This window comes from Filicampus tigris, chromosome 4 (genome assembly GCF_054856515.1).
Source record: "Filicampus tigris isolate MCC_2025a chromosome 4, RoL_Ftig_1.0, whole genome shotgun sequence".
Taxonomy (NCBI): Eukaryota; Metazoa; Chordata; class Actinopteri; order Syngnathiformes; family Syngnathidae; genus Filicampus; species Filicampus tigris.
The window spans coordinates 6,969,595-7,225,714 of record NC_141220.1 but is presented as its reverse complement, the minus strand read 5'-3'; the positions used below and the strand labels follow the sequence as shown (position 1 = coordinate 7,225,714).

The following is a 256,120-nucleotide window of genomic DNA, read 5'->3' as shown; positions in this document are numbered from 1 at the left end:
GAGTCTTTATATGCAAAAATACAAAGTAATAACAGAGAGCAGGGCTGTATGCAGAACACAAAAATGCCAAGTAACACACCAGAGAGCAGGCCTGGATGCAGAAGGCATGGAAGAAAGCTTGACATTCTGACATGCCACTCCATCTTGAATACTGAAAAACATCAGGCCATTCCCATATCCAATAAGTGTGACAACATAAAGAACCATAGCAACAGAACAAGAGATCAACAACCCAACCCAAAACAGTCACAACCAATCAAAACACAGGCCGCCCTTACCAACGGGCTTCTACGGAAGTCGGGGGGCCAATCAAAATTAAAAGAGAAAATAAAGGCTGTTGATTTTTCTGTCAATCACTTTACATTCTTGCCCTGAGTTGACCAAGCCACAGGCAATTCTGTGCAACACCATGGCTGTAGAGAGGGTCATTTGCTGCTGCAGTACACAAAGCTCGCTCTAGGGGGCCTATCGGAAGGCATTCAATTCCACATTGTACTGTGTTGAGTCATCTTCCACACCACTCATCCCGTACAGGGTTGCAGGGAGGTGCTGGAGCCTTCCTATCCCGGATGACTATGGGCGAAAGGCAGACTACACCGAGCTGGTCGCCAGCTAGTCGCATGGAACACACACACTCAGCGGTAACCGATCCCACGCTGCCTGCACACAACTCAGGCGTGTGCACCACACCATCAGCGACCCACATTATTCTGTCATTTGTTTATTTGTCAACGATTCGGTGAACAAATCTTTTGAACTGATTCTAATGATTCAGTTTACTGAAAAGAACTGTTATACCCTTCACTAATTTGATGGTTAGCCCTTGATCCTATGAGTAGGTAAAGGTGGCCCTGGTGACATCACGTGGTCACATGATTAATTATGAATTATTTGGAATTGAAATCTTTTAATGTGTTTTATTTAAGGCATGGGGTTTCCCTACACTCAATAGTGTTGGCTAATTAGTGTTCATCCAAACACTTGAGTCATTATCACTGCACTGTCATGTCAACACTACATTTTCTTGCTGTAAATGTTACTTTAACACCAGGTAGTATGGCTGCATATAGAGTTGCCGGTATTAAACACCCTAGGTGTCGAATTAACACCAACAGATTTGCAGTGTAAGAAAGTGTTTTGTTTTGTGGCATCAGATTTGAAAACTAATTACTAATCAAATTTTTAATGACATTTGTTTCAATAAGCGAAATTTAAGAGCAATTTCTCTTGATATTCTCAGGAAATTATACATTAAATGGTGTATAGTAGCCTATACAGGTTACTAAGTTAGGGCTGTCATAGTTGAAGCGTTAACCAGAGCTGGGCAGTCCGTCCCTGGGCCGGACCGGTCGGACCCTCCGGCCCGGCCAGATGCCCAGTTTTGGGGCGGAGAGTGGGGGCAGACACATTTTTAAAAATGGCTGGAATAAGCATGGCCGAAAGTGGATTTTACTCCGGCCTACTAATCGGCCCTCATGCGTTTGACGTGGTCGCGAGGCGGACAAATTTCATCTCAGCCTACTAAGGCTTCTTTTTAGGCTTCTTTCTACTCGTGCATCGGCGCGAGCGACAACTGCCGCATTGATTCACATGACCGACGCATTGTGCTGTTGGCGACAGGTCTGCGACACATGCCACGCACCCATCAGGAATTGTTGCTGCTCTGATCGGTCCATTATGTCACATGTTGCGATGACATACAGTTTCCCACACGGAGAGGAGGAGAGAGAGGATGCAGCACGCAGCTCGTTGCTGCTGCAAAGCAAACTAGTTTGGCAATAAAATTAAATGCGTCATCTAGTCATCTCGGTCCCTTTATGGTTGTAGCAGGCACGATATCCATTGTTGCCGCTGTCTTTTTGAAGCGACACCCCCCGACTTGGAACTCAACTGTTTCAAAACAACTTGTGTCCGGCAGTATATTAAGCTGTGCGCAGCACTCAAGTATGACGCTGGCACATCAAGGTGGAGTTCATGCACTTCTTCTGGCGTCTTTCCTACTTCCGAAAATACGCCGTAGCAAAGCTGCTGTGTATAGTGGTTTGCTGGTATGCTTTTATTTTGAAGACCGTGAACTAAGGGAAGTGTGGAAAATAAATAACTTGTTGAATGTGACTTCTGGCTGTCTGTTGGACCCATATAATTATACAATACGACAAAACCAACCCCGGGGCTCCAATGGAAATAAGCACACGAAGTTGGGTAAGTAGTAAAGTACTTGTGGCGCATTTTGAAGAGTGTCCACAGTGGGTTAGAATAGTAAATTAGCCAGCTAATGATCCTTAAAAAGCCTATGCAGTTAGCATCTCTCCCGCGGCGGCGTCAATCAGGGCCTTTTTTTTTTACTTGTTGCTCGACGGCTCATTAGAAAAATCCTAAATTGCGCACTTGGCAAAGCCAAATTCAAATACCAAATTAGTTGTACTGTATGTTCAACAGTTGTATTTTACAGGAAAAGAATCACATTCAAGGATCAAAGACAACTATTAGAATAGTCTTTGAATCGAAATATACTTTAAGAAGTGTTTCCACATTAATTCCAACATTTTACTCAAGTAAATATGTTAGAAGCTTTGTAAAAAATTGTAGTTGAAAAACACAATGAATCGCAATCAATTATGGAATATTTTGTGATTAATTAGTTAAAACTTTTTAATCGCTAGACAGCACTAATATAATAAGCCTCTAAATGAGGCTAGCCCTATTTTATTGTACGACTTTTATATCTCTCGATGCATACCATTTTCAGAATTGAAAATAAGGCAAAAACTGTATGTAACCATCCTAAAAAGAAATTTTGAGGATCCTTGTCACCCAGGGTCAGCCGTCCTCTGACTTAGGTTGGAAGTAAAAGAAGCAATGTCAGAGACACCAGTGTTTAGCCACACTAAGAGAGGCCAAGCTCAAAGGGAGGGCTTAAAAAGAGGGCACGCCAACTTGTTTCGCTCCACTTTCACGTTCCTCAATTCTGACAGAGTTAAATGGCCTTGGCGAGGGACTGAGCGGCTGTACACATTACAGCCAAGGCTCAACAGCGAGAGTCAAAGAAGGCCTGTAATTTCTGCCATTTCTGAATGTGAGCTGAAAATCAGAGTGATGGCCACTTTTCTATTATTATTCCTTTTGCTGAGTGCTGGCTGAAGGAAGCAGCCAGCATTCGGAACATGTCCATCAGTCGCTACGAGCATTCAGAAATTGTGTTTGTTATGCTGTCATGTACAGTTTGCAACATTGAATTGCATGTTAAAGCAGACAAAATCCCATCTTGCACCTGACCCCTTTCCAACCTAGTGTAGCTTGTGCTGGCTAACCATCACCCACACTGTAAAATACTGTACACGTATGGACAATTTAGTCTTCTACTGACCACAAGTTCCATTGGAGCGGTGCAGTTCTTTTGCACACAACGGAGGCTTCTGACCATTTTTTAAAAAGTGCTTGAATCTTCTTTGTTACAGACAGCACTTCAGTCATCCACTCAACCAAAAACACCAAAAAGGAATCAATGGCAAAAACAGAAGAAAGGCAGTGCAAGTGCTCTATTATGCTGCTCATTAGAAAAATAAGACACATCGTTCCATACACTAACAAATGGGGCATCATTGAAAAGGGAAATAAACAGGCTTTGCACTTTTACAACAGAGAAACTATCTACCCACCATAGATTTTCCAAGTTTCATTTTGTTTACATGGCCGACGAGGTTACTGACTGGGACAAAGCAGTACTTTGGATAATACATTTGTTTGTAAGATGGGTTGAATTTGACTTTCGTCTCTGTCTTTTCACTTATCTATTCCACGCCAAGCAAACGTACAAGCTTTCACCCCCTATTAAAATGATTTTGTGAAATTACTATGGCACTACGGAACGCTGTCTTTAAAAACGACTCATGGTGCAGATGATTCAGTCATGCTCATGAATCAAGACATTCAATAGAATCGGAAGAGCCTGTGCATATTAATACTATAATAGTTCATGTTGACGGATAAACTTGTTTACAGACAGAGAATAAATAATATGAAAGAGAGACGTGATTGTATAAGAGTCTAGCCAATAAAAACTAAGTGGATGACTGAGCTCTTGCTGTAAAAATATATATCCAGCATTTGGATTATTTTCAAGAAGTGTTTTGTTTTGTGGAGATAGAACATCAACCCTCCATTATCCATCACCTCTTTTTTTTAAAAATCTCTTTAAAAAAAAAATTTATGGACCTGCCTGGATGTTTAGAGGTGAATGAGTTCTGTGTGAGCATTAACTAAGATCACTGCTAGTTATCTGATCGGAGCAGCAGGTCACATGGACATAGAACTGCAACCACCTGTGCTGCACTGTAGATGTGTGTGTTTGTGCGTGGTCATCTGTTCATGTAAGTATGTTTATATATGCACCACTATTGTATGTGTGCGTGCGGTCGCAAGGGTGCGCATTTAAGTGTGAGTGCGTGTGTGTGTCCAGGGCTGCGACGTTGGACACCTGCTCTCTCTCAGTGAACATAATGAATTACCTAAAAGCCGTTAAGCCAAACATGGCTGCACTGGCCGCTGGTTTACCTAAGACTGATAGGACCATCTGCCCAGGTGACTGCTCTCCCCCATTGCTCTTTAAAGTTGCGTAACCAGACTCTTATCTGCTTGGGTGGGGCCCCGTTGCTGATTAAAAACATCAGGACTCCAACGATTACCTGTGTGATTTTGCGTGTGCATGCATGCATGCGCGTGTGTGCGCGTGTGTGCCTAAATGCCGGTTCAAAAATGGAATAAGGTACTCGAATTCAGTTTGACTTGGATTATGCAGTTCTACAGTTGACACCTTTCTGAGATCATCCCACCTCAAAGGCAAATGCGTGGAAACCTTCATCCATGTGCACCCTGGGTCAATGGTGATTTTCATCAGCAACAGGCAGCTGTTGCACAGACAAAAACAAAATAATTACCAATCAGCTAGCAACTAGCTGATGAACATAATGGAGCATTTAACAGCTAACAAGCCAGGTTTTTACATCAGGAGCTGGTGGGTTGTAAAAAAAATAAGTAAATAAATAAATGGATACAGAAGAATAGAAATGGGACTTGCAACAGCATGTATTAATTCTATCTCAGATAAACGTTCAAATGATTTTGAATTCACAGTTTTATGACATAGACAAATACACTATGTCTGCTGTTTTTATATCAAGCCTAGATGAAGTTGAATGATTTTTATAATTTCTGTAAGTAGAGGCCTTGCGACCAGTTCAGGAGGTACCGCATCTCTTCCCCACTTACCCGTCCTCCAGTTTATCCGCAAAAGGACAAGTGGAATAGAAAATTGTTGGATGGAAGGAAATCACACTCAAACCTTTTGATTTATTTTGTTTATTTTTACATTTTCAGTCACTTTAGGATGACTTGTTCAAATGCACTTTTTATTTTAAACTTTAAACTTATTTTTAAACATAAATTTAAGAAATATTGTATTGTTATCTTTATTTATTTGACAGTAAATTGGTGACTTTGGTTAGAACCAAATTTGGGCTCTTTGCTTGTAATTTCTCGCGTTACCGAAATACGGCTTAGTCTTTTCCGGTTTTTAAAAATTCCATTATTATATGTGCTGTGTTTACAGTACTTGCGCAAACTGCCTTTCACAGATGTACATTGTCTTTGTACGGACATGAAGGTACGTCACTTTTCTTCCGTACGTTGTATGTTCGATTATGTATAGTTTGTCAATATGTTAATTCTAGTTAGTGATACAATATGTACATGGTAATGTATTCATTATGAACATTTCCAGTAATTTAAGCAGATAACTGGCTTTCTGTGTGTATTGAAGTTCTCCATCTTTTCTGTGTTTTGCATTATAATACATATATATGTGTGTGTGTGTGTGTTGACCCTGGTTCCGTCCTTGCGTCCGCCACTAGTAGTTACCCAACTGCGCGTATTTTGCTGTGCACTGCACACATTCGGTCTGCACGGAGGGGAGTGTCGGCCACTTGATTGCGATGTCGAAACCTTTTTTTGTTTTGTTTTGCCAGTCGTCGTCTTCTACCAAGCAAAAGCTCTCCCTCTCCGATGTGCGTGAATGAAGCGTTTCATTCTTCTCTCCTCAGTGCAGACCGAACGTGTGCAGTGCACAGCATTCCTGCCGGGGCTCCTAATGCAAGTGTAACATATGATTTAGTTGCCAATTTACATTTTCTTTTTTTATATTAATTTGTTGAATGCATATATTATTTTGTATTTATTTGTCTAACATACTGCAATATTGTGTTGTGAGTATATATTTATTTTTATCCTGCTTAAGTGTTTGTTCCTTTTTGGGGTTGGTTTGCTACGGCGCTTTTCCTGAGCGGAGAAGAGAGAGAGAGAGAGAGAGAGAGAGAGAGAGAGAGAGAGATGTGAATTAGAGTGAGGTTGTTCAACTTCAATGAAGACGCAACGAAACACTGTCGGTTGTTTAAGTAGGGAAGACGCCAGAAGAAGTGCATGAACTCGACCTTGATGAATTCGACGTGCTCCGAACATGCTGCTCGTAGTTTGCCTTAGCTCGCTCACAACACACGCGCGTTGTTTCCTCGGACTTTTATGGGCAATTCCGGTCAACGTTTTTTTTTTTTTTACTGTCGAGCAACGATCAAAAAGACAGCAACAACAATGGTTTACAACAAAGGGACCTAGATGACTAGATGATGCATTTAATTGTATTGCGAACACGATCTGGAAGTTGGCGGCGAAACTGATACGTTACCGTGTTAGCTTCTTTACGCAAACATACGTGACATAACACCCACGCCGCTGCCAAACTAGTTTGCTTCGCCGGGGGAAATTATGTCATCGCAACATGTGACATAGCGGATCGATCACGAGAGAGAATGTGCGCGGCGTCCTATCCGCAGGAACAATTTCTGACGTGTGCGTGGCCTGTGTTGCAGACCTGTCGCCAACATTCTCAAAGCACAATGTGTCGATCACGTCATGTAATGCGGCAGTTGTCTCCCGCACCAAACTTTGCCCGCGTCGCGACCACCTTAGCCAACGAAAAATGGAAGCCTCGCCGCAGCCACAGACTATAGACGATTACATAGATGGAAAAAATGCACTTCCGCCTCTTCTTAATCAGTCTATTTTTTAAAAAAGTTTCCTGACTATCTTTTATCACGACAAAATGGGCGTTAGTCATTGGCGGATAGACGGACCGGTCCGTCAGATAGGCAGAAGGCCGAACTCTGGCTTTAACCATTTACTTCATATCAGCGGCGGGAAACAAGGTCAGCTGCACAAAGTGAAGCTTCACAGATGATTATGTCCATTAAAGCACAGACAAGAATTGTGTGCTAACGACAACTTTATTCATCACGCCATCAGGCGGCACTGTGTTGTACTTTCAGTTTCATAATACTTGTTGGGATACGCCCAATGGCCACGGGTTGGTGAAGCGTAGCTAATAGTGAATGACATTTTTAATCATTTGTTTTTATTATTGTCCTTGAAAGTATGTCTTCATGAAGAACATTTTATTTAGAAAAACATGCATGTCCGAGTGTGCAATGTGTACAATGTGCATTGTCGGAATGTCAATGCAAAGTAAATATTTTAATACTTTTTTAACAAAAGGGGGAACATCTGGAAATTCAGACAAATTGTTTTTGAAGTGAATTTCGATAGGTTGGCATCTCTGTGTATCGGTCAAGATCCCTTTTAGTTCCAGGTGAGAGAAAAATCCTGGAGCCGTACCTGTCAACGTACTGTATGAAGACTCTTAAAAGTTTGACGATTTGCTTTTGCATCTGCTTTTGCATTTGTGTGACGCACATCCAATGAAGAAGTGTTACTTTGGCGGGAGTCCTGTATACTGTGAATGTTCTAGAAATCTGCCATCTATATTAGAATGCATATGAATTTGGGTTTAATTCATGGAATGGTTTATCCATCCACCTATTATCCAAACTGCTTATCCTCACGAGGGTTGCGGGCGTGGTGGGGCCTATTCTAGCTGTCTTCAAAGAGTACTCTATAAGCAGGGACTCAGATGGAATTTGAGAAAAATGTTTATTTCCATCAACAAAAACAAAAACCCGACAAAGTGCAACCAAGAACCAGGAAAACATGAATAACTAAAGTCGCTTGCACAATACAAGGTGAGAACTAACGAAAATAGCTTGTCTTAAAAAGACAAGGCAAGGCAAGTTTATTTGTACAGCATATTTCATGCACAAGACAATTCAAAGTGCTTTACATAAAACATCAAAAGCATTACAGAAAGAGAAATAAATTACAAATTAATCATGTAAAATAATTAGATTCAAATGATTAAAGGTGTACCGCTGGAGGGAACCGCCTACCACTCCGGCTGGAAGGAGAAAAAAAATAAAATAAAAACAACAACACAGAACAGGACATCTTCGAGCTGTAGGCAGGGTACACCCTGAATAGGGTGGGCACACGCAAACAAACTGACATTCACACTCAATATCACACCGAGGGACAATTTACAGTGTTTAATTAACCTACCATGCATGCCTTTGGAATGCGGGAGGAAACCGGAGTACCCGGAGAAAACCCACGCAGGCGCGGGAGAACATGCAAACTCCACACAGGAAGGCCGGGGCCCGATTCCAACCCACGACCTCTGCAATGAGGAGGACGTGCTAACCAGTCGTCCACCGTGCTGCCTAGAATGGTTTCATTAATAAAAATGGTTTACAATGTGATAGTGTTTTCTGCTGATTTAATGTTGAAACATGTAATACAAATATTTCATGATTCATTTTAGCGGACTGTATTGATTGCAAAAGTGAATAAGGCAGGGAACCCCAACCACCGGGCCGCGGACCGGTACCAGGCCGCAGGCCACTTTGAACCGGGCGGCGGCTGGCCGCACAGATGAAAGAAAGAAAAACAGAAAAAGTACAGTATTTCCGGTTTATTTATTGTGTCAAGTTGTCTCCGTCGCATAACACTAATATTAAATGCGCAAGATAGTAAATGAGTAAAATAAACAGACGTATTTGCAACGTTTCTGCCCACCTCGCCGGGGAATAGTTACAGGGCCGCGAAGGGTATAGACTTGTATGAACCGATCTGTGGCAGAAAAAAGGTAGGCAAGCACTGGTATAAGGTGTAGAGTAACGTAGAAACAACTGATTGACACCAACGTGAAATATTATCTAAATTGTGTTATACTGTGAACCAGGGGCGGAGCCAGAACGTGGCTAATGGGTGGGCCTGGAAAAATCGGGGTGGGCCTGAATATTTCCCTCACTGAGCACAATCCTCCTGTCCCGACCCATCGTATATTCAAATAAAATGAGTTCGGATCTTCCTTAGACAACCACAATTATGCCATTCTTAATATTAAATAAAATTTAAAAAAAAAACACAACTAAATACAAATTAAAAAATAATGTAATAATAATTTACTAAACATTTTAAAGTATATATTTTTTCATGAATTTCACTGGGTGGGCAGTCTGTCAATCTGGGTGGGCCTGTGCACACCCAGGCCCACCCATGGCTCCGCCCCTGCTGTGAACAAATGCAATTTCATTACAAAGCAAGTTTATCGGATTGAGAAGTAAACATTTAGATATTATTTTCATTTACAGTATATTGGGAAAGGAAAAAACTGTATTTTGAAACGTTGAAAATTGTGAAATACTGTAAGTGGTGAACGAGAGAAATCCCCTTAAAAGACAAAGAAGCAAAAGCAACAGAAATGTACTGAAATGATTATTTGGTTTATGTATGGTGCGTTTACAGCCAAACATTTGTGTTACTGTGGTACGCCTCGCTGGACTGGTAACACATTGAATAAATTCACAACGGCAGGATTATCGGCGTCAAAGCCTGTTTAAGTACTTTCTGCTGAAGCCTGTATGGATTTATCATTCATTGGCCACTTTTAAGCAGAATCCACATTGTGTATCTTTATTCAATCAGTAGATTTGTAACCAACTGCATCGAAAGTGCACTTTTGTCACACAGCAGCACAGTCACATGGAACTAAACTCCCACCTGCCCATCAGCTTGCTGTTTGCAAAACTTTGACCATTCAAAAGGTAAAAGTGTGAAACATTACTACGGAATGTGCTGGCGGGCATTGTCGAAAAGCTTACTGTGTTTGTAGCTCCTGGGAAACCACTGATTGAAACATTCCCTATCTGATTCCATTTGCTATTCAATTAACACGGCTTTGTTTTTCCAAATTTTATCATAAGAGCAGGCTGAACAAATTGCATAAAACATAGTCACGTTTTCCAATTAAAGACCTGTTATGTCTGACATTATTTATTACGATTCATGAAAAATGTGTATTTACCATCATACATATGGTATATGCACTGTACAAATATTCACAAGCAGTTGAGTTGAATTCAAATATGAGTGAGCGAATATGAATGACTAATAACTCAATAACCAACATGGGGTGCTGCTTCAGCCAAAGGAGCAACAGTTGATTGTTGGTGCAAATACTAGCTCAGGATCATTATCAATCATTATCTGCAAATATTTTATTTCTTTTTTTTTTTCTGTACCACTATGTTCATTTCACCTCAACACCACAATTTATCAATTAGAAGACAACTACTGCACCGCTATAGCAGGGTGCACTATCTTTATGTATGTATTTGTGTATGTATGCATTTATTTATTTACCAACACAGCACACTACATAACAATCGGCAGTCACCTCACTCAAACCAGACGTATGTCGTCGTACCAAAGTTGACTTCTGAGGTAGTGTCGTGTCACAGGGCATCAAGACTGCTGTAAGAGTAGCAGAAGAAAAAGAAGCTAAGCTAACCATCAACAAATATAGCAACCATATAGTGGATGCAAACTCTTCAGATTGTTTTTATTGTGGTGTTTGCCTGAAACACGCAATCGATAGAACCGGTAGCTTCTCTATTTGTGTCTGGCAACACCGCAGGCTTTGAGTTCCTTACTGCTTATTGTTCCCTTTCACATCACAATCATGCAATCTGTGGCTCAAGTGACCTGGGTGTTGGTCACCACACACATTTTCGATCATAAATATTGAACGGGTTGAACATTTACAATTCTCAGCCGCAAACAAATCACTAAACACACCCCACACCAAACGATAATCTTATAGGGACAAGTGACTATCGTTTACATGAACTGAATATTTGGATTAAGGTCAAAATTCTGATTTTTGAAACATTCAGAATAGCCCGTTTACATGTGCGTGAGTGGACAGCGTTCCTTCCGCATTTGAATAACCCGATTTAAACAGCGACCGATTAACGACGTGACCCAAATGGACGTCAAGACTGTGTCTCTGAGCTTTGCCATTTATACCTCTGCTTGTGCATTTCCGGCAAGTTGCGCACCTGACATCAATGTATTCAAGTTAGGCGGGGTGAGGATTGCATGCACACAAGTACTTCCCGGACTACAAACACCAAGATTCCTTGCGGATAGAGCAAGAGCGTGCACAGAACACAAGGCGATGTCTCGTTCGAAGCAGGTAGCCTGATCCTGTTTACATGACACAATATTTGGGTTGGAAAAGGGGTAACCCAGGGAGCTTATTCTGTTTTTCAAAAACCCGAATAAGAACGTTTTTGCGTATGGTCTCCCGCTCTATCCTCTCCTCACTCATGAACAAGACCCCAATATACTCAAACTCCTCCACTTGGGGCAGGATCTTGTTCTTGACCTGGAGAGGGCACTCCACCCTTTTCACGAACCACTCCAGTTGAAGATCGCGGCGGAAGAGATTTAATCCTGAGACCACCAAACCGGACGTCCTCAAAACCTCGGCTACGCCTAGAAATTCTGTCCATGAATGTTATGAACAGAATCGGTGACCAAGGGCAGCCTTGGCGGAGTCCAACCCTCACTGGAAACAAATCCGACTAACTGCCGGCAATGCGGACCAAACTCTAACAGCGGTCGTACAAGGATGGGTGTTCGATACCCCATACTCCCAGAGCACAAGATACTCCAGGGTGCACAGTCCAACACCTTCTCCAAGTCCACAAAACACATGCAGAGTGGTTTGGGCGAACTCCCATGCACCCTCAAGAACTTTTTTTAAGGGTATAGAGCTGGTCCACTGTTCCACGGCCAGGATGAAAACCACAGTGCTCCTCCTGAATCAGAGATTCGACACCCCAACGTAATCAGATGTTTTGCAGCAGGGAGAGAAAGAAAGCGGGCAGGACAGTGGACCTTGAGGAACAGGATTGAAGACCCCTGCTGTGTACTCTGAATATACAGTAGGGCTGCAATAAAATAAAACACAAAAAAAAACATAAATATTCGATTCAAATCAATTCCTATTTGATTGATCAAATATCGATTTGCAGACTTGTGGGTCGATTTTATTATATATCTATTTATATAGCTTTTCTGGAGTTTACGACTGCGACTCAGCTCTCATTTGACCCGAGTGATGTGAGTTTTGCCCTGCAAGGTCGTAGCAGTTTTCAAACAAAAATGTTAGAAATTGATGATGCGAGTCTTAAAACTCCAGCAAAATTCAAGGCAGAAGGCGTGGAAAAAAACATTTTGGATTTAAAGAGAGTGGTAAGCAAAATGAATTGGACAAGACCAAAGCTGTGTGCAAGCTTTACAACTTGAGGGTTGAATACTGCAGCAATACCACCAATCTCCGTAAGCACCTCCACTATAACACTTTACTTTCACCAACAAAAATAAACTAAATCATTTGACCAGTTACTGCCTCTGCATAATTTAATTTGGAATTTAATATCTGTGGAGGCTTTTTTTTATCATGTCATTGATATCTAACAATTGATGTTCCAAAAATAAATGTATTTTAATCGATATTGGAGTTAATTGAATCAAATTGAATAGAAAAAAATCAAAATCGAATCCGATTGAACTCTTGTGACTCGAAATCAAATCGATTCAGGAAATGTATTTTGATACACAGCCCTAATATACAGTACAGTACATTCAGAAAGTATTCACGGCGTTTCACTTTTTCCAAATTTTGTTCGGTTACGCGGGGCTGTCAAACTCATTTATGCTGTGGGCCACATAATAGTTATGTTGTCCCTCGGGGGGCTGTAATAACTGTGAACCCATACAAAATGTACAGTATGATCGCCTTATATTATTACATATAAATAACAAATTGATGAATGAATAGTATGAAAATCAGAATCCAATAAATAATGGTGTGTTCAACTATTTATCTGTTTATGTAAGAAGGATTTGGAACAAAAATACTTGCAATATCTCATACCTTAGTGTTGTTAAAAGTGAAGTCAATTTGCAGGAAACATGAATTCGACGCGCATTATTTGCCTTCAAGGTTGCTTATTAGGATCACGAGGACGTAAGATCAGACAAGAGTGCAAAATTGACAAATGGCCTCTATCAGCGGAAACCGGAGGTATGTCATCGTTTTGAGAGGACAGAAATCAACAAATCAAATTTTCTCGTCACTAAATACTTACTAATTATCCTACTCATGCTCAAACAGATAGTATTTTTATTGGGATATTCCACTGTCATTCTTTAATTTTTGTCCCTTTCAAAAGGACTCATCTGAGTAGTAGGGCAGCACCAGTGGTACACAGACAGGTCAAGAAAATAGATTTGCCAAAATGAATCTGTCGTCTGTTACCATTTTGACCGTATAAGGAAACGAGGGGGGCGTCAGCCTCTGTTAATTAGGATCAGGTGGCAAGCGCTTGCAATTAGAAGACAAACTGCTTACATAGATGTGAACAACTAGATGGCAGATAGAAAGACAGACAGACAGATTGGTTTAAACGTGTATGAATAACTACTGGGAAATGTGCCACTACAGTTCATGGGTAACCCTTGAAATGTACAATAAAAATGGCCTCATTGCTCCTCGTATTTACTGCCCTCACTGTTATTGTCCTTGACCTAGATGTATGTGAAAGGAATACACGTTACAATCATTTTTTTTTTTAGCAAAACTGAAAATCAAACCTCTCCACAGATGTCTAGCTGCATGCAAAGCATTCGCTTTTCAAAAGTGGGGTAGAGAACAACAACAGAATAGACATCCCAAAACACAATAGCACTTCCCACAATGGTTTGCTAGTTTGCCTCGTACAATGGTGCACAAAGAGCTTTCAAATTGCACATCTACTTCTGAAAATACACTTAATTTTCATGTCAGTCTGTCCATCACACGGGGGGCACACTGGCAGTTTCTGCTCTTTGCTAAGTGAGAAGAGTTTATGTAAAATTCAAAATTGTTTTGTATTTGTGTACAGCTCAAAGCACGGTTGTAGTATCACTACATACTGCTCGGGGAGTATCAAGGACGTTAGTTGACTGCACTCACACAAATTCATCAACATATTAAAGTGACTCTTTAATTGGCTAAACATTGACACTTATACTATAGGTCTGTACATAAAATTGATGTCAGCAGTCAAAATACTCCCACAAAGTGACTCAGTAGTGATTTTAGGCTTGTTTTGCGACAGTATTCAGCAGTTTTAAAAACGCCTCCTTTTTATATGAACCCACGTGGGATTGACGCAAGCCGAATGCTATTGGTTACCTATTTGTAGTATTGGAAAAGTTCATTTTTTTAAGGGAACTAGTTCAAAGTTCTATTCACAAATTTTAAAATGAATTCGATGAAATCATCCATCCGTCTATTATCCAAATCGCTTATCCTCACGAGGGTTGAGGACAGAGCTGCAGTACACGAAGCCCGCCCTAGGGGGCCCACCGGAAGGAATTCAATTCCACATTATTCTGTCATTTGTTTATTTGTCTGTCAATCATGTCATCAAGGCATTCGCGGACCAATCACACACGCGTACCATATACTATGACAATTTTCGTCCAATCCTCATGTACAGAAAGTGTTTTATTTTATCTTATTTATTTCGATTGTTCCCGAGCCAGAGTTTGTTCAATGTTGCAAATGTTCGCAAAATGTTTGCTAGATATTTGCCAACACTTGTATGGATTCATCTTATCGCAAGGGAATTTTGAACATGTTCAAACAAAATTCCCTTGCAATAAGAAAAGTATACAATGAAGTCTGACGTGATTTTGCTACCTACACCAACAGTTGGAAATGTTTTGGTTCAGGGTTTTTGAGTTGGGGAGGGATTGGCCTATATTTGATGGTTAGCCCTGACAACAAGAAAAGCAAGAAAAGTAAAGGTGAATGTCTGACGAATGCCTATGAGTAGGAAAAGGGGGGCCTGGTCGCGGGTCTGCTGGAGCCTATCCCAGCAGTCTTCGGGCAACACCTGAATCGGTCTCCAGCCAATCGCAGGGCACACACACAAACAAACATTTGAGTTGAATTCATAATTCAAAATTTTGAAGGGAATTCACTGTTCTAAAATCTGTTCAATATGTTGCTACGAGCTATTACCCTCTAAAAACATGAAGAAAACTGTGTCGCTTGAATGTTTTTTTTGTTTTGTTTTTTTAATTGAGGAATTGAAAGAAAAACATTACTGTAGTCCTTAATGTGCAAACACAAATACAATCTGAGGTAGGAACTAGGGACGTCATAATATCGGCAGTATCGTGATATTGCCATATTAAAGTGACACTTGGATGAGATTAACATTGGCACTTATTTAATAGTTTTGCATGTAAAAATGATATCAGTACTAAAATGCCCCCCCAAGACTCTGTAGAGATATAAGGGCTTTTTTGGTGATAAGATTTATAATAAATTGTCCCGCCCCCTTTTGGAGCAAGGCTTGTTATTGGCGGACTGACTGAGCCGTATTGTTTTATAGACATTTGGACCATTTCAAGACAGAGGGAGGGGCCTATTGAGACAATGAGGCAGAAGTCGAGGACGCGGTTTCAAGTATTCTGCGTATCTCTGTTGAAGTTGATGAGAGGGTAGAGCACTAAGGGGTCAAAGAATACAAATCTCAGAAAAACTTGCCTACACACAATAAGCAAAACGGCATTCAACACCAGCCGAGGAACTACGTTCGCTAAGTTTGTCTCCTTCGGGTTTCTGTGTCACAAAGATGGCGGCCATGTCAGCCTCATGTTTGCCACTATTGTGTCATTTTTTCATGAAAGTTGAATAATTAAGCAAAACAAAACAAAGGGGTTGGACCAAGCAGAGGAATTTAATTTGCAGAGGTCATTTCAATGATTGTGACTTGGAAAATGAAGCGTTTTGGTTGGAGTTTGGAAGAAAATGGCTTACTTGAACATGACTCCACCGAGCAATGCCTTCTTATCGGCTTTTTTTTTTTTTTTTTTTTTTTTTTTGGTGCTGGTCCTCATGCGCTGCTATAGTTGGAAACCCCCTTATGCGGACATCATTGTCTTGATACCGGGGGCTATGGACCTAATTTCCCTTGCACTCTGTGGCAGCCCGTTGGAAGTGAACTTCCAGCTGCTACCCCCGCTTAGGCTCGCGGCACGGAGACTGACCAATTCCCGTCTCCGGCAACAGTGAGCTGCCAGCCGCTAATGCAGCCGAGGCTAGCAGGACAAACACATGCTTCCTTCCAGCCAGGGCTAGGGCTTCCCGTTGCTGCCGTCAACGCTGCTACTCCTTGTGGTCTGTTCTTTTTTTTTTTCCTTTTTCAACGCAAAAGCGTCCCTGAGTGTCTTGAAGGGCATCATATAAATGTCATTTATCATTATTATCAAAGAAAAACAGGCCTGTGTGAGAGAACAAATGTAAACTGCTCATTTGCTAATTTCCTCATTCTCTTATAGTGCTTATGGAGAGGCTTATCATTGTGACATTTTCAGAGGTTGAAGTGGGTATGAGTAGAGATGTCCACATGAATTTTGGTGCTGTTTGAGTGCCGCTTTTGAAATTATAAGTCACGTTTATACAGTGATTTAGACTGTATAAATTTTGTTCGGGTCCTCCGCTGATGTCACGCCAAAATATGTGAGAGGGAGGGAGCATAGCCATGTTGCAGAGGAAAAAGGGATGTTTCAATATTAGTCACTTGTTTACTGATTTCACCAAAACAAATTGATGAAAATTGAACATACAAGCTAGTTTCATTTTCCTGATCAAAAAATATATAAAGGCAGTTTTTGAGTGAAAAATAGGCCATTCTACGTACAGTATGTAGTTAATTTCAATAAAATACAACATGTTTCTTTTAAAGCGGAAGTCAACCCAAACATGTTTTTTTCAAAAATATGTTCCCAGCGGGCCCACTAGTTGAAACACGGCATTCTGATTAATTTTGCGTTTGTGGAATATAAATTAAGATGCAAAATGGACTCGTTTTAGCCATCTCTGGGGGCAGCCATTTTGTCTTCTGTCAACTGAAAATGACATCTAAACTGCTCACAACGACCAATCACGGCTGACCTGTTTTCTGAATCTGAGACGTGATTGGTCGTTATTTGAGCCCTCAGCATCTGTGATGTCATTTTCAGTCGACAGAAGTAATAAAATGGCCGATCCCTGAGATGGTAAAAAATGGATGGATTTTACAACTTAACTCATATTCCACAAACACAATATGAATCAGAATGCCTTGTTTGAACTAGGGGGCCTGCATAGAACATATTCTTTTCCATCTAATTTCCAGTCGACAGAAGACAAAATGGCTGCCCCCGGAGATGGCTAAAATGAGTGGATTAACACTTATTCCACAAACGCAATATTTATCAGAATGCCCTGATTCGACTATAGTGGGCTTGCATGGAACATATTCTTGAAAAAAAATATGTTTGCGTTGACTTCCGCTGTAATTGCATTGCGGAGCATAATGTACAATTAATCGCTGATAAGACAACAGAACACCTCATTCAGCATGTTAGTGTTGGCGCTAGGGGACGTCAAGACCCGCACAATTAATGAAAGATCTACTTAAGTGCCGTAACAAGGATTTGTACTTGAATACCTCCTACCACTGGGCAGTATACTGTATATAATATATGTCACTGTTATGGCAGTACATAAGTGTCCCATGGAGGGGGATCAATGAACCATATGGTAAAGACAGTTTACTCCTACGGACACTACTCCCAGTGAGCTTACCTAGTTCAAACGAGTAATGACGTATCTGCTGTGCATCTTCTGACAAGTACACATACATAGAGTAGGATTATTTACTGAATGTAAATCAGTGATTCCAAACAACTGTTCTGTGTGTTGTACTACAAGTGATCATCAGGTGGGACGTATCTTTGTCCATCTATTTATGCCAACAATATATAATGACAGGAACAATAATTAAATGCTCTTCTACAGTATTTGCTTGATGGTAGAAGGTACAACTAACCTGTGTAAAAGTATCCACCAAATGCCATTTATAAAACAGGTATAGCTTTTGGTTCAGTTAAACAGGTGAAGTAAATTTGAAATTGAAATAAGATTATCATCAAATCATTATTGTATTTATTTTGCGACATGATATGAGGTGAGCTTTTTCTAATGTAAAATAGCCCATGTGCCTTGGCTCCAAAAAAGTTGCAGCAAAACTGATTTAAATCACATCCCCAGTAGCGGATATGATGCGATGTGGTGCATGTGTGGTGAACAAACGATGTTGTTCTTATTCACAAATGATATAATATTGATGGTATATCTAAAAAAAAATTTTTTTTTTTAAAGACAAAAAAGACCTTTAAAACTAAACCCGCCTGAAAGAAATATTGTATTTTGCTCCTCTCTTTTAACGCCTCTTCGCCCTTTTTCTTGAGATAATAATGCCAAGATAATTTCTCTGATATTTCAAACCAATTGGGGTGCGGGTTGGTGGTGGGAGGTGGGGGGGGTGGGGGCGCTGGTGTGCAGGACGTGGCATTGGCAGTGACGTCAGGTCCCGCTAAAGCTGACAGACCTCCCATTGGACCGCGGGAAGCTTTTTAAAGGAGCAGGCATGGTTCGCAGGTTGGTCTTCTGACGGCTCTCCGTCGCTCCATCGAGGCCCAGCGGGGGAGACTGCGGCGGCTTTTGGGCTGTCAATCATCAGGTGAGACTTGTTGCGCAATGGACGTGCAAGCGCCTCGGGAAACAAACGCGGAGAAAGAGAAAAGCAAACAGCCGCTTGTTGGAACAGAACTTAAAAAAAAAAATCCATCATTTTTCATGTATAGCAATCGATATGTAGATAATATACGATGGTATTTATGATGTTTGTCTTTGTTTGACTGCAGTTTCTCCCTCGTTTTAGACGCGATAAAGACGAGGAGGCGGTGCACCGAACAAGATATCAACAGGTATTTGGAGCAACTCAAAGTCGACGGCGCACTGCAAACACATGCATAAGCGTGACACTTACGTCCCAATGGTACTTAGAGGCTGTATTGATCTCACTAAGGGTGGGCACCTCAATTAGCAATTACGGCAGCAGAGTGATTAGATTTGAGAAAAGCTTGCCTGCAGACCCAAGCAGAGTGCAACCTGCTGACGACCTACAATGGATTAGCAGTAGCCTCTTTGGGCACCCTGGGGTCACATGACACCCGCTCAATATATCATTATTTTTTTCCACTCTTTTTTTTTTTTTTTTAATAATAATGTTGATATCAAATAAAGCATGAACAAAAATCAGATAGACTGACAGAACGTGTGCAGAAGGAAAATGCTGCACGAATGTAACTGCAGAGAATCTCACATATGGGTGTAATGGTTATGATTGAACCCTGCTGGAAACCGTGAAAATGAATGTCTATTTTAGTCCGGAACGCCGTGATGAAATTACAGCTTTTATGAAAGTCAGACGCGGCGGTGCATGTTTACCCCGGCGACAGGATGAGTGTGTGAATTGACATTTCAGCACCAGTTGGGAGGACAGCTCCTTTCATCTGGCCAGATGTCTCACAGGAACAAGAGAGTGAATGGAAACAAAATACACTCGATTTTCAAAACACACTGACAGCTTCTGCTGCCAAGCCAAGTCATTCATACGTGTTCATTGAGTATAGTGGTAGTCAATCGGAAGACTTGCAGTGATTGCAGGCAAGTGATGACAGCTTGAGAGGTGTGAAGATGTACCATGCATATTATTTATTTTGACAAAGACCCAAATCAGTGGGTGTGAATAGCAAGTGGGGACGTGTCAGTGACCGGCTGTCACCTTCTGGAAGGGTCAAATGTGTTAAAATGGAAACTTGTTCTGTGACACTTGTTCCTATTTACATGATAATAATAACCCCCAAACCTCCTCAACATGTGCACGGGCACCATTGTGAGGCTTAAATAGGCCACACCCAACACACGTGCTGCGTATACGGCACGCAGTACTGTATTATCCACACACATATGCATGCACCAAATGGTGTGACACAGCACCTACAATGTGCAATCCTGAGAGACATTCTGTGCTAACAGGTGTTCAAACAGGCCGTGCAGTACATTCTTCCAATTATAGCAATTAGATGCTGCCTAGTTACCATTGCATAATGTACAACTGCTGTGGCGGACAGCAATAGTGGGGGGGGGGGAAAAACGCAGGAGGGTGAGCAAAAGAGTGGCAGCAAAAGCCTTCTTTTTTGACAAGCTAAAGAAAAATGTCATGCCGGTTCAATTTAAATTTCAGATGTATTTCACTTTCTTTCTTGCCCTGAGTCATTATCAGTTTTAGAGGAGTGGCTTGAAACTATTTTTTTTTTTTTTTACTTCAACAGTGATAGATTTTATTTTATTTTCTGAAAAAAAAAAAAGTTGTTTTTTCAAAAAACACCTTCCATAGGCACGCTGGAGCGATTGGTGCGTTTTTGTTGGATGGTTGTTTTTGTGCTTGCAGATGCATGGCATACTGATTAGAAAGGCTGCAGCCTGTAAAGACAGCGCACTGGAGGGAGCAAATGTGAACGCGAGAATGAAAAAGTGATTAACGCTGCAGGTGATGGTTATTACAGATTAATCTGCAGATTATTTTCATGATTAATTGATTGCTTGGTGAGGCATCAGGAAAAACCACATGCATCACAATCCAGCTCAAATGTATTTGCTTTACGGTGACGTGATTTTCATTTTGCTTTAATAACGTCCACATGAAAGCCTTTTAGCACACGCGCATTTAAGAATCCTGATTTGACAATTGAAAGCCATTGTAATTGCTGTTAATTGGAATGGTGTTACCAACAGCCGTTTGAAGAATGGAAATCATTTATACAATATACCGATATCCAATATGAGAGCTGTAGCAAATAAAGAGAACCTCGCTCACTTTTAACGGATACCAGCAGGAAGGTAGTAGTTGAGCAATAAGTTTATTATTCTGGTTGCAGTAGTGTAAAACTGCACTTTATTATCATGCATATTAGAACAATTATATTTTTGTGGCCAGTCAGTCTATTGGTGGTGGAAGAGTTTGGACCAGCATCTCGCAATCTCTCAGTCAGCGTACAACACACGTTTCCTATTTCTTATTCATTCGTGATGAGGGAACATGTTGATTTGAGGAATGATTGAGCTGTCACACTTACGGGAGAGCAGAGGGCAATCACAGCGGCCGCCGTCTTATCAGGGACCGAGAAGCAGAACAAAAAGATAACAGGGTGCCATAAAGTGTGACAGCCAAGAGTGACACGTTAGCACCCTCGCTTGTCTTTGTGTGTGCGTGCACGTGAAGTGAGCATGTGAGATTTGTGCCACACCGAGGCCGACATGTTTGTGGCAGCTGTCGGCCTTGTTTGAACAACAATCACAATCAGCCGCAGAAGAAGTAGCCGAGCGTGTGCTTGTGACAGTGCTGGTGGGGGACGCTGCCATCATCCCCCGCCCGCCCCCACACACAGACGTACGCATAGGCTCCTTGAACCTTCTGTCCCCCCTTCTCCTCACCCTGCACCCTGTCTTCTTCTCTAACTTGGCGTTGCCGCCTCCCCCGCGTCCCATTGCGTCCCCTCGGCTACTTCTCATCTGAAGGGCCAACACAGCTGAGGCGGGAAGGATGGAAGCTCTTCTACTTCACCTTCCCGCCATGGTTAATATAGCGTCGTGCTTTTTTTTGTTTTCAATGCGACTTCAAAAAGCCCTTTTCTACGCCTATGAAAACAAGATGTTCTTGTGTGGCCGAATTGGCACCGTACACAAAATAAGGTGATACTTTTGCAAGTCCTGCTTGGAAATTTGGTATTCAGAAAACAACAATTTAGTATAGGAGTAAAAAGTATAGCAGAAAAAACAACAACACATTTTTACGACATTTTTTTTAAATCAAACTTTCTCTGTGCCTTTATACAAGTCCGAGGAGTTGATGTATGAAAAATGTTTTGCCGCCAACATCCATACAAATATGTTAATAAATAAACACACCCACAAAATCTCATCAGAAAAAAATATGTAGCCATCTACCAGATGCATCAATCTAGACTGGATATTTTTTCCTGGTCACACTTGTCGGTTGCCCTGCTAGGCAGAGTTCTTACGACTGCGAGAACAGGTCAATTTAAAATAATATCAACAAGAGCTAAAAACAACGCAGCTCAGTAAGGCCCGCCGCACACCAAGAAACACGGCGGAAACTGACTAAATTGGTCAATCATGAAAAAAAAAGTCGCTGACTTCCTGCCACATAATAGTCAATTGACTGTTGCACATAAAACCGACTCCCGGCAACGAATGTACTTGGACCCCGTTTTTTTTTATCGGGAATTTTTTTTTTCTTTCTGGTGTGACACACACTGTCCTGTATCATTCTTTTTTTGGACTCCAACTAATGGTTACTTTAATAAACGATTAGTCTATCAATTATTTTGTCAATTAATTGATTAATTGGATTAAAACAAAACATTTGAATTCGCATCCTTTTATTGAAAAACAGTACATTATATTTAAAAAATGACAGTGGAGAAAATGCACAAACAAAAAATGAATTATGATTCAGTCAGTGGTTTGGTCTGTAAAATGTCCCAAAATAGGCAAAAAACGTTGATCATTGTTTTCCAAAGTAAAAGCAAATATTTTATTTTGATTGAACACAAAGATAATAAGTCTGCTTTCATGGAGGAATACAGAAATTGGATATTTACTGCTGAGAAGCTGAAATCCTCAGCATTGAGGCAATTTGACATTTAAAAGAAATGCAAACGATTCAGCGATGATCAAAAACAATTCTTGATTAATTTTGATAATCGATTAGTTTTGGACAAATTGATGAATCATTTGACCTCAATTTTATTTTTTCTTGACATAAATGACATGACACGATGTTCAAGGAAGAAGGCGATTGGCCTGGCTGCTGTAGTTGCCGTATAATTATCCAAACAGAGGAAACGGACGAGGACAAAGTGAGAGTGAGGATATTTGAAAGGTTAGTGACTCGACTGATCTCAGGCATTTCCACGACTGGGACTCTCCACTCTTTTCTTTTTCATTTTTCATTCACGAGTACAGTACATCTGAAATTAAAAATATAGATAAGTTATATTTTTTAAAAAAAATCTCTCTCTCTCTATATATATATATGTATATATATAATATACTGCTTAGGTGTGGATGTGCTCGATTTGGCGTCTAGAGTTTTGTTGCGGAAGCTTCTCTCTTTCGCTCATGAAAAGTGGTTTCTGAACCCCGCACACCACGCGACAGTTCACTCGGGTTCGGTCCCTTCGCCCGATGTGCGGCTGGCCCAAGTATTGTGATCCAAGTTTATTTACAGACAATAATATTGCCTACCTGTATACTATATTAATGGCCCGGCCTCCGGGCCCAATGCAAAGTTTCCAGAGATTAATGTGCACATTTGAATGTAATGCAATTTAACCTTTGCTGTATGACTCCGAAGAATAATATTTCCTGACCTCTCAGTTCGCCATGTGCGCCCCTCCTTTCCGCCGCACCTTCACCTTTTGTCTGCTCACGTTATTCTTCCTCGTTCCCTTTCCCTCACCTGCTTGGAGGGCAACCTTAACCCATTGTTTGATGTGGCCTGATTGAAAGTAGATGGGAAGGCTCAAGGGGGCTTGGTAGGGGCCCTTGGATGGAGAGGGGTCACCTGAGAATGAGAGAGAAGAAAGGAGGACTTGAAGACGAGGGGGGTTGGTACAGCAACAAGCTTCCTAATGGGAATTGCATGTATTTAAAAGTAAAAAGCAATGTTGGTGAAAATGAATTGACCACTCTTTCCAGCATGTCGGTGTTGTTTCGTGTAGAATTTCTCTGTTCCTATTTTGATGATTTTATAGTTAAATTAGGGCAATGTGTTTGAATATTGACTCATTTAATTGAATGCAGTACCTGGAAAATCTGGCTGTATCGACCTTTCTGTCTTTACAATGATGTTTACCACTGTGGGTCTAGTTTTTAATAGCGTCGAAGTGCGCCGCGTCATACCCAGAGAGTTTCTCACTTTTTGATGGTGGCAAAATATAAAGAACACTTCTCGGTATGATGCAGTGCGGTTCTACACTATGTGAACTGCGCATATGACGAGTTTAGAATCTTGAATGCCACTTGCAAATTTCTCAGCATTTCTGTACCTCCACACCTATGCACAATTTAGATCATACATAATATATATTGCAATTCTTAATTGCATTCTTAAGGCGATAACTACACGTCCCAATTTTTAAAGGGTTGGTGATATGTATATATTTTTTTGATGAAGTTGTTGGGACAACAAAATATTTGAAACACCAAAGTATTGCGCGGTGAGGATTTACCCAAGCTGAAAGTGATCTAATTACTCACACGTGGGGGACAATGCACCAAACTGAAGATAATGTGTACCTTTATCATGGCTACAGACAAAAGTATATATTTCGCAAGACCGCTTTGGGTCTATTTATGACAACTCCTCTTTTGCCATTGACAGGTCATGGCGGACTTCCATTGCGATTTCCTCGTCCACATGCTCGCTGTGAGTAACTCTCAGCATGTTGGCCATCTGGTGCCTCCTTCTCCCCCACACGGCTTTTGCGTTCGTTCTCAAACTATATCGGAGCGCGCCATGTGAATGTATTGCAGGTTTATTTTCAATGACTGTCAGACTTTTTTTTTTTTGCTATTTGATCCACGTGTGAGTGTGCGCCTGCAAGTGTGAAGCATGTCTGCACCGCTCACTTGCATTTGTTTTGTGATCCCGGATTGTGTGTATGTGTGAGTGTGGCTGTGTGTGTAGTCAGTATGTCTGTGTGTTTGATATTCCAAGTCCTGTCAATAGCGCCCTATGCATCCATTCCATATTGCGGTCGGCATGGTTACTGAGGTCACTTATCACAGAGGGTCGCAGCAGATCAAACAGGTGTGCATCTCCATGATGTCTTTCCTTGACAACGGTTGCTAGGAACCTTTGTTGCAAATATAACGGAGGTGCTTGTCACCAGTGGTGAAAAGCAGCAGGCATGCAAAAATATTGTCTTCATGTCCCTGATAGTTTCAATTTAGGGATGCAGGCTACTGGCTTTTACCCATTGCTCCATTTTTTTCTCCTTATTTTGTATGAATAGTATGTGTTTTATGAGAAAAAAAAAAATCCTCCTCCAAAATACAGGATGGTAGTTATACACTTGAAAATCAAAAATGTATGCAAAATCACACTGATTTACATATGTCTGCTTACTTTCAGTTTCAGTTCTTTTTCTTTTTAAGTAAAGTTTTAGCAAACCTCAATGACACATCTCTACATTGCCACAAAAATGTCAAGTGAAATCATTGCTCATTTAGGTTTTTTTGCATGAGCAATTTGTGCGTGATTGTGGCCCATTGCAATTTGCTACCATTTTGATGGATGAGCAGACAGTCTGTAAATAGGTCTATAATAATTTAAATAAATTAAATAGAGCAACGCATATTTTAGGAGTGCATTCGAAAGTTCCTGAAAATGGAAAAAAATAGAACAATAAGTTAATACTAAACCCATCAGAATATCCTCACCCTCCTAAAGTAATGGCCAAAAGTCATTTGCTCTTTTTTTTTTTTTTTTTTTTTTTCAGAAAACATGAATAACTGAAGCAAATTTGGATTACCGTAAATTATATTTGTTAATAATTTCATATGTTGAACGAAGGACATAGCCGGTTTTAGCAGAAGTAGGCAGCATCTTTAGGAGATTTTTAAGGCATCTTTTTGGGTCAAAATATGACTTAGGCCATTATTGTAAGAGGCTGAAGATGAAAACTGAACCATTTTAACACCTTTTTCTTGACTGGGTTCTTATTTTAAAGCATTACACACTCAACTTGCTTCCTTTTGACTCCAGTCACACAGATTCTCTGAATAAACCATTCGATTGGCTAAGTTGTCAATGTGTGAGTTTCAAAGGGCCCAAGGGCTATGCATTTTCTGCGTATATGCTCTACATTTACAGTACATAAATGACCAGAATAGCTCAGTGTGCAGGGTACAGTAACACTATTCGCTGTTCAATATTTCTTATTGGAATATTAAAATTACACTGTATAACTTCGTATATGAGATAATTTGAGAAATGCAGCGCACAAGTCAGCTGAAATCAGTCAAGCCCATGAAAACAAAAGTGATTTCTGCTCTGATTTCCCCTTACAGTATTTACAAGAAAATGAATATTGACAGACGGCCCCTCATCGTGTTCAGTCAGCTGTTCCGTACAAGTAGCCCCGTAAATGCATATTGACAAGAGCCCGTCGGCGTGTTATCGAGTGCAACCCTGGGCACATCCCAGAGGAGCCTGTGAGAATGTTCTGTCATTCTTTGCCGGTGCTGTTTTTTTGTTTTTTTTCTCTCTCTCTCTCCCACTTCCTCTTCCTCTTTGTCTTCCTTTCACCATCTCCAGATGTCTCAGCTGCAGTCCTCATGTAGCACCTTTCTTTTCTCTCACTATCACTCCCCCCATTTCTCGCACATCCCGCTAATTCCACCACCCTTACAAAGAAAAGACTGCTCTCTTCCTTCTCCTCCCCTTCTGGCATCTCCTCTATTGCTTCTCTCGCTTCGTACCGTCATTCGTAACGTTGCCTCTAGGGAGCCCTAGCCGCCACACCGTCTCACCTTTCTTTGCCTCAAGCAACACAGAGCCATTCTGCAGCCTACCCGCTGGGTTTGACTGCGCTCACCTTCCATGCCTCCTCCCCCCGCGGCGAGCCTTCACCTCACGCTGCCGTGCACACGATGCTCCTCTAGCGAGAGGTGGAAGGTCCACTTGTTTTCTCTCTGCTTCCCCTCAGTGATTGGCCAAGCTGAGCAGAGATCACAGAGCTTTTCTTTCACCTTTTGAAAAGACACGTCCAAGGGTTAAAGATAGAATTGTACTTTCACATTTCAACTGTCAGAAAATGATGCACTTCAAAAAACAGTGCGCTTCTAAAAGAAATACACAAAATACACAAAAATACACGTTTTAATCGCAAAAGGTCTGTTGTCTTTGCAGCAAATCACTGCATGTTGCAGAGTTCAAGTATAATTGTACAGCAGACTCCTGCAAATTCATGTTTCTGCATTCGTAGATTCATTTACTGTACTTCTTTTTTTCCCCTTCAATTTTTTACAATTTTTTCAGGAGAATGTGAAGAGCTATCCTTTGTGATATCTCACACCTGATTGGTTGTGTGCGATCTTAGGAGAATATAGTGATTGAGGCTAGAATGTTTTGTCTGACCTGGCACAGTGGACACCTGCGTATTAGTGGTTCAGCATTCTCTGATTGAGGTATTTTCTTATTTTTGGGGGGAAACGTATTCCCATTACGGTAATCCCCTCTCAATTCTGTGGGTTACATCAGAGGCGGAGCCAGAACGTAGCTAATGGGTGGGCCCGGAAAAATCAAGGTGGGCCTGAATATTTCTCTCACTGAGCACAACCCTCCTGTCCCGACACATCGCATATTCAAATAAAACGACAAACTAAATAATATGAAGTTCAGATATTCCTTAGACAACCACAATTATGCCATTTTTAATATTCAATCAAATAAAAAACACAACAAAACACAAATTCAAAAATAATTTACTAACCATTTAAAAGTTGTTGTTTTTTTCATGAATCCCACTGGGTGGGCAGTCTGTCAATGTGGGTGGGCCTGTGCACACCCAGGCCCACCCATGGCTCCGCCCCTGGGTTACATTCCAGTCCACCCCCGCAAAAAGAGAAACCCATGATATAGTGAAATACTCGATCCCTCGGCATGTTTTGATAACATGGATGATATGATAATAGCAGCAAAGTTACACACAAATACTTTTCTGAGAGTGAGCAAGAGTAATGGTTCACACAAAAATATTCACGACTCACAGTCAGGCCTGGTCCCTGTTTATGTAATATAATGCAATATTAAATCGAGACGGGTGTGTATTTTATTTGGTTGAATTGGACAGTAGAAATCTACATTTTCAATTATTACTGTAAAATATGGGATGATTATGTGTACAATTATTAGATCATTGACTACGTTTACATGCAGTTAATATTCGGGTTAAGGTCAAAATTCAGATTTCTGAATCATTGGGAAAAACCCATCTACATGGCTTGAGCGGAAAGAGTTACACCCCACATTTAAATAATCCGATTGAAATAATCCGTCATGCCGTCCGTGTGGGACTAACCTAGGCATGATATTCGGAAAACCCGAATACTGCCAATATTCGGCTTTAAAAGGCATCTAAATGCAGTCACAGATAACTTCCAAAATCAAACTAATCGACCAATTTGTTTTGAGAAATTTAAATAAATTATTTGAACTATTTTAAATGCAAACGGTTTGCAAATGTTGCTTAATTTGTTGCGGTGCTTTTGCCAAAACCAATATATTAAAAAAACAACAACATAGAACCCATAATTATTGAAAAGAATGAATAGTCCAGGGTGTATCCTGCCTCTAGCCTGGAGTCTTCTGGGATATGGATAAGACCCCAATGAGGACAAGCAGTCAAGAAAACCGATGCACGGCTGATGTTGTGAAGTAATGAAGTTTTGCTAATTAAGTGTTTGATGTTTTATGTACAAGAGTGGTTCTGTTTCTTGTTTTGTTTTGTTTTTTTGTATGCTGCCGTCTGATTAGAATCTGAACCAGACTGGACTCCAATAACACCACAAATAATGCCAGGGCTACAGATAAGGCTGCGTTTAAAGAGACGTGACAATATAAGAAGTAGTAGGCGATAACACACTTGTTCACAATCTTAATTATTGGGCCGCCGCGTGTTTGGCATCCCTAATAATACAGGCTGTGGAGTTTAAGCACCAACTGGCAGACACTATAGTAAAGACTTTTAAATGGGATTGAATATAACAGTGGGTATGGCTAATTAATCATTCCGCAGGGGATGTTTTCTTTGTATTTAATTATAAAGGTAATTTATTTGCCAACAATTTGAAACAGTTTTAGTCATAGCGATATCTAATCATAGATATAGATTTTTAATACATCCTCGCAGAGAATGACCTGGAGCGAAAAAAAATATTTAATTGCAGGACTCGTTAATTTAACATTGAATTGTTTCAATGAATCGTTCCAGAATTGATCTCAATGTAAATTAACTGTGGAATTGCAAATATTAATGTCGGCTGGTGGCCGGAGGAAAGAGAAATGTGTTCTGTCGCCAAGTGAATAATGAAAATGTGTCAGATTGGACGAGGAAGGCAGACGCTCTTCAGAGAATTCCATTTTCTAATTCTCTGACAGACGCAGAGGGGGAGCCGAACACATGTACCTTTCCCTCACACGCACCAATTACCACAATGAGCAAATGAAAGGCTGGTTCCCATCAGGCTGCCGTAGGGGGTCGAGAGAGAGGAGAGTGTAGCCACACAAAAGGAGATCTACATAATTGTCCTGCTCTTGACATACACGCACACACACATTAGCAACAATCAGCGTTAGCTGTCACCCTTGTTGATGGTCTCTGAGTTGTTGTTTCATTTGCAGCAGGCTGCCAGACACCTTCATATAAAATTTGTATTACCTAAAAGGTCCACTTCCTCCCTTGAAGTCTCAGCACGCACTGAGTCGTTTTATTTTTACAATAGTCATGCAAGTCAAGCTTAATTTCGCTTGATGTAAAACAAAACGTTTGTACATCTTCCATTTTTGAGCTCTAATTGACATATTTTTGAATCAGGAATTCACTACTGGAATGGAAACGCGCAATTGCAATGTGCAATTGTGTTTCTGTATCCCCGCGTAGGAAGTGCATGAACTATTATTTTTCATTTTTCGATTGCTTATTAGGCTACTTGGGATTCTTTCTGCAATGACAACAAATGTCACGGAAAGAAAAGCAGTGATGTCGTGGCATCTTTTAAGATTGCAGCACTTACTACACATTGAAAAAGAGACTGTACAAAGGCATATCAGACCCCCCAAAAAACTGTAAAATTCAAAGAATACTGTTGGAGAAATGTACAGTCAAAAGGAACTGGAAATGCATTAGTGTGGAAATTTGGGAATTTTTGGTTCAAATTACAACTGTGAGTTTATGACAACCTCTTTTTTCCTGAGTGGCCTTAATACTTCACGCCGCACACTCGCCACGCATTTTGCACGGTATCTGGAGATATGTTCAAATAGGCTTTTAAAGAAGTTTTGAGCAGAGTCATTGACCTTAATTACTTTCTATTGCATTTCACTGGCGAAAGCTGAATCAACATAAGGAAGCCGGTATTTTCCAAAGCTATGTAACCGTATACGCGAGCCCTTCTGACAGTGCAGCGCAGCTTCTCCCCAGGCTAATTGAAGTCAACCGCAGGGCGCTGCTAATGATTAGCCTACAGCGACCCTTCACGGTCTGTCATCTTTCTGTCCGCTGCGCGCTGCGGTATTTAGAGAGCACCTGAATCTTGAGCGAATACGAGAGAGACAAAATGTGCGATGAAGAGGAAGGGGGGGGGGGGGGGGGCTAAGAAACAATGAGAAGGGTAAGTAGGGGGAGTGGAGGAGGGGAGGAAGGACGCATGCAGGGCGATGATGTCACACCAATGACCCAGGTGATGAAGTGACCAGCACGCTGTGCAGGAAGTCGTTTCGTCCAACTCTGCTCACTTCCGCTCAGTGGTCATTATGCCTCCCGCGTCTCCTAATTCACCACTGGAGAATGCACCGGAGCAAGAACGGAACTGTGGGTGAGGTGAGAGGTGAAAGAAGGTGGGGTGAGAGCAGGGTGTGAAAATTGAAGGGGGTCGAGAGACAAGTGAGAGAAAGGAGAGAAATACTAGAAGTAGTTAATGGGGAAAAAAAGAGGATGCTGTGGATAATAATGGGTTCACCTTTTTCATTGCCAGGTATTGCACGGGCAAAATTTGAAGCCTGTAAAAGAGATGAACTTATTATTTCTATGTCTATATCACCAAGCAGACGCTTGTAGAGAAATCTCCCATCTTACTATTTCATGTCTTGTTAGCAGTAGGATTTATGTGCTGTGTGGGCTTGAGCCGTTTACGCACATCTCCTTCGTTTCTCAAAGGCTGTCATTTTCAATGTGGAGACTCCCCGATGCTGTTGTAATAAAAACCACCGAACGGCTAAAGTAACACTGATTCGATCCATTTTCGGTTGAAGACGGTCTTGTTTAAACAGCCACAAGTGCAATGTGCTCCGTCCTCACTGTTCCAGGCTGCTTCGCCACGTCTGACCTTCTGGCATTTTTGTTTACGAGTCCCGTAAGCCGGTGGTCAGCCCTTCCTGATAAACGCATCGACCCTCAGTCACTTGATGTTCTCTTTGAATGCCAGAATCAATCTTGAACTCATAATAGGAAAACGTATTTGGAGGGTCAGCTTCCAGGATTTGTTTTTTATTAGCTTTAGTAAACCGACGTTACGAGATACATGAACTCCAAAAAAAAATGAACTGACTTGTAGTTCCACTGTAAGAACTTTCCTTTTTCTATTTCCTTTTCCGAATTACTAGTTTTTTTTTTGTTTTTTGCTTTAGAGTTTGCTCCCTTTTTACATAAAGAAAAGTGGATTACAGATATATAGGTAGATAGGTGGCTGTTCTACTTTGGCAAATTGTGCTCGTTCTGAACATCCCATGTTCCCTATATAAGCTATTAGAATTCCTGATCATGGACAAATAGCTAATGAGATGATTTGCATGACACATATCAGGAGAATGACTCACAAAGGATAAGATGGACCGTGATAAAGGAGCTCCCTCCCCCTTCCCCTCGTGTTCTCTGTATAAGAATTACATTTCACTAACCAGCCTTGACAAGCTAATTGAACATTAGTCTAATATGGAACATTACCAGGAGAGAAATGGAAGCCCAGTGTCCTTGAACACTCTGTCAGCTTCATTGTGAAGACTATCCTGCCTTCTCGCAGTTATTCGGCTCTTTGGAGTGAAAGGGCCTTCCTCGGAAAGTGAAGAGCATAATTTAGCCTGCTCTAATGACACGCAACTATTCAGCAGGCGGCCAATAATTGTTCGATCCGGGCTGGAAAAATAATAGGAAGTCTCACCCCTCTAGCTTTTCTTCGTACTCATTTCAAAGTACACGTGGTGACCCAAGTCCTTCCTGGCAAACCAAAAGTCAATTAGTTACGTGAACTAAGGGGTGTTTTTTTTCATTTTCTTCTTTTTTTTTAAATGTGAAAATTAGAAGCACACTGGATGCGGCGCTTAATTTCAATGTGTCATTTTGTGAGAGTGTGCATGGCTGTAAGCATGTTCAACCTGTAAGTCAGTGGCTCATAATGATGAATAGTGAGAAGGGCACACCTCAGCGGGCAGAAGCAGAGAGAGAACAAGAGGAGAGTTTAAGTAGCCTACGCGGTGACAAGAAATATGTGCAAAGGAGCTGAGCATTGGTCTAATGAACTATGGCGAGCCGCGTGCTGTCACTCTCCTCCCGGGTGCCACGGCGCGGACAATGCGAGCACATTGTCGGCCCGGCATTGTGCGAGCTAGCCGAGGCAGCCGACACCCCGCTGAGCATCAATGGCTGCACTAACTTAAAGTTGGTGCCAGCACAAGCTGTCACTCCGAGTATTGTTGGCTCTGACAGCACCTCTGACGAGGGCATTGTACAGACACAGACTCGGAACGCGACACGGCGCAATGCGTAGGCTGCTCGTGTTTACCGCTGTGATCAAAATTTGGATGTAAAGCTGCGGGTGCTACAAGAATATTTGAAACTTTCTGACTCACAAAATGGCTGATATGTGCTCTGGTTGACTTTGATGAAACAGTGAGAATAAGCTTTTCGCTTTTTTTTCACTTGAAATTCTACATTATTTCTAATCATGTTTATTTAGATCGTTGGAAATGTGTCAACAATGTGACGTTTCACATTTTGATTGCTCATTTCTGTGATGTTATTAACTGTTTGATATTGAATCTTGTTTGTGTGTGTAATTGTACTTTGTGTTTTCAAAGGAAATTCAGTGCTCCTATACTCCGGCATTGTATTTTTTTCTTTCTAGTGTGCAATTCAAGCAAAAAGGTATTATATTTACATTGGAGTTTAAATTGATTTTCACTGTTTGGGAACAGTATTTTTACGTATTGAAGTAATGAGTGGTGTATGCTGTAAAGGGTAAAATAAAGAGTTTACCCACATTGTAAATGAAACACAGTATTTGAGCAATTTCATTTCAAGGTGTTGGCGTGTACAGAGAGTGTGATAAAGCAAGCATGTATGTACATGCATTAAAAGTGGGAAATAAAATAGCAGTTGACTTTTGGTTCCCACGTGCACCATTCAGAACAAAGAGACTGTGTTGTGTTTGCAAACCAGGGAAAGCGCTCTGATTTCAACCTTCACTACTCCTCGAAAAAATGACTTTTCCTATGACATTAGTGACATAGAATATATATACATATATATTATGAGATATGCAAAAGCACCAGGGTCCATCTTTATAAAGAGATTTGGATGGAGTTTGGACTAGGCCGTGTTGCACCTCGCCAGCAAGCATGTAAAAGGAGCTGAAGAGCAGAGCAGCCCGGGAGCACGGATGTGAATTGAAAGATTGTGGTCCAAAAGAGCTGTGCTTGTATGTATGTATGTGTGTTTGTGTTTGTGTGTGCGCATGCATGTGGGTATGTTTTTTTCAGGTCCTAAGAGCTCTTATCGCCAAGCAGTAAAACATTGGAGCACGGCACTCCAAGACCTTGACGGTCATTTCATCTCCCTCCAAATGTCACAATTTCATAGAACTCTATTGTGCACTGTGTGTGCGTGTGTGTGTGTGTGCACGAGAGGGAGAGAGAGAAACAAGGCAACATGAAAAAAATTGACCACAAAATCCTCAAATATGAAATGTAATCATTTTCAGCATTGCTTCTCCCAGTTCCGTTAATTTGTATTTACTTTATGCTTCCTCAAGGCACTTTCCATATGGAGCAGGTCCAGTAGCGCACTAAAGCCAACGAAACCCCACACGAGCAAGCGCTTCGGCCAGGAAAAAGTCCTCCCTAGCTGGAAGAAACCTTGAACAGAACATCAGCTTGGGGTGGCATGTCTCAGATTTACTAACTGTGTGAGGAGTGTCAACCGGCAAACACCGGCTGTGACAAGAATGCAACAGAAGTCACACACATCAGACATTGCAAACATGATTTAAAAATCCCACTGCTCCAATTCATTTAAGGGAAATAAGTGTTTTTCCTCCCCTGTGAAAAGTAATAAGGTAGTTGGGCCGATATGCGGCGTGAGGCTGTTTTGCCACTATTAAAGATGAATGGAAATAGAAAACCAGCAGAGAGGTCAGCCAGTCAGGCAGAAGTTGGCGTTGTTAACAGGAAATAGGAAGGAGCTGACATGTTCATCCATAACGAGCCATTACCATTCATTGACAGCAGATTTGGCATTCACAACACAGCCGCAACTGCAAAACTGTCGTGAGGTGTGTCACGAATGACAAACAACACGAAAGCTCTTATCTCACTGCAGCATTCACATCATTTGCACTTTCATTTTGGCCTTCACTTGCTTCACCTCGATACTTCATATTCTTTTATTCATTCATTTGTTTATATTGTGTTAAAGTGGAAGTCAACTCAAACATATTTTTTTTGAGAATATGTTCTCAGCAGGCCCACTAGTTGTAACACAGCATTCTGATCAGTATTGCGTTTGTGGAATATGAGTTTAAGCAGCAAAATCCAAACATTTTTAACCCATCTCCGGGGCAGCCATTTTTGTCACTTCTGTCGACTGAAAATGACATCACACTTGCTCAGGGCTCAGATAACGACCAATCATAGCTCAGCTTCAGAAAACAGGTGAGCCGTGAGTTGTCATTATCCGAGCACTGAACTGTGAAGTCATTTTCAGTCGACAGAAGTGACAAAATGGCCGCCCCCTGAGATGGCTAAAAATGGGTAGATTTTGCTGCTTAACTCATATTTCATATTAATTAGAATGCCTTGTTTCAACTAGTGGGACGGCATAGAACGTATTCATAAAAAAATATGTTTGGGTTGACTTCCCCCTTGTAAGTATTCATTTTTTCATGTCCAGTTTTCCTTCTTGCTATATACTTCTAGTAGCTTACATTCTTATGCTTCCCCTTTGACCAACTTTTTTCCTTTCTGATATCTTTTTTGTCCCCTTTTGACTCCTGGCGGTCAATTTGATACATTTTTACCTGCCACGTCCCTTCATTTCCACCACTCTGTTGTGTCCTTTCTATTCCTTCCTCTCCTTTATCTTCCTTATCCTGCAGAGATCCAGCTTTATTGCACGACCTTTAGATACCAATTCCTGAAGATTAAACTTGTGTGTTTTAGTCTTCTGTTATTAAAACAGATGCGCTTCCACCAGCGTGTGTTTGGGTGTATGGATCTCTCTCCATGCTGTAGCTCATCTTGTAGGATTTGCATTCGATTCAAGGTAAGACTCAGGTTTGTGCATACAGTATGCGTGCTTGCATACACAGTGGATAGAAAATGTCACACACCTGTTCAAATACCAGGTTTGGGGGGTTTAAAAGAATTAGACCAAGATAAATCATTTCCTCCAAAATTTCCATCATTAATGTGACCTACTGTATGAAAATAAAAAAATAAAAATTTCATAAGACAACTGCGATATTATATCTCATATAACTGGGGATGTGGATGTGTTCAGCAATAATTAATCATATTCAAACTCATGTTCAATGGAAGTCAGCACACTCCTGACAGCATTTATTGATTGAACTCCAAATAAAGTTCAACTGTTCTGACTCTTATTTTTGCGGGGGCGGGGGGTCTTTCTAGCCGACCATGAAAGATTTGAGGTAACACTGACTAATATCTGGGACTGCTCTTAATTCCCTCCACCTTGACTGTGGCCCCAGTTCAAACTGAATGTTCCAGTTCCCCAGTTTTCGGAGAATGTTGTAACAACAGCCAGTACTTTTACTTACTGCTACTACTACTGAAATTCCTGCAGATCCTTCAAAATTGCTATCGGCCTCCTGTCAGCCTCCCTCACCAGTTTTCTTCTCGTCTTTTAATCAATTCTTGGTAATGCCACTTTTATTATCTATCCACAACACTCCACATATGTGAGTGCGAAACTGTCAGGAAATGCCTACGAGAACAGCAAAACTGCATTTGAGGTTAAGCAAAGGCCCTTTAAATGCTGGCAGGTGTGTGATGACTCCCATTTAATATGAATTTGAATGTGATGGGTTCATTCTGAAAACAGTCACATGCCCACTTATAAAAGGGTGTGCACACTTGTGCAACTACATTTTGTCTGGCGTACACTTTTACTTCTCCTCGCTAAAAGATTAAAACCAAATTATAAATGGCGTTGTACAGGTTATTGGTCTCATTAGTGGTGGAAAGAGGTTTCAAATGATTTATCTTGTCCAAAAACCTTTATACCACAAAAACCTGGCAAATGAACTGAGGGGTGTTGATTTTTTTACATCCACTGAAACTGCATTTATCCAGGTCCTATTAGCAGTTGTTTCATGATTACTTCCCTTCTCAGCAGCGTCATCATCTTTTGTAAACATACACAGGTGAGTGACTCCATCTTTACAGTTGGAATGTGCAAACACACAATGCAATACTACAGTACTGCAGTTTTCAAATTCCACTTATTCATTCTCGTTAACAGGGAATTTTCTCTTGCACAGTATAAAGCAAATGTTACTTTTTTCGTTCTCTGTATTTGTTTGTTGCACGGTTTGTTTGTTTTTTTTAATTAAGGAAATCACATTGTGAACCAGCCGAGTGTGTCGTGTCAAAGACTGACCATTGGTACTACAATCTGTGATCAAGTGTGGAACACTTTGGAAGACTAGTGATTTTGTTGTTGTTCATCTGCTTTCTTGACAACAAGTCACAGTCTGCCTCAGTGAGCCTCATTCATCCATCCAAGCAAAAATGTTGCATTGAAATTCATTAATAAGTTACTTGTCATATTTCTATCTTAATAATGAATACATGGTACTGCATTATCACTTGGTGCCACTGTTGGTGTAGTGTGTTGGGGGTAATGCATTGCAGAAATATATTTAAGTGGCGACAAAGTAATATAATGACTTACTCATTACATTTTTGTAATATGAGTGCAGTTATTGAGTCCAGTAACAATATTGGGGCCACAAGACAAATTTAGAAGAAGAGAAAGTGGTCCATTAAACCAATTACAATGACGATCGTTAACTGAACAATCATCACAAGCAGAATCTCTTTTACTTGTCAAAAGGAGGTAGACATCAAAGATGATGACATATTCTTAATAAACTCTTTTTAGAATGCATTTATTACATTCACTCCACAGCACATAAAATGGCAGCGAAGTCCTTGTTTCTCAGACCATCCACAGTCATGGTTTCTTGAAACAAAATTAAAAACACAAGCAGGAGGAAACCTTGTAAAAAGTATCGGTTAGAATTGTGAAGATGTAAGTGTCATTGTGCTTTTTAAATATGATTGACCGATGATGTCATGCTGCGGCAACTTCAATCGCAGAAACTACATTAAGCTCCATGAAATTCGATTGTTCCTTCAAATTAAATCAAACCTTTGGGTCCATGTACTATAGAGAATAGCTAACTAACTGAAGTTGGAATTGTGTTTTTAATGAAAAAGAAAAAAGATGTGCTCATGTCAGATTTCTCTTCATCAATTGATATTTTTGCTTTAATTACAGATGTTTCTATCTATCTATCTATCTATCTATCTATCTATCTATCTATCTATCTATCTATCTATCTATCTATCTATCTATCTATCTATCTATCTATCTATCTATCCATCCATCCATCCATCCATCCATTCATCCATCATTCCCCCCACCCCCAAATAATTGTGTACTGTCCTTCCAAAGTCTTCAATTTCCTGTCTTAAAATGACTTGATTTGAGGCTCAAAAGATCTCTGGTTTAAAACCGCAATAAAGGTAAGCACTTAGGAATATTTGTTGTACTTTCATCTGAACACAGTGATGTTTATTTGTGCAAGTGAGAATAAAACACTATTGTATTGTGTTATTTTTTTGTGTATACATTTTCTACTGTACTTGAAATAAAGTGACACGCAGCAGTCTGTTGGTGTGAGCTGATTAATGTTCAAACATATCAGCCAATCGTACGTTGTACAGACTCCAACTGCGGCAATCAATTCAATCAGCAGCGCTTATGAGCCCATTACAATCTAGCTGAGAGCAGGCGGGGGCTGCATCCTTCAACTGGCCTCACGGCTCACAGTAATTATTATTCAGCCGGGCCAAAAGAACGAAGCAGAGCTGCATGGATAGACGGCAAGAAGGGTGACTGAAGTCAGAAAACATGTCCCTAATGACTTGCATGTGACCGTGAACATGCATTGAAGTGATTGGGCGGCAAGAAAAGTGGGTGTTGTGTATTTTACAACCCCGTCTCTCCCCCCATGAGAACGAGGTGGCTCGTTGTCATGGTGATTTCTGTGTCCCATAGCAACCACGCTAAATGTTCATCCCAATTGTGAAGGCCAGAGGTCTCTTGGTGCTCTGAGGATGTCGACAGCCTTAAAGGATATAATACACGCTGGAAAGTCTGAAGAAGCCCGCTGTGCTCGCCTTGAGAATAATTACAGGCTCGGCACAAAAAAAGTTCAACAACACTCAAAGTGAAATTTCAAGCCTGAGTCTGAGCCACTAACCTTTTTGGCCAGCCAGCAGAGATTTCGGAGAGACTTGAATAGAATTTAACCACCGCTGCGTGGGGGAGTGAAACAGCACAATGTCCTCAGGCCCGATGATGCATTTATTTATAAATTGAGGGTTTTTGTTAGCCTTGTGTTTTCGATTTATGGGCTATTCCACTCAGTCAGACAGCAGGTCAAGCTTTCAAAGGCCTTTTATATATCACGCCATAAGCATGATGTTTATGTTGTCTGTGGATTTTCAGTGGGTAACTACACTGGAGCAATACACACAATATCCAATTACTACCCACACACCAAGAACCAGAGAACCCATACAAAATAGCATTCTGCCTTATCTAAGAAGGTGATGGAAAGATAGGTAGCTACCTAGATATATATACATAAAGGCCTAAAGCACCTATATCAATAATTGATATCTCAGCCCCTCTAGCAGAAACATAATTCCTAAAGAATTTATGAGCTCAGACCTGTGGCTTTTACACAGGCATGAGTTTATTATTATAAACCTTCAATATATATATATATATTTTTTTTTTTAAATCAACAAACTTCACACAAGGAACACCAATAAAACAAACAAAATAGTGTGTGAATAACACAAATTTCTGTGAAGTTCACAAGAGGTTGGCAATAAAGTAGCACTTCCCAAAAGCTGCGTTTGGGGTGGGGCGGTAGGGATCAGTGGTAGAGTGGTCGTCTCCCTACTGAAAGGTTGTGGGTTCGATCCCCAGCCATTGTGACCATGTCGAAGTATCCTTGAGCAAGATCTTGAACCCCCGTTTCTCCCGATGCTGCGTCATCAGGAGGTAAATGAGGTACAGTGTGAAGCGCTTTGAGTGCCAGAGGTAGAAAAGAGATACACAAGTACAGCCCATTTACCACTTGCTTCAATCAAAAGGGAGAGATCAGTGCAAGAAAATCATTATTTTCAATATAAAAACATTAAAGAGTCTTTACAAAACAAACATGTGATGAATGTAACAATTTCTGGTGTTCCCTTACTTTTTCAGTCCAAAATGTAAAAATAAAGGACTATATTTATCTCTGTGTGCCCTGTGATTGGCTGGCGACCAGTTCAGGGTGTCCCCCGCCTACTGCCCGTTCACAGCTGGGATAGGCTCCAGCACTTGTGAGGATAGTTTGCATGTTCTCCCCGTGCCTGCGTAGGTTTTCTCCGGGTACTCCGGTTTCCTCCCACATTCCAAAAACATGCATCGCAGGTTAATTGAACACACTAAATTGCCCCTAAGTGTGATTGTGAGTGTGAATGTTTGTTTGTCTCTGTGTGCCCTGCAATTGGCTGGCAACCGATTCAGGGTGTCCCCCGCCTACTGCCCGAAGACAGCTGGGATAGGCTCCAGCACGCCCGCGACCCTTGTGAGGATAAGCGGTATGGATAATGGATGGATGGATATATATATATATATATATATATATATATATATATATATATATATATATATATATATATATATATAGTGACAGCACTAATATATATATATATATATATATATATATATATATATAGTGCTGTCAAGCGATTAAAATTTTTAATTGTAGTTAATCGCATTTTTTCATAGTCAACTCGTAGTTAAATCAACAAACTGCCCGTTCACAGCAAACAATGATAATAATTAGCATTAAAAACAAAACTAACAAAAAAAAGACGTTGCAGCAGGATTCCAACATTCATTGGATGACGGGATATAAATAGGTGCGATTCCAACTGATTCCAATGTTTTATTGGTTGTAAAAAAATTCCTTGATTTTTCTGTCCCATTATTTTCTTGAATTTTAACACCCTTAACATGAATAAGAGGATTGATTTTCTCATGCAAATTTTTTATTCAAGCAAAGTTAACCCAAACATATTATTTTTTAAGAATAAACTCCATGCAAGCCCACTAGTTGAAACAAGGCATTCTGATAAATATTGCGTTTGTGGAATAAGAGTTAGTCCACCTGTTTTTAGTCATTACTGGGGGCGGCCATTTTGTCACGTCTTTTAACTGAAAATGATATCACAGTTGCTCAGGACTCACGTAAGGACCAATCACAGCTCACCTGTTTTCTGAAACTGAACCATGATTGGTCGTTATTTGAGCCCTCAGCGCATCTGTGATGTCATTTCAGTCGACAGAAGTAGTAAAATGGCCAGCCCCTGAGATGGTAAAAAATGGATGGATTTGGAACTTAACTCATATTCCACAAACACAATATTAATTAGAATGCCTTGTTTGAACTTGGGGGCCTGCATAGAACATATTCTTGAAAAAAAAAAAGTTTGGGTTGACTTTCCATTCAATTGAAAAAACAAGCATTGGATTCAACTCACGCTTACAGCCCCTCAGCCCTTTTCAGACACACACACACACAACCGCACACACGCATGCGTGCGTCTTTCAGTTGTTACTAAAAGCATGCTACTGAACATCAATTGATTGGCTAACCTTGTCTTGCTTTAGAGAAAAAATATATATGAAAAACACAACGCTGCATTTTAAGGGCAAGCAAGGAAAGTCTATATAATCTAAGCAGTCTATGTAACCATAGGATGTAACTGCATGTACAGTATTTATGTATATGCTGCAGCTACGTATGATCTAAGCTAAATGTTAGCTGGATATGTGCATTTGTGTGTTGAACTTGTTGGTTCAATGTTGCAATTAGACGTACCTAGCCGATTCTGACTTTGGGTCATGAGCTGCATCGCATCGCATCGCGTCATTCTAGGCTTCCGGGTGAACCGGAATGATGGAACTGATTCCACTTGAATCCGGGGTTTCAGTGCCCAACCCTAAGGGGGACACAGCCGTGCATGTGTCTGCCGAGCAATTTATCCTCATCGTCAATATTTTGAAGCAGATGTAACGCCTCCTCTACTATAAAGCTTTTTTTTTTCAAGATACACGTATAGATCATGGTGACCAGCAGCCTTTATCAATGCAGCCGCTGGTTGCTATGGAAACATTAATCACGCGATTAAAAAAATTGACGCCGTCAAAAGGGGGTCGGATTAACTTCCAAAATAACACGCTAAATTGACAGCCCTAATATATATAAAGTATATTGTTGACTGGTTAGCACGTCCGCCTCACAGTGCAGAGGTTGTGGGTTCGAATCCGGCCCCGGCCTTCCTGTGTGGAGTTTGCATGTTCTCTCCGTGCCTCTGTGGGTTTTCTCCGGGTACTCCGGTTCACTCCCACATCACAAAAACATGCATGGCAAGTTGATTCTAAATTGCCCCGAGGTGTGTATATATATACAATTTTTAGAGCTCCGAATCTTTCCAAGTCCAACTTTGACATGACATTTATACAAGCCGACCTCCGGGGCTTGTATTTATTCAAAATTGACGCACACGCACCTCCCTGTGTGGAGTTTGCATGTTCTCCCGTGCCTGCCTGGGTTTTCTCCGGGTACTCTGGTTTCCTCCCATATTCCAAAAAACATGCATGGTAGGTTGATTGGACACTCTAAATTGCCCCTAGGTGTGATTGCAAGTGCGGATGTTTGTTTGTCTCTGTGTGCCCTGCGATTGGCTGGCAACCAATTCAGGGTGTCCCCCGTCTACTGCCCGAAAACAGCTGGCATAGGCTCCAGCACTCCCTTGTGAGGATAAGCGGTATAGATAATGGATGGATGGATGACGCACACGACGCTGTATCTTTGGCTGGACAGAATTAAAGCATTGGCCGCGAGGCTCCTGGCTGGTTGCCTGCCGTACCAGTGGTGACAAATTCGGCGGAAGGCAGCACCAAGGCGCACCTGTCCACTAATTATGATGTCTGTTGTCTAATCAGCATTTTGATATGGCACAACTGTGTGGTGGGATGGATTATCTCAGCAAAGAAGAAGTGCTCAATATCAGATTTAGACTGGGTTGTGAACAATATTTGAGAGAAATTGTGATATTGTATGTGGAAAACGTTTTAAACCTTTGATCTCATAAAAAATGGGAGCAAAAACAAAAGTGCTGCATTTATATTTTTGTTGGGTTGTGGAAATTATGGGATTCAAGTGTAAAGCAAAGACCAGAGAACTAAAATTGAAAACAACTTTATTAATCCATCCATCCATCTTATCCCTCTTCTTTGCGGGGTTAGCAGTTCAAGCAGGGTAGCCCAAGTTGCCCTCTCCTTAGCCACTTTGTCCAGCTATTCAGAGGTGGCTCTTGAAGCATTCTCGGGCCAACTGGAAGATGTAGTCTCTCCAAAGTGTCATCCCCGGGGCCTCCTCCCAGTGGGACATGCCTGGAACAGCTCCCTAGGGAGGCCTCATAAAAACACGCACGAGCCACCTCATCGCCTGAGGAGCAGCGGCTTTACTCTGCCAGACCCTCCCAGGTGACTGAGCTTCTCATCCTCTCTCTAAAAGTCACCTTGCGGAAAAAGCTCTTTTTTGCCACTTGTACACAGGATTCTTTATAATTTTATCAAATCATTGTTTTATGAGTTTGTTTTTTTAAACAATTCTGTTGAACCACAATTGAAAAGCAATGTCTGCTTTTCACTGGTTAATTTTCATTAAATTTGTATTTTTATTTATTTTGTCAGATTCACGTTATTTGTGTGACCACTTTGGGTTTTTCCTTCATTAACATAGAGGTACTAACAGTTTAGTCTATGTGTTTACGTCCATCTTCTTCTTCTATTGCTGTCGAATTCAAACACACAAATGCAGGCCATGGGCATAAAACCTCCCGGCAGAGCGGGACTGTATCTGACAATTACCATCTTAATTCTCACTTCTTGCACATCTCACGGAGACACAGAGAAGACCTCTAGAAAAACAGTGGGGACTAGGCTGTTTTCGGTGGAACTTGTTTCCCCGCAGCCTCTCCTCTCTAACATTCACTAATTCAACTGCTAATAACTTTATTGAGTCTATCATTTGTTTTATCTTTACGCATTTTTTTTTTTGCTGAGTTACATTACATCTTAATGTTGAAAGGCAGGCCACAGTCAGCTTTTCACACACGCAAACACAAATAATTGACAAAAGGGAACTATGGGCAACAAGGGATAAAGCGGCAGGTGCTGTTGATAACACCCTCCTCCCCCACCTCTGCACGCCCTTGCCGTTGGGTCGCTGGTGAGCTGGAGGTTATCCTAGCTGACTGAGCGAGAGGAGAAGTACACCCTGGACTAGTCGCCAGTCAATCACAATGCACATTGACAACGATTCGCACGGACGACCAAGTCTTCAGTTAACATAATAAACACAGCATGTTTTAGCAATGTGGGAGGAAGCAAGGAGGAGTATGCAGAGCCGCACTTACCCAGGGCCGCCTCCCCCCGGGGGTTAACCATCAAATATAGGCCAACCCCTCCCCAACACGAAAACCCCTATCCCAAATATTTCCACCTGTTGGTGAAGGTAGCAAAATCAGACTTCATTCTATACTACTAGATATTCTATCTAGACAGAGCAGGTCCAATCTACTCGGGGTAACTGCACTACAGTGTTTTATATCTCATGAACAAATAAGTCCTGTCTATTAATTTACATTATTTCATGTACAAAAAAGAGTAGGCTTCAAAATTAAACTTGGAAGCATACTCTGCATATATTCGGTCACTGATCGTCCAATCATAATCACAGGGTATCTGCCCGTATATTCACATGAATTGTATTGGAGTATCATTGTCTTGAAAAATGGGCCATTTTGCAAAGACAGCCTCTTCACAATTACTTTTCTATACACTGCATAACGACACATTTGGCCACCGGTTGTCTTGTTGTAATCACAGGGCAAATCCCCCTCTAGTCACATGCATTGTTGTCCTGCATTTTCCATTGGCTTAAAAATACATTTTGTATCATTAAAGACAACCAAATCAGGTGTCTTCTCTGAACTATGTGTGCATACACATGCATCCACCACATTATTCTACTGCATAGCTTAATTTTCAGAAGCTGTGTTTTTTAAAATAATCCTACGGTAGTTGTTTCGTAGGAACCTTCTGCTTCTGAATTATCCCACCCCAGTGAGTCACACCTTCACCCGAGGAGGCCAGTTTTGTCCAGGAAGACTCAGGGTTGACTTCCCCTTTAAAATTGTTTTATTTGTATTACTTTTTTTTTTTTTTTTTTTTACAATTTTGCAGATTATCGTTTTCTTTGCATGTTTATGCACCCAGTTTTGTTCTACTTTTTCTATTAAAATGTATACTGTTTTGTTTGTATTACATTTTATTACAATAGCTTTGACTTTGCACATTTGTGAAATCACAAGTTGTGATTTTGCATGGTTATGCACCAGAGTTTGTTCCATTTTTTCTATTAAAATGCATAGTTTTCTTTGTATTTTATATTTGGTAATTTATGTTATCAGCCAGCTATATTTACACTTAAGAGTCCAAGCATAGATAAATAAGATACACACATTGAAATATTTGTAGATATGTCTTTTAAACAAATTTAGAGACAAAGGTGATTTTTTATTTCCAATGTTGACTATAAATGTAATTTGGACAAGCTAACACCACAATTTTTGTCTTCCAAAAACAAACGTGTTTTTGCAAGACTGTAGTCCTGGAATAAAACAGTCCATCGTTAGGTAAAAAAAAAGACATTTTATTTTTCACAGCAAATGACAAATGTTTAGCCACATCCTCAAAATGTATGCAAAAGTCACCCAAGCTATATTTTGCCCCACTGAAAAGGTAAAGCACCAGCTTCAGAAACAAAATAACGGCATAGAGTATCTCTTTGTTGCTTGGCAGTTTTTGTACAATTGGTTGTATGTGGCAACGAGCCTTGCTGCAGGTCAGGATCTTGTCGCCATCTCCCTGGGACAATTTCATGATCAGGCCCCTCCTTGTCAACAATGTCTGCCATGTAAATGTTGCAGTTCTCAGTCCGCAGGTAGTTGTGAAGAGCAAAGCAAGCCAAAACAACATCCTCCACTTTGGCAGTGTCCCGAAAGCTGATGGTGGAGAGCAATACTCGAAAACGATTGGCAAGGATGCCAAAAGCGTTTTCTTCTACTCTCCGAGCCCGTGACAGCCTGTAATTGAAAATCCGCTTCTCTTCAGACAAGCTCCGATTTGTGTAGGGCGTCATGATGTAATCCTTCAGGGGAAATGCCTCATCTGCTACAATGCAATAGTGAGTCAGTTGATCAGACCCAGGAAGTAGTGCAGGAGCAGGTATGTTCAGTGTCCTTCTCTCTAGGGCATCCTGTAGGGTGTACCCTCCAAATACACCGTCATCGGAAACCCTCCCATTACAACCCACATCCACATACAAGAATTTGTAACTGCTGTCGACCAATGCCATCAATACTATTGAAAATGTGTGCTTGTTGTTGTGGAACATAGATCCAGTTGTTGGTGCAGATCGACTGGCCACATGTTTTCCACCTAGAGCACCAAAGCAGTTTGGGAAGTTCCACTTAGCTTGGAAACCATCTGCAACATTCTGCCACTCTTCCACAGTGTCGGGGCACTGGGGAGGGGGTTACAAAAAAGAGGTTTATTTCACGATGAGGCAATCAACATATCACATTTACCACACATACCTGCAGGTACTTCTGTTTTAAAACCAAGTATATTGCTTCACATGTTTCCGGAATGAACTGTGCAATTGTTGACGATCCCATTCGGAACTGATAGGATAGGCTTGTGAAGCTTTCCCCTGTAAACAGAAGGCACAAATCAGTTCTAAACGTGACACCCGCTTGTAAATGGATCGCTAACGTTTTGAATACAGCTGTAGAAATCTTCACAGAAGGAGAACATAGCTTACCAGTTGTCAAATAACGCAGTGTAACCGTCAGACGTTCTCCCACTGAGATACAATCCCGATAGTTCGTGTTTTGTCTCTGTATGAGAGGACGTACAAGTTCCTCCAACATGTGGAACTGCTCAGGGAAAAGCCGTGCGAAATTAGTGAAGTCGGCTGTTTCGTGCAATTCCACTTCTCGACAAAGGTTCGGGAAAGCTCCTTGCCTGCGTCGCTGGAGTATCCAGGATTGTGTCCATTTTGTGCGGTTTCTCTTGCGCCTTTGCTGCCTAAATCTTCTTACAAGTACAAGAGCGAGGCTTGAAATTGTAAGAATTGCATGATACTGTTTCAGAGGCGTGAGGGTACGCTTCGTGAGGGTGTTCATCGTGAGCGAGAAATGTAGCAGAAATGCATTGTTTATGTTTTTATAATCGGCCCCGGCTAATAGCTTTCCGGTTGGCTGTTTCTAACCATGAGCAATCGTGACTACCGCCACCGATGGTATGGAGAGGTATTACAAAAGGTACTTATTGGTCAGCGTCGTTGTCTGTCGTTGCAATGTATTTTCGTCATTTTTTCCAGCGCGACTTGCCGACAACAGTAAGCATCTATAACCGTTGGCCAACGTCGGTTTGATCTATCCTGGCCATTAAATTGAAAAGGAAAAAAGAAAAATAACTTTCTAAAATCTTAAGGGGGGAATGCGAATAGAGGGGAATCTGTAGTCCGGCATTATTGGCAGACATTATTTTTACAAACATTACATAAGAGCAGTTGCAAATTTGGGTCACTGATGGTTGGTACACGCACCTGAGTTGTGTGCGGGCAGCGTGGGATCGGTTACCGCTCAGTGACGGTGTCTCTGTGTGTGCCCTGCGGCTGGCTGGCGACCAGTTCTGGGTGTAGTCTGCCTTTCGCCCATTGTCAGCTGGGATAGGCTCCAGCACCTCCCCGCGACCCTGTACATGGTAAGCGGTTTGGAAGATGACACCGTTTCAAGTCTATTAGTATTAATTAATTATAATTTGCATAGTGGAAAATTTGCTGTACAGTATAACCACAACACTGAAAAAAATGCTGAGTTTATTCAATTTTATTTTGTAAGTACAATCAGTTCATTGTGCACTATATAAATACAGTAAATATGTACTGTATTGTATTATAGGAAATATGAGTAGTGTAAATAGCTGCTTCTTATTGTAGTATGCGCTTATAAATGTCATCATTTTTTTTTGTTTTTGTTTTGTTTACTTTCAGTCTCCCAAGAGCATCTTAAACAGCTCCTCAAGTTTTGGGTGGGATGGGACCCATGCCCGATATGAAAGTGGACGGTGGTGAGAGCGGAACATCCCACTTCAGCAACGTGCTTCTGGAATTTAAGATTGCCTGGCCATGACAGAAATTACACAGGATTTGTGATCATTTAAAGTGGAAGTCAACCCAAACGTTTTTTTCCAGAAGTATATTCTGTGCAGGCCCACTAGTTGAAACACGGCATTCTGATTAATATTGCGTTTGCGGAATATGAGTTAAGCAGCAAAATACACCCTTTTTTAGCCATCTCGGGGCGTGGCCATTTTGTCACTTCTGTCGACTGAAAATGACATCACAACTGCTCAGGGCTCAGGTAACAACCAATCACAGCTCAGCTTCAGAAAACAGGTCAGCCGTGATTGGCATTACCTGAGCAGTTGTGATGTAATTTTCAGTCGACAGAAGTGACAAAATGGCCGCCTCCAGAGATGGCTAATAACGCGTGGATTAACTCTTATTGCACAAACGCCATATTTATCAGAATGCCTTGTTTCAACTAGTGGGCTTGCATAGAACATATTCTTGAAAAAAATATTACAAAATGATAATTTGACCCGTGAGCAAAAGTAGTTGCAAAAGGATTACACTATGTTTTTGACCTTACCAGGGCTCCAGAATGCCCCTAAATCGTGGCATTTTTGTCCTTGAAATTGAAGTCAGAATTACAAAAAAATATATATCTTCATTTGTAACAAATAAATTTGCTGATCTGTGGTTTTAAATTGTTGATCATTTTATTATCACGGACTAACTTTTGCTTCACACTTCCACCCATTTTTATGTAATGTAGTGTAAATGGGTGCAATTGTGAATGTATATTTTGCATATCAACTTGTGATTCATGTGGCGACTGCTTTATCTACTTGCACTACTAAAATTTCAGGTTATGGGGGCACTATGCCTCGAGTAAATAAAAGATTATCTGGAGCCCTGGACCTTACACATAGACAATGCTGTGCGTGTCCACTGCTGCTAAATATTTGTCTATTCCCAAACATGTGGACGGTCCTATTGGATCCACAGCAGCATGAAGTCCAGCCAGTTCCTCGGGTCTCAAAGATGCAGTCATTCTCCGGGACATGGACACAAGAGCTGGAATCACTGAACACAAGGCCATCACTTTCCCAGTTAATCATGGGGATGTGCAAACATTGTAGGGGATACGTAATAATTCATTATGTTGCCGGCCAAAACTGTATGTTTTGTTTACCAAAGTTCAAAAGGACTTACACAATTATTAGACTCCTGTAAATTGTGTTGCAATCCTGTGCCACAATTGGTTAGCGGTAATTGTACCCTTAGTGCCCATTGGATGATTGTCCCAGCCATCTTTGAAAACATTGTTGGGCTTGTAAGCGGGGAATAAAGACATTGACAGCAGAAAAAAATGAACGCTGCTGGACAGGTTCAGATCATCTTCCTCCAGTTGGTGCAGCACAGCATGTAGTGGAGACAGGTGATTGCTGTGTAGACTGAGTTAATTAGATAATTTGAAAGCAAGTGTTTTAGAATGAAAGGATAGGAATAAAGCGTTTGTTCTGATTCATAAGATTGTTAAATAAAATGGATTGATTATTAAAATAAGCATTAGTTGCAGCCCTACAGTAATTATGTTTTGAAAGGTGAAGATTGCTATGTCCTTTGCTGCGTTTGAATGACTGCTGGCCTTTGGTAAATTGTTGCTCTCAATCGTTCTATTTACATTTTTTTTAGATAATCAACAGTAACAGATAAATGCATTTGATACATGAAAAAATAGTCATTATTTTAACTACTAAGAAATACGCTTAAGAGGTTATGAATGTCAGTTATTGTGATGCAATTCCATGAAAATGCAGTGTGTCTAAGTACCTCTGATTGTGCACACTTTTCCCTACTTCATTCTTCTGCTACTAAACCATTCTGATGGAAATTCACATCCTACTTCAGGATGTTATTTGCGTCAGATTTAGTTTCTTTGGTTTTCTTACCATTCGACAATTTAGAGCAAGTATTACATCGGGTTTACAACTTTATGTACGTTTAGACTTATGCATAACTCGAATAAAGAATATGAAATCAATGCGGACACACCGTAATTACTACTGAGTGTATCGTGATTCGTGTACCTGTGAACAAGGGGCGGAGCCATGGGTGGGCCTGGATGTGCACAGGCCCACCCAGATTGACAGACTGCCAACCCAGTGAGATTTCTGAAAAAAATATATACTTTTTAGTAAATTATTACGAAATTATTTTTGAATTTGTGTTTCGTTGTTTTTTAATTTTATTAAATACGTATTAAGAATGACATAATTGTGGTTGTCAAAGGAAGATCTGAACTTCATGTTATTCAGTTTGTTATTTTATTTGAATATACGATGTTTTGGGACAGGAGGATTGTGCTCAGTGTGAGAAATATTCAGGCCCACCCTGATTTTTCCAGGCCCACCCATTAGCCACATTCTGGCTCCGCCTCTGCTGTGAACGGCACATATGTTAGCGTTATGTTAGTCGTTTGTTGGTCAGCTAACTCATCTAAGGAATTTTTTAACCAACGCAGGGGATCATCGTACATGTATTGATGATTGTTGTACTATAGTATTTTTGGTAAGAGACACTACGTACCCTGAAGCATCAAACACCAAAATGAAGGTCGCCAAGCGGTGGCTAGTTGTTCGTCCTGCGTGCGCGCTCCCGCTGGGCCTCCAAGGTTAACCAATGAGGTTGCGCTTCACCCAAATCCGTCGCACTTGATTGGTCGAGATGGCGCATTGCACCTAGCCCCGCCCCCCAGCACCCGCTTCAAAGTGTACAAGTACAAATCGTTAGTCTGCAGAAGTACAAATCTTGTTTTAGCGAGTTATATGGTGCAAAAGTCACCTGTCTGTACAGCAACAGCAAAACCACTCATAGTGGCGACTTCTTCAACTACAAGTTGCCATGCATACAAGTACAAATCAGTATTTCCCCCACAAGTACACATTATTACATTGCTTCAAGTAGAACATTTATTTCTATAACTACAAATCGTTTTCCTACCAAGGAGTATTTTTTTAACACGTACAAGTTATCATTTCTACAGCTACCATTTATATTTTCATACTTTTTCTGTACAGATACAAATTATAAACATTAAACAAACATTCAAGTTATTTTCTCTATGAATACATATTTCTTTCATTTCCTTGGTACAAGTACAAGTTACTTTTGCGCCAAATTTACCTCCATACCTGACTTCCGTAGGCCCGGAAGACCTATGAGTAGGTAAATGCGGCCCTGGGAGTACTTGGATAAAACCCACTACTCCATAAACATGCAATATTTTAGCGATATTGTTGTCAAGTTTCAGCTGTCTCCCCTATTTGCCTTGCTCTATAATTAATATACAATAAAGTATTCTTTATTCTTTTAATTACGTGGCGTAGAAAATCGCAAATCATGATTGTATCATGACACGACAGTATACTGCAACGTTTTAATTAACTCCGCGATGCCCTCTTGTGTCCAACATTGAAACATGCTTGCCGCCATGTGCCCGATTACATGTATTTTGAACCAGTGTTTGAAAAAATGTGTTTCAAGTCTGTGAGGATTCTGCCATTTCAATGGGTTCTTGGCCCGATTTGTGGTTGTATTTCTCTTAGCCCTTATTTTTGCACTTGTAGGCAATCGTTGCCTCTTACGAGTTTTTAAGACCTGCCACCCGATCACCTAAGACCGGAGGAGTCCTGTTGACATAGATTTAATGACCTGGTTCCTGGATGAATGGGAATATTCACAGACACGTATCCTAAAACAATAATAATACAATATTTAAATATTGTCCTTAATAAAATATCTGGCCATTCATATTTTCTTTGGGATTACACGGCAGAGTACCCCATTAACATTTTATGAGCAGATTCATACAAAAATAAAACACACAAATTCAGTCATATGCTCATGGATGTATTTTAATAAAAATAATTCTGTTAAAACAGAATACAATATTTCTTTAACACATTTCCAGTACATATTTTTTTCCAATTATAATTTTTACTTTTTTATAGATTTTCAAAGTCATGCTATGTAGACAGTAATTCTTTAAACTTAAAAAAAGAAAGAAAAGGAAATCCTTTATTACTGAGGTGCTCAAACAAAAGAAATTAAAATCACAATAGGAGTCTGTTGTGCAGTTGTGCACGGCTTTTCTTTTCAAGGCTCGAGTCATTCTCCGTGAGGTCTTGGACCTTTCCAACAAATCACTTGCATCCTATGCATCACTGCTCAGACCACTGGTCATGTCTATGCAGAGATCAAGGGAGACCTGGGTTCAAACATCAGCAATAGCTCAGAGCATGCTCCCTTTAGGAATGAAACAGGAGGTTATGTCTGTGTAACAGGTGTCCTTTAAAGCTGAAAATCAGATACGTTTGTAGTTATTTGACTTCAAGTTGGTCAAGAACAAGTTTAATCTTCAAAAAAAAAATAAAAGTTTGATCACATTCTCTAATTGTTTTGTAGAGGTCCACAACACCACACATTCTGCAAATTCAGCATTTTCATTTGGAACTCTGCACTTTGTAGAGTGAATCCATGTCACTTGCCATGGTAAAAATGTCACGTTTCAAAACAATGACCAAGGAAGATGATTTTCGTTGTTCGTCAGATCTACAAGCATTAAGTTTAATTTCACTTCCATTTTGAAAGAAACAAAACACCCACCTCAATTGGAAAGACCACCCCAAAATTCATTTTAACTTGTTAAAAAAAACTCTCTTGTACTGCATTTTCGAGATTAAAAGTAATGTTTTAATTTTTCTTTCCAGCAGTGATGTTTATTTGATTATGCATTTTTAATTGGAAGACAAGGGAAAAAACTAAAAATCACTCGCAGGGGTGCAAGGGAATGACGATTCTATATTTATTTTATAATAAGCATAGAAAATACAGAATCTAATTATTTCAACCGTGCCGCACATTCAATTCATTTTGTCAAGAGTGACTATGGGTGAAAATGATGCTCAAGCAGCAACACATCATGTTCCAGTTGAATGCAATATATGCATCCATGCCTGAAAAATATTAAATCAGTTGTTACAGCAATTTTTAAAAATGTATTATTAGGTGTGGATTCCATCAATTTCACTCTACCTTTTGACAACATAAGTTGCTGCTAATGTTTTCTCACTTATTTAGTTTGACGAAGGATGGTAATGATTAATAGAATTTCCTTGGTTGTGTCAGTGACAAAGTAGCATTAAATCAATTTGTACTCATACTTTTTTGGGGGTGGGAGGCTTGAGATTAGTTTGGATGGGACAGATGGGGAAAAGGAGCATGACTGTGTGAGGAAATTGGTTCAAAAAACATGGGCCCTTGGAAAACTGTTGCTAGAAAATAGTTTTCCTCCTTGTTTCCCCCAACCTGGAAAAATGTACCTCAGCTGGGTCTTGTGTATGTTGAACACACAGGGTGAGCATTTTTTTTTTAAAAATGCTTTTGTTTTGCTCTCCAGGCAAAGTAACAGTGTTCTGCTTTGCATTGCATTGTTTCAAGGATATTTGTCCAAGTATGTATTTCAGGGAGACTTGTATCTTATTCAGGATGATGTATTAATGACCAACTATTGTGAGAGTCACTGTGGGAAGCAGTTGTGGACAGCGTGGCACAAGATATGGTGAAGATCAAAATTGAAATCCGTAATAAACCTATTGTTGGGAATCAAAATCCACCAATGAAAAGCAAAAGAGGAGAATGACTGACTGTCGGTGATGAGCACTACAATCTGACAAAAAAAAGTATAGATAAACAGAAATATAATTAATTAATATTTAAATAGTGTCACACGTTTATTTGATAATACTAAATTAAAAAGGAAGCTTTCTCTTCTACTCTTCTCTCTGCTTTTTCTGTCTGGGCCGCTGGCTCTGCTGCTGATAGTCAGCCAAACACACCAATCACACGCATGCTTTCTTCTCTGTATGCCATGACAACCACCTGCTGGACATGCCCACTCTCTCAGTGCAACTTAACATAAACCTGTAGAGAGACAGAGAGTAGATTAAGTACAACATTTTGGTATTATATGTATTGTCTCTAGTTATTAAATAATGCTCTCTCAGAAACGACACAGTATCTGATGGCAACAATCATAATCAGTATCTTCAAGATGATTGCATTGTACTAGGGGTGGGCGATATGACTATATTAGACCGTTAAGGACTTTAACGTGTTGACAATCTCAAAGCCGAAAGATCGTTTGATCGTCTACAGGTCGCATTCTATACAGTTTATCTCTATGGCGCAGACGCATACCCAACCAACCAATCACAACACGCACAGTGTACCGTGCGTGACACTCCTCCCCGTTTGTTTGTAAAAGTAGGAAGCTATAGAGGAAAGTCACCCACGAAGCAGAGTTGGTCCCGAAAGGAAACTCCACATCCACAGTGTTGATTTGGTTTGGCTTTTCCTCGAAGGAGAAAGCACAAACCAGTTATTTGCAAAGTTTGCAGAGACTCTGTTCGGACACACGACAAACCTGTTTAATCACTTGCGGAGACAGCACCCAAAAAAACTACGCCGACAGCCAAAGCAAACGGAGATCAGACACATGGTAGCCAGAGGCGGCCGCTAGCTCCAAGCTAACACAACCTGCGGTAACACAGTCATTCAACAAGGGCACTCCATATGAAAAAACAAGCAAGCAGTGTAAATAAGTAACTGAGGCAGTAACTCATTACCTTGCTGAAGACATGATTCCCATTAAAACTGTGGAAAACGAGGGGTTTAAAAGACTCTTCAAAATACTAGACCCGCATTACGAGCTGTGTTTTTCTGGTTACGTTATGTTACCTTTTATGTTTACATTCACTGCACATTTTGATAAAATTTGGCACTATTCAAATTAAAACCTGTTCAGAAAGCTTAGCTGGCTTAAAATGTCATTTTTTTTCTTTTAGGGTTTTATATACATTTTAAATATGTTTTATATGTTTAACGTGAGGAAAATGGTGAAAATGTGAAAATTAGTCAAAAAAAACGATGTAAAAAGGAATCGTGATAAAATCATGATCGTGATTTTTTTTAAAATCGGGATATGATATTTTTGCCATATCGCCCACCACTACATTGGACATACAGATAGATAGGTCACAAATCTTATCTTTATGCCTGTCTATATAAACTGCTTTTTCAGTACATGTCCTAATGTGCTAAGAGAATAACCATATTCATTTATTTGTTCTCTGTAAACTGTAGTACATACTCACCCACACATGGGCTAGAGCAAAAAGTTGTCTACTCTGGCAAAAGAGCAGGAACCAGACCTGACCCGTGCCATAAGCTGTACACACTCTGTGGCCTGGCCCAGCGCTAACACCAAAGGAGGCTGCTTAGGCAGATTTTGGGACTCTAGACATGAAACACAAATCTGAATGAATATTATTCAAAATACATCACTCATGAAGTATACACTTTGTGCAGATCATCTAAAGTGATTGGATCGCTTGGCCATTACTTTACTACATTTTAAACTAATGACCACGCTGGGCCCAATACTGCAATACTGTACAATGCTAATACATATAAGTGTGTGCTTTCTTCTCTACCCAGTATGGCACTGTTGAGTGCGGAGCAGAGCGACTCTCTCTGTGTGGGTTCTAACTGCTGGCCCACGGGGCAGTTCCACGGATCCGAGTACGCTAACAGGCTGAATGCATCCTGCACACACAGAAGCATCCTTAACAACATTGGAAATGGCACACAATTCAACTTGCCAAATGTAAAACACAGTAACACACACAGCCTGAATCATGCATGGAAGGGGGATGGGGAACACACGACATGGCAGGCTTACATCATTTCTCTGCATCAATATTTGGTACATTTGGGGGCAGCAGAAACAAAAATTTGAAAATTGAAAAGTACTCACTTTTAATTCTGAAATTGAAATTACTGAACAATAATGTCATTTTTATTTACGGTACTCATTTAATAAATCATCATACAGTATTCCAGTTATTGATCTTGTGAATGAAAAAAGGTAATTCCAAAATGTTTTATACGGGCTGTAAAGACAGATATGATTCATACCAAATAGATTATGGATAGGTGATTATGAGGCATTATGATTGAGGCACCATTTAAAGATGGAGCAAAGATCACCACTTGACACAAGGAAATAATCAGTTTCAAATTTAAACTGATAATGTGAGATAGTGTCTTACTCTCCCCTCCCCAAAAAATAAAACAGCGACTGTATTAAAGGAGAAAAACCGCAACAAATGCTTCCTTCCAGATAACACAATACAGTGGTACCTGGACTTTCGAGTGCGCCCAACTCACGAGTTCTTCAAGTTCATTCCTTGCTTTGTCCATTTTTTGCTTTGTGTTCAGAGCCAAAATTTGAATGTATGAGTAAGCTTCGGATAAATCACCACTGAAGTGAAGTGAGAAAAAAAAGGGATCAATTAAAGTAACACCCACTGGGGTGCTGGAATAGTTAACAGAATTTCAATTAACTCATTTGCTGCAATTGAAGTCGACTGTGCGGACTGAAAGTATTCGGACCCCTTGAAATTTACCTTCTGTGTCATGGCAGCCATTTGCCAAAATCAAAAAAGTTAATTTCTCATTAATGAATACTAAGCACCCCATCTTGACAGAAAAAAACAGAAATGTAAGAAATTATTGCAAATTTATGAAAAAAGAAAAACTGAAATATGACATGGTCATAAGTATTCAGACACTTTGCAGCGATCTTCATATTTAACTCACATGCTGTCCATTTCTTCTGATCCTCCTAGAGATGGTTCTGCTCCCTTATTGGGGTCCAGTTGTGCTTAATTAAACTGTCTGGACTTGATTTGGAAAGGTCTACATAAGACCTGACAGCTCACAGTAAATGTGAGAGAAAATGAGAGTCATGAGGTCAAAAGAACTGTTCAAGGTGATCAGAGACAGAATTGTGGCAAGGCACAGATCTGGCCAAGGTTACAAAAGAATTTCTGCAGCACTCAAGGTTCCGAAGAGCACAGTGGCCTCCATAATCCTCAAAAGGAAGAAGTTTGGAAAGACCACAACTCTTACTCAACCTGGCCGTCCAGCCAAACTGAGCAATTGTGGGAGAAGAGAAGAACCCAAAGATCACTGCTCCAGAGATGCAGTAGGGAGATGGGAGAAAGTTCCACAAAGTCAACTATCACTGCAGCCCTCCACCAGTAGGGGCTTTATGGCAGAGTGGCCCGACGGAATCCTCTTCTCAGTCCAAGACACATGAAAGCCTGCATAGAGTTTGCCAGTTTGCAGGGACAGGACGACTGGTTGCAATTGAAGGAAAGATGAATGCGGCCAAGTACAGATATCTTAGAGGAAAAAGTCTTCCAGAGTGCTCAGGACCTCAGAATGGGCTGAAAGTTCACCTTTCAACTGGACAATGATGCAAAGCGCACAGCCAAAATAACAAAGGATTGGCTTCAGAACAACTCTGTGACCGTTCTTGACAGGCCCAGCCAGAGCCTTGACCTAAACCCGATTGAGCATCTGTGGAGAGACCTGAAAATGGCTGTCCACCATTGTTCACCATCCAACCTGACAGAACTGGAGAGGATCTGCAAGGAAGAATGGTAGAGGATCCCCAAATGCAGGTGTGAAAAACCAATCATTCCGCAGAAGACTCATGGCTGTACTAGCTCAAAAAAGTACATCTACTACTATGACCATATGATATTTAAATTTTTCTTCTTTAATAAATATAAGAAAATTCTACATTTCTGTTTTTTTCTGTCAAGATGGGGGGCTGAGTATATATTAATGAGAAATAAAATGAACTTTTTTGATTTTGGCAAATGGCTGCAATGACAGAAAGTGAAAAATTTCAAGGGGTCTGAATACTTTCCAAGTCAAAAATCCATTTTAAGTGGGCTGGCAGTGAATGAGTTAATTGTTTTGATATACAAGTACATTGAGTTACGAGCTTGGTTATGCGACAAATGAAACTCTTAACTCAAGGTACGGGTGCAATGTAGATCCTGTTGAGCGATTTGTATTATATAAAGTAAGAATAATGGGTTGTCTGTCAAATCTCCATCGTTCCAAGTTTAGTTTAAAGAAGAGGTGACAGACGTGCAGTTTACTTATTATCGAGTATGGCTCTTCCATATTTGGAGCAAAGGAAAACACTGTCACCAGCATTTGTTGCCAACAGACAGGTGACAGGAAAGAAGAGTGTGTGTGTGTCCGGTGTATGTGCGTGCATATGTTGGCTCATGTGTATACCTGCAACATCTTCTTGTGTGTTGTATTCTTGCCATACTCGCGGCACAGCTTTTCATTGAGTGCCTGAAGTTCCCGCCCAAACTGTATCATCCTCTCTGTGGCTGCCTGGTTCCCTCCACAAAGTTGTCTGCCATTTCTATAACTGTCCTCTCCTGGCAACAGACATACAGGCACATACTGGCTATTTAACATGAGAAACAGAAGGTCAGCAATTTGCAAAAAGCACATGAAGCTGAATAATAATAAGAAAGTAAAACAATAACAGGAAAAAAGAACGAAAGCAGCTTGGTAATATTTTGCTCGGTATTTGTGCATGCATACCTGTTACACCATTACCAATGCTGTTGTCATCTGGCTGAAGTATCTCCTCGTGTTTATATGTGCCATTCATGATACGAGCGGACGAGCCCTCAACAACCCCATTAGTGTAGTGTTCCGCTTCAATCTCCATCTCACTGTCACTATACATACACAAACACACAAAGACAAGTGGGTGGGTCACTTGCACCATGTACTTTTTTCACTTTGCACAGAAAATCTTCAAGGAGGGTAAGATTTAATATTGAATTAAGACGTAGCGATTCTTTCCGACTCAAGACACAAATATCACGCTACATAGACTAAACACATGGTTAAAGTGTGGAGTGGATTTCAGGTTGCTGCTATTGCATCTAGACTTCTTTTCGTGTGTTTGTTGGGACATTCAGTGCTTTCAGTATGTTTGGAAAGGACATGTCACTCTGGCCTGCTACTAGCTTCGTTGCTCTCCACTTCATTGCTTTGAAATCTTCGCTGGCCCACATACATGTACGGTGGGAGGTAGGGGAGGGGTGTCTACACTGGGAAAAAAAAAAATCTTTGAATTGACTAAATTCGAACATGTACATTGGTTGCACAAGATTAAAATGTGTTCAAATAACATGCTAATCTATTGTTTTCAATCCATGTTTTACCACATTTTAATCATGTGCACTTGAGAATTAAGTACATATTTTTCCAGTGTATATTGCAAGATCTTACTCCAGGAACGTGTGTACCAAACCCTTGTAGAGCTGGAGAACCACTTCTTATGGTTCGATGCCAAGATCAGGCCCAGCAATGAGTTGTCGTGCGGCTTCCTGAATTTCAGGGATTCATCCACCCGTACACCAACATTCTTGCTTTGTGCACTGGGCACAGTCATGTATAGAATACAGGGTTCCCCAAACTGTTCCCATAAAGTCAGAAGCACAAAATTGTGTACAAACAAAAGGTCTTGGTGAAGAATTAAGATTCAGGCGCCACTCAGGGGTCAAGCTCCTAAATGAATGATTGATTTAAAAGTGTGTCTCAACAATATGGATTATGTTTCAAGACCAAGACCTATTTGACACCAGGTTGAGCCGTGCTTTTCCTACCTGGTTTCTTGGTTACTGTTGTTGCTGTGTGGCTGGCTCTTGGTGGAGTCAGAAGAATTAGACTCAGAGTAGTTGATGGATGAAGGTGAGGAGGAGGAGGAGGAGGAGGCCGAGGAGGACGTGCTGGGGTATTTCATGTTGCTGCTAACAACGTTGCTGTGGCTCTTTGATTTCTTGGAGGGCGTCACCCCATTACTGCATGTTGGGCTGTCTCCACCTGGAGGAAGGAGCAAACCACATTGACTAACCATTGTGACAATGGAGCTCCAGATTCAACGATTTGGAAAAAACAAACAAACAAAAAATATACCTCCAGTGTGCATGTGTGAATTTGCAGCCCCCTGGCGAGGACTAAGGTTAGGAGAACCAGGGTAACTTCCCTGGGACTTGGGGGAGCGGATGGTCAAGCAGCGCACCTCGCTGTCTGTACCGTTCACCATTTCCACAAACTGACGACACCTAAAAAACACGGATGTTGGGTATTACTGAATTTTACAAGAAATCCCAAGCTTAATACAGGCCAACTTACTTCAACATAAACAGAAGGTTTGGATTGTGTTCTAACAGGCCAGGATAAAGTTGCTGAGTGGCTTCAATGGCTTCACCCACACGTCCCTCCAACACCAGCTTCTGTATTCCTGTTCAGCAAAGTAATTGGATGCAATTTACGCTATGAAACCTCTCTGAGCATCAGGTTAAGAGTCTTTCAGAAAACAACCTTGGTGGGCTCATCAAAAATGAACAAAGCACGACTCAAATACGATGTTTCAATTTTACGACACCCGTGCCTCTTCCGCCATTTTGTCCCCAGCATCATAGTGACTACATTTACATGCAGTCAATATTCGGTTAAAGGTCAAAATTCCAATTACTGAAATATTCCGAATAACCTGATTGAGCGGACAGTTGCTCCGGCATTTGAACAACCCACTGTGGATGGCGATATGACTGAAATGGACGTCATTTCTGCGTGTTACTTTCAACTGTCAATAAAACACCAGATATTCATGTCACTCACCACAGGAATGAAGCAGCCAGTTTATTCCTCGCTCTAGGTGAAAAAATGGGAAGACTTTCTGAGGACCCAATAATGTTGGGGCCATCTGTAAAGCTCTTCCTCTCAGTTGACACATACATTACGTGATGACATTTTGGCCGTAATGTTATCCACTCTACTTTTATTTGTGATAATATGTGTCAGTGGTGAAACATTGGTCTGCACATGCCGCTGACCCCCATCACGTGAACATTTCTACACCTCGCTGCTAATGGTGGCGAGCAACTTTTTCAGCAAGCTGGTGCACTGCAGCACTGGCATCTTGTTGTCAGGAGATTTCTCAATGAGCACCTGCCAAACAGACCGATTGGCCTTGTTGGATATTGGCATAAATCCGTGAGTAACATTAGCAAGTAAGGTCGCAGGGAACTCATGGCCTGGATTCCAGTAAATAATAACATTCTCTAGTCAATTAAGTGGAACGGATTGGATAACAACAAGGGCTGTTTACCTTTGACTTAGTGGTGGGTGATATGGCAAAATTATCAGATCATGATTTTTTTAAAAATGGAATCACGATCATGATTTTATCATGATTCTTTTTTTACATCGTTTTTTTAGACTAATTTGCACATTTTCGACTATTTTCCTCATGTTAAACGTATAAAACATTTAAAATGTATATAAAACCCTAAAAGGAAAAAAACGACATTTTAAGCCAGCTAAGCTTTCTGAACAGGTTTAAATTTGAATAGTGCCAATTTTTATCAAAATGTGCAGTGAATGTAAAACATAAAAGGTAACATAACGTAAACAGAAAAACACAGCTCGTAACGCGGGTCTAGTACTTTGAAGAGTCTTTTAAAGCCCTCGTTTTCCACAGTTTTAATGGGAATTATGTCTTCAGCAAGGTAATAAGTTACTGCCTCAGTTACATATTTTCACTGCTTGCTTGTTTTTTCATATGGAGTGCCCTTATTGAATGACTGTGTTACCGCAGGTTGTGTAAGCTTGGAGCTAGCGGCCGCCTCTGGCTACCATGTGTCTGATCCCGGTTTGCTTTGGCTGTCGCTTTTTCCTCAAAGGAAAAGCCAAACCAAATCGACACTGTGGATGTGGAGTTTCTTTTCGGGACCAACTCTGCTTCGTGGTGACTTTCCGCTATAGCTTCCCGCTATACAAACAAACAGGGAGGCGGATAGTGCCACGTACGGTGCACTGTGCGTGCTGTGATTGGTTGGGTGGGTATGCGTCAGTGGCTTTGAGCCACCATAGAGCTAACCTGGATAGAATGTGCCCTATAGACGATCAAACGATCTTTCGGCTTTATGAGATCGTCAACACGTTAAAGTCCTTAACGATCTAATATCGTCATATCGCCCACCCCTACTTTGACTATGATGTAAAGGAAGCCTATAGATCTATGATCATATTAAAGTGAATAATGATAGCCCATCCTTAACATTCTTTACCTTAAACTGCTTTGAGTCGGCTCGGTGTGTGATCCAGAGTCTTTGATTTCAGACGCTCAGGCCTGTACTACAGAAATCAAGGTCGCAGATAAAACACGCGCTGAATTTAGTAATAAGAATGCTCTCAACATGATTAAGTGGAACGGATTGGAATAATGACACACGGGAAGGGGCGGCGTGAAGAAATGTGATCATATTTAACAGAATAATGATGAATTAGGTATGCTTTTATTTCAAATCATTTTCTGGCCACTTTATATTAAACATTTGGTAACTTTTGTAAAAATAAATAACTAAATAACCACGGTGGTCGACTATTTAGCACGTCAGCCTCACAGTGCAGAGGTCGTGGGTTCGAATCTGGCCCCGGCCTTCCTGTGTGAAGTTTGCATGTTCTCCTCGTGCCTGCGTGGGTTTTCTCCGAGTACTCCGCTTTCCTCCCACATTCCAAAACATGCACGGTAAGTTAATTGGATACTATAAATGGCCCTTTGGTGTGATTGGGAGTGCGACTGTTTGTTTGCCTCTGCGTGCCCTGCGATTGGCTGGCAACCAGTTCAGGGTGTCCCCCACCTACTGCCTGAAGTCAGCTGGGATAGGCTCCAGCATGCCAGCAACCCTTGTGAGGATAAGCGGCTTGGATAATGGATAGATAAATAACAAAATTAAAAATACATTAAAAAAGCAACTAAGTAATTTCAGGGGCATGGCTTGATGACATTTTAGCGGTGACCCAGCCCCACAAAAATAAGCCAAACTGTGTTTATGTCCTTCAAGATGCCAGAGAAAATGGTTTTGTAGACTTCAGAATTCATAATGCTGCTACCATCATGAGTTATATCATCAATAAAGACTAGTGAATCCGTTTGAGAAGCATCCATGCAAGTCCAAGCCATGACATTACCTCCACCATGCTTCACAGATGAGCGTGTGTTTTGGATCATTAGCCGATAATTTTTTTTTCCATACTTTAGCCTTTCCATTACTTTGGTTAATCTTGATCTCATCACTCCATAAAACTTTGCTCCAAAACATTTGTGGCTCATCACTGTACTTCTTTGCAAAATCCAATCTGGCATTCTGATTCTTTTTGCTGACTAGTTGTTTGCATCTTGTGGTATGGCCTGTATATTTCTTCTCACAAAGTCTTCTTCGAAAAGTGAATTGTGATACTTTCACCCCCCTGCCCTGTGGAGGTTGGAAGTGATGTCACTGTCTGTTGTCTTTGGGTGTTTCTTCACAGCTGTCAATGTTTCATCAACTGCTGTTAATACCCTTGGCGGACCTGTTTGATGTCTGTTGCTCAGTATAAATCAGTGTTTTCTTTCTTTTTAGGGACATTCCAAATTGATGTATCGGCTATGCCCAATTTTTGTGCGATAAGCTCTGATCGATTTTCCCTCTTCTCTCAGCTTCAAAATGGTTTGCTTTTCTCCCATAATCAGCTCTCTAGTCTTCATGCTTGCTTAACAACAAATGCAGTTTTCAATGATGAAGCCAAAAACAAGGACAATCTAATGTTTAAGCAATCAATCAAAAAGGCAACACCTAAGCAACTCGAAACTCTCATCAGTGACATGTTCCAATACCTTTGCTCACTTGAAAAGTGGCTTCAAACAAAAAGTGCTCTGTCCTAAGTTGATTAATACATCTAGATGTAAATACCAAGAAATAAAAGGAAAGCAGGAATTCAGAACCTTTAGCTCATATTCATCTTTTGATCAGAAATCTAAATGTCCGCAGTCTACAACAAAAACAAAGGAATTGACCTTACCAAAACAATACTTCCTCTGGTGCTACCTTATACCCTCACAAACTACATTGGTGACCCCCCGTTTTAAGAAAAATACAAGACAAGAAGCCATGCAGTTGGAGCATTTATTGCTAAAGATTTCAAAACATTTTCTCTGGCCAAAATGGTGTGGTCAATTAATGAAAAGCTCGAACCATGTTGCTTCAGCAACTGCTGTTTAAAAAGCATGCAAAGTGGGGTGCACCCAAAAATTGTTTTTAAATATGGTTAACTTGTTATTTTAATCAGTACACTACAAATTGGAGTACCTGTACCGTGCCACCCTCAATTTTTTGTATTTAAGATGCATGATTTGTTTATGTTTATGCTTTGTAAAAAATGATTTTAAAAAACGTAGTAGTTTCTACAGTGGTGTCTCTACTTACGAAATTAATTGGTTCTGGAAGAAATTCCTTAAGTCGAAAATTTTGTAAGTAGAGACGCGTTTTCCATGTAAATGCGATAATCCGTTCCAAGCCCCCCATATTGAGACATAAATGTTTTATAATGCATAAAAATGCATGAAAACATGTCCATCCATCCATTATCTGTACCGCTTCTCCTCACAAGGGTCGCGGGGCGTGCTGGAGCCTATCCCAGCTGTCTTTGGGCAGTAGGCGGGGGACACCCTGAACTGGTTGCCAGCCAATCGCAGGGCACACAGAGACAAACATCCGCACTCACAATCACACCTATGGGCAATTTAGAGTATCCAATCAACTTACCATGCATGTTTTTGGAATGTGGGAGGAAACCGGAGTGCCCGGAGAAAACCCACGCAGGCACGGGGAGAACATGCAAACTCCACACAGGGAGGCCGGAGCCGGGATCGAACCCACGACCTCTGAACTGTGAGGCGGACGTGCTAACCAGTCGACCACCGTGCCGCCTGTTTATGTTTATGCTTTGTAAAAAATGATTTTAAAAAACATAGTAGTTTCTACAGTGGTGTCTCTACTTACGAAATTAATTGGTTCTGGAAGAAATTCCTTAAGTCGAAAATTTTTTAAGTAGAGACGCGTTTTCCATGTAAATGCGATAATCCGTTCCAAGCCCCCCATATTGAGACATAAATGTTTTATAATGCATAAAAATGCATGAAAACATGTAACAAATACATATTACAATTAGATTATTGCACAATAAATTAGAGTTGTGCATAGTGCAAAAAAAACAAAGAATAGAGTAAGGAATAAAAATGATGGTCGTTTACCTTTTAATTTCTGTCCTCATCGCTTTTTGCCCTCTTTGGTTCATGTTCTCTCTCAGAAGTGGTTTTTGCCTGGCGTTTTGTAAACAACTGATTTAATAACGTGGTGACTGTCGATATATTACGTTCATATTCTTTGGCGAGATCAACTAAAAAAGCATCCCCCTTTCATACTTTTCTATGATCTCTTGCTTTGTTTGTATGGACAAAAAACGATTTTCTCCTTTTTTTCTTTTCCTCATTTCTAATTCACATAAAACTATCAGAAGACCTCATGGCTCGAGGGGCGAATGAGGAGGACGCTGCATCTATCCATATCTTTACCTATCTATCCACACACAGTGACATACGGAAAAGAGGTCCCTCTTAGCCAATGGGATGCCAGGAAGATGCTAGGCTAGCCAATGGCAGAGCAGCTATGAGTATGTTGCGTTCATGAAACTCCGGAGCTGCGAGTAGCAGCCAATTCTGCGAGTATCACCCCATACTTTTTTTTACCTTTCGTATCCTGAAATTTCTTTCGTAATTAGAGGCAATATTTTCCTGTTGAGGCGTTTCGTAACTTGAAAATTTCATAGAAGAGACGTTCGTAAGTAGAGGTACCACTGTACATTTCTTGTCGAAATACTTAGTAGAAATACTGTGAAAATCGGCAAAAAAGTGAATGCAGATCACTTTATTAAATTTCAAGTCAATTTATTATGTGTAACTAAATTGTCTCCTTGTGCCTCAAAAATCTTAAGATACAGAAAACTGGGCTCCTCGTCAAAAAAGTCATTCTGAGGTATATTCTTTTGTGGAAAATTACAATGAAATGTATTCTGGTTCCCCTCCTTTCCGTATTTCTGTGGTAGATACAGAATTTGCTGGAAACAATTATAGGCTGCTACACTTCAGACACAAACGTTTAGTTAATTGCCAGAGGACAAATAATTAAACGTGTGTGGGTGTGTGTGTGGGAGTGCGTGTGGGGTGCGTGGTTGTGTGCGTGTGTGTGTGTGTGTGGGGGTGTGCGCACTTTATTCACTTACTCTGTCTGTTCTTTATAGATGTTTGGTCTTCTTGTATCATGGTCTCTGTGGCTCTGGCAAAAGCAGTGGCAGTGGCATAGTATCCGTGGTGGACCAGGTAGCTGGACACCATACTGGAGTCAAAGTAGGAAATTAACACTTGGCTTTTTACATGGAACAATAGCTAAATTAATTTTAAACATCAAATGACAACTGTCCTTTTGTTGCTCATATAATCTTGTAGGTAAGTTAAGGTCAACACACTGTGGCATTGTAGTAAGACATTACAGCATTACAAATACTTTAAATATTCTATTATTGCATTTAAACAACAAACAAGACTGTAATTAATTTCAGAGATAGATTGAAACAGAATGAAACTTTACTTCTGCAGGACAGCTTGCCAGTCACCCAGCCTTTCTCCTATTGGGAAGCGAGCGATCATCCCATGGATCTTAGCTCTCCATTCACTCATGTAGTCCTCAATGTCAAAGACAAATGGCTGCTGTCCAAAGTTTGCATCAACAATCTCGCCCGGAGTTTGAAGCCCCACAGTTGGGTACAGGTTAGGCTGGGTTAATAAGAGGGTAGAAAAGTTGAAAATAACAAGATTACACCTACATCACTATGATGTCATGTCACTCTTCAACTGCTGTTGTTTGTCCAGTAAAAGCAAACCTTTCTAGTCCCAAAACAACAGCAGCAGCAGCAGTAGGAGCAGCAGCAGCAGCAGCAGCAGCAACAACAACAACAACAAAAAAGACTAACCAAATCAAAATGTGATCCGGTTTGAGAAACGCGATCAAAATGTAAGGAATCATTTCAATTGTCAACAATGGAAGGGGGTTCAAATAGTCTTATTACATACTGTCCTCTGATTGGATATTCTTTTGTTCGGCGCATGGCTTGTGCTGTAAGATGTGCCTACAAAATATAAAGAAAAGCCTACTACAACGTCTAAACTTTATTCAGAGATTATCAGGGGCACTTGAAAAGGCAGCAGATGGAAGATCAACGCAAGCTGGACGGACAGTAAGGAGCTAATGTTGTTGTGCTAATGCCTTTTGTTTTAACAGCCTGAAGCTAGTTGTTGCTATTATACGTGCCGTTATCCTACTGTTAGGATAAAGGGATAAAGATCAATGCTTGCCTAATGGCTGCCTGCTGCTCGCTCCCAGCCGCTGTCTGCCTCCTGAGAGTTGACATGAGTTTAGCATAGCTAAATGTCCGAAATATAACCAGTCGGGGTTTGTGTGCGCCTTCATGCTCTTGTCCGCTTCAGCTTGTGTAAGTGGAGAAGCAATCGCCATGGTATTTTTGATTTTGTGGGGGGTGATCATGATGAGCTCACGTTTGATGTCAATAGATCCAAACTATTGTGCTGAACACTTTTAAACTTTCACAGGTTGAAGGCTGAGACAGAAAAAAAACAAGCCGAGCTCCAAAAGGGGGCAGCCCAATTTGTTGGAAATCTAATCACAAAAAAAGCCCTGAAATCACTACAGAGTCTTTTTTGGGGGGCATTTTAGTACTGATGTCATTTTTACATGCAAACCTATTATATAAGTGCCAATGTTCAGCTCATCCAAGTGTCTCTTTCTTTATTTTTTTTTCCCAATTGATCATGCAGGTTATAATTATTATTATTATTTTTTTTAATGTGTTATCTTGGTCTTGTTTCTTGAGTGTGTAGATTTTTTCTATCCAGTGTAAGTCAATCAAAGTACAGGTAAAACTCAATATAGCCTTTAAGTTGTTAAGTTAAGTTGTTGTTGGTGGCATCTTGTAGGTAAAGATTACAACATGGTACTTACAGGGAGGTCTGTGAAAGCCACACCTGTAAGGTAAAACAAAATTGTTTTTGTAATATATGATTCCAACCAATTAATATGACTAATAAACAACAATATTTTTAATTAATGCGCATGAATTGCAAATATACCATAATGTCTCGAAAATTACAAACAAGGGTGAGGGGGGCGTAATACAAGAGTAAACGAAAATTCTATTGAGCGTATCGTGTAGACATTTACCGGGAAAATGGGCTTGTGAAAGAGGTATACTTTCACTCCAATATTATATGTCTAACAAATTTAGATATAATAACACAATTTTCACTACTCACCATAAATCACAGAGAATTGTGGGCACCGCTACATTGATAACATATAGCGTCTTCTAACGATCACGGAAGACATTAAGTCAATGAACTCACTTTACTGGTTAAAAAAAAAAAAAAACACCCACAACTACTGTCCCACAACTACTGTACGGCCATAGCATATCCATCAATTACTTACATACATACATACATACATATATACATATATATATACATATATACATATATATATATATATATATACATATATATACACATATACATATACATATACATATATATACACATATATATATATACACATATAGATACATATATATACATATATATACATATACACATATATACACATATATATACACATATACATATACACATATATATACATATATACACATATATACATATACATACGTATACATATATATACATATACATATACATACATATACATATACATACATATATACATATACACATATACATATATATACATATACACATATACATATATATACATATACATATACACACACATATACATATATATATACATATACATATATATACACATATACATATATATACACATATACATATATATACACATATATATATATACACATAAATATACAAACATATATATAAGTATATATACATATATATACATATATATTTATACACACACATATATATAAGGATATATACATATATATAAGTATATATACATATACATTTATACACACACATATATATATAAGTATATATACATATATACATATATACATATATATATATATATATAAGTATATATACATTTATATATATATATATATATATATATATATATATATATATATATATATATATAAGTATATATACATATATATATATATATATATATATATATATATATATATAAGTATATATACATATATATATATATATATATAAGTATATATACATATATATATATATATATAAGTATATATACATATATATATATACATACATACATACATACATATCACAATCAAAAATAAAAAAAATTATAGTTAAACCCCTATATATATGATAAGTGCATGTTATTGTCAAGATATTATGGTACATGCATCCATTTCCACTGACCTAAACTGATGCCATTTTTGGTGTAAAAGCAAGTGTTGTTGATGAGGTTAACACAGCAGCCAATCACGTCACCCGTTGTGAATGTTGGACCGTATGGTTGGCCAGTCCCAGAGGAGCAGAAGGAGTGGCCATCATCTCCATGGTAACCATATGAGTGCTTGTCCCATCCTGAAATAGGGCAAGGATTAGGATTATCTTTTATTTTATACTTTCAACCCTTGTGAAAAAAAAGTCTGTCGCGAGGACATTATGAGTATGAAATGTCATGATTTTTAATTGAATCAGTGAATCATGTTCATTGGCAAAGGAATATCTTAGTCCACATATGTCAAAGTCAAGGCCCGCGGGCCGGATGTGAAGAAGGTTCTCTACGGCCCCTGGGACAACATTGATTTATTATTAGAACCGGCTCACAGACCGCAGCAAGCCGGTGTGGGTAGCAGATGTGATCGGGTGTCCAGATTGGATCGGGTCCTTCGCGCCTGACGATGATGTCACGCTTTATATTAGTATAATATATTGTAGTGTCTTCCAAGAACAGTTTAATTATCACATTTTTATTAGTCCAACCGGCTGTGGCCCAACAACAAAAAAGTACAACGGCTCTCCTCTTCGTCATCCGCTCCTCTCCCTCTCGCTCGCATCCCCTCCCATCCAGAGAGACTCGCGATGCATTCATTAACCTCGGAAACAACACAACTCAGTAAAACACAAATTCGACCACAACACAGATAACACAATTCGTTACACTATTTCTGTAATATATTTCTTTACATCTATGTTTGCCACCCGCTGGCTGTAGGGTTTGCTAAATAAAAAATAAAATAAAATAACAAATATTATCGCTATTTTTGCAAGAATCGTCTTTCGTCGTCTACGTGCTGACTGAAGACGTCACGTCACTGTTTTGTGGCTTTCGGAATCGGATGGTGGTGCAAAGTTATTTAGAGTAAAACACGTTTTATTAAGAAATACGTCACAATATGTACAGTTCATACAATCTTGCAGCCCGAGTTAACCACAAAATTTTTGCCAGTTTGGCAGGAGAAACGCAGTCGTTCCGCTGATTCCGCGGCTTCTTAAGCAGAAGTGACGTACGAGCTGCATCGCAAAAGTAGCAGTAATGTACTTTATTTTATGTTATTTTATGTTAATATGAGAAATCCACCCAAAAAGCGGGTGAATTTTGTTGCTTAATTTATATTCCACAGACGCAGATCTTAATCAGAAAGCCTTGTAGTGGGCCTGCATAGAAGATATTCTGGAAAAAAATGTTTGGGTTGACTTTCTTCTTTAAGGGAGTGAAGAGGATGTCATGAGCTTGGTTTTTAACCCATTAAAGCCTGAAGCCCTTCGTGAGACATCTCTCTGAAACCTACGTTCGTCTTTGGAGTCACCCTTGAAAACCTGACATTTTCGCCACCTACAAAATAATTAATGTCAGCCCCTGTAGCAGATAGAAACATAGTTCTCCAAAAATTTGAGACCTTAGACATGTGGATTTCACACAGGCCCGAGTTTATTAATTTTTACTTTTTCAATCGAAGATGCAAGTGAAGCACTATTTTTAATTTTTAAAAATGTGAGTGGTAATTACCATGCTGTGCTCTCTTACAAAGACGTTGAAATCGTCATTGTCTACGAAGATATATCTTAACCATACATCACGTTTGGATGCTTTCGCGGCTTTAAAGTCTGCGAGCTAGTCGTCTATATCACTGCCGTGACTTACAGTGCCTTGAAAAAGTATTCACCCCCCTTGGCCTTTTACCTAATATGTTACATTACAACCTCTAATTTAACTGATATTTAAATCAGAATTGTATTTGATGGATCTGCACAAAATAGTATCTGCTTTGAAGTGAAATGAGAAATATATATATATAAAAAAAGGAAATTTAAAAAATGAAAAGATGAAAATTGTCATGTGCATATGTTTTGACCCCCTTTGTTATGAAGCCCCTGAAATGCTCAGGTTCAACCAATTACCTTCAGAAGTCACGTAAATAGTGAAACAAAGTCCACTCGTGTGCAATCTTAAGTGTGAGATTGACATGATCTGTCAGTATATATACACCTCTTCTGAAAGGCCCCAGAGGCTGCAACACCTAATGAAGAGGCACCAAACGCCACTATGAAGACCAAAGAACTCCCCAATCGAACTCCTGCAATCGACTGTGCCTCCATTTCTCCTCGAAAAAAATTCTGGATATTCTCCGACAACTCACGACACCGTCACATGTATATTCTGATGCATTTCATTGGCTAAGAGACAGAGAATTGGATTTAAAAAAGAAAATGACGTATACGCTCTATCGGATTTAAAGGGAGAAACATGCAACAGCGGTCCCGGCTTTAGTGGTAGAAACGTGATTATGCACTCCCGTCCTTAACGGGATAACACTACCATACATATGGGTCTAAGAAACTCGTTTGTTCATCCAGAATGTTAAGATTATACCAAAGTGAGAATTCAGCTGTAGACACCCATCCCCCCATTTTCTATATTGCTTATCCTCACTATGGTCACAGGTGAGCTGGAGAGGCGACGTACACCCTGAACTGGTCGCCTGTGTACAAAACAAAACAATACATGCATTGTGTAGCTTAGCCATTAAATATATTTTTTCATTGAAAACATTATAATTTTCTTAGGAAACACCGATATACACATTTGGACAGTTGAGGGACAAAATAGTTTAGCAAAATAAACAGCAGTTTTGTGATTCTAAACTTCAATTGAACAGCTTTTTTTTCAGGATTTATATTAAAATAGTATGCTCATTAATATAATTACCATACATTGAATAGATCTAGAACAGACAACAGACCAAATATCAAAAAGTCACCATCATTAATTTCGATTTCACAGTTATTCACCCATCCATCCATTTAATGTGAACCGATGATCCTCACAAGGCAATCATACTAGTTAAAAAATGACTGAAACTCAACTGAAGAGGTTATATCTTTTTCATATCTTTAATCATTACAGCAGTGCCGAGTCACTGATGGTTTGCTTCAAGTCCTTAAGAATATAAGGAATTTTCTCTAGTTGTCCAGAATGGTTTCAGATTAAAAAAAAATGTGGGGCATATGAATGAATCAATGAATTCAGTGATTGTATTTTAGCATTATTCAAATGCATCTATATTTCAAGAGAGAGAGGGGGAAAAAAAAGGTAAACCCTTTAAATAAATTCAGACCGCAATAGTATTAACTCATTACACCGTGGAAATAATCACTCAAGTTGATTTGCACCAAGACATGATCAGTCACCAAGCAGTTACTGATTCTAGAAGGATTTTTTTTTTTTTTTTTTTTTTTTAAAAAAGGAAATTCAAAGTTTTCCAAGAAATCTTTTGGAGTGTACTCATTTACAATATATTAAGCATGAAATGCCTTTTTTGTAAGGGCCTTTCAGACCATATCATTAATTTGGGATTTACTGGTCTAGTCCACATAACACAATCCTTCATTTGTATAAAACAGGGATGGAAACACATTTTTGTCGCTTTGTAGTTACGGCTTCCCTCATTGGGCTGTTATGACGGTAAAACCAAAATGTTTAATCGTCTCATCATACTAATTAAGGAAGTAGCGATATCCAAACGTCACAATACGATAACATGAAAGAAAAAAAACTCATATTCATCAACTCATCAAAAACAGCACAATATTTTGTTTTTGTACATTACAGCACTGAGAAAGAAATAGGAATGGCCAGTCATTTTTATTGTCAACTGTCAAGTGCTTCTATTGGCTTAGCGGCTCAAAGTATCATGGTCTATGTAGTTCACAATGCTGTGTTCGGCTGATAACACTAATATCACTTAATATTGAAGCACTAACGTGCTAATGCACACACACACACACACACACACACACACACATTGTAAATCGAGTAAATTTATAGAGGAACTCAAACTTGTTACGTTCCCCTTCATCTAGCAATTAGCACGGGTCTTAAACGTAGGTGGCCAATACATACCTAATTCAAATTCAACTGCACTAATAAACTAAGCACCAGAGGGTGCTGGAACTGCACAAATGGAAAATAACCTAGCCTTTTTAACCAATGTGCTGCTTTTAATATCTGTTGCAATGTTGCAATATTGTCATTATCGTTACATCCTTTATAAAGTGTGAAACCCCCCCAAAATTGGATTTTTTTAATACATTCGTACAGGACACCATCTACAGGACATCCTTAAAAAAAAAAAATAAAAAAAAAAAAAAAAGAAAAGGAAATGCCATCATTGTTTCTTAAATGGCATGTTTTAAGGTTTCGTTTACTATGAATAAAATATTTTTCTTCCATCACTCTTGGTTTTATTGGATTGTTAAAAAGTTCAGTCTTTTTTTGTCACCCTATATTAATACATATACTGTACACAACGAATTGATGGCTTACTACTTTTGAAAGCACAGGTCAAGGATAATACAGTTTGCGCGCCGGCAGTGTCTGCCTTTTTTTGCATCTCCTCCTTCTCCATCCACTTTTCAGCAGCAATGCTAAATACAGCTACATAAATAATGCTAAATAAATCTTGTGCTTTTTATTTTAATGTATTTTCATTTTTTTATACAAAGTATTTTGACATAAATTTCAACTAACGGTGAAATCCGACGCGCGAAAATGTGTGTTACATCGCCAGTGTAGGAACAGAACTCGTTCATAAAATGAGGACCGGAGTATATTGATATAATTCAAATTTACACTGTGATCCTTGCTCTGCTGTGCTCCTGACTGGAAGACCACTGCAGTCTGCACTGCCCCGCGCACCCCTGCCTCTCCTCTCTCGTGCACAGAGGGGAAAGGGGCTGGAAGAGACACTCCGGCACTCGTCAACTCGTAAGCTACATTGGCGGCAGAGAGCACGAAGGAAGAATTGGTTTGATTAAAAAAAAAAAAAAAAAAAAAAAAAAAAAAAAAAAAAAAAAAAAAAAAAAAAAAAGGCAGTGGTTCAGCAATCTGGAGATGGTTTGGTTTTAAAATATCAGATGAAAAATAAAATCACGTTATGCGTACAGAGTGCAATAAAGTTATAGCAGCACTACTGTTGGGAAATGTTTGAGTTGATAGTTTGTTTCTTGTGGAACTGGTTGAGACTGGTAAGATAAGAAATTGAGTTAACAAAAAGGAAGAAAAGGAAAAGGTATTCTCAAGATGATTATTTTCTTTCTTAAACTGAGCACTGCATTTTGTTCTCTCTTTACATATATAACTTTTACTTTGGTTTGGTATATTGCAATGTTCCTTATTTGCATCTGTGGATCTGTCAGAAAGAAAATCTGTAATTTGAATAATAAATCATTTATAGTAATCAAACTAAAAATGTTTATTGCACTTTTCTTATGAATAGATCTCAGAAAAATATATCTTTGATATGTAAGATATATTTTTAATTAACCGTGCACCTTACGGAGCTTCAATTTGAAAAAAAACAAAAAAGGTACTCATGCTGTTATACAGCATTTATGTTTACGTTTTATTTGTTGAAAAACTGAGCTTTTTTTTCATGAAAGAGGTGACGAAACCTGTTTATTATTGATTCATTTGATATTGCCACTGTTCACTGAAAAAGTTGGTTTCAATAAAACTACTTGTGGCATGTCATATTTGGCTTTGACTGAACATTTGCTTTCACGAAATAAATAAAAATATTGCGATATATATTGTATATCGATATTAAGCCAAAATATGTTGGGATATGACTCCTGGTCCATATTTCCCAACCTTATTACATCTGTATTGAGAAGCTGAGAGAGGATCTGAGCCTCCAGTAAAGTATATTCGTTTATGTCTTGTCTTAAAATGGTCCCAGACGGCCAAGGTACAATTATTAATCGTATTTGATTATTAATTGTATGTACTGTATTTATAAAGAATGCTATCATAGAATGCTATTTTTCCTCATTTAAAAAAAAAAAAAAAAAACACAAAAGTTTTTTTTGGGGGGGAGGCTGGAAATGATTGACTTCCATTAGTTTAATTGAGGAAAGATTTGAGATACCAGTATTTTGAGTTTTGTGTATGGTCCAGGAACAAATGAAACTCATCTCAAGGTACCACTGTAAAGCACTTTTCACAGGAAGGAGTCAAAAAGTGTTTTACATAGTTAAAATGCACACACACACACACAAACAGAGTATGACGAATATAGATATAGGAACTAAGAAGGGGGAAATGAAGTCCTATTGAGATACCGGTACCTGCTCGATTGTTTCAATTTGAGCTGAAACCGTCCTCGGGTAATTAGAGCACTTCGGTTGAAAAAAAAAGCACTTTTTTCTGCCTCCAGTTCTCGGTTATTTACGTGTTGACTGTCAGGATGAAGAAGTAAAGCTAACCGCAGCAACAATTTTTCATGCTATACATGACAGTAACATGCTGCTAACGTGGTAAGAAGGCCAACTTCAAAATAAACCCTAGTTACCAAATTGTATATGGAAATCAATGCCTTGGTGTGCTTTTATTTTGAAGTTCCCGGCAGTGTGTCGTGGCATAACGGCTGATTTAACTCATTTTCCAGACTGTGTTTGAGTGGTCGTTTATTGCTGTCACTAAAACTAAGTTCACAATGCTGGTCTTAATGCTCAATTCGGATTTTGGGTGAAATCTGTTCTTTTGTGTGTAATATGACCTCTGTCCGTCTAGTGTGTGAACATATGCGTCCCTAAAGTGACTCGCATATGCAGAAGAAGAGATGACGTCACTGGAAACGTAGTGTTTATGGAAAGTAATGGTGCTCCAGCGAGTAGGGGCCACGTAATTATGTTTTTATTATCTTATATCTACAGAGGAGTGATTCGCGACGAGGTAAAAATCAGAGCTGGTCATTCCGTCTATATGACGGACCGGTCCGTCTATCCGTCACTGACGGACACCCGTTATGCTCACGGTTGACAAATGACGGGTACAATTTTAAAATAAGCGACTAAGAATAGTCGGAAGCCCTTGTATTTAATCCGGTTTTCGTCTGTAGTCCGCCATTAGTCTATTTTTGGCGGCGGGGATTCGATGGCAGCGGCGAGCGCGGCTAGAAAAATAGTGAGTTGTAGTTGCCTGGGGGACAGATTTGAGTAATGGACCTGGCTGTGCTGGTGAAAATTTTGTCAGAATCGCCGACTGAAGCCCGTTTAAAATTAGAGGTAGACCGGCCTATAGACAGGTACTATTTTTTCCAAACGGAAAAAATGCGTATGACGGACGACGGAAGGGTACCCACGCTGCTAACGGATGACGAATGACGGATGCTTAATTTGCAGTAAAATGCCCAGCTATGGTACAAATACTATATTTGGGGGAAATGAAGTGAGGCTTTTCGATCTCCTTTCATGGAGACGTCACTAAAGATGACATGATGTCATTGCTGTCTACGTGACACCTATCATCACCATAAATGTCCACTTTATGTATCATGTTTGATTCATGTGGGACTAAATTAAAGTTCAATATGAAGCCAATACTGTTGCTCAAAACAAATTTGAAGATTCACGGAAGACTGTGTTTCAGCCGACGTGAAATGTATGATGACGTCTCAGGCGGACATATGCGACCTAGTCAATCAGATTGCGGTTGCATTGCAAAAAACCCTATATGTATCCAATCTCGGGCCACATAAGAAAGTGATCCAGGTCAGATTTTTAAAAAATTGCAATTGAACCGTTCAGACTATCATTGAAAAAATTTTTTTTTTTTTTAATCAGATGCAGGTCGCATACGGGCAAAACAAAATCTGATCTGGGTCGCATTTCCTTGCGGTGTGAACCTAGCCTAGCTTGCTTCCGACAATAACAATACAACGTTGTCCTGAAATAATGTTCAAACTAAGGGCTTTTAAAAAAAAAAAAAAATCATATGGCTATCTATCACCATAAATGTCCACTATATGCTTCCTGTTTCAAGTGGGATTCAATTATTAAATCAAATATAAAGTCAATACTGTTACTCAAAACAATTTAGCAGATTCAATCTACCCGCTGCCAGCACTCTCCCTCCGCCCACTCAGAGCGCATTTTGGGCGCTGTATAACGTCAATGTCGGATATATGCGACCTGGCAGTTCAGACTGCGGTTGCATTGCAAAAAATCCGATATGTATCCGATCTAGGACCACATATGAAAGTGGACTAGGTCGCAAAAAAAAAAAAAAATCTGAACTTGAGCCGTTCAGACTGTCATGAAAAAAAACAAATTATATACAGGTCACATATGGGCAAAAAAAAAATCTGATCTGGGTCGCATTTGCCTATGGTGTGAACCTCGCCATAGTCTCCTATTCCTTAACAGCAAGAGCGTAACAGTAGGCACTAAGAAATACTTGAATAAGTTTGCGTTTTTATGAAGTCAATGTTCTTAAAGCAGGTCCACTGATAGTGTAGTGGTACACACGCCTGAGTTGTGTGCGGGCAGCGTGGGATCAATTCCCGCTCAGTGACGGTGTCTATGTGTGCCCTGCGACTGGCTGGCGACCAGTTCAGGGTGTAGTCTGCCTTCGCCCATTGACGGCTGGGATAGGCTCCAGCAACTCCCCGCGACCCTATATAGGATAAGCGGTTTGGAAGATGACATGACATGACATGTTCTTAAAGCATGTGGGAGGGGTATCATTATAAAGACTTTTTATGGTCTCTATTAGGGCTGCAACTAACGATTACTATATTAAATGTGCATCGGAGTGCCTTCTATACTTGTCATTTTGTATAATTTACATACTTGTGTGATTTGTGTTTGAGTAGTCTCTGTACGGTGAGGTATTAGATTAATCTGCTGACAGGGATATTGCCTCTAAACCCAGGCTCACTGCTCCAACATGTTAATGAAATGGGCAGGCCTCCACAGCGGGATCAGACATAGAGGTCAGAAGTAGAGAACATTGTACTACTAAGGGACACACGTGCAAATGCTAAGATTCATGCGTTCCCTTTCTTGCGTGGCTGCGTAACATATGCACGCAAACATGTAGTCTACAAAATAGATCCAGGGAGAAGAAAACGTAGAGAAGTTCTCTCACAAACAGTCAGGGGGTCCAGAATAGAGAGACAAATATGCAGTACCAAATGAACAGTATTCATTCAGAATAAAGCAATCAACAGTAATCTGTCTAGCAGGGCTACTGTCCATCGGAATCCAAAAATATTTTCATGACTGTTTGGACAGAATTAGAAAACACATTCATCCATGGAACCTTGTTCCGTCCTGTTCCGCCCTATGACACATTGGAATCAAGAAGAATGATCTTTGTGAGTCCATCTAAAGTGAGATGAACTGGCTGCCCTTGTGTCCACTGCATTCGACAAACCCCAACTAACAAAATATATCTTGACTGGTCAATAAGCAGGTCAAATGGCTCCAGAAAGACCTGGAAGTTCTGCACTGAGACTTTTGATTGGATACGAGAGGCCATAGGCTTTCGTCATGCTTTCAGCTAGTGTAGTGTGCTGGTCCATTCAGTGATGTCATTGTATGTGGGTAAACGTGACTGAGTGAGTGAGTATGTGCGTGCGTGTGTGTGCACGTGCGCATGTATGTACTGTACATAGTACAAGCGAATGCGAAAATAAAATTTGAAATATATTTAGATATATTGTTTATTTTTTCATGTGGTAGGGAAAAGAAGGGTCTGAAAATGGCTGCAGGTCAGAGCAACAACAAAAGGACGTTGTGTAAGGAAGAATGGTAGAAAATTCATTCTGATGGTTGTGCACGTTTGATCTCCAACTATAGTAAATGTTTGGTTGTGGTTATTGCTACAAAAAGAGAAGAGAGCAGTTATTAAATCCAAGGGTTCACTTATCTTTTCCTCCTTGCCCTGTGAATGTTTACATTATTGTTAACAAATATATGAAAACATATTGGTGTAGTATTAGTTTAAGCAAACTGTTTATTATTGTGATTTAGATGAATATCAGACTACATTTTATGAAAGAAAGAAATTCCAAAGGGTTCACAACTCTTGTTTTGAAATTCTGGTTGCCCCCAGGCAATGCTAATCCTGTTTGTAACTGAACATGTGTACCATTGTTAGGACAACTGATGAGTCCAGAGTCTTTTTACACAAGCTAAAGTCATAGGTTCACAATGTGGAGAAGGTAGGAAGGATGTTACCTGTATGTTGATTGCTGAACCAACAGATTAGCATCTCTCATCAGTTGACTTTCGACAAGTCCTGGTTGGCAAGTGGAATGCCATCCAAGAGCATTGTGTGACTAAGATTACTGGTTAAAGGAATAAATATTATATTTCTTAATGTCTTTGAAATATTTCAATCAACTGATTCCTTAAAGAACACCCAAAAAGCATCAGTACATCAATCAGAAGAGGATGTTTAGGCGTAAGCAGTGCAAACCAGGGCACATTTTAAAGGCACAACACACATCATTCCTGCACCTCCTCCCACAAGTGTACAATCCTTACAAATGGAGCATCATTTAAAAGGTCAATATTCAGGCTGTCCAATGACAAACTTTATTTACAAGAATCATTGTTAAAACTGACAAGAATCATTGTTAAAACTGAAAAATAATTTATCAAACACAAATTTCAAACCTTTTTATTGTTTACCAATTGATCCAGGTGTTGTCATGCAATATCAGTCACTTGTTACTCACCAGGCAGTCTATTCATGTTGACCCCTTGTGCAGACAAACCGATTCCCATGTAGCTGCATGCAAACAATAAAAAAGCAGAAGGTGTTAACCATCAATGCTTAGCATTAATTCAAGTTCTACATAAATATATATTTATAAGACCAACAGCTTCTTTTGAATTTAGCATTTTTACTGCACATGCAGTATTGATAATGAAACTTGGGTTCATGTAGCGATAAGGCATTTTGGACATAATATTTCTGATCTTTTATGCCTGTAATGCAGAGACATAGGTGCTCGAGTCAAAACTTGACTCAAGTCAGACTCTAGTTGTCTCAGGATTTGAGACTTGCGTGCCACAAAATTGGGAACAACTTCATTTGGGACTCGGTATCAAATTGTCTAGACTTGACTTAGACTAGAGTCGGCTTATTTATAGTTTGAAATCTGCATTTTAACACGCCTTTTGAAAGAAAAAGGGCAGAAAAGAAAGAAAAACAGTGTTTTTGTTTCATTCACGCCAACCCTGGTAAACCAGTTAGTGTCAGTTGTTAATGTGAAGTGGGAACCTAAACACCAACAGTGACAGGAGCAACTCCAAGGATTATTATTTATATTAATGGATTATCATTAGGGGTGTAACGGTACACGTGGGTGTATTAATACGTTTCGGTATGGCATGTTCGGTTCGGTCCACTTATTACCGTGATCTTACGCACGGGTGCTACTGATTTTTGCTCGTGGGAGAGGAGGGTAGCGGCACAAGAGTGAGAGCCAGAGCTCGAAGGTCCTCCCGTACACTGCGGTCTCCTGTTTGGGAACATTCTGTCTTTCCTGTTAAAATCGCCGATGGGGAAAAGTACGTGGTTATGTCCCAAAGTTGTGTGATGACATTGCAACATGAGATTAGAGGCTATGTTGCAGATAGCACGTCTAACACTTTCTTAAACGAGGAAGCAAAAACGTCAAACTTAAATAGCGAGATTTATCATATTGTAGCGTCAGACGTATTTTAATTATCACGTTTTTATTAATCCAAGTACAACTGCTAGCGCTCATCTTTCTCCGCCGCTCCACTCGCTTGCCGTACGATGCATTCATGAACCTTGGAAACATCACAACTCAGCAACACATAAATCCGACCACAACTCAGATAACCCAATTCCTTACAATATGCTGTTCAACATTCAAAGATTTCAATGCCTAAAAAGCTTATACAATTTCATAAAGACTTTTTAAAGTTACTGTATTTTTTTCATTATAAAAAGAGTTTTAATATAGTTAGCAATGATTGTAACTGTTATGTATGTATTTTTTTTCATCACAAAAAGTGTAATGTGTAAAGTGTCATGACAACTTGTCTTTAACTTGAATACTTAGATGTGTCATAGGCTGTTGCTGCTGAGTGTTTAAAGATTTCATTGTCTTAATAATTTACAAAATTAAGAAATCTTTATTGTTAGTGTATTTTTTATTCTGGTGTAATTCCTCAGAATATCACCCGAATGGTTCGCTTTTATTTATTTTTTCAAAAGAATGTACCATTTACTTGTCATCTTTTCAAAATAAACATTTTTTTTTTAATCTGGTTTTTTTTTGTACCCAAAATATACCGAACCGAAGTTTCCAAAAAAACGAACCGATCCGAAATGTGATTTAGCATACCGTTACACCCCTAATTATCGTATCAATGACGTTGGCCAAAATAGGATGGCAAAACTCATAATTTGCACCTCACGGAATGAAAAAACACCGTTTAACTTCAACATTTCAAAACCCACAAAGACAGTTAAGCTAAAGTCACAGTTTAGCTAGCGATACGAACATTGGTTTGAGATCAGTAGAAAGCGTGAATTGTGTGAAAGTTTTTTTATTGGATTAATTTGATGATGAAATCTTTGACGTTATTGGATTGAAAAAGAAAATCAACGTAAAGCACGGACCTGAGAGAAAACTAAAATGGAAAATAATTTAATGTAATAATTATTCATTATTCTTTCATTTTTTGGGGAGAAATGTACAAGCGAGATACAAGCGAACAGGAACATTATACTTTTTTATGCTGTCTTCATTGTCCTATTTTTGCAAGAATTCATTATGTGTGCCAGCACTAGTCAAACACGGCAATCTGATTAAATTGTGTGTGTGAATTAAACAGAAGTTGTTGTTTTTTTCAACTCATTCATCTCTAGAGATTGCTATATGAGTCCAAGAAGATGTATTTTAATTTGTCTGGCAGAGAGTGAGTTTTAAGGATTAGCTTTTTAAATCAGATTGAGCATGATTTCAGGATGGTGTTCTGTTGACGTTAGTGGCAACAGTATATGATAGCAGTATAAAGTGGGACAGCAACTTGAACCATGCTGAATCATGAGAACAACCATTGCAAGTCAGCGTGTCCGCCATTAATATATCTTTAAGCTAATACGCCACTCCTCTCTGGCTGACGTACAACGTAAGGGAACTTGATTCATTTCCGGTTCTGTTTAGCCCTATTGAGTCTAATTGTCTCTCCAGAGTCCAGACACTTACACATTTGCCTATTTTGCTGTTCAAAGTTGAATATGCTCTGCTTTAACACAGTTCCAGTCAGACTTCTGTGAAGTCCATACCCAATCACACAAGGATTTAATTCCAGTGTTAACCGATTATGTGTCATTCTTATTTTAGCAATTTGCATGACTTCTCCATTTTTCCCTTGATACTTGTCATAATGATACTTGTCAGAAGTATTACTACAGACTACTTACTGTACTAGCTCAAAAGGGTGCCTCTACTCAATATTGAGCACATGGTCTAAATACTTATGACTATATGATATTTCAGTTTTTCTACTTTAATAAATATGCTAAATGTTCTACATTTCTGTTTTTTGGGGTCAAGATGGGGTGCTGACTGTACATTAACTCATTCACAGCCAAGGTCATATTTATTTGTATTTTCACAGTTCAGCCATTCAATCCCAGGAATTTATTTTTGTATTTTTCAGTATTTTTCAAACGTTAGGGTAAAAGAGTGTCTGAAAATTTATGACACTGAATGAGTTCATTAAAAATAAAATGAACTTTTTGATTTTGGCAAATGGCTGAAATGACAAAGAAAGTGAAAAATTTCAAGGGGTCTGAAAACTTTCCGTACCCACAGTAGGTGATGTGAGCCTGTTGTGCCACATTAACTCGCTGGCAAACCTTTACGGGACAGATTCGGCAGTTTAATTATCGGAAAAAGTAAACACTGGTCAAAAAATGTTTACAATATTAATATTTTCAATTAGAAATTTCTCTAACGCATCACGTTTTCATAAAAACAATATAATAATATACGTAATATGGTAATACATTTAGTAGTATTTATGAACTAAGGGTTAGGCTCAGCAACAGGTGGAATTTTTTCTGAAATTTCCCAGCTATAAATTATGATGCATCGTACAATCTGCATTGCACAAGCTTTTATAGGCCCCCCTAGGGTTTGAGAACCCGGGACTCTACATAAATGACAAGTAGGGAAAAACACTAAAGCTGATATTTAAAAAGGTGTCTGCTTACCCATCTCGACCTTTACTGACAATTTTGACTTCAAAATAGTAGATCCCACAGGCTGCAGGGATTGGATGTGTGGCTCGTACAGATGCGGCATCCTTATGATTTTTGCCATGCCCTGAAAAAAACAAAACAGAAACACAAAGCTAGCAATTATGCTTACATGGAACAAGTTGCATGAATTCACTTCAGGATCAAAAACATCTGGTTTGCATTCACGTATCTTTTTGAGTTAGGGCATCTGTTTTTTTATCATTGAACCCCAACCGGTAAGCATGTGTAGATTCCGATTTTAGATGAAGGACCAGTTAAAGAAAAATACGTAATCAAAACTGTTGTAGTATGTTCGAGAAGAATACGTTTTAAATACAGTCTGTATTAAAGATCTAAGTAAGGGTCACAGGACTAATGTTTTCCATCTAGTGCAATTAGATGCAAGCACAACAGTCATTCCTGTGATTTCTTTTGCAGATTTCTGCTAATGCAATTGGCCAGATCGTGTGAGAAAATGAATCACCATTCAGTAGTGCATTACAACAGCTACTCTATATAGCCTCCACAACATGTTTTGGCACATAAGATTGAGGGAGTTCACCTACCTAAATACTGTACGTAACACGTCATTGTGGTTCTATTTAGGTGTGCCACATGAAAATGCAGACAGGTTGTAACCTTATTCGAAGCCGCTGAGTGTCACTGGCGAACGTGAGATATTGTGTATGACATCTGTTAAGGATACCTTTTTGTAGAATGTTCATTATCAACTTATTTATATCATGTAAGATTTGAATGATAGGCATGAAAATGGTATTTTATAATTACAATATAAATTACATTATAACATGCTTAGTATCCACATTTTAGTCTGTAAGTCAGATTCAAATGATAGTGATTACTGTCTTGCAAGTGTTTTCTCCAGGTTCTCCGGCTTCCTCTAATCCCCCCCCCCAAAAAAAAAAACATGTGCCTTAGGTAAACTGAAGCAGAAAATAGCATATGTGCGATGCAATTGACTGGTGACCAGTCGGGGGTGTATCATGCTGCCTCTCGGCCTCCAGCTCACCCGCGACTCTTGTGAAGATAGATGGATCCAGGGATGGATATTGGATGTGCGTCGTCTGTATCATAATTCGCTGACATCGGGCCAAAACCTCTTAAGTCACATTTTGGTGAATTTCATATTTTTCCAAAAACCTATACCTTTGATCTTTCCACAAGCATAGATGTTATTTTTACACATTACTGACCAATCTAAAGTATTGAAAATGGCTTGCTCTCTTTCATCAAGCAATGCTAATGGTTGAACAAACTTGCCATTTTTGGAGTTTCCTGAAAAGTCACTATTTTGGAGGTACAAGGCCCGATGTCAGCATTATAGAGAGCTGTGCTAAATAACTATATCATAGTGCACAATTTATTGTTTTGGGATCGAAATTGTGATCTCAGACAGCGTGAATTTGCAATCGTTAAAGCTTTTTTTTTTTTTTTTTTAACACCAATCCGATGTTGGCCAACTGTGACCGACACTTACCCCGTCCCGTCGGGCAGACTGTCGGCACGTCAAGCTGGAAAAATATACTGCAACGACAGACAGCGACGCTGACCATTAAAGTACCTTCTACGCATGCGTGAAATGTATTACTCCTCCATACCATCGGCGGCGGTAGCCACTATGCTTCATGGTTAGAAAAAGCCAACCGGAAAGCTAATGGCCCGGGGGCAGATTATAAAATGTAAGAAACGCATTCAGCTATGTTTTTCGCTCACAATGAACTCACACGCGAAGTAAACCCTCATGTTATTGATATAATATAGTGAAATATTTACATTGTCAACCCTCGCTCTTGTACTTGTAAGAAGATTAAGGCAGCAAAGGCGTGCTCACCATTTATCCACATTTGTCATTTCCCATTCGTGTTCCGTGCGCTGATTCGCTAGTTAACAGCCAATCAGAGTGACCAAATGTCACGACTCACGACGCCGATTCAACATGGTGAAACGCCCACCAGACGCTTCCTGACAAGGTCCAATGTTAGGACGGTGTTCGCTACATCAACCAGACGCTTACGGATTGGTGTATCTAGGCCTTTATCTCCCAAAGCTCACCAGTCAGGAGCGGCATGCTACTTACTCAGGTCTACTTACGCAGGTCACACTAACCAATAAGCTCTGAGCTGATTAAAAAAGCATCACGTCCATGTCACACAGTCACCCATCCTTCCTGAGTCTCATTTCCTGGCCGCTTGCAAACATGAGGCTAAGCTAACTTGCTCTGCACAATGTCTATGGTAAGCAGTTCCAAGCTGTAGGATGAGGATCCTCTCCTCTAGAGCCGCTTTTCCATTGTACTGGTTCCACACCGAAACGGCCTTGCTCGGCCCTGACCAGTCACTTTTCTATTCCACTTTTTCGGGGCCGTGCGTTTACAATGGACCCGCTCTTCAGAATCTCCTCCTCTGAGGTGGTTCTAAAATTCAGGCCGACAGGGACTGTGACGTCACTGTTGTGTGACTGGCCAACAGATCTAGGCTTTTCCTAAGCGGCAGGTCACTCTACTGCACACACAAATTTCCTGGTTTTATAGCCAGCAAAACAAAGGTGGCTGCCAAGTCATAAAAATACAGCATACAGTACACGTGTGTTTTACAACAATACATAACCATATTTACAATTTCACATGAACTAATGGAGGAAATAGTGAAGCTTGGGGTAAAAAAAAAAACAAAAAAACAATAATAATAATAATAATAATAATAATACACGAGAGCTCGCAACACTCCCCTGCCCCTGCTGCAATCACTTAAATCCAGGTGGAGCCTTGGTGGTCCCGCAGTTCGAAGGTTGTGGCCCCCGTTTTGGGGGTGGCGGCTTGGGGCTGATGCCGAAAGACTATGGCGCAAGAGAGTGAGGACGACGCACCGTCATTCAGTATGAATTAGAGCGAGGACTGAGTTTTGCGTGCAGCTCATGAAAACATTTACCCCAAGCTTCACTATTTCACCCATTGGTGCATATTCAATTGTAAATATGTTTAAGGTTGTTGAAAAACACTGTGTGCAGTGTATAAACCAGGAGTGCCCAAGTCCGGTCCTTGAGAGGCCCTATCCAGGCTGTTTTACATGATTCCCTCCTCCAACACACCTGATTCAAATGATCAGAATCGTTATCAGGCTTCTACAAAGCTTGCTGATTAACTGAGATCATTTCAATCAGGTGTGTTGAAGGAGGGAAACATGTAAAACATTCAGTGAGAAGTAGTAGGTTTGGCCGGGACCTACGTCTGCATTAAGCGGAATAATACTGTGTCCAACCTCTTTCAGCAAAACGTGACCAACTTTACTGTGTAGGTACTGATACGCCTCAGAGCTTTTGCGATTGCTGATTGCATCACTGGCTGAAGAGACAGAGTTTGGAAAGTACTTAAACGTGACTGTATCTTGTCGCTGGCCTCTCTTTTTTTTTTTAATGTTGGCCCCCTACCCCGCTACATAAGCAGGAAGCAGGATTGAAATGTTATCTCTTCTAAGCACCAACAACTGGAGTTCCCACATTGTTAAAGTCTGTAACTCTCATAGAAAGTTGACTAGCACATTTTCCATTTAAACAAAACATCGGCTTTGCAGAACTGGAAGTCTTTCACGCAAAGGCTGATGGGGCGTAGGAATAAGGTGAATAGAACACATTAAAAACAAGCATAGCTGCATACAAATGGCTGTACGTTAAGCAAAAATCAAACATGAAAAACATCTAAACGCAAGACAATTAAAACCATAAATGAATATCAATGTCAAAACAGTAAAAACAATCAAACACAGTAAACACAGTAAAACACTAAAATAAGTCTTAGAAGGCTCTAGAATGCCTCTAAATGGTCGCATTTTGGACCTAAAGTTTGAAACAGATCTACTTGCATAAGTGCGACCGATAAATGATTTTATTTTATTTTTTTTTAGTTTTTTTTTTTTTTTTTTTTTGCTGACTAAATTCCCCATCACCCATTGAATTAAAAGACTTATCACTGAAATAACGCAATACAGAAAAAACAGGATGTGTGTTGAAGCAAGAAAAACTCGACCATCACACACCAGGGTACAAGGGCAAAAGACTCGAACTTGATGGGACATGAATTGGGGTTAGCCTCATGTCCCTAGTTTTGACTAGACTAACATCAGCTATTTTTAATCATTTGTTCTTATTTGTCATAGTACACAGTCATAGTCTTGAATGCAATGGAACAGACACGTAATATAAAAAGAACAATCTAAAATAATCACTAAAATTTTAAAGTATTACAAACAAACAAATCTTGGACTGGTTGCCAGTCAGTATAGACAGAAAACCATTCACTCTCACATTTACTTTGTTTTTTGCCTGCACCAAAGACAGGCGCTCAACTAAACTGCAAATTCTGCTGTCAATACCCACTACATGCACATCGTGTGAAATTTGCTGATAAGTATTATCAGCAAATTTCGTGCTCTGCACAGCTGGCCTTAAGAACTTCTATATTTTTAGTATTTAAGGTCTAGAACTTTTACTTGGGTTTATCTTGTGTCAAAAAAATTAAATGTGAATTGTAAACTTAGTAGTTTCTACAAATATTGATCAGAAATACATGAAAATAGAGGCAAATGTGACTATTTACTTTGCAAGTAAATTTACAAAATTTACATTAAATTTATGTGCATCCCTAAACTTTCTTCCAGCACCCCTAAAATTTTAAGTTAGGAACTACTTTGTTCCTCCAAGTAAAAAAAAAAAAAAAAAAAGGTAGTCTGAAGTAGGGATGCACGATTGGACAAATAACTATTGGACTGATATTGGGGAAAAAAGTAAATTACCTCACATTCATCAGTCCGATCGCATCTCCAATAAACCATCATTGGTGTGGTTACTGTCACTTTAAGAGTGCCAATCAGCAAGCTGCATATTTTAGGAGCTAATATGGCACGGCCATCACCAGTGTGGCCTTTTTAAATGACAAAGACTTTTATTACATACTCAAACTTTTTTTCTCCCTTGAAATTTCAAGCTGACGTCACCTTGCAGACACGTGTTTACCAGAACACTACAATGTTGGCACCACACGTTTGTTCTTTCATAGACAATGCGCGGACATCAGTTTTTCCACGGACATATGAGTGTCTGACATAAGTCGGGTTAACTTACTATATTTAGGACCAGATTGGATTTCACAAAGAAGTACAGATATGAGCCACAAATGTCTTGGGAAAAAAAAATTATGGACTGATAAGACCATGGTTGACCTCCATCAAAGTGATGGAAAGGCCATATTAGGGAGAAAGAGTTGATCTGCTTATGATCCACAACACACACCCTCATCTACAGTATGAAGCATGGTGCAGGTAATGTCATGGCTTGGGTTTGCATGGCTGCTTCAGGAATGGGCTCACTAGTCTTTATTGATGATTTACCTCATGATTGGCAGAATGAATTCTGAAGTCGACAAAACCATTTAAAGTAGTAAAGTAGCCAGGCAAGCCAAACCCGCCCTCCACCGCGGCTCGACCCCGGTTCAAAACAAACCATGTAATCAAATTTGTTTATTTGCTCTGACGTATTCTTTGAGAACAACGTCACTTTTCAAAATGACGCAAGGGGGAGATGACAGTTTGTTAACATCATTCAGCATTAAATATTGCATGGCATTTATTAGAAATAACTTCGAAGCACCAACCTTCATATTTGCATCCAAGAGCTTTCTAAGTACAGTAGTAAAATAAATTTGTATCTCGACAGTCATGTAATTATACAATAACAATAGATTGGGTTCAATGAAATCTACGGGTTTTTTTTGGTGTGGAAGCTAAATTTTAATCCCAAAAGTTGTGGAATTGGCACTTCTTTATAATTAAAATTTTGTCATCAACATTAGCAATGTCAGCAATTAAAAAAAAAAAGAATTCAATAAACATTGTACTGCAACTCTGTTTTAATGATAAATACAATACAAGGAAAAAAAAAAGCGTGCGTGTGTGTATATGTGTTTTTGTCCATGCAAGTGAGGCTTCATGCAATATGCAGGCTTAGTGCTAAGGCCCACCACACAATGCATGATTCTTCCGAACCTGACTTGGACCAGACCAAGCAAAAAATGGACCCTACAGTGTGAACTGCGCAAGTTAATCCAATAAAAGGTAAGTGTCATTCAAGGAAGCAACACAAAGGTTGCGACAAAATTGCTATTGTGACCAAGAAAGAAGCCCCTGTTCCAAAATCAACACATTCGAGCTTGACTGAAATTTGCAGCTGCCCTCATGGACAAGCCAACCGTGCCTTTTAGACAAATGGTTTGCAGTCAGATGAGACACTTATTGAGGTATTTGGTCACAAGTATGTTTGCAGGAGTCAAGGTCCTTATAAAGGACGTGACTGAGCTGGAGCCCATTCACACTTGGGGCGGGAGTTGGGATGCACCCTTCGCCATTAAATTACTGAGAATGAATTGAAATTGATGTTTGGATACAATTACATCCCTATTCAAAAGATTTGGTATCAAAACTGATTTTCAAGGAATGCACACATTTGTTGTGTACATTGTAATGTGCAATGCTGTTAACATCCATGCTCCTCCATCCCCAGCAGGCACACCGTAAATGTTTAATTTAGGAAGCCGCTACTCCAAAGTAGTAAATAAACTTCACTCGTTGTCATACAATGTAAGCGCAGAAAACTAATACCGTATTTTCCAGACTATATTTCTAATTCAGTTAGTTTTAATTCATTTTTATAATAGATTTGTTAGTTTTTATTCGTTTTAGTTTTGGGGAAAATGCTTGGTTTTAGTTTAGTTTTTATTATTATTTATTTTATTTATTTATTTATTTTTTACAGTAACAAGTGTTATTTATTCAAATAAAGGTAACATTTGAAAAATGTATTAACTTACTAACAATGTATGAAAAACCATCAAATAAAACATAACAGTCCACTTAAACTTAAGTGCAATAAGGCCAAGAAAAGTGCAGTGCATGAATGCTGCTTCTAAAGTGAAAATGCAGATGAAACAAGCAACATAAAACATAACATAAAAACCTGGCAATTGAACAGGAGAGTGCAGAATTGTAACATCACATTTAAGTTCTTCCATATTGAAATTGTGGGTGTTTGTGATAGAGAGAGAGAGAGAGGTTTTTCCCCTCAAGCAATATGCCGCGCGAGACCCGTCTCCGTGACAATGCATTTGCTTTTGTCCGAGACACAATCATAATCAAAATAATCCCAAATGGGGCTGTGTCGTTTGCTCCCAACTTTCGCCATTATAATGTTGTTTTAGTTTTGTTTTATACCCATCAGAACTAATTGTAAACGCGTTACGTCACTTCACACGTCGAGGTGCCGTACAACTGTCGTAAAACCGGCAGCGCCGTGTTTTACATTTTAAATTATCACAAAAGCTTACAAAGACGAAAACGAATGGTATTTTCGCTACGATTATCATTCGTTTTAGTTAGTCTTGTTAGCAGAAGAAAAGGGCTTCAAGAGCCGCATGAAACCGGGAAAAGAGCCGCATGCGGATCGGGGGTTGGCCAGGCCTGATTTAGCGCCTCCATTGTGGCGAACGGTGCAACTGTACTTAGAATACGATGTTGCCGCAAAGGGACATCAATCGCACTTTGTTGAGCAATATCAAGCACTCTGGCAGGAGGCGGGCACACAATTAGCTGGAGGCGGGCACCTCTCAATTTTGAATACAGGAAAAACCCTGCCTATACATATACATACATACACAGATGCATACATATACAGTGTCTGTTGTTGATGAAAGCAACCAACCACATAGCATGGAAGAACCGCTTTGCAAAAGGGCCCTGTCAAGCATCAGAAAACCTCCCTGCTTTTCAAAGGCCCAATAGCAATACCCAGACTACACCCTCACCCTACCATCCTCATTTAAGTGTACGCTTTGTATAAGTGCACATAGTGTTCTAGAGCGCGGGTTACAAGTGTGCAAAATTGCAGAGTTGGGACAATGTGTGTTACGTTATGGATTTGTGACACTGTGCCGGATCTGTCACACATGGCGGAATCATTGTTGTTTTGACAATTTTGCTGCTTAAATTGATTACAACTGCAGTAAAGTATTGGTAAAGTAAACACTCGGGCTTGGGTTTCCACTTGATGGTAGCTATGGCCCCACTATTTGTGGCTTCTGCACAATGCGCAGAAGGTTACTAATCATGGTAACTACACTTGGACAAAATACATAGGTGACTTTAAAACTGTGAGTGAAATGAGTAAATTACACATAGACTAATTTTGAAAATGTAATAATTTGAGTATTCACATATTAAAATACTTTTTTGGCATAGGCACAGTAATTCCACCGAATGTCGCCAGCTTTCCACTAGTTTGGTGAAATCCCCAATGAATTGTGGGTAATATGCTTCGGCTGAGAAGCCATGGATGCAGGCTCAGCTATAAGCGGAACAAGGACGGAAAAGGGGCGGGGCGACTGAGCATTTTGGAGAATTGGCAATTGGGAAACCCTATACACACTTTTACCCTCGACAGGAATGCGCAAATAGTACCCTCGACAGCAATGCGAAATTGAAGGGCACAAGTGTGGTCGTGAGGGTACTGAGATCAGGCCAAAGTAACAAACTGCTCATTCGCTACCTTTCACAAATATGCAACACAGGCTGCAGCCTTAAAAGAAGCCTAAAAAATAGCCTTAGTTGTGGACTACTTGAAAGTGTATGTGAGATAAATCTTAATGACTCATTCCCTGGCCATTGTAATCAAACCATAGTATGGGTGTGGATGAAATTAAGAAAAACACAATAAAAGTAATTTGAACAGTAATAAAAGTTGCAAAATGCGATTTACAGAGTTAGGTGTGCATGTGGACCATGCCTCAAATTGCACCATACTGTATTACATTCCTGAGAATTTTGGGGTTCATTGCTGTGCTAAAAGGAACAATTTCAATAATTTTCATTTCATTTCATCAGAACTTGATCCCATAACTCTAATAGTAAAGAAAATGCATGAATCTCTGATTTTCTGCAGAAACTGCCCTACATTAACTTTGTGTACAAGAGTTCAATGGTCATTCTTATTTACAGAGCTGGGCAGTCCATCCCTGGGCCGGACCGGCCATACACTTCGGCCCAGCTGGAGGCCCATTTTTGGGGCTGAGGGCTGGGGGGGTGACAAATTTTTAAAAATGGCTGGACTAAGCATGGCCGGAAGTGGATTTTAGTCCGGCTCACTAATCGGCCCTCATGCGTTTGACGTGGTCGCGAGGCGGCCAAATTTCACCTCAGCCTACTCAGTGAAAGGCTTCTTTTTAGGCTTCTTTCTACTCCCGCTTCAGTGCGAGCGACAACTGCCGCATTGATTCACGTGACCGACGCATTGTCCTGTTGGTGACAGGTCTCTAGTCATCTCGGTCCTTTTATGGTTGTAGCAGGCACGATATCCATTGTTGTCGCTGGCTTTTTGAAGCGACACCCCCGACTTGTTTTAAAACTTGTGTCAATGAGTATATTCAAGCTGCACGCAGCACTTACTCAAGGATGACGCTGGCACATCAAGGTGGAGTTCATGCACTTCATCTGGCGTTTTCCCTACTTCCGGAAATATGCCGTAGCAAACCTGCTGTGTATTGTGGTTTGCTGGTATACTTTTATTTTGAAGGCCGTGAAGGAGGGGAAGTGTGCAAAATAAATAAGTAACTTGTTGACGAGACTTCTGGCCGTCTGTTGGACCCAAATAATTATACAATACGACAAAACCAACACCGGGGCTCGCAATGGAAGTAATCACACGCAGTTGGGTAAGTAGTAAAGTACTAGTGGTGCATTTTGAAGTGTGTTTGAAGCGTGTTTGAAGCGTGTCCACAGCGGGTTTGAATAGTAAATTAGCCAGCTAATCCTTAAAAAGCCTCTGCCGTTCGCATCTCTCCCGCGGCGGCGTCAATCACGGACACTTTTTTGGGGGGGGGCGGGCGGAACGGGTCGGGGGGGGTGATCATTTTTATGAATAAGGGCGGGGGGTCGCGGCCGGAAGGGTACCCAGGTCAAGGGTGGAGGGTCGCGGCTGGATCGGCAAAAAAGGGTCAAGTGTCCACTCTGTTTATTTATCTTATACACGAGCCCTGACACAGCAGGAGGGAAATTTTTGGTCAAAATAGCATCCAAACCACAAGGGTGAGGGATCCGGGCAGTAGCTGGAGCAACGAGCTAGGAAATAGCTTAGGAAATAGCTATAAATGACCTATTATTTTATTAACCTTAAACACTTTGAGAATAAATTAAGTGAGGAACCTTTCATGCACATGACATGGCATGTTTTAAGTAAACATTATATGGATTAAATGGAAACTATTGATAAGATCATTCACAGACTACATCAACACAAAAACCTTTGCATAGTAAGCTTACGGTATATTAACTAAAGAGTGACATATATTAAATCAGACCATGCTTCTATCAATAGGAACAGATCAATTCTGCATGAAAGAATCACTGGATCACCATCTCTGCATGTCAGCCTAGATTTAAACAAAATGTAAGGCCTTCTGCTGCTATGCACAAACAAAACGACATTTACCAGGTATGTGAAACAGAGTATTCCATTGTGCATCATCTTATTTGAGTCATAAGTGATGTAACCCGAATTCAGTGTCTAATTTAGCTAAATAGAAGCCACCTTTTTTGACAGTTTGACCTAATAGCAAGTAACAGAAAACAAACCTTAGAGCCTGTCTTGATAGAGATTAGACATTGTATTCTATATGAAATAAAAACAACTGCCATTCTTGTCATCGGGATGGACGACTGATTCTCCAGCAGGACAAATACTTTCTGGATTAGGCAAATGTCGACGATCACATTGACAACAAAATAGGTTTATTTGGCCTTATGTATGCGCAGAGGCCTCCAGCAGCTGTTGAGAACGAGCTGGTTGGCTGTTAAGAGGCATCAGACTGTTGTTGTGCTCGAGACAAATTCGGATTCAACTGAACTGGGCCGTTCGTCTCATGAGGCACACCGTCAAGCTAATTTGCGTATTTTTTTCTTTTTTTCTTTTTTTTTTAAACCAGAACGCTAACAAGTATGAGATATTGTATTTTGGGTGCTATACTTCGTGGCAAAAAAGAAACCTCCAAAAAAAAAAAGCAATTGGATCGTTCCACTCAGTGCTGTCGTGTTAAAGGTTAACACGTATGTTTCGTATCCATCTTGTGGCCTGTTTATCCTGTCATCCTAGCTCCCCACTAGCATTCTAGTCACAAGTCAAAACTAGATTCGGAAACGTTGGTTAGCCATTAGGCCAACTATCGCGCATTCATAGCTGTTAGCTAGCTCCTAATACCAGCAGAACCCTCAATGTACATCACAAACTGTCTCTGACCCAGAAATACAAACTATAGAGTGCGTAAAATACGATGTCATGTCAGTGCAAAAAAATAACGCCGAAAAATAAGGAAAGGAAGCCGAGTTGATGAAGGGTGAATTTCAGTATTGTTGTTGGATGAGTTGTCGAGTTGAGTGAGTTCACCATTTGGACATTTATCTGAACGTCTGAGAAACAAAGCAAGGCTAAGGGCAAAAAGGCAGCTGGATTGACTGGATTCACCATTCACACCGTCAACATGATTATAAGTGAAAGACAGATAACCATCGTGACAAATACGAGCTAACACACTCTATCTGTATGTCTAACGTAACGACCCCCCCCCCCCAGCACGAAGCCAAATCTCTAACCTTTGTAATGGACCCTCAGGTTGTTCTGTGACAGCCCAATGTAGCTGTATTTATCCTTGGGACTCCATGATCGGGGTAAAGGGGTCTCTTCCTCGTTCACGGCCGGGTAAAGCCGTTTGAGTCGCTCATTCAGCTCATTCTCTTGGTAGTTAAAAACAGGATCCCCCAACGACAAGCTCCCCGCACCAAGCTCTGCCATTTTTGACTTGTGTCTCAATGTTCGCTTATTTCTATGCAATCCCCGTGTCACTTCACTGGGACTGTACGCTCAAAGTGAGAGGGGACTATGAGGAGAAAATAGCAGCGGTGTGACATCCCCGGATAAGCAGCAGAATGTAGTCACTGTAGGCTAGAACAGTGCCCTGTGGGTATTGTAGTTTTCAAATACGCTCTTTGATGCTAACGTTTGCAGAAAAAGACTACAATGGTTCCCTATTGCACCCCGAGGGGTCCTTCGCTAACCAAGGCGACTAGAAAATGTAGTTTTCCCAATCAAATGGGCTAATGCAAAACGTACACACTTTTATACAGGTTTACGTTAATGGTCCCTCTTCATATTAGATATGTTAATCAAGCAAAGTGCTATATCATTACTATTGTATGAAATGTTTACTTTGACGTAATAGCGCATAAGAGATAGTAAAACACAAATATAGCCTGTAATCCCACAGCAAACATGTCATGGTTTTAAAGTACGCGGTCGGTCATATAAGTAACTTTTTTGTGTGTTATTTTGATTTTAAACTAACGCAAATATTCGTTTCGGGTTTTAGAAATCTTTAATGGATGTTTTTATTGTTTTATAATATTCGTCATTTGCATTCTCTCGACGGAAAATTAAGTTTGCGTTGTTTTGTCAGTGAGACTTTCACCATTGAAAACTAATCAGGCGCGCTATGGCCAACTATACGCGTATGGGGGTCTTTCTGTTGTTCTTCGTTGCTTTGGTAACCGGTAGCAATTCGGTGATGTGCGTAGAACCATCCGGATCACTGGGAATGAACAAGAACTTCCAAAGTCTCCATTAAGTCCTTACATTTTCATTCAATATGGCACCACGCAAATATATAAAACTTCCACATCTAATACCAACTGAAAATCCAAGGCAAGTAACTGGAAACTGAAATGGATTTACAGTGACATTGAGTTTTTAATTGATAAAATGTTGTTTTAGTCAAATATTCCGATTAAAATCCAGATGGGTTTTTTTTCCTTTTTTGTCTGAAATTACTCTGATATGATATCCAAGTCACTGCAAGAAAGAGAGGTTGCCAATGTCAATGGAAGTCAATACAAATCTAGAGCATAGAATAACCAAGGAGAAATAAACATTTACAATAAAATTGTCTAGCTAATCATTGATCTGTTTTCATGTTGAAAATAAACATACATACATACACACACACACACACGCACACACACTTCCACACACACACCCGCACACCCCCACGCCCACACCCGCCCACACACACACACACACACGTACATACATACATACATTCATACATGCATAATAGATTGTAATAACAGTTTCAATCAATGTCGAATGTGATACAAAGTTGTTCTGAAAGGAAAGCAATTTCATCTATGCAGGCCCAGACATAAATACAAAACTCTTGATGGCCCTTGAGACCTACGTTAACAAAGAATTCCATGCTATTAACACAAAATAAGCAACATGTCAGGAGCTAAGATTGGAGGTAATATGATTTACTGATAAATAGACATTACAGAATTAGCACATGCAGTGTGATTAATATTTAATGTACGAAACCCTGCACATGTGTCCACTGATAGTGTAGTGGTACACACGCCTGAGTTGTGTGCGGGCAGCGTGGGATCGATTCCCGCTCAGTGACAGTGTCTATGTGTGCCCTGCGACTGGCCGGCGACCAGTTCGGGGTGTAGTCTGCCTTCGCCCATTGACGGCTGGGATAGGCTCCAGCAACTCCCCGCGACCCTGTATAGGATAAGCGGTTTGGAAGATGACATGACATGACATGACCCTGCACATGTTATTATAGAGGAACTCAACCCAAACAGATTTTTTTTCAAGAATATGTTCCCAGCAGGCCCACTAGTTGAAACACGTCATTCTGAGTAATTATGCGTTTGTGGAATATAAATTAAGACGCAAAATGCACTAATTTTTAGCCATCTCTGCGGGCTGCCATTTTGTCTTCTGTCGACTGAAAATGACATCACAACTGGTCACAACGACCAATCACGGCTGGCCTGTTTTCTGAATCTGACCCGTGATTGGTCGTTGTGAGCAATTGTGATGTCATTTTCAGTCGACAGAAGACAAAATGGCTGCCCCCAGAGATGGATAAAAACGAGTGGATTAACACTTATTCCACAAACGCAATATTTATCAGAATGCCCTGTTTCAACAAGTGGGTTTGCATAGAACATATTCTTGAAAAAATGTTTGCGTTGACTTCACTTTAAAGAAATACCTCACATATGTACACTATTTGAAGCAGTAAAAAGTTAATATTTTGTCTATAATTAATTTGATAACTTCATTATTTTTCATGTTAATTTCATAATGTTGAAAGCGATTTTAAAAATAATATACAGTGGTACCTCTACTTACGAACGTCTCTTCATACGAAATTTTCAAGTTACGAAACGCATCAACAGGAAAATTATTGCCTCTTGTTACAAAAGAAAATTCAGGATACGAAAGGAAAAAAATACAGTATGGGCTGCTACTCGCAGCTCCGGAGTTTCCTGAACGCAACATACTAATAGCTGCTCTGCCGTTGGCTATTACGTGTCATCTGAGCAGTTGTGATGTCATTTTGAGTCGACAGAAGTGACAAAATGGCCGTCCCCTGAGATGGCAAAAAGGGGGGGGGGGGGGACTTTGCTGCTTAACTCATATTCCACAAAAGCAATACTAATCAGAATGCCATGTTTCAACTAGTGGGCCTTCTGGGAACATATTCTTGAAGAAAATATATTTGGGTTGATTTCCCCCTTTAAGGCTACTTGTTAATTATCAATCAATCAATCAATCACATTTTATTTATATAGCACTTTTCATACATAAAAATGCAACTCAAATTATATTCTCATGTAGTTTTAGGGGCACCCATGGAAACACGTCTGCGAGAATTCCTAGTGGAACGCAAACTTGAATATGTGATCCAGACATTTGAGGATGAAAAGGTAAGCCGCTGCAGCTGCTGTATGTGCTTTTCAAGTGTGTGCGTTGTGTATTTTTTCCAAAGAGTAGGTAAAATTTTCTTGAGAACAATTTGACAGCATTTATAATAGAATACAGTTCTTGAGCAAACATTGGATTGATAAAATCTCACACTGTTACTTAAAAAGGCTCGGAAAAAAACATTGAGAATAAAAGCATAAAGTGTACACCATACAGTAGCCTACTTGGTCTTGAGTAATTTTTTTATATTTCATTATAGATTTATGAGCCATTGCCTGTATATGTGGTTGCTGTCCAAGGTGCTATTGTCGTTAAGAGCAAGGGATCTATTTTTTGTGTGACCTTTAGGACCTGACAGTAACAGGTTAGTTTCTAATCATTTCATATACTGTAAAAACATATCCTATTATTAGAATTGTCATCTACTGTATCACATCATCTGATTACTATTTTAATTGTTTCAAATACCTGTAAACAAACTGTGTCCCTCAGATTCAAGTATAAGTCAAGTGCTTGGGACATGGTATATGGAAACTCCCAGTTTGATTCCTCCATTAATATTGTGCATAAATAAAACACATCCACATCATATGGGACCGAATTTAAAAATGCACAGCTATCTTTACACATGGTCAGATCTTCAGTCAGTGGAACAAGACAGTCTTCTGCGCCCCAAATGTAAGGGGCCATGTACATGACATCAGGTTCTGTAACGTTGATGTTCTTGGAGGGCCTTATACGGTGAGCATTCCTAACACCCCTGATGTCGTTCAATAACTCCTGTTGAGGAAACATGAAAATGACTTAGCTTTGGTATACAGTGCATTTTAAAAATGTGATTATAATGAGTGAAATATAGTCCTCTTTATTCTCTGCCTGGTTAAGAAAAACAAATGGCAGGCGTCAGACAAAATCAGATTATCTCTCAAACCACTTTTTACTGTGTCTTTGTTCACATAAATATGATTTTTTTAAATCAATAATATTATTAAGGGTAATTCAGTAATAACATTAAGGGTAATTTGAGAAAATGTGTTATTTCAGAAGCGTGTATCAAACTGGCAACCCCTCCCATTAATGAGTAGCCAGGAAGTATCTCTCAGTTTGAAAAAGGTTGGTGACCCCTGGAGTAAAGCTGTATAGGCAGCTTATCTGAATGATTGGCCTGAAACAGAACTGACAGGGCTTTGTCAACAAAATCCCCAGTGAAGAACCCTTCATCCTTCAGTTCTCCGAGAAGAGTGATCCAAATTCGATTCCTTCTTTTCTCATCACTCCCCCCCAGCTCTCAATTCTCTGGTTTGCAGTACTTGCCCTACAATATAATTTCTCTCCGCAGCTCTGTCATCAACGTCATTTCTCCTTAAATACAGTTGAATGTCTGTCGCCACGACGTTCTCTGTGCCCATGTCTGTTCGTATTAGTTTGGGACGCCGCCACAGCCTTCCACTGCTTCCACAAAGTACTCCCCGATAACTTTGGGGTCACTGTTGGTCAGAGCCGCCCTCAGCCAAATGACATTACGCGAGAATCCGTCAATGCAGCCGTTAATGCATATCCCATAAGTCTTAAGTTTGTCGTATGAATCGATGTGCCACACGAATTTGGTCCGTCGGCAAAATATTGCCTCCTTCTTAGCCGATGGGTCCGACGAACTTGAGAACTGACGGGGTCCAGTAGAGAGAGGAGGATTCTGACGTCTTTTTTTCGGATACAAGTAATATGTTGATTACATTACGTATACATCCACCGGTAACCGTGATCCCTTCCGGAGCCTTACAGTTGCTGAACAATGACATCGATCCTCCGCCGTTAAAGCAACCTGGCTCTCAGCAGTCTATTCAAATGCCACTCGGTGATAATGACTCCTTGCAATGCCAGGCCTTTCATGATGTCCTTGTGACTCATCCCTAGCCTAAAGTAAAATTCGATCAAGCTGCCTCTGTCCATCGTGTAACTTTCCCTCGACCTTTCAACTTTGAAAGAAGGTGCGTTCGATTTTCATTATCAACTGACCCGCAAGGGCCACGGCTACTTCGTGCACACTCTCTAACTGCTTCATGCGCACACTGTAACTATTTCGTGCGCACGAACCGTTCGTGTGCACAAAGTAGTAATTGGTGTGCACGAATAAGTAGTGGTATCTTAATTTACGACTGCAAAACTCTGCTCCATTATGGACATAATGTCCACAATGTCGCCAACTGCGTAAAGGATTGAGACAAAGCAGATCTTATCTTGGGAAGTTAAGCTTATCTCCCGTTTCCTGCAAATACTCAGCACAGCATTTGTTTTTAATGTCCCCTGAACGTCACGTCTCCTGTCCAGCTGTAAATCACTGCTTGTCTTGGAAATGTTCACTGTACACATACGCGGGCCTGCGCACACGTTCATCAGCAGGATCTATGAAGTTCTTCTATGGATGTGTGATGGCACCCAAAGGTTTTTTGGGCTGTTTATTAGCGCCTTGAGCACTTTCCCCTGAGCCAATGAAGCTGATGAACCCCTCGCATATACATTTGTGAAGATGCTCATAACGGAGGACATAGCACAGAGCCTCCTGCTGCTGCCCTATTGGCCCAGTAGGCAAACTGGTGGGGTCAAAGCCAGGGGACGGAAGTCATGAAATGTGAAATGTGGAGGAAAAAAAGGATGAGTTGCTCTATTTTGATGAGGGTCTCAATACAAGATCTTTCTTTTTTTCTTTTTTTTTTTTTTTGCTGCTGCTGTTGTACGATGTAAATCAGTATGGCGTGGTGTAGGCGTTGTTTGTTTTAAATACTACAATGCCCACAATACACCGGGCCTAAGTGACGGAACTCTTTTAGTACGTACCGTGTACGTAAAAGTCGCAGTGTGTCATTGGTACCCGGCCCGGGTTTACGAGGTAAGGATTGTTGTTTATTTAAAATAAACACTTGGAAATAATCAAGGTTATTCTGCAAAATTAGGGGCTATTGTATGATCTCGCAGTGAATGGATTTGTGGTCGTTTCCTGGTCGAGTTGGGCACGCCTATGTCGGTTAGCTAGCCAGTGCTGTATTGCTATATACTGTATGCTCTAACCCACTGAAGACATCAACACTTAAGAGCTTAGTATTTTTAAGCAACTGGCGAAAGGTTCAGTAAACTACCCAGTTCGATACCGCATGGGGAAAACGTGTTACATTCCGTCTAAGGGTATTGGAAGGGATGAAACTCACTGTAATGTGATCATGCTAAAATAGCGCGTACCAGGCTCGGTGGCTCACGAGCTAAATGCGAGCAAGCTATCGCTAACCCTCCGTATGCAAGCATGTCTGCCATGAACGTTAAAAATAACCTGGCCATCCTTCGCCCTTACTGACTTGTTGAGTCAGTGATGGGAGAGGACATCGTGAAACTGCTTTTTATCGAGCCTTGTGTATCATGTCCACTAGCGTATTGCGTCAAAATATGCTGTGGTCGAAAGTGTTATACAAGTAGACGACTGGATGTCCCGCCTGCTAACGAAACGCCCTGCTGTGTCACGCAGACTCGTGCTAATGTATCAAGATTGTCCGGACTTGAGCGACGTAAAAAAAAAAAAAAAAGTTGACGTTTGTTTGTCAGTCCAATAAGGAACACCATGCTTAAATATCTCTCTGACAGGGTCGACCGAGACCGCTTTGTCTCTCGTAACGTATTTATTATTATTATCATTATTATTATTTATTTATTATATATATATCATGTACAGAGTAGACAAGTTCAAACACAGAAGGCCAGAGTGCAGGAGAACAATGCAGTAAATCGGTACACAGCTTTTTTCGAAGATTAAATACCGTAGACTAGAGTATGTGTTTTGTTTTCCTTTGCCAAATATTGTTTTAGCACATCTGGTTTTGACCCAAATTAATGATTGAATGAAGTTGAATTGTATTATTTATATTAAGTTGATTTCATTGATTCAGTCTTGTAAAGCATGTCAAGTTTGAGTGCTTATTTCATATATGGCATCTTTATACTGCATTCATGACTGTGTACTAACCTCAATAAAATCAAAGCATTGCAATTGCACACACATCAGTATTAATGCTTCAAATAATAAATCAATCATTATTAAAAAAAACAAAAAACTTTCACTTAGAAGTTACATTCCAGCAATGGACAATTATGTCCCCAAACGTTTTCACGCCACTGATTATCATGTTAAGAAATACTTTGAAGTAATGACATGGAGTTAAACGGAAATGAATAAAAACAAATGATTACTCACCATTAGCTGAACCTCAATGAGCCTGGCCGTATCTAGTTTTCAACAGTTGTTAGCACCGTAATGTCACAGTGCTGTAAAGTAGTGATGGGCTAAATGAAGCGGGGCTTCGGAGCGTGTCTCTCGCAAAAGGGTGTGTGCCAAAGGAAGCCCTGATTCGGAGAGTCTATCGGGTCCAAAAAAAAAATCATATGACCGATGACAAACAAAGCCTCAGTTTGTGTGTAAGATTTCATTGATTCATTCAACATATTGTTGCCTTATAACACTTGAGACCTTACACCGCTTTGCAGGTGTTGTCTGTGCTTGTAGTGATCATAAAGTTAGTTTGCCACTGTAAGCAGGATTGTGTTCCATTTGATTGACCACTTAATGGCGCTGGAAAGCAAATGAAAGGATCATGAAGCTTTGAACCATGTGCAATGCAGTTGGCTGCAAAGCTCCATTGCTTCATGAAGCTTCATTTCGCTTTACACTGAGTGTAAAGTGTCATGGCGTTGGTGCACGTTGTTCTATAATTCTCTCACGATTAACAGTTTTTTTCCATTAGCACACAGTTGTTTTCTGCATGTTATTGGACATGATAAACTGGTGACAAAGCGTCACTTTGCGTTGCTGCCCTTGCTCTTCACCGCCATTATGTGGCCCCCCTGCCACTGGTGTGGAGTTATTAAGGCGAGTGGCAAACCGACTAGTCGAAGTTGGCGTCATGAGGCTAACCCCAATACATGCCCCTTTATCCAATCAAGCGTGTGCGCGGTCATCAGGCTACGGTACTGTTAAATGTCGAACTCTGATGATGTAAGTTATTGGTCATGTATTCAAATCTCTGTGAAACAGGCCAGGGAATTATTTTGACTAGCATACCAAGGATGGCTGAATGATAGGTGTCAGTTGAAATTTTACTGTAGCTGAAGTTGAACACATCTCATTGGACAGGCCCTTGGCCATTTCACATTACTGACCTCTTTGTGACCCTTTTTGTTTACTACTTTCTTGTGTCCCTTGCAGCATTATTCAGGATGCAGAACTCGCCTTTGTGGGAGCAGATAGGCACTGGCTTCGTGCGACACTATTACCAGTTATTTCAAAGTGACAGAGCAAAACTGGCTGATCTGTATGTGAGTGCAATCCAAAGCTTCATCTAGACCTTTAAACTTTGAGCCATGCTGGGGGTTTTTTTCCGACTTGTTGGCTAGTTGAACATTTTCCGAAGATGTGTAAAGGCCCTGATACACCAAAATGACGTTCATCAACAGTGACAGGCGCTTGCCCCGTCGCGTCCGGCCGGCTGTCGGCACGTCACGCTGTCAAAACACACCGCAACGACAGACAGCGACGCTGACCATTAGAGTACCTTCTGCGCATGCATAACATGTAATACCCTTCCATACCATCGGCGGCGGTAGTCACCATTTCTCATGGTTAGAAAAATCCAACCGGAAAGCCGTTGGTCGGGGGCTGATTATAACAACGTAAACAATGCATTCTGCTCTATTCTTCTCTCACGATGAACTCCCACGCAAAGTAAACCATCACGTTCTTGACACGGTATTGTAAAATACTTACATTGTCAGCCCTCGCTCTTGTAAGAAGATTAAGGCAGCAGAGGTGTGCTCACTGTTTTTCCGCCTTTGTCACTTCACGTTGGTGCTCCGCGCGCTGATTTGCTAGCTAACAGCCAATCAGAGTGACTAAATGTCACGACTGGTGACGTCGATTCAACATTTGTAAACGCCTCCAAGACGCTTACAGACGGGTTACGACACTACGACGGTGGCCACTACACCGATCAGACGACGCTTAAACACGCAACAACGCTTAACGACCTCCGATGTCGGTTCGGTGTATCAGGGCCTTAAGGAAGACTCAACGCTCATAAAAAAAAATAGTGCCATATTCAAATCAAAAGTTGGAAGGAATTCATTTATTCAGCTGAATTATATCTTCATTTTAACAGATTTTTTTTCCTTAAAGCGGAAGTCACCCTAACATACTTTTTTTTCAAGAATATGTTCCCAGCAGGCCCACTAGTTGAAATAAATCGAATAAAAATGACATCACAACTGCTCACCACGACCAATCACGGCTCAGATTCAGAAAACAGGTCAGCCGTTACTGGTCGTTGTGAGCAGTTGTGATGTCATTTTTAGCCGACAGAAGACAAAATGGCCGCCTGCAGAGATTGCTAAAAACGAGTGCATTTTGCTGCTTAATTTACATTCCACAAATTTAATCAGAATGCTGTGTTTCAACTGGTGGGCCTGCTGGGAACATATTCTTGAAAAAAATATATTGGTTTGGGTTGACTTCCGCTTTAAAGGAGTTAATCCACCCATTTTTAGCCATCTCAGGGGGCGGCCATTTTTTCATTTCTGTCAACTGAAAATGACATCACGACTACTCAGGGCACAGGGAGCGACCAATCACAGCTCGCCTGTTTTCTAAAGCTGAGCCGTGATTGGTCGTTACCTGAGCCCTGGGTAGTTGTGATGTCATTTTCAGTCGACGGGGGTGACCTCTGGGCCGCCCCCAGAGATTGCTAAAAACGAGTGGACTAACTCCTATTCCACAAACGCAATATTTATCAGAATGCCTTGTTTCAGTGGGCTTGCATAGAACATATTCTTGATAAAAATATGTTTGGGTTGATTTCCACTTTAAAAACATTAAAACCAATCTTTTTGCAGAGGCTGTCAACTCCCAAATCACAAATATATATGGTTGTAGGACATAAACTCTCACTGAAACGTTGTCTTTCTGCCACAGATCGCAGAGTCGTTACTAACTTGGGAAGGTGAAAAAATCTGCGGCAAGGATGCAATTACCAAGAAACTCCTTGTAAGTTTTTTGCTTGGAATGTATACTTTTATGGTGTTGCTTACATGACTGCTTACGATATGATTGCTCACATTGAACCAAGCTATAGGAGCATGCAATAATATCATTGCCTTGCTAAAATAATGGCATATGTACGTGTTTGACATAAACTATTTTGCCATAACCGATTAAGGACGCATTAGCGCGTTTCTACCACTAGAGCCGGGAGCGCTGTTGCGTCTTTCTACCTTTAAATCCGGGAGAGCGGATATGTCTGTATATTTTTTTTAAATCAAATTTTCCGTCTCTTAGCCAATTTAATGCATCAGTATATACACGGTGTATACAGTGTAATATGACGGTGTCGCGAGACTGCGGAGGATGTCGCGGATTTTTTTCGAGCCGTAGGCTAATGGCGGACGCCGTCGATCGCCGGGAGCTCTGAAATGAGTAACGGCAGTGATTACATAGACGACGCGCTTGTGGACTTTCAACCAGTGGAACCAGTCGAATGTGATATGATATGGTTCGTCGACAATGATAATATTGACGTCTTTGTAACAGAATAGAGGATGGTAATTACCACTCGATTTTTTCTAAATTAAAATAGTCCTTCTCTTGCACTGACACGTTATTTTTACATCTTCGATTGAAACAGTAAATAATAATAATAAACTCTGTCTGTGTGCAAGCCACATTTCTAAGCTCTCTAATTCTTTTGGAATTATGTTTCTGTCTGCTATAGGGGCCGAGATATTAATTATTTTGTAAGTGTTGACTTTCTGGGAAAACTTCAGGTTTTCAAGGGTACTTCCAAAGGCGACCTTTAGGTTTTGGGGAGCTGTTGAGCCAGGCGCTTTAGGCCTTAATGGGTTAACCATCTCCTCAAGATGCTGGCCACCTCTGCTATAATTATCCTGTCTTGCGAATCCTTTCGTCCCCCTCGAACTTTTCGACCTTTTTGCAACATTTTAGGCTACAAACAACCACACAGTATGTAAAATTGGATGTTTTTGTGACGAATCAACACCAACCGGGACACAATCGTGAAGTGAAAGGAAATTCATACAATGTTTTAAACTTTCTTTTTAGAAATGAAAAACTGAACACATATAACACAAATACAGGGTCATTTTGGAAGAAAACCTGTTGGAGTCTGCAAAAGATCTGAGACTGAATGGAGGTTTACCATCCAACAGGACAATGATCCTAAACATGAAGCAAAATCTCCAATGAAATGGTTCACAACTACTGGTAAACATATCCAGGTGTTAGAATGGCAGAGTCAAAGTCGAGACCTGACTTTCGTTCCACTTCATGATTGTGTTCCACTTAGTGTTGATTCTTCACAAAATAAATTCAATTTTATATCTTTATTTGTGAAGCTTGAAATGTAAAAAAAAAAAAAAGGTCAGAAAATTCAAGGGGGGCGAATCCTTTCGCAAGCCACTGTATCTATAGCCTCAGTTTAGCAGATAATGCTAAATTATTAAAAGTAGGGGTGTTGCAATCTGGGATTTATGCCGCCGATTACAATACCGATCATCCCTAAGTGAGATCGGCCATTGCTAACTCTGCTCACGTTTCATTAGAGATCATGTTTAATTGCAGGGTATGGACATAACTAAATTAATAATTATCCATTTCACGCTGTGCTTTGAGACTTGCATTCATCTTATAAATTTGCAAAAATTGCCAGGCTGTCAAAGCAAATGTACCTTAGCAGCATCACTATTAACTGTATTGTGTATTAACTTTCCCTGTCTGTGTGCGTGTGTGTGTGTGTGTGTGAGACAGAATCTGGGCATCAAAAAAATAGGGCATACTATTACAGCACATGACCACCAGCCAACTACAGACAGCTGCATCCTGAGTATGGTTGTAGGACAGCTTAAAGTAAGTCGTGCTACAAATGCAAAATTACAGGTGTGCCTGTGTTTTAAATAAGATTGTCACAAAACAAATTAACTGTGGACTTTTTTTTTCAGATTCATTTTTTGTTGTGTTTTGTTTTCAGCTTTATGACTGAAAACATATTTGGTGCAACTGATGTGCTGGTGGCCATCTCAACAGCTGCTGTTTTTCTTTGCAGGCTGACAATGATCAAATCATGGGTTTTCATCAGATTTTCCTCCTGAAGGAAATAAATAGTGCTTGGGTGTGCACCAACGAAATGTTCAGGCTGGCTCTTCACAACTTTGCCTAAACAATTCTTCTACTCTGATGGGCATGGGCAAGCCATAGTAGTGGAGGTGAGGGAAGAGTTGGCCTCGGAGAGATGGGACAAAGCTCATGCTTCCCTCCTGCTGTCTGCTGTATTTGACAAGCATGTGAACACCGGAATCCAATTGTCAATCACTGAGCCCAATCCATCTCAGACAGTACAAATGCAACTCTTTTCTTTCTCTGCTGACAGCGGCCAACCCATCAGACACCATCCAAGACACGCACTCTGCTCCACACCTCTTATTCATTTTACTCAGTTGTGTTTGACTTCTGCCATCTAGTTTTAGATCTAGCTTGGCTCAGTTCAGTTCAGCATCATGACAGGTTTAGATGCCACTGGAGTCACTCTAGCTTACTTTAGTATGTGTGGTTACATTTTTACAATTCCTTTATACAATTCTCCTTGCCAGGTTCTCATTGTCATGCCACCAAAGACTCATTAAGACAATGTTTGAGTTTGCTGTGTTATTCTACCTTTGCCCCCTCTAAATGTCTTGCTTTATTACACAGAAATGTTTGGCAATTTACATGGACAAAAGCCAAAATTCACAATAAAACCCAGACTTTTTTTTCATACTGCTGTGGAGGTCTCTGCATATCACTCAAAGCTTATCTACACCTCTTTCGATTGCAAATATATTGTCTATAAATGGAGAAAGTTCAGCACTGTTGATTCTTTTTCCGAGCGCCTGGTTCATCCAGGATGAATGTTCCACAGCACCACTGGCAAACTTGTGTGGACAGATTAAACAAAAGTTGAGTGTTTTGGAGGGAACATACATTGTATGGAGGAAAAAGGCACAGCACACCCTCATCCCAACTGTGAAGTATGGTGGTGGGGCATCTTGGTATGGGACGGCTTTGCCTTTGGGCTCGGATGCGTTGCTACGGTCGAAAAAATGTCCAAGTTTATCAAGACATTTTGCAAGATAATTGAAAATCATCTCTGTCGATTGAAGCTCAACAGAAAATGGGCCACGTAACACGACGACCCACAGGACAGAAATTAATCAACAACTGAAACACTACAACAGAAGAAACTACGCCTTCTGGAGTCGCCCTGACTGAGTCAAACCAGTTGAGATTCTGTGTTATGGTCACAGGAGAGCAACTCACAGCGACCACATCACAATATTGCTGAAGTAAAGGTTTTGGTAAGAGGGACAGTCCAAAATTGTCTGTTGTACAACTGCACAGGAAATGTTTGGTTGAGGTTAATGGTGCCAAAGGAAGTTTGCCCTTTAATCAAATCATAATTTCACATACTTTTCCACTTGAGATTTTGTTTGCATGTTGTGGTCGGTAAAATCATGGAAACAATTGTTTGTGTGGTGTTTAAAAAATGTTTATTGTGAATTTATCTAATTAGATGATAAAACAACATTTCAAAAGCAATCCAGTGGTCATTACAAAGGGAAGAACGTCTTCAGTGTGAAGGCAAAACAAGCTCGAGGAAGACGAATTCGGTTGTATTTTGTTTCCCGCCTTGTGTTAAACAAGCACACGATAGATGATCAGATAAAGGCCCGTTTTCCGATTTTCATTTTCCAATGTTTAAATGAGAATCGGTAGACTGCTCGCTCCCGTTCAATAAAGACGACAAACACTGCCTTCTACCGGACGGAGGAAGGATGGCATTTCCACAAGTGACTGAATATTTAAAAAAAAAAAAAACTTTATTGCAAACTGTATATGATACAAAATTTGTAAATAAGGAACAATTTTAGAAAATAGTACAATTACAGGAAATAGAACATTCAGTCAAATAACATTCTATACATACAGAGAAATAACCAACAAAGAAAGAAAAATGATAAAAGAATTAAAAATAAAACAATAATTTAAAAAAGACAGAAAAAATGTTTTGCTTCGACATGCTAGAGGCATAAACGTTTACAGAAACACATATAACTTGATGCAAATCTCCATTGTTTTCAGAGCCTTCAGAGTTTTCAGAACGGATGTACTGTCTAAATTCGTTATAAAAGGCAATAAAGCATGGCTGTCTTCCACGGAATTTACAACAATGTATATGATATTTTGACATGAGGACCAAAAGATTAATCAGATAGGTATTACTTTTTTCCATAGTATCTTCAAAAAAACCAAACAATATATTTTTCCAGGCGATGATGACATTCCTTTCAATATTACTATGAATAAAATCACACAGTTCCTGCCAAAATAAACCAACAGAAGGACAGTACCAAAATAAATGAACAACAGTTTTGGGGCACATATCACAGAAGCTACAATTCTCATCAATGTCTTTCTTAAATCTCTTGTTTAGATTTTGAATCTAATCTAATCTAAATTTGAATTTATGGATCAGTTTAAAAGATATTTCTCTAACTTTGTTCGTAATAAGATATTTATTTGATAGAAGCCAGACTTTTTTTCCACTGTGTATTATCTACAAACATATTCCAGTGTGGAATAACATAAGGTAATGTAGTGATATCTTTCTGGAACATGGTTCTTATGTGTCTATTGTTGTTTATAGTACGGTTAAATAAACATATTTTCCCTGCAGTTGTGTTTGTTGGAATTAGACAATTAGGTTTGTAAGTATCCAACCGTTTTTGGTTTTGAAAAGCATACACACACCAGAGGGGATGGCACCAAATACTTTAGCATAATCAACAGGAGTCACAGGGATACCATATTTCCTAAGAAACTCATCATATGTGAATAAAAGCCCGTCATTATTAAACTACTAATCGACCCAGATAATTTTGTTTTGAAACCACCCATCCATCCATTATCGATACTGCTTATCCTCACAAGGGTCGTGGGGCGTACTGGAGCCTATCCCAGCTGTCTTCGGGCAGTAGGCTGGGCACACCCTGAATTGGTTGCAAGCCAATCGCAGGGCACACAGAGACAAACATCCGCACTCACAATCACACCTAGGGGCAATTTAGAGAGTCCAATCAACTTACCATGCATGTTTTTGGAATGTGGGAGGAAACCGGAGGACCCGGAGAAAACCCACGCAGGCACAGGGAGAACATGCAAACTCCACACAGGGAGGCCGGGGCTGGGATCGACCCCACGACCTCTGAACTGTGCAGCGGACGTGCTAACCAGTCGACCACCGTGGCGCCCATCTGCTAATTGTGTCATATTCTTTACCAAGGAGAGAGATGCCCTCAACAGTGCTAGCTTTAATATGATATGACATCATTTGTGCCATTATTAAAAAAAGGTACAGAGAGGTGGGACAACCCTGTTGTATACCTCTCGAGATCTTAAATTGAGGGGAAGTCCCACCTGATAGTTTAATGGAGCTATTGCTGTTCTCATAAAGGGTTTTCATGGCTGAGCAAAAATAATTACTAAAGCCGAATTTATTTAAATAATTTATTATAAACTGATGGTCCACTGTATCAAAGGCTTTATAAAAGTCCAAAAACAAAATAAAGCCATCCATCCATCCGTTATCTATACCGCTTATCCTCACAAGGGTCGCGGGCGTGCTGGAACCTATCCCAGCAGTCTTCGGGCTGTAGGCGGGGGACACCCTGAATCGGTTGCCAGCCAATTGCAGGGCACACAGAGACAAACATCAGCACTCACAATCACACCTAGGGGCAATTTAGAGTGTCCAATCAACTTACCATGCATGTTTTTGGAATGTGGGAGGAAACCGGAGTACCCGGAGAAAACCCACACAGGCACGGGGAGAACATGCAAACTCCACACAGGGAGGCCAGAGCCGGGATCGAACCCACGACCTCTGAACTGTGAGGCGGACGTGCTAACCAGTCGACCACTGTGCTGCCCACAAAATAAAGCCATTATCCTCTAAAATTTCAGAGTAATCCAGAATATCCATGACTAATGTTTGTATTGTGTCTTTTGGGCATAAATCCTGATTCAGTTTAATCAATAATAGAGTTCAATACCATTTTCAGTCTTCTGGCAAATATCAAGGCAAATATTTTGTAATCATTATTGAGTAAAGATATTCGACGCCAATTATCAATCAGAGAAGTATCTTTGTTTGGTTTGGGAATCAAACTTGTTAAACCTTGAATCATTGTTATAGGGAGTGTACCTTTTTTTATACTTTCTAAGTAGACTTCAAAAAGGAATGGAGTCAGTTCAGATTCAAAGGATTTGTACAGTTCTGAGCTCAATCCATCATTTCCAGGAGGCCATTTATCTATGTTATTATCTAAAATAACATTAAAATTACCTCCTATTAATAACACAGCATTTGGAAATTTAGTTAGCCAGCAAAACAGTACATCGTCTATTGACCTAATAAGATGATCATTATCATTTTTTTGTTATAACCACATACATTACTTATTATGTACACTTGATTATTAAATTGGATCGCTTGACATACAAAATGACGAGCTGGATCACATTCAGTGAATAAAATTTCCCCGTTAAATCTGTTCTTTAAGGTAGCAACTCCAGCTGAGTTTCTGTACCATGAGCAAACCATATACCATTCTCCCATTGTGATTTCCAGTAGTTTATGTCATTTGCACCAGAGTGAGTTTCTTGTAAATAGACCAGATCAGTCCTGAACTGTTTAGCGAAAAGTAACAAGGCTTTGCGTTTAGAAGTATTTCGTAAACCCCTAGCATTTAGAGAAAGAAAAGAAAGATTGAGCATGAATGACTCTGAATATCTTGAAAGGGAGAAACGGTGTGACGTGACGTCCACTATCCGAACTGCTTAATCTCACGAAGGTCGCGGGGGTGCTGGAACCTATTCCAGTTGTTTCCGGGCAGTAGGCAGGGTACACCCTGGCCTGAGCTGGTTGCCAGCCAATCGCATGGGGCACAGACTTACCAGAGTACCCGGAGAAAACGCACGTAGGCACAGGGAGAACATGCAGGAGCCCGGAATCGAACTTTCAACCTCTGCACTGTGAGGCGGATGTGTTTACTAGTCTACACTGTTCCGCCCACGGTTTGTTTCAATTATAAATAAGCGTGTCCGCTGATTAACAAACTCACGTTCGACAATTCACACGGACAAGTGAAAAGTCATAATAAATCTACATACAACATAAAAAACGTGTGAAAATCTCGCAACTATTTGTGGCTGTGAAAAACAGCCATTTATGGGTCATTTGTATGAGTAATTTTGACTATATCGGATGTATTTGTATGAATAATTTTGAGGCAAATATCTCCCCATATCACACATGCAGTCATTGCCATAGAGAATTTGTGGTGCAGTCACAAATGTATTTTCCTAATACGAGTAATACTAAGAAAGGAAAGGCTGACCATGCACAGTTACTAGTCGGAGCATATATCGCGCACACCGGAAGTTTAGGTGGTTGCTCCGGGTGAACGAAGTGAATATTGACAGCGTCACTTCAAACCAAAATTATTGCTCACCCCTGACTATACCCCTTAAGTTCCCCCTTTCCCTCAGACATGGCGTTCAACACTAGTATTGATGTTGAAGGTGCGACACAGCATCTCCGGGATATCCTGAAGCTCGACCGTCCTGGTAACAGTACTGGTGAGTTTGACCGTGAATGTAAAGTGGAGGCGCCAGTCTAGGCCGCAGAAGCTAATGCAACGCTAGCCAACCGGATTGATGCCGAGCTTAGTTTGGCATGGTCGCTTAGATTCGTACAACAACAACTTCATTGTCGAATTAACAACATTGCAGATTTACACAGTTGCTCACGACCTTCTTTTTGTTGTTTGGAGACTTTAGTTTCATGTCAAAATATATATTTTCTTCACAATGCTCTGCTAACTGCGCCGTAATCGTCTCTGTTTCTGGCTTAAGCTAAATCGGAAGTGAGAGTCTATCCTGCCTTTCTGTTGCCAAGTTCGTTGCTTCGCAAGGAAATGTTTCTCGATATCAGAAGCTTTTTGTAGCTATTAGACTTTGCAAGAAAGTGATACGTACATTGTATTGTTGACGTAAGCCTGATAAATGCCATTCCGGTATTGTCAAAATCCAGGTAGGATTTATTTGCTTCAGTGCTAGGCAATTTGATTAAGTTGGGGAGTGTATCTAATATTCAAGAATCAAGAGTTTTTTATTGTCCCCATGGGGCAATTTGTGGTGCAGCCAGCATGTCAGAGACAACAATCTATAAATACAATCAACAATGACGATAAAGAAGCTCAAATGCATGACAAAATAGCTCATATTAATTCATAAAAATGAACACGAAAACAAGCTAAAGCGATGATGTGACCACTAAGTGCAGTGTTTTCTCTGAGGCAATCTTAAAAGGGCTTCCAGAGTTTTTCCTGGCTCAAATTGAGGCTGAGGTGGTGCCATCCTGACCATGCGCCATAATGGGCATGTATTCTGTAAATTCAACTGACTCGCTTTCTTTTACAGGGAACATACTGTAAGTTAAGCGTTCCAATAAGGATGACTATTATCACGTTAAAGCATTCATTTATTAAAACTGGACCCACAATTTTTAAAGTGTTTCTGCAAAGAGCCACATTATACATTTGGCCGCACATACACTTTTTTTGTTTGTTTTTTAGTGGGGTTGCCATTACATTCAACAAAAACTGTGTTAAAACCTCCTGTGTTGAACTTCATATTTTTGTTATGCTCTGATTTCCCCCCCCCCCTCTCCTATTTTGAATGTGAACTTGTTGGTAGGCAACACCACCCAACGCTTTTTCCCTCCATCTCATGCGCATGCAGGTCATGCGTAAGATGCACGTACCTGGTACCTTGCCGAATGTAATCTGTTCAATTGCTGCGTTCGGACCAGTGTTGCCAACTGCTCAGTAAGGAAAGTAGCTGTTGGCTGTCCTTAAAGTTGATAGAAGTCGTTAAATGACGTCACCCAATTTGCATAATTGCATATCTGTACATTTTAGACTGAGCCATGTTAAACTGGAGAGATAAAGTTAGAGGTTTTGCCCGTGTTACGGGGAAAATGGAAACACACACTGAACTGTCTGGACTAGGTGAGTATCTTTAAATGCAGTTATTTATTTATCCAGCCTGTTTTCCATCTCTCCCTACCTGAACACGCTTGATACAAATGATCACAATTGTTACCAGGCTTGTGCAAGGCTTGGTGATGAGCGGATCATTTAAATCAGGTGTGTTGCAGGCAGGGAGGGATGGAAAACAGGCTGGATAGGAACTCTTGAGGACCGGAATTGAGCACCCCTGCTGTAAACCAAGGTGGAGGAAAAGCGGCGGGTTCACATGCACGATTCATTTGCGGTCTGGACACGGAGGGGTGAACATCTGCTCTGCAGCTGGTAGGGACTCCTGCGAAAGGACCGGGCCACCTATGAGTGCTCTGGGATGGGGGAGAGGGTAACGGAAGCACCCGCTGCATGTCGAGAACAATAAGAACGATACGTGCTTTCACATCAGAGTCTCCAATAACACCAGAACAAGGTGCTAGATTTGTCATGAGTCGCTTTTTTGAAAACGAGTCGCTAGAGGTGTCTGAAAACTCGTTAAATATAGCGAAAAAGTCGCTAAGTTGGCAACACTGGTTTTTACAAGCCCTTTATCATACGGACAACATCGTGCCCATATTTGGAACTGCTGATGTAGCAGCCGACCAGGAAGTAAAAAGTGAGGCTTTTCCCACTGGTTTACAAAATCTATCTTTCATTGTTACCAAAAAAAAAAGCCCAGTATTTTCTCATTTAAAAAAAAAAAATCAAGAGGAGACAAGATTTATCTCTCAGTGTTAATAAAGCACTTTATATATCAAGGCTTCCTTCATTGTTCTCATGCCTTCACTTGTAAATAAGTCAGCCAAAATAGCAGTAAATCATTTGCCAGCCCTTCTCCTAGTGGAAACGATTTCTGACATCACGACGGCGCAGCCGTAAAGTAGAAAGGGGCTTTCAGAGCCGCATGAAACCGGGCAAAGAGCCGCATGTAGCTCACGAGTTGCGGGTTGGCCAGGCCTGATATAGCACCCCTGTAGTGATGAACTCTGCAACTCCAAGTCAAAATAAGTTGCTGCCGCAGAGGAAAATCAATCGCTCGCTATTGAATAATATCAATCGCTCTGGCTGGAGGCGGGCACAAAATGATCTGGAGGCGGCTTTAAACGCAGGATAAACCCTGAAGTGGGACACAATCAGGGAGTGGAATGAAATTCCTACAATATTTTAAACATTTTTTTTTAGAAATTAAAAAAAAAAAAAAAAAGGAAAAATGGGGCATGCCATATTATTCGGCCCCTTTGCTTTCGCTCCAGAAGTTTCCTGAGGATTTCTGAATGATCTAATGTTGACCTAAATGACTGATGATAAAGTCCACCTGTGTGTATTCTAGTCTCAGTCTAAATGTACCTGTTCTGAAAAAATCCGAAAGATGCTGTTTACAAACAGTTTCCATCTAACCTTACTGAAATTAACAGAGCTGGGCATTCTGTCTATGTGATGGGCGGGTCCGTCTATGATGCCCGTTTAGCTGACGGTTGATGAATGACAGGAAAACTTCTAAAATAGATGGATTAAGCATGGATGGAAACCCCTTTATTTAGTCCGCCGTTCATCTGCAGTCCGCCATTAGTCTATTTTCGTGGGGAAGAAAATAGTGAGTTGTTGTTGCTTCGGGGACAGATTTGAGTGAGGGACCAAGCTCTGAACAGGCTTCCAAAGTGCAATGAGTCAGTATTTCTGTTAAAATATCATCCAGGGGGTGGGGAGTGCTTAGGTGGAGTTTAACTGTACTCGCTGACAGACACGCCCGTTTAAAATTTGAGGCGGACTGGCCTATAGACATAGGTACTCTTTTTTTTTTTTTTTTTTTTTTTTTTTTTTTTTTTTTTTTTTTTTTTTTTCTCTTCTCTCCCCGGAAAAAAAGGCGAATGACGGACGACGGAAGGGTACCTCCACTGCAGATGGATAACGAATAACGGACGCTCAATTTTTAGTAAAATGACCAGCTCTGTAAATCAATCTGTTTTGAAAAGAAGAGCAACATTTTCAGTCTCTAGATGTGGAAAACTGATACATACCCCAAAAGACTTGCAGCTTGTAATCGCACCAAAAAGTGCTTCTCGAAAGTATTCACTCAGGGGGGCGAATAATTTTGCACGCCTAATTTAAAAAAAAAATTTTAACTTCTAAAAAAAAATTAAAATATTGTATTGTACTTCACAACTGTATCCCACTTGATGTTGCTTCTTCCCCAAAATAATCAAATTCAAATAGTTTGTTTGAAATGTGTGTCAAAAAGTTCAACGGTTCCAAATACTTTTGCAAGCCACTAGAAATGAATACAGAGAAAGAACTGCTGTTGAAGAGTGATTTATCCTGTTACAACTAGGACACCTCCGGCTCACATACAAATGCGAATATATATGTCCAATTTATTTATTTTTTTAATTCGTTAGTGCCGTTTATGTTCAGTCGCAGTCAATAGTCCCGAAATTACAGTAAAAAAGAACGGTTGATCTCATTCAAAGAAAAGAGTTTTCAACCTGAGGTAAAATCAAAGAAATTGGCCTCACTGTTTTAAAACTTTTCGATTAGAGACTGTAGTAAAACTATCCAGTATTGTTGAAACACCTTTATGGTACACAAAATTGTTGTTAGGACACAATGAGGTCATCTACAACCATCAATTTGTAATTGAGGTGGAATAATTTTAATTTCTGTTATATAGAGAAGTCAACCACCTGAATGAAATGTATTTGATTCCTTAGATGCCGAATCCGGTGATGGTCAAAGACGATTGTCCTTTAATGGAGAACTGAACGGGCTACTGGGAGCAGCTAGTCTTCTTGGAGGTGGCGATTTGACATCCGACTCGACCAGACCGATCTCCACAATGAACAGCATTGCTCAGGATATCCAGATAATGTTTGTTTTTGTTTTTTTCTCAATTATTCACTTTAGCCGCTTGAACAGTTTGTGTCCAAGTATTTTCTATCATTCCTGAAATATGAAGTAATTTTTGTTGTCTTGAGTCCCAGATGAAATAATTTTTTTTCAATTACTGCTCCAATTTCAGTCGCCTTTCTGGTGATGATCAGTCTACCTGTGTCCCCATCATCTCGGACAATGTGGAGATTGTGGCGAGTCATGAATCAAGTATCAATAGCAAGGCTCGAGGTAGCAACATGGTAAGATTTTAAATATTCCTTTTTCTGCAAGGAGTGGTCGGATCCAATAATATATTCACAGTCCTCGATACACTGCTTCCGCTGAGATTTTATTTTACGTGCACATACAGTACATAGGTCACAGTTGTATTTGGAACATGTTCACAATTTTTGTCTCTATAAGAGTGCTGTATACCTCAAAAACTCCTCAAAATGGTCTTTCTAGCGCCTCCTGCATGTCTTTCTCGAGAAGATGAACATAAACATGCCCAATATTATTGAGAATGAGGTTTTAAAATAGTAAGGAGATTCAGGGCTGGAGGAGAATTTCACCGTTTGATGATTTACAGTAACATGTTTGGAATGTCTGTGATGTTCCGCTGTTGTTACTTGACTGTAATGGTACGGCTGTAGGGTGCTTGCTGTTTAGCTCCTTATTGGGCAGCATTTTTGCAAGAGTCCCATGTTTGTTGAGCGGAAAATGTGGGCACTGTTGGACTGTGTATGTTGGTATGGCTGGAGGAGCTGTGAGGCAAGAAGTGTCGTGTCTATGGTGCCCGGACGAGATGTGGAGAGCATTGACAGCCAGCACTTAAAAATGATGCAAGCAGGGCTGGAACTAATGAAAAATTTTCATTTTTAACAGTTAATAAAAAGCGTTTTAATTTCCATTCCTTTATGCAAAAACAGGACATTATTTCAACTCGACAATGCAGAAATTTTACAAACATGAATTGAGTATGATTTAGTCACTGATTTGATGTTTTAAAGGTGAAGTCAACCCAAAACTATTCTTTGCAATAATATGTTGTATGCAGGCTGATTAATCTGAACAAGCATTCTGATTAATATTGCTTTTGTGGAAAATGAGTTAAGCAGCAAAATCCACCCATTTTTAGCCATCTCAGCGGGTGGCCATTTTGTCACTTCTGTTGACTGAAAATAACATAACAGTTGCTTAGGGATCAGGTCACGACCAATCATCGTTCACCTGTTTTCTGAAGCTGTGCTCGTTTTTTCTAATTGTTTTTTTCCAAACTTGCTCATTGCTGATCGACCCCAAAAATCCTGATTGTTTATAGCCTAGTACTAATAAAGCACTTCGCAATAAGTAAAATAACAATAATGATATTAATATTTTTTTTAAATTTCAGTTATGACAAGTTGTTACACATAATTATTAGGGGAGTAACTGTACGCTAAATCATATTTCGGTTCAGTTCGTTTTTTTGGAAACTTCGTTTCGGTATATTTTCGGTACGAAAAAAACCCTTTTTTTAAAATGTTTTTTTGAAAAGATGACAAGTAAATGGTACATTTAAAAAAAAAAAAAAAAAAAAAAAAAAAAAAAAAGGAATAGCGAACAATTCGGGTGATATTCTAAGAAATTACACCATAATAAAAAATACACTAACAAAGATCTCTTGATTTTATAACTTATTAAGACAATGAAATCTTTAAACACTCAGCAGCAAAAGCCCATGACACACCTAAGTATTCAAGTTAAACACAAGTTGTCATTACAGTACATGTATATACTTTTTGTGATAGAAAAAATACATACAATAATAGCTACAATTATTGCTAACTATATTAAAACTCTTTTTATAATGAAAAAATAAAGTAACTTTCACATGTTTTTATGAAATTGTATACACTTTTTAGGCATTGAAATCTTTGAATGTTCAACAGCATATTATAAAAATTGGGTTATCTGAGTTGTGGTTGGAATTGTGTGTTGCTGAGTTGTGATGTTTCCGAGGTTCATGAATGCACCGTACGGCAAGCGAGTGGGGCAGCGGAGAAAGAAGAGCGCGAGCAGTCGTACTTGGATGAATAAAAACGTGATTATTAAACTAAGTCTAACGGTGTGTTCCTGGAAGACGCTACAATATGATAAATCTCACTGTTTAAGTTGAACGTTTTTGCTCCTTCGTCTAAGAAACATTCACAGTCGGATGATGCCGTGCATGTTAGACGTGCTACAGTATCTGCAACAGAACCGGCAATCTCATGTAGCAGTGTCGGCACACAACTTTGGTACTCCTCCACGTACCTTTCCCCATCGGTGATTTTAACAGGAAAGCCATAATGTTACCAAACAGGAGACTGCAGTGTACGCGGCGACCTTCGAGCTCTGGCTCTTTTCTGGCTATCTCTTTTGTGCCGCCACTCTCGTCTCCCGCATGCAACAGTCAGCGTCCGTGCGTAAGATCGCGCTAATATGTGGATCGAACCGAACGCAAGTGGACCGAACCGAACATGCCATACCGAAACGTATTAATACACCCGAGTGTACCGTTACACCCCTAATAATTATATACTTATGCATGTATGACGGCAAGCAGTATAGTTCTTGTTTTAGTGAACTAAATAGCATTTAATGTTTTGATGGTATGATGTCATTTTCTGTCATGTTTGTAAATGTTCCTGTATGTCGTGAATGTTGCAATGTAGTGAGTGACTATCGTTTACCTGTTAACATTTGAGTACCTGTTAACATTTGAAAGAGATACTTGAAGCACAGAGTGTCTACAAAGACCACTTGTCTGAGATTGTAAATTTACTTTACTCGGCTGTAGATTAAAGTTAAATGCTATGTTGTGTATATGTTCACTTGGAATGTGACCAAAGTACAGTGCGTAGATGTACAGGTTGTTGACTTGTCATATTAAGAGTTTGGTTTATTTATTGCAAATAAATGTTTTTATGTTGTTGAAATCTTTTCTTAAAAAAAGAGTATTTTAACTACAGCATAAACCTCCTGTACTCAGTTTGTCTTTTGAAAATTGCTCGGGGAAGAAAAAAAATCCAAATTGTTTGATATAAAGCATTTTTTTGAGTAGTGATAATAGTCACTTTGCCTGAGAACTAGTTACTTTTATTATAAAGTGATTAAATTACTAACTCAGTTGCTTTTTGTCGCAAGTAATGAGTAACTATACCTCATTATTTTCATAAAATAACGTTCCCAACACTGATGGCGAATCACAAATTGTTACAGCGAAGAAAGAATGAAATGCGTGAACAAGAATCACTGCACTGCAGTAAAGTTCCATAGCTTTGTCTTTTTCAGCCTGTACAGACATTTGTCCCTCAAATAACTTTTTTTTTTTCCATATTTGAGTTGGCCAAGAAATGCCCTTGCTTCTGGCAGACCTCGTGTTCAATTCATCATTTATTGATTGACATTTACAAACCCAGTCTTGTCACAAGTAATTAATTTCAAATGATGAATTACTTTTTCTTTAAGGTGAAGATTCAGCCTGTTGCCAAATACGACTGGGAGCACAAGTATCATTATGGCAGACTTATCGCTGTGTCAAATTCCTTCATGGCATATGCAATAAGAGGTAAGGGCCAGAGATTCAGCTTTTTTTTAATGTAAAATGCTAAATGCTAACTATTAAAAAAATTACAATCATGGACGTGTCTTAGTCTTAGGGTCGCCGCACACTGAGCCATGCTGCAGCACTTTAGTACTACAGATTTCTACAAATGTAATACGTATTCAGTTCCATTTCATGTGTTTTCTGTGCTCCATGTTATAGTCTTTTCTATTCTTTCTTCCCTCAGGCGCCAACAACCAGGCTATGATACGTGTCTTGAGCGTGGGCACTGCAGAGCGTTGCTTACTGAAAGGCTTCACCGGTGCCGTCACAGATCTGGCTTTCGCCCACCTTGACTCGCCTCTGTTGGGTTGTGTAGATGAAGCTGGCAACCTGATGGTTTGGGAGCTCACATGCACCAGCAGTACAATACTGTATCCTGACTGGAAGTTAATGCTCAACGCTAGTCTTTGTATGTTTTTACTTTTGTTTAAAGTGGCCAGCAAACTCTGCAAAAAACGTATTCTCAAAAATGCTTCTTCTATACCAACTTATACTTATGGTATTAGATGCACTCCATTGTTTTGCACTGGCAGAACTCAGTGTATGTCAATCAAATACTGAGCTGTAATTTTCGCCACATGCCTGTTATATCATAAAGACATGCACACAAAATCCTCCAGTAACCTTTGCTTCATCATGCTTTCCTTAATCCATGTCCCTAAGAGATCAGATAGTTGTTCATATCCGAAGACCACAGGACACTCCGCTGAACTCGCATCGGCGTCTCATCTGGTGCCCTTTCATTCCAGATGAAAATGAAGACAACCAAGATGACACCAGCCAGACCTTGGCTCTTCTGCATGAAGATAGGGTATCTGTTTAATACATGTCTGTCTATACATTTGTCTATGTCTAATATTGTATTTTTTCCTTTTCTAGGCTGAAGTGTGGGACCTTGAAATCTTGAGGGCCAGCAATGCGAGTTGGCCTGTTAATGCCACAGATTTAAAAGAAGGCCTCATCACAGTGAAGGGATATACCCAGGTAGGACTTGATATAACATATAAAAAATAAAGGTTTTAAAGGGAAGTCAAGTCAAAAAAAAAATCTTTACAATATGTTCTATGCGCCCCCACTACATGGCATTCTGCTGAATATTGCAATTGTGGAAAAGCAAGCAACTTGTGAACATCATATGACCAAACACAGAAAAAACGGTGAGCCGTGATTAGTCGTTACCTGAGCCCAAGGAAGTGATGTCATTTTCAGTCGACAGCAAGTGACAAAATGCCCGACCCCTTAGATGGATAAAAACAGGTGGGTTCTGCTGCTCAATTCATATTTCACAAACGCAATATTAGTCACAATGCCTTGTTTAGACCAGTAGGGGCACATCCAACATTATTGTCAAGCCAATTTTTGACCTCACTCTTTAAAAGCTCACCTCTTTAAAAGCAAGGTTTAATCACCTTGATGTCAGCTACCAGTGATGGGCATTCCGTCAATATTGACAGAAGGTCAATTAAGCAGATGTTATACAAATATAGTCTTGTCGACATTTCGGAAATTGTATTTGTGTTTATTGACATTTTGCTTAAAGTGTTTTTCGAAGGGGGTGTACTCATTTATGCTGAGCACTGTACACAGCCTTTAACGTGCCGCTGCCACTCCAGTTTGTCAGATCTACTTCCGCATACCACGTAATTCATAACCAAGTGCATAGCGCTCTTGCCTGTTGAACTCTTCTATCTGCAGTCACATACTGTTAATGGCTATTGTATTGTGTTGTAATTCCAGTTACATCGGCCCTACAGGTGGAAGAATAATCCACACAATAGCCACACCGGTCTGTAAACAGCATGGTTCAAAACCTGGGAAAAAAGTAGTGGTTTATAGTTCGGAAAATACAGTAAATAGTGACTAAGACCTGAATTTTAACAACCACTTAAAAGCTGTTATGAAACAAAACTAAACTGGAAAACAATTCTATCCATCTCAGCCTGACAGAAAACTTGTTCATGCTTTTATTTTCAGGAGGCTAGATTACTGTCATGGTGTATTTCCAGGTCATAATACAAAAAAAAAAAATGAATCAGGCAGCCGCAGCTAATTCATAATGCTCTTGCCAGTGTCCTTACAAACACCAGGAAACTGGACCACATCACACCTGTCCTCAAATCACGATACTGGCTTACAGTAAGTCAAAGAACACATTTTACCCCCCCGGGTTTTACGAGGTTCGTGTTGTTACAAAAAATGGTACTGCATTTGACGTGTGATAACTCTGTCATTTATGAATATTTTTTTACTTTCAACCACTCAAAATGTTCAGTGGCACCAGATCTATCCATACATGTACAGTTTTTTAAATTTATTTTTGATGCCCTCTATGGGCAATAATAGTGTTAAGCAGTGTTCAGACTGTGGTCACATTGCCAAAAATGAATCCGGTAGGTATCTAATTTATCTAGGACCACATTTGAAAGTGGCCAAAAATTTTGACTTACTTCGAACACATGATGCATGCTTTTGAGACAAATAACATGCACTTCAATCGGACACTTATAATTTATTTTCCCAAGCCGCAGAATTGCAATGAAAGAGCTGCATGCGGCTCCGTAGCCACGGGTTGCCGACCCCTGTGCTATACAAATAAACCTGACTTTCTTTGAGAGGACTAGCTGAGAAGGAGAAAAAAAGTTAATCAGAAGCAATCAGCCTCAAAGAGGCCGCTCGTTTACTCGACCCTGCAAGAAGCCCATCATATTGTGCGCTGCTTAAATATCCCCTCCAAAAATAAAAAGAGATCATTCCCAGTGACAGACAGTATTAGCGGTTATTGAAACCTTGGCTTTTTAAGACGACGGTAAACTGTCAAACAGTTTATTGACCCATGCATAGTACCGGCCGACCTTCTTCGTCCGTCACTGATGGACTCCCGTTTCACTGCCGACTGACAGAAACACGCGCGAATTAGAATAGTGTAACCGTGAAAAGTTGTTCCACCCCGTCTTTGGAGGCTGGGGTATGGCAGGTTATAATTAAGCTTAGTTGTAATGTATTTTTCTGCTGTCTCCTTTGCCAAAATGAACCAAATCGGCAGGACAGTGTTCAACTGCTTCTTATATTCAACTACTTTTTTTTTTTTTAGCAGAGAAACGGTGTGCGCTCGTCCCAGCATAAATCTAAGTAGCTCTGCTCACTTCCACATTTCCTTATTCTTATATAAATCAGCCACGGAGAGGTGAATCCTTTTGATATGTTGAAGTGGGCATTACTAGGGATGTCCACATAAATTTTGGTGCCAATTGATTGCCGTTTTTGGATGTTTAAAGCCATGAAAGTACAATGATTTCTAATGGAGAGTTTGTAATCGGTTCCTCCAGTGACTCTGACCGAACAACGATAGAACGGTAGAGGGCGCGGCCGTTCTCCTCATTAACAAGAGGCGTTATTCATGGAGTCACTTATTTCCTAATTTCTCCAAAATGAATGGATAAAATAGAAAATGACAACTCTTTTCATTTTCCTGATCAAAAAATATCGAGAATGGCCCGCGGGAGCCTTCCGCCCAAATACAGTCACTATGCTTGGGTTCTTCTATTGGTAAACTATAGAATGTTTGTGCTTTCTTTTGTCCCATCTTTTTGGTGCATCCTGCCTGGTGCACAACAGCTGTCTACCATTGAGAGAGCTTGTGCTCGTTCTGACCGCACTCTTATGGATCATGGATATATTTAGCAAATGGGAGTAGGAGAGACTGTAGCGTGGTTAAAATAACCATGACAGAGTGGCAAACTGATGAGTGACAGATTGGCGGGCCAGTGAAATTTACTGCTGGTCCTGAAATGATGACGAATTGTAATTTAGCGATGATGGAAGCCCTCTTAAATTAACGATGACAAAGGATGGACTGATGATTACAGTTGTAGTTCGGCTTGAAATAATGGTGGACTGACGATAACAGAGAGTTGGCCTGGCCGCTGGCGAATGACAAATGCCTGACCGGCAAAATTTACTGACGCGACCAGCAGCTGCATCATCCAACTGTGGAGGTCTACTTCATCCCCAACCACTTACTAGGATGGTCTAAAACAGGGGTGTCAAAGTCAAATGGACGTAGGGCCAAATAAAAAAAATTGCGACAAGCCGAGGGCCGGACCGATAGAATGTTCATTGAAATTTTTAAAAATGTCCAGATTGGATCGGGTCCTTCACGCTTGCTGCTGATGTCATGCTTTATATTTCTGTAATATATTTCTTTGTAGCCACAGTAGCCGGTTGGAGTAATAAAAACGTGATAATTAAACTACGTCTGTGTTCTTGGAAGACGCTACAATATATTTTAAAGCGTGACGTCATCGGCAGGCGCGAAGGACCTGATCACATCTGCTACCCACACCGGCGAGCTGCGGGCCGAATCTAATAATAAAGCAATATCATCCCAGGGGCCGTAGAAAACCGGCCCGCGGGCCTTGACTTTGACATAGGTGGTCTGAAAGATGAAGACAAAAGATTTGACGGAATGAATAATTAGGTTGGGTGCAGGCCCAAGGTGTTTCACCTTGATCATATCTTTTTAGTTCATTATATTGTTGTGGCGGCACGGTGGACGACTGATTAGCACAACCGCCTCATAGTGCAGAGGTCGTGGGTTTGAATCTGGGCTTCGGCCTTTCTGTGTGGAGTTTGCATGGTCTCCCTGTGCCTGTATGAGTTTTCTCCAGGTGCTCCGGTTTCCTTCCACATTCCCAAAACATGCATGGTAGGTTAATTGAAGACTCTAAACTGTCCCTAGATGTGAATGTGGGTGTGAAAGGTTGTTTGACGATTTTTGCCCTGCTATTGGCTGGCAACTAGTTAATGGTTTACCCTGCTGCGTGCCCAAGGACAGCTGGAATTGGCTCCAGTGCGCTTGCGACCGTAGTGAAGATAAGTGCTTCTGAGAATGAATGATTTTGAAGTCCCACATGACTCCAAATCAGATTGAGGCGAGTTATTGACCCATGCGAACACTTTTTACAAGATGTTTGTTTTCGGAAACAGTGACTGCTTTACTATGTTATGCTGAAACCAGATTCTTAATTTGTTTTGGTGACATATAATAAAACATATTTTACTGTCCTACCAGCGTGTCAGCGAAGGTGCCCTATCTCCAGATGGAACAGTGTTAGCCACAGCCAGTCATGATGGATACATCAAGTTCTGGCAGATATATATAGAAGGGGGGCAGGACAAGCCAAGGTATGCAAGAAGAATGAACCCCATATTTTGAAAGTTGTTGCTGGTACTTTTATACTATGGTAGCAGTATTTCCTCTTTTTTTGCCTTCTTCATTAGATGTCTACATGAATTGCGTCCTCATGGTGGACGTCCCCTTTCCTGCCTTCTCTTCTGTGACAACCACAAAAGGCAGGACCCTGAGTAAGTATACACAAGTCCAGTTTGCTGTGAGCAAATTGCATGATATCAACAAATAAGAATCTACTGCTGTTTTATTTACCGAGTCACTTCTCTGTTTCCCTAAATAGGGTTCCATTCTGGAGGTTTCTTATAACTGGAGCAGATCAGAACCAAGAACTAAAGATGTGGTGTACTGTTTCCTGGACTTGTTTGCAGACCATCAGGTTATTGCCTCAGTCTTTCAGTTGCACTCCGGGTGTTAGATCAGTCGTCACTCCCAAAGTCTGTGTTTGAAATTGCTATATTTATGGATACCTTCTGGATTGGGCCACTTGACATTGTTACTATAACACTCCCTGGATCCCTGCTCTTATACAATCTGAAAAAAAAACCCACACTTCAATCCTTCTTAAAATATCAGCCCTTTTTTTTCTATTAACTCCCAACTTTGTTGAAGAGCTCAATACTTTAATTTTGTGTTGTTTTGTAGATTCTCTCCAGATCCAGTGAACTTGACAGTTGTGCCTAGTCTTAAGGCAAGTTTGGACCTGTCTGCTGAGTATCTCATCCTTTCCGACGTACAGAGGAAGGTCAGTACAATATTGTCAACTGTTATGTTTGTATAATGTTCAGTGTGATTTAAAGAAAAAAGCTTCGCCCTTTTACATTACTTTATAAATGTTGTTTATAAATGTCAATTAGGGGTGGGCGATATGGGCAAAAAAAAAAATCTTGATATTTTTTCAAAAAACTCAAACGATAATTTGATGATATTCTACAAAAAATATTTTAAATCTGCCCTTGCTTCACAGACCAATTGTGGATAGACAGCGTTTGTCTTTCTCTTTTAAATTGCTAAATACAGCTTCTGCAAAACATAATGACAATATTTAACAATAAAAAAACAAAAAAATATGTATAGACATAGATTTTTGGGAATATCTATGTCAAATGTCTGTGCTGTTATTCCATTTTGAGCTGCAGTAGGTACTGGTGTACCACTGCCAACTACTAGAGAATTCAGAATGAGAAAAAGGTGTTAACTACAGCAATCAGAATGAGGAAACAAATGTATTTGATATGTGACGAAGTGTCACCCAGCGAGAGAAAAAAAAGACATTGTCATGACAACATCCATTCTCATACATTGGCCAACGTATTCAGAATAAAGTTGAATAACAAAACTGCAATTTACAGAAAAGTGCATTTTCCCACTCATTCATCGCTGTTATATGTAGACTTGGGACTTGATTTATGTTTGGGTGTATGCTGGCGTCACACTAATAAACTGTCGTAGTTTGTGCAACATGTCTGGGGAATACGGGCTATTTATGAATGATGCGGACTACAAGCGTGTAAACTGAATGTTAACCGATCATCCAGGCTCCCTCGCTTCGAGGCAGTGATAATACTTTATACTGTAAAATTACACATCGTGTAGGCAAAATTGACGATGATATCGATAATAATATATATCGCCCACCTCTGTCAATTCAAGTGTTAGGACATTGAAGGATGTTGATAAATACTCAGCTCTAACATAATATTCTGTGAGATTCATTCATTTAACCCATTAAGGCCTAAAGCGCCTTTCTCAACAGCTCCCCAAAACCTAAGGTCGTCTTTGGAATTACTCTTGAAAACTAGGAATGCTCCGATCGATCGGGCACCGATCATGATCGGCAGATTTTCGTGAAAAATTATGTGATCGGAATATTCGCTCAAAGCCTTTTATTGCCGATCAAAACATTCGATCACCCGCAGCTCATGCTTGGCTACCGTGAGGCGAAATGGCAAAAAGTTGGTATGTTTAATACGCAACGACGTCCCTCCGTCCAAAAGCATCACTCGCGCCGCCCTGCACGCAAGTGCGCCCGCCCGCGCGAGCTACATTGACTCCGATTGAAACGCAACTGCGAGTAGAGGGGAGGGACGCAACACAAGGCTGCTAACCATGAGCTGCAGGTGATCGGATGTTTTGATAGGCAATAAAAGGCTTTGATCAAATATTCCGTCCACCGCAGTTGGTGTGAACATAGCATTGTCTGCTGTGTGTGTGGAGTTTGCATCTTATAATACTGTATATGCCATGAAAAAATACCTCGCGCGGCGAGCATGGCCAAAAGTTTCAACACAACCAACTTAATCCGACATTTGATGAACAAGCAATTGGGAGACTATGGTAAGTTTACGAGGCTCACTGCATTGAATAAAGTCAAGTTGGACACAGCGCAGTATAAGTGGCATTATTGCCACAGGGAGATTAAAAGATTAACAGTGACTTTTTTGTCGTTGACAAATGCACAAGATCGTTTATCTATGCACAAGACAATAAAGTTCCTGAGTCGTTTCAACATAGGAACTCATTGAATAGTTTATTCAAGTGAAGCCTGCATGTGACTATTTTTTCTACTTTAATTATATTCTGAACCATGCAATGTGTAGGTGGCATGTTATTTATTTGATCTGTTAAAAACTGTGTTACTAAAAGCTGGTAAATTCAAGTTTTTCAGTTATCTTTGTGACTGGGTAATTGTTGTATTGTGCCAGCAACGGTTTTGTATTTCCTCATGCTTTTGAAGATATATATAGATTTTTGGTAAAATTACGGCAATAATATGGCTGGGTTTTTTCCAGATAATATTGCATAATAGCAGTCACCATAAATAAATGGAAAAACATACAGATGTTCCATGTGATTGGAATCTGTATCGGCCGATGTCACTCATGCATGATCGGCATCAGTGTCATAAAACCTGATCGGAACATCCCTAGTGTCTATTAGTTCTAAAGATGTGCTTTTCCACACCAGCAAATTCTTTAAAATTGATCGGAACATCCCATTGAAAACCTGAAGTTCTCCCAGAAATTCAACACTTACAAAATGATTAATATCTCAGCAGACAGAAACATGATTCCAAAATAATTAAATGGCTTGGACGTGGCTTTCACACAGGCAGAATTTATTATTTACTGTTTCAATCGAAGATGTAAAAATAATGGGTCAGTGCAAGAGAAGCACTATTTTAATTTTTTAAAAATCGAGTGGTAATTACCATCCTCTATTCTGTTACAAAGACGTCAATATCGTAATTGTCTACAAACCATATCATATCACGTTCAACTGGTTCCACTGGTCGTACACGTTGTCTATATATCACTGCCGTTACTTACTTTAATCAGAGCTCCCGGCGATCGACGGCGTTTGCCATTAGCCTACCTATGGCTCGAAAAAATTCCACAACATCCTCCGCGGTCCCGCGACACCGTCACGTGTATATTTTGATGCATTAAATTGGCTAAGAGACGGAGAATTGGATTAAAAAAGGACGGTGGCGTATCCGCTCCCCCGGTTTGAAAGGTAGAAAGACGCAACAGCGCTCTCGAGTGGTAGAAACGCGGTTATGCGCTCCCGGGCTTAATGGGTTAATCACTGAGGTAATACAAACATTCTGTACTTGACGTGAATGGCTGGGTACAATCTAAATATGGTCTCTGTCTATATAATTGTAAAGCGGTTCACCATACTAAACTGTTTATATAATAAGGTGCCAACAATTGCCATAGTAGTCATGACTGTGTTCTGGCCAATATATGGATCTTAAACAGTGGCGTGCTGGCACAATAAGTAGGAGACATGATGGAATATTACCGTAGACACTTTCTGAAATCGACCTTGTCAATGTTTTTTGAAAGAAAATCTCGGATGATGTATTTCACAAATTAAAATTGTTAATCATGTTTTATCATTGCAGCTTTATCATTTATATTATCAGCTTGTCTGCACTTTTGCACCGCTTTAGGTCTTAAAGTTGTGGATTGATCTATCGCATTTTGGGTATTTTTGCTGTGGTTTCTGGTTGGTAACGATAGGGATGTAACTATTCACTCAAGCCCTGATTCGATTTTCGATTTTCAGTTCCCGATTTTCGATTCGATTTCAAAAAAATTGCTACCATACTTGTCTCTGTGTGCACTAGTGTGGTTCTGCAGCCAACCACAAATGCAATCTATTTTCGATTAATCGTTACATCCCTAGTAAATAACAATGTTCAATAACGGATTGGGGAGTAAAAAAAGTAACAGGGTGTGGGTTTGCATCGGGGATGTAAAATGAGTCACTTTATCTGACTATTTAGTAACATTACTTCATACTTTTGCTCTTTAAATATTGATTTTAAATATTAACTTGGCTCCTTGCCAGGTTCTTTATGTGATGGAGCTGAGACAAGATCTGGAAAAAGGCAAGGCATCTTTCACTGCTGTGTCAGAGTTTCTACTGACCCATCCTGTGCTTAGCTTTGGAGTTCAAGATGTTGCCCAAAGCCGTTTGCGGCACACTGAAGTTCTCCCTGCAGAGGAGGAGAGTGAGAGCACAACAACCGGTGAGTCCATGAAGACTTTAATAATTGGAGGGGGGAGGCGAGGCAAACTGGTCCTTTTTTGATATGGAGCAATTTTATAATCAGTGGTTCATACACAGGGTTCATGATGAATTAATTTTTTTCATATATTTTTCCTGTGCTTGTGACTTCTTTCAGAGGGCTCTCAAGGGCCCCCAGAGTCCAAATCTGGCATCCAGATTAAACTGTACTGTGTTCACACCAAGTGAGTTCCCGTACACTGATCACATTTTAGTATTTTGAAGGGCTGCACGATGTTGGAAAAAAATTACATTTCGACTTTTGAGGGGTTTGTGATATATATTGCGATGTTAAAAATACAATTTTCACCAGATGACTAGAATAGATTTGTTTGGGAATAATTTGGTTAACTCACCATGACATCATTGTATTCATATAATATCGTTTAATCCAGTCATCTGTGAATGATGATTGCTGTATATAAAAGGGATCGCAACGGTCATGTCTCTGTAACATAATAGAATTAACATTGTATTTCACACTTCAATGTAAACAGCAGCAAAATATTAAACATTTTAAACAAGAAAATAAAAAGAGCAGGTGCACTAGACCCGTGAGTCATTTAAAAAAAATAGAAGAAAGTAAAAAACCTCTAAAGCAGCAGCAGAGTTATAAACACCTTTAAACTATAAAATATTAAAAAAATAAAAAGCAGGTGTACTAGCGCCTGAGTTGTTTACAAAAATATAACATTAAGATAAATAACCTTTGGGAAACTGCAGCAAAGTTGTAAACAAATTAGAACAAAAATATTACAAATTAAAGAGCGGGTGCATTAGTCCCCTGAATTGTTCACAAAAATATAACAATAACTAAAACGGTCTGTAAAACATTTGCATCTGTGATTTGGCACTGCTGTTTGGACTTCTTATCATAAGGAGTTATGCTGGCTAAGGCGTCTGTAATTGTTTTTCGAGTAGATGAAGTTTCACCTCGGGTCCCACTTCTTAGTTTGAAATGCTCATACAGGGCCTTGTGACGGCGATTGCAGCAACAACGGCGAGGCACTGTTGGCAAAGGATGTTTTGTTGTTCTGAACCTTCCTTTTTCCCCTGAGTTTTTTCAGTGAAAACGCAAAACTCCGGCCGCAGTGGAGATTTGCGGATATCTCAGAATATCTCCGATCCGCGTTTTGGTGTGAACTGTTACACCCGGAGATTTACGTCATCACCGTGCGACAACAATGCTTTGACGTCATTGCGCGACTTGTATTTTCACTCGAGTCAACATGGATTCTCGTGGCGCTGCGTTGGTTATAGCCATTCTCGATGCGCTTTTTGCTTACTTATTTGTCCGCAACCAACCACTGCTTTTCGTTGAAAGGTTTAAAAGCAATTCTGACCTCTTGTTGGTCCTACCGAACGCGTTTGGTGCCGTGTTTTTGGTTTCGTAGAAGTGACGTCAAAGGACGGAAGTTCCTTCTGAATGGACAGTATTTAACTAACTACTGCTTGGGCTATCCATACCTTCTACCCCATTGAATCCTCACCTCCCATTAAAAATGTTGTATGGTTAAATATAGGGCTGGGCCGATAATTCGATATCAGTATGCATCTCGATTGACAGGTGATCAATATCAATAGAAAAGGCCTTCGATAAAACGTTTTGCTAGAGGAACAAAAAAGAGAAAACAAACCCGATCGCGCCATGGTGCGTGATCTAGGCAGCGCGCTTCCGCCTCCAAACATGAAGAAGAAGCGTTTAAACCAACGAAGAGGAAGCATTTAAACCATTGGATAAGAAGCTGTTAATTCAACGGAGTAATCTTGCGGGCCCGGCGGCCGTGCGCTATGGTCGCGTCCATATTTAAGCCCTAGTTAAATATGAAAAGATGATTGTTACATATGACGCTATATACTGTATATCCGTAGCCAATAATTATTTACTTTAATATTTTGTGATTTTTAGGAGTCTGCAGGATGTTCAGATCTGGTTCCAGCCTAATGCGGGCTCCAACTCTACTGGCCTGCCCCATTCTGATCCTCCAGATGGTCTTGGTTGGTTCCATGTTTTTTAAAAAAAAAGAAAAGTCATTTATTTCATCACATTTATTCAAGGGACACTAAATGTTTGGTTTCTTGGAAACTTCGGGTCAGCATATTTTTGGTACCCCAAAAAAAAAAAAAAAAAAAAAAAAAAAATATATATATATATATATACACACATATATATATATATATATATACACATATATATATATACACACATATATATATATACACATATATATATATATATACACATATATATATGTGTATATATATATATATATACACATATATATATGTGTATATATATATATATATATACACATATATATATGTGTATATATATATATATATATACACATATATATATGTGTATATATATATATATATATACACATATGTATATATATATATATATATATATATATGTATGTATATATATATATGTATATATATGCGTATGTGTGTGTATGTATATAAGTGAAAAAATGTGATTTCAGTGTTTTTGATTTTTATTCTATGTATTATTTTATGTATCTAACAGGGTTTTCAGCCCATCTGACAGACCAGAGTTCTGACAAGGACTCAGGGAGTGGCTCCCAGACTGACCTGAGGAACATCTCATCGCTTCCTGCACCTGCTGACTTCCTCTCGAACACAGCCAATGGCAATGGGCAAATGCCAAAATTGATGACTCCTGATGCCTTCATGACTCTAAGCACTTCGGTATAAAGCTTATGAAATCACATTAGTTTTCTCTTAGTACTTTGCTCTGCTATACCTTTATAACTTTATTATAGGGGTGCTCTTATCAGTGTTTTATGCTGCCGATTCCGATAAAGATCATTCATGAGTGAGATCTGCCAATCACCGCTGATCACGAAAACTATGATACAGTTGCCTGCCTTATAACATATATAAATACCGTATTTTCCGGACTATAAATCGCACCGGCCATAAAATGCATAACAAATAAGAAAAAAATATAAGTCGCACTGGAGTATAAGTCGCATTTTTGGAGGAAATTTATTTGATAATATCCAACACCAAGAGCTGACATGTTATTTAAAATTTGAAGCAAGGGGGGAGTGGACACGACACTGCACATGGGCTGGTCTCTAGGTGACAAAGTACAAACTGTGGGTGATCGTTTATTTGTGATTGGCAATGAAAGGCACGATATAGGCCAGGCACGCACTTTCTTTTCCATGGAAATCAGCTGATCATGATCAATGATGATCACAATCGATCAGAGTACCACTGCACAGCATTTTTCTGATATGACCAATGTTTACTGAATTTAAAATGGCCTGATTGTAACATTCGCACAAACATTGAGACATTGCATCAACCTGGACAAACGTTTTATTTTTTTGGTATACTCAACAGGTGCCTGCATCTCCTTGTAGTAGTGCCAGCAGTCTGACAGCTGTGACAGCAATCAGCGACTCGGCCAATAGGTGAGTTTTTCTGCATATTGGGGATAAAAATGACTACTGATGGATATATATTTTGACTCCGTAAGGCATTTTTCATCTTCTATTCTAAAGCATGCAATCACATAAAAACTTTAGTTTAAGATGCCTTCAATGTAGTTGTGTTGCGGAACGATTATTTGAAATGTAGATATGTTGTTGGATTGTGTGGCCTATCATTGTACCATAACACGGGTATCACGAGTTAAGGTTTCGTCATCTTCTGAAAATCAAGTGATTTTCCCAGCATTTACTTAATGTGTAAAAATAACTTGCAATGTACTCATACGAAGGACCATTGGTATGGTCTTGTTTTGACAGAACTTCGGATGACATTAGTCAGAGTCCCAACCGAGCGGATCACAGTCTGTCACTTCCGGTTTCCAGTAGCAGTCCAAGACCCGCTTCCACTGTCCTGCCTGGACTGGAGACCATCCAGGTATAACCGGACACACTGTCTGCCAGCTACTCTTCAATCTGAAAACCTGGTCCAATATTCTCTCTCTCTCATTCTTTCTCCAGACACTTGCATCCCCTAGCGCTCCAATTGTGCTTGATAGCCCTCAGGTTCTTGATTCTTCACTCATGCCCCCCCTCGCATCCCCAACTCGGGCCCGCTCCCCTGATGTTATCTCCTCAGCCTCCACAGTCATGTCCCAGGACATTCCAGAGATTGCATCCCAGACCCTGCAGCTTCAGCGTGGTCTTGTGTCCACCTTGGATTCTTTACCCCTGTCTGCTCTTCAAACTGATAGTATGGCCTCTGCTGCTTCTGCCCTACATTTGCTCACCTCGCCACGCTCAGCCAACAGCAACAGGTACCACGATGAAGTAAAATGTATGCAGGTCCTGAAAGGAAATCATTGTACAGATGTCAATTTGTGCTCTACAATTCCAATTGCATTTCATAACATTGGAAAGGAATAATGGAAGTTTAATCCTTTGGTTGACACTGCAATATTGAAGTCAGAACCACCATGTAGAGTGGAACCTCGGGTTATGAATGATCCTGTTCCCGGACAGTTTGGGTTATGCACAAAATGTTTGTAGGAAAATTCCCTTTTTTACATACTTTTTTCAGTATGTGATGAACGGAAAGGGATGGATCTGGGCTTAAAGACCTCCATCGCCAAGACGGAATTCTGTTATTTGGGAAAATGAAGGAAAAAAAACAGGCAGTATCATAGGCGCCAATTCCATAGGTGCCTTGGGGAGGATGGGCCATCTTTCTCTGTCTTGTGCACTTTGACAGACAATACAATGCAATACAACTTTATTTATATAGCGCATTTCACAACAGCTACAGCTGTAACAAAGCACTTTACATATAACAACAAAATAGCAATAATATAACAAGTGAAAGCAATCAATTAACACAAAATACTATATACAATAGACACCGGACAAAAGCAGAAAACTGTCAGTCTCATGAAGAATCAAAAGCCAAAGAAAAGAAATCTCTCTTCAAATTGGTTTTAAAAATGGACAGAGAGGAGGCTTGCCTAACATTTAATGGAAGGTCATTCCAAGGGGAACGACCAGCCACAGAAAAGGCGCGATCCCCTCTGAGACGGAATTGCCCACCCCTGGGTTAAACAAACAAATCATGAAACAGAATGGCTCCGAAGAAAAGAGTAAACTGCTTAAAAAAAGATTAGGAATTGCTTGTCATGGATGAGCGGAAAAATCTGTGCTGTGCTTTTCACATGGTATAACCGGTAACCAGGCACTGCCTCACGCAAAGAAAGGTAGGTTACCGGAACTGTATCTTATTGTTCCTGACGTAGTTTTGCGCTTTATTAGACAGACAAATGAGAAAGCGCTGATGATAGTGTGAGCAAAGCAATTACAAAATGATAAAAACTGTCCGAGAGCAATTAATCTTATAAATGACAATGACGTACCCATGTTCAGATTTTCTTTTTTTAAATATTGATTTATTTATTTATTTTTTAACAAGGTATGTTTCCCTGGATTGGTTTGCCAAAATCAACAAAACAAAACACCAGAATCTGAATTTTTGGGTATTACAGTATCATGGAAGAGCAAGATGACACCTCTTCAATGGAGGAGCTGGAGCATTTCTCCCTCCTCAGAGTTAATTGAGCAATAAATAGTTATCCTGTTTTTTGTGTGTGTTTTATTTCTTGATAAGAGTGTTCACTTATTCCTATATTGCACTGTATTTTTAATCGCACACTGATTATTTAAAAAAAAAAAAAAAAATGCTATTGGGGCAGGTGGGATTAATTGCATTTCCATTCATTTAAGTGAGAAACATCTCAGTTTATGAACGTTTGGGGTTACAAATGGGGACAGGGAAGTTTGAAACCCGAGGTTCTGCTGTGCTCAGCAAGGCTCTTCTTCTTAATGTGTAATCGAGCTACTGAGAACAAAACGGTCAACTCAAGTTATCGTTAATTTAAGTGCAGAAGTTCTGTAGACAAAAGACATACAAGTTGTGCTCACAAGTTGACATACCCCTAAGGTAGCATCTTTAACAACTCCCTTGTCCAAGATTGTTGCACCCATTAAAGCAGGGTCCCCCGCAAAAATGTCCCAGAAAGTGAGGTTCAGAGGGGTTCAAATTAAGTACGCTAGTGCTTTAGGTTGTTTGCTAGAGCATCTGCAAAGGTAATATAATTGAATATCATCATCATTCATGAAATACTGATGGCTTTGACGGCTGCAGCCATTAAACCTTTCAGAACTCTCCTGCAAAAATGTTGTCCTGCTTTAGTTCTCAGTGGCTAATTGCCTTCATGATCATTTTATGTTTGTTGGACATACAATTTTATTTCGTTTTCTCTTTTTTTTTTTTTTTTTTACAGCTTATTGCCCCTTGAGCTTGGATGTGTAGATGGGCCTGTTGGAGGGTCTCTAGAGTTGGAGCCCAGACTTAGCCAAACACCATCTCTCCTGGAGACTGCTTTATCTCAGGATAACCCTGGGTTAGCAGGAGGGTCTACAGAGAACACCATTAGCCACACCTCTTGGCCAGCTGCTCCGGACATCACCAGGGAAACCAGGAATAGAGAAAATAGTCTTGGAGACTGGTAATAACAATCTCTGTGATTCATCTGGCCATTCTCTGTAGGCATGGGCCGATAATAGATTCTGACGGAATGATAACTGTGAGCAAAAATATCACGGTATTAAAATTACAGCTCCAAAATGTCCTTTTTTATATATACCGGGTATATTTGGTTAAATAAAAGCAGCATTTTCCCCCCATTGAACACAATCAATTTTATTTTTGAACAAAATATACAATACTTGGCACATGAAGAAATGTGTACCAGGCTAAGTTTAAATAAATAAATAGATGTTAACCTTTTTCTTCTGTTTTAATTCTTCTTAGTAAGGCAAAGTGTCCCATTTATTTTCAGAACAGACCTTTGGGCCACTTAAGTTGGCTAACTACTATAATTTTCGTATTAAGCGCACCTGATTAAAAGCTGCAACAGCTAAATTTAGCTATCAAAACAAATATGTACATACATAGACCACTTTGCTTTATTTGCCATAGGTCTCCCCATTATGAATTAGGATTTTAGCAAAGGAAGAGGTCACACAGATGGATTTTTAAAAAGTCAACCCAAACATATATTTTTCAAGGATATGTTCCCAGCAAGCCCACTAGTTGAAACACGGCATTCTGATAAATATTGCGTTTGTGGAATAAGTGTTAATCCATTCGTTTTTAGCCATCTCTGGGAGCAGCCATTTTGTCTTCTGTCGACTGAAAATGACATCACAACTGCTCACAACGACCAATCACGGCTGACCTGTTCTCTGAATCTGAGCCGTGAAAAAAAATCTTTTTTCAAAACAGCTCGATTATGCATTAGCATCCCATGATTGCTCTCTTCATCTTCCTCCATCCGTGCACTAAATCCTCTTCAGTGTCAGAAAAGAACAGCAATAATTAATTCAATCAATTGGAATGACAAAAAGAGTCTCATTGTAAATCTGGCTATTTTAGAGTCTTAAATTAACCTACCATGCATGTTTTTGGATTGTGAAAGGAAACTGGAGTAACCAGAGAAAACCCACACAGGAACGGGGAGAACCTGTAAACTTCACACAGTAACCTGTATTTGATTCGCAACCTAAAGGCCTAGAAAGACCATTCCGACATTGGCCAATTAAGCGTCGGTCAGCTGTCAGCACGTCGCGTTGGAAAAATACACCACAACGACAGACAGTGACGCTGACCATTAAATAACCTTCTGCGCAAACCCTCACGCTCTTGACACAGTATCGTGAAATACTTACATTGTCAACCCTCGCTCTTGTAAGATAAAGGCAGGAAAGGCATTTGTTTCCGCATTTGTCAAATCCGCATTTGTCACTTCCCGTTCGTGCATCGTGCGCTAATTCGCTAGCCAATCAGAGTGACCAAATGTCACGACTCACGACGCTGATTCAACACGCTGATGACGAGGTCCGATGTTACGACGGTGTTTGCCACATTAATCAGACGGCGCAATCAGACACCCCGACGCTTACCGACGTCTGACGTCGAATTGGTGTATCTAGACCTTAAGAACTGTCATGCGGATATGCTAACCAGTCATCCACTATGCTACCCTCAAAAATACAATACTGTGCAGAAGTCTTGGGTCACCAGTAGCTTTGATTTTATAAAGACCTTTTTTCAAGCAGGTAATAATACTTAAAACACTCACTAATCGGAAACATCAGGTTCACACAAATGAATACAATACCAAAGTCCATGAAACTTTGTTGGGAGGCTTGGTAAACTAAGGAACAATAAATTACATTTCAGAATCCAATTGCCTTTTAATATACGCATGTAATTCATTTAATTATATTTTAATTCATTTTGGTGATGATTTGGTTAAGGCTGTATTATTTTTTTCAACCATGTGATTCAATATGGTACCTTTGGAACCTGCCAAAACCAAGAATCATTTTGGCATCTCGTGTCTTCATCCTCCATTAACTGGGGCTTAGCCTGCTAACAATCACATGTAAAAATCCAAATACACAGTGCTGCGAATTATTTTCACTTTTATTAATAGTTTAGCCTTAATGGAGTTCTGTGCTCAACTTGGTAGCTTTTTGAATCTTGGTACTCAAAACCTGTTAGTGTTAAGTGAAGTTGGAATATCAATATCAAAGCCAAATATTGTACGGCATCACGACTAAGGTGTTTATTACTGTGTGCCTTTGTCTAGTGGCAGTTTATCTCAATACTAGTGTGGATTTATACCCCTTTGTCACAGCTCAAGGGATGATTCAAACGACAGACTCCTGAGTTCACCCTATGCATGTCGGTCCTATTGCCTCTCACAGAATGACAGCCAGGATCCTGGTGTGGAGCAGAGGTAACACACATGCGCTTGTTGATTCCGATACACAAGACCATTTTTCTTATTTTCTACACTCTGTATAATTGTTTGCATTCAGTGACCCAGAGGATGAGGTTGCTGGTTCAGCATCATCTTCTGCAAATTGCGCCGCACGTTCCTCTCACAGAATACCAGTTAAAGACTGGAAAACCTCACCCAGAGGCTCGCCAAAGCTTAAGAGAAAGACCAAAAAAGATGAGAGGTGTGTTAATGTTTCATGTCAATGTGGAACTTAAGAAATTGTGATCGAATTAGCAAACTTCATGAAGCTGTGTTCTTTCTTTTTTCTCAATAGAGAATCACCTCAGTCGAGACAATTGGACTCTGGTCAGGTAAAGTACTTATAAAACGTAAAAGTGTTCAAGAAAAGTTATTAAAACTTTTTTTGTTCCTACCTTGTGACAAACCTTTCAGTAGCCGAGTTTACATGGGGCCTTGTACAGGTAGTCCTCGTATTACGACGTACGCGACCCACGACGTTTCGACGCCCGTGCCTCCTCCTCCATTTTGTCCCCAGCACCAAAGTGACTACGTTTACATGCAGTCAATATTCGGGTTAAAGCCAAAATTACAATTTCTGAAACATTTTGAATATCCTGTTTACATGATTGAGTCGACAGAGTTGCTCCGGCATTTGAATAACCCACTGTGTACGGCGACACACTGCGTCATGACTCAAACGGATGTCATTTCCGCTTGTTACTTTCAACTGTCAATAAAACACTTGATATTCATGTCACTGACCACATAAATGAAGCAGCTGGTTTCCTCCTCGCCCCAAAAGTGTGCTTTTCTGCTGCATCTCCGAGCTTGTTTACCTCTGCTTATGTATTTGCGATGGGTTTCGCACCAAACAACGCACTTCCGCATACAAGCACTTCCTGTACTACAAAGACCAGCATTTCTTGCGGTTGAGCAATGAGCATGCCCAGAGTGTCTCGATCGTGTCTGTTTGCGCGCCGGAAGTATCTTTGCCTCCTCCTTATCCAGCCACTTCTCAGCAGTAATGTTAAGTACAGCATCTTGTGGTTTTTATTTTAATTGTATTTTCGTTTTTTCATACAAAGTATTTTGACATAAATTTCAACTTTAACGGTGAAAATCCGACATCGCGGAAATTCGTGTTACATCGCCAGTGTAGGAACGGAACTCGTTTGTAAAATGAGGACTCACTGTATACAGTTTAGAATGAAACCGAATGGCCAAACTGAATGAAAATGCTCTATATAAACACTTCAGTGGGATAAACAAACAATTTCATTATTCACAGGGGTGGTATATTCCTTTTGCTAGTTTGATCAGAAGTCATGCATATGGTTCAGTTGGAATAGCCAGACTGCGTCTTGTCTGTGCATGCTCTATCTTGATATAATTGCGTATATCATGATTCATGTGTTAGATTTTTATTATTAGGCTTGTTAGCTTTATTAGCTTGTATGTGTGGCTTGTATAAAACACACTAAGTAGCATTCCCTTATGAATTATGGTTAATACAAGTCACATGCTCGACATCGATATGCAGTAAAGCAATGTTCCACAATCTATACCATTTAAGTTCAACAACACCTTTAAGTATTGTTGTAAAACACAATATGTGCGTACCAGTGTAAACTAGTTCAAAGTTTAGCTCGCAAATCCTAAAATGAACTCGTTCAGCTCATAGTCCATAAGAATTTTTTTTTTTAAACTGAGTTCATCGCTCCAAAAATGAACATCTTCCTGCAACTGTTGGTGGCCGGAGTTGCCAAATAATGGCCTTTTCGGCACCTGTCCCTCTTGAACAAAAATGAACTGCCGTTCAGTAAACGTGGCCCCAAAACATTGACCCCAGAATGAGCTCGTTCCCAGAAATGTTCACAAGCAAAAATACAATGCGTTCATTTCACGTTCGCCCAAAATATGAATGAGTTCATGACATTTCGTCCGTGGAAATCCTTAAGGTACAACACTGATGAGTACTGTATGTCCTGTGTTTTATGACTGCGGTGGCTGCCGTATGGCTGTCTCGTGCACTTAAAACCAGAAAAAGGGAGTTTATGATTGCATCACTTAAAGAAATGGCTGTCTATTGGCCAATCAGATGACAGTGATGTCACGGCAATCCTCAGTCTGCATTCTGGAACCAGGTTGGAAGAATTAAATTATTAAATTAAATTTTTGTAATTGTAACACAACTGTAAAATGGCTCTTATTAAATGTCATGGAACATGTAAACACCAGATTGTAATAGGCCATGTAAACGGTAGACCTTCAGTCGGAAAAATTTCAACCGGAATGACAAAATATGTTTGCATGCAAACCTGTCTAAATGTGCACCAAGTTTGTGAGTTTAACAAAGTCAGGACAAGACATTCTTAAACCTTGGCATCGTCTTAAAAAATAATTCTAACAATTTAGTTTTTAAGTAATAATTTTGCCCATCTCATTAGTTTTGTTCATGCCCCTCCACAGATGAATACAGATGTGCAGCAGGAGTTATTGATGTTTCTGCGAGGCCAACAGAGAGAGTTAACTGAACTACGTGGACAAATTGAAGCCATGCAGAGCTCCATAATGGCCCAAGTAGAACGTGCGCTGACCAACCATCAGGAAAAAGAACGTATCCTTCGGATTTAGTAAGACCGGAGCATGTCAGAGTTTACTTTGTCTCGTAATATTTTATATTCTCACTGGATTCACACACAAACGATGCCTTTGCACTGTGGGAAAATAAGTCACATGGAATTTGAACTTGAAACATTTCATGCTGGGAGGCATTAGTTAATCAGAGTGTCTCACGTTTTAAGTTGTTTCTCCTTAAATGTTCATCTTGGTGATCTGTATTTTGCGCCTACAACAACAAACCATTCTGACATTATAGTACCTTATTTAGTTTCAGCCATGGCACATGTACAACACTATCTTGTGAACTTTAACTTTCAATGACCTCAGAGTGCAGACTAGAACGGGTTCTGGCAGAGACTCTGAATCAGCAGCACCATCAGGAACAACTCGGCCAGCAGCTGAGCCACACCCTTTGCAATTCCCTAACAAACAGGATGGACAAAGTGCTTCGAGAGGAGATGAAGAAGACGGTTCCGCCAAGTAAAGAGAAACACAAACATTTGATGGGCACATATGTTTAAAAAAATAATTATGTAGAAATGTACCCTTTACAGATGATTTTCCCTGTAAATATGACAGTTCTTCTTAGGAGACGGTTGGGATATAACTAGGGTTGCCAACCGTCCCTTGAAAAACAGAATTGTCCCGTATTTAGAAATATAAGTACGCGTCCCGTATTGAATTGAAAAGAGATGACTTTGTCCCATAATATCGTGACAGTCAAAAATAGTCTGTAAAATGTCAATGGAATTAATGAACAACAGTTGCCTTTATATGACAACTTACGGTAATGGTCCTACGACCTCTCTGCTCTATGACCAATGAGCTGACAGCATATTCATACACGAGTATGACGATACCGAATCCGCTTATCTTATTGGTCGAGGTAATGCCGCTTGCCAAACTCGATAGCGGAAGACAAACAAAACAGCGTGAATGACACGATGACACTCCTTCAAGCAGCAATGCGACCGGCAGAAGCACTAGTCCTCCGCAGAAATGATTGAAAAAATACAGAGGACTCGAAAGCGGAAAACACATGGGTCGAAAAAGTGAGAGAAAATATCTATCAAGTGCACTGCACTGTTTGCCGGCGCACTTTTTCCATCGTCCATGGTGGACTGACTGATCCCAAACAAACATGTTTTCAGTGGTGGAGACATACAGAAGGCACAACAAAACTAGGGGATCCCTAGACAAAATTGCTGTCCACCAGGTAATGCCAGAGCTAGATGCTGTATGTAAAGAATATATTTTTTAACCCTCTGATCAATGTCAATATTCTACACTTTAATTATAAATATAGTAGAAAAACACTAAAAAAATGTTGATGATTTTTCTCTTTTGTGAAGATGAAGTGGATAAATGTACGAAAGAAATGTTCTGCTGAACTGATTAAAGGTGAGCTCATTGTGAGCCTCAACTATGACATGTCTTGCTCAGCATTTTACTCTGCAGTGGTCAAAGACAAACCGCTGCTCACTGCAGCAAGATCTCAGAGGAAATATAACTGGAAAAATAGGCTCCACATAATGTGAGCTGTTCATAAGTTACAGGATGAATGTTCTTAAGTTAAGCAGGAAAGGTCTCTGTTTGTGAGATATTTATTTTGATAAGTTAATTTTGTTAGTTTGTATTCAAGTAAATTTCTTGATAATGACCGGAAGTGACTTCTAATTTTTTTATACAAAGCTGCAAGCAAAACCACCATGTGAGCTGCCGCTGCGCTCACACCAGTGGTGTACACATCATCAGTTGAACCAAACTACTCCAAACTATTTTGTTATCAATTCCATGTCATCTTGTCAACAGTGAAGTGGACCCCATGCAGTGCCTACGAGTCGTGGGCCTTCACCCTGATCGTTCTTCATCCAATAAAATGCGTTTACAAAGTCCTGGTGGGCGGGACAAGTCTGTCTCTGCCAAGACAGAAAGCTCTTTGCCCTTGGCAACACATACTTGTAGCAAAAATGCTGATTGGATGACAATACAACCTTCTAAATTATGGATTAATAAATATATTATACAGTATATATGAATTAATTGCAGATATCAATACTTCAGCTTGAGGATCCTTACTTAAAATTGAGCACTGTAGATCAAAATACCAATATTTTGGTATCGATCTGCCCATCCCAAGTTGAAGGCAGTCAGGTCGTCCGTCCCTGCCGATGAGGTGTCCCTCATTTAATTTTCCGGGAGTTGGCAACCCTAGATATAACCATTTAATTTAGCCGATGAAGCGGTAGTTTTTATATCAGATTTTTCTGTTTGAATCTCAAGTATTTTCTTCTAGCAACTACAATTATCAGTTATTATTGATCATGTTCTGGCTTTTTTTGTTTTTTCTCGCAAACCCAACCTCCATTCAAATTATGTATCTCAACACAAATTTAGGATAACCACTTTTCAAGTTGTGCTTGGTAGGACAACCTTAGGACTAAGCTAGACTTTGGTCGCTTGACTGCATAATAAGGTGATTAAAGACCAATGTTTTTTTTTTAACCTGTTAAGCCATTTCAAAGAGTCTGGAGCCAGTGACATCTCAGCTGAGCAACACTATATCTTCTAAACTGACTTCTGTAGAGGTTACCCTGAAGGACAATGTCAGCAAGGTTGTCAAATCCAAGGTAGGTGTTTGTCCTTCACCACCATTCCTTATATGATTTTTCCCAGTCTGTATGATCTAAGATCTGTATTGCCATGTACATTCTCCATTTTGGTCTTCGCTAACATTAGCTGTTTTTTTTGTTTTGTTTTGTTGCTAGAACACAACAGATGCAATTGGGCGAGCCGCAGCAGAAGCAATGCAAGGTCCTATCCAGGCTGCCTACAAAGATGCCTTCCAGAGCATTGTGTTGCCTGTTTTTGAGAGAGGCTGTCAGACCATGTTTCAGCAAATTAATGAAAGCTTCAAGCAAGGAACACAAGAATGTAAGTCCATTGTGATTGCCTGGAAATCTCCATGTATAATGAGCAGTGTGATGATGATTTTGTTAAACTGCATACATTCAGATCATTTTAAATTAAGGAATAATGCCTTGGAAAAGTCCTGGTGGTTCAAAACGCCTTGTGTTGCTTTCAGATAATTTTGTGCCGTTTGACAATTGAAGTTGTAATTGATAACTAGACTTTACACACATCTGATCAGCTAGATCAGAGCGGCAGATATTTTTGCTTTTTTTTTTAATTTACCGGGTAGTTATTTATTTATTTTTTTACAATAGGTTGTAATGTCAAAATGTGTTTAATTTTTTTATGTTATTAATTGATCCTCAAAATAAGACATTACAGCAAACACAATCCCGTTTGCCTCACAGATGTTCTGTGCTGCCATCGTAAATAATCCGTTTCTCATCATCTACTGTAAGATATTTTTTTGATTGAATGTTTATCGTTTTGGGAATATTTTTTCCCAATGCATTTCAATGAGTGTCACTTTTACACAGATTTTGACTGTTCCTGGACCGGGCCAGTCCTAATCCCACTTGAATAGTGCAGTTCGAATGTAAAGTAAATAAACAAGTAGTTTAAATAGGTTGGACTATAGGACTAGGTTGGGAAATAGTTGGTCCATTTTCTGATTGGATCGTTTTTTTTTTTTTTGTTTTTTTTTTTTTTTAAACTCGCTGATCAGTGATCGGCTCCAACATCCCGATCATGTAAAGCAGGGATCGGCAATTTAAATGCTGGAGGAGGCCACATTTGTTCATCAGTGCTACTGGGGGGTCACGCACTTCCTACACATGCTGTTTGGCTGTGTGTAACGTAGTATGCCCGATGCTGATTGGCTGCCGCGAGATGAAATGGCAAAAAAGCTGATTTATTTAATACGCGATGACGTCCAAAAGCATCACTAGCGCAAGCGTGCGAGCTACAGTGACGCCAATTGAAACGCGCTGCCAGGAAGGCTCCCTAACGCAGCCGCGCCTCTGCTGCGAGTAGAGGGGAGGGACGCAACACAAGGCTGCTAAGCATGAGCTGCGGGTGATCAGATGTTTTGATCGGCAATAAAAGGCTTTGATCGAATATTCCGACCACCGCAGTTGGTGTGAACATAGCATTGTCTGCTGTGTGTGTGGAGTTTGCGTCTTGTAATACTGTATATGCCATGAAAAGGTACCTCGCGCGGGGAGCATGGCCAAAAGTTTCAACACAACCAACTTAATCCGACATTTGATGAACAAGCAATCGGGAGACTATGGTGAGTTTACGAGGCTCACTGCATTGAGTAAAGTCAAGGCGGACACAGCGCAGTATAAGTGGCATTATTGCCACATGCAGGGAGACGCATTGTAGGTCACTGGTGGGCAACAGACCCACGATATCATTTTATAATTCACAAAAAGATTAACGGTGACTTTTTTCTCATTGACAAATGCACAAATAGTTTGTCTCTGCACAAGACAATAAAGGTCCTGAGTCGTTTCAATTTAGGAACTCATTGAATAGTTTATTCAAGTGAAGCCTACATGTGACTATTTTTTCTACTTTGATTCTATTCTGAACCATGCAATGTTTAGGTGGCATGTTATTTATTTGACTTTTTGCATAATTAAGTCTTTTGAGACTGCTGATTATTTTGATCTGTTAAAAAGTGTGTTACTAAAAGCTGGTAAATTTGAGTTTTTCAGTTATCATTGTGACTGAGTAAGTGTTGTATTGTGCCAACAACGGTTTTGTATTTCTTCATGCTTTTGAATATATATATAGATTACTGTCAAAATTACGGCAATAATATGGCTGGGTTTTTTTTTCAGATAATATTGCATAATAGCAGTCACTATAAATAAATGGAAAAATATACAGATATTCCATGTGATCGGTATCGGCCGATCTGACTCATGCATGATTGGTATCGGTGTCATAAAACTTGATCGGAACATCCCTATTGTCTAGTAGTTCTGAAGATGTGCTTTTCCACACCAGCAACTTCTTTAAAACTTCAGCAAAGTTGCTATTCCGTGTGCAGAGGGAGGAGTACAGTTTGTTGCCCATAAATGGGGAGTTTTAAAATTTAATAGGTAACCCTTAACAAAATTCATGGTTTACAATCCAGCGTGTAAACTTGACTATAACTTTGTGCGTGCAACTTTAACATCATTGGTGCTCTGTTTGAGCCAAGGACTGTTTTGTTGGCATGGATTTTATTTTTTGTTTATTGGGTGGTTATTTATTTTCCTTTTCCTGTTCAATCAAGAAACATCTTTATTTGTCCCTTGAGGTGAAATTCAGTTTTAACAAGTCATGTGAGGTGCTGTGCGTATGAGTTAGCACCTCCAGCATTTTGTGGGTTGATGTGTTCCGCAGGGAGGGGTATCTTGGCACTGCTACAAACTATTTGATTCCTGTGGTTAGAGGTGGGCGATAAAAAGATCTCTATTTTTTTCAAAAAACTCAAACGATAATTTGACGATATTCTACAAAAAATATTTAAAATCTTCACTTGCTCCACAGACCAATTCTGGATAGACAGCGTTTGTGAACAACATCTCTTTTAAATTGCTAAATGCAGATTCTGCAAAACATAATGATATTCTACGACAGTATTCAACAATAAAGAACAAAAAAATATGTATTGACTTACATTGATTTTTGAGAAGATTTATGTCATTTAAATGTCTCTGCTGTTATTCCATAATGATGTGACATTTTGTGCTGCAGTGTACCACTGCCAACTACTAGAGGAATCAGAATGAGCAATCAGAATGAGAAAAAATGTATTTGATATGTGACGTGTGACGAAGTGTCACCCAGCGAGAGAAAAAAAAAGACGTCATGACAACACCAATTCTCATACATTGGCCAGCGTATTTAGAATAAAGTTGAATAACTAAACTGCAATTTACCTGAGCCCTGAGTAGTTGTGATGTCATTTTCATTCGACGGAAGTTACAAAATGGCCGCTCCAAGAGATGGCTAAAAACGACTGGATTAACTCTTATTCCACAAATGCAATATTTATCAGAATGTCTTGTTTCAACGAGTGGGCTTCCATAGAACATATCCTTGAAAAAAAATTGTTTGGATTGACTTCCACTTTAAGTTTGTAGTTTATATTTTTTTAAATTTTATTTTATTTATTTTTTGACCAAATATTAATTGTGGTGTGTTAGATTGTCTCCCACATTTTTCCTCTTCTGTGCCTGAAAGCATTCATTTATGAGACTGTTTGTGGAGATTGACTAAATACTATTATTCTGATTGCAACGACCAATCGTGAATTGTATCAGTCTGCTAGGCATCACAGGCTATATCATACTCGCAGCAGTTATCGTTATTGTTATTGCTATTGCTTCTATAATGCTTAAATCAGATAGCATTTGTATGTAGGCAAATGCTCTTGTCTTCTTTTCTTGTGTGGGGATGATATTGGAGTGTTTGATCTTTGTCTGTAGACATACAGCAGCTTGAGGCCCATGCAAAAAGCAAGAAGCAGAGAGAGCAGGAAACACGAGACCCCGTGATCGACCAACTGCAACGTATGATGGACGGCTTCCAAAGCTCCACTGATCAACTGACCAATAGCATCACCGCTAACATCCGGGCTGAGATCCAGCATCAGATCCAGATGATGGTGGGAAAGTAAGTGTCCAAGTCATCCATCATCAGTCAGTGTGAGCCTCCTTGTTTGGCAAGCTGAGATATTACAACCTGAAAAGTGCTGAATATCCCCATCTTTATAAATCTCATGTGTTGAACAATGTTGAAATTATAATTTTGTTGCCTATGCAAACATAATCGTTCTGCTGACATTTATGCAATTTCTGCTCCATACATTTCTGTCACAGTAATGTCATAAGCAAAATTAGAACACAGCCGCCCATTAGCTACGTTGCTCTCTGTTGTTTCTGTTAATGATAGTCATTGTGTTGAGGACATTTAACGTCTGTCTTGTCTTTTTCCCTGTTGAAATAATCTTTGACCATCAATAAAACAAAACAATTTAGAATCCAGGGAATTTAATATAGATTAATAGCATCATTTTCCCAAGTAAACTAAATCAACAGATTTCCACCTATGAAATAAAATTCATGCTGTGATGTGGATCCTACCCCTCAACAGTTCTTTTCTCGTTCAGTTTGCAGGAGTCAATTCTTAGTCATGTACAGCGTATTGTCAAAGGGGAGGTGAGCCTGGCAATGAAGGAGCAGCAGGCAGTGGTTACCTCGAGCATTATGCAGGCAATGAGGTCTGCGGCGGGGACCCCCGTCCCTACAGCACATCTCGACTACCAGACACAACAAGCTAACATCCTGCAGCTTCTTCAGCAGGGACAGCTCAACCAGGCTTTCCAGCAGGTAAAGCACACCATATAAACATTGACAGCCACACTCACAAAATGTAATAATTGTGCCTTTGTTCATTCCTATGCGCAAGGACCAAGATTGTGTTGTCCTTTGGAAGCTCTTTATCTCTTTATCCCTTTTTATCTACTTCATTTTTTGGTCATATTTTAATTGATGTTTTTTTATCTATGGCATGCGTACTTTCGGTCAAGAGACAACAATACCAAAAAATAACTTTTTTTTTTAAACAAGTACAAATCAGTGAAGCAAAAGTATGTATGTCTCCATAAGGGTGAAAGAACATCAAAAGGAAGTTGCCATACTCAACCCAAACAACACACTCAACCACACACTCACACCACACATTTCAAATCTAAAAAAAAAATCATTTGTATATGCTTCTAAGTAAACAATGGGATACTTAATGTCGTTTTTGATATACTACAACAACATTGCAACATTAAACGCAAGTGTTAAGAGAGTATTAACTTGTACAGTATTAGCAGTTGAAAGAAAAAGTATGTGAGCGATGCGAGGGGACCCCATTTGACAGGACCATGGCCACGGCCCACCGCAGCTCCTGCTGCAATGGTCTCCCTCTGAGCAAAATAAATCAAATATTAACCAACAATAATTCATTCAAAAACAGAGCAGAGCTAAAACTATTAAACTAAAAATGCTGACTCAATAACTCGCCAACTTACTTGACAACTAACTGCAAATGCTGACAACACCCGCAAGGCGGCTTGAGGCCCCGAGTGTTTCATAGGGCCCGACTGATAGCGATTTTTTTTTTTAGGTTGATGCCGATTTTTGACAGAAAGAAAATACAGAGGGATGATGAATAAAAAAAAATAAAGCAAAAAACAGGATGTATACAATTTAAAAAAACAATGCATTTCATTAGGCTTCAATTTTATGCAGATTTTCGCTTTTCGTGGTCTGGCCTTTTTCTATTCCCTTCGAATAGCACTATATGGTTAAACAAATATAACTTCCTTTTTGGTCCCATACATCTATCCCAATATAGCATTTTCCTCCATTTGCATGAAATTAATGGCAATTTTCAGTTATCTTTTTTACATTTTGTTCATAAGAAAAACAAAAAATGAATTCCCAATCCAAATATGTGGTTGTGCAACTTCTTTTCACCTTATACATTTGTCACTCCTTCCCGGGATATATTCCAGGATACCGTAGCTCTTTTGTCACTGATAAATTTTATCGGTCTGTCTTAACAGGTGTCATCAATTCCACTGTCGAACTATTAAAAATACAATACAATAAAACAATGTAAAACCTACATACACACTAAATCAACATAAATGTACAATAAACACAAACAAATACCTCGCTGGCTGCACAAAACCAAAGAAGGAAAAGAGTGGGTACGAGCTTTAACGTCGCCGTAGGCACAAGCGTGTCATTTCTTACTATTTTGCAAATCTCTAGTTCTCAGAATGCATGGCGTGGCACAATGTATTTAATTAATGAAGTTATAAGGACATTAATCCTCGTCGTGTGTTTGTGTTATCAGTTGTTGAATGTGTGTCAATGAAGATTTAGTTTGTTCAGAATGATAGGTCTTCAGAATGACCTTATCAACCAAATTCATTACACAGATTTAAGGATACAAGGTTTATATTAATTTATGTGCAGTAAATAATGAGACCAGCGTAGCTTGTGTTCAGCTGCTGAAAATGGTTCGAGAACGATCGGTTGGGACCTCGTGTTTAATGGCGATAACGATACGTCGAATGAACCAATGACATCATTCGCATAACCCAAAGCCTCATTTGTCATTGGTCGTGTGATTTTTGTCCTCTGTAATGTTAACGTGTTGACCAATAAAAATGTGGAAACATAGTTGCTTGTGTGGTATAGTTAAAGAAAAAAAAAGTGGTCTTTTTTTGCAACTTGGATGATCAGATCACATTTTATGGCCAGTTTATGCAGAAATACAGGACTGGGATTGAGGGCATCAAAGATTCATGAAATGTTTTCATCTGAATAATATTAACCTTCTTACTCCCCGCCAAGGCTCTGTCAGCAACAGATCTGAACTTGGTCTTGTACGTGTGCGAGACCATCGACTCTCAGCAGGTGTTTGGACAACAGCCGTGCCCTCTCAGCCAGCCTGTGCTGCTGTCACTCATACAACAGCTCTCATCCAACCTCAACACTCGCTCGGAGCTCAAAATCAGGTAGGGCACAGAGACAATACGTGCAGTAGCCGTTCTTGACCAATATTCATTCAGAAGTCGCAAAGGAAAGCGAGTAAATTGGACTCTAATTCAATTCAAAGTGGGGGGAAAGGCAAAACATACAAATGTCATTAACATCCCAAATGAAAATGAGCTGAATATCTGATGGATTTTTTTAAAGACGTTTTTTAGACTACATTATTTAGAATTGCCAGTGCTCTTGCAACCCGCCTGCTCTTGACTCCATCTCCTTCCATAGAATCCCATCATGTTAATTTTGCCAATAAGTCACGGGTCCATTGGGTGGGACATTTTACTTTGTCAGTTTTCAAATGTAGTTTAATTGTATTTGATTCCTTAAATTTAATATAAATTCACCTCTGTCATCTTTCAACAAACTTTTAATGTCATTGGAATGAGAACACAAAGGCATCCTACCCCATCTGAGAAAAGGTTGTGATTAAGTCCGCACAGTGATACAGCACAATCTCAAATGACCTCAACATTTAAACTGCTGAACTTTGCACGTTTTTGTGCTTCGCTCCGTGCCAGTCTGCGATATGGCAATAATTGAGTGAAGAACAAATATTCTGCCCCTGTAGCTTTTGATTGGGCTGATCGGCGTTGCACTTGCACAATGTATTTTCTTTGCTCGTCTTATACAGGCTGTCTGAATGTAGTCCAAGATAGTTAATTTCTCTTCAGAGAGCGTCTACCTAAGCATCTTTATGCCCCCTTCGCCCCTGAACGTGTGCATCCTTTCTTCTCTTCTGCTGTTCTCGCAGTTAAACCATTCCCTTAGCAAAGCAATGTCTCTTTACAGCCTGGTGTAGAGTTGAGACACCTCTCTGGTTTGCAGCTGGGCTATGGCCCCGTAGAGAAGGAGGGTGTGGTTCATTATGAACTTTTATTAGCTCAGTCAAGTAGCTGCACAAACTTGTGTCCCGTTGAGCTTTCCAACTAGATCATTGCAGAAACTCTCCAGAGGAATTGCAGTAATATTTAATGGACATCAATAACCTGGGGTCATTTACAGTCTAGGACATTTGCTACAAATTGTCCTTATTCCAAACTTCCAATTGTAGGAAATGTCCATTAAGAAGGAGAGTCAATAAAATGGGGGTTGGATATGGTTGTTGTTGTTTGTGTTTGTGTTTGTGCCCCCTTGCGTAGGCTTGAATGGGGGCCAGCTGGCACTATAGCTCGGGAAGAGGAAGGGTGTCCCCATAGAGATGAATGGTCACTTAAACCGTTAAGACAGTAAAGCTGGTGGACACTCGGGCCACCAGATGCCTGACTGTAACAATTAATTGCAAAGAGCGATGCAGGGTGGCAGGAGCAGGAGGAGAGGGCGCAGCTGTAGATGACAACGCCACCCCACTGCAGGTTTTTGGGGGTGAAAACACAAAATAGTCATTAACACAAGTGAGCCGGTAGCCGGGAAAGCTATCAAGGATTGTGCTCGACATTGGAGCTTAAGCGACTGAAGTTGTTACAGACAACCAATGAAAATACCTTGTGCGTCATTTCTCTCTTGCGTTTGCCTACAAATGTTATTTTGTGCCAGAAGGCATCCTTGTATCAGTGAGTGTTATTCTAATCCAAGTCTTCCTCTGGGTCCAATGTGCAGCTACTTGGAGGACGCATTGATGAATCTTGACCACGGTGATCCTCGCACCAGAGATCACATGGCCTCCGTGCTGACCCAGGTCAGACCGAAGCTCTTCGCAGTCATGCAGCAGGACCCGCACAGCCCTCTTACCAAGAGAGCGCGACGCCTCATGATGATGCTCCAAGGACTAGTCAACCACTAGTTGATTTCAAATCTCATTCCGAAGAAAGGGTTTTTGAACAAAATGATGTTGAGACCGATTTTGTATGTCTTTACGAATGTAGAGGAGAACTTGATCCTTTCTAATATTCAAGGACAACTTCAGTCCACTAACGTTTTATTTTCTTGGTGAGAAGACAGTTGATGGCATTACCGCTGCACCTGGGAGACAGAAGCTGAAACCGTGGAGCGTAGGCACTATAGCAGCAGAAGAACACAGAGGTACTTGTGGTTGGGGCCGAGGAGAATAACAGACTTTTGAGTTAAGGAAGGTTTCAATGCTATTTTTCCTCCTTTTTTTTTTCCAACTTTCATCGAAGCCGTGTGTCAGATGTAGAAACTAGTTATCTTTCTTTCCATCCAGTGCAATTCAATAGGCTCACATGAAAGATTGTTGTGAGCTTGCACTTTCTAAAAAGATATATAATTTTTAGTTTCCTAGCTCTCCCAGGTTGCCATTGAAGACAGTGAGTGTTTTGCAACTCCTTTGTGCAAAGTGTGCATAAGACTTAAAGAATGTTCATCTCAGTGGCCGATGTCGCCAAACCCTTGAGTTCTTGTCACTTATGTTCCTCAAGCCAAACAGTCTCTGGAAAAATTCAGGACTCGACATCCTTATTATTTGTTTATGTAACGTCAAAAGCCAACAGGACTTGGTATTTTTGCCCTGAATAGGCACAGTTGAGCCAGTTTGCTTCCTGCAATAATTTAGTTTAAACCCCTTTTGGAAGTTATAATAATAAAAAAAACAATGCTTTATCATAACTGGTCTTTCCCTACATACCATTCCACTAAGGCTCCCTGCAAGATGCAAGGAAAATAAACACACATTTAAGCAGTAACTACCATACAGAATGGTTAAATATCATCACAATCTGAAATGTGTGTAGCTTTAAGGCTAGCCGCCGTCCAGAGAAACTAAAGTGGTCTTGACTTTTCTGCCCTATATTTTCTCATCCGTTTTGTTCCATTTTTGTTTAATATATGTAAAAAAAAAATCTTGGCTCAACCATGTACACTTGTCTAAAATTATGAAACCAGTGAAAAAGTATTACAAACTGTTTTGACATTTGTTACTGACATTTTATCAGAATATTTGTTTGAAAACTAGATGTGCAGTTACTTCTTGTGGGCTTAAGGGGGCAGCACCTGATTGAAGCGCATTTCCTGCTCGCTGCCCATTGAGTCTGCGTTTGGCACGACAGGCTCTGTTCTCTCGTTCTTCATTGACTCTTTTTGTGTACAATTTATTTCCAAACTCAAGTTTGCTGGGTGGCCACTGTTTTACTGACAGCAAATGTCCTGTTATTTTGACATTTCTGTTAAGAATTTAAATTGGGAGTTGCCTAAAACGTGCCTTACTGCATTTTATCTTGTTTTACATGGATGTTTAATCCTGTTTTGGCCTTCAGTAAGCTCTAGTAATGAAGCATACCCCCTTAAGTCTGGTATCTTTTGGCATTTACAAGCATTTATGTCATTAACAGGCAGTTTTGGGTCTGATCTACCGTCAGACTTAAACAGCACACCAGGGCCAAACCTATTCAACATTTAAAATCAGTGTTGCCACTTATTTGTATGCTTGGAAGAGAGAAGCACTATTTTGACTACTATCATCTTGATCTCTTCAGTTACACATCTCAAGAGAATATAGTTTGACTTCTTCACCCTGAGTGGGAACACAAGTGAATCTTGTGTGTTGTATTCTTTCAACTGTTCCATTTGCTGTTTGAATCTTTTATAGTTTATTTTACTTTAAACGTTTGGAATAAAAAAAAATGTTGAATTGATACGTTGTGGTTAAGCTGGTTCTCTTGACAGTGTTTGCTGCCTCGTTCTTTGAAGTTTGAATAAGTGGAGCAATTGACGCACAAAGCAGATACAAACAGCAGTTCAATAGGCGACTTTTAATAGTGTGTGTGTGTATATATATATGTGTACATATATGTGTACATATATGTGTGTATATATATATATATATGTGTGTGTATATATATGTGTATATATATATGTGTATATATATGTGTATATAGATATAAGTATATATATGTGTATATATATATATATGTGTATATATATATATATGTGTGTATATATATATATATGTGTATATATATATATGTGTATATATATATATATGTGTATATATATATGTATATGTGTATATATATATATGTATATGTGTATATATATATACACATATATATATACACATATATATACACATATACACATATATATATACACATATATATACACATATATATATATATATATATATATATACACATATATATATATATATATATATATATACACATATATATATATATACACATATATATATATATAAATATATATATATATATATATACACACATATATATATATATAAATATATATATATATATATATATATATATATATACACACATATATATATATCACGGAATTCAAAGCACATACAATCTAAAAACAGGTAATTACCCAATTTGGCAATTTTCATACAAAATGACCCAATTGTCTGGGTTCATTAGTACAAAACAACCCAGAAATTTGCGCCAACATGACCGAAGTAGTGTATCGTAATTTTTTACCCAAACTGTCAGGGTTATTTTGACCAAGCTGTGTTCAGAGTGCATCTGTTCGACTGCAGAGCAACCAGTCCATGGTGTTTGGATATATCACCCGTGACCCTAACTAGGCGGTATAAATTGACGTTTGAGCTGGACAGTAGAAACGTTGACTAAAAATGTGGTTTTAAAAATGTTCTCATATGGTCGGTATCTTTTTAAAACTGTCAATGACCGGTGCATGGCCCAGCAAAGGAGTATTGATTAGCAACCTATTTTACTCAGTTATCTACACGCGTTAATTTTCGTCACTTACAGTGATAGGACCAAAAGCATCTTCAGCGAAATCTCATTGAACTGAAACCTCTTAATTATTTCGAAGCTGCACCGAAACGCAAGCGTTTCGAGAATCGGAATGCTGTCAGTTAAGTTTGCCCACATCATCCCCAGTGTCTGTTCAGGGCAGATGTGGAGCTTCGTCCTACACTCTCGTCTCCTCTCCTCCCCCTCCAGTGCACAGACAGACTCGCCCTCCCCATCAGAAGAGCGCACTGTGCATCCTCTCACTCAGTCCGGACTACAGCGCTGCACCAAACATAGGAGAGAAACACTTAATAGACACTATAGCAACTGATTTTATTTGAGCTTCAACAAAGAGTCGGGAATCTTCTTCGTGGCTTGTGGGACACGTTTCAACACCATGAACTCTGCGTGCTTCTTCGTGCCTGTTGCTTTCCTTCTGCGTAAGTACTTGTGCTCCTAATAACCTTTTATAAGTTGAGTGTGTAGTGTAATAGTAGAACACTTCTTGAATAGCTTGGGTAGACGAGCTGCCTCATCTGAGTTCTTCATCAAAAGTGTTCATCCTCAGCAGCACTCTGCTGCGTGCAGGCAACGTGATTAAGTAGTAATGCTCAACGTCACCTGCTCAATCTATTTCAGAAATTGATTTGAGGTTGCGTGGGCGTGCGTTGATCTTGTTGGACACACCTGGCTGCGTCTCGCTGCAAATAGATGCTGACTCGTACATGCGTGGAATTTTAAGATCATTTTTCTCCCGACTGTCACTCTTCCGACCCATCATCGACCGCAACCAAGTTGGCGCATGCGCCTTTAACCGCTGTTAAACTTTTGTCCAACTAACTAGGCGGTATCTTGGCACTGAATATTCCATGTCCAAGTCAGGTGCGCTCATCAGCTGCCACCGTTGTCTGTCATCATTATGATCTTACGTCGTGCTGCTGTCGGTGGAATGAAGATGCGGAAGGAGGAGGGGTGGGCGTGAAAGGCGTCCCACGGGAGCGAGACGCCGCAAGGGTTAGAGCTGGGGAACAAACAAGAAAGTTCCGAGATGGAGATAAATGAATAGCACCTGTCCCGCTCCTCCTCTCCCGCTCCTCTTCCTCACAGCGCAGTCTCGTGAGACTTTCCTCAGGTCTTTCCACGCAAAAACAGCCTCTGCCAGTTCACTCAATCATTGTCACATTTATTTATCTTTATGTATTGCAATGTATGTGTGTGTGTCGAGAGAGAGAGGAAGTATCTGCATATTTAACTTGTTAAATTTATTTGTTTCATATTCGTGACAGCATCGTGGTTCTGAGGTTCTGGATTGGAATCTAGCATTGGCCTTGCACCGCCATCCTCCCACATTCCAGAGACATGTTATGTTATGCATGTTGGGTTGATTGGCTCATTGAAGGCTCAAATTGGATGTGAATGGGAGCATAAATGGCTTTTTCTCTATATGTGCCCTCAGGGTGTACCCGCAGCCTCTGACCCAAAGTCAGCTGGGATGATGATAAGTAAAATAGATGGATGGGATTTCTTGCTCAAAATGTAGGGCGTTGGGGCACCCACAGACACACTCTGCCCACCCAGAGAAAACTGGATGTAGTGCTAATGGCAGAACCCAAAACAAAAACATTGTCACCTGCATCTCCACACTGTTCAGTTATGGTTGTGTTCTAAGTTTTAACTTTTGTTTGTGTTGTTACATCCTCTTTCAACTTAAAAAAAAAACCAAAACAAAAAAACATTGTCACCTGCATGTCCATACTGTTCAGTTATGGATGTCTTCTAAGTCAAATAAAATCGAATCAACTTTTATTTGTTTAGCGCAAACACAACAACAGTTATCTCAATTAAGGAGAAAACAAAACCCATTTTAAAGTGACACTTGGGTGATCTTAACATTGGCACTTATATAATAGGTTTGCATGTAAAACGACATTAGTACTAAAATGGCCACCTCAAAAGACTCTGTAGTGATTTAAGGTCTTTTTTGTGGTTAGGTTTACAACAAATTTCCCCGCCCCCAAAACGGGCGTGGCTTATGTTATGTTTTCGGTCTCAGCAGTCTACGTCACGTGAGGAGGGCATGCTTGGTAATATTGCTCGCTTTGTCAGTTCTGTTGTCTAAAACGATGACCGATCGCCACCAAAATGCAAATGCATATTATTACTCTTGTCCACTTCAAACTGTGAAAGTATAAAAGTGTTCTGCACAATAGTTTGGATTTATTGACATAAAACGTGATCTCATCATGATCACCTCCACAACATCAAAAATTCCATGGCGATTGCTCCTCCACTTTCACAAACTGAAGCGGACAAGAGCATGAATGCGCACACGAACCCCGACTGGTTATATTTCGGACATTTAGCGACGCTAAACTCGTGTCTCAGGAAGGTGAGGGACGGCGGCTTGCAGCAGCAGCAGCAGGCAGATTGGAGCCCCCCGCTTCCCTCCCCGGTTAAAGGTAGGATTGGGACAGCGGATGTTTAGCAACAACTAGCTTCAGGCCGTTAAAACAGAAGGCGCTAGCACAACAACATTAGCTCCTTACTGTCTGCCCAGCGTGTGGAGGTGAAGATGAGCGTGTCTTCATGTCGCCTCGCAAGCAGTCGCGTGCAGTGTTTCTGCTTTTGCTTGCAGCCCCCTTCTGCCCGAGTGAAGTGGCTTGAGAGTGACAAAAGCCCTCATCGAACAGCAAACGAAAAGTTCCAGCGAGGCTGACTGCACAGCCGAGAGTGTGGCCGCATTGGAACGTGCCATTTCGGCTGTTACCTTCCAAATTGGACGGCGCGTTGTAAGACGAAAATCTGGGGCACTCCTCATCCAAATAAATGCGCACGTCTCATTTTCACTTCAGTCCCTGTAAATATCCTGACTGGTGTTTAATGCCTCGCCCGTCCTAACCGTGATCAGCAAAGAAGCAGTGTTTTATTTATTTATTTTTTAAGCAAAGAAACTGTGCGCTGGTTCCAGCCTATGTAGCTCTGCTGACTTCCACATTTCCTCATTCTCATATAAATCACCCACGGAGAGGTTAATCCTTTTGATATGTTGAAGTGAGCATTAGTAGAGATATCCACAAACGTTTTGGTGCCAATTGATCGCCGTTTTTGCACGTTATAAGCAATGAAAGTACAATGATTTCCAATGGAGAGTTTGGAATCGGTCCCTCGCATGACTCCGGCCGAACAAGGATAGAACAGTAGGGGGCGCGGCCGTTCTGCTCATTAACAAGGGCCGTTATTCATGGAGTCACTTATTTCCTAATTTCTCCCAAATTTATTGATAAAATAGAAAATGACAACTTTTTTCATTTTCCTGATCGAAAAATATATAAAACGAACTTGTTAGTGAAAACGTGGCCATCCCGGCAACACCGTCCCTTTAAGGTGCAGTAGCCCTACGCTGGATTTCGAACTACTTGAGCATTGTAGTACTTTTTTGCCCCCGCCCCAGGTAAGACTAATGCCCACCCACATCTGGCATCCTGGTAACACCACTGGAAGGAATGAAGGAGTAGCCACAGCGGAGGTTCATAAGCTGTAAAAAAGTGTGAGTGTTCAATTCATGCCTTACCCCTTCTCTCACCTAGCAGTTGGGATAGACTGGAGCTCACCTGAAACCATACTGAGAAGAGTGAAACAATTGTTCACTAAATCAAGCAGCAGGAGAAGAATACATTTACATCTAGAAGGTGTGTTAAATTGCCATAAGCACCCAAAAGACGCTAGGCTGCAGCTGCGATGCTCGCAGAAAATTTGTTGGACTATCAGATCAGTTTACTAGCACATACTGAAAATGAGTATCAAAAAGAAGCGAGAGGGGGGCGCGGAAAACTTACTAGCAACAAGTACAAAAAAGTGGGAGCGCAATCAATCACCCATTACTAACTGAATACATACAGAACAAGAAATAAAATTACCAGAGCACAGTGGAAAGAATTAGCAATGATCAAAATGTGACAGAAAGTACATCACTGAGACTTTTGTGGCAATACACTGACACAATTCATGTTAGAGAGAGACCGAGAGTTCCTTGCAGTCTTACATATCATCAGAGACCCCAAAATCATTAATAGCTGTCTACTGGTGAGGAGAGTATTATATTTTAATTGTTCTCCCTCGAGAACGCTTAAAGTATTCCGCTTCCTCCCACATGGTCGCTAGTGCAGTTTTTTCAACTGCAGCGCAGACCCTGCAAGTGGAAGCGTCTTCATTTAACCCTGCTATGATCCTCAAATGTCACAAACCCATTTACCCTTGGACTCAATTTGACCCCAGGGATATTTTCCTCTATAAAGTGATGTACATGAAATTTTTGACACAGTCTTTGTGTCAGGCACTGTACTCCCTTGATAATGAATTGACATGGGAGTTGACATGTTCTCTAGCGCCACCATCAGGCCAAACTTTTAAATTAGAATGAATGTATCTCTAAAAAGATTTCATGCAAATCTAAAATTTTCTGACAACACTAGTGGCCACAAGAGGATGAAACCAATTGGTTTTGGTGATGAAATTACCTTTCCTGTCGCACCACCATCAGGTAAAACTTTCAGTTTTAGAGTTAGGGTATCTTGAAAATCTTCCTTCAATGTTTTTTTTTTTTTTTCGTAATTTGGGGTGTGCATTCGTGACTCTCAGAGAATGAGCCATATTGATTCATGTTGGGAACCTCCTCACCAAGTTTGTCACATTCTCGTCGGCCCTGGCTTGTTTATTTGTCAGCGAAGTGTGCGACACAAGACGAAATGTGGAATGACTTCAAAGACATGGTGGCTGGAAATATTGAGCTTCCAGTCTCAGCGTTCCAAAAGGCTTGCTGTTGCTTCAACTTTTGATTTGTAAGCTCCTGCCGATTGAGCAAGCCAATGACGTACGGTCTTGCCTGGTTGCACCCCTTTCACTGCCCTTTCCAACTCCTCAAGAAGAGTTGAAACCCTGCCTTGTCTTCCTTTTGTATATGCGTGAGCATGATGGCAAAATTAAGAATGGCACATTAGATTTAGTGATCAATTGTAAGAAAACAATGTACAATAACAATAAAATACATAAAGTAATATATAGAAAATAATCATAAGTTGGGGAAAGTTTTGGAATTTGTACGACTAGACCCAGATCCTTTGGCACAAATTACCCCAAGTATGCCATTTTGAAGGAAATGCATCCCCAGCTGTTTTGAGCTAGCATCATGCTAACTGTATAGACTCATGATGTAGCTTACTAAACCACTAAAACATATGTGAGCTGTTTTCACAATTTTCTATAATTGTTCAAACAGAGCAATCAACCTTCATTATAGAAATTTTACTTTGGAGGGCAAAAACATTTTTTTTTTAACTTACCGGTAAATGTGCTTACTCATCAAGTATCAACGTATCTCTTCTTTTCAGGATGAGCAAAATGGATGCCTCTTCAAAAATGTGTGGTCACATGACAAACTTATTCTATGGTTTTCTAAATAGCGGGTGGCACTACTTGCCCTTTGGGTTGTCATCTTTATTGTACCTACTGAAATGTTTGACGGCATCCTTGTCTCTTTTTTTGTCACTTGTAAAAGTTCTTCCCTTGAAACTGTTGGAGGCTTTCCATTCGTCCTTCAGGAAATTGCCGGTTTTCTATGCACGCTCTCCTTCCATTACAGCCTTTCTCTTTCACCGCTTCTACTGTCGATTTCATTCTCAACGATTAAGAGCTTTTCTGCAATCTCTTCTTTAGCTTCACATCACATTAAAGTGGATGTGAGGAGTGAGTGACCCGTGATGTCCTGCCATTTTACCGACAGGCTTCATAAATACAGGTTTTGATCTCCGTGGCTGCATCCTCTCTTCCTATAGCTTGTCTCTTACGTCTGCTTCATTCACTTGTCCCTTGGCTCATTCTCGACCATATTGCACCACTTGTGTTCACCGCTCCCAGGACAAAATAGTACACTTTTTCAATCTGTGTGTGCACGCCACATGAAATAATGAGAGCATTGACCTTGAGCGACCACTGTTTTCACTGTTAATACCCTCACATGTAATCTTTGCAAACATGGTGAGGGCGTGATTGTGCGGGAGTGCAACACACGTACTCACCAAACACCTTGTTTAAGAAACCAGCAAACTACAATGAGATCCAGAATGAAAGATGCATCCGGTGTAATAATTAATGGTCACTTGATTAAATCCCACCATCCACTTTCTACCGATTGTAATTAGGGTCAGGGTTGTGGGGCGAGAGTATATCCCAGCAGACTTCGTGCGATAGTTACACCTTGGTCGCAGTAACGGATTATTGTTTCACTAGGAGTTTGTGCATAGAATGAATATACATATCATATTAGGTGAATGTGCCATATACTGTGGCTGTACAATGTGCACATGTGTCACAGTATTTTAGAATTGCAGCGGGCACAAAAAGTGAAGTGGAGTAGCCGTCCTCTTTCATAATCACTCATTGTATTAATCTCTCACACTTGAGTGTGTGCGAATGAGAGAGAACGACAGAGAGAGATGCAGCATTTGTGCCAGGTACATGCATGTGAATGAATATTCATGCCCAGTATTATTCAGGGAAAAGGAGAAGAGAGTCACGCTCTGCTGTACTTTATTAATTTGTAAGAGAAATAACTCTACACAGTACACACACACACACACAGATGGGCGTGCTGTACTGAGGGAAACGCCTTGGATTACAGACTAAAGAGTAGGTCCTCATTGCAACAAAAGTCTGCAAAAATAAAAATAAAGATACTGTTGTACCTGAATTGTTTGATGAATTGTACAGTAAAACAGACAAGTACCACCATACAGCACTGCGTTACTGCTGGCTTACTGACTCACCAGCTTGCAAATACGGCATCTTATTTCAGGATGCATAAAGTCCTTCACTCCTTCTCTTGTGAGTTTATGTTCCATCAGGTTCTGAAGCATAAATCACCCCTGATTTGATTTGTTTTGTCCTCCCTTCCACAGATTCCTTAAGAGAAACAAATCACAACAATATTTAAATGTAAAACCAAAACATAAAACTTTGCTCTGAATAAATGAAATGAAAATAGAGCATACAAAGGAGGTGAAGGGAAAAGAATACACTTACTGATATTCAGATTTAAGTCAGAGGCCTTAGAAACTTATTTATAGCACTTATCGCAATAGAGACTTGGTTTTAACCCCTTTGAAAGAGTCCTGTGTTGTCTGCCAGCTGACTAATAGTAAACTCTCTACCTAAAATGCTGATGCCAAAATTGAAAAAGCAGTGGAAAAAAATACAACAGAGCTAAATGTAGAAGCTCGCGGGCCTGATTAAAGCAGGGAGCGAGCTGTCCTTTGCGACCCTTGTAGACAGAACGACAATCAACAATTGTAAACTTCAGCAATACCATAAAACACAATCAGTGTTGTTCTGCGGGGTCTTTATTTTAGTGTTAGCATTCTTTTTATACCAGTGATGTGCAGTCAGGGCATGCCAAACCTTCTCTTTGGGCCTGAACACCATGAGAAGCTCAAGCCTTAAATTTACTCAAACGAAATTGTATTCATTTGTTTTCAGCAGTCTTATTATCCACATTTCATAACTATTCTCTTGGTTGTCCAGCTTCCAATAGTGAGTATATTTGTCTTTTGTTTTGTCCAATATGATTTCAGTTTAGTGTTGCCATCTCAAAATAATCTGCCCAGAGCCTTCAGACTCAGGAGTGTTGACGCATGACACATACACGCTATTAACAATGGCCTTTTCTTCGCTTTTTTTTTTTTTTTTTTTCTAAACCAATCAGATTTTACATTCACTACTCTTGCCCTTCGCAAAGGCGTAGAGTGACGTTGGCATTTTTCTATCCTCTGATTGCTTGAGCTAAATAGTTGCGCAATGTGCACAATGGGTGACAGAGGAGGACGAATGGAAGACATTATTAAGAATTCATTTTCAAGGAGGTCTTTTCAATAATAACTGGACAATATGAGCAGGGGCATCGTGGAAATTCAGGACGACTCCCGAATGGCAGCCCATTCCAGCCCAGAATTTGTATTTTCTTTTTTTTAAAAAAGCCCTAATTCCTAATTCCTCATAAATAATTTCCAAGACGCACAGACATCTTTTAACAAGAGTACTTGCACAATAGCCCACCTCTGGCCGCACGCGCACCGGCCGCGTTTGCACGCCAAGGGGCTGCCAAGTGTGCTCGGTCAGAGTAGAACTGCGCCAGACACAACAAAAAATGAAGGGTGCAAGCTACAGTACAGGTGTTTATGTTTGTCAGGCCCTTACTTGTTGTTGTGTGACCAACAAAGCAACAGAGTATTAGCACTGAGCACTTTTTTATTCCGACAGGAAAAATTAAACCAACGTAGTGTGACGTTTCCACTGTAGGTATTTTAGAGTCTCTTAAGAGTTGTTTTGTCTCTCTGCATCCCAACACAGATGAGAGAGGATGTAGTTCAAATACACGGCACTAGTTGCAACAATGTGAAGTGACGTTACCATGAAAAAAATATGCGCCTGTCCCAGTGGATGCACACATATGCCCTGTGTGCTTGTATGTGTTTGCATGCCTCATCGCTTGTGCGTCTGTGGGAGGTAAAGAAAGCTGACCTGGACACAGCCCAGCTTTCTGGCTACCAGCGAAAGCACAATTATAGTCCCCCCAAAAGAAGACAACATTGACACAGTGGTTAAGTGTGGTGCAAAATCTTGGCAGTTTTTAAAGATGGAGAAAAATGTAATACGTCCTACGCTCGCTTTTCATCCCTTTTAAGAGGCCCTATTTTTTCCGCACTCTCAAATTGAAATATGCATTATGTATAATGTAATTGAATGGAATGGAAATTAAATATGCGCACAAGAAGTGGCGGTATTAATGTGACATGGCCAAGAAAATGATCTGAGCAATTTTGTTGATCTCTTATTTTTATTGTTTGAGATTTAAACATACTCTGTGGTTGTTGTTGTTGGATGAGCAATTGGAGTTCTAAGAGTACACCAGAGAGTTATCCTGGTATGGGCCTCACAACATTTGTTGTTCAGGTAAAAAACAAAGAACACTAAAAAAAAAAAAAACATCAAGGGTGAATGCAGTGAAATGTTTTCATTCTTCTTTCCCTTGACTCTTACACTCACCTTGTGTTTCCTTCTCAAGAAATATCAATCAACTTTCAGGGCTATTTTGCCATTTCTCTTTTAATAACCTTGTAAGTACTTTGTAATGATTCCAGAGAGCTGAGTATACTACATGTTCTACATTACACTATGATCATTGTTTTCATTATTTGCTTTATATAGTTATAGTGTCTTCTTTTTTCCCTTTCTTAAAAATTCCTGATGGAATTGGTGTGTGCTTCGGGCAGCCTTTGTTTGAACAAGCCCTTACCCAGTTTTTTATTGCCTTTATGTTCAAGTGAAAACACATTTTTGGAAGGTTAAAGTGCCTGCAGGCATAACAATGAATGGTGTCCTTGCACTCAGAATATTCCATCCACTTGTGATGGGGATGCCATAAATTCATGAAGTTGTGCTTGTCCCCCATGACTGCCCTTGGAGACATTGTAAGCTGTTGTTTGCCCAAATTGGATGGAATAAGTAAGGAACACCACAACTGATTTCAATGATGTTAGTACCAAGTTGCATGTTCGATGCAGGCTCCCCTCAGTCCATTCAAAGAATCATAGAGCTCACTACTCAACCCCACGGTGTTGTGATGTGTCATTGTGTCATTCCTTTTGCAATACTGTCCTAACTTCACACAAAGACCTTGGAAAAAATATGGTCAGAAGATTGTGCGCCACAGCATCATTCAGTAGCAACATTATCTTCTGGGCGGAGGGGGAAATTCCCCACCAGCTCCAGTATTTAGCATTCGTTATCGGATTTAGTAGATCAATAGAGCAACCACACTTTTGGCCCTATTTTCATGCCCAGTGCAAGTCTTGGACAAAGCGCAGTCTAACTGTGAGCATGGGTGGAGTTTTCTTCTTTCTTTTGGGTGCGCAGGTTGAAAAGGGGCCTTTGCGTTGTTGTGCGCCGTTGTGGGAGGGAATACTTGTTGGGCATCCAATGGCTCCCCCTCATTCTCTTAAGTTCAGCGCATAGGTGTGTACGTCAGTGTGTAACAACCATCCCCAGCTCCCACACCCATCGGCGTTATGCCCCGGTCAAGGGGGTTCTTTTAAAAATATATTCAAGATAATAATAATAATAATAATAATAATAATTAAAAAAAAAAAAAATAAAAAAAAAATAATAATAATAATAAAGCATTCAATTAATTGATTTCTACAATGATTCATAGGGATTGTTGCCGTCATGTTGTCATATTTATGAATCAAATACGATGACATCCACCACACGCGTTTGCTGGGCTGAGAATCTGTCTGCCTGCGCCTCAATCAAATCCACCAAAATCGTGTTGACACCACCTGCGCCAATGTAAAAAAAACATGCTTTTAGCTGCTCTAAATTCTGCTCAACTCAACTCGACTCAACTTCAGTTAGATAGCACTTTAAAACTACCATTGCTGCATACAAAGTGCTGTACATGGAGTAGAAATCAGTCATACAATAACAAAGACAGTGAAAATTGTAAATTAATAACACAAATTAATAATACATTTTTGTCATTCAACCATTAATATCCAATTTATTCATTAATCAACCAGCACGCCCGCGACCCTCGTGAGGATGAAAGCGGTATAGATAATAGATGGATGGATAAATCAATCAATCAATCCATTTATCAATTAATTCATATCAACACAAATACAGCAGACACCATAACACACTAGAACTCACGCTGAGTAGAAAGCCAAAGAATAAAAATGTGTCTTAAGACGACTTATACTCTATATTTTATACTTAGGTTCCGGGAGAAATGTCAGAGTGAGGTGGCCGTGCAACTGTGTGACAGCCTTCACTTGGAGGCTCGGTGCCTTGCCTAAGGGCACTTCAACAGTCATTGGAAAACAAAGTACTCACCCTCCTGCATGTCTAAATGTCTTCAATTTAATTTAGTCAACAGCGGGTCATAAAGATGGCATCGGCCGTGGGCCAGCTAATAGATACCATACGGTAGATCCAAGTCAAGTTTATTTGTACAGTATAGCTGTTAATCATGAAAGAGTCTCAAAGGGCTTCGCATGCTTATAGTTGACGAATGTTAGCAACATCCTCTGATCTAACCCCAAACCAGGCAAGGAAATACCCAAACCCATTTGGGGGAAAAAAGAAAAACCCTTGAGAAGCAACAACAGATGGAGGGAATCCCCCTTGCAGGATGCTGAGTGGGCAACATTTAACATGGTGCTCCAAGTGCCCACTTCACAGCTCTTATTTTAGATCTGCAATCACAAGATGCTCTGTGTACCGTATTCTATCCAATAGGGGAAAAGTGTGAACAAAACCAAAGTTGTAATTGGTTAAAGCTAATGTCATCGTTGAAGTGTTTCTGTCGGAATTCTTTTTCATTCACCCAAAAGAACATTTGTGACATTATCCCCAAATGTGATGTCAGTGTTCCCAGGTTCTTTGACACCCATCCAATCATGCTATTATGTACCTTGCTTTTTACACTGGGGTACAATCAAGCTAAAATAGAAAAAGGCCTTCCCCAAGCGGTTGCCAGCTGTTCCCTTACCAAAACATGTCTTGGCAATTAAATTCAAACGAACGGACAACTCACTTGTTTGCAACCTCTGTGAATCTCAGAAAAGACTCTCGTCATTTCCTATAAGTTGAATATGTGTGTGCCTATGGAGTTTTGCACACAAACAGTATATGTGCATGTGTGTCTGGGGAGCAAAGTGCTAACTGTGATAAGTTACAACAGCCACTTCAGGTGCTGAAGTCAATAAAAGCTCATTAACTCAACAAGAGGGTCGGTGGCTCCGTCCAACATGATCCACCTCGCACTTTGTCTTTCTTGCAGGGAGGTAAGGTGCGCATGAGGGCGGCTGCGCTTTTCCCTGCGTATGCATTCATGTGTGAGCCGCTGGATCAATGGGAGCACATGGTTCATTTCCTCTGACTTTAGAAAGAGATGGAGGGACATTGTGGGGAAGACAAGGGAACGAATGGAAGAAAAAAAACGTAACAATAATATGATGAATGAAAGCAGTCATTGTGACAAAGGTTGTTATAATACTTTACACCAATACCAATCCTTTCAAATTATTGCTCATTTCCCAGCCTTCAGGGAGCATTTGCTTTCTATTCATTTCAATACAGGATGACACGGTGAAAAAAAAATCTCTAAACAAATCATTTGTTGGGACAGTGCAAAAAAGACCACCTGTTTTTTTGTGTGCAAGCAACCTTCTTTGGTAACTTAAATGGAGATCTGCAATATATTATCCATCCATCCATCCATCCATCCATCCATTTTCTATACAAATTTCTTCATGAGGATCACGTCTGAGCTGTTCCAACTGACCTTGTGTGTGAGGTGGGGTACACTCTGGATTGGTCGCCTATCAATTGTGGGGTGCATATAGACAAACACTTCTTCATATTAATTTAAAAAAAAAAGTTTCCTGTAAACACAAAATTGTCTCAAGATATATGTGTGTTCACTCGGGCCGTGCACAAATTGGTGTTGACTTGAATTGAGATGTGAATTGGCTATTAAAAATAAATGCTGAAATTGCATTTTCGGGATCAAGTGAGAATGAATCATATCTAATTGTCACGTACACTTGTGTGACACAAGTGTTGGAACGGCAACATGTGTGACTTATGTACATATGCGGGGATGTACAGTGTCATGTGAAGAGCACGCTTCGAGAACAACAGCGTTTGTGCGTGTGTGGGATTGTTTAGCCAGCTAATGAGCATTAAATTCAACTGTTGAGCAATCGGTCATTAATCCCATCTCGGCTTCATTTCACTTTAGGCCTCCAGTGGCCCCTCGTGGCTTCTGATGCCATCTTAGCACAAAGGGAGTTCGCAAACTTGGACATTTGCATGAGGACGTGACCTATCTGTCAAAATTGAACATCAGCTGATAAAGACACATCACAACCACACTAGTGACATTCTGGTGAAGGCGGGAGTACAAGCTGAAACATGGCAGGTAATTAAACGACCTAAAATCACGATTGTCTGTTATAGATGAACCAACCAAAATATAGATAACAAGACAAAATGAACGTAATATTAATCAGAATGCTGTGTTTCAACTAGTGGGCCTGATGGGAACATATTCTTGAAAAAAAACATGTTTGGTTTTACTTTCCTGTTAAGTTAGTTATTTTAAATTTTATTTTAAACTAAAAAGGAAAACCTATCCATAGGTTGACTTAGCTGCGTTAGCGTGTCAGTGTAGTCTCCGATTTGCATTAAATAAGTGAATATGAAGCTTGGTAAAGTGCTCTGGATAACAAATGGTGTAGACAAAGTACTATAGTAAGTGCACTCCATTTACCATTACGATTGAATTCGATTTTTTGGACTACGATGCGTTTTTGCTACATTCACAATACAGGGCGTGAATTCTGATTTTTTTTTTTTTGCTAAATGTAATCTAATTACTGAAGTAAATATTGTCCAGCGTGTAGGAACTCATTTTATCTTCTTATATCGTCAGAGTAGCGAGGTGGGAGGAATTATAAATATTTTGTGGGAACGTGGCAACAACCCTCGATTTCCTTATTGCATGGAGATGTCTACTAAATATGACGTCACGTCATTGCTACGTGTAATAAATGTACCGTCTGCGTGGCTAAATTACTACTATCGCCACAAATGTCCATTTTATGCTTCATGTTTCAAGGGTGATTACATTAAAGTCGAATATAAAGACAATAAGTGTTACTCTCTCTCCCACTGACTTGGCTTTTGAGGGTGTATAGGTCAGATGTGTGCGGATGAGCGTTCGTACTACCAGAGCTGGGCATTTTACAAAAATGTCCTGGTCCATTTATCGCCTGCAGCCGGGGTACCCTTCTGCCGTCCGTTTATCTGCCTTTTTGTCCGGCTGTAACAAATAGTAATCACCTATAGTCCGGTCCACCTATCATTTCAAACGGGATTCCGCTTGCGTTTCCGTCTACAAACTTCAACCGACTTCCACTAAATTCCCACTAAATAAATCATTCTTAAACTGTAGAATGTTACAACATACACGACTCACAAAAAAGTTAGGGATATTTGGCTTTTGGGTGAAATTTCAGGACAAGCCTAAAATGATTTCAAACCTTTACAGGTGAACTTAATGTGACCTACTCTAAGCTTTTGAACGCCCGTGTCCAACTGTTAAATGCACATGTCCAACTTTTACCGCTAGTTGCTGTTCTATAACGAGGAGTTTAATGGTAAAATAACAGGTGTTTGATCCTTTTTGTGGGTAGTGTATGATGAAAAATGTGGCAGCACTGGTGATAGTGTTTGGCACATCTGCCTTACAGTTCCAGAGTTTCTGGGTTTGAATCCTGTGAGTTTGTGTGTTCTCGTGCTTGCGTGGTTTTTCTGCATGTACTGCGGTTTCCTTCCATCTTCCAAAAACATGTATGTTAGATTAACTGAAGACTCTAAAATGTAATGTCATTGATGGCGTAGTGGTACACGCACCTGACTCGCGTGCGGGCAACGTGTGATCGGATCCCGCTCAGTGACGGTGTCTGTGTGTGTGCCTTGCGACTGGCTGGTGACCAGTTCAGGGTGTAGTCTGCCTTTCACCCAAAGTCAGCTGGGGCAGGCAAAAGCTTACCTGTTACCCTAATGTGGGCAAGTCATTAGAAAACAGATAAATTGCTGATGAAACGTGATGCTAGCTGTCTGTCATGATCATTTCATTTAAAATATGAGAAAGATGACCTTGTACAGTACTCCACCTATTTGCTAGGGATGAAATTTCATTCCCGCTTGGCAGTATGTTCAGTTAGGTACTGGTAGGTAGAAACTGTACTTTACTGATCCCCATGGAAATGACAGTATCCACTAGCAACAATGATGGAACCTCCTAAACTCAAATTACAGCAAGCAAGTCATAGAAACTTTGTAGCATCATAGGTCAGTGGTCGTATTTCATAAAAATAAATTAAAATTAAAATGATAATAAAAGACAAAATATAGATGTAAAAAGAAATGCAAAGCAAGTGAATTTATTTTGTGTGATGCATGCCACTGTGTGCCATCGAAAATATTGATTCTGACAGTTTTTTTGAACAAATTTCTCGGGGTGGACTAGTTTTGGTGAGCACTCTGAGGTACTGTATCAAACACAAGTCACTATTATGCATGACCGTTGAAGGAATCATAAAGAGGAGATATGTTCCCCTATTTGCTATTTATGAGCACCAGAAATTACTTTCAAGCTACCCATGTACTGTAAATGAGGAAAAATGACAAATTCATGCAAACGTAACAACAATAAACGTGATTTGTGTATCATAATCAACAACTTCCCTTTTCCTTAATGATTTGTAATGTGGATGGTCTTCTTAATAGGGTGAACACAAAGAAAGTGTTAGTTCAACTGTATGCCGTCTCTGCCCCCCCCCCCCCCCCGCCCCCACATCATTATCATGTAATTTCTCCCCTTTGTTTAGTGTGGAGGATTGGTGTGTTCAGGGTATGTGCTTATACGCCCTCTCAACACTTCCACTTGCCAACTGTTTCTTTATTGCTTTACATAACATAACAACACCCAACAAAACTTTTTTTTTTACGCATGAATCTTTCATTATGGCTGTAACGTTGACTCCTTTAAACACGATTTGGGGCTGCATAATGTGCCAAGTAGTGGCCAGCAGCTCCTTGCTGATCATCGATCCGATTTATTATCATGGCAGAGCACAGCATCGCTCCACTGAAATGTGGCTTTGAGTAGATTTTGGAAGGTTAAGTGCCTGGCTTCAGGGCACATTGGTATAACATAGAGGGGGAGAAGAGTGAAGTTGCAGGTATCCAATTTGTGATACACATTCCCACAACACTTGTGCATCCTCTATGGACAGTTCTGTGGTTGCCCTTCATTAAAAGAATATGCAGCGCATGGAAAAAAACACTTGGGACATCACTCTTTTTCAATTCATGAATAAATTAATCAGGGGTTGTGCTAGACCCTTTAGTTCCCCCCTGAATCTTAATTCTTCATCTTACTAAGACAATTCTCCATTACAGTGTTCGGGACTGAGCCCTGCTGCTAAAATCTGAGAGTAATTGATGCCCGCCTCAAAGGCTTATAATTGCCTATGGATGGTGGCAAAGCACTACTTTTAAATATTACGAGGACTGGGGCCTGTGTGAATGAAGCTCTTCATTCACTTCAACATAGTTTCTTGGCACCAAGATGGTGCCAAAGCAGTACTTTCATATTAGACGGGGCTTTGGACTGGGAACAAAACTGCAAAAAAGTGAGTCTTTCAGCAAACAAAAGAGGGTAGGTTCCAAGAAAACACAACACGGAAGAAAAAATCTGCAGTTAGGTGAATTCGTTTGTGAGTAGTGTGGAAACACGTAATCCTGTAACAGGATAAGTGGACGAAAAAATTCCCACAGACAAAATATGTAAAGTTAGGTCTTATTCATTTGTTCAGTTTAAGTGGAGTACACACTTATGCATAACCTGTTTTATTTGAGTATTATCCAGAATTCCAAACATAGTCAGTAAAGGCACCAGCATTAAAAAGATGACACTTACTGATTATCCTGCAGTGTGCGGTGTGTTTAGTGATATTTTCCTCTCCAATTTGTTGGGAAAAAAGAGTCAATCTACAAAATAAATGTTAGACATGTTCTGTACTTACGATAGAAAATACTTGTGTGTAGTCAACACAGAGTTCGACTGAGCCACAGACAGCTCGTATTGTCCTCCCGACTTAGAACAAGCGGTTGTGCTGAGGTTTTGTATAACATGTCTCATAAGTCGTTCACTAAAATTAAAATGACTGCCTTTTAACAAGTCAGTCTCGGTACTATGACAGACATCTGGTTTGCTGGAGGAGATTTGCAATTGTCTGTGGAGGTATCCTTATGTGTGTGGTGTGCTGTGTTGATCCTCTCGAGTTCACCACACGCTATAAGAGCAGTCAGCACACACTTGCTGATTTTTTCCCCCTCATTTGTTAAAAATCGGCTCGACTCTTAATGCGCCGTTTTTTTTTAACCCGGGTTTAGAGAAGGTATTTTGCTCCAGAATAGTGGAAGCCGTGTTCTTCCATCTTTCCTTGTGTTGGTAAGTTTCCAGTCAGTGATAAACAATTGCTCTTGTCTAATGGAGCCACGAACTAAAGGATGAATACTGATGTAAATAAAGTTCATCTTAATTATGAGTGGACTCTGCCAGAGTATTCTGCTAACCAGGATACATGCTTCCCAAAATACGCCAATACTATTAATATAAACTTATGCTTCCTGGGTAAAGGTCAAACAGGTGGATGGTGGCTTTAATGACTCTGAGATGAAGTAAAAAGGTCACAGCTTCAAGCAGGTGGAGTCCAGCCAGTAAAACCTTTGACAAGCTATTTACAAAATGTATCGTTACATGTCATTTCTAACAAATATGTTAAGTTAAGTAGGGTACAAACATGCAGATAATCGGGATGAATTTGAGCATCCAACATATCTCCTTCATATGGCATTGATCAGGTTATTGATTTAGCCTTGTTAAATGTTGGTCTCCGGTGGCTGTGCAGTTGAAAACATTGCAGCTCTTCATGGCCAACTTACTCACCAGACGTGGCACCATCCAGCTTGTTTGGAATGCTCTGATATAAGAGTGCGTTCCAATTCCTGCCAATATTCAGCAACTTTGCACAGCCATCAAAGAGGGGCGGCCCAACATTCCACAGGCAACACACTCATCAACTCTGTGTTGGTGCAGCACTACGTGAGGCAAATGGTCACCCCCTTGTCCCTTACCTTCATGAACATCATGTTGCCGGAAGACGGCGTCCGCGGCTACAAATGTCTGTGTTGAAACATGAATATTTTGAACCAATTGATTGATTCTGGGTGCTGCTGACATTGTTTTTTTTTTTAAATGATTAAAAACAGTTTCGAGGCACGCATTTTTGTTTCGACCAATTTTCGTGGTCGACTAAACCGAGTTGGATGACTTTTTTTTTTCCAGCCCTGCACAAACTATTGACTGGATTTGTGCAACTCATGTAATTCAACCATTATCCAGTTGTAGATGTCTTTGTGTGCTGTGAATATGTGTGAAGTCTTTTAGCTCTCTGAAAGAACAGCGAGGTAGAGGGACTGATGGTCTATTTGGGGTGTTACTAAAACATCCACATTGGACATGTGCCTGTAGATGGATGGATGGATTACAGACAGATAGATGGATAAACTGCATTTTAGAAGAGCCGCGAGCAGCTGTCGTGTTAACCAAATCTACGATTTCTGTCACGACGGATGAGGCTTCCACTGTGTGCACAGTAGTCAGGAGCCTTATTTGTGCCATTTCAGTGCTCTCTGATTGGCTCTTATATAATGTGCATCCTGCCGTACGGCACTAGTGCTAATGCTGCATAGCTGCTTATGAATGGAGCATATGTTTTAACTGTGAATAATTATGACAGAAACTGCAACCATTAATTTCAGAACATGGTTACATTTGCATAAGCTGTACAAGGAATCAGAAAAGAAAGAGGATTAGATGCAAGATAATTATCTCAGGGTTCGGCAACAAAATCCCCAATCACGGACAGAAAAGTTGTGCTTGTATTGTATTGTGCCAAATGAACTTTGCAGGGGCGGAGCAAACATTGGAACACATGAGGTGTGTCAGAAAAAGACAAAGGACGGTTGTCACAAAAGCTATGCAGTATATGAGCTCCACAGTACAAATGACAAGTTTTCCCCTTTCAAAGTAATCCTGTTGGAGGGTAACACACTTTGCCAGCATTCTCTGCCACACTTTCATGCACTGTTAGAAGGATTCTCCTGGGAGCTCCGTCGTCACGACCATCTTGATGTTTTGGATGACCTGCTTGACTTTGGGAAGGAGGGGAAAAAAATCATATCTAGCCAGGTCGGTGTGTAATGGGGAGGTTGTCCCAGCAGGTGATGTTCTTTTTTTCTAGGAACCATCAGATGCTCAGGGCAATTGAGAGCAGGTGTGTTGTCATAGTAAAGCGGCTACAAGTTGTCCTGCCATAACTTTTGTCTCTTTCCACGCACTGAATGAAGCAAATACTATTTATACACGCGCTGGGTGGTCGTCTGGCCCTCGTTAATGAGGAAAACTTGTGGTTTGGGTTTTTTGTCACACCAGTCCTGGAACTTTACTGACACACCTCATACCAGATCTTTATTTGTAAAAGAAATTTTGAGCTGGTACGGGAAGGAAATGCTGTATTTGATAGTTATGCAAAGCAAAGAAATCTTAACATGAAATGAATTGGTGACAAAGTTGGCTCTAATTTGTTAGTGACACGCTAGGGGACGATGAGAGCAACTCTGTCTGTTGAATAAAACACTGGCACAGACCTTAAAAGCTTTCTGCCAAAATGATTAGATCGTCTACCACCTGAGGTGCACCACTCACTGAGGACGGTGTGTGCGTGTGTGTGTGTGTGCGTGGGCAGAGAGTATTGCATTCAACTTTTCAATGCCAGTGAGGATCCCATACCACTTTGTGCATGCATGCGCACACGCACACAAACGCACACGCGCTTTGAAAGTTGAATAGACATTCCTGAACTGACACCATTTGTTCAAAGGTCTTTTTAATCACTCAGTGTTTTTCTGATGGGACGAAAAGTAAGACAGCAGTGTGTCTAGTCAAGATTCACTATGTGCGTACGTGTGTGTGCGTGCTGTATGGGTGTTCATGTACCAATGGGGAAATCATGAAGAACAATCATGGCCACACATCAATGCCGTCTTTGTCGTAAAGGAAAATGACTGACAGATATTCACAGCAGATGCGGCAATTATATCTCCATTTCATCGTTGCTCTTTCCTTCATCACTCTGTGCACTTTTTTGCTATTTTCTCCCCTCCTTTTTCACTCTTTGTTTTCCTAATACACTATACTACCTTAAAACGATACAACAAAGCTGCTTGACTCCCATCACACACTGGCTTTACCGTGTGTAATATACTTCGCTTTTTCTACTCGCCAAGGTCACCTTGCCACTGCGACTTCTCCGGTCTTTTCTCCACACCAACCTTCCTGTTATATCCTATTCAATCTTACCAACTTCCCCCGCACATTCCTTGCTTACGTTTTCCTCTATTAAAATTCTTCCTATCTCTCTCTCTTTCTCTCTCTCTCTTTCTCTCTCTCTCTCCTTGTCTCTCTCGCTCTCTCTCTCTCTCTCTCTCTCTCTCTCTCTCTCTCTCTCGCTCAAGTGAATGGATGCTTTCCATCATATTTTATCCAGGTCTGTTATGGATTTGCGTTGTTGGGACCAGGGGCGGAGCCACGGGTGGGCCTGGGTGTGCCTGGGTGTGCACAGGCCCACCCAGATTGAGAGACTGCCCACCCAGTGAGAGTCATGAAAAAATATATACTTTTGCATTTTTAGTAAATTATGAAATTATTTGGGTTTTTATAATTGAATATTAAGAATGGCATAATTGTGGTTGTCTAAGGAAAATCGGAACTTCATATTATTCGGTTTGTCATTTTATTTGAATATACGATGTGTCGGGGCAGGGGGATTGTGCGCAGTGAGTGAAATATTCAGGCCCACACTGATTTTTCCAGGCCCTCCCATTAGCCACGTTCTGGCTCCGCCCCTGGTTGGGACCCAAGTGCAAGGAAGCAGGAAGGCAAGGCAGAAGTGCTCTCAAAAAAATAGAATAGTTCAATTTGAAAAGAACAAAAAGACATCCAAGGTACAGGGAGGAATAAAAAAAACTGAAGTGAGAAAGTGCAAAAACAAGATTCAAAGTAACTAAACACTATAGGATGAGATTTGACTTGACTTGGCTTGGAAAAGGACCATGACAGCAAACACAATAAACCAAGACAGAAAGAAAACAGGGAACTAAATACAAGCAAACTGATGAGACAAGAGAAAGATCTGGACAAGACACGAGTGGCTGAGGGAGCTGATTGGAATACACAAGATACAAAAACCTTACGAAACAGACATGAAAAAAGGGACACAGGAAGAACGTGATAAAACTAAATCAAATCAAATCAAATCAACAAGAACACATATCATAACAAGGTTGTGTTCACTTGGCCTTTCCAGATGATGCTAAACAGCACCAAAGATATAATTAATGACTGCATTTCATAATTTTCCTATGGATTTTTTTTTTTAATAACCAAGCTCAGGTGCATCCTAACTCAGTTGTTCATCTTTGATAGGATTAGAGTCCTATGTTCATGTCAACTGATTTAATATGATGCACCAAGACACACACCTGCCTATACTGTCTTACAGGTGTGGGCAATTCCGGAGAGCCACTATCCTGCATTCCCTCCTCCAACACACCTAATTTAAATTGTCAGCTCATCAGCAAGCTTGATAATGAAGAAGCCTGATAATGATCGTGATCATTTGAATCAGGTGTGTTGGAGGATGGAAACATCTAAAACAGGGGTCACCGACTCCGGTCCTCGAGGGCACCCGTCCTGCAGGTTTTCAATCGCTCCCTGCTCTAACACACCCGTTAAAATGATCAGGATCGTTATCAGGCTTCTCAAGAGCTCGCTGATGAGCTGATCATTTGAATCAATTGGTGACCCCTGATCTTAAAACATGCAGGGTAGCGGCCTTTGAGGACCTGCTGTGTATGATCCCCAGTTGACGCGGCTTTGATGACTAAGAACCCAATGATCTTTCTAACTGAGCTATGGGATAGGAGAACATTCCAGAAGGGCAAATCAGACAAAAACTGCTTTTCAGTCAATGTCATATGACAGATGGCTTGGAGTTTTCCAAAAGGCATCTAAAGGGCCATTAGAGATGAAACGGTATATGGAATTCATGTCACGATTATCGTGCCACTGATTCCAAGCTAATTTGATTGATCTGACAATACTCACAAGACTCCTTAAATGTCCTTAAATGAGGTACCTATTTTCAAGTGCATAAATGAGTTTTTTGTCGACGCAAGCCTTTTCTCAGGGGTTAACCATTCTTGCTTGAGGCTCTGGACCCGAGGGGAGTCTTCTCTGCTACTCAAAAGGGTGAAGTCAGGACACATGGACTTCAGGATTATTTCTTTCCATGTTTTCAAATGTCTCCAATAACAACCATAAAAAGCTGACAGATTTGTCAGTGAAGTGAATACAACAAGAGTGAATACTCACTAAATATAGTGAGACTGTTACTAAGGGCCTGATTAATGAGATCCTAAATAGCGGATGCTAAATTGTATGTTTGCTCTAAGAGACTGTCAGTGCTGTTGGTTGCCTTGTTGCTAATATTTACAGCACTCTGAATGGAATCTTTTACTGAGATCGCAAAAAAAAACGGACACTATATTGCGTGTTGACTTACTCTTAAAAATTGTGTACGCTGTTGGCAATTGGTGTAAAAGTGGTGGCGACCGACACGTTTGAAAGAGCCTTTTATGCTTTAGATAGGATGGCTGGTTTGTACAATGGTGTATTTGGGAGAGTGTTGATACCGCAAAATAAACTTTTAAGTGATTGAATTGGAAGTGTGAGTGGAAGACAAACAGAAAAGAAATGTATGACTCCGAGGTTTGACAAACTACATGACTAAATTAATCCGTTTACATATGCCTTACTCATCCCTCAGCACCCAAAATAATTAATTATGCAGCAATTTAGCGTGTTTGGCAGATGCAATCCTGGTTGATTTGGTTGCTTTACTAAGATGAGCTTTCACATCTCTTTGCGTGGGTAATCAGGTTTCGGCAGGCGCTGACCATGAGTAAATCAGGCAGCACTGCGTAACTTTCTTTTAAATGGCTGGACACAGAGAAGAACACATTAGGCTAAAGACAATGGTAACAATAATTAACAGTGGAAATGCTATTACTAACTGTCGGAAATGTTGCCAGTTTACGAGTTAAACATCCAGTTTTCATGCCCGAGGGCTATGAGAAATAACATTCGCCACCCATTTCCTGATCACAACCATTCCTACACTGAGGCATGCACGGTAGTGTCAGCTTCGTGATGCGGGGATGTTTTCTACAACAGGAATTGTGAGGCTAGTTAGGACTGAGGGAAAGAGGACTGCAGCAAAATAGAGAGAGACCTTTGAAGAAAAACTGCTCCTGTACACTGAATTCAGACTTTGAACAGCATGCTGCCAGGACAACCAAAAGCCAAGACTTGAACCTGATTGAGCATCCCTGGAGAAATGTACTGGCTGTGCACCGACACTTCCTGTCCAACTTGATAGAGTTCGTAGAATCTTCAAAGAAGAATAAAAGACACTGGATAACTATAGGTGTGCCAGGTTTGTGCTACTGAAATAGACTCGGGCTGAAATTCCTGCCAAAGATGCCTCAACAACCTATTAGGTCAAGGGTGTGACTAGATACAGTATACAGCTGTGATGTTGGAGTAGTTTTTTCAATGTTTATACACATTTAAAAATATATATATTGTATGCCAAATTTTGAAAAAGTTAATGTATTTGATTTGGGGTTAGGGTTTATTTACTGTAAAAAAAAAGTGGAAGTAGTTGGTGATCTATTGTTTGTTATTTTAATAGAAACTGCACTAATACGGGGTCAATTCATATCAACTGATTGGAGTTTGGATTCATGGATGTCTTACGTCCACAACACGGTCAAGAAAACTGGTCAAGCTTGCTTTAGTACTTTTGGGAGCGAATGCTGTAACAAAGAAATATCCTCTGCCAATACATGAATTCACCCCCCCAAAAGTTAGGTTCTTCAATGAGCCTTTCATAATGATTCTGGAGATGTGGGAGAAAGCAATGTGCAAAGTCCACAAAGAAAGCCGGAAGAAAACAAACATTCAAACCTAAACGTTAAAACCGCGAGGCCAACTAACCACTCGGTCATTGTGCTGCCCATTGCCGACATGTAAAATATAATACAAACAAATCTTATTAAATACATAAATGAAGATCAATGACAAAGTTTGTCTCCGATTCAATCACGTCAGTCCATGATGCAATCATGGAGAAACATAACTTACCTTTCCCACATCTTGCAGCAGGAAAATGTCCCAAACCGTCCATGAAACCATTTTGCTTAACCTCATCAACAAACAACCCTTACATTCTCGTTCACATTAATGGACAATTTACTTCAACGTATTCATTTAACCTAACATTATAATTTGTTCGATTTTGTAACTCCAGAGTGTGAGACTGACATACTAATCACGATAACAACTTTTAACAAACCAAACAAACATTATTACTACATTTTGTTTTGTCCGCACGGTGATAGTAGCAACCACAGGGAGGCCCTGCAAACACCACACAGCTTCCCACTGATAAACGCTAGAGTGCATTTAACATCCTCTCTATACTGACCCAGTGGATTTCATGTATTAATACCAGAGTGGTAGAAGAATTATAACAGTCTTTTCAAATCATTTATACACATGAGAATCAATGTGAAGTGAACATTAAGAAAAATGGAAATAAATCCACTTTTATTAATTATGTTCCCATTCCGTCTGCCTTTACTGGTCTCACTTTAATAACCTTCTTCATGTTTGTTTGTCAGTGACCAGTATAGGCTTAGCAGTCAGTCAGTGTAATTGGCTATGCACCAACAACTTTCTTTAGGCCAGCACAGTCTTATTACGCTGTTCTTTCTCAGTAAATCCTGCGCTGAAATTAACTTTATGTGGGGTTAGTTAGCAGCAAGACTCTCTTGTTGACTCAACCAAAAGTGCTTCGATTAAATTTGGTTGAAGTGACCACACCAACTGGAGTTTGGATGTGCAGAAAAGAGTGTTGTAGGATTTCCCTGCAGGCTCTTGTTCCAGCAGTTGAGTCCTCCTATTGATCGGACTGCCACAGATGTATAGGGTATCACCTGCTGGAGACATGATATACCCATTAGCAACATGCTGTTACTCCACTCGTCTTGACAGCACTGCGTTTCTCTTAAGCCTGCTGTACTGTACTGAAGATCAACTTTAATGGCTGCAAGACCAGAATTTGTATATGCCTTTTTCATCGCTGAGTCGTAAAGAGACACCGTTTCTTTCTTATCAAAACAGGTTTTAATCACACCATGTTAAGCAGATGCCTGCTTGCATTGACTGTTATTGAACAAGCTCTTCACTAGCAATTTCCCCATCTATTTTCTGAGAAAACGGCCACGGTTCATACTCCAATTATGGACAGTTTAGAGCACTGGTGTCAAACTCACGGCCCAACACATCATTTTATGTGGGCCGCAAAAGCAAATTATGAGCATCGACTTCATGCTAAAATACCCAAATTGCAAATTGTCTTCATTTATTAAAACTTCACATATTGTAATACGTTTTTGTTACCAACCCCCCTTTTACAATCAATGTAATAACATTTGACCAAACAGTTTTACTGGCCTCTGATCACTGATTACAAAAGTAGTTATTAATCAGTTTGTTGTGTATATTGCTTCCGTCGGGTCGAAACCTACTATCTTATAATTTGATGAATTTCATTTTTTTCACAAATCTCTAGCAATTGTTCAGTCCACGTGTGTTATTTTTTACACATTTCTGACCAATTTAAAGCATCGAAAATGGCTTGCTTTCTTTGACGATGTAAAGTTAATGGTTGAATAAACACGTCGTTTTTGGGGTCTCCTAAAAAGTGATGATTTTGTAGGTACAAAGATACCGCCTGAAACCAGCAATATGTAATATGAGGCAATCATATATTTATTTGCGTCCGCAGCCATAACGGCCATCCGAAGACAATCCATACGATGTGGCCCGAGACAAAAATGACACCCCTGGTTCAGAGTCTTCAGTTAACCTTCCTTGGATGTTTTTGGAGTCCGCGTAAGCATGGGGACACCATGTAAAGGCGCCACAGGAAGGCCTGAGCTAAGATTCAAATCCCGAACCTCAGAAAGGGGATTACCACTATAGGTCATTGTGCTGCCAATGTGTGTGACAGCAAATATGTTCAAGTCACATTTAAAGCAACACTAGCCTGCAATGTTACTGATACATGAAAATGCTAACTTTAGAATCATCTTGATGATCCACTGGCTTGGAGGAGGAGAACAACATTTCAAGCGGGCTTCAATGCTGGCGCGAGTGGTGAAAAAAAACGTTGGTATTGCAACATGTAAATTTGAAATGCAAGCACTTTTTGATTTTATAGTTATTTATCTGGCTTACTTAGCTTACTTGCTGGCTAACACAAAACATTTACTGCTAGTGGTTATTTTCTGAGAACTTAAGTCACACTTCACAAGCAAAAGGACTAAAACAAAACAATTCTCGCTTACCAAACACAACAAGCTCTTAACAAACACACATTTTCCATTTATTTACGATCATGTGTACCATAAAGCTGTTAATTAAGGCAGTGCCCCATCACATCCTGTAGTTTGTAGCATTTACTCCCCCATCAAGGTTTTGTTTTATATTTATTTTTACTTTTTGTTGTTGTCGTTTATTGCTGAGTAGTAATTTGATGTTTGTTTTGGACTATGTCGCAGTTGACTCAACCCAATGAACTCTGCCTGGAACAAGTGGCCACACAACTTAAGCAAAAAAACTGAGGGCCTCTCCAGAAATTCAAATCCCCTGACCTTTATACCACCTTGCCTTAACCTTTGTGGAGAACGTCATTAGGTCAAGGCAAGATAAAAAGGTGCTTCCTTTTGAACCCAGGAATGGACAGCACTGTTAAAATGAATTCCACTCCACTTCTTTTCCTGATAGCAAGTTCTGCTAACATAAGTCCCTTGCGTGAAACTGTGGTAAACTTTGTTGGTCTGTTGCTTATATATTGCTGTCATAAAAGATTATTGGTGACAAATATCTCCTTTCCTTTCGTAAAGGTTGGTCTGGAATGACCCGTGCTGAAGGTGGATTAAAGGTTGATAAACAACCTTTCCTTCTAGTACATTATTGTACCAAGTACTGTATAGGAAGGGTGCAAAGCGAGAATACAAAGAGGCACCAAGTGTAATGAATTGGGTTGAGCTCCACTGATACATATAGTAAAGCTAATACTAATCCCAAAATATTATTGCGGTGTCATACAGTATATTTTTTCAGCTCTTTAGTCCCCTGTGCTAATTATTTAATACTCCTCATTTTCTCAAAAGATATGCATACACTGGTAATTGCATTTTAAAACATGCTGGGACTTGACATTTTATACATCATTGCAGCACAGTGGTTAGAACATTTATGTGACGATTCAAAGGTTCGGGTTTGAATGTGCCTGTTCTCCCTGCACTCGTGTGGGCATGCTCTCCCTAGTTTCCTCGCACATTTCAAAAACATGCATGTTAGGTTCGCTGAAAACCAAATTGTCCATAGTCGTGTATGTGAGAGTGGATTGTTATTTATCTATGCATGTCCAATGATTGGCTGCCTACCAGTCCAGGGTGAATCTGAATTTTTGGTCCATTATTTCCGGTGTCAGAAATTACAGGGTTAATATGGCATTGGCTGATATTTGCCATGTCAGTCATGTGAATGGTGCCTGTCAACTTGAACAAAGATTCAAAGTAAAGAAAAGCGCTAAGATGCCCTTATTTGCTCAGGAGAGCAGACAGCAGCAAACAACCATTGTGTGACTGCATAATGTGCTGGGATGCAAAATATCGTCGCTATTGTAGCAAATCGGAGAAGCTCCTCTTGATAGTCAAATGCTACTGGAGCCAAGTGGGAGTATGTGTCTGCGAGAAGTTGCTCAAAAATACATATTAGCAAGGTTTTCATTGCAGCAGAGTGTTTGTACAGTCGGTATGAGTTTAACAAGCTGGCTAAAGTGAAACACAGATGACAGTGAAATTGATTTTCTCAAAGACTGTTTGTATGAAGCATGAAGAGAATACAAAGTGGAAGGGCATGTTCTGCTGACACTGTGCCTTCATCCCTTATTCCCACTATATACAGTCCAAATAGCAAAATAATTGACCTGTATTGCTTACTAGTTTGTGATTCTTTGACTTTTTGATGGACATACACTGCATGAGTGACTTTGATTGTCAAAACACACATATTGTACATGTGGGGTCTTACCCTAATGCATACTGCACCAATGTCCTGAATCAGCACTTCTGACGATAGACTAGATTGTTTCTGTGCTCATTAACATGTGCTAAGGATTTAGGTGTCCCACAAGGAAGATGAGCAGACACGGCCATATTTCACCGCTGGGTGAATGTAGCCTGGGTGTTCTCGGATAAACTCCAGCTGTGACCTCGTGTGGGATGCGCTGATGAATATTCATTCTCACCCATTGTAAGACACTCCAGTCAGCGGGGGCCAAATTGTTGCCATTACTTACAGTACATATCTGCCCTTTTTGTCCTTTTTTTTCTTTTGACTACATGCCTTGCAATGCATTAAAGGACTGTATTACTCCAATTCTAGCAATTCACCTCATACCAGAATTTAAAACACACACACACTGAGGCATCCGTGCTATTAAAACCAATTTAATCAGCCGTCTCAAGGCTTAGACTAAAAAGCCCTGAGTAAACTCTGAGATGCATTTCATCTCTGCTTTGGTGCACTGGTGCTAGGAGTTCTCTCTCCTGACAACAATTTAATGCGCCGCTAATATTACTGTAGGTCCCAAGACGAATCTCTGTGTGAGTCCCGTAGCTTGTACAGAGTTGTGCTCATGACTTGTGGCCATAAGTGCACGACTGGTAATAGCACTCCGCCACTATGATTGTTTGTGGGACCTGACTACCATACAAGTGACATCCACATCAGTGAGTCTGGCTTCATTTAAATGTTTGGGAACTGTTACTGTATATTAAAGTGTCCACAATGGACTGGAGATGTGAACAGTTAACTTTCAAACTGTGACTCTCATTAGGACGATTCTTTTCAAAATGCATGTAGATATAGATTTACATAGAAAACCCTCTTTCTTTGAAATATTAAGTCATATTTTCTGCCTGTATCGCTTTTTATGATGCACCAATTTCCCCTCAGCGCTTTTCCGTCTCATAGATCTTTCTTTTAAGAATATCCCAGTGGCTCTCAATGGGGTTGGGGTCTGGGGATGATGGTGGTCGCACAATATTTTTTCTTCCAGTATGCCATTTTCAGATAAAGTTTCAATGTTTTTTGCCACGCGAGTTGGCGCGTTGTCTTGCGTGATTTGGAATGGGTACAGTTTTTGGTATGGTTGGTATGGTTTTACTAACGAGCATCGATTTACGTGAAATTAAACGATACCACGTTTGGGTTCTAAAGCGCGTCTTTCTAAGTTGTAAAGAGTTGGCGATTTTCCATGCCGCACTTGAACCCAGCGGTGCACACAAGCTAACATAATGATGTCACCCACTTAACACAGTCACTCTAAAAAGACATTTCTGGGTTGGAAGTCTATGAGACCCGTCCAAATGAGTAGCTGTCCGCTGCCAGCCACTTAAATACAGTATATCACTGGCATCGGGCCAAAACCTCATAAGTCACATTTTGATGAATTTCATATTTTTCCCAAAATATATACTATTGGTTAGTGCACATGCATGGGTTTTACTTTTATACATTGATCAATCTTAAATGCCTTGCTCTCTTTTACAATGCAAATGCTAACAGTTGAACAATCTTGCCATTTTTGGGGTATCTTGAAAAGTTACAATTTCGGAGGTACAAGGTTTTAGCCCGACGCCAGCGAAATTGAAGTATATTGCAACGATGGTAAACCCGTGCACTTTCCAGCATTCTTTGACTGAGTAAGGGGAGAGGAACCTCTCTGTTCTTGGCCGGGCAGTGGCTGACGATACTTGAAAGGGAGGATGCTGCCAGCCATTGACACCTCCTTCTCAGCTGCCGGTGCGGGGAACCCCGGCACATCGCCTGCCACTGGCCAGCGCCAGCACAGAGCAGCCCATCTTCCCTGGCCGAATCAAATGAAATGATGCTGGGAATTGCCTTGTTTTAATTCGTTCTCCACAGATTGGGAAAAATTTGTGCCTTTGAGTAGTGTTGTTTTACCCGTGTGTATGTGTTTCCACAGCGTTAGTGTGTTATTTGAAAGAATATCACTCCCGAAGTCAATGCTAATTTCCTGTTGGCATTTGAAACGGGATCCTCCATTGACTTTTGCATTAGCGCTAGCAATGTTTTAAAAACAAAGCATGTTCTTTATTCAACCATATATCCTCCCCCTTTCCTCCTTAAAAATAACGAGCAATAAATAGTTAGCATGTTTTTTTAAGTCTTTTATTTCTTTATAATGTGTGTTTTCACTTATTTTTTATATTGCATTGTATTTATTTTTTACCACATATTGGTTAAAAAAAGGTAAGTATTACTTAGATTTGGAGCTGTGACAGATTAATTGCATTTCCATTCATTTCAATGGAAAACATTACGATTTATGAACGTTTCAGGTTACAAGTGGGATCATGAAACCAATTAAATTCGTAAAACAAGATTCCACTGTATTAGGTTTCTCCATCTGGGATTGGTTAGGGGTGACTTAAATACAGCTGCATGAGTGCAAGCCTTTGGAGGATGCAACTTTGAAAGGTTCTTGGGACTCTAGAGACAAGCAATTTAAAATACCTGCACGCAGCTCATCAATTTTTTTTCACTGCTCTTTTAAAGCAATGCAGTTTCAAGAAAGATTTTTTCCTTAATACACCCTTATCAGCTGTAACCTATATATTTGCTCTTTGAGCTCAACATTCTTCCGAAAAGTTGAGCTTTAAGTTGGCTTCAGAAAGCTCCATGAATTATTTTAAATAACCAAATGCATCGCAGTGTAATCATTGTATTGCTTCCTAACATTTGTGTCCTTTTAGACATTTGGAACTTTCAGACAGACTCTCCACTCCACTCAATACATGTGAGAATGTATTAATATTTAATTGGAAAACAGGAACGACTAAAAGGATTAGAATGACTAGATGGAACAGAAATATCAAAACACTCGAAATCTTTTCTTCTTTCCCCTTGGTTACTTTCAACACTATGTTAAATGTACAAGAACACGCCTTGCTTAGCAAGCCAAGTAGCCTAAAAATCCCCAATTTATACATCTCCTCTGCAGACTGTTTCATCCAAGTCGTCTGGCATCAGCATACCTCATAAAAATTATATGAATTACATTTTAACCATGGCTGTGAAATGGTTCCGCGTAGATAAAACATGAGCAGCAATTTAAAGACTTGTCATCCGAAGGGGATGAAAGTAGTACTGCGTGGGAGGAACTGCTTCCGAATCCGGCTTCACATGACTTAAAACCCCCCCCCGCCAAAAAAAGTTCATGAAGTCCAAACACATATTGAACTAGCGCACAGAGAAAGAGAGAATCTGAAAACTGTGAAGCATCTGCTGATTGATAAGACAGAAATAAAGGCCAAAAACACACACAAGTGTTAATGGAAAAAGGGTACGTTCAGGCAGGTTTCCAAGCCAGTTACCTGACCTGGGCCATACTATTTATATTGTTCACCTACGGTCCCACAAATGCACAGGCTGCCAGGGCAACACGCACACACACACACGCACACACAACCCATACGCACACACCCCCACACACACACACACACTGACATCCATGTAAACAATGTGTAGTCTCAAAAGGCCCTCTGTTTCTTACGCAATGAGCTCCACCACCTTGGGAATCATCATTAACTTCCAAAGAGGCTTTCACGAAGAGCTACGTCACACACTAAGGTCTCCATAACAAAAGTTGTCATAGTTTCACATAGCTTGTGTTTATTATATGAGTGCGCAAGCTATTAGAGAGGCAATGATAACATGGAGCTATGTGTATCATTTAAAGTGGAAGTCAACCCAAACATATTTTATTTCAAGAATATGTTCTATGCAAGCCCACAATTTGAAACAAGGCCTTCTGATAAATATTGTGTTTGTGGAATTAGAGTTAATCCACCCGTTTTTAGCCATCTCAGGGGGCGGCCATTTTGTCACTTCTGTCGGGTGAAAATGACATCACAATTGCTCAAAGCTCAGGTAACGACGAATGACGGTTGACCTGTTTTCTAAGGCTGAGCCGTGATTGGTCGTTTACCTGAACCCTGAGGAGTTGCGATGTCATTTTCAGTCGACAGAAGACAAAATGGCCGCCCGCCCCCTGAGATGGCTAAAAAGCGGTGGATTTTGCTGCTTAACTCATATTCCACAAAAGCAATATTAATCAGAATGCTGTGTTTCAACTAGTGGGCCTGCTGGCAACATTCATTCATTCATTATCCATACCGCTTATCCTCACAAGGGTCGCGGGCGTGCTGGAGCCCATCCCAGCTGTCTTTGGGCAGTGGGCGGGAGAGACCCTGAATTGGTTGCCAGCCAATCGCAGGGCACACAGAGACAAACATCCGCACTCACAATCACACCTAGGGGCAATTTAGACAGTCCAATCAACTTACCATGCATGTTTTTGGAATGTGGGAGGAAACCGGAGTACCCAGAGAAAACCCACACAGGCACGGGGAGAACATGCAAACTCCACACAGGAAGGCCGGAGCTGGGATCGAACCCACGACCTCTGAACTGTGAGGCGGACGTGCTAACCAGTGGATCACCGTGCCGCCCTGCTGGCAACATATTCTTGAAAAAAAAAATGTTTGGGTTGATTTCCACTTTAAGGATGGATTGACATCTTAAGAATTATAGCTGCAGGTCTAATCAATTTGAATCTGCCCTATGTGTGTGTATGTGCTTGTCAGATGAGGAGAGCAGCAGGCATCAGCAGCATTTCAGTCCAGTCAGCAGTGATCTTGCCAGCCTCTGCACAAGCAAACTCATGAATAGATCAGTACCGTGGGTGTTTGTGTGCAAGCATGTATCACGGTGCCATCTGTAAAAAAGCGAAAATAACAGCTGTGATGTTTGGCGACAACTTTACACATTTTAAAGTGTAACCACCGGTGGAGTAAGTGAAACTGTAGCTGAAGTTCATGGAGATGTTTCCAAAAATACAGGTCAAATTAGAAGACATAATCGTTTACAGTGGTGCACTTGAGATGACATCGGCTAACTTAAGATTGCAACAGCATCGGGCACGCATCCAAATACTAACTGACAAGTGTAATTCAGTGGCTTGGTGATGAAGTGCTGCCTCTGCCACAGAAAACACAATTAGGTCTTTGAATGGGTACACGCTTTTTTTCCGTCACACTCTGAACAGTTGCTCATTTGCATGAGAAAGTAAAAAATCGAGTAATTTCAACCAGAGTGTTGCCAGTGGGTATTAGTGTGATAGGCTCCAGCACGCCTGTGACACTTGTGAGGATAAGCAGTTCAGATAATGGATGGATGGATTTGTGTATTTTGACCCAAAATTGCCAGCTACCTAATATCCAGACATCTGGGAACTGTTTTAAGTGGGGAAAAAGCAAAGGTATATGTCTCCCAAATTAACCTAAAGAAAAGAATGGAAACAGACACCATTATGTTACATTTGTTAACTGTACAGCCAACGGTAGGATTTTAAGCTTCTTCACTGTCCTCAAAGTGTTAAAGAAAAATCAGTTAACCACTGTTTAAATATCTTTGAAATTAACTTCACTGGTTTGCTGCGCTTACTCCAGCTTCCTTTCACAATTGTAAAACATGCATTTCGGTTCACTGAAGACTCTAAATTAGCCGTAGGTATGAATGTGAGAGTGAGTGGTTGTTAGTCTGTGTGTGCCCGAGCGATTGGATGGCGACCAGTCCATCTAAATCAGCAGATCTGGGCAGTCCGTCCCGGGGCCGGAACGGTCCGTTTGGAAAAAAAATGGGGGAACTAAGCAGGGCGGAAGTGGATTTTAGTCCGGCCCACTAATTGGCCCTCAGGCGTGTGACGTGGTCGCGAGGCGGCTAAAGTTCATCTCAACCTACTCGGCAAAAGACTTTGTTAGGCTTCTTTATACTCCCGCGTCGACGCGGTCCACAACTGCCGCATTGTGACCGTCATCACGTGATCGACACGTGCTTTGAGACATGTTGGCGACAGGTCTGTAACCCATGCCACGCATTGTTGCTCGAAATTGTTGCTGCATTTACGACTCCATGCGCATTCTCTCGCGTGATCGTCTGTTATGTCACATGTTGCAATGACGTACAGTTTCCCTCGGCTCAGCCAGGCAATTTACAGTATTTGTTCCCACAGAGGAGAGGATCCAGCATGCAGCTTGACAAAAATTTCTTCCAAACGCTTCAAACGCGCCACTAGTTACCCAACTCCGCGTATTTACTTGTTTGTAACCCTCAAAAGTTGTTCTACCTTTTCCGGATGCCGTGCTATGGCGGGTTACAATTCAAGGTCGAGTTCTGGCGTCTTGCCTACTAAAACAACCGACGCGGCAGGACAGGAACAAATACTTAAGCAGGATAATAACAAATATATACTTACAACACAATATTGTAGCATGTTAGAAAAATAATAAATACAAATTAATATATTTAATACCAAAATGAATATACAAAAAACTAAATCATATGTTACACTTGCATTGGGAGCCCCGGCGGGAACGCTGCGCACTGAGTCTGCACGGAGGGGAGAAGAAAAGGAAGAAGAAGAGAAGGGACAAAGAAGAAGAAGTAGCGCTGGCGTTTGGAAATTTGAAACCTGAATGCCGCAGCCGCTTCATTCGCGCACATCGGAGATGGAGAGCTTTTGCTTGGTAGAAGACGATGACTGGCAAAAAAAAAAAAAGGTTTCGACATCACAATCAAGTGGCAGACACTCCCCTCTGTGCAAACCAAAAGTGTGCAGTGCACAGCGTTCGTTCCCACCGGGGCTCCCAATGGAAGTAAGTACGCGCAGTTGGGTAACTACTAGTGGGGCGTTTGAAGTGTGTTTGAAACTGGTTTGAATAGTAAATTAGACAGCTAATGAGCTTTAAATAATCCTCACTATTAGCATCTTTCCCGCAGCGCGTCATGCAGGGACTCCTTTTTTTTTTTGGTGCGTGGTGGCGGACGTAAGGACTGAACCGCTTTAAAAGGACGATGTCGGGGAACGATCATTTTTATAAATAAGGACAGAGGGACGAGGCCAGAAGGGTACCCAGGTCGCAGACGGAGGACGGACCGGCAAAAAAGGGGTCAAGTGCGCAGCTCTGTAAATCAGGTGAGAGGACACCTCCACACTGATCTGACGAGCTGCATGTAATGTGACAAAACATCCATTCAATCACATTTACGTTTCGGCCAGAACTTTTCTGAACCAAACCTTTTTGTTGAGGTGAAATTGAACATTGTAGACAAGCACTGGGAGCATGTTCCTCCACCGCAGTACTTCTCTTAAAATGCTACCATGCGTGGACCTTGCTGCATAGCTTTGCAAAGGATCAACACGCACCAGCACACTTATGCAGTGTGCTCCCGGGTTTCGCCTTGTCAATTTTTAGCTTTAGAAGCTGATGTAAACTTGGGTTCCTTACCCTATTAGAGTAGGCGCATCCCTCCACACTGCAGCCTTATTTCACACAATAAAGTCAAGGGAGAGAGATGAATTGTTCTCCCCCTACAGGTGTGGCTATGTCTCTATGTTATGAAGTGCATCAATCAAAAGAAATCTAAATGTCTGGCAAACTGGCTATCGATCAAGCCTCACTTACTCGGTATGGTATATGAAGAGGACAATGAGAACCTGTCGTTGTCCTAAAGGAGACATTATGGAAAACAATGTGACATTTTTTAAATGCTTGTACAAATATATATATATATATATATATATATATATATATATATATATATATATATATATATATATATATATATATATATATATATATAAAACAAAAATCAAATAAATCCAATATTCTAAAAGTGACCACAGCATTTGCCACATGCACAGATCTGGGCACAAATTCCACCCATTTTCTAAAGTGCTTATCTTGTTGAGACTCTTGGGCTGTCTACCCTAGTGGACATTGGGCAAAAGGTAACCTACACCCTGGACTGGTCGTCAGTCAATCCCAATGTACATATAGAGACAGACAGACAACCATTAACACTCACATTGACAGTGGCTTTGCGTGGAAGCTAAACCTAAGTTACTTGCACAGAAGCCAGGCAACTGAACAAGTCTGTCAATCTTCAGGTAGAAAGAATTGCTTGTATTCCAAGAAAGCCTTTGAAATGTAGACTCAATCTATGTGTCTCTGAAAAAAAAAACACTTTAAACTCCGACTAAAAAAGCAACAAAACAACAATAACAAAACATTCAACTTGTAAGCGCCCATTAAAATTGCTATGACAAGGTCACATTCAACACCATTTGTTTTTAAATGTCACTTCCAACATTTTTGGTTGAATTTGCTTATAGAGGAATTCATTGTCACATAGGTCTTCAATCACTGCTCTTCAAGTTTTGACTATTGGCCATTTTGTTATTGGTGTTTACAAAATGAATGAATAAGCATGCAGGTATCCGTGGAATGTTTAATTGATGATCCTTACATTTTTATCACAGTGTCAAAAGTCTGTTCTGTTATTTTTTCACATTCACATATACATGGACACGAAAATAAATGTTATGTAAAACTGGAAAATACACGGTTATAATGCCTTGCACACTCCTTTTGGGATTAAAATTCGGCATTATGACATGTTCTTGGAAAGGGAAAATGTATAGCAATATGGAAGGGTTTTGTTTCCCACTAACATTTGTCATTGTGATTCCTGATATTATACCACACTGCAGTCTGCAGTCTGATCAATGTTTTCTAACATCAATACACCTTAGACCATTCAATAAAATTTGTAATTAGCTCTGCAGCTCATCAGTCTCCTCAGTAAAGTTCTCCTCTACATCTTCATCTTTTCTTTTTTTAAATCCCTTAATCCCCTCTATGTGAAAACAATCAAGTCCCCACGCCATGAAGATCCTGCTTGCTTTGCTGCTACCTGGTTTTCGTTACGATATCAAATATTAATACAAGCAGACAAGCAAACTATTGATCAGCAGTCTTGCAATTGATCTGCCTGCATGCTTATCCCCCGACCAATGTGTTTTGTTATATTTGTTGTGAGTACTTTACTATACGTTTACCAAAAACTGACCTTTTTTTTACATGCAGTCTTTTTACAAACTATTTTTCCATATTTGTTATTTTAGATAAAAACAACAAATATAGGTTGGTGTTTTTTTACAAATGTATTGACGATAATATAAACTACTATAAACTGTTTTCCTTCATGCTATAGGCCAAAAGCATTACAGGCAGGTTTGAGAATTTCATTCCTTGCTCAAGGAAAACAACTGCTGAAGTAGCTCGCTACTAGCATCATGCTAACCATGTGTTTTAATTTCCATTTGACTAAATTGCACTCTGCCTGTCCCAAAGTAACACCATCACAAGTGTTAATTGTATTGCAACAAAGTATGCTGGGAATACCGATTCTGTCAAGACAGGTTGTGAAGCGCTGATGAAACAAAACCTACTAATCCGGTAGAAAAGGCCACAAAGTGATTCATTCTTGAATAGAAAGTTAATCTTTATTAGAGAAGTGTCTTAACCATTGATTAATTTGCATGCATTAGGATAATGTTCTTGTGTGAGAAGTTTAATTCACGTAATTTATCGTATGTGCAGTAGCACGTGTGACACAGTCAGACATCTAAGAGTAGCGTGCACACTATCCTGAGTTCATTTGGCAGAGGGCATTATTGGCCAGTAAGTCGTATCAATCTTATTAACGTTCATGCAATTAACACATTGTTAGCATTAGCTATAGTCTAACATAATATTATCTTACGAGTGTTTTGTGTCACGTTCTTGTACCTGTTGCTGTATGCCAATCGTGAAATTCGCTCCAGTCCGCTAAATAGTGCACTTGGAGTGGTGCAAATTGGTTTCAAATTAGAGTTCTGAGAGGAAGTGCCGTGTTAGCTGCCCAAATGCTGCTGACTGGATTAATCTGCCTTGTTAAGTGTAAGGTGTCTTGTTCCATGTGTTAAAAATTCGGGGGACAGTGTTAACACCATTCTGTGAAAAAAAAAAAAGCCTTAGTAGTCTAAGATGTACAACTGGTGTGGTATTAAAATGAGGTGCCACCTGGAGTCGAGCCTGATTGGTGTCTATTTGAAATTGAAACCACGCCCTTCTGATTGAAGTTCACTGAAAATCTTCTTCTTCTTTTCCTTTTGGCTTTTCCCTTCAGGGGACGCCACAGTGAATCAATTGCCTCCATCTAACCCTGTCCTCCGCATCCTCTTCTCTCACACCAACTACCTTCATCTCCTCCCTCATTACATCCATAAACCTCCTCCTTGGTCTTCCCCTAGGCCTCGTGCCTGGCAATTCAAAATTCAGCATCCTTCTACCAATATATTCACTATCTCCCCTCTGGACATGGTCAAACCATCTCAGTCTGGCCTCTCTGACCTTATCTCCAAAACCTCTAACATGTGCTGTCCCTCTGATGTACTCATTCCTGATCCTATTCTTCCTGGTCACTCCCAGAGAGAACCTCAGCATCTTCATCTCTGCCACCTCCAGCTCTGCCTCCTGTCTTTTCCTCAGTGATACTGTCTCAAGACCAAACAACATCGCTGGTGTCACCACAGTTTTGTACACCTTTCCTTTCATTTTAACTGAAACTCTTCTATCACACATCACACCTGACACTTTTCTCCACCCGTTCCAACGCTTCTTCACCTCTTTTCACTTCACTCTCCATTGCTCTGGACTGTTGACCCTAAGTACTTAAAATCCTCCACCTTCTTGATCTCTTCACTGTGTAACCTCACTCTTCCACTTGGGTCCCTCTCATTCACACACATGTATTCTGTCTTACTGCGGCTAACCTTCATTCCTCTCCTTTCCAGGACAAACCTCCACCTCTCTAGCTTCTCCTCTACCTGTTCTCTGCTCTCACTACAGATCACAATGTCATCTGCAAACATCATAGTTCATGGAGAGTCCCTCACAATCCATCACCATAGCAAACAACAAAGGGCTCAGAGCTGATCCCTGATGAAGTCCCACCTCCACCTTGCACTCCTCTGTCACACCTACAGCACACCTCACCACTGCCTTACAGTCCTCATACATGTCCTGCACCGCTCGCACATACCTCTTTGCCACTCCAGACTTCCTCGTAGAATACCACACTGTGTCATAAGCTTTCTCCAGATCTACAAAAACAATGCAGCTCCGTTTGGCCTTCTCTGCACTTCTCTATCAACATCCTCAAAGCTAATACTGCATATGTAGTACTCGTTTTTGGCAGGAAACCATACTGCTGCTCACAAATGCTCACTTCTGCCCTTAGTCTAGCCTCCACTACTCTTTTCCATAACTTCATTGTATGGCTCATCAGCTTTATTCCTCTGTAGTTGCCACGACTATGAACGCCTCCCTTGTTCTTAAAAATGGGAACCAGCACACTTCTCGTCCACTCCTCAGGCATCTTCTCACTATCTAAGATCCTGAATAACACTGTCAGAAACGCTACTGCCACCTCTCCAAGACACTTCCAAACCTCTATAGGTATATCATCAGGACCGACTGCCTTTCCACTCTTCATCCTCTTCAGTGCCCACCTCACGTGCTTCATCACCGATCACCATGCTGTGCGTGTGTGTATGTCTGTTGTTTTTATTTGATATTTTTTGTTTATGTAACGGCCTGTCTGCTTGTGCAGCGCCTGCGTGTGAAGTGAAAGTTATGTTCTCCAGTTGGCTGTCGCCGATGAAGGACATACTGGGACCATGTGGGTCGGCTGGAAATACCGGAAGTTATTGAGGGATACACGATGCCCAGCTCTACAAATGAGTGTGCCACAGGCATCATTTTAAGATGAATTCTGATTCATCAATATACACATACAAGTGCAGAGAAAACGGACTGGTACGCACGTGTCGTGAATCTGACGGTGATTTTGCGTATATGCTCAAATTGTGATGGCTAGTGGAAATTATGATTTTGCTGGTAACTTTAGAGAGTCACTAGCCATATCATTAGCCGTGTTCAAAAAAGTCCATTTAGAACCCTGGTAAGAGCCCACCAAAGGGAGGTTATTTTCAATTTTGAGCATGGTTGCCCTTTTTGATAGAAGTGTCCCGTTAGAACTATGAGCCAATCCCCCCACGCACCCACCCCCTCTTCCACAAAATGTTTCACCACCTGGGCTTGCCACAATCCTGTCTCTGAGATCTAATGTTTCCTTTGACCTTTTCTTTGACCTCATGGCTGGCTCTAATATACGTTTAGTGGACTCAAATCTTGTTTTACAAAGACTCTCAAATCGAGGCTTACAAAGATTAACCATGGAAATGGCATGATGCCTCATTCAATACCTGGCTAATGTCCTGTTGCTCACTGATTGACTGATGATCAGTCCAGTGTATATCTAAGACAGAAAATGAAGAGATAAATAGATGGAAATTTGATGCATAGCTGGGTGGAATGACTTATTAAGCTGACTGTGTCACTTCACGAGTGGATCTAATGAGAAAGGTCCTTAATCAACTACATGGAACAAGATGTAGTTCAGCTTTCAACTGACATCTTGGACTGATTTATAACGTGAAATACTTTTGAAAATAAAGAGTTCCCAGGTGTCATAGGCTATGTTCACAGTGCAGCTCAATTAGATTTTTTCTTTTGCTCGACACGTATCTGATCGGTCAAGCAGTGCAAAAACAGTACAATTCAGATTTTTTTGCATCTGCAGTATGTCCGCTCATCCATACACATTCAACCTATACATCGTCAGACGTCCAACATGCGCTCTGCCCGGGAAGGATAAGTGCTTAGCAGGGAGACTATTGACAATCGTCCATGAATCTATCAAGTTGTTTTGAGTAACGGTGTTGACTTCACATTTGAGTTTCATTTCATCCCACTTGAGTGGACATTTGTGGTAATAGTAGTAATTCAGCCACACAGACGGTTCATTTATTATGTGTGGCAATGAAGGGACGTCATCTTTAGTAGATGTCTCCATAAAATGAGATAGAGTGTCGCCTCACTTCCCCAAAATATTTCTACCTCCTCCTCGCTACTCTTGCCATATGAGATAAGATGACCCCCTACACGTGGAACGATATATATTCTGTTAACACAATTTGTTTGGGTGCATGTGACTCGCCGTCGTGCTTTGTGCGTCACATCACAGGACACGTTGCATTCACATTAAAGGGCACATTTGTTTTTGTAAGGAATGAGTACAAACAAAAAGATCCGGTTTAACAAAAATCTGAATGGACAACCACCCTGCAATGTGAATGTAGCCTTAATCATGGTTCTATATTAACTTGCCAATGTGGCTAGTGACTTTCTAAAAAGTTACCAACTAATCAGAATTTGCACTAGCCAATTTTTTTTTTTTTCAACTTCTCCTTCACGCTGCATTATTCTCACACTGGTTGCACTGTAGCATGGAATACCGACATTTGCGCAGCCAGTGTTAATATGTTCATTTTCTATGTAAAATAGCTCACAAATTTTAAAATTAACTACTTTGTAGTTCAGTTCGTAGCTCATACTTCATAAAGTGTAACTAAGTTAATTGTTCCATAAAAGAACTAGTTTTTTTAACAATATGTTGCTGCAAGCCATTACCCTCAAAATACTGGCATTTCCCTTACTCAAATGTGCTGTTTTAGCAGGCATAAGTGCTACTGTGGTACTTGACGTTACTGGGTCCGATAGCCCAGAATCTCAACTACTAATGTTTCTAGATGAGAAAATACAATTTGCTGCGATGCACAATTTAAATTTAAGAAAAACTGTTGATTAGCTAAAGAAAAAAAGTAAGCAAGGGCGTGTTTATTATCAAATGAAACACCATGCTGCAGACACGCCCTCTATATGTCTCTCAGTCACAACAAACCATGTAAAATTAAAAACTCAAGTGCGCTTTGCTTTCTTCCTTTTTTTCTTTTTCAATTATGTAGACATAGGCTAGTTTGCAATTCACTTTCCATGTTTAAATGAAGGGAATGTGCCTTAAATTGCACTTTGAGGTCTTTTTCATTTACATGTATGTATTCGCAAAGGTATCATGCCTTGTATTGTTTATTTCTTCCCTTTGTTTTCCAAAGTGTACACTCAGAAGTGGTTGAATCAAGTTGAATGTAGGTGGTTTGACCATGGACAAATCATACAATACATCCAGAAGAAGGAGGGAATAATGTAAATGAGGCCATCATGGGAGTCGACTATTGATTGATCTAGCTCTCAGTATAATGGACTGCATATCGCACTATCACGCTCATGATGGCAGACAATCAACAGCTCTCTCTGGACGGACAAAAAGTGATTTGAATTTGAAGGAACTTTTTTTTGTCTCAAAATCTGTTCTCACTGGCCTGTTTTGCACTCCTTACATGAATATAACTGCTCTAAACCAGGCTGGAAATTCCAGACGAATAATTGAAAGATTTGACAAATGCTGACTTTATTATTGGTTATATTCTAGCATACCAAGCTGCAGTACACCATCGATACAAAGTTTTGATCAAATCTTTCAGAAAGTGAAACTGCAGTGCAGTTCTACATAACTGCCTACTACAAGTGAAAGAAAAATTACATAAAATTTTACCGTTCTGACAGTGTCAATCAAAATTGAGCATGATTAATTTTGTGATAAATTCTTTGCCTATTCGGGTCTTCATAAAAAATTTGATGGAGATCAGTGAAGCCAATAAACTTTAGAGTAACTCAACAACCCTGCTTAAAATCAATAGGTTTCCAGAGGGAGAAAAACACTGATGGAAATGGAGGAAATGCTTGCTTTATTAAATATTAAACAGTGTCTCTCTGTTCCGTTGGTGCAGCGAATGACCCAATTAGACCTGTTCACCTGTCAGCATCAAACTGTGCGTACACACCGACGTACACTTGTCACGACAAGACTGTTCTGGGACAGTCACACTATCCAGGAGTGTTATTCTTGCTGTTGTTAAGGTCTGGCACGGTTGAGGACCCAAATGTAAGGAAGCAAGGTAGGAGTGGTTTCGATTAAAATAAAATCCAAAAAGCAGATCCAAAGTAACAAACAATCAGACAAAACTCATCATGACAACAAACAATAAACCGACAAGGACTGAAAAAAAACAGGAAACTAAATACAATCAAACTGACGAGACAACAAGGAAAATCTGGGCACAAGTGGCAGAGGGAGCTGATTGGTAGACACAAGGGACGGTGACGAGAACAGGTGGACACAAAACTCCACTAATGAAAATGCACTATACAAGTGACAGCCATTTACCATTTACCCTAATGAGAGAGACATGAAGCAAACCACAACAAAACAAGACAACATGAAACAAAACCCATATTATGTGTTCAAAACGAAACAAAAGTCCAAGTACAGATCATGACAGCTGTTCTGGACACCAACCATGGCAAGATGCACCCAGGCTTGTCACCAGTTTCTTCAGCTATAAGACTAGCGAGTACTAGTTAAAAGTATATCCTTTACTATAAGACTATATGAATAAACCCCTAAATGACCCCAGGGCTTCTTTTTTTTTCCCCATTATTTTTGTATTTTCACATTTTTATCGATTTATTTTCCATGTATTCTTCAAATAGGTTGTCTTTTACATGAGTCATTTGTACATTTGTATCTAATCATTGCAGTTTTTAAGATTATTGCTATTTTTGTAATGGGAGTACAATAATGTGTGGTCAAAAATGATCCCAAGCACTTTCTATACAATTTCAAAGGTTAACTTTAAAAACTTTTGAATTTTATCAATTGTCACTGTTAGGTATACATTTACTGTTGATCCACACATCTAATCCAAGCAGTCTGACTACACTGAAGGTCATTTGACAGTAACACAACAACATACTTGTTAACTTGTAACTTATTTTGAGGATATGCGGTTTGTATTATGGATGGATTGAACTTTTTTTTCAGGAGTTTTGCGTTATCGTCAAAGATGTCAAGGCAGGATATGCTAACATGAAAGCGTATAGCAGACGAGCTAACCGACATGCCTACTTGGCGGCCATGTTGGCAGGGGCAAAATTACCATCGTCTGTCGACACATGTGTCCCACGCACGTGTGTATGTGTATGTTTGTGCATGTACTTGTGCAGGTAGCGATACATAATGATTCATAGTTTTGCTTATGTCATTATATTGTGCCTATCAAAAAATATTTTATGTTCTTATCTAGTGCATCACGACTGCCCGGATTCCTTGAAAACTTGCTGTACAAATGATACTGATAGAGGTAGAGCCTAATATGGAATCTGACTCAGGATTTGACATCTTAGATGAATCGAACCCAAACTATTGTCCACCTGGAGTTCTGAGGCCATTTAGAAATGCAGTGTCACATAGAAATCTACCCCGTGCCCTTGATAAATAATACCAGTTGGACACAGATGAGTCATCTGGCCGGGGCAGGATCCCAAGCCAATGCTGTTTTGCGATCAAACTAGTGAAAACAGTAATAAGTTAACATGCCAAACATGAAAATATTCTCTCGTAATAAATTATAAAGAATAAAAATCATCATCATTTAATTGAAATGAGAGACATATCTTCAAGCTTACAGCATAAAACCCATTCATTGTAATTGGGGTCATTTTTTACCCCACTCGTGAAAAAGTGTAAATATGGTAGGTCATCCTTCTAAAGGCTAATGATAATAATAGAGACAGAAATATATTTATTGAAACAGCTATGAAATGTATCTTTGTTATTTTTTAGTGCACTGCCAACCACTATTTTCAATGAATACTCTTAGATTTGTCAGTTGTTTTTGCTCTTTGTCTTATCAAGAACACAAAGCAGATATTTGGTACAGGTGCATGTCAAGCAATTATAATTTAATTTAAAAAGTTCATTTATGTTTGCAGTTCAATTCCAAAAGTGAAACTCATATTACAAAGATTCATTAAACATTCTTTTGTGATGACCAATTCCTATCTAATTTCGACAGAAAGAAACTAAATGATTTGTTTCTTTCGCAATATTACATTTTTGTTAGATTAGAAATTTGGGATTTTAATTAGTTGTAAACTGCCATCATTCAAATTTTCAGTGGATTTACCTCACTCTTGAGTCGTGACTGGTTTCATACACTCTTACCTGCAACAGTTGTGTTGTGACTTAATTAACCAGCACCACCAATTCAAATGCCACAACCAGTGAGGGGTAGAGAGTAGCCTGTGTGAAGTGCACCTCAATTAAGGGCATGCTAGAGGGCTTTACAGGATTCACAGCTTGAGAGCAACAAATAACCCTTAACAAGAATGGTACTTAGTAGAGTGCAGATCGCCAACTCCACTCTAGTCCTGTTGTTGGCAGAATGCTTTTCGGCTATTTACTTTTACACTTTTAATTGGATCTGCAGCATAGTCTGTTTTCCTTGGTCCATGAGGCAGCCCTCAAAACAGCTATGAGGGAATCAGTCATTTGCTTTTTGAGTAAGACTGATACAGAATTAGCCAGCCAACAAACAACAATCAACACAACCACTTCCCTTGAACCGTTTGCAATCAAAATCAAATGTGATAAGTCTCAGGTTCGTTTGCCTCAGCTATGCAAGTGGTACAATTATTTTTCAATGACTTTAATAAGAGATATTATTACTTGATACATAAAGACTCTTTTACACCAACATTAGGTACATAAGGTCCTGTGATAAAAAGGTTCCTGTGTTCTGTGTGGAGCCAAATTCCTCAAAACATTTAAGTAAATCAGGCTGGTGGCAGTAACCGCATTACACATACGATTAGTAGAAAGAAATAACAAAACTCTTCCAAACCAAGGATGTCATGGATGGTCCATTTTTCACTAACAAACTCTCTTTATGTATTTTTTGGTCAGAAAATGAAAGTGTCATTCTTTTTTGATAGCATCAATCCATTTTGGAGAAATCTGTAATGAACTAATTGCACCTGCAAGGCCCCTTTTTCTATCGGTAAAATTGATACGTCTCCCCATGTCTTGGTGTGACGTCAGTGAAGGAATTAAAACACATAACTTATAATGTCCGAAAACGGCAATCAATCATCGCCAAAATCTATGTTGACATTTCGACTTCTGCCCACTTCAACACCTGAAAATATCACAATGAATACCCTCTCCATGTGCTCACGTATAAGCAGTGCTGGACTGGCCATTTGGCATAGTGAGCAAATGCCAGGTGGGCCGGCATCTTTTGGGGCCGATGTGGTGCTATTTAGTTATTATTTTCCTCCATTTTCCCACAAAAGACCAGACCACTATTTAGAGGGAACGTAGTGTTTTCCCAGCCAATCCTTCCTGAATCCCTAGTTTTTCCCATCCCTAGCGTGCGCTCTGTACCGCCCAAGTTTTTAATGGGCGGTACAGAGCGCAGGCCCAAATATGCCGTGCCTGAAATGCGGAAACAGAAACTAGACTCACGGGAGTTTGTGCACGACATTAGCATGTAAACTGCAATATCTCCCCTTTGGGATGATGTAGTCGGCCGTGTGTGCGATGTGGGCAAGTGGAGACCGCCATGCACTTCCCGATCGTGTTTTCGGGTGTGATCCTCCCCTCCCTTCCCCAATAGTGACATTATGGGGGTGCCATTATAATATTTTAAAGATTTTAAATAAAATAATTCGTTCAATGAATCGATTTCTACAATGATTCAGAGGGATTGTCCCATGCTGGTGTCATATATAAGAATGAAATAACCACCAGCATGTCCGCGGAGCGTCCAATCTGTCTGCCTGCAAAATAGACCACCTTTTAGTCAATCTAAAATATTGTCTACTTTTTGTCAGCAAATTGCAAGATGCGCTGTGGGGCACGGCAGGAACCCTAACCCTCTACCATTCACAAATACACATAACTAGCCCATTGCCCTGGCTCAAAAATGACAATGCAATCGTTTTTACGCCAAGCGCTAACTACTTTCTGTCACCAAATTAGCCGGTGCGTCAGGGGCGAGACTGCTTGGTGTGCCAACACACTCAGACAGGTGCAACATGGCACCAAACACGCTAGACTAGACTTGCACTGACAAGAAAATGAAGTCAAGACCGTTTCTTTGGTCCAAAATACGTCCCTGCATCTTCAACTGACGTGTTGTCAATCACATTGCAACTATTTTGGTTCAGCTCAGGTTCGATTTTTTTTTTTGATGCGCTATATGCATTTACTATGTGTAGAGGGCGTGAGAACAGCGTGTGATTGCACATGTGCGCAGCTTAGAGGAACCGTTGATCCACATTGTACCACACACACACTCACTCACACGCATGATATATTTCTACACTCGTTCCTTCATTTCCACCCCAGTTTAATCCACAAACAGAACACTACACCATTCCCACCTCACAGTTTCAGTCGTGCGACCGAGGATGCACACTCAGTTATAGTACAAGTTGTTTAAATAGATATATGGTTCCATCTTCAGACTGAATCGGTCATCAAGTATGTTTTTTTTCAAACTCGACTCCAAAAATCCTGATCATGTACGACATATATATATGTATAAATATATATATACACATCTATTGTCCGAACTGCTTATCATTTTAGATATAAAGTATAATATGTGTGTATGTGTATACTCAATACGATTGACGTTTAAAATTCTCGCATTAAAATAACCAAATAGGCCTCAAAATGTAGGATTTTGTCCAAGTTATTTAAGGAGCTGTCTTATATCTGCCAGAGGCGAGACTCACTATGCCTACAGTTAATTGACATTTCCACAGACTATCTTAAAATGGACGTAAAGCACCACGTCTTCTGATTTGGAGGAGTTAGGTGTCTTGGTTGAGAGCACCTTATCCAGCGGCATTGTGGGGATGTGTGGCGTAGTGCTGTTTTGTTGCATAGTGAAGCACTTTTGCACCACTTCAGCTCCATTAATACGATTCTATCTCATGAGCTCAGTCGGACAGCTTTTGTGAGCTGGGATGATTGACGCCTGCTAGGCTATTATGTAATGGTTTGCTATGATGTTCATAAGACGATGTGTTTTTAATTGTCATCATCCGTCATTGTTTCACCTCAGCCCTCTCTGGTGTGTTCTGTGGGCACATTTCAGAGTTTGTAAATCAACAGGCAGCTCATCAATGGTGTGTGCTGCCTGTCAGTGGACATGAGCTTCCAGATGTACAAGTTAGGAGATGAATTGTGACGTGAATCAACACACATTCGTTGCGCTTCTTCAGCAGCCTTGCACATGATGTGATGGCACAAGAATGATCAAATTTTCACTGTTAGTTGAATGTTTGAATTTATTTTTGTGCCATGTCACTTTGTGAGTAAAGAAGTGATTTGTTAATGCATTCATGTGCTTTCTCCTTGTCCGAGCTCCAGACTTGAGCAATATTCATTTGTCATGCGCATTTGAGAAACTACTTGACTATGTGTTACTTAATTGAAGGGAGGATGAGGAATATATTATGAGTTTAATGAAAGGAAGAAAAATTGCGTGATGGTAAAATCTTTATCGAGAGTCATTTAACCACTGCTGCTCAGAGTCCTTGCAGGCTTTTACTCAAAAGCAAAAAAAGGATCATCTTAATCAAACAGCACTGTTTTTGTCCCAGACGAGAGTTGCTCTTCTGCATGAAATCCTAGCTTGTCATGATAGTAGAACACGGAAATGAATTACAGGAGTTTAAAAACATGGTGAGTGGTTATTATATATGCCTCACGTTTCTGAAGTTGGGCGGCTGGAATCCCGATTCCAGTCTTCCTTTTTGGAGTTTGCATGTTTGTATCAGGGCGCCTTGGCTGCCTCCCACATTCCAAAATGGGTGAGACTCCTTAGTTTGGGCTGTGTGTTCGTGTGTAAGCACTGCGTCCACTTTAGAGTAGTTTTAGAAAGAGGCTTTTAAAGCTGACAGTCGCCACAGTCACCAGCGGCCGTGATAATTCACACTGACGGATAACAAGATGCAGATTGGTGTGGCTGCTTCATGAAGTTTGTACTGCAAGAATTCCAAGACTACAAAGCCACACGCAAATTAAGAGCTGGTCAGATGACAAAATGTTTGTTATAGCCTTTTCATTTTATGGCGCATATTGTCAGCATCAGCAGAGAGTATTTTTCCGTAACAAAGCTTATTTAAGATAGTGATGAGCATAAACTTGCTTAGCGGCAATCCTCACACCGAGGAGAAAATAGATTTCCACTAGGATTAACAGTTCTAATTTGTTCAGTGCCAAACTGCACACACTGTACAACAGATTCCCACCACCTCCACTAAAACTGCACTGAACTGAAAGATGTTACACAATGCTAACGCTAAACGTTAAAAATTGGAGGAAAATGTGTTCTTCAGGGAATGCTTCACAACTTTTCCAGAAGTTAATTTTCATGGTATACATCTGCCCGATCAACAAACAAATGACAATAAAAGGAAGTTGAAAACTATATGACAGTATGACTGGCAACTCCATTAAGACAGCCAATTAGGAAGCAACATGCAGCTTGGGATCTTACTTGTCCACAAATCGAGGGACAAATGGTTGTGTAGAGCGTTTGTATAATGTGTCTCACAAGTCGTTCACCTCAACTTCTGGGGGAAGGTGAGCCACAATTCGAGATATTGTTGTGTGTCTAGTGTGCTTTTTTCAAAATATCACACCATAAGACGCACATGAAAACATATTTTTTTACTAGTCGTGTAGGGGCTCTCACATTTTGAAAATGTCAAGTGTGAAAAATTGCTATGCGTGTATCCCTCTTTAACTGTCTTGATGCCTTAATTTGTTTTTTTTTTCGTGTTGTGTCGCTGGGCATTTCACAAGAAATTGAGTGCTCGTTATTCGTCATCTGTCTGCTGCGTGGGTACCCTTCCGTCGTCCATCATTCGTCTTATTTTACGGGGCGAAAAAAAATAGTACCCCCTATAGGCCGGTCCGCCTCTGATTTTAATCTGTCTTCTGTCAGCGTTTCTAAACTGAAAAAAAAAATATATATAAAATAAAATAAATCAACCATCCAATCAGTGCGCGCACTGTGTGTGGGGGCCCTCCCATCAGTGCACTGATTGGTTGGTTGATTCTGCGACAAGGGCCACCAATCAGAAACAAGCAGTGCAGGGCAGAGCTCTATATAAGCAGCGTGTCGGCATGAGCGTTCCCAGTCAGACAAGTTGCTCGAAGGCACACAGCTACATTTCTAGATCCCAGTCAGACAAGCGGAGCGGTCATTGAACACACACTATAACATTTCCAGATTGTGACGAGGAAAAATAGTAAATTCTTGTCGGTTGGGAGCAGTGCACTTCGCAGAATTTGGACACCCTATGCACTTGTACCCTTCGCGGGAACGTGCAAGCGAAGGGCACAATGGTGCAAATGCAGGTATTGGGATTGGGCCTCGCTGCTTTTACAGCCTGGTCCATCACTCAAATCTGTGGCCCAAGCAACAACAACTCACTACTGTTCCTAGCTGCGCTCACCGCGCCCATCAAAGCCTCGCAGACGAAAGACGGATTGAATACATAGGCTTCCCACTATGCTTTTTCAATTTTAAAATGTTTCCCGTCATTCGTCAACCTTCTGCAAAATGGGCGTCCATCATAGGCGGATAGATGGAGCGGTACGTCACATAGACGGAATGCCCAGCTCTGGTTGTGTTATTAAATCTAGTCTTCAAATCTAATATGTGACTAAAATAATTCAAATCAGTTTACACTATTATCAGAGCTGGGCACTTGACTCTTTTTTGACGGTCCGTCCTCCGTCCCGACCTGAGTACACTTCCGGCCTCGTCGCTCCGTCCTTATTTATAATAATTATCGGCCCCCGACCCCGTCCTTTGAAAGCGGTTCCGTCCTTAAGTCTGCCACCCACCACTTTGTGCTGTTTTTTTGTTTTGCCAGTCGTCGTCTTCTACCAAGCAAAACTCTCCCTCTCCAATGTGCGCGAATGAAGCGGCTGCAGAATTCAGCTTTCAAATATCCCGCGGGCAAACGCCAGCGCTCCTTCTTCTTCATCCCTTCTCTTCTTCTTCCTTTCCCTCCGTGCAGACTAAGTGCACAACCATGTCACAGCAGCAGGGCTGCGCGCAGTTTACCTTTGTACTTGCGCACAACCCACATGCGTTGTTTCGAAAATGTGTTAGTTTCATTCCAAGTTGGGGGCCGCTGCTACGGCTACTGACAAGACAACGCAGGGCGGAATTTCCTCTGTCTTTTATGGCCAATTCCGGTCGGCGTTTTTACTGTTGAGCAACGATCAAAAAGACAGCGACAACAATGGATATCGTGCCTGCTACAGAAAAGGGATCTAGATGACTAGATGATGTATTTAATTGTACTGCCAAAAGGATCTGGAAGGTGGCGGCGAAGGTGGTACGTTACTGTGTAGCTTCTTTACACACACACACACACACACTGTTCATCATTACATGTGCCATAACGGGCCGATCATGAGAGAGAATGCGCGCGGAGTCGTATACGCAGCAACAATTTCTGACGTGTGCGCGGCATGTGTCGCAGATCTGTCGCCAACGTGTCGGTCACGTGATGCAATGCGGCAGTTGTCGCCCGCGCCGACGCAGGAGTGTAAAAGAAGCCTAAAGAAGCCTTTCGCCGATTAGGTTGAGGTGAACTTTGGCCGCCTCGTGACCACATGACACGCATAAGGTCCGATTAGTGGGCCTGACTAAAATCCACTTCCGCCCTTGCTTAGTCCCATTTTTCAAACATGTCACCCCCCGTCCTCCGCCCCAAAAATGGACGGACCGTTCCGCCCCTGGGACGGACTGCCCAGCTCTGGTTATTATATTATATATGATGAAGTCAAGCATAAAAACATGTATGCACACTGAACAAAAATAAATAAACTCTTGGAAAATGGATGCTATGCGCTTCAATTCTAAATTAATATTGTGGTTTTGATTCCTTGTGTATTTCCAGTGCTGAGCCCTTTCTCTGTTGCGGCAGTTTCAACAAGAAGGTGCCATAACATTTACAAGGGCTTTGCTCAGTGTCTAATGGCTCTGGGTGACAGTCTGACGGACACCGCACGCAAGGATGAAGACACACATGAGATACACTCAATTTGCAGGTCAGTGTATTCACCGTCGTCAGTGGCATGACAGGGTGCAAAGTACATAATCTAATGAAATCCAACACAAAACGTAAAATGTTTTTCAAAGATAATATTCACTTTGATTACACTTTCAAAGCTATTAAAAGATTGCTCAGTGTCATAAGAGATCTGGTACATTTTCAGCTATTGTGATATTTAACTCTTCACTTTGTGTTTCTTTCTCTCTGTGGTCGCGGTTTTCGACTCTTAGAGAAATCTGTTGTCTTGTAGTTAAAAGTAAAAGTGTATATTCACAGCATTTTTAATGACTATTATTATTATTACATCGTTATTCAAACTATTATTATTGTATTTTCTATCTATGCCAGTGCTATATGCCTGCTGGCATAACAAACATCTGCTCTTCATATGGATGGCAAAAGGTACAACCAACCTGTGTATCCATCTGTTGCCATTCATAGAACAGATTAAGTCATGGTTTAACTTAAACAAGCTTTGTGTTCAACTATACAAGCCTAAATTTCACAGTGAGTAAGGACTAACCTGAGAAAAGATCATTATTTCAGTATGCACTTTTTCTTATTTTTGTTTTGCGGTTTACCAAGAGGTTTTTCTGATGCAAAATACTTGCCTTGGCTCCACAGGTTGGAAAACATGATCTAAAATTGCGACCCTTGTGAGGATAAGCTGTATTGATAATGGATGGACGGATGCTTTTCTTCTACTGTAAAATACAACGAACAAAATGATCAAAGCAGACTCAGCTGCAGGCATCTTTCTTATATTTTTTTCAGAAACAATTCTCAAAACTTCTCGCTTCCAGGTTTAGTTCTACCCACAAGAACCACATTCCAGCAGCGTTGATTTGCGAGGCCCCATGGAGGTAATTTGAGCAGGGTATTTTGCTCTGAGATGAGGCCAGAAACACAACTAATATCGTATTTGAATTTGGCTTTGTTGCAAAGTGTGCCAAAAAAAGGAGACCAATTGTTTTTTGCCATAAATTGAGATGCATTACGTACATATCAATATCCTTTACAAGAATTAACAACAATTATTGTTTAGAAATCTCAGTAGGATACTTGAATACTGAAATATTCTAAATTCATATTTGAAAATGTTTCTTTGCAATAAATTACAGTTTGCTTCTATGCACAGTTTTTTAGTAAGGATTTAATAGATAAAGTCTGTTGATTACGTAAAAAAGGAGACCAATTGTTTTTTGCTATAAATTGAGATGCATTACGTACATATCAATATCCTTTACAATAATTAACAACAATTATTGTCTAGAAATCTCAGTAGGATACTTGAATACTGAAATATTCGATTGCTGCAGCGATACATTCAACTGCCCTATTATATTGTCATATTTTTATTGTTTCAATAAAATCCTTGCTTCAGGTCCCTGGGCTTAACTGGGAAGAAAAAATCCATCCATTATCCGAACTGTTTTATCCTCACGCTCCTTAAAATTACTAATTTGCCCCTCGAATGAAGTCATTGATTAGCAAGGACTCTTCAAAAAAGTTGTTTCAAGCCTTATATATATATATATATATATATATATATATATATATATATATATATATATATATTCTACGTACAGTATATTGGCACATAACATTAATTGTAGTCCAGGGTAGTTTATGTTAAGTTGTCATGTCAAAAGGTTGCTTCGTTCATTGACTACAACTGAGGATATATGTGCTGTGGAGCAACTAATTTGAGATCCTCAATTCCAGTGACACACTATTCATAGAAGAAGGAGACATGTCCTTCACTGAGGCTGACGTTGCTGAGGTAATCATAAAACGCCTCAGTGGTAGGTGCCCAAGGGTGAGCTAGCTTCACTTTGAATACCTCAAAGTTATTAAAGCGGTAGGTGGTCTCACTTTTACAAAGCATGACCGGAGGGAGTTCACAATCCTTAGCCTCCTATCCCAGAATACTTGAGAGGAGTCTCAAGCAGTTTAACAATTCCAAGGAACAATGTGATTTAACATCCGTGTCATGAAACACTGTATACTCTCACCAGTTGCATTATAGTTTACCTAATCGGTCCACATGTGCTGTGTACATAAGCAAGAGGCATTCACTGCATGTGTTGTGGTATCCTGTTGTGGTCTTCTAGCAGCAAGAAGTGAGATGCTGCCAGGATGACAATCAGCACATCCACGGTCAGAAAATGGTGTGTTGCATGGGGAGACCAGCTGGCAAATGTGGTTGGGGAGAGGGAAGCCCCGGCTTCCCTGTTTAAGCTGCTGGGAGAGAGCAGGTTTCATGGGTTCAGGTTCGAGTCTGTGACGGACCATGCGTATTTGCCATGAATGGTTGTCTGTCTTCATATGTGCCCTGCTGCGACTGACTGGCGACCAGTCCAGGTCGTAGTCTGGCTTTCGCCTGACATCAGTTGGGATAAGCTCCAGATCCCTGTGATTCTGAACAGTGTAGCGAATAAGCCTTCACGTGGACCACATCTTCAGCAGCTGGAGACAAGATTCGGCCAGATGCCATCAAGTCTGCTGCAGCCTCACTTGAAAATAATTGAATCACCAGGGGACCCCGACAATTGTTTTTACAAAGACAAGTTAGAACACAAACTCCTGATAAGGAGCCACTCTTCGCCACCTGGGCCCCTCTCCAGACAACAGATGTGGATTCGAACGGCCTTAAAACAGACTTTTTGGAGCCTCCTCAGCAGAGGGGCAGCCCGACGAACATTGACAATGCTGGACAATTTAATAGACTCAAATCTAACTTTATTGTCATGGTCATGAATTGAGAATCACCTGAAACCTGAGCTGGAGGTGGGGTGGACACCTCACCCCCTCCCCTTTTTCTTAAGGAGAAAAAGGCTTGGCCTTTGTCTCTCTCTCTCTCTCTCTCTCTCTCTCTCTCTCTCTCTCTCTCTCTCTCTGAACTTCACGCTCTCTCCAAAAACACAAGATCCCCCCCCCCTCGAAAGAAACGTATCAAACTCTCTCTTTAACTTCTCAAGTTTTTGATCTTTTGGCTGCATTTTTGCTGGCGCGTCCACGCGCCCGAAAATCACCCACAGTAGACACGCACAAAGCTCAAAATTGGAGTCCTCCAAAACTCCATCGCCGCACACGTGGTAGACGCGCCAAACTCCAGCGGGGCAGCAAACACTGAAGCAACACGCCAGTATTGCCCCCAGTGTTGCGCAGCGGCCGGACTAAATTGGACCACTCCGAACCTCGGCACCACACATGTGGCAGACGTGCTGGACTCCGGCCCTTGGGCAGCAACCGCTGAAGCAACACGCCGGTTCTGTCCCATTTGGACCCCCAACCCCACGGGTCATCTGAGAACCCAACCAAGCTTTGGTCCCACTCCAAGCAGCCTTCTGCTATTTTTCCTTTTTTTGGTTTTTCTTCCATGTGCAAATGAGTGAAGGACCTTCCCCTCTTCACTCATCACGTGAGCTTCAGCAACTGTAAGTGACTACTGTGTGACTCACCGAGGCTTTTCACAGTGGGTGCATATGGATTGGTAGTGAACGCTAGCAAACTTTATGTATTTAATAAAGTCCGCCGACTTGACTCTAGTCGTCCTTACACTCACCTATCAGACGTCCCCTTTCCGTTACCTCCCAGTTAATTTAAATATTTGTTTTGTTATTTTATTCTTCATTTATTTAAGCTTGCCATATCGTAGTTGTAGTTAATAAACATTGTCCATATACAGAAGTCAAGTGTGAATTGTGTGTTTGGGTCAAGGTATTAACTTCTATTTTATTCCAAGAGCTCACAACTTATTTTATTGTAGCTTCACATTTTATGACTGATTTAAAGAGGTTTTTCGTCAAATTCCCCTTTAAATAACATAAAACTTTGACGTGGTGCCTCTAGAGGCGGGCAGGAGCAATGCAGGCATTGCTCCCGGCCGCTACAAACTATTGACACTCTTATGAGTGACCACCATTTTCGCTACAACAGGATTAGCAGTGGATAGACAGTAGGAGAGATGGGCATTCCGTCCCGGGGACGTAACGGACCGTTCATCCGTCCCGGGTGGATGCCCATTTTGGACGGGTGGATGCCCATTTTGGGACAGAGTACGGAGAATGAGAAGTATTTTTTTTTTAAATACAGCCTAAGCAAGGACGGTAGTGAGTTTTCGTCCGTCCTTGTAATCGCCCTTAACTGGGTCAAGTACCGACAGATGTGTTGTGTTGGGTTGTTTTAAAAGGTTAGACCACTGTTCTTTGCTGCGATACCAAACTCAGAGGCATAGTCTGCCCTCTAGTGGCTCAATACATGTAACACCATGGATTACGCCAAAGAACGCCCATTTCACTGACGAGAAAAAGGTGCAAAGCAATTTTGTTTTGTTAACTAACGGTTAACATTTAGTAGATACCTCATCTCTTTGCATGCGAAGTATGTCCTTGTCTGGGACATCTCTAGAGCGTAAAACCTCTTCAAACCGTTATTCATGCTCATGCCAGTGCTGCCGTACACTTAAAGCTACGACCCAGAAGTGGAAGTCTTTTGTTCTCCTCCTAAAATCACATTGTTATTATTTCGCAATAATTATTTCACTGTGAAATAACGCAATAAAAACTGAAAACATTTTGCGTTATAAAGCAAAGGTTTTGCAGTAAAACACAATACTATTGCATTATAATGCAATCTTGAATATTCTCATGATGTCCCCTAGCTAAATGCTATCCTGGTTGACTCTTAAACAGTTGTAAACAATTCAATCCACTCACGATACTCCCAACTGCTAAGTGGATGTGTATAGAAAATGAGCTATCAGAATTAGCTAACAAGATTGAAATAATGTTTTTGAATTCCAATGCCTCTGCCTTTCTCCCACGGTGTCCTACACAGATGTGGGGCGGGGGTGGGGTGGCCACACGCAATGTAAGGACGGAAGCCCTTTAAAAGGACGAGGCCGAACGGGGACTGAGGACGAGTATTTTTATGAATAAGAATGGAGTAATGATGACAGAAGGGTGCCCAGAGTGTGGAGAATGGACCGGCAAAATAGGGTAAAGTGCCCATCTCTGGACAATAGTATTAATAAACTAATACGTACATCATAGTAACGTATTAGTTTCAGGCAAGCTGGTATTCCAGATGACTCGGGGTGGCAAGGAGATTGACAGTCAATCAAGGGACACATTCATGTTCACACTTTTAGGGCAAGTCTTCAATTAACATAGTTAATCATATTTGTAAGTTGGAGGAAGCCAGAGTTCCCCCGACCCCCCCACCCCCACCCCAAAAAAACAAAAAACATGCATACACACACAGACACACACAGGGGAAACAGAAAGAATCCAGCCAGGTTTCCAAATCAGAACTCTTTTGACTGTGAGGGATACGTGCTAGCCACATGTGCCACCTTCTGCCAATTATTGATATTTCAAGCATTATTTTTTATCACTAAATTACTTGTTGACCACTGGTGTACTACTTTAAATTAGATACTTAATAAGCAAGTTAAGCATCTTAGATGGTCACCACGTAACGATTTTTCATTTAATCATAGGCTTTTAATTCCTTTGGCTAATTTTGACTTGTGCAGTCATAAATGTGTCCTTGCCAGTGTATCTTCTTTATTTGCAATCAATGCCATAAATGTTACTCTTATTGAGCTGTTAATATTTTCTCATTGGGCTTTCCACAACCAACGAAACACTATATTGGAAACTTTGCAGGATGGTTTCACGAATGTTTTTGTCTTATTAAGAGTTTATAGCTCAGCTGTTGTGCATCAGTATGCAATTGTACTTGTTAAACAGTCTAACGCTACAACTTTAAAGCTCTCCATGAAAGGTCCTGTGCTCCTGGAGGCTGATCTCAAGACAGTTACTTAGTTCGCCTTAAGACTTTATATTGTAGTGTGTACAAAGAATTTGGTGAGAACACAACACAGATGATATGATTCAGTTTTACTCTCAACAGATGTGAGAGAATTGATTTTTATAAGAAATGTTTTTGGAAATAGTTTTTTTTGGGGGGGGTGTCACTCCACTCCATACTCCAAACTTATAAAATCCTTTAATCTTGACCTTAGTTAGTTCTTAGTTGTGTGGAACTATTCTTCATCTTATCCAGTTCAGGATCACAGGTTAGCTAAAGGCTATCATAGCTGACTTTGGGTGGTGGTCACCAACTGGTCACCAGCCCTCCACAGGGCACTTAAAGACAAACAACTATTCACACTCACATTCAAACTTATTACATATTTACAGTCTCCAATTAAGACACAAGTACCGGTACATCTTTTGGAACACGGGGGAACATTACAACTCATGGAGATGTTCGAGGCAAGGTTCAAACACATAGCCTTTGACTGTGAGGCAGACATGCTACGCATATGTGCAACCCTGTAATAGTGAAATAAATGTAATAAAACATTTCATGACTGAGTGTGTGGCCACATAACCAAGAGGAAGGTTGGTAACAGGAGTAGATCTCACTGATAGTTTGTACTTGTAGTAGTTTAATGCAATCCAAGCAGATATCTTTTGCTGGCTTGCAAGCTGTTTCTATTGTTGTCTCTTTTCCCAGGGTGTGAACAATAACTGCACACTACCGTCTTGTCAGAAGACAAGTAAGTGACACAAAGGTCCTGTTGAAACACTCACATGCTGACTTGTTGAGAAAACCAAACCTGCTGTGCATATCACTTTTGTCCACCAACCATTGAGATTTGGATTGGCTCACAAGATGACAAGATTGGTGCCAGCTAACACCCATCCACTCATTTTCAATACCGCTTATCCTGTTCAGGGTCACAGGGAGCTGGAGCCTATCCCAGCTGACTTTGGGCAAAAGGCGGACTGCACACATGACTGGTCAATGGACACATTCTATTTCTAAATAACCTCTATGCAGGTTTAAATTGTTCTTCACATTCTGATGCAGTCCGTGGGCAAAATGTCAGTGTAACCGAACGTGGACACTGTGATGACTTAACGACAATCAACATACTGTATCAAACAGAGAGAGTTTTGAAGCTAAATTGCTTGTCTCCCTACAGTGCATCTTTCTGATTTAATTTTATTTTACATCATAAAATTCGGAGTCAGGCAAAGGGTCAGTAAACCAGATTGTGAGTTAATTGAGCGTACCAAAAAACTGTGCAGGTGATTCAGTTTGAGAAGTTTACGAAGACTTTTTTACTGTATTATGCACTACTATACACTATACACTTTGATAAATTGAAAATACCGTCTTTCATGGCTAATAGTTATTTCTTTCAGCAGCATATCCTCACTCCCCTTGCCCCTTCTAACCTCTCTTTGTTTGCGCTGGATGCCGCTGTTTAAACATGTACATCTCCCGTCCATTATTTTACCACTCTGCTTTTAGTTACCACGACAATCCTCCATATCCTGTACCTATCATTCTGCCCTTGCACTCACTCTGCCATCTTTATTCACTGTTCTATTTATACATACGGTACCTCTTTTATCCATCTTCTCCTGAAGACATGCTACAGACAAAGGTAAAGATCTTCAGGCTGAGAGACTTGGAAAAGAATCACTGATTTAAGCGCAGTGTTACTCTCAAATAAAAATTGTACAGAGCTAAAAGAATCATCTTGGTGGATGGCACAGTACATGTCAGTCAAAATTGCCTGTAGTGAAAAGATAACTGTTTAACGGCAGGAATGAGGAGTTGCACTCCTTGCTCAATACATAATGAAGGAGTGTTTTACACCCAAGCACACTTAATCTGCCAGGGAAAAGCATTCATTTTCTCAAGACAACTCGGCATATGTGACTTGCTCTGGCTAGAGAGTCCACGTCGCCCATTACATTTCCAGTAATGGACGAAAAAAAACAACAACTAAAAAGCAGATGGTTAAAATTTTCAATTTTGAGATTTCTCTAAAAACACCTTCCTTAAGTGGAAGTCAACCCAAACAGATTTTTTTTCAAGAATATGTTCTATGTAAGTGCACTAGTTGAAACAAGACATTCTGATAAATATTGATAAAATAGTTATGAAATGCACAAAGTAAGCTAGCGTTAACTATCAATTTGTCTGCACCCACTGTGAAAAGCCTCGGCGAGTCACATCGTAGTCACTTACATTTGCTGAAGCTCACGTGATGAGCGAAGAGGGGGGAGAGGACCTTCACTCATTTGCAGTTGGAAGAACAACCAAAAAAATCAAAAAATAGAAGGAGGCTGCTTGGAGCAGGACCAAGCTTTGTTGGGTTCGCAGATGACCCGTGGGGTTGGGGGTCCAAACGGGACAGAACCGGCGTGTTGCTTCAGCGGTTGCTGCCCATGGGCCGGAGTCCAGCGCGTCTGCCACATGTGTGGTGACGAGGTTCGGAGTGGTCCAATTTAGCTTTTCAGGTCGACCGCGGTTGGTTTTCGGGCGCGTGGACGAGCCAGCAAAAATGCAGCCAAAAGATCAAAATGTTGAGAAGCGAAAAAGGGAGTTTGAGAAGTGGGGGAGAGCTTTGGAGAGAAAGAGAGATTTTTGAAGAGCCGATTCTTGAAGAGGTTTTTTCTTGAGAGGGCGTCAAGTTGAGAGAGCTTGAAGTTCAGAGAGAGAGTTTTTCTGGGGAGCTCGAAGTTCAGTGAGAGCAAGGGAGACAAAGACCAAAACTTTTTATCTCCTTAAGAAAAAGGGGAGGGGATGAGGTGTCCACCCCACCTCCAGCTCAGGTTTCAGGTGAATCTCAATTCATGATAATAAAGTTAGATTTGAGTCTATTATATTGTCCTGTTTTAAACCTTATTGCAATTCACAATCCATAACTGGCATGAATTTTCATACTTCAGCTGGAAACATCTCGTTCTGACTGCGTCCAAAGTTTATGAGTCAAAGAAGTGAGTTTAAGCCTATATCTACATTCATAAACCGGACCAGGAAAATGATTATTACCATAGAGTAGCAGATTCATAAAATGCAAAGTTAGCAGCACACAGTAAGCAATACACCAACATACATTTAAATGTGTTTCATTTCAAGGTAATTTTGATTGATCAAAAGCATAGGAAGTTCAATGCTGCAGTTTCCATGTCGACCTCTTGGGGTCGGTTTTCCTCCAGCACTGTCGATGTTTATCTGGGTTTGTGAGAGACACCTTCTGGCTTCCCGCTGGGGGGAAGCTCCATGAAGTCTGTTTTAAGGCCGTTCGAGTCCATACTTGTGGACTGGAGAGGAGTCCAGGTGACAAAGAGTGGCTCCTTATCAGGAGTTTGGGTCTTGGCATGTCCTTGTTAAATCAAATAGCACGGGTCCCCTACACATTGTTTTGAAGTGGTTGTAGTAGACTTGATGGCATCTCCGTAACCACTACCCCACCTTGTATGCTAAGTAGGGCTGCCAACTCCCTGAAAAATAAATAAGGGACACCTCATAGGCAGAGACGACCGACCTGACTGCCTTCAACCTTCCTTGCGTGACTTTTTTTTGTTTTTAACTATTTAACCCCGAGTTGGCGGCACAGTGGTCGACTGGTTAGCACGTCCGCCTCACAGTTCAGAGGTCGTGGGTTCGATCCCGGCTCCGGTCTCCCTGTGTGGAGTTTGCATGTTCTCCCAGTGCCTGCGTGGGTTTTCTCCAGGTACTCCGGTTTCTTCCCACGTTCCAAAAACATGCCTGGTAAGTTGATTGGACTCTCTAAAATTGCTAGGTGTGATTGTGAGTGCGGATGTTTGTCTCTGTGTGCCCTGCGAGTGGCTGGCAACCAATTCAGGGTGTCCCCCGCCTACTGCCCGAAGACAGCTGGGATAGGCTCCTGGATGATATATATATATATATATATATATATATATATATATATATATATATATATATATATGTATATCTATATGTATATCTATATCTATATATATATATATATATACAGTATATGAAATTGAGTGGAAGTTGCGTGGCCGTGTGTTGAGCTCGAGCACATGATGCATTGACAAAAAAGTTCAGATTCAAAACTATAAAATACCATTTTATTTCTTAAATACCAGATAGATAAATGTAAAGCTGTAAATATAAAGTGGGGCTGCCTCAAAATGATGTAATGGGTAGTTTAGCGTGTGCAAAGTGCGCTTATACAATTTTAACAGAGGCGAATGTCATCATCGGACACCGAATCTTTGCAATCCAATCAGTTCATCTTCAATTCCAGGATCTTTTTCTTTAACGTGTCTATTTCTCCTTTTAATTTAATGTATTCATGCACTGTTGTGTCTGGGAAACTCAAGTAAGCTGTGTCCTAGAGCAAGACAAGCATAACTTAGTTAAACATAACTGGAAAATCCGTGCCTGCTTAAAGCCTGTATACCACTCAGGGGCGAAGGTAGCGTATGTTGAGTTGTAGTAAGGGTTCATCAGGGTTGATTCAAGGTCGCAAACATTTGCCAAATGTTTTCTAGATGTTCTGCAACAGTTTTAACGTTGTTTCTTGTCACAAGGAAATTTTCAACACTTGCAAACGTTCACATTGGCTGGCCTTGTAGGTTGAGAAGCTCGATCATCCGGGAGTGGATCAGAGTCTGCACTGAAGAAAAAAAAAATATCTGGATTGGATTTACTTCAGTCGAACATAAAGATTGGTTACACATGATTAAAATGCGGTAAACCTATGTGATTTGCCTGCTTTCCTAAAAAAATAAACAAATGATACGTATCAGTTTAACACATTTTAATCATGTGCAACCAAAAGTCAAGTACCAGTACTTTTTATTTCAGTGAGGAGCCAGATGAGGCTCAATATCTGGTTAGGATGCCTCCTGGAAGCCTCCCTGGTTAGGTGTTCTGGGCAAGTCCCACTGGCAGGAGGCCATGGAAGGCGCTGGGGAGACTTTTCCTCCCAGTTGGCCTGAGAACGTCTCGAGATCCACCTGGAAGAGTTGGACAAAGTGGCTAAGGAGAGCGAAGTCTATGCTTTCTCTGCGGAGGTTGCTGCCCTTGTGACCCGACCCCGGATAAGTGCAGAAAACGGATGAATGGATGGATGGTTGGATGGATACATTTTGGTAGACAGTGTAACTGTGTGCATGGGTGGAGTTTTCTCCTTTGGTATTTTCTGAGACCTTGCACATAAGGGGGCCTTTGTGCCGTTGTTGGATGGAACATAGCCGACTCCCAGCCAATCGAATTAAATATCATTTACCATAAAACCATTAAAATTAGGGCAGTCGAAGCACTCACAGCGCTTGAGATTGCAGAAGCTGAAATCGACTCGGGTCCGTGATATTGGCGTGTGCAAAGTGCGCTTATACAATTAAACTGCAAGATCTCCCCTTGCGGATGATATAGTCGGCTAAGAATGTGACATGGACAATTGGAGACCACCTTGTAACCATGACCGTGCATCATAAGGAGCATGGTTTCAAACCAACCTGGAGACCTAACGTAGTTCACTGTGAATTGTGTGGTGGAAAGAGTGGTAAAGAGAATGGTTCACACTGATTCCTTACAAGAAAAAAAAATGATTTTAGAGAGTATTTGTGTGTTATCCTGACCCCACAGCCCACCCGTATTGCACCCCTTCACTATTGTTCAGTTGGTTCTATTCCTTGAGGTACCAATTAAAGCACTTATCATGAAACCCAGCCATCTTAGCAGGAGTGGGCCTAATGTAATGACATAGGTGTTAAAACACTCACACAACCCACTTGTCCATATACACACTTTCCCTGAAGCTGTCCTCCTAATGTTCCTACCCAAAATTTTCTTTCGCTTTCAGCCTCTTCACTCTTGTCTACTTATTTGTTCTCTCTTCCTATTCCTTCTGTACTACACATTTCCATCCTTCTTTCTGATAATATGCTTTTTTTTAGTGTTTCTATCAGAGACAGAGGCACCTAATGAGAACAAGCACATGTTGAGCCACAGTAAATGTACACTCACTAAGACAGTGCATTTTGCATCTAGGCCAAGGCTGCACCATTGTCAGAGGCATCCCTGGAGTGCAGCTCTTCTTCTATTCCTCATCTTCACAATACGTATGGTGCAGTTGTAATCTTGGTGGCTGCAGATCAGGAGAGGTGAAAAGGAAATATTGGGGGCTAAGGATGCACAATAGAATTAAACAGTGACCTTTTGCTGTGCTTAAGGAACGGGAGAGGCACTGATGAAATATAGTCCCTGTGTTACAACAAGGCAAAATTATATAGCTTAAAGGTTACTTGCCCACTGGTATTACAATAGTAAAATGTATCAAATAAAACTGAGAATTGAATTATGAACCATTAAACAATGACTCCATAATGAGTATTCACACCTTCTTCAAGCTGCTGACTCAAACAATTTAATGTATAAAACTTTCTACGTGGGTACAATTGTAACAGTATGGTCGAGCACAATCTGTTCTCAGATGATGGTCGACCTTGGAAATGTTCTAATTTTGAATGCATTTTCCATAGCAAAAAAAACCCAGGGTGTACACTAAAACACTCCTTGATTTCACAGTCAAAATATTAATACAAATTCAAAGATATTCATAAATATGTTGTACAGCGGTTCCCTAAAAATAACCTATAGGCCCGTTAATACCTTGATATACGGTACTTTTATGGCCCCTTTGTCTTTGAGGGACAAACTCTTATTTGTCAAGGTTACCTGCAGATGCAGGGTTGTGACCAGCAGACTACTGGCGGGCCATAGGGGGCTGCGCCTGACCACCAACCTGCTTGTGCTTCCCATTTGAGAAACAGATTTCTAATAAAAAACTTTCTTCTGATTATTATTATTATTATCACTGTTTTATTTTATCATAGTAGCTATTTTTGTGTTATGAAATACTGTGCTAATCTTAAATTGCTTATCACTAAAACATTAAAATTATAAAGAAACTGGTGTGATTTTTTGTTTGATTGATGGCCAATCTTATCTGCAACAGCTAATCAGGGCCTTACTGAATATAATATTAGGTTTGCAGGCTTTTGCGCAACAAATATGTCAATATTTGCGAGCGAGAGCACTTCACATTTTTCAAAGTGAATCTGCAAGTTTTTTTGTGTGGCATTACGTAATGTGGCAAGACTTGCTTGTAAAATATGTACGTATTTGTAAATAAAGACAGCCGAGGACACTGCGGTGAACTGGCACTTGCGGCAGCAGTCTAAAATTTAAGTGTAAAAAAAACTCACGTCGCTTAATAAGTCAGAAAACTGCAATCACTTTATGTGGTTATCGCTACTTGTGCCCACATCAACCTCTAAAAATATCACTATTACCCCAATATTTTGGATTTTATGGATGAACGAACGGCTCATTAAGTGACATAAGCTTTGCAGTGAGTGCCTATGGAGAGGAACATGCTCTCGCCATAAGATCCGTAATACTTGTGTGATCATTCTGATATAGTTTCAGAGTTTGATGTGAGCATAAGTAGACATGCCAACATACATTTTGCTAACTATCGATCACAGTTTTGGGATACTAGGCAATGTTTAGTTTCCTACATTACGCGTTTAGACTGTTGTGGCACCAACTAAAGAGCAATTTGAACTACTTTCATAAAAGAAACCACAGGAGCCACAACCCCTTTGGACATCTGAAACGAAGATAGATTTTCTTTTCCATTTTTATTTTCATTTCTGCTGCAGACACCCATTGAACTAGATGGTCCGTTTGGAGCGATACGTCAGCACATCTGCCATATTGGATGTGTCCTTTGTATTCCCCATAAAATCGACAGATAATTCATCCATCCATCCATTATCTATACCACTTATCCTGACAAGGGTCGCGGGCGTACTGGAGCCTATCCCAGCTGTCTTCGGGCAGTAGGCGGGGGACACCCTGAATTGGTTGCCAGCCAGTTGCAGGGCACAGAGACAAACAGACATTCACACTCACAATCACACCTAGGAGCAATTTAGAGAGTCCAATCAACTTACCATGCATGTTTTTGGAATGTGGGAGTTAAACCGGAGTACCCAGAGAAAACCCACGCAGGCACGGGGAGAACATGCAAACTCCACACAGGGAGGCCGGGGCCAGGATCGAACCCACGACCTCTGAACTGTGAGGCGGACCACCGTGCCGCCCAAAAATAATACAGTGTTCATAAAATTGAGTTAGAATGACATAATACAATCAAAAGCAATGGTCCGGTATTAATTGAGTGAGTTCTTGCTTGATGATACATCTCCAAGGAACATGTGAACGAGGCATCTTCACAAATAGCTTCACTTTGCCACATCCAATAAGGCTGCAGCATCAACGTACTCAATAAGGTGTTGATGTATATGAATTGTAAATGTTGTCTATGATAATATTTACTTAATACTAATACCGGTTGTCACAAAGGGTGCCATCAAGGCTACTGACTAGGAGAGACAGTCCTACGCAAAGTGCTGTCTGTTAATAATAATTTTAAGGCTGGCCTCTGGCAATGGGTTTTGTGGCTAATATTGCACCAAGTACCAGTACCAGTGTCAAAAATGATGTGTTACCATACTTTCCAATTACTGTTACTTTAAAAAAAAACAATGCAGTGAAAGTGATCCAACTGTATGTCAGCCATCCAAGACGCACAATAGCGGGAGTGGTGAGGCAACTCGGGGACTTGGGTTCGGCCATCATGTAGCTACAGACGCTTCCGTGACCGGACCAGTACAAATTTATCCACTTAAAGAGCTCAAGCTATTTCATCACATCACGTATTCTTTGCGCGCTATGTTAAATCTTTCCTGGAAGGAATGACTTGACATATTTGCATTTTATGATTGATATTTTTAGCCGACTTCATCGATCGCGCTGGTTGGGTTGAAAATCAAATGTAAGCAAGACAAACCTTCCGGTTCCGAATCATTCCGATTTTAAAATGTCGGTGCAAAACTTTGACGCCTAGTTTGTCGCGCGGAAGAAGCCACCAAACACGAACGGGCCAATATGAAATTTGTGGGCAAAGAGCACAGCTCCTCCCTGCCACTGGAGTCGCAGAGCGGGCGCGTGACAGCACGGCGGGGTTCCGGCAAGAGACAAAGGTCGGTCGGCAGAGGTGAGCATCCGTGGGGCCTGTCCCAGAGGGCCACTCCTCTTCCCCGCCGGCACCGCCACTCATTCCCCGCTAGGCACAGCAGTCACTCTGGACGCGTGCTGGGCCCTTCCCACGGATCTACCCAGCTGCGTCGCTTGCCAGGACCCCACGGTGTCGGCCATCCCATCCGGGCTGGCCCGCTTGGGACGCTTCAGCTGTGTGAAAAATGTGACTGTACTTCACAAAGAAGAAATTGTAACACATATCATTAAATATCAATGAGGAGATTGCACTTCAAATATAATAAAAGATCTCTGCATGTCCCGTCTTCAACATTCCTGTGCTGCCTCTGACGCTCAGCCTGGTACCACTCCGACTCCGCAGAAGTCAGAATCGGCGAATACCGGCACTGAGCCAACAAGTTAAACTAGGACTAAAACAACGGGTCAACAATAAAAATACCCAGTTAACAGCATGTGTTACATAGACTGCTTAGATATACAGGTACATTTTGCTAGCATGAGCCTCAAATGCAGCTTTGTGTTTGTCATCTACTTTGTAGATATTGTTTTCTTTCTAAAGAAAAACAAGACAAAGTTATCTCATCAATGGGTGTTGAGTAGCATGCTTCAAGTAACCTACCGATTGCCTTATTGTATTTTCTTAAGGTTCCTAAAAAAATAAAGCTCTCTTGTTAAAAACTCAAATTCAGAGGTTTGATATTCATATAATGGTTAAATATAGCCCTTTGAGAAACTCGTAGTAAAGTTAGACAGTAAAAAGTCCATGAAATTTAAAAAAACAAACAAACAGAAGTTAAAACCCTTTTTGATTGCAGTTTACATACCTCCACTTGTTGCAAACCTGGAAGAACTGAAAAACATTATCAGTGAGACAGTAGGCAAGACTATCGCTTTGGTGTTTGGGGTGCAGAAGCATGCATATTGAGTGTCTGTAGTGCCACCCCATACCATGCAAACATTGTGTTTTGTGGACTCGTTGTGGACGTTATAAATCATAGAATTCCCTCACTTTTAATGTGTGATACGTCCCAAGCCTCCCCCCTCAATAAGTGAATTTCTGCGAAGTAGAGGTTGCTTTTTTTTTAATAGCTTTCTTTTATTTTTTTAAAACAGAGAGATAAGTTGTGATTTTACCACCTGACTGAATATTCTGAGGCACATCATGTTAGCTAAAGCATTCTTAACGTTTCTTAGGTTTCTGACAAAGAGGCATGTGAAATTGAAAAACTGCTGTTCCATAGTTGCTGTCCTTCGAAATGAATACATAGCTTGCTCAGATTTACTCTGCAAAACCGCTCCTCACTGCAGCAAGATCTCAGAAAAAATATAAATGGAAAAAATAGGCTGTCTCCACATAATGTGACATTGAGCTGTTCATAAGTTATGAATGTTCTGCTTATTATTTATTGTTTTATATTCATTTATAGGGTTTTAGGTTAAACAGGAAAGGTTTCTGTTTGAGGGATATTTATTTTGATAAGTACATTTTGTTAGCTTGTATTAAAGTACATTTCTGGATAATAACTTTTTCATGTGTTCATCCATCCATCCATTATCCAAACCGCTTATCCTCGGAAAGGGTCGTGGGCATGCTGGAGCCTATTCCAGCTGTCTACGGGCAGCAGGTGGGGTACACCCTGAAATGGTTGCCAGGCAATCGCAGGGCACACGCGAACGAACAACCATTCACGCTCACAATCATACAAATTTGAGAGTTCAGGCAACCTACCATGCATGTTTTTGGAATGTGGGAGCAAACCGAAGTACCCGGAAAAAACCCACACAAGCACAGAGAGAACATGCAAACTCCACACAGAAAGACCGGGGCTGGATTCAAACCCACGACCTCTGCACTGTGAGGCGGACGTGCTAACCAGTCGACCACCGTGCCGCCAACTCTGGTTTAAATAGTTAAAAAAAAATTCACCCACAAAAAAAAAAAAGAGTCACGCAAGGAAGGTTGAAGGCAGTCAGGTCGGTCGTCTCTGCCTATGAGGTGTACCTTATTTAATTTTCAGGGAGTTGGCAACCCTACTTAGCATACAAGGTGGGGTAGTGGTTAACACATCTAACTGATGGTGTTGATGTATTGGGTTGGAGTTTCAGCTTGTGTTGAGTTTTTATGTCATACCCGTGTCATACCTTTCATTCCTGCAGTCTTTTTTTCCCCTTTTTTCTGTATTAAATAGTCATACTTATCTCTTGCTTTCTGTCGCAGTCTTGTTTCTGTCACGGTTAGAGTGACCAGATCCAAACTCACCAGAAGTGGGACAGGTAGTATGCTTGTGGGGGACAATGTGGGATGCAGCTGACGCTTAATACGTTTCGGTATGTCATGTTTGGTTCGGTCCACGTACGGACGCTATTGACTGTTGCTCGTGGGAGAGGAGGGTGGTGGCACAAAAGAGAGAGCCAGAAAAGATCCAAAGCTCGAAGGTCCCCGCGTACACTGCGGACTCCTGTTTGGGAACATTCTGGCTTTACTGTTCCCCATGGGGAAAGGTGCGTGGTTACGTCCGAAAGTTGAGTGCCGACATTGCTACATGAAATCGGGGGCGATGTTGCAGCTAGCATGTCTAACATGCACGGCATCATCCGACTGTGAATGTTTCTTAGACGAGAAAGCAAGCAGCCCAAAACGTCAAGCGAGATTTATCATATTGTAGCATCTTCCAGAAACACGCCGTCAGACGTAGTTTAATTATCACGTTTTTATTAATCCAAGTACAACCGCTCTCGCTCTTCTTTCTCCTTTGCTCCACTCGCTTGCTGTACGATGCATTCAAGAACCTCGGAAACATCACAACTCAGCAACACACAAATCCGACCACAACACAGATAACACGATTCGTTACAATATGCTGTTGAACATTCAAAGATTTCAATGCCTAAAAAGTGTATACAATTTCATAAAGACTTTTTAAAGTTACTGTATTTTTTTCATTATAAAAAGAGTTTTAATATAGTTAGCAATAATTGTGACTGTTATTGTATGTATTTTTTTTTTTTATCGCAAAAAGTGTATACATGTACTGTAATGACAACTTGTCTTTAACTTGAATACTTAGATGTGTTATAGGCTGTTGCTGCTGAGTGTTTAAAAATTTCAGTGTCTTAATAATTTACAGAACTAAGTGATCTGTATTGTTAGTGTATTTTTTATTCTGGTGTAATTTCTTAGAATATCACCCGAATGGTTCGCTTTTATTTATTTTATTAAAAAAAATGTACCATTTACTTGTCATCTTTTCAAAATAAACATATATTTTTCTAAAAATCAGTTTTTGTACCAAAAATATACCGAACCGAAGTTTCCAAAAATACGAACCGAACCGAAATGTGATTTAGCCTACCGTTAAGGCCGTGATACACCAAAACGACGTCTGTCACACCAACAGTGACAGACGCTTACCCCCTGTGGCGTCCGGCCGGCTGTCCGCACGTCACGCTGGCAAAGCACACCGTAACGACAGACAGCGACGCTGACCATTAAAGTACCTTCTGCGCATGCATAAGATGTAATACCCTTCCATACCATCGGCCGCAGTAGTCACCATTTCTCATGGTTAGAAAACTCCGTTGGCCGTGGGCTGATTATAACAACGTAAACAATGCATTCGGCTCTATTCTTCGCTCACGATGAACTCCTACGCGAAGTAAACCATCACGTTCTTGACACGGTATTGTGAAATACTTACATTGTCAACCCTCGCTCTTGTACTTGTAAGAAAATTAAGGCAGCAAGGCGTGCTCACTGTTTTTCCGCCTTTGTCACTTCACGTTGGTGCTCCGCGCGCTGATTTGCTAGCTAACAGCCAATCAGAGTGACCAAATGACACGACTGGCGACGCTGGTTCAACATACGTAAACGCCCCCAAGATGCTTACAGATGGGTTACAACACTACGACGGTGGCCACTACCACCAATCAGACGGCGCTTAAAGGCGCAACGACGCTTAACGACCTTCGACGTCGGTTTGGTGTATCAGGGCCTTTACACGCCTACCGCTTATCCTCACAAGGATCGCGAGGAGTGCTGGAGCCTATCCCAACTGTCACCAGGCAGTAGGCGGGGACACCCCGAATTGGTTGCCAGCCAATTGCAGGGCACACAGAGACAAACAAACATCCGCACTCACAATCACACCTAGGGGCAATTTAGAGTGTCCACTCAACCTACCATGCAAGATTTTGGAATGTGGGAGGAAACCGGAGTACCCGGAGAAAACCCACGCAGGCACCGGGAGAACATGCAAACTGCACACAGGAAGCCCGGGGCTGGACTCAAACCCACGACCTCTGACCTGTGAGGCGGACGTGCTAACCAGTCGACCACCGTGCCACCCTTATTTTATAGACCCACACAGCAATTTAATTTAATTTAGAATTTTCACTGCAACATACAAATTGTTATTATTATTGCAAAGGCTGATACACAAGACAGTCACTCACACTCACAGTCACACCATAAATTTGGAAACATGCATTAGGCCTACATGTTCTTGTACTTTAGCAAAATAGACTTCACAAATAGAGAGTGGAAAGTGGTCCTCCAGCAGTGGGAATTTAGTGCTTCGAGTCCTAGTAAATTTACAAAGGCAAAGTGAATGGAACATTGAAATCTACTCATCCATCCATTTTATAGACTGCTTATGGTGTACAGGGCTGCAGGTGAGTTGGAGCTTTTTCCTGCTGACTTGGGGCAAATGTCGGACGACCACCTGGACTGATCGCCAGTTGATCCCAAGGGACATGTAGTGACAGACAACCTTTCACATTCACATTTGCACTGTCCCCGAGTGGGAATTGTACCCATGAGGCCAGAAAGCAAGAAAGTCAGGCAACTGGATTTAAAACCCCTCAGTGATTACCATTAAAATCAGTATTAAATGGTTCCTAAGTACAGTACAGTACAGTACAGTACAGTACAGTACAGTACAGTCTTATAATGTATATACTGGTACAACTTTGGCACTTAGTATCTCAAATAGTACTGTTGATTTAAGCTTCACAATACCCTTCTGGTTACGATATTACTTCTCATTGAGGAAAGTAACTGCAAGAAGAAAGCTCAGAACAGAGGTTTGGAAGTTTTAGAATGACAGGAATAGGATGTTAGCAGCAGTAGAGCAGAACTCTCTTGAGATTTTAGTCTTGTCGGAAGCATCTGCTTGTCTGTTAAGTGTCCTCGCAGTGATTCTGCTGTTTGCACACCACCTGTGACTTCAAGCAAACTCACACACACATATTGTAGGCCTACACACACGCCCACACAAGCACACACATGGATGGAAAAACATCCACAATGGGCCAATGTAAAAATCAACACCTTTAAATTCAACACCTCCATCTGCTACTCCTGCCATAACAAGGAGGCAATGCTCCTCCCAGAACCAGTGGCAGACTGCTGGAATGCTTAAGTCCTGGACGTATTCCAAATGTGTGTGTGTATGTGTGTGTGTGTGTGTGTGTAGGTGGGCGTGTGCGTGTGTGTCTGTCTGTTAGTTTGAAATCACACAGAGTTTGTATGTGCACGTGCATTTTGGCATGTGTATGACAAGAAGCAAGTCCTCTAATATGACTTGTGAAAGGTGGAACCTCTCTAATCACCAATTTTTATTGTTATAGGCTATGCGTTGCCTTAGGAGCACCTGCACAATCCAAATAAAATTCAAGAACAGTTCTGAAATAATTTTACTTCACAATGCTAAATTTTAAATTACTTGGTCAGCACCACTTTAATCTAATTCTATTTAATAATTCCACGTTATGATGTTTTGGACATTTGAACATAATCTGATTCCTAGGACCCTATTTTGGTAGACTGGCTCCCGCGCGCTCGGTGTAAAAATGGGTATAACTTTGTTTTTGTGCCCATACAAGTTTAGTCTAGCGAGTTTGGGGCCATGTTGCGCCTCTCTGCGTTCTGGCATATTGAGTTGCCTGCCCCCGACTCATCCAACAATTTGGTAAGATTAAGAAGTCTGCGTTCGGCGTAAAAACGGGCCCATTCTAATTTTTGTGCTAGGGAAATTATGTAGTTCAGCATATTTGTAAATTTGGTAGACATGCAATGCCTCACTGGGGGTTCCTGTCGCGTCCCCCAGCGCATCTGCAAATTTGGTTAAAAGAAGTAGACTGGATTTTAAACACGCTAAAACCATGTCTAACTCGTGGTGCAAGTTTTATGAGGCGATTTTATTTTATTTGATCGAGGTACAGGTACACAAATCCGGCGCTTCGGGGACGTGTGTGGTAGATATCACCGGATTTCATTCATAAATATAAAACCAGTGTGGGACAATCCATTTGAATCATTGTATGAATCACTTCACTGAACGAGTTATAATCCGTATCATTTTAAAGTTGGTCTCCAATTTCCCCACGTCACATGCATGGCTGACAATAAATTTGAATAAGATAAGATAAGAATGCCTTTATTGATCCCACAGTGGGGAAATTTTCATTGTTACAGCAGCAAAGATATAGGTCACACAGGGACGGCGGCATAATGTGGCCATTAATGTATAACATTGACGGCAAACAGAATGTTAGGTGAGCCGTGATTGGTTGTTATCAGTACCCTCAACACATGTGATGTCATTTTTAGTCGGCAGCAAGTGACAAAATGTGTTTTTAAAGGTGTTAATTGTACATGAAAAATAATGAAGTTATCAAATCCATCATAGACAAAATATTGACTTTTTACTGCTGAAGATTGCAAAATTTGTAAAGTATCCCATTAAAAGTGGAAATGTTACAAAAGTTTTGTTATCATGTATAATTTGGTGTGTATAAAATGTCTTATATGCACCAGATTTTATTTAACACACACAATATCTCCATCTTCACCTTACATAAGTAATGTTTGACACCGGTAAGTACAGTAATGCTTAATTATGCTATTGACAACTTAATTTACTCTTTATTTGTGTTGTACCAAGTGAAAAACATCAGTCTGTCATGTTAATGATCTTAAAATGTGATTTTTATTGGTGCTAATCTCCATGGAATGTATTTAAATGCCTTTAGGTTTTGAGTGTTTTGTGTCGGGGTTTTTTTCCATATCAGAACCATCTGCTTCAGTTTTCCTCAACAACTCCCCCCATATCTCTCCCTCTCTCACTCTCGTCATCAGTCTGCCAGTCTTTCCACTGGGAAAAAAAAGCCAACATTGTTATAGGATGCATTAACAGCCATTTGTCGTCAGAGAGGCTTAGCTCTCAAGATCCATCTTGAAGGTCATTTTAGGTCATATTACTGTTAATAATACTGAAATAAGATGACAATAGGTTGCATTGATAAATTTTCCACTCTCTGGTGTTTTTTTTTTAACTGTAATACATGTCCAAATTGTTGCTTTTCATACAATTGTACCCTCTGGGACCTATGAGTTTTAATCTCTTGTTGCAGTCTGTGTTGATTGCAAAGCAACACAGCAGCACAAATTAAATCCTATAATCACTTCGCATGTGTCAGTCAAGCAATTTGTTTTGTATACCAAAAGTGAATACCACCAGACAAATGTTTTCAAAATTGTCCTGTTTCAAAACAGTGTAGTGATCATATGAAGTATAGCCCTTCTGCCTGGTACACTCTTATACGGTGCTGACTAGAACCATATAAGGTTCTTTGGCTTGACCTCATAGGAGAAACCTTTTTGGTTCCTATTAGAACCCTTTATAAAGGTTCCACTTGAAACCCTTCCAGAGGGTTCTATCTTGAACCCAACACAAATGGTTATACCCAGAACCACCTGTGAGAGGTTTCACTCAAAACCCCATATGAGAGGTTCTACAAAGAACCTTTTCACCCTAAAAGAGTTTCAAGATCTCACACATGGAGTTCCACTGAGAACCCTTTTATACAGTATTTCAAGTGTTTCATCTAAAACTTGCACAGGGACCGTTTCATACAGATCTGTGTTCTACAGATTAGGCAAAATGATTGAATATTATATATTGATTGTGTTCATCCATAATTGTTGTCATTGAGAAAAAATTCAAACAATTTTAATGAGCCTTTTTATTTTATTTTTTTAAATCTTCAAACAGCGATTGATAAGGACGGCAAACTCTGAGGAGAAGCCAACACAGCAGGAGCGGGATTTAGGTCCCATGGAGAACAAGACAGAAGTGAGCATAGGGCTAATGGAATCATCAGCATTACAGACAAGACACGTACACCAGGCTGTCCTCAGGAAGTGGATTCAGACCACCTCCAGCAATGGTGACATAGAGAGGAAGGGAAAAGAAAAAAGACAGTTAGCAGCACGAGAGGTGGGCACAAAATTTTGCGGGTCCATAGAACAAAAGGAAGCTATGGTAGCATAAAATGAAAATAAAATCTAACCAAAAAAAAGCAAACGTCAACAAGAATGCCAACCATGACAGATGTATGAGATGCATCACGGTAATTCTGTCAAACTTATTTCTAATGTTCTTTTTCTCCTCAGGTCATGGGATGAGTTTCATGCCTGCGCCAACGTGGCGATGGCCGGCTGTCCAGAGGAAGCTGCGACCGTCTGGGAGTCTCTCCGCCAAGAATCCAAGAAGATGCAGTTTTCAGGAAACCTCTACGACATGTGTTCCAACCGCGACAGTCACGCATTAGCCACAGCGTCTCCGCGTGGCTCCCACATCCAAGGAGACCTCAACCAAGAGTCTCTCAGAGGGCGAGTCAGTCCTTTGGCAGCCTCTTACTACCTAATCACGCTTCTGTCTCCTTTGATGTTGCTGTTTTGAACAGGACTGTCTCAATACAATGGGACTTATGTAAATACAGTATGAACTGTGTGCATTTTTGCCTCCAACTTTTCTCACCGTCCGCCTTTTCCTAAACACCAGAAGAGAGGATTGCATGCTTTCTTTCTGAAATTCATGAATCCTATTTGTTAGAGATTTAAAATGACACTGGCGTGAGCTGCAACTGTGGTTGCATAAAAAAGCAGCCATATATCCCCTGTCTTTATACCTCTATTTGTTTCTTAAAGTTGGTTCAAAGGACAGAGCAATGGCCCGTACACCCTCCTGTTCAAGTTCATCCAAAACAGCAGACAACATGGCTATTGCCTTTATGTTACAGGCTTTTACATAAACATTTTTCAGGACTAACTCCAAGGATTTACATAGCCTATAGAGTGGACACCTTATCTTGACTTGAAGGTGCATGTTTCAGTATCAAGTACAAAAAGCATGATGGGCTATACCTTACTTAAACGGCAAGGTTCTTTTCCTTCATGCTCAGCTCAGCTATCTAATACAGATGAGGTGGAGATGAGTGTTCCTCCGCAGCCACAAATTGTCACTGTTCTCCAGAGACTCCATGCTTGATAAGTCAGACCCATTTATGAGCCATCGCATGAAAGTACTGGATTGATCGCATTGGATCCCCCTGGAATTTCAAGCTGTCCCACACATTTGATCTCACTCAAAAACACATGCAGTCAACGGATGTAATGATGTGCTACCAATCTGTTGTGACTAAATGTGTTGGTTTAAATCTAGACATAATTTGTTCTTGGTGTCCTGTCTTTTACTTTCTTCTCTTAATGCAAATTCTGTTTAAACATGGTTTAAAAAAATATTCATGAGGTCTAAAGGTCAACGCTGGTACATTCGTCTAACTTGGTTGCAGGCAGGGTGGGTTCAGCTCCCAATCAGTGTGAATGTGGCAATTTAAAGTCTTCATTGATCCTAACAGGCGTTTTTTGGGGATGTAGGAGGAAGCCAGATCACCTGGTAAAAACCAGTGTAGACACAGAGCATCGGCCCTCCGTGCCCGAGTTTTCGTCCTGCATATTTAATCAACCCACGTGGGCCCAGTCAGTCGGAGTCAGCCAACCGGCGTCGAAGACCGATACCGAATCGCATGCAGGTGCCACATTCCTGAGACGCGGTCGAGTAAGGAAACAATGAACAATAAAAGGATGTGGTGTACCTTGCGGTCCCACAGACGCAATGACGTGTCCCATATTCTTTTTATTTCACAGATGACAATGCTGTGCATGTGTCAGTTGTTTTTGTTAGGTTTGTTTTTTGTTTGGCGGCGTGCGGCGCCTGCGTGTGACGGGAAGATTACGTTCTCGACACCGATTGGCTGACGCCGGCGAGGGACGGGCCGGGACCGGTCGATTGAATATGCAGGACGGAAAGTCGGGGACGGAGTGCTGATGCACAGCTCTGGGAGAGAACACACAAACTACACTCTGCAAGGCCAGAACTAAGATTCAAACTCTGAACTTCAGAATTGCCAGACAGAAGTGCTAAACACTTGTCCACTGTGCTGCCAATGCATCAATTAAAAAATAAATCCAATATATCACAGTGTGCACATATATATATATATATATATATATATATATATATATATATATATATATATATATATATATATATATATATATTTTTTTTTTATTAATTAGAAGTTTTCCTGCCTACAAGAAAGAGAATATTGTGTAAAAAATATATATAGCTAGACATGCAGAAATGCAGTCAAATGCTGGGGTGAATCATTTCTCTTTGACTTTCCTGAACTAATTTGCAAAGAACATTAACGCATGCCTTGTTTAAATGCAACAAGAAGAATTATCTGAACAGCTATTGATTATTTGCTGAGATGACACAGCAGTTCCCTCTACAACAGTTTCAACATTTACAACTACAACTACAACTTTTAGGGCTGAAGTCACTGTGAAGTGAGAGTGTGCTTGAGCTCTTATTTTTTTAATTGGTTCTTACCCAGGTCTGGGATACTCCAGGGATCCTCCTTGGCATTCTGCACAGTAGCCTTACATTATGGGACCAATATGTGCTTCTGACAGCACTGCAGCCCGATCATAAGCCAAGTGTACAGTATTTCATGCTCCGGAAAGTGTAGTTTGAGCCTGCAGGCCTGCTAAAATGTTTGTTATTCTAACTGGCTGCCGGGAACAGTTGCTTCTGTCTGGCGGAGTATCAGAAATATTGTCACATTACAGTCAGATGGGGAGAAGAGATGAGTCCACTTGGAAAACAAACACTTTTGTTCTCAGTTCAGATGCACCAAACTGAATCTATTTGTCTAGCATTGCGCGTTTAATGGAGAGTTACTTTTTTGCTTTTACCTAAAATAAATCAAAGCTGTCCGACTTTAAAGCAGTGTACTTGAATCTGTCTAAGCACGAAGCAAACCCTCCAAGGCAAGAGTATAAGCGCTTTGCGAAAGGTGAACAGTTAATAAATTGCTCTGCCAAAGAAGGTGACGAAGAGAAGGAAAGACATTTGGACTTTACCATGAGCCTGCTGATCTACCTTGCCAGAGGCAAGTTTATAAAATGCACCTACAGCGCAAGAAGATCAAGAAAGGCACTTTTAAAATGTTATGTAGATGGCATGGTATTTGTCCAAAGTAATTTGATATATTAATGTCAAAAAGAGGACTTTGGACTTTTAAAGTTCATGATATACCTGATGATATGTACACAAGCCTCGAAACCCTGGATTTACATTGCTGCAACTGTAAGATCGAACCGTTGGCCTATGTACAGTAGAAGTCATGGGCAACAAAATCATAGCAATTAGCCCCACTAGTTGAAACAAGGCATTCTGATTAATACTGCGTATTAATCCCCTCAGGGGGCGGCCATTTTGTCACTTCTGTCGACAGAAAATGACATCACAGTTGCTTAGGGCTCAGATACCGACCAAACATGTCTCAGCTTCAGAAAACAGGTGAGCTGTGATTGGTCGTTACCGGACCCCAGCCCAGCTATGGCTAAAACGGGTGGATTTTGCCGCAAACAAACGCAATATTATTATATTATCAGAATGCCTTGTTTCAACTAGTCGCCTTGCATACAACATGCTCTTGAAAAAAATATGTTTGGGTTGACTTCCTCTTTAAAGATTAAAGACAAAAGGAAGAGCAAAAGAATATACAGACTAGCTATCAATATGAAAAATGTCCACTCACTTCAGCCAGAGATATGCTAGAGTGGCTTTAAGAAGGTACGCTAGTTTTGAACTTTAATTAAACTGTCAGAATTAGTACTTAGAGGCCTTAATCACTGAGTTAGAGCATTTTGGAAACAATTTCTATGCAGATAAGGTGTCGCCCTAGGAGGATACATCTGCGTGAATCATGAAGTGTGGATATGTTGTACTGTATTATGTCGTACATACAGTATGCATACTACGTTTCATATACCCGGGTGATTATATACAGGGTGTCCCCGAAATTTGACATCAGTTCGCAGCCAATAATTTTGGCAAATCTTGCTGAAATAACCTAAAAACGTTACAGAATATACTGAAAAAAGATCAAGATTTCATATTTGTTTTTTTATTTCTGTCTGGTTTTCAGGTCAAATCTGCTAGCATTAATGAACACAGGCAAGGAGTCACTTAATTGTCAGCAAACTTTGTTGTGTAGTTTGCAAAGGTCTACCATTTCCAGCTACTGCAGCAATCAGAATGAAAAAACATGTTTTAATTTGATATATGGTGGTTTGTGCCACATATGTCACCATAGTTTTTGGAAGGTCCCTAACAGACAGTAAGAGAAACGCAGTGTCTAGCGCCGTTAATGCATACATTTGTAGTGACAGCAAATGCAGCTGCGTTCTTTTGACATACAGTTTCAGAAATCCTCCTCCACATGCTACACTTGACACAGACGCAAATCTAGCTATGAGGCAGAGTAAAAGCTTGTAAGAACTGAATGTTGATATCGAACATCCGGCCAAATTGTGTTACTTGCTGAAGAGTAGCTAGTTAATGCATGCATTTGTAATGACAGCAAATGCAGCTGCGTTCTTTTGACATACAGTTTCAGAAATTCTCCTCCACATGCTACACTTGACACAGTCGCAAATCTAGCTATGAGGCAGAGTAAAAGCTTGTAAGAACTGAATGTTGATATCGAACATTCGGCCAAATTGTGTTACTTGCTGAAGACTAGCTAGTTAATGCAGACCTTTGTAATGACAGCAAATGCAGCTGCGTTCTTTTGACATACAGTTTCAGAAATTCTCCTCCACATGCTACTCTTGACACAGTCGCAAATCTAGTTATGAGGCAGAGTACAAGCTTGTAAGAACTGAATGTTGATATCGAACATCCGGCCAACTTGTATTACTTGCTGAAGACTAGCTACTCCGTCTGTGTCATTCATTATCATTGGGACTCTTGCGAGAGTGGAAGTATGCTGTCCCGATGCATTGAGCCGCCCAGTTGAACCAGATTCTTTCAATGCTGGCGGTCTTGTGCCAGCAGCTCTTCATCCCCCCATGGCAACTCATTATGTTGTCTGAGGTCACCCGCAACAGTCAATGTCTAGAATCCAAATATTATTCAATTGCCGCACCCAGAACGGTGATCGAAAAGTTAGCACGTCCGCCTCAAAGTTCAGAGGTTATGGGTTCGATCCCGGGCCTCGGCCTCCCTGTGTGCAGTTTGCATGTTCTCCCCGTGCCTGCGTGTGTTTTCTCTGGGTTCACCAGTTTCCTCCCACATTCCAAAAACGTGCATGGTAAGTTGATTGGACACTCTAAATTGCCCCTGGGTGTGATTGTGAGTGTGGATGTTTGTCTCTGTGTGCCCTGCGATTGGCTTGCAACCAATTCGGGGTGTCCCGAATACAGCTGGGATAGGCTCCAGCACTCTCCACGACTCTTGTGAGGATAAGCGATATAGATAATGGATGGATGGACGCCGCACCCAGTGGTGGAGCCAGATGATGGCTAATGGGTGGGCATGGAAAAATCAGGGTGGGCCTGAATATTTCTCTCATTGACCTCAATCCCCTTGTCCGGACAAATCATATATTCAAATAAAATGACAAACTGAATAATATGAAGTTCAGATCTAACTTAGACAACCACAATTATGCCATTCTTAATATTCAATAAAATAAAAAAACACAACAAAACAAATTCCAAAATAATTTAACAATCATTTTCTAAAAATTTAAAAGTATGTATTTTTTTAAAGAATCTCACTGGGTTGGCAGTGTGTCAATTGGGCCTGTGCACAAGCAGGCTTTCTCATGGCTCCGCCCCTGGCCGCAGCTACGTTTGAATCACTGGTAACACTCATTTTGAGAAAAAAAAAAAAACACGTTGCACAGGACTACTTCCTGGTCAAAGAAGAATGGTGTGATTTCATTTTCAGTTTTTTTGTTTTTTTTGTTTTTTTATTTGTTGTGCTCAGTCATTTGGTTTTTTTTCATTTGCTTCTTTGTTTGTTTTTGTTTTTTTTGTTTGTTTTGTTTTTGTGTTTAGTTTTTGGTTTTTTTTATTAGCTGTTTTTGTTCAGTTATTTTGTTTTTGAGTTTTGCACTGCCGTGCTACCGTACCTTAGAAATCAGACCCAGAATAAACTTATGTTCAACGCCGTAACTAATCAATTTCATTGAGCTAGACATAATAGTTTTCAAGACACTTGGCTTTAAAAATTTTTGGGACACCTTGTACCTCTTCCGTATTGAGCTACAGTATAGTTTACATTGGTTTTAAACTTGACAATTTGGGGGCATTGACTGCTGTGCAACACACACATACCTACTGCTGTAAAAGTACCTTTTGATCATGGTAGTAGCCAACGAAGGTCATTATTTGTATGTAACACAAACTAATCTGATGGGGCTTTTTTTTGGGGGGGGGGTGGCATTGCTCAATATTGACAAATCTTTGGTGGCTATTAAGGTTAAATATAATTAAAATAAATCAATAAAGGCTTCTCTTTTGAACAGCCTAACCTTTAGTTACAGGTTTTTGCCAGTCAAAGAATTTGAAATATGAACAATTTGTTTCTTCCATCCTTTTATGTGTCAGCCTGCCTGTGACTAAGGAAACAGTTGTTCAAGTGTTTTACCTTTAGAGATGGGGTAATTTATTTTTCAGTGCTCCAAGGGGATCACAATAATAACAAACTTTTAAAAACAAATATGCTCGTGAAGAGATGTTTATGACAGGACTCATTATTGACTTACATTAGCAAACCTCAGTTCCCTAAGCAATCCAAATGTCCATATGTATTATATTCACAAAATAGCGCAGTAATTAAATGTGTACGTACCTCTTTACTCTTAAAACAACTCTACCAAAATTTGGTAGGATAGAAATCTGTCTTGTAACAATTTGATCTAGAAAATATTACAAGATCAATCACATGTAGGTTTAAATTGGTTCCTTCTACACATAAAATTTCGTGCGCACATTGTCTCATTTGTCATATGGCGATGTTTCTCTTAAAAGAAGGTTATCTCTTATGTTTTCATCACAAGTATCATTCCCTCAGGATACGATTGGCAGACGCCGCTTTAAACCAGCATGAAATGAACTGACAGATATTCAAAATTCAATGTGCATGCATATGTGCAAAATGTTCGATGTAAATTTAGACCTGGACATCTGTTGTGCATTTAAAATACCGTGAACTGAAATATACACAATATTCTATATACCCTTCAAGTGCCATGTTTGAAACTCTTATTATAGTTTTGCTATTTCACAGCCGAGAGTAGACTTTAGCAATTTTTACAATGAAAACATTGTTCAACAGGAATGTAACATGACGATTTCACAATGATAGAATTGAAGAAAATATATACAAATGTAAATCAAGCACATAATTTATTTGTTTCTTAAAATGTGATACATCTTGTACAGTAGATGGTCTATTTATGTCTTCAACATTGCTGTTTGACAGTGGGTTACGTACTTGTCAATCTGGTAGATAATGGCTTGTTGAGTTGATCATTGACTAGCATGCAGTGCAATGCTTTCTATGCCTGTTTTGATTTCAGAACCTCAGATGGACAGTCCATTCTGGTAACACCTTATACCTGCACCAAGCTGAAAGACTAAAGAAATGTATCTTGTATGACTCCCTCATATCAGCAGCGGTGCCATTCTCATCTGAAACAACACACATTTAAATGTGACATCATCTGTAAAAGATGGGATTTTCCTAAGAGGCCCTACAAGTGTGATGCATGTACACACATCACATTACATGGATTCTTCTCCCTGGACAGAACCGATGAACTCTGTACTTCAAAGTCGCTGTACATACTGTAAACTGAGGCAAACTGTATGTCCAAAAGCAACCTTGTGTTATTGTAAAGAAAACAAATATGTGTTTGTGCTTCAATGTCTGCTAGTGCATGTCTTTGTGCCATCTTTCTTCTCTTCTTTACTGTACTTCAAATATCCTCCATACGTACCACTATATGTTTTGCTACCTTTATAGAAAAAGAATTAAACTGGTTCTGACTAAATTATTGATTGTCATCTCATATGTGTGAATTTCATGTGATGTTTATGTGTGGTGAAACCAAGTTTCTATTAACATTAACCTGGGTCCAGGCTTTAAAGCTGTGCCCTGTGATTGGCCGGCGACTAGTCCAGACTATACCCCACCTTTTGGCCAAAGCCATCTGTGACTCCAATGAGGATTTTACTTTATAAGATTAAAACATATTGGACAAAATCACGAGCCAAAACATTCTTGGAATTATACCTTATATAAATGCAATAGCAAATGGTTGAGAAACCTTCACAGCAATACAGGCCTGTATTGCTTTCCCTTTTGTTACGCGCCATGGGTCTAGGAGTTGGCACAATAACTGAAAAGATGTTGTTCCCAGGTGTGGGAGAGCAGATGTGTGGAGATGAGGTTGATTAACAAAAACAATGGAAATTTATTTTAAAAATTGTGATAAAAGATGGTGACAAAAATGGTGAAAACCGAAGGTTAAACTAACTAATACAAAATGCAACTAAACTGAACAAAAGGTTGCTGCAGCAGCCGAGGACCCACTGACCAATGTGCAATGTTGGTTCCAGTCTTTTATAGCGCGTCAACTGATGAGTAAATGAGCGCCATCTGATCAAGATGAGAGAATAGGAATAAAAATAAACACAATTGGCTTTGGCGTAACACCTTTCACAAGCACAATGTCTTTTTTTGGTCAACAGAGCAGTAAGATGTCTTTCCCAAGAACAGAATCAAGGCTACAGCTATTGGTTTTACACCTGCTAGCTGTTGTTTTGCATCGTTCTTTGAAGTTTGTAAGTTACACAAAAATTACACAACTAATTTCCATTATGTTTTTGGGAAGTGCAGTGGGTGTTGAGCAACAACTAATTCAATTTTGGTGCATATGAAAATGTGGAAGGAAACATTTTCTCTCTGTTGTTTTTGTTTGTTTTGCATGGGACAGACCCCACTCAATGCAAATATTTCCATCCATCTAGCCTACCAGCTCACTCCCATACATATAGCAAATATCACTTAAAATATGGTGCTATACTTCTTTTTGTTTTAAACTTGTTCACTAAATGGTGGTACAGTGTTATGGAGACTGTGCCATGTGTTTTTGAACAGTTCCAGAGTTGTCAATAAAATGTCTGTGACTTAATTCTTTTTAAAGCGGTTTACATCTTTTTCTTGGGTTGCTGAAAACATCCCATTTGAGAGGGCCCTGCAACTGAACAAGTGAGGCAGCCCTTACACTTCCCCACATATTGCAGGGCTCCATTATCATTAGCCATCAAAATTACAACCAGCGAATGTTACGTAAAAGTGGTGGATGTGCAGAACAGCTCACACATGCATGCACAATGCAAGATGCATTTTCAGAAATATGCAGATAATGAAAGATTTACTTAGTTGTTTAATTTCACACTAAATATGAGATGTTCCAGAACATGTCTGCTTTAAAAGTGCTTGGCGAAAGTGAACAATACAATTCTATATTTATATAAGATTTGATACATTTCTTCAGGTCACCCTGAGAGTAGTCAGGATGCAGACGAGCAAATCTCCCACTAGATGCAATTTGTTTTGTCTGCAGTAGGATTTAAACCACATTCAATGCCCAAGTGCTTATGGATGACCAGCTACTACCATGCAAAGATTTTCATTAGTGTCCTTTAACAGTGTCACATAGTCGTGGGTGGAGGGTAAGTATTGTACACACACACACACACACACACACACGCAAATATACACACATACATATACGCATACATACATACACATATATATATATATATATATATATATATATATATATATATATATATATATATATATATATATATATATATATATACATACACACATATATATATATATACATATATATATATATATATATATTAGGGCTGTCAATAGATTTTAAACATTTAGAGATTAATTGATTATTATCTGTAACTAATTGGGGGGGTAATTAATCTATTTTTTAATCTCATTTAAAACTTTCAGAGAAAAGCCCCAAAGCCCTGCATTGTCTGTATGCATGTGTCTGTATTTATGGTGTATATCTTTTTTTCAAATACCCAGTCATTTGCCACCTTGAGGAACTGTTTTTCATATTTACCAGCCAAGTCCCGGGTATCTGTTTTCACGACGATCAGTGCATAGCAAATTTGTCTGAATCACCCATCAAAACATCAAGCCTGCTTTTCTTTTCACCGTCATACATTTTGGTGGGTTTAGTCATCACTGCAGTCCTGCACTGTGGTTTGTCTGATGGGTCATTGGATGCTGTTTGAAACACCTCAATTAATCCCTTGTCTTCAACTATGCTGATCGGCCTGCAGTTCATCGCCAGTGTTGGGCAAGTTACTTCAAAAATGTAATATATTACATATTACTAGTTACTTGCATGTGAAAGTAATACGTTTCTTTCCAATATCACTCTATTTGTAGAATGTGAAAGTAATACGTTTCTTTCCAATATCACTCTATTTGTAGAGTAATGCGTTACTCAAGTTTAAGTTACTTTTAAGTTACTTTTTCAAAAATCGGGGATTAATTTATTTAATAATCATTTCAAGACCTTAAAAGGAAAATGCAAAATTTGCTGCCATACTCTAGCTGGTAAAGTTAACTTATGAGCATATTTAACTATATAGCGTGGTCTATAATATTAAATGTTTCAACTCTATGGTGTGGTGGGACATCACTACCTTTGATCAATATTTGTATCAATAAGATTTATTTTTTAAATATAAATATTGGAACTGATATTTTGTCCAGTAAATAAATAATCACAGACTGTAAATCACAAATTAAATTATAATTATTCTCAAATTAATTTACACACTGGGGGCGGCATGGCTCAGTGGTAGAGTGGTCCTTTCCCAACTGGCAGGTTGTAGGTTCAATACCCCGCCATTGTGACCATGTTGAAGTATCCTTGAGCAAGATGCTGAACCCCCAGTTGCTCCTGATCCTGCGTCATCAGGAGGTAGATGAGGTACAGTGTGAAGCGCTTTGAGTACCAAAGGTAGAAAAGCGCTATAAAAATGACAGTCCATTTGCGAATCTCATCCACCCTTACTTCAACCCAAGAGATAGGAGAGCACACCTCAGAGTCTCTAGGCTCTGCTTCCCCAGTGGAAGGCGTGTCAGTGGAATAGAGGAGGTCTTGAAGTATCCTCCCCACCGACTCACAATATCCCAAGTTGAGGTCAGCAGCACCCCATCTCCACTATACACAGTGTTAATGGTGCACTTCTGCCCCCTCCTGAGATGCCAGATGGTGGACCAGAATTTCTACGAAGCCTTCCGGAAGTCGTTTTCCATGTCCTTGCCGAAATCCTCCCACGCCAGAGGTTTTGCCTCAGCAACCGGCAAAACTGCATTCCGCTTGGCCAGCCGGTAACTGTCAGCTGGAGTCCAGGACTCCAAAAAGGGTGGGTACTCTGAAGTGAAATGTGTGAGTGTTACTGTAAACACATTAAGTTGTGTGAGGTGAAAGCCATGTATGAGGAGTTACTTGGGGTTATTTTGATGGTTTGGCCAATGAATATTTCATCTGAGCCGGATGCCTCAGTAAACAGAACAGCAGCAACAGTTGATGATGTGAAGAATAATTCCCCTAACTCCTTGAGCTTACACAGTAAGTGCGTAAGCATATGTAATCACACATTTGAATGGCGCAGGAGGATAGTGTGTGTGTGTGTGTGGGGGGGGGGGGGGGTGCAGCTGAAGGTAAGGCAGCCATTGCAACTCTGAAATCATATGACTACTACTTATCTACTACTGTTTGTTTTATCCTTTTTTTTCCAAGCCAGAGGCCGATCAATGCAGATGGATGCAAATGCAGACGAAGAAAGCCAGGAATACATGCAGGTATATATTACTTGTGTTATAAAGTGTTATTTGCAGAGGTGGTCATTTTACTAAATTTTGCCGGTCCGTCAGTGGCCTGGGTACCCATCCGTCATACATCAGTCCATCATTTTTTCCAGCTGAGTCAATCTGTAATCCTCAGTTGGTCAGTCCATCAGAAGTCTGTTGGTCCATCAGTCTGTGGCTGCTTGCAGCTGTTTTAATTTATAAAACACCAAAAAGTTTTACTTTAAAGTTTAAAATGGCTTTCCTTAACCAGAATCTAGCTCCGCATTGTGGCCAAGGGTAAATGAAAACCCCTCCATGTAGCGCACTCCAACTGCTGTTTATAAATGCTCTTCTTCTCCTACTTGGTTCATGGGAGGGTCTTTGGTGCATACCGCCACCTCCAGTACGGAAAGCGCAAAGCGTTTCCATATATATGGAAGCAACCCTGCTCGTAGTCCCACGATCAAACACACAAGACAGTCTTGAACATAAATAAATATGTTAAAAGATTTAACATAAAACCCCAACCATAAAATTCATATGCAAATAAACACACATAAACCTACATAAACTAATAGACTCAAACAAAGATTGTAGATTCGTGCAAAGTAAAATGATGTCTTATGGTTTTGCCACTTTAGCCAATAACAACCGGCCATCACAAAGATCCCACTTCCGTCTCTGTTTAGTCTGCCTATTTATTATTTTTTTAGTTGCCTGTCTATTGTCTATCATCAGCAAAATGGGCGTCCGTCAGTGACAGTCTAATGGAATGCCCACCTCTGGTTCTTGTAAGCCAAAAATCCACCAAATCAGTTCCTTTTGCTTTGCCACCATAAAGTGGACATTTGTGGTAGTAATTCTTTCACGCAGGCAGTTCATTTGCTATGGCGATGTCATTTTTAGTAGAAGTTTCCATGAAATGAGCACGGCTGTGCATTTTACTATACATTTGTGGTTATTCGTTTATCACCTTCCACCTACAGTCGGGATACCCTTCTGCCGTCCGTTTATGCTCCATTATGTCCAGCCGGACCAAATAGTAATCGCCTATAGGCCGGTCTGACTATCATTTTAAATGGGCTTCTGTTAGCATTGCCGACTACCAACTTTGACAAACTGCAACTAGCACCAAGCAACTAGCCGAGTCAGAGGGCAGCCGAAGGCCTTGCACCGCTGGAGCAGAATTAGAGGGCAGTCGAAGGCCTTGCGCCATCATAGCAGAATCCAAGGGCAGCCGCAGAGGTTGCGCTGCCGGAGCCGTCGTAACAGAATCCAAGGGCAGCCGCAGAGGTTGCACCGTCGGAACAGAGTCAAAGGGCAGCCGAAGGCCTTGCGCCGGTGGAGCAGAATCAGAGAGCAGCCGAAGGCCTTGCGCCGTCGTAGCAGAATTCAAGGGCAGCCGCAGAAGTTGCACTGCCATAAGAGCGTTAGAGTCTGGTGGTGCTGAGGTACTAGGATGGGGGCCTGCATTTGCTGAGGTGCCGGGAAGAGGGCCTGGCACCACTGAGGCACTGGGTGCAGAGGAGCCGGCATGGGAGCCTGTAGTTACCGAGTTGCCGGGAAGAGAGCTGGGCTGGCACTGCAGAGGAACCGACATGGGAGCCTGTAGTTACCGAGTTGCCGGGAAGAGAGCTTGGCATTGCAGAGGAGCCGGCATGGGAGCCTGTAGTTGCCGAGGTGCCCGGAAGGGGGCCTGTCACTGCCGAGGCATCGGGACGGGGGCCCGCATTTGCTGAGGCACTGGGAAGGGGGCCTGGCACTGCAGAGGAGCCGGCATGGGAGCCTGTAGTTGTTGAGGTGCCGGGAAGGGGGCCTGGCACTGCAGAGGAGCCGGCATGAGAGCCTGTAGTTGCCGAGGTGCCAGGAAGAGGGCATGGCACTCCTGAGGCACCGGGTGCAGAGGAGCTGGCATGGGAGCCTGTAGTTGTCGAGGTGCCAGGAAGGGGGCCTGGCACTGCAGAGGAACAGGCATGGGAGCCTGTAGTTACCGAGGTGCTGGGAAGAGGGCTTGGCACTGCAGAGGAGCCGGCATGAGAGCTTGTAGTTGCTGAGGTGCCGGGAAGAGGGCCTGGTACTGCAGAGGAACCGGCGGCATGGGAGCCTGTAGCTGTCAAGGTGCCGCGAAGGGGGTCTGGCACTGCTGAGGCATCGGGACGGGGGCCCGCATTTGCTGAGTTTGCCAGGAAGGGGCCCTGCCTCATCAGCCTGCCACCATAGAGGTTGGGATGCAGACGAGACACGAAGGATTGGGAGTACAGATAGTGAGGAATGTAAACTAGAAGAAACGGGATGAACGGGACTAGGTGAAGAAGTACGCAGTGAACGAGGTGTCAAAAAAGGTGGTGAGTGTAGTGGCTTGGGTAAAGGTTCATAATGATGTGACTTGGACAAAGCTGAGAAGGAACCAGAAACTCTACTCGGACGCCTACGTTGGCCACCTCGCGGGGGTCCCATGTAAATGGCCAACCAGGCGCACAAGCTAGGTTCTGATGGAAAGTGTTCTGGAGTGGACACTAAGGAATCATCATCAGAAAAATGTGACAAAAATTGACAAGGGCTTGAATAGTGACTTGGGAAGGGACTCAGAAAACCAAAATCAGAGTCAAAATCTGAATCGGGAACTAAGGGATCATCATCGTACAAAAACTGAGGAGGGCTTGAAAAAGCAGGAAGCCCAAAATCAATGTCAAATCAGAATCGGAAAGGATATTAACCAAATCATGGCCATCTTCAAAGTCTGATCAGAGTCTAAAAACAAAACATCGGCTGTTAAACTAGAAGGGGACTGTACAAAATTAGGACAAGTAGGTGGCAAAGATGAGAGGGACATGGAAGAAAAGACAGAGCTTACACGAAGGGTTTGGGGGTGGTCAGCAGGCTGAGGGCGGTTGGAGGCAGACCATGCCTTGCGACGGCTTGAGCAACCCTGAAGGAGCGACACGAGAGGTTCCCAGTGAAAAGGCAAAGCAGCACCCGGTGAGACAATCACTACCTGATTGGAGGTAGAGGGATGTTTAGGAGCAGGTGGTGATGTCTTTGGCTTGAGGGATTGTGTCTGAGTATGCTGGGTCCATGACAGGTCAGTACGTTCTGTCATGTGAGGATTGGGATTTGGACACATTCGCACATATGACACGGAAGTTGAAGAGTAAAAAGTCTTTATCAAGAAAAATACAAAGTAACAACAGAGATCATGACTGGAAAAGAGTTTGCATCCTCACTCCAAGAAGGTTGGACGTACTGACAATGTGTCAGTGTGTAACTCAAAGATTTAAGCTGTAAGACTTCAAGCCTATATGACATCATAAAGGACAAAGCATGAAAGGACCATAGCAACTGCAGAGCAACTGATACATCACGTAAAACAACCAGTTATAACAAAGTCAATCCAAACATATTATTTTTCAAGAATATGCTCTATGCAAGCCCACTAGTTGAAACAACGCATTCTGATAGATATTGTGTTCAAAGATTGTTCTAATAGTGTCTTTGATCCTTATGCATATATATATTCATCCATTATCTGTACCGCTTATCCTCACAAGGGTCGCGGGGTGTGCTGGAACCTATCCCAGCTGTCTTTGGGCAGTAGGCGGGGGACACCCTGAATTGGTTGCCAGCCAATCGCAGGGCACACAAAGACAAAAATCCGCACTCACAATCACACCTAGGGGCAATTTTAGAGTGTCCAATCAACTTACATGTCAACATGCATGTTTTTGGAATGTGGGAGGAAACCGGAGTACCCGGAGAAAACCCACGCAGGCACGTGTATATATCCATCCATCCATTATCTGTACCGCTTCTCCTCACAAGGGTCGCGGGACGTGCTGGAGCCTATCCCAGCTGTCTTTGGGCAGTAGGCGAGGGACACCCTGAACTGGTTGCCAGCCAATCGCAGGGCACACAGAGACAAACATCCACACTCACAATCACACCTAGGCGCAATTTAGAGTATCCAATCAACTTACCATGCATGTTTTTGGAATGTGGGAGGAAACCGGAGTGCCCGGAGAAAACCCACGCATATATATATATATATATATATATATATATATAACACGCACACACACAAAACTTACATACGGTAAATAGGTTTTTGATTATTAAAGTATGCTTACAAAATGCTTCTAAGAACAGGATTTTAGCCTGTGGAGAGTGTTTAATCACATGAAAGCCAATTAGGCTACATGACGTGTGAAATAATTATACCCTTAAATAACTTGCTGGATTTCTTAATGGTTTTGGGTCTGTCAGTGTGTGTATGAAAATGCAACAGTTTTCTTTTGTTTTACAGTCACAAAGACAATAAGGCAGGACTTTTATTGTCTAGAAAATTAACATAAAAAGTGAATCGTGGAGTTGTGGGGGCATAAAGATCAGTGGCAGTTATTGTGACAAACATGAATTCATCCTCTAAGATTTATTTATGTATGATTCAGCATAAATTAAACTGTGTGACAAATCAGCTCATGCGTCTTATCAAAATTAAAGCCCAAAATGAATCTTGGATTGTCGGTTTATTGTATCATTAAGAATGAAAATCAAACACACCTTTTCAGGGGAGATCATGTTCTTGCTGTTTGTTTATGGATACAAGCCAAGTGATTAATGGAAAATTAATGCACATGTTAGATTTTTGGTAACATTTTATTTTTTGCATGTAGGACGATTTGAAAAAGTACACACTATTTGGCATGTTATATTGTTTAAAATAAATGATGATTGTTTGATCTGATTTGGGCTGCATGGCGAACGACTGGTTAGCAGGTTATCTGCCTCACAGTTCAGAGGTCATGGGTTCAAACGCGGGCTCCAGCCTTCCTATGTGATTTTTGCATGTTCCCCCTGGGAGGGTGGGTTTTCTCCAGGTACCTCAGTTTTTCCCACATTCCAAATACTCTAAATTAGTGTTTCTCAACGTTTATTAAGGCACATATTTCACATTGGAAAAAAATCTCACGGAACACCACACAAAATGATTCACAAAAAGTGGCTATATGGGGCCATTATGTGCCTTCTATCATCTAGTGGAAGAACATTTTATTGTTTTTCCTGTTACTATTGGCATACATAAACATAAGTTTTTTTTATTAGAAAATATATATTTCTTGACAAAATAATTGACATTGGATAATTTTCCGCTGCACATCAGATGAACTTCTCACGGCACACTAATGTGACACGGCACGCTGGTTGAGAATCACTGCTCTAAATTGTAGGTGTGAATGTCAGCGTGACGTTCCGTCAGTACTGATGGGAATTCCATCAGTCGGTCACTGACAGACACCCATTTTGCTGACCAACGACAAATGACGAGAAACTTAAAAAAATTACAAGCACTGATGGAAGTGGGTTTTCGTAATCGTCACTGACTGGGTCAAGTACCGACGGACCTCTTAGTCCATCGCTGACGGACGCCCATTTCGTTGATAACTGATAGAAACACGCCCTGCCTGTTTCTTGTGTTCATGGGGTGAATATAGCAGCGTTGCTTGAGTGGACTGCAATAACTGTATATGGAAACACTTTCTGCTTCCTGTACAGTAGGTGGTTGTATACACCAAAGAGCTATAATCCGCCAAGAAACTAAGAGAAGACGGAGAAGATGTGAAAGAAAAAGACATCGAAGAAGAAGCGTTGATAAACAAGGCAACTTGGTTTTGGTTTCCACAAGTATTTAGGAGGCACATTAATCCATCAAGATTGTACCTTTGGCTTCAACGTGTCACAGGGTTCTGGTTAAGGTAAACCATCTTAAACTTTAAATGAAAACTTTTTGGCGTTTTAAATTTAAGACAGCGGCAGGCAGCCACCATCGTGCGCTCGCTGCACTTACCAGTTCAAAAGATTAAGTTGGCAAATACTGTAAGCGTATGTGACGCTTTGTAAAGCTCTTTGGACAGGCACTGTGATAGATACACTGTTATATAATGCACTCCATTTACCATTTTACAGTAATCACACATGGTCGCACAGTCAGGAGCGGATGGCGGTGTGCAAGTGCCCGTCCACAAAGGGCAACCTAACATCAGCCGCAAGCGGAGATCTTTTAATTCCTTTTACTTTGTAAATGTACTTTGCACACGGCAATCTCCTGCATCTACATGCCATGCAGACCGCGCTCTGCACCTCTCTCTGCACTGAAGTTAAAAGGAATGAGGAGAGCCGCTTCCATTGGATGCCAAATAGATTGGCTACGTTCCCTCCCACAATGACGCACAACGGCGCAAAAGCCCCCTTCTACGTACCTGCGCAGGTGTCGCCCCAAACATCCCCATGCCCACGCGTACTGTTAGACTGCACTTTGCACTGGACTTGCGCTGGGCACAAAAATAGTTCCCCAAGTCTAAATTGTAGTGCAGGTAGTGCAACGCTATTCTGGTGGATTTGTCAAATTGCAGGGAAACTGTTCTCCAACTGAGGTCATCATATTTCACTCATAAATATGGTAACAGTGGAGGACAATCCCTCTGAATCATTGTAGGAATAATTGAACATAATATTATCATCTTTATATACTTTTTAAATCATCCCCCACATTGGCGTGTGCTTCTTTCTCTTTTTTTTTGGGTGGAGTTTGGTTTGGTTTCTGCCAAGAATTTTCATTCTGGTGCGTCCTGAGTTAAAACTACAAGCTACAGTTTTGAATGTTATGTATAATGAATGTTGAATGTTAACATTAAAGTATATGAAAGTATGGAAAAAGAGAGATGTGATCTAAAAAGTATTTCTGATACTCCTCACCGTTTGTCTTTTAAAGCATTTCTTTTCTGAAAAGTAAATGCTGTAAGAGAAAATGAATGGATGGAGATAATGCGGCAGGAGAGGGGGACCAAAAAAAAAAAAACTGAGTGCAGAAGAAAAAATATTCTGAAGGGAAATGAAAACTTGAAGGACAGATTATGAAGATACAGTATGCAAAGGAGGAATGAACACAGGGGGGAGGAAAAGAACAGAAATGAATGAAGGTTATACTAATGAGTGGTTAGACAGTGAGGATAGAGGAAAGAAAAGAGGAGAATATATGTGTGTGCGTTTGTGCGTGTGTGTTTAAGGATTTCAGACCTTGAGCAGTGTAGTCCCATGCCTTTGTACTATGAGTTTCAGACACACACTTTGAGCAAAAATGATCTAAGAGATGATCTTAACTGGAGTAAATTGTCTACAAGACTCATTTGTGTAGTTGTTCAGAACACCAATCAGTTGTGTGCGTTTCAACACTGCTTGCCATGGCCTTAGAAGTGTTTTAATGCGCATTTGGTTTAATTGTGCTAGCACGCATGTGTGGACATGTTTGTGTGAACGTATCATATATGTGAACCATAAAGCCTTATCACGCCAGCTGTGACCTAACCTTTACTCTCATTGACTCTAATCAATTGAGCCCTATCATCTCTAAGGCCTCAAAAGAGATCTCCTCTTGACTTATGAGTCTAGAGGAGATCTCCTTAGAGGCATTAGAAGCAACAAGATACATAATGTTCTTCATGTGGGAGACTAGACTAGTTCAGAATTGTGTTCATGATGATATTAAAATAAGTGCTTGCTTTGCTATGGGTTCACGAACACCCCCATGTAATTTATTCTTTACAGGATGTTCTGTTCGTTGTATATTACGGATTACGGAACAGAAACACTTCTATCCTGCTGTTACAATTTTAACTGTAACAGTACATTACTTGTGCATTCCCAACCAAGCCTATATTTTAGGCATTTGAATGCAGAGGTTAGCGGTATAAATATCAAAACTGTTTATTGTTGTTTCTTCTCTGCCTCTAAGAGTATAACTGTTTCTCTTAATGACACTCTTAGCTCATCTGTTTTCTGGATTTGTTCGTGTGACATTCACAAGCTGAGCACTTAGGCACTGCAATGTCATTTTCAATCGACAGTACAAGGCAAAATGGCAGCCCCCTGAGATGGATAATAACAGGTGGATTTTTCTGTTTAATTCATATTCCACAAACACAAAACAGAATTAATTAGAATACCATGTTTAGACTAGTGGGGGCTTATTGTAAAGATAATTTTCTATTTAACTTCCACTTTAAAAATGTTGAGGACTACTGTATGACTGTGGCTTGATCAGAGCAGACATGTTGTCTTGTTTTGTATTAAATTAAGAAAGACATTGTAAACCTCACACAATGCAGAGCTGCCTACATATCAAAATTCACCTCCGGAACAGTTTGTCTGAATTTCCATTTTTTTAACCTTTTCTCAAGAATATTACCGCCTAAGGTACTGAAATATATATATATATATATATATATATATATATATATATATATATATATATATATATATATATATATATATATATATATATATATATATATATATACACATTATATATATATTATATAAATATAATGATTACTCTATAATAATAATAATAGTGATATGTTAATGTATTTATTGTATCAACCATGTAAATGAGAATGTAGTAAAATTAAATACATGATTTTTCCTTCACATGGAAATTACTGTGCTCCAACAGCAATACATACATCTATCCATTTTCTAAACTGCCCCTACTCACTACAAGTCAATACTAGATTTACCAGGGAATGTGCATATATATATATATATATATATATATATATATATATATATATATATATATATATATATATATATATATATATATATATATATATATATATATATATATAGTGTGTTTTGTATGGCGGGTGTTGCCAGCGTTTAGAACTCGCAATGCTCAAGTTAATAGACCGAAATGGCTCTGCACACTTTGATGCTTACGGCCTGACACGGTTGCCGTTCCTACTGATCGCTTTTTAACAAACCAGGCTCAGTCAAGTGTGTTATTTTAGTTGATCTTTTCGGGCCGTCAAAGGTTGTATCGGATGAAGGCGGCTTTTACTTTCTTTGTCACTTTGTCACTGGAATCCTCTCTGCTGGAAAAAAAAAGGTGTAAGGCTTGAAACTCCAGGGCTAAAAATGATTCCGGCCCTGATGCACGCTCACATGCATGCACAGCTTACACTCTACCCCAGTATGTACAGAAAGTGAAGGCGGTGACATTCAATGAGCATCCCAGCTTTCCTCTAGTTCACTCAGGGAACCACTCGATCACTGTTCAATAATTTCCCTGTCTCCACGCATACGCACACACATGCACACCATACAAACAGTGTACCTCTTAGCAGTGTCCTGTTGAATTGTGAAACCAAACCATACAACTGACTTCATCATCCGTTCCTGTTTGAGCTCCATCTTGTTTTCCTCGTTTTCTTCCACTCCTCATTTTATGTGCGTTTCACCCATCCAAACATGTAGAAATAACATGCGGAAGCATTCAAGGGTTATTCAAAAACAAAAAATAAATTCATGATACATGGTCTCTGCGGTTAATGTTTGTGTTTATTCTCAGTCACGTATAAAAACAACAACATGTGAGAAAGTACAAAGGTGGGGAGGGAATTTTGTACTGTATTTGGGCTTTTATGGGTTGGAATAAGGTGACTCTGATTAATTTCCCTCTGTAGCCCTGGCTCTAATTCCCGGTTGGGTGAGAATAGTCCCTGAAAGAGTCCCTGTGGAAATCACAGTAGGCAGGAAAGCAGCAGCTATGAGAAACACTGATGAATTATCTATAGCTGTAGATCGAGAGGGGGGAGGGTGTGAGGAGATAGTGAGGCATGGAACGGCAGAAAGAGAGAGACAGGGGGCTGTAAAAAGTGGAGTTGAACCAAAAAGGAGAAATATTAGCAAAAAAGGATTAGGTAAAAGGAAGGTGATCTATAGGGTGAAAAAAAAAAAGAAACAAGATACATAAAAAAAAAAAAAAGATAAAAGCCACAAGACTTCTTGTTGTTTTACACACCCAATGCTTTACTTTTTCCATCATATCTTTTTAAAATCACATGATATTAGCAAAAAACAACAACAATATTGTTCAGGCAGCACGGGTTGGATCCCATAAACGTAGACAAGGAGAAAAAGTAGATTTAAGAAAATTTATTTACAGAAAAAAATTACAGTTCAACCAAGGTCACTGGCGTAACCTGCCAATAGAAACAACAAAAAACGCTTGTAAAAGGCAAGGAGACTAAACAACGCAAAATCACTTGTCAGATGAAGGACAAGGAAACTCTGATTACAAGAAACAAAACACGTCAGAATAATCAAACAAAACACTCAATACACAGCAAAAACTCGCGATCAGAAAAAAACTAGGACCAAGGTCTATGGTGTCTAGAAAATTAATCACTTGGAACAATAGTGGCAAGCAAGGTTGAATAATCCGACCGTTGTGGTAGCATTCCTTTTAAAGTCCTTGATTGCTTGTGCGCAACAGGTGCGGCATCAACAGACACACCCTCCAATTCCGCCGAAGCCTGCAACAGACCAGAATCATGACACATATATTTTAGGCTCATTGAAGACTCTAAATCAGGGGTTCCAAAACTACGACCCGTATGACAGTTAGAATATGTGTGTGCACGGCCTGCAGCCCCTCCTGCCACCGAAGCTGCGGCGCAGTTGCACACCACAGCAGCTCGTCCTCACTGGCTGCTCCTCTCAGTCAGTCCCTCCACTCACTCTGTGCTGGCAAGCGCAGTATGCGGCAGCGACTCTGGGGACATTCGCCTGGCCCGTCCTGTGGAACTCCCCAGCTGCCGTGGCTGCTGGGACCCCGCAGTGGCAGCGGTCGCCCTTCACGGGGTCGATGATCCTGACCGGGCCGGCCCAATCACGGCTGACCTGTTTTCTGAATCTGAGCCGTGATTGGTCGTTGTGGGCAGTTGTGATGTCATTTTCAGTCAACAGAAGACAAAATGGCCGCCCCCGGAGATTGCTAAAAATGAGTGTATTTTGCTGCTAATGAATGCCTAAAAAGGTGTACCCAAAGTAAAACTGAAGCTGTACTTGAATCATTTGGAGTATCAGCATAGTTTTGAAGAAACCACTTTGAATTTTTCTCCTCAACTGTCAGAATCTTTGTAAGTGCGACTGGCACTAAATTATGGAAGTTTGAATACATAAGAGAAGGCGGATTTTATGTCCGCCAATTTTTTTTTCTTTTCCAAAAATCTGCCTGGAAAATTTTGTATTAGGTGGTGGACTAAAATAACACAACAGGATTACAGCTCAAAGGCTCTTCCAATTCCATTTCAAATTTGACAATAATACGATAGAAAATGAGCATTTTACACCTGTTTTACTAAGGGGATGTCCAGGCGAACCGAAAGTGTGCCATTTGAATCCCATGCAGTCATGTTGCAACCATGTTCACATACGTAGGGGAAAAGGCTGCTATTGTGGAACGCTTCAACAATCATGAATTCTAATGAAAAGTAAGACTTGGCGCTATCATATCCTACATCCATATTAAAAAAAAAAACGCAGAAAAAATCAAAGAAGTTGACACGATATGACGTGCGCTCTGACGCCTGTTATGCCTGGTGTTTTTGTTGAAAACAGTTTCCATGTTTTTTTTTAAGAATTTCATTGGCTGTTGAATTTTGGTTGTGACTGCAAACATAACTGACGAATCATCCATATGCAGGGGTGGTACTATTTACGCATGGAATATGTTCATTGGCTGTTGTTGAACTCTGACATGGGAAACATTAGTTTATTGGATCAAGTAAGCAATCAATCAAACTAAGCTCCAACCTATGTTTTGAAAGCTTGTGTGTTGTCGAAGGTACCTCAATCTACGATGGAAAATATGTACATATGTAATATGTATATGTATCTGATAGCAACCTGTAACGGTTGCAGCAGCTAATAACCTGGCTTTATGCATGTCAGGCTTCTTGTGGACTAACTATATTACTGGAATACTTTTACTGGACTCTTGTCGACGTAATATGATCATGATGATGTATTATGAAATTATGTTGAACATTTGAGGATGAAATGGTGAGTTGCAAATGTTTTGTGCGTTAGCATTGTTTTGACTTAAATGCTCACCGAGCCTGCAGATATGATTGTATCTTATAATGTTTGGTATCATTCGAATCTGCGGAAACTTAGTTTTCTAACCATATCTAACATACCCAGGAATGCTTTGAAATTGTTCAGTATGTAGTGAATGTCCCGCGTGCACAACCCGCAAAACCACCCGTGGGTGGTTGGAATGGCAACGGGTTAAATTATGTAACACAAACGGAAAATTAATCAGAATGCCGCGTTTCAAGTAGTGGGCCTGCTGGGAACATATTATTGAAAAAAATAGGTTTGGGTTGACTTCCACTTTAATAATGTTATTTTTTTTGCTGACTTTTTTTCTGTGAAGATCTCAGAACGGGTTATTAACATTTGGTTATGTGTGTCTTCCTGGAAAACAATAAATGCTTAGGTTTCGGCATTCCTGCAATCGTCACATTTATTCTGTTCCAAACTGACCCAAGTCCCCCATCAAAGAAGGGAAAAGTTATGTGGCTCTCACAGGAAAACGTTTGGGGACCCTGCTCAAAATTATCCAGGTTGTACCCATGGAACAGACTCACAATTTGAAACTCTTAATGATAATAATATTACTTTGTAATACTGTATAATAAATTAACTTTAAAAAAAATCTACATCTGTTGTCAAACAAAATAAAGTACAGTACTGTACTACTGTATGTGACTGAACCAAC

The 256,120-nt window shown here is 40.4% G+C and overlaps 4 protein-coding genes, 1 long non-coding RNA gene and 1 pseudogene across 6 annotated transcripts; 4 read left to right on the top strand and 2 right to left on the bottom strand.

Annotated features, from left to right (window-relative positions):
- The first annotated feature begins 18,823 nt into the window (after positions 1-18,823).
- LOC147148346 (uncharacterized) lies at positions 18,824-48,191 on the top strand. The gene is made up of 3 exons (XR_015086673.1): positions 18,824-18,917; positions 19,119-19,164; positions 47,891-48,191. It is a non-coding gene; the product is annotated as an uncharacterized LOC147148346 (long non-coding RNA).
- Positions 48,192-51,864: 3,673 nt separating this feature from the next.
- On the bottom strand, positions 51,865-95,542 carry ranbp10 (RAN binding protein 10). Its single transcript, XM_086028786.1, has 15 exons — positions 95,187-95,542; positions 83,458-83,569; positions 79,934-79,986; positions 69,318-69,485; positions 67,882-67,904; positions 66,454-66,638; positions 66,089-66,201; positions 60,116-60,224; positions 59,897-60,045; positions 59,587-59,803; positions 58,511-58,650; positions 58,190-58,341; positions 55,522-55,633; positions 55,183-55,324; positions 51,865-53,950 (listed from the first exon to the last, which is right to left on the bottom strand). The coding sequence occupies exons 1-14, from the start codon at positions 95,383-95,385 to the stop codon at positions 55,194-55,196; spliced, it is 1,863 nt and encodes a 620-aa protein (XP_085884912.1). The 5' UTR covers positions 95,386-95,542; the 3' UTR covers positions 51,865-53,950; positions 55,183-55,193.
- Positions 95,543-99,160: 3,618 nt separating this feature from the next.
- Positions 99,161-100,147, bottom strand: LOC147148344 (uncharacterized; annotated as a pseudogene).
- Positions 100,148-101,160: 1,013 nt separating this feature from the next.
- Positions 101,161-108,217, top strand: nutf2 (nuclear transport factor 2). Its single transcript, XM_086027927.1, has 5 exons — positions 101,161-101,248; positions 103,607-103,716; positions 105,365-105,436; positions 107,213-107,311; positions 107,508-108,217. Exons 2-5 carry the CDS (start codon positions 103,618-103,620, stop codon positions 107,619-107,621), a joined length of 384 nt encoding a protein of 127 aa, XP_085884053.1. The 5' UTR covers positions 101,161-101,248; positions 103,607-103,617; the 3' UTR covers positions 107,622-108,217.
- A 4,682-nt stretch (positions 108,218-112,899) lies between these two features.
- edc4 (enhancer of mRNA decapping 4) lies at positions 112,900-155,407 on the top strand. Its single transcript, XM_086027926.1, has 30 exons — positions 112,900-113,137; positions 117,291-117,447; positions 117,599-117,710; positions 120,943-121,042; positions 121,266-121,452; positions 121,745-121,892; positions 121,961-122,065; positions 126,153-126,265; positions 126,362-126,445; positions 126,553-126,648; positions 126,915-127,014; positions 130,629-130,809; positions 130,966-131,032; positions 132,757-132,845; positions 133,381-133,562; positions 134,226-134,296; positions 134,633-134,750; positions 134,834-135,129; positions 137,143-137,367; positions 139,564-139,665; positions 139,748-139,891; positions 139,985-140,021; positions 142,141-142,288; positions 142,621-142,773; positions 144,808-144,923; positions 145,062-145,227; positions 148,692-148,878; positions 149,375-149,594; positions 151,623-151,786; positions 153,417-155,407. Exons 1-30 carry the CDS (start codon positions 113,050-113,052, stop codon positions 153,598-153,600), a joined length of 4,140 nt encoding a protein of 1,379 aa, XP_085884052.1. The 5' UTR covers positions 112,900-113,049; the 3' UTR covers positions 153,601-155,407.
- A 1,249-nt stretch (positions 155,408-156,656) lies between these two features.
- Positions 156,657-232,845, top strand: nrn1la (neuritin 1-like a). Of its 2 annotated transcripts, XM_086028828.1 has the most exons (3): positions 156,657-156,933; positions 208,286-208,436; positions 231,840-232,845. In XM_086028828.1, exons 1-3 carry the CDS (start codon positions 156,891-156,893, stop codon positions 232,126-232,128), a joined length of 483 nt encoding a protein of 160 aa, XP_085884954.1. In that variant the 5' UTR covers positions 156,657-156,890; the 3' UTR covers positions 232,129-232,845. The 2 variants fall into 2 exon arrangements, 1 of the variants encoding a protein (XP_085884954.1); XR_015086561.1 differs by lacking the exons at positions 156,657-156,933; positions 208,286-208,436 and adding an exon at positions 225,742-225,886 and having other exon boundaries at positions 231,840-231,975.
- The last annotated feature ends 23,275 nt before the right edge of the window (positions 232,846-256,120 follow it).

Excerpts from the sequence above, each read along its gene's own strand:
- ranbp10 (XM_086028786.1), bottom strand. The coding sequence starts at position 95,385 with ATGGCAGAGCTTGGTGCGGGGAGCTTGTCGTTGGGGGATCCTGTTTTT. Across the intron at positions 79,987-83,457 it reads GTCAGTAAAGGTCGAGATGG|CTACATGGGAATCGGTTTGT; the intron begins GTAAGCAGACAC and ends GTTTGCATGCAG. Across the intron at positions 58,342-58,510 it reads CATTGGTAATGGTGTAACAG|GAGAGGACAGTTATAGAAAT; the intron begins GTATGCATGCAC and ends GTCTGTTGCCAG.
- nutf2 (XM_086027927.1), top strand. The coding sequence starts at position 103,618 with ATGCAGAACTCGCCTTTGTGGGAGCAGATAGGCACTGGCTTCGTGCGA. Across the intron at positions 105,437-107,212 it reads CAATTACCAAGAAACTCCTT|AATCTGGGCATCAAAAAAAT; the intron begins GTAAGTTTTTTG and ends TGTGTGAGACAG. Across the intron at positions 107,312-107,507 it reads TGGTTGTAGGACAGCTTAAA|GCTGACAATGATCAAATCAT; the intron begins GTAAGTCGTGCT and ends TTTTCTTTGCAG.
- edc4 (XM_086027926.1), top strand. The coding sequence starts at position 113,050 with ATGGCGTTCAACACTAGTATTGATGTTGAAGGTGCGACACAGCATCTC. Across the intron at positions 117,711-120,942 it reads AGGCTCGAGGTAGCAACATG|GTGAAGATTCAGCCTGTTGC; the intron begins GTAAGATTTTAA and ends TTTTTCTTTAAG. Across the intron at positions 151,787-153,416 it reads CGCTCGGAGCTCAAAATCAG|CTACTTGGAGGACGCATTGA; the intron begins GTAGGGCACAGA and ends TCCAATGTGCAG.
- nrn1la (XM_086028828.1), top strand. The coding sequence starts at position 156,891 with ATGAACTCTGCGTGCTTCTTCGTGCCTGTTGCTTTCCTTCTGC. Across the intron at positions 156,934-208,285 it reads GCCTGTTGCTTTCCTTCTGC|TGCTGAGCCCTTTCTCTGTT; the intron begins GTAAGTACTTGT and ends GTGTATTTCCAG. Across the intron at positions 208,437-231,839 it reads GAGATACACTCAATTTGCAG|GTCATGGGATGAGTTTCATG; the intron begins GTCAGTGTATTC and ends TTTTCTCCTCAG.